The following is a 277,369-nucleotide window of genomic DNA, read 5'->3' on the forward strand; positions in this document are numbered from 1 at the left end:
ACACACCAGTAGCAGAGGCTGCCTTGCAAGGCGCCAACCAGCACACCAGGAGCAGTTTGGGGTTCAGCGTCTTGCTCAGGAGACGGACTTGGACCAGCAACCTTCCAACTACTGAACGACTCTACCTCCTACCTCTCCAATCCACAGAGTTTTTCCGAGATGACCAGCCAGACCTCTTTGGAGATCTGAAAATGGCTGCCCAGCGATGTTCATTATTACCAAACAGGGCTTCAGAAGGTCTATAGAGGAGAACGGCAGGACTGGGGAGCTGGATGAGGTGTACGGGTGGATCTAGATGGACGGATTTGGCAATGGTGCTCTGGAGGACTCCTCTTGGTCCGTGTCCAGCCTGCAGGTGTGTGAACTAGAAACTCTGAAGGCCTTAAAGGCGAACTATGCAGGTTTTTTTTAGCTTAATATGCAGGTTTTTTAGCTTAATGTACCTGAACTTAACAGCTTTGGAGTCATTGTAATGGTTATATGACTTTTTTCGGGTTGAATGGTGGCCGTCACGCTTCCCCCTAGCGCCTGTGAGCGGAAAAACCACCCTTGCAACTTTGTGCTGGCGGGCCGACGGCCTCAGTGTCAGGAAGTATAACGAGTGTAACGAATTGCTTTACTGCATTCAAATACACACACACACCAGGCACCAGCTAGAACAAGGTAGCGATGGAGTTTCTCAGACATTCATCATGACAGAGCCAGCGAAAAAGAAACAAAAAACGTGAAAACCTACTGCCTACTGCATAGTTTCTCTTTAACTGATGCGGTGGTCAAACAGGCTCAGGATGGACTCAAATGCTGTGACAGTCATCAGAAGGGTGAGCAAACCAGTGAAGAAAGTCACACCCCACAAAGTTTGAAAACAGCCTTGCCTAGCAGTGTCTCCATAATCTTCAGACATAGCTTCTGTGTCTCAGAGGTCCAACTCTGAGCCTGTGGTGAGCATTTCCTTCTGATTCTGGGAAAGTGGAGCTGAACACAGTCCCTCAGATCTCCTCTCTTCAAGCCGACTCTGGCCATGTGAGGAGTTGACCAGTAGCTCCCAGAACATCCTACCTCTAGCCAGCAATCACATCACTCTGTACATCTCTCACTCTCACTTCTCTCACTCACGTCAGACTTAGGTGACCGGTCTGTGGTCTGTGCCTGTTTGTCCGGATGACCAGAAGTGGCTCCTTCTCTGTGACCCAAACTCAAAAGTGATCAAATTGGAGGAAAATGTTACAGTTTTTGCCTATTGCTTACACACTTTTTGAAGAATTTGGCTCATTATTTCAAAGCTCTAGAGCCAAATAAGACATAGCACTTGGAGAGGAACAACTCACATCTATGCCAAAAAACACTGCCATCAAAACTCAACTACTCTTTCTAAAAATGTAATTATATAATTATTCGTTTGTTTTGTTGATTCGTTGTTTGCTTGTCACACAATTTTACACACCAAATCTGCAAAACCATACACTAATTCTCAGTGTTTGACTTAGTTTTCAATTTCCTAAAAACACATTTTGTAAAACACCACACAATTTTCTACCTAACACTGTAGCGAACTGCTCTGCAGAACGCTAATTTTGAGGCCCAATTTCATGAATGAACCGTGACGTCACCTTAATTGGGGGCGTATCTGTAGTATTTAGAATCGTCTGCCTCGTCTTCATTCGTGGATTTGTGGGATTATGTTTGTTTTGGATACCTGCATCATCTAAACGACCCTCGGATCAAAGTTAGCCTAATTCCATCACGGGAGAAATCGAAAAGGGACCTATCGTCTCGGGCATATTACATATCCCTGTGGACCTGGACAGGATCATCTTTTCTAACGCAGCGCAATTGCATACATCAACGAGGAAACGCACAATCAAACCAACTCGCTCGCCAGGTACTTTCTCTCACTCTCTTACCCTCTCGCTCGACCAACGCACGTCAATCTCCAATCGCCAACTACGCATTCAACAAACGCATACACGCATACACACACTCATACACGGACATATTTTGTTTGTTTGTCTTATCTGATTTGTATGTTCATGGTATGTAGATTACGGTTACGCTGAGTTCCAAATAGGGTTATCATGTGGCAGATGTGTAAACTATTTAAAAGGGGCTGTAGCCGCTGACATGTCTTGTGCATATTGTTTTGATGGACATTTTTTGTGTTGAACTTCTAAAAACAAAGACCGTGGGAAAGTGAATTGTACTCGTGACTGAATCCTTATTTCTATGATTTATTGCTGGCGGTGTTGACCCCAGTTAAGTGGCAGGATTTTAGGCCTGTCTGGCACCTGAATTGCAGTACCTGGGGCTCGCCACCGTTACAGAAATGGCACCTGAACAGGGACTGGACTAAATTGACTTGGTTTGCATTGAACTGAATGGGACACATTGTGAAAAAAAAAAATCCTTTGTTCATTCTAACTTGCATTTTGTGTTGGACTGAGTCTGAAAAGATTTCTAACCTGAAATATTATTGTGGAAAAAAAAAAGAAAAAAAACCTTTGTAAACGCAAACCCATTGTATTATATTGTGCTTAAGCTTTGGTACAAGCTGGTGTTTTGGTGGAACATTTTGCTTTATTTGGGGCGGTTTTGAAAATACACTGTGTTTGACTAAGAGCTACCTTTTCAAGCTCTTTTGCTGATTTTGAATTTACTGTGTGGTTTGTGAAGGAGTATTGTGTGATTTGAGAGAGCAACTTTTTATGCTCTCCTGCTGATTACAAATATTGTGCGGTTTGAAGAGGAGCTATTTTTCTGCTCTATTGCTGTTTATTATTTATTGTACCCATTTGTGCTCATCTTGACATACGTAGTTTAACCCTTTAAACTCATTTTCTGTTTCCATTAATATGTCTGCACAAGATCAGCTAAATCAATCACATTTAAGGGCATATTTAGAACATTCTCCACCCAATGTATCCACTCCACAAAATGTGCATCACATTTCTTATCGTGATCCTGCTCAAGCTACCCCTGCCAACCTTCTGCTTGCCCCTGCCAACCTTCTGCTTGCAAGTTTCAGACTTGAGAGATCAGGTTAGCTCTTCATCTTTCCGACTGTTGATTGACAGTTCCACTCCATTGGAGACTACATCCGCACAACCTCCATCAAGTGATATGGATTTAACCACTTCCCCCTCAATCTGTTTATCTGACACCTCTTCACAAAGAGATCTGCCTGCTGCCCTTCCTACTCCTGGAAAAACACTTGGGAAACTGGCTCTACAGTCTTTAGACCAAACGGATACCCAAGGTACCGTACGTGGAAAAATGGACGAACAAAGCAGTGACCTTAAGGATCTTTCCAAACAACTGGGACGGAGTCGTTTTCATTTGGAGGCCAAACTAAAAACTTTTGCAGTCAAAATGGAGGAGGAATTCAAAAATCTTCATACAGTTGCTACAGAAACCAAAAACAAGCTGGACCATGAAATGGAGAACATGTTAAAGAGCATGACAACGTTGGTTGCGGAAGAAATAAAAAAGCAGGATATTGTCCAACTTCAAGAAGTAAGGTTTATGGTGGAACAGTTACAACATGAAGTCCAACAGGATATTCAAAACCAGCATAGACTTACCTCTGTTAATCAACAATCTCTTTCAACAAAGTTGGATCATTGTGTGAAAATGTTGGATCACTTAAACTGTTCAGTGGAAAATTTACAGACACATGTCTCACAACAAACCAGTGAACATAACCAAAAGATCTGTGCTCTGGAGAAGAAAATTGAGGATAGTTTCTTTAACACTAATTCTCTTCTTTCTCTTTCGAGACCCTTGTCCACTCAAGTAACTGCCACAGCATCTGCATCAAGACCTGTGTCAGCAGCTCTGTCAGCACCTGTGTTGCCACCAGGTACCATGAAATCTGATCACATGAAATTCATCAAACTAACTTTTCCAACATTTGGAAAGCCAAATGACGATAAAGACCCTGTCCTGTATTTGTCTAAATGTAAGGATTTTCTGGCTGTTCATCCTCTTTCTGATCCAGAGATTCTTGCCACCTTCAGGACCGTTCTTCACGGCACAGCCCGCGATTGGTGGGAAATTGCCATGACTCAGGTTACAACCTGGGCTGACTTTGAAAAAAACTTCTTTTCAGCTTTCTTGTCAGAAGGTTATGAAGACGAACTTGAAGAAAGAGTGAGGACTCGGAAACAAGGAGGATGTGAATCTGTTAGAGACTTTGTTTTTACTTACCGTGCTCTTTGCAAACAGTGGAAGAAGGACATAACTGAGGCAGAGATTGTAAAACTAATTCTGAAAAACATCAAGCCTCAGATTGCTAGTCATCTCCGTGGACGTGCCATTTCAGTTGATGAACTGGTGAAACTGGGTAATCAGTTGGAAAAGGACCTGGAACAACAGTCAGGTTATGAAGCTCCTGTTGCATACAATAAGAACAACCAGCAACAGCAGAAAACTCCAAAACTGGTGGAGAAGCCTCCTGTGACCTGCTGGCGGTGCAAAGGACAACACCCTCCTGGTTCATGCCCTCAGTATCGATCCTCGACTGGAAATCAACAAGCTTCTCAAGCATATTCAAAAAACACCCATCAACCTCAAAAGCAAGCACCACAAGGTAGTGGCCAAATGGGTCTAACGTCTTCCTCTCGTGACACAACAAAGAAACCACAGAAAGGCAGAACTGTGAAAACACAAGGACCTGGTGAGTGCAAAATACCTCAGCAGTTGATTGTTCCTGTAAATATAGGTACGTGGAATGGAAAGGCTATTGTGGATACAGGTGCGAGCTACACTCTTGTGCATGATAGTGTGTGGAAAGCATTACACCGACCACAAGAAGACCTGAAGCCTTGGACAAATGGTCCATTATTCTTGGCTAATGGAGGAACTGAGACGCCTCTTGGTTGGGCAGAAATGACCATCGATTTAAGCCACAATCCTTGTACTTTGCCGGTTGCCGTCTTGTCTCCCAAAGCACTGGCGTATAGAGTAGTTCTTGGCTTGGACTATCTGTTTTTCAGTGGGCTGCAAATAAATCCTGCTGACCGTCAGTACAGTTTTAAAGGCAAACCAGAAACTTTCCTGTTCCAAGATCCAACACTTACCTCTGATGCTTCTGTACTTACTCTCTTGACCTCTGTTCCTCCACCTTGCTTGCTTCCTCCGCCTGTTGCTCTGACCTCCCAGGACTACATTGACCTTGCTGTAACGAACGCGGATATAGAGGAATGGGGAAAAAGCAAGTTTACGCCAACTTTTGGAATCCAGACCTGACTTGTGTTCTTTAAAGCCTGGAAAAACTGACATATTGCAACACAACATATACACCAACATACCCATCAAGCAGAAACCATATAGGATGTCCGTTGAGAAACAACTGATTGTGGAAGAACAGTTGAAGATGATGCTAGATGAGGGGGTAATAGCACCCTCTTACTCTGGATGGGCCTCTCCAGTCGTTCTCGTTCCAAAAAAAGATGGTGGACTAAGATTCTGTGTGGACTACAGAAGATTGAATGCTGTCACAGAGACTGATGCGTATCCTTTGCCGAACATCAACGAACTGCTCGAGTCGCTAGCTGGCTGTTCAGTCTTTTCCACGCTTGATTTAAATAGTGGCTACTGGCAGGTCATGATGAACGAGTCCAGCATAGCAAAAACCGCATTCGTAACACACACTGGTTTTTTTTAATTCAACGTTATGCCTTTTGGACTGAAAAATGCACCCGCAAGTTTCCAACGGTTGATGGAGCGTGTCTTGGCAGAACTAAGAGGTAAAATATGTCTTGTTTACCTTGACGACATAGTAATTTATTCACCGTCTGTACATAAACATTTCCAAGACCTTCATGCTGTACTTGAGAAACTACAAAATGCAGGACTTACGTTGAATTTGAAGAAGTCAAAATTCTGTTTGAAGGAAATCAAATACCTTTGGCATGTGGTATCTGCCAAAGGGATTGCTGCAGACCCGGTAAAGGTAGAAGCCATTAAAGCCTACCCAGAACCAAAGAACATCAAGGAAGTCCAGCGCTTCCTGGGTTTGGCCGGTTGGTACCACCGGTTTGTACCAGGCTTCTCTCACGTGGCAGAACCATTGAACGCACTCAAGCGGAAAGGTCGGACATTTGTCTGGAGCAAGGAGTGTCAAAAGTCCTTTGACCTCCTACGACAGCACCTGACCTCCCCTCCAATCCTTGGTCACCCTGTGCTCACTCTTCCCTTTATTGTGTACACAGATGCCAGTGATATTGGACTCGGTGCGATCTTGGCTCAGAAGAAAGGAATTGGCCATGAAGAAGTGATTGCTTTTGCGAGTCGATCCTTGAATAAAGCGGAACGGAACTACACAACGACAGAAAGAGAATGTCTGGCTGTCATCTGGGCGCTTGAGAAATGGCAACACTACTTGGAACCTAAACTGTTCACAGTGGTGACGGACCATGCTTCTTTGCAGTGGGTGTTGAACAGCACTAAAACGTCAAGCCGTCTTCTCAGGTGGGCACTTCGACTGCAGAGGTTCAATTTTGTCATGGAGTACAGAAAAGGAAAACTCAACGTTGCACCAGACGCTCTTTCTAGAAGTCCTATTGGACCAATCTGCATGCTGACAACCAACCAGAAAGAGTCAGACGATTTTCCATTCTCAATGACCACTTTGTGGAAGGAACAGCAGAATGATCCGGACATGCAGAGAGTCTTCAAAGACCTAGCAGAAGGATGCAAAGCTGCAGAAGAAAAGTTCTCTGTGATTGAGGATAGGCTCTACAGAAAAGTTAAACTGTCTGATCACCAATTCCATTACAGACTTTGGATACCAAAGACACTCCGAACTACCATATTGCAGACTTATCACGATTCTCCTCTGTGTGGCCACCAGGGTATGTTCAAAACTTACAAACGGCTCCATGATGTTGTCTTTTGGCCCAAAATGTGGGACGAAGTGAGAAGATATGTCCGTGCCTGCAAGGTGTGCCAGACCTGCAAGACAGACAATAGGAAGCCTAGTGGGAAACTCCAACAGACCCAAGTATCATATCCAAACAAGCTGCTGGGAGTTGATATCATGGGACCTCTACCTTGTAGTCCAGAGAGAAATGAATACTTGCTTGTTTTCGTGGATTACTATACGCGATGGGTAGAGTTATTCCCCATGCGTACTGCAACTTCTCAAGTAATCGCTCGCTTGTTCCGCAAGGAAATGCTCACACGCTGGGGTGTTCCGGACTTCATACTGTCAGACCGAGGGTCTCAATTTGTGTCCAACTTGTTCACAGAACTTTGCAAAACCTGGACAGTTGCTCCGAAGTTAACTACAGCTTACCACCCGCAGACAAATCTAACGGAAAGAGTAAACCGAAACATCAAGTGCATGATTTCATCGTACATTGTGGACAATCACCGAAAATGGGATCAATACCTACCTGAGTTTAGATTCGCATTAAATTCTGCCATCCACGAAACCACCAATGTATCTCCAGCCGAGTTACACCTGGGTCGGAAACTAAGGAGTCCCATGGATAAATTGCTCAAAGGTCAGAATCTTTCTCCTGACACACCTGGATATGATGTTCTGCAACACATCAAAGGTTTACAGAACAAAGCACACATCAGTAGCAAGAAAGCAAAAGCAAGACAACTAAGGAACTACAATAAGAACAGAAAAGACATCACCTTCTTACCGAAAGATAGGGTATGGGTGCGCAACCATCCCCAATCTTCAAAAGCACGGCACTTTTCTGCAAAGCTTGCTCCGAAGTGGAAAGGCCCCTACAGAGTCTTACGACAATTAGGCCCAGTAAACTTTCAAGTGGTCAAAGAAGATACTGGAGAAGACCTATGCAATATACATGTCAATAACATCAAAGCTTGTTTCCCCACTGCAGCTGAGGTTGAGAGACTAGAGAAACAAACCCTACGTGATCTTTTCTTGGAGGATTTCGATGAAGAGGACTTCATAGGTTTTGATGAATAGTTCTCCAACCATGGGTTGTCTTTCCATGGGAGGGGGAGTGTAGCGAACTGCTCTGCAGAACGCTAATTTTGAGGCCCAATTTCATGAATGAACCGTGATGTCACCTTAATTGGGGGCGTATCTGTAGTATTTAGTAGCCGTAGTCGGAAGTGTCAATGGAGAGTGTGAATGGCGGAGACCTGAACAGAGTTGTGGAATGTACGCGAGCCTGGAGAAATAAGTAGCCTATTGTGCTTAACGTAAATACGCGGTTTCAAGTCGAGTTAGTATTTACTTGTCGTTAGAATCCGTGAATCGTCTGCCTCGTCTTCATTCGTGGATTCGTGGGATTATGTTTGTTTTGGATACCTGCATCATCTAAACGACCCTCGGATCAAAGTTAGCCTAATTCCATCACGGGAGAAATCGAAAAGGGACCTATCGTCTCGGGCATATTACATATCCCTGTGGACCTGGACAGCATCACCTTTTCTAACGCAGCGCAATTGCATACATCAACGAGGAAACGCACAATCAAACCAACTCGCTCGCCAGGTACTTTCTCTCACTCTCTCACCCTCTCGCTCGACCAACGCACGTCAATCTCCAATCGCCAACTACGCATTCAACAAACGCATACACGCATACACACACTCATACACGGACATATTTTGTTTGTTTGTCTTGTCTGATTTGTATGTTCATGGTATGTAGATTACGGTTACGCTGAGTTCCAAATAGGGTTATCATGTGGCAGATGTGTAAACTATTTAAAAGGGGCTGTAGCCGCTGACATGTCTTGTGCATATTGTTTTTATGGACATTTTTTGTGTTGAACTTCTGAAAACAAAGACCGTGGGAAAGTGAATTGTACTCGTGACTCTGAATCCTTATTTCTATGATTTATTGCTGGCGGTGTTGACCCCAGTTAAGTGGCAGGATTTTAGGCCTGTCTGGCACCTGAATTGCAGTACCTGGGGCTCGCCACCGTTACAACACACAAAAATCTAACAGGCAGTAACTTGATTTCATTTTTTCAAACACAATCTATCAAAATGCTACACTTATTCGCCACTTACTCACTCAGTCCTCAATGTACAACACTCATTACTTTACTGAACATCATCTGATCATTGCCTTACAGTTTTTTTCCAATTGCTAACACACTAAAATGACATGCAAAGCACAATCATTTAAACTGACACACAGAGAGAAAAACCTCTTCTCAAGTCTCCAAAACTCTAAACACAGATTCTGCTTTACACACATTTTGCAATTCAAAATGACACTACATGAGCTAATTGGCCAACATATGTGCCACCTGGCCAAATACCTCAACAGTTCATTGTTCACCACTTCACTTCAATCAGGAATGTGAAAAGACCACAGGTGAGCACAACAAGTCAGTTGTAATGTAAATATAGTCCCTCCAATGTAAATATATCTGCTGTGCATATGTTGCACTGACTTGTTTAGTAAAGTATTTCTGTGCATGTGAACAATCTGAAGAATATTCTACAATTTGTTTTAGTATTATGGCAAAGCTAAAGATGAGAGTGCTTTTCATTATGCCCAACAGTGTGTAGTTAGTTGGACAAAAATCTGGTAATATGAATGAAGCGTGTGCCATTTGGAGCAAAAGTTTGATTTTGATAATCTATATGTAGGCTATGTAGGTTTGGTTGCAGTGCTTCATTTTGCAGGCTATATGAGGTATTTTGCAGGTGGGGTGTGTGGTTTTGTGAATTGTGTTAAGTATTTTGATAAAACCACAATAGTTAGCAAAGTTGTGTTTTAGCAATTGGAAAAAACTCTAGTATAGGCAAAGATCCTTCATTACTAACAAGATAGAGCAATGTAATGTGTTACTATGGGAGCAAAACGGAACAGTTCCGGTCTAAACCTCTCTGGGGGTCTATGAATAGATATACTCTATATAGGTATAGACCCTTTCAATCCTGTTCCTAAAGGTTTGAAATGTTCACAACCAATGCAGCTATTGAAATGAAAATAATTTGGACTTTAGCGTAATGTTCTACAAAAAGTCAACAACGTAAACCCAAGTTACCATCAGCTCAATGTTGTTTTCTGTGCCTCTGGAGAGGCCAGTCATTTCTTTCTTTGGAAATACAATAATTTCTATCAGCTTTTTCAAAACTCCATGTTCATCTAGGTCATTGTATTTTGCTTCCTTTTTTGTTGTTGGCTGTTACATACTGTATTCACAACAGCAAATCATTTAGGGAAAATCATTATTTTGTGTTTCAATATTGCTTATGTTTACTGTATATTTCAACTTCTCTCTGATGACTTTCACTCTTGTATGGACATACAGATAGAAGCCCATGAATGACACAAGAGCTTTAGGTTTTGAGCAACAGTGTGTACATGATGTATCCAAAATGTCATATTATGACAAAAGTGTTTATAATGTGGTAAATGTTTGCTTTAGAGATGTGTTTATGACATTTTGAATCTTGTGTGTCATTTTGCTGGAGATTTGAGGCATTTTGTATTTTGTGTGAGCAATTGTGGGTTTTGTGTGTAGAGTTCTGAGAAATAGACAGAGTTTTCAAAATGTGTGAAAACAGTTGTAAAAAACTGGTTTCAATATTGCGTTCATGTTTACTGTGAATTTCAACTTCTCTCTATAGATGACTTTCACTCTTGAATTAAAATATACAAACCAATGAAAGACAGAAGAGCTTTAAGTTTTGAGTAACAGTGTGTACATGATGTAACCAAAATGTCATATTATGACAAAAGTGTTTATAATGTGAGGTAATTGTTTACTTTAGAGATGTGTTTGTGACATTTTAAATGTTTGTCATTTTCCATGGATATTTGAGGCATTTTGCATTTTGTGTGAGCAATTGTGGGTTTTGTGTGTAGTTTTGAAACAGACTAAGTACAGATCTAGTTCACCAGGGCATTGACAAAACCTCTTTCAGTTTAACCAGTGTGGAGTCGTCATATTTTACCCATACATCCCTTTCACAGATAAATAGATGAACTTTATTGCTTTTTTGTGTTGATGATTATGACAAATATCAGTGGATCTCCCATGCATGCTAGAGTAGTTTTACTTCACCATAGCATAAAAAGACAAGCACTACAGCCCTGCGGTGCAGCGGTCTTCATATTAACATGAACAAATTATCATCAAGTATATTTTAAGGATTTATTACAAAATGTATTACAAAATAGATACTATATGAAAACTCGCCGGATTTCTCCTTCAATGGATTTAATGGATGTGAGTTGCAGTGTTGAAAACGAACGTTAAGGGTTGTTTTAAGGACATGCTTGTGCATGCCTGTAGGCAGCCACTCTGAAGTAGTCAAAGGCGATTCAAAATGAGTCAGAAAAGTCGAGACAGGACCAATCATCAACATTTTAGTGTCCACCACTCTAGTTCATCCAAAACAAACCAGAAAAGGGACTCAAAGTGCTAAATACCGAAATTTCCCTTTAACATTATCTAGGTCTAAGACGTTGTTTAGGTCTTACATATGTAATGTTTTTCCAAATTGCGGCGTCCACTGTAAGGATGAGTAATAATTTGGCTGATGGCTTTTCACTGCGCTAGGCCACAGATTTGCCTGCAAACAGTTTATTAGTCTGGTTGCCAGTGGCGACTCATAAGTGAAGCCAAGGGAATGGTTCATGATTACAATACATGGTGACGAGAGGAATAGTCAGATAGGCTACATTAGTGAATTGCTGCAGTTAAATATTTTACATTTTTATATAGCCTACCTGTTGATTGTGTAGCCTATGTATTTTCAGCCGTGATTGTTTAAATGGCAGTTTTTATGTAAAAAAAATCTAGCAAGTGTTGTGGCTTAATGCTGTCGTGTTGTGGCTAATGTATTTCGTTAAGCTGTCTTGCGGTCGTATTGTGAACACTTGCAAGTGTTGTGGCTTAATGCGGTCGTGTTGTGGCGTCGCTGAGCCGTCTGGGCCACCGTAGGCATCAAAGTAGGCTAGCCTAGCAAAGGAGTTGAAGCAGAGACGTTTCAAAGAATATTTGGTTGAAGGCAGCATGAAGGATACATATATGCTGCCTTCAAAATTCGGCAAAACAAAGGTAGATAGATAGATAGATAGATAGATAGATAGATAGATACTTTATTGATCCCCAAGGGGAAATTCAAGAATCAAGGAAAATCAAGAATCAAGGTATCTTAGAAGGCAGCATTTCATAGAAATGTTTGATTCGGACATGCCACCGAATGCTATCTTAGAAGGCATTTTTTTTCTGTTTTGAACTGTCATTTCAAAGAACTGAAAGGTACAGCTGTAAAAAGCCAAAGACAGGACACCGGAAGTTGAGAACATGCCGCTGAAAGTTGATTGGGATCCATATCTGAAACTTAGCTACTTTGCAAGGAAAATGAATACCCATATCAAAACAATGATGCGATAGCTTGGGAGGGCACCAGTGGCATTTCCATTTGGAGTTACTGAAAAAAATGGAAAAGAATAATTTTACTTAAATTTCTCTAAATATGTAGACAATACCTACACTTAACTTGTATTGCATTTTAATGATGTTGAAACACATTCAACTGTTCATGACTAGTAATACCAACAAATGATGGACCTCCTGCAGAAATGTGGCTACAGAGTTCAGAACTCATTTTTACCGTCCAACGAAGCAGCAGTAGGACAAATGTCTGCAAGACAAAAACAGAAAGATTAATGAGAAAAACATGCTATCACTTACACATGAGTGATTGTATAACAGTGACAAACTTACAGTTTTGTAAAACTGTATACACACTCTGTGTATACACTCTAAACTCTGTGTCTATTTTTGAAAACTCTACACACAAAACCCACAATTGCTCACACAAAATGCAAAATGGCAAATAATCAAAATGTCAAATACATATCTATAGCAAACATTCGCCTCACATTATAAACACTTATCATAATATGACATTTTGAATACATCATGTACACACTGTTGCTCAAAACCTAAAGCTCTTCTATCTTTCTTTGACTTCTATGTATATTTTTGTACAAGTGTGAAAGTCATCTACAGAAAGAAGTTGTACATCCACCAGATGTACATGGAGTTTTGAAAAAGCTATTTTTTTTTAAAGAAATTGCTGTATTTCCATAGAAATAAATTACTGACTACTATCAAATTACTTCGCTTTTTTCAAAGAAAATATATTACTGTGTGTGTGTGTGTGTGTGTGTTTGGGGAAGCAAACATGTGTGCAGAAAACACAGGCACAAAAAACCAACATTGAGCTAATGGTAACTTGGGGACAAAAGACAAGTCAACTCGATTTTTTGTAGAACATGACGCTAAAGTCCAATTCATTTTCGTTTCAAAGTATCTGCATTGGTTCTAAACATTTCAACCGGAAATCCTCTAGGAACAGATTGAAAGGATCTATACCTTTAGAGAGTATATCTATTCATAGGCCTATAGTAATGTAATGAGCGGATAGTGTTCAGTAAAGTATTGAGTGTTTGTACACTGAGGACTGAGTGTGAATACAAGGCGAATTAGTAAAGCATTTTAATGAGTTTGTTTTTCAAACACAACCTAAGTTGCTTCCTGTTCGATTTTTGTGTGTAAGGTAGAAAATTGTGTGTGGTGCTTTGCTAAATGTGTTTTAGAAAATTGAAAACTGAGTCAAACACTGAGAATTAGAGTATGGTTTTGCAGTTGATGTGGGGTTAGGGAGTTTGAAAGACATGTTTAGGAAATTGTGCGACAAGCAAAAATTTTGTGTGTAAGCAGTTGAAAAAAACTGTAATACCTATGTGTATGTGTCACGTCTGCCCCAGGTTCTCTACCGGCCACGCCCGCTTTGAACTCTCCTTTCACTCACATTCACCGCTTCAATTCCGCTGATTACTGATCAAAGTCACCTGTGCCCCTTCGACTCCTATATAAACAGCCCCTCTTTCCTCACACCAGTACTGTCTCAGAATTCTCTCGCATGAGTCACTCTTGTGGGCAGACGTGGCCTACTGGTTAGCGCTTTGGACTTGTAACCGGAGGGTTGCCGGTTCGAATCCTAACCAGTAGGCACGGTTGAAGTGCCCTTGAGCAAGGCACCTAACCCCTCACTGCTCCCGAGTGCCGCTGTTGTTGCAGGCAGCTCCCTGTGTGCTTCACCTCACTGTGTGTTCACTGTGTGCGTGTTTCACTAATTCACAGATTGGGTTAAATGCAGAGACCAAATTTCCCTCACGGGATCAAAAGAGTGTATATATATATATATATATATCTGCGGTTCCTGGTTTGTCTCCAGTTTTTTTTCCTTTCTTCAGTTAAATGCTGATCTTTTGAGCTTCGACCTTTTGGATTTTGATGAACAGTTTTTGAACATTTATGTCCTGTGTTTTTGGAATTCCTGTTCCCAAACATGTTTTTTGCATCTTTTTGCCCTGGTGATCTCCTGTGTTTTTGGATGCCTAGTTTTTGCTACCATCTCCTGTTGTGCTATACCCTGGAAAATCCAAAGTTCTCGCAAGAGCACAATTTGAATGGTCTCTGCGAGACACTCTGGCAATGAGTAATGATGCACGTTACTTTTGCCATTTGTATCACGGGGGGCCAATCACATCGGTGTATCTGATATAGGCGGGCCAGAGGCGAGCTAAACAGATGACAGTCATAGTGTTATCCAATTGCGTCGCAGTATTGAATCAGTCAGTAAACATTGGTTGTATTGTGTTATCCAATTGCGTGCAGTGAGATTTTCAAATGCACGCTTGGTGCCACCCCTCGAGTTGGGCCATTACATTATTCGTGGCCAGACCCTTAATCTTTTTAGATTACCAGGGTCTGGAATCTCCAGGCTAGTTGTGCTACATTCCGTCATTCCAATTAAAACTAAGTCTGCTGATTCAACCATGTCCTCTGTTTCTAAGTCTGAGTCCTTTGACAGTATGACTGCACTAACTCTAGAATCCTTGGTCAAAACTGAGATAACATAAAGACTGACAAATGTAAGGTATGAAAAGTGCACCTACCATCACACTTTGCCCCGGGATTCTGGTTCTGTGGGGGGGGAAGTCAAATCAATTAAAATCACACACTGAGATCTTTAACATTGTTCTTCAGAAGACCAATTTAAAGGGTTTGATGAGGTAAATTACAACATACACATGCTTTACGAAAGCAAACATCAAATTGACAACCTCTATTTTTCCGAGAGTCTATTCAAAGTCATTAATTTTTCTAGGCTTTTGTAGCTAAGTTGAATTCCATGTACTCAACTATGCTTAAAGCAAGCTTTAAAAAGACAGAACTGTGCAGTTTTTGTTGTGACATTATAACTTGGCATATGAATGGGTGTTAAGATGTGAATATTTTTGCTTGATATAAAACTAGGCTATAAATCTTGAGCACAGTCCAGCATAGAACGCGAACCTGCAGTGCTCATGCTTGGAATGCTGCAAAAGTATGAATAGGCCTACTTCAGAGCTATGTATCTGTACAGTAAACTGCTACAGTAAACTCTAGCAGGCCTTAAAACGATGGTTCGGAGTAATTTCACCCTAGGGTCCTTTGCACCATGCCCCCGAGCCAAACACCCTCCCAGAACCTTTTTTCCCTTGGTCGAACCCTGGTCGAGTAGCGTTGTCAGAAACTAATGACGTTCTGCAGTCGTGATGGAACCAACTTTTATCTCGTAAATTACGGCAAGTCTTATTTAAATAAACTCCTGGTGCACTTACAAACTTTCTAATGCCTCGTTATTGGACTAAAGGTCATAGTTGTACTACTGCAGAAGTTTTGTACCATTCAGGGCATTATTAGTGGGGTAATTTACGATGGTGGAAAGGTCCCTAGGGTGAAATTACTCCAAACCATCGCTTTAAACGACTGGAAGCTTTGTGGATTTAAAGATTGTCCAAATGTATGTGCTGTCTCTGCTATCGCTGCTTTTTTTTCAGTATATCAAAAAACGACAGGTGTTCCGCCAAAAAGGCCATATATATCGTGGAAAATCCAGCAGTGTTAAAACATTTCTTGATTGCATTGTTGTGTTTTGAGTACCTCCAAACCCCTGCAGCCACCCCCCCCCCCCGCCCCCAGCACCTCCACCCCTGCCAACTCAGTGCTTGCTGGACTTGCTGAACAGACACTCACTTCACTGCAGTCCGCCGTGTATTTAACATTATGCAAGCAGGTGTTGGTGACTATATAGTCGTTGCCAGTCTCCATAACCACAGTGTTCAACATTCCTTCCTCATGGACCAGAACCGTTCTCTGGAAGAGCATGAGACATGTTTGTTATGTGAGAGCATTATACATGCAGAAACACAGAAAGTTCACATGCTTCAAAGAAAACTTTGGCAAGACACAGAAACACATTTTTTTGTGGGCGGCAAAATGCAGGTTCACTATACTCCAAATGTATACTTGTACGGATAGGTTATGAGGATGGGGGGGGGGGGGGGAGTAGAGGATTAGGTCTTTATATTGTAGCGTCGGTGGATGTTCATGTCTAACGTTGAATGAGTGTTTCCCAGAATGCAGTGCGAGTGAATGCTAGAATGTGTAATGTCGATTATAATAGTTGTAGTTACGTTTAGCATGTTGTGTATTTGTTAGCGTGTTAGTCTCTTTAGTTGTACCTAATGTGTTTATCCTCGTGTTGATGTGTGTGGTAAACCCTTATTGTGTGTAGCATGTGCGGCTGAGACTACCCCTGTGTTGCCCTATTGAGTTTGTCTGTGTCCATATGAGTCTTCCTGTTCCAATAAATGGCCGTCCTGGCTAAAGGTGAATCTTGTCTGAGGGTGAGATCGCTACATTGGTGTCAGAAGTGGGATGGGCCCCTCCCGGGGCGCGAAGATCTACGCCAGATCAAGACGGAGAAGAAGGCCGAGGACCAGACCAGCAAGATGGCGGCGGACCTCAGCAGATGTTCCAATGGTCCTTTTAAGGACTAGCCAGCTCGCCGAGCTCGCCACTTCGGAGGATGGAGGACCTGACGGCCCGGCGCGGGACCTGTGCAGGCGACCAGCGGGACCAGCCCTGCACAGCCGACGAGAGCTGCCAGCGCTGGAGGAAGCGGCCCCGGCTGAGGAGTTCCCGGCTCGACGCCGATGTCGATGCTGCCGTCATCCGAGGATCTCATCCATAGAGAGCGCGAACTCTCTGACGACCTTGGAACACGACCACAGCGGCCGGATTTACACCGCCAGCTATGGAAGAACTTCCAGAGCGTCAGCTGCCGGTCGAGAGTGTGATGGAGTCATAGCTGCTAGTTCGGGAGCTTGCGGTGCTCCAGCTAGTGACCAAGAGGGTAACGTCGACCTGTAGAGCCTTGGGAGCTATCGTTTTGTGGACTGTTTGAGATTTTAAGTGCGCACGTTCCAGTTGACGCAAGTCTGCGCAATATTTTTCATGTTTTGTGTGTGAGTTTCTGTGTGTCCCGAGCCTGCTGAGAGGGTCGGGGTCTCCATTTCCCGCCACAGTGGAGCATCGTTGTGCTCGAGAGACAGCCGACAAAAGTTCTACACGAGGGCAGCGCGAGGAGGGACCTCGACGTGGACTGCTGACCGCCTGGAGATCGGCACACTGTGGACAGGTGGCAACGGCCACGTCACAGTAGCCAGAGGGGGCTACCGAACGTCCAGGGGTTCCAGCGTATCCGGGGGTTCGGCTTGCAGTGGGACTGTTTGCTGCTGTTTGAGGTAGTGCAGCTGCACGGCGGGAAACTGAGGGCCCAAGCGACACCACGACCCACGTCTGGCCGGTTCTGGTGCTTGTTCGGGGGAGAACTGACGTGACAGAGGCAGCCGAGAGCCCTTCCAGTCGGGATGGGTTATCGTGCAGCCGGAGGCTTTCCGGTCACTTGGACTAAGCACTGGGATTGACACCGACGCAGCCGCGAGCGGTGAGCTGAGCTGTCATTGCCGGGGACGACAATGGCTCGGGAGGGGGTTATGTAGCGTCGGTGGATGTTCATGTCTAACGTTGAATGAGTGTTTCCCAGAATGCAGTGCGAGTGAATGCTAGAATGTGTAATGTCGATTATAATAGTTGTAGTTACGTTTAGCATGTTGTGTATTTGTTAGCGTGTTAGTCTCTTTAGTTGTACCTAATGTGTTTATCCTCGTGTTGATGTGTGTGGTAAACCCTTATTGTGTGTAGCATGTGCGGCTGAGACTACCCCTGTGTTGCCCTATTGAGTTTGTCTGTGTCCATATGAGTCTTCCTGTTCCAATAAATGGCCGTCCTGGCTAAAGGTGAATCTTGTCTGAGGGTGAGATCGCTACAATATGCTGTATATTTTTGTATTTATCTACACGGCAGCACTGTTGCTCTATGTACAAATGTATAGAACATTTGTGAAAAATAAACATTGTAACAAACTAATAATGTAAAAGGTTTGGGTGGTATACACTACACAATCTCGAGGCTCCACAAAAATAATCTTCTTTCAGAAACCACAGTCATTTGAGTGAGTTTTGGCGGCAATTGGAGGAAGTAGTCTATCTGAGAGCAGGTTACAGGAAATACACATGTTTGTATGCTGCTGAGTCATCATGGGTCTGATGATTCCAACCAAGCAGACTGATAAAAAAAATGTAGCCAAGTTGTTTCAGATAAAGGGATCAGATAAATAAATTAATGGACTTTCTCTGAGCTACAAGCCCCTCATACTATATGAAATTCATACCATAGATAAAATAGAGATAAATAGAGCATCTTTCCATATCCAAGTTCAGATGATCTTTAATTAATGATCTTTTCTTGTGGAGACAGAACCAAATTGATTTTAGTGAAGTAGAGGTCAACACGTATGTCCAAAGGGTAGGGAACGGCTTATCTTTACTCACATTTGCACTCCAGTAGTGTGTGCAATTTATTCCTGGTGAGTGAGAAAGCCTAAACTTGACAGCATTGTTACCATGCCTCTCCACATAGCATTTCAAGGCTGCTGGTGCTACTTGATCAAACGTCAAGCTCAGACAAACTGCAAAATAACCTGAGACAAAACAGAGAAAAGAGAAGTTAAAATCAACATGTTTACTTCCTCAAACACAAGTTTGTCTGGGGGTGTATCCTAAGTCATGAATCCCTAGAGACAAATTCATTTTCGTATAGCCTAACCCAGGGGCGCCACTACCTACCACTCCACTGGGGCACAAGACCCATAGCAGACATCTTATGAATAATTAACAGGATAAAAAAAACAGATTCAAGAGGGAAGTTGGAAGTTTCTGAGATGAGATCATAGCGGAGATGTGGGGGTTTCAAAGTAAGGTATGCCTATACTTGCAGGGTCTTTAAAGGTCTTAAATCTAATTTAGTCAAATTAAGGCCTTAAAAGTAGCCTATTGCATTTTGATTACAAATCTTGAATTTCATTCATTTAAAGGTCTTGATTCAAAACACAGCTTTATTACTGAGTCGGGGGTAGGGACACAGACACAGAATATAGTAGCCTACTAGGTAAGTCAAAAACACTCATACATTACACACACAGGGTTGGACACAGCCACACCGACACGAAGGTCACACAAGAGGTAGAACTAAAGGGATTCACACTACACTAAAACACGTACATTTAAACAGTAATTAAAGATAAAGTCACACACAATAACCCCCCAAAGTTCTCCCGACACCCCAGCCCCGAGGCACTGTGAGAAACACTAGCACGCACTCAGTCTTATGCACCGACGCTACATATGCCATCCCTCAGTGTGCAGGCGCAGGTACGCGTCTGATATGTCAGCTGGAATAATGATATGACCAGGGAAGATGTCGTTTAGCTTCTCCAACAAACATGCATATATTATCATGCTTACTCTACTAGGCTATGCTAATAAGTATCTATATAAGGCCTATTCATGGGTTTCATCAGGTCCCTTTCCACAGGTGTATTAATCAAGCACCATGCAGTCTGCATTGATAATTAAGGTGCTTGATTTTATACACCTGTGGAAAGGGACCTGATGAAACCCATGAATATGACTTCTTCAAAAATGCTTGAAATTCAGGCTCAGAAATTGACTTTTGTTTAGCAACACCAAATAACTTTTCCTCTGTCGCACGCACGCTATTTGTTCATCCAGCACCGGCTTTGCAAATAACTATGTCAAGGTAGAATATGTTGCATGATTTTATGAAAGTAAGATGTATTGCAACATCAAGTCAAATTTGTAGTTTCTTATGTCTCATTCCATTGAACTACAATTCCGCTACCCGATCTGGCAAACTTACATAGTGCGGTTCGATAGGCCGCGAAGCGAATGCTGAAGTGCCGTTCACCCTGTTACGTGAATCGATTTTGTAAACATTATTTTAAGGTAGGCTACAAAAAACTCTTTGCTGTTGCTTTAAGTCAAGTCGTCAAGTCATTTAGGCTATATAAATATGGCAAGCGATTTTAACATTTACCCGCTAGACTTTGCAGATATCTGTAATTCAGTTTTGCCTAGTCAAAACGAACATTATCCGCAATTGAATTATTCCTATCCATAATTGTGATTTCAGATATCCACAAAGACATTCTTCATAGGACAAATGACGCCACATTTGCCATTCATTTCTATGGGGTTTATCATTATGGATATCTATTCAGTTGCAGATATCCACTATGTGAATTACGGATATCTGCAATTGAATTGTAGATATCTGTAATTCCAGTTAGAGATATCTACAATTTGATTCTGACTAGTCATAACTCCAGTTGAAGATATCTTTAATTCACTTCAATTCAAGATATCTACATGTTCCTTTTCAGATATCTTGAATTAAGTTTTGACTAGGCGAAATGACATTGTAGATATCTGTAAATGGAATTTTGACTAGTCAAAATGACGTTGTAGATATCTCAAACTGGAGTTAGGGATAGGCCTAGTCATAATTTGATTGTAGATATCTATTATCAAGTTATAGATATCTTGAATGAGTTTTGATTAGAGATATCTGAAATTGGAGATATCTATAACTTTCATTCTGCCTAGTCAAAATGTAATTATAGATATCTTGAATTAGAGTGTTGACTAGGTGAAATGACGTTAGAGATCTGTATTGCTATGCAAATTAGGCCCGCATCCCACTTTAGGCGGGAAAAGAGCGTGTTGTTGTTCAAATCATCAAATCACATAGCACCTGTTAACTGTTAACTTTGTAATTAGCACCATGTCAGAGCAGCCAGAGGGCGAAGGAGTTTTTAATCGTCTTTTTAATGCTGCAGCCTATGCAAGACAGGAGCTGGCAGCAAGAATTGATGATTCAATGTTGCTTAGATTTTTTCGATTACAGCCAACACCATTATGAATGGAATTTCCTGTAGCTGGTGCTGGTGAATTTAGTAGCCTAGGCCTACTAATTAATGTAGGCTACGACATTACAGCCTGCTTATTCTTCTTCCATTCATAGAAATAAGGAAATAAGCCCACTTTTTCTTCGATTATGTTGGGGAGGGGAAATTAGCTGACAATGTCTAAGTAGATGGGCTAGCCTAGAAATCTAGACGGGCTCTGCAACGGAACTAAAGAGCAACGTCTTGCACAATAATTTGCACTAGTCATAATGACGTTTGAGATATCTTCACCTTTCATTCTGCCTAGTCAAAACTGAATTAAAGATATCTGCAATTGCCATTTAAGACGTGTGACGAGTTGAATGTTGTTTTCAATGACGTGAGGACAGATATCTGTAATTCAGTTTTGCCTAGTCAAAACTAAATTACAGATATCTCTATCTGACGTTTCGACTAGTCACAATTACGTTACAGATATCTTGAATGACAATTCCAACTATCCAAAATGTAATTGCGACTAGTCAGAAAGACGTTGTTGATATCTACAATGTTAATTCCAGATAGTCAAACTTAGCGGGTAAATGATAAAATCGCTTGCCATAATATAAAACGCATTTTTGTATGCACAAAGTGTCAAGGCCTGAACCATGTCCTAATAATATGATATGAGCTGAACAGGAAAGATTTCGTCTAGCTATGTCACAGCCTCACAGGTGGGATAGTTGAAACTTTGAGAATTAAATATTCAAAACGAGTAAAAAACGATTAGGCCTAGGCACATTCCCTAGCAATAGCAGCATGTTTCTTGTAAACGTATCAATGTTGCCGTTTTTGCATGCAAAGAAATATTCAAGCTCAGAAATTGATTTTGTTTTAAGTCAAGTCAAGTCAAGTCACATTTATTTATAAAGCGCATTTTTTGTATGCAAAGTGTTAAGGCCTGAACCATGTCCTATTAATATTGTAACGATTTGATAGCGATCCACACAGTTGTCCAATCAAAAGGTTTATTCACTAGGAACGAGAGCCGGGACACAGATAGTCACAGAACACAATGCAAACAGGGCAGGTCAAGCACGCACACACTCTACACATACAGGGGAGGACGCAGCCTCCCACACAAAAAGGATCACACACGAGGGAGAACTAAAAGGGAAACATGTTACAATAAAGACGCTAACATTACACTTATAACTAAGGAGAATAACGACATAAACCCCCCAAATGTTCGCTCTCGTATCCCAGGATGCCTTTCGCTGGAGAACGCTAACACAGTCTTTATGCGCCGACGTTACAATATAAAAAAAATAATGTCAACAGTAGGCTAGCCTTATGTAGCCTGTATGATATTATTTACTCCTTAAGCAGAAATTGTGTTTTGTGCAGATGGGTTAGCACAACCAGCTTTCGGTGAACGGAGATGCAGAATTCTCTAATTAATTTCTTTGCGCGACAGCATGTTCTGCGTTCACTCCAGGCTAGTGAATGTTTTTAAAAGCTGTGTCATAGGCTATTTTCTACGATATTTAAGTTACACTGTTTATACGCATTAACCGTTTTAAATTAATGACAGAAGTAGGCCTAGGCTATACGCTCAAATTCTAAACAAACTTTTGAAGTCTAGCCTAACTTACCTCATTAAAACATGCTTGTAGGCCTAAAAGGAAAGTCTCGATTCAAAGTCCTGCTTTCCATTTTTTCCCAGTGCAGTGGACTGGATTAGGCTATCCAGTCTTTATGCTATTTTCATGGACAGTTAGAGATACAGGAATCCTATACCTTGTTTTAAATTCCAGCCTTACTCCAGATCAGTTTGTCAATGTCACTAGCGCAGATGCGCGAACACGTTGAATTGGCGCTCACAACGCCACTAAATTGTAGGCTGTCTATATTTGATGACACCAAATTAATTACTATTTCCTGATCGGAGAAAATTTGAGTTTCGGTCCGCGGTTCCATAGCATTGAAGTGTGGCGCAAATCATCAGACATGACGGAAGCATCGCGCATCATTTAAGTTTGCACCTCCGCGGACAAACGAACTTCGTCGACGTAGGCTACGGCTCTTTGAGAATGAAACGCTGCTTGAGACAAATTTACAGCGCGGGAATGATGCCAAAAACCTCCATTCCTACCAACCGGTGGATCCATCAAACGTCATGTCAAACGCTTTATCGTGCAACAAGCTACCTCTCCGGAGGTTTTGGTGCATTTTGTCTGTTTGTCTAAAATCTAAGACAGTAGAAAACTATGTTTAAAGACTTTAAACATAATTTTCTGTCTTAGATTATAGTTTCACATTGCAAGTAACGCTTAACATGACCAATAGAGCTACAAATTGTGGTTAACTAGTGTCGATAGCATATGCGAGTAGTTGTGAACCATAGGAACTTTAACCGTAGCGTATAGCCAAATTGAAATAAATGCGAATTTATGATAAGCCTGTCAGTTCGACTGGCGACCCACAGTTGGATAAGCAGGTTCCCCCGAGCAGTCTGCATTGCTACACTGAGGGCTTCTCTGTCTGCTGTTTTGCTCAAAGGTCCAGGCGGTCCACATAGCCTTCATGCCATTTCAGCTGAAAACACTTTTCATTTGTTAGCCTATAAACGTATCTTTATTAGTGTTAACATTAGGCTACAGTAGGCTATGCTAATCTCTCTAAAACTCTAAGAAATGGCCGTAGGCCTAGCCTACTTTTACAGTAGGCTACAGCACAGCAAAATCTATTCAAATTGCAGTCCGAGGGATATTGTCCATAAAACGTTGTTAAACTTAGCCTATAGGCTATACATAATCACATATTTGGAGACGATTTGAAGTGGGCTCATATGCTTCCATAACGTATTGATGTAAGAAAGAGAAAATGTGGTAAGGCCAGCCTATGGCATTTCTCATATCTCAGATGGTTATTACGCATAATAGTTTAAGCAACAATTAATAGCAATAGCTTGTCACTAATAACGACACAAATAGACTAATGAATGTTCATTTAATGAAGTTTCAACATTGTACAGTTTTCCTACATATCATGGAATAGAGCTAATAGAACTACTTCTGCACGACGGCGCACGGCCAGGACACTCTCAAAGGTTGGCTTCTCTACAAAATCCTGTTAAGACTCCTAAATCGTAACTGCTCACCGGTAAGTTACAGGATGCGCTAGTAGAGCACACGTACCGTAGCCTATCATTAGGAGCCATAACTCCTCATAATTGAAACTCGAGCGAACATATGAAAAAGACAAACATCATGACTAATTATATATAGTCGAACATAATCAACAAAAAATAACTAAACTAGCAAAAGGTTACAGAAATATTAAATGAAAAATGGCCCTTGCCTTTAAAAGTTCTCAATAAGACTTACACATTTGGAGTGGACTCCAGACAGCCATAACCGGGTCCATTCAGCAACGTGACAGCAAAGGAAGAGAGGAAAATGGTGCTAACAGCATTTGATTTGGGAGGCAGGGCGGGGTTGTCTAACAGCAAAATTAGTTAGGCTACGCGCGTACACAACTCGCATTGTATTCAGTGACATGTTGACACACGTGTATCCTTTTTGTTAGTTTGTATACAAATCGTTGGCTTTTGGATTATAACACATTTCTCGTCTTTCTCACTTCCAAATTCTAGTAGCCTATTATCATCAAAACGATTTAATGATAAACGATACAAAATAAAGCAGCCCCCCATTTCTGCAAAAGGGAGTCTAGGAGGAAGTGAAAAACTCCATAGCCAAATAGATTTGAGTTATTTCACAATTTCTGATCAGTAAACTTTACACACATTCCAGAAACAAATTTCACTTAAGGAGAATGCTAATGCCTGAAATGGAGAGGGTCCCCGCTAGAACTGGTTATTATTTAATTGATACATCTAATTAGATTAATTTAAGATTCAACTTTAGATTAAAGTTAACTTTGTGTAAAACAACTTCGTTCAATTTAAAAGTGAATAATTACATTATTATTATCTTAACTATGGAAAGGCTACCATGCAATGGTTTTCGCTAGACCATAAAAAGTTTCCTGAGATATTTAGGCGTTTAGAGTGCAGTTCTTAACTTTTGTGAATATTTATTTACATTAATCAAAAGAGCATTTCCAGTACATTTTCTAGAATAAGGACTTCTGATCCTACTGACTTAACTTACTGTCTCAATTTCAAGAGGCATTTGACAATATCTGATCATATCAGTAATATATGACAATTTATTTATTCATGAAAATAATTAAAAACATTAAATTACAATGCAGTGTTGTAAAGTCCAGTTCACGTCAGAATAAAACATGTCTGTAGTTATTCAAGCGTGTTATCCCTTCGGCTCTTCTTTAACGCGTTGCCGTTGCTGGAGACTTTGCGCTTGCGTGAGGGAGTGTCCGGTCCCACGTCTGCTCCAGCTGGACCAGCCCCAGGCAAGTAGTACAGCTCCATCGGAGGGGACGGTTCCTGGGTCAAAAGTGTGTTATGATTTCATTATGACTGATTCAGGGATGTGATCGGCAAAGGTCAAAAAAGCAGGAAAATATATGTAGCACAGAGTGACCATAGTTTTGGGATGAGTCAGTAACATATAGCCTATTTCTTCATAACGTTGAGTTAGTAAAAGGACTCAATGTCCTGTGAATTAATAACTAGATGAAATGTGTTACTGTTAGCTGTCAGATGCAAGCTTGCTTGCTAAGGGCGTGATCATAGACAGTAAAAGATAGGTCGTGAATTCAGGCAATTCAGAGAATTTCACCATTTTAGGGGCAAGGCCACTTGGCCTTCAGTTGGGCATATTTGGTGGGGGGCACAAAGGCCACATGTCAGGGCACCAAGGCCAAAGTTAACTAAACAGTAGTAGGCTATAAAAATGATCAAAGTTGTATTTAGCCTATTCAAAGCAGTAGACCTGAACTGTAAATCATCTGATCATCTAATATTTACAGATAGCTAGGCTATATTTAACAATTATTTTATATTATGAAATGCCTGTTATGAAATCATGTTTTGAACAATTTAAGCACAGCACAGCTTTAAGAAACTCAAATAGCCGCATGCTTAGCATTTTGTGATCATTAAGGCTACTCTCACAAACTCTTAGTCAGCTGTATATCATTTGATTTTAATATTTACTGATATCTAGGCGATATTTGTAACATTTATTTTGTATTTGGCCTGTTTAAAGCCCACATTTGGAGACATGCATGTCAAAATTTGCTACAAATTCAAAACCGGATTACTCTGGAACGGCTAACTGTACAGGGGACTGCTTTACACCTTTGTGTTTGGTAAGGTCTGCTGTTTATTCTGATATATGGTTTGTCATGTGTCGAACAAAGGGTTCGTGAAGTATTCCACCGAGATGAATGTGTGGGGAGAACCTTATGTAGAATTTATGATTAAATTGAATCATATTATTTACTTTTCTCACAAACCGTTCACCACAGCAATTAGCGGCTAACATAATTTAAAAGCTGAGAAAAAGCTCTTCTATCACGTGATGTGATACTTGTGATGTCTGTGTGATGAGTAGGCTTCTTCGGGAGTAGTTCCAACTGAGAAGAATGGGTGAATTTGGACGCACTTTCTTTCTTGCCATGCGCTGTCACTTTCTCCACTGCGTAAAAGACTAAATTACTTTGCGCTGTGAATGCTAAGATTATTTTGACAGGTCATAGGCTAAATAAAAATCGCTATTTGTCGGACACAAAGCAGAATATTGAAAGAAGGGGGCACCAAGGCCACAGTGGCCTGTAAACCTCTGATTTTCAAAGGGGCATCACAGCCAACTTTTTAGCGCACGTGGAACACTTAATTATAAAAACAAATTACACGCACATGTTGAATGAAATTTGACTTGTGCTGCAATTAGTAAATCAATAAACAATTAAGACAATAAAGAGACCAAAATGTGTTAATTTATGTTGCCTAACAAAACCTATACAACAGAAAATGTTCGTCTTAACACATAGATTTGCAATTGCAAACTCTACTGAAATTATTTGTAGCCTATGTGGTCGTCCTCACGTTATCTGTTATTGACTTGGGCTACTGCTATCTGAAGACGCTTACTGAACTGCTATGGTGCTGCGCATCTAGCGTGCCCTGCGCGCGATCGCGCGAGTTCACGTGACAAAGGAAGAGAGATAGGCTGGTCGGGTGTGCGCAAGGAGGTGGCTCATTTCGGGGCATTGTTTCAGTCGTTTTTAATGGCTCAGGTTTTCAAAAGATCATTTCAAAACCGACCACAGTAAAATCTTAATAATATTAATAATTAAAAAAAAAAAAACAAGTTTCTCAAAAGGGCATTTTCGTTGATAAAGGGCAAACTTCTAGTGCTTTAGCACCACCTAGTGTCTATGTATGCACGCCTATGCCCACCAACCAGCAGTGGCATAGTCAATCAGGATGAAATGACTATAAAAGTCAGAAATGTGACAAAATTAACTGCATCCCTAATCCATATTTACACTTCCATGTGGGATTTACACCTCCTGTACCCACCTGCATGAGGTAGTCTGCAATGTACTCAGGCTTCAGGCAGCAGACTCCGTGGGCTTGGGCCTCGCTCACATCCACGCGGAAATCCCCAGGCTTCAGCCGACTGAAATCTGCAAAGAGGTGTGTAGTTCCCCTGTACAGTGAGGGAGAGGGGCTAGCCACTACCTGCGGAACGGAGGGAGAGTAAAGAACAAAAAGAGTAAGAGCAAACAGCAAAAGTGTTTGTTTTGCAACCCCAAGACAGAAGAAAGTTTTAGACATGGTGTAAAATGCTAATTATGACCGCCGCTAGCAAAGCTAGCGAAGCGGTCATATAGGGATTGTCAAAGTTTTTTTTTTTTTTTCCCCGTCATCTACTTCCTGAAATTTTGGTCAACGATACCCGGGGCACCGAAACACCGGGGCACATGAAATTTGGTGGGTATGTAGCCCCACTAGACTTTTACGGAAAAATTTTGTTTGGTCCCCGGGGGCCACTCCCCCTCCGCGCTGGGCCCCCCGAAACCTAAAAAATTCAGTTTTTCCTTAATATCTACCTGAACTGTGGCACCGAGGATGAAGAAATTTTTATTGTATGTTGGTCTCAAGGGCCCACATCAACCTAGCCCATAATCACTCATTTGTGATTTGCACCCCCCCGGTAAAAAATTAAAATGCAATATCATTCTGCTTTAATCGCCCCTCTCTTCAGTTAAGATGTTCAGAACTGCACCAAATTTTATGTGTATGATTAACCTGACATTCTCTGGGGGTATGCCATCCATGGGGGGGGTCTAAAAAAATTAAGTTATGTGTACATTTAGTGACTGTACACTCATTGGCCTGTAGATGGTGGTGCACACATATACACACGCACACACACACACAGGAACGCACATACATCAGTATCGGCAATTACAACGGCCGATACATAATTACAAATTCAGTAGGATTAAAGGAAAACCAAATATTCATCATAATAATTTGGCTGCATTTCCAGTATTGGCGTCACGTAGTCGTTTGTCCACCAGATGGCGCATCGTTGCAGTGAGACGTAATTTTGTTGGAAGTTAATCTAAAGTGGGTATGCTTCCTACAAGGACAAGACTGTGTAGTTTACCGCAGAGAACGTCTAATAAGGGTAGGATGATTTCTGCATGACATGTAATTCCCATTTCTTCTTGAAGCCAAAATAAATCTGAGAATGTTTATCGGACATGCTTGTTTTTTACTGCTGGTAGGCTACGTTAATCCTATCAATAGCAGAACGTAGGTAAAATAATGTTACCGTAAGCATGGTTGAGTGATGGAGGCCAATTTGATTATTGATGTAGGCCTATTTGTAGAAAACCATAAATGCGGTTATAGGCTACCAAGAAAATTTGATCAGCACTAATTGTATCTTTCGACTGTCATCTCATTTGCTTATGACCATAACCTAGGCTACTAACAGGAGCTAAGTGAGTTAGCCACAACACGTTCGCTACGTGATGGTTTTCTAATGGAAAATATATGCTACCTGAATATGATGCATCCTAAACACCGGGCTGGGACATTTCTGCTAAAAGTCTCAAAAAGCATCAACGAGTCAACGTTCATTCCCAAACACCCATAGTTCAATTCTCTATTTTCGAAGGGGATTCAAGTAAGGAAGAGCATGGCTCAAAGTAAAGTAACTGAAACTACATAAATTCGTCAAAGTGAATAATTTGTGTCAACTCGCCGCAATGTAGATTTATTAACGCACCCTAATGATCTACATCGCCATTTAAACCAGATGTTTTAGAGCGCACGTTGAGATGTATTCAAGGCAGGGCTGTACCTACACATATTTGTTGCACGTGCTACAAAAATCATTCTTTGCGATGGATGATTTAGTACCAACGTTACACCGGTCAGATACAGTTTTGCCTATGGCTATTCCGTGAGACTGAGGCGCTTTTTGTTTGTTCGAAGTGCGTGTTTAGGGTGTGAGAGGGGAGTCGATGTGCTTTGATTCCAGCTTGGTAGTTGTAGTCTATGCGATTAAAAAACACGTGTGTGTGAAGTGTCCAAACAATGACAACGCTTTCATTATGGCTGCTTTAGCCACAGACCTTGAGCTACTGTACAGTGGGTTGGGTTCCATTTAAGTGTCCACTTCATTCGCCCTTTCCGTGATTCACACAGCTACGTGAAATGTATTACTACTGATATGCAAAACTATTAACTTTTCGCCAAGAGGTGGCAGCTTGATACTGTAAGGTGTAAGCCATTGGTTCCAAAGGAGATTTTATTTTGGTCGCCAGCATAGCCTAGTGACAAGTGTTGTGTAATAGGCCTAGCATATAGGGCCTACCTTATATAGCTTATAGTTTTTAACAGTCACGGTTTTGTCATAACTCCCTCTATGCATTTTTGCATTTAGAATAGCTCTGAAACTGGGGGGCGAACACGTCGCGGGTGGGGGGGGGGGTGGGTGCAGTGCGTGGATATCTCAATCGCAAAATTAAACAATATTTTTATCGGACGCCTACCATGGACTAGGCTGGGTGAAAATCAAAAGATTGCGTCAAAAGATTGAGCTTAACCATGGACCTCATAGTTGCAAAATGCAAGGGAACATGAATCAGCATATTATTTGCACAAACAATAACGGACAGTAGCTCTTCAACTTTGCCCGTTAAAATGTGTATGAACAGTCTCGCAACGCATTGAAGGCCCTTTTGGACATGTCAGTTATTTGCACCACTGGGTAAAACGGCATTTTGTTCTAGACTACTGGTATTTAATTTGTGCATTGACAATAAAGCTGAATATCATTTGAACTAGATGACTAAACGCATGCATATGTAGAAGAAGAAACATTCACAAAAATCCATGACATGACCTCTCTTCTTGATAGCTGTTGAAAACTGCATGGAACTGACAGGGATTGTTTTGTTTAATAATAATAAATAAATAAATACATTATGCTGCTACCTTCTGCTTTTCCCAAATACAATGTAGCCTACAGGTGTACCTTTCATCAGTCCAGTTGCAATGGATGGACTGTGATGAACTTCCCTACTTGTGATTGTTTAGAGATTTTAAAGGTTTTATAACAATGCTACACATTTTTTGGCCCAGAAACAAATCTATTCACCTTTGCAGCGCCAGTAGGCTACTTTGTGTGCGGAATGTGTGCAAACACACATTCCAAACAAGCATACACAAAAGTTTCAAGAGTGGGGGATGGAGTAGAAGATGGAGACAAATTCATTAATATGATTTATTTTCGCGGAATGGATGTACAGGACTGAGCGGCGGTCATATTTTGTACCGCTATGCGGTACATCTAGTTAAAACAGAATCTGGCAATCTGCAAATCTCGTAAAACCATATAAAGCACAAAAAGGACACAGACAACATAGGTGAAAACGACAAATTTGACTATTTCAAGAAAATACATGCATTTTGAATTTCATACCAGCAACACGTTTCAAAAATGTTGTGACAGGGGCAACAAAATGTTCTAGAAGTTGTGTAATGATAAAGACAACAATAGGAGGAATATTTCACAACTACTGTAATTAGGGTAACTGGCACCATGGTTGAGTATAAAAAAGAGCATTACAGAGAGGTAATTCCTCTTAGAAGTAAAGATGAAAAGGTATTCATCACTCAATATAATTATAATGCTTTTTAACATGAAATTGCGAGGTATTTGGAGATTTCATCATCTACAATACATAATATCACTAAAATATTCAGAGTATCCAGAGAAATCTTTGCAAACAAGGGACAGAGCTGAAAAACAATATTGGATATGGCCGGAGTATTTTGGATCTCAGATGGCACTGCATTATAAAACCAGACCGGTTTCTGTAAAGAAAATCATTGTATGGGCTCAGGAAAACTTCCAATGACCACTGTCTATGGACACAGTTTGATACTCAATTCACAAAAGCTAGTGTAGACTTTACCATGCAAAATTAAAAATTGAATTTAGACAACAAAACAATGTCACTGTTTTATCTGGGCCTGAGCTCATTTAAAATGGACTGAGGTAAAGTGGAAAAAGGTCCTGTGAACCAATCAAAATTATTTTTAGAAATCATGTACTCCTCTGGGCTAGAGAAGAGAGGGACTATCCAAGTTGTTATAGTGCTCAGTTCAAAACCCAGTAACTATTGACGGTGTGGAGGTGCATTAGTGCCTACGGCATGGGGAGCTTGCACATCAAACAAGGCACAATTCTAAATGATGTACAGCATCAATTATAAAATATAGCCGCAAGCGGCAATGAGGGGGCCAAGCAAATAAACATGAGTTGTCATGGAATTCATGGTCGTTACATAAGACATTGTGACAGTTTCCATCCACAAGCCATCAGGATACTGAATTATGGCGTCCCTAGTCAGTGCTGGATCAACAGATCATAGACACCTGAGCACAAATGTTTCTCCAAACTCATTCTTTCATTATATCTGTCCTCTGATTTCAAAGTTCTGTCATTGTATATGTACTCTGCTTTCCAGGTCTCCAAACTTCAAATTCTTTCATTGTATCTGTCCTCTGCTTTCAAAGTTCTTTTTATTGTATCTGTCCTCTGGTTTCCATTTCTCCAAACTTCAAGTTCTTTCATTGTATCTGTCCTCTGCTTTCCATTTCTCCAAACTTCAAGTTCTTTCATTGTATCTGTCTTCTGCTTTCAACGTTCTTTCATTGTATCTGTCCTCTGCTTTCCGTTTCTCCAAACTTCAAGTTCTTTCATTGTATCTGTCCTCTGCTCTCCATTTCTCCAAACTTCAAGTTCTTTCATTGTATCTGTCCTCTTTTTTCAAAGTTCTGTCATTTTATTTGTACTCTGCTTTCCATTTCTCTTAATTCCAAGTTCTTTCATTGTATCCGTCCTCTGCTTTCCATTTCTCCAAACTCCAAGTTCTGTCATTGTATCTGTCCCATTGAAAATCCATTGGTTAATACGGCCCTGTCCCTAATGGTCAAACATCACTTAATTTACTGTGCGTCCTCAGGATGTGGTCAAAAGTCCACGTACCAGGTTTGGTGTCAATATGAGAAAGTGTTGCTAATTATAATGCCTCTTGTGGTCAATGGTCACTTAATTTATTGTGCGTCCACAGGATGTGGTCCCGAGTCTATGAACCAAGTTTGTTTCCCTATGTGAAAGCATTGCTAATATATGAGCTAAAACCCTGTAACTCTAGCACCCCCCTAGTGGTCGAAAGTTGGTAAATTTATTGTGTGTCCTCAAAATAGGGTCCCAAGTCCATATACTAAATTTGGTTTCTATATGTGAAAGTATTGCTGAAATATGACCCTACTTCCTGTGATTATAGTGTCACTAGTGGTCAAAGCACAACAAATTGATTGTGTGTCCTCAGGATTGGGTCACAAGTCCATACACCAAGTTTGGTTTCTATATATGAAATTGTTGCTGAGATATGAGCCGACTTCCTGTGATTATAGCGCCCCCCTAGTGGTCAAAAGACACCAAATTTATTGTGCATTTTCAGGATGGGGTCCCAAGTCCAAGTACCAAGTTTGGTTTTGACACGTGAAACCGTTGCTGAGATAGGAGCCTACTTCCTGTGATTATAGCGCCCCCATAGTGGTCAAAAGTCATCAAATTTATTGAGCCTCCTCCTAATTGGGTCCTAAGCCCATGTACTGAGTTTGGTTTTGATACTTAAAAGCCTTGCCGAGATCTGAGTGTACTTCCTGTTTGGCTTTGCCGCCAAATTCGATTGGTTGTCACGGGTGACCTGTTTAGAATATGGGTCCAAAAAGCAATGCGTTTGTGAGTTATGGTCCGAAGATCGTCTGTGCCAAGTTTCGTGAAAATCGGATGAACTTTGTGACCTGTGAAAACGTATTAGTGTTTTTGATGAAATCCAATATGGCGGTAGGATTAATTATGCTGACATCACAAATTGCCATCAGTCAGCTTAAGGACCTCCCAAAGTATTAATAGACATCACTAATATGTTTTAATTCCAAACACATCACCCGTTACAGGCCAAAACGTAATTTTGCTTATTACAGGGCCACCTATTGGTCAAAAGTCATCTAATTTATTGTGCCTCCTCCTAATTGGGTCCTGAGCCCACTTACCGAGTTTGGTTTTAATACGTGAAAGCCTTGCCGAGATCTGACTTCACTTCCTGTTGGGCGGCTTTGCCGCCAAATTCAATTGGTTGTGACAGGTGACCTGTTTTGCATATGGGTCCAAAAAGCAATGCGTTTGTGAGTTCTAGTCCGAAGAACATCTGAGCCAAGTTTCGTGAAAATCGGATTAACTTTATGACCTGTGAAAACTTTTAAGTGTTTTTGATGAAATCCAATATGGCGGAAGATCCATCATGGCGGAAATTGACGTCATGCAGTGCTTTGAACTCAGCTTAGTCCAAGGCTTCCAAATATGTTGCGATATTCAAAATCAGGCATACGGTTCAAAAGTTAATTGCATGGATGCAATGTCAACTTTGACCCATTGGTGGCGCTAGGCTGTCTGTGGTTCAGGCATAAAACTTGGTCAAATTAATTATTTTACTGTCCTGAATCAATGTGCCAAATTTTACAACTTTTTACTGTACGGTTCTATGGGCTGCCATAGACTCTCATTGCGGAAGAAAGTTGCATAATAATAGGAATAGGTAGAATCACTAATGGTGCCTCGCAGCTTCGCTGCTTGGCCCCCAATGATGTACAGAGGTTTGAGCAACTTATACTTCCATATAAACAATGTCTCATTCATGGAAGACCTTGAATATTTCAGGAAAACAAATGTCAAAACTAATTTACGCATATTTAAATAGTAGTTCTCTGTACAGGAAGAGTTCAGGTGTTAAAATGGCCTGTCTGCAGTCCAGACCTGTCAAATTGGGTGCATCATGGAATGGATGTTTTAAGAAGATGACGATTAGGAAGACCTCATACTGTTGAGCAGCTGAAATCCTTTATTGGGCAGGAATGGACATGAACATTTGAACATTTCCTTCTCAAAACTATAGCAACTGGTCCCATCAGTTTCTAAAACATTTATAAAATGTTCTTAAATAAAGAGACGAAACAGCAGTGTTACATGCCCCCGTCTCAACTTAAAAAAAAAAAAAAAAAAAACATGTTGTCGGCATCAAATTCAAAATGAACATATAATTATTCAACAGTTGATAAGTTGTTTATGTCCTTTTTGCAGCTAAATATGGGTTTATGAGATTTGTAGATTATCATATTCTGTTTTTATTAGCATTCTACCCAACTTCTTCTGTGTTGGGGTTGTGCCTCACATATGGCAGAGACACGGGGGTTGTATATAACATGACTCACATAAGACAGAGACATGGGGGTTTTCTCAAACCTCTATTTGCATACAGCCTCTATCCTCTCTCCTCCAGCTCGCGCCCTGGAATTCGCTCAAAGCTTAATGTCAGAGGACATCTCATTCATCTAACTCAGTGGTTCTCAAACTGGGGGGTGCGTCCGAACATGTCGCTAGGAGGGCGTGACAGCTCACTCATAAAATTCAATAATATTTCTGTGGGGTGCACATGGACCTCGCAGTAGCAAAATATAAGGGGCATGATCAGATTCTAATTGCAACCAGGAGGCAAGACCGAGGAGAGATGAGGGAGGTGGAAGGCCCCAATACGCGGGGAAACACAAGAGTACCCTACGCAGAAGCGTTTTCAGTCCGAATTGTGCGATCATTAGTTAAAAGGTTCCCTCCCACGTCTGTCAACTTTCAGTTTGAAACAAGTTCGTAGGGATGTATTTGCGTCAAAAAACTAGTGGATAGACCAAAAAAGGACATTTATATGCCCGAATTATCACAAACTACTATGCAAACGTTTCTATAAAAAAGTTCATGCCTGTTTTGTTCACGCATTGTATAATAAGTATTAATTCATGTCTCGAGAACTATCAAACATTACTTCATTATCAGGGTCAATAAGTGGGAAGAGTCCATGTTCATATGACATATGCATATTCTATGCAATTTCCGTGTCTGTTTATTCTAGTCTAAGAGGTGATGCACCGTATCATCAGCTATTGACATCTCTTAAAAATGATGTTTTAGTGAGCAGGACATCTCAACTCCCATATCGGTCTCTCCTTCATTCCTCCATCCTCCTATCGTTCCTTCCTCATTTCCTTCACAAAATTGATTAGAAGGAGGGGCTAGGACCGGAGGAAGGAAGGAAGGAAGGATGGGCAATAAGACAAATGAGAAAAACTCCATAGTAGACAAACAGATTGAGCTGCATTTACAAGAGACTCAGATGGGGATCTAACCTTGGCCCCTCCAGATTGTAGCAGCCTCCTGAAGCCGGCCTCTCTCGTCTGGTCAATGTTCAGCATCACTACCCAACCACTGAACGCACCCTGAACGCAAATACAAACACAAAGGACTTTACCCAACAAATACACAACTTAAAGTTAGGGTAGTATTTTTGTATTAATTAAAAAAGTAAATCAATGCTGCTCTGGCATATTTCTAGCTTTTGGCACGTCACTTCATTAGTAAGTCATAGAATAAATTATGTAGGTGCATTTTTCACCCGTCTATACTGGTGGTGTATGTACCTCCGTGCCATCTGTATCTTGCAGGGCTCTCCTCCAACGCATGGCAGAGACGGCCAGCCTCCTCTGCTGGGAGGGGATAGAGGGCAACGCATCCAGAATGGAGCTGCTACCCCACTCATACTCATCCTCCTGCAAAACACACACACACACACACACACACACACACACACACACACACACACACACACACACACACACACACACACACATCAATCTGTAAACTCACAGCAACACAGAAGCATACATGATCGGGTCTGTGGTGCCAAGTGGATGACAGTCATAGACTCCCCCCGGATGGGACACCGCACTAGCCTAGAAATCTAGAAATCTAACGTTGTCTGTAAGCTCCACAGATCGTGGCAAGACAATTGAATTGATTGTGGACTTCTTCTTGAATTGCCCCTGGGGATCAATAAAGTATCTATCTATCTATCTAAATCTAGACGCACCCTAGTGGCAGCTAATGTAATTTGCAGCCAGGGTACTCTAGCAACTGTCCGTTGGCTTGCGAGCTGGAAAAACCAAACTTCGGTCAGGCCAATCACATCGTGTATAGTCGTTGGACGGGCTTAACAAAATGACGGCAGAGATGCGACGGTTCCGCTTGAATTCCCTGCTACTTGAAAACAAAGAAGGTGGATGGTGCTGCTGGTGAACAGCGTGACTTAAGTTAAGCTTCTTTTTTTTAAGTTGCCAAAAGTTTAATCAACTAGCAAACTAGCTCAGCTGGTGGGAAAACGCATGGGACTCATGAGTTGTAGCACCATCCTATTGCGTGCAGAGGGAATTTGAAAGACAACCGTTTATCCCGCCCCTCGGACTGAGCACTGCCAATGGTGAGTGTCAGGTTAACACCACACGGTAACCCCCAGCTGTATACCCAGCTGTATACACAGGGATTAGGCAGATAAAGTGTACCGGCACTGTCCAAGGGCACACTGCACAATCTCAAGTGACTATGTTGAGTAACCTTTGGGTTGCCAGCCTTACCCATTAGACGACTAAACTATGCATTCTGCAACATGGTTAGAGAATGCCACCCTGCAGTAAGAACTTTATGGTCTTAAAACTGCATTCCAGGTTTCATCCAAAGAAAACATTTCACTTTCACTTCACATAACACATACTCAAATGTGTATACCAATCAAACTCATCTCTGTTCCTCTCCCACTTACTGACCTGAATGAAGCGTCCCTCTGCTCGGCACGCCTCTAGGTATGAGCGGTGGAGGATCCACTTCCCCGCTGCCATGGCTGCCAGGTACTTCTCGTTACGCAGCGGATGACCTACGATTATGTGTGTGCAGCTGAGATCGAAACTCTGGCGTTCCAGCACCACACCACCTATAGTATGAGAAAGATCAGAGGAGAAATGCGCGTTGAGGGTGTAGAAAGATCAAACACATTCAGTCACTTCTGCCTTTCATTTTTTATTTTAGTTGATAGGGGTGTAACAATAGTCAATTCAGAATTCAGTTTGATGCACGATTCAGGGCTCACAATACACTCACCTATATAAACAATGTATATAAACTCACATATTAAACAATGTATATAAACTCACCTATTAAACAATGTAAGGCTAAACAACAAAAGAGCAATACATTTTGAATTGCGAAATGCCACGGTGCGTTGTTACACTCCAATGCAACTGTAGCGAAGGGAGAGAGCAGTGACCCCCCCTGAGCTCTAACCTGGGTCTCTAGGGTACTAAACCTGCAGCTTGACCGCAACGGCAAAGAGCCAGGCTCATTGGAATGGCAGTCCGAGCGCATACTCAACCGTAGTGACGGCACTCCATCAACGCCACGATGGATTGTAGCACCCCTATTAGTTGAGCAAGCATGAGTATAATGTCCAGTGTTTCCCATACGTTGACTAATCTGTGGCGGGGCGCCCAAAATCAAAACCGGCCGCCACACATTAATGTTTTATGTTGTACTATTTAAATTAAAGATTAAAGATTATAAAATCCTTTCATTGAGCTGTGCCTTTTACGCACGCAGCCTTTCCTTGCCCCGTCCCGCTCTCTCTTGTAACGAGCCCGCTGCCCCTCCTCTGCATGTGCATTTAACAAAACAGTAAGGATTTTTGAAGGATTGTTGTTGCCAGTGCAGAAGCATTGCATAGAACAGGGGTTTTCAACCAGTGGTCCGCAGACCGTGGATCCAAGATCAAAGTCCGTGAGGACTTTGCTAGTGGTCCGTGACCATGGATACAGTAATGTAGTTTCAATGTGGGAATCAGTATTTTTATTGTGGTTTTACAGTGGTGGTCCTGGGGTTGCGTAATTAGTCAGAATGTTGGTCCCTTGTTCACAATCAGTTGAAACCCCTGGCATAGAAGACAACGGGCTAAATTGCTATTAAATCCACTTAACATCGTGACCATGCTGCGCAAATTTGTTCAAAACTGCTGCAGTCAAGTTAACTCAGCTAAGGTCTTATCACAACATAGTGCGTTGAGGAGACTAAACTAAGTTAAGTTATGCAATCAAGCCGTATCTCAAAGCTAATGTTAGAATACTGGTTGGATGTTGAATTTAGCATGCTTGCTGCTGCTTGTCAATTTCGACTAGGTTACTCATGCAGGGCTCATTTTATTGACTCTGACACTGAATGTTTGCAAAATCCCGATGTAAATGGAAAAGTGTTTTCCAAGACTCAAAAGTGCTTGTCCCAAGGAGAAGTACGAACCTTTATTTAAACTAACTACGTAGAAAACATTATGAATTGCATCCATACATCGGCAGCCTTTTAACTGTGTTAAAATTGCAAGGGTTCACTCACGAACGTCTTAAAGTGACAGGCACTCAATTAGACAACCCCCCCCCCCCCCGCCCCCGTTGTCCAAGTCAGCTACCGCCACATATTGGGAAACACTGATGTCTTAACACTGCTACAATAGATTTTCATGTTTCTGAAACATACAGATAAACTTGAGATGCTAAGAGGACATACCCAGCTCCTCTATAAGGGCGCTGTAGTCGATGCGCTCCTGGGGGTTGAGGGAGGACAGCTGGAAGCGAGGGATCTTCTTCTCAGGCTCCTGCTCCTCTTCTTCGGGCTGAGACCAGAAAACATGTGCTCAGAGTGGAAGACGTAGATGTTTCAATTTTAATTGACTGATTGCACCCTGGTAATTAAGCATGATTAGCTAGTTGGGGAATATGTTCCTAAAATAGATGGAAGATGTGGATTGTGAATGGGTAACACTGAATGACTGTTCTTGAATGATGCTTACATCATGTGTGGGTGTGTGAGTGTGTGTTATGGGGGGTTGCATTACCAGAGGTGGCGCAGCAGGTGCTTTAGAGATGGGCAGGGCAATGCTGGGGCCTTTAGGCGTACGGACTTGGGGTTCAGCGGGCTCTCTGGGTGGACTCTTGCTCCCGAGTCCCAGCTGTTGCTCAATGACTTCACAGGCCGCTGAGGGGCAGACCAGAGATCACAGTTCAGCAGCAGTAAATGATGGGAAAAAAGAGAACAAATAGCTCAACACAATACAAGGGAAATCAAGTTCCTCTGAGTCAAACTACAACTAAGTCAAAGTCATATATATATATATATATATATATATATATATATATATATATATATATATATATATATATATATATATATATATATATATGTGTGATGATATATATATATATTTTTTTTTTCTTTCTTCTTTTTTTTGTGTCGTCACGTCATCACATTTCCAATCTTTCCATTAGTAAGTAGAAAGCCCCTCAATAAAGCTACTGATTACTAATGGAAAGATTGTGTTGTTCGTATTCAAACAACTACAACATGTCATGACACGCGAGATGACACAGGGGATTTTGGGTGGCATCCCCTCAGTAAAGCTACTGATTACTAATGGAAAGATTGTGTTGTTCGTATTCAAACAACTAAAACAAATCCTCCTGTGTGACCTTTAGTGATGCAGCTGTCTGATGACATTGCAGTGTTTCCTGCCACAATTTCAACACTGACAGCCACACAATAATTTTCTCTGTTGTACTAATTAAATTAGATAAAAGCTAAGTGTTGTTCGTATTCAAACAACTACAACATGTCATGACGTGTGATGACACAGGGGATTTTGGGTGACATCCGTTGTTGTGTCACTGACGTGCCATCTGTTGGGCATGTGAGTGCCTTTCATTCCTAAATTCCAACACCTCATATGCAGAGGGCCTGTCCTTACCACCCATTGCTCAACCATGACGTAATGTTAACTGGGCGTCTCATGGGTTAAAAACTTTCTCTGACTTCTTAATTAATGACTCAGACTCTTTCAAGTCATTCAAGGACATTTGTTTGTAGTTTCTAATTCCAAAACCAGACTTCTTTAGTGTATTTACAAGTCACTCATATTATTACTTCACTGTTTAAAAAGCAGCCATTCAGATTACATATTACAGAGCTTGAGCAATTTATTAATTCAGCTATTGCAGTTAAAGGCAAGATCTCTCACTCATACAGAACTCTATCTGCCAACTCTTCCAACTCATTTCTATCTTTAAAAACAAACTGGGAGCAGGACCTTGGGTTTTCTTTGACAGATCTGTGCAATAAGATGACCTCCCCCTCAGCTACTTTAAAGTTAAAGAAACTAACTATCAGGGTTGTACAAAATTCCATAATTGAATTGAAATCGGCTCTTAAATTCCAATTAAATTCTTGAATTTCACTTGTATTTCAATTGAGGTAGCAAACAGGAACTAGAATTGCAATTCAAATTTTGCACAACCCTGCTAACTATACATGTGTGTATACATTCTATTTGACCCCAGTGAAGCTTAATACATTTCACAATGCAATTTTACCTGTTTGTAGGACGTGCAATGACGAATTTGGAACATTTATGCATATTTTGGGATTGTAAAGTTGTTTATTCTTTTTGGGAGAAGGTCCATGAGACAGTCAAGGATATTCTTGGTTGTGATTTTGATTTGAATCCTATGCTGTATTTGAATAATTTGAAAACGGACAGTTGTTTTACTCTGAATATGATCAACACAGTTCTTGTTTTTTTTTTGCCAAAAAAATGATCCTTACAAATTGGATCTCTCAGTGTGGACCCACCTTGGGCCAATGGCTGGAGCAGATCATTGAATTTTCCCATTGGAGGAAACAACAAGTGAACATCACTGCAGACTGCAATATTTCACATCCACGTGGTCTTCAGTATTGGAAACTGGAACTAAAATTGGAACAGGAACTAACAACTAATAATTGTTCATAAACTGATAGAGTAGAATTTCTCCTTGTTTTTCTTAATGTATGTTAGTTGATGTGTGTTTTTGATGTTCCTTTTTTATCTATTCTCACCCACTTCTATGTCTTTTGTTTGTTGTCTTCTGTATGTGTATCTGCATAATAAATGACTAAATTGTAAATTAAAAATCAAATAAAAAAAACCCAACTGCTTTCTATAGGGCATATTCAAGGTAAAGTCGGTAAACAGACTATTTCTCATCACTTGGGGAGCCAATTTCAAATTATTATTATTATTATTATTATTTTTTAACAAACTTGTATTTTGTATTTTAAGCCTGCTACTTAGCATAATAACATATGCCTCCATAGGCAAGACATTAACCTGTAATGTCTTGCCTATGGAGGCATATGTAATTATGCTAAGTAGCAGGCTAAGGTGTATATCACAAGATTTCCAACAAGTAGCAGAGTAAGGTGTATATCACAAGATTTCCAACAAGATTTGATACAAGTTGGATTCTTTAAACCAACGATTCAATACTTTTAGATACTTTAAAATTTGCAGCGAGGTGGGGTATTTTGTCCATATTAAGTGATAGATTCAGTCTCACACAATCTGGCTTAGGTCCATGAATTCATTTCCTCACCCATCTCCACCAGTTCGGAGTCAGTCATGGAATCAGCAGGGTGTGTAGGGTGCGTAGGATCAGCCAGGGCTGCCAAGGTCTCGGAGTGCTGGGAGGGGCTGCCCGGCCACTGCAGGTGGTCGGCTAGCTTGGCACGCTCCGCACGCGCCGTTGGGTCATCCCACACAATCTGTTGTTCAGTCTGAGATGGCTCTGTGTTCAAGTCCATCATCACCTGCCTTGAGAGGCTGTGCACACAAACGCACACGCGCGCACACACACACACACACACACACGCATACATGCGCGCACACACACAAAAAAATATCTTCAATAACTACCACCTTACCTCATCTAAATCTAGTCCCATGACATGGCATGACATGTCATGTTACTTGCAATATCCCTCAGTAACCATGAGAAGTTTCTTGACGAGTTCTTCCATCCTCCCCACTCTTTTTCTTTCCTTTAGTTTTAGGAAAGTTCTATTGTGGCTAGTTGACATATGAACACATAAAAATCAACTGGGGAAGTTTTGTGGGCATAGCTATAAGTTATTTTTTACCTTATTCCCAAGTAATATATTCCTGCTTAGGCATATGGCATAAACAGGGTGATAAAACACAAAAAGCTACCGCCAATGCGATGCTATCACACTTTTTTAATTCTAGAGTAGAGTACTTTGCCAAAAATCACCATGAGACTTATTCCCCTCAAATGGTACTGATAGACCACAATTAGGGGGTCTGGCTCAAGGCAGGGCTGCAATCAATTTATCGATAAGTTGTCAACTATTAAATCAATCAATTAAATTAAATCATCAAACTTATTTTGTAACTAATTGGCAAAACTCTCCAAATATAAACCAATAAATTCAGCTGGGCCAGGCATTTTCAACAGCTGGTAGATTAAGCAGCAGGTAATGACACATTTTTAAACCAACACAAATGAATGTAGGCCTATTGAAAAACAAGTAGCCTAATGTTTATTCATTGTTTTCCTCTTGAATTTTGTCACATTAGACACAGGCACATCAGAAAGTGCATAAAACCTTTTGATGTGCCTGTGTCAGATGTGACACTTTAGTTGCATTTGTAAACTAGTACTCTGAGCGCTATGACTAGGCCTAGGCTACACTCACGGCAATTTAAAACTGTTCATAAATTCATCTTCATGGAATTGTCGTTTATTATGACCGCATTTTTCTGAGTTTCTGACAGGACCACAGGCTGGGTCACTCAGGGGTTGCCTCTGGGCCGCATGTGGCCTGCGGGCGCCAATTGAATAGCCCTTTCTAATCCCAAAACCAGACTTCTTTAAGTATTTACAAGTCACTCATATTATTACTTCACTGTATTATTACTTCACTTCACAAAAGCAGACATTCAGATTACATATTACAGAACTTGAGCGATTTATTAATTCAGCTATTGCAGTTAAAGGCAAGCTCTCTCACGCATACAGAACTCCATCTGCCAACTCTTCCAACTTATTTCTATCATTAAAAACAAACTGGGAGAATGACCTTGCTTTATGCCTTTGTGTGAGCATATGCTTGCCCGTGCATGTGTTTGTTAGTTAGGCCTTACCGCCTAGCCTCCAGTGTGCTGGTTCTTGAGCTACGACCTGCCCGTGCGGCACTGCCAGGGGTGTGGGGGTTGGAGTCGGAGCCGTCGCTGCCTCCCCGCACCAGCCGTACCGAGGAGCGACGCCCGCTAGTGAGCCGTGTGGCGGACATGATCTCCTGTAGCTGCCGCTGGAGATTCTCACGCATCTCCAAAGTCTCCATCAGATCTGAGAGAGAAAGACGCAAAGAGTGAGTAAAATCAGGACCAAAGAAAGGGAGGAAGCAGTCAACTAATTGTGGACAAAATGGCTAAAGGCTACATGGGCTAGACATTACTATGCATGGAAGTACTTCACCAAAAATGACACCTACTCCACGATGACATGCAAGTTGTGTACAGCTGCATTCTGTCTGCTATGGATAACCGTCTAGAAATGAAACACATGCTGCAAATAGCTAGCACTAGCTGTAATGTTAGCACCAGCACTGTACCGGTATAAAGCCTAGTTGCATTATGAAAAAGGTGTCAACTAGTACAAATCAGTAGGCGTGAAAGCCCTAGTGTGCATATGCGTGTCTGTGTGCATGCAGAAACCACAACTGGGTGTGATTGTGGCTGATTTCTTAAAGAGAAGGCCTGGAGGAGTGTGATAGTTGAAACATAGTCAACTATGGATACTCACTAATTATGAAAGGCAATATAGAGCATATTCCACAACTCTGTCAAGAGTTTCAGCAGAGAGAATGTATGTACCTAAATTTGTGGAATCTGAAACGACGGTGTGTCTGTGCGTGTGTGCAAGTGTGTGTGAGAGTTTGTGTGCATATGCGCGCAGTGTGTTTGAAACTGTCTGCGCATTCTCACCTCTCCTCTCTGGACTGGCTGGTTGCACATCTCTCTCAGGCTCCCCATCATGGCTGGGGCGCTGTGGGGTCGTGATGTCGGTCAGGTCGTGTGGTGCAAGGCTCACCTGAAAGGATTTAACCAGCTTTGTCCATTAAAATTGAAAACATTAAAACTTAAAAAAAAGAAAAAATACATTAACACACATATTTCATTACTTAAAGAAACTCTAGCGCAGTGAAGGCAAAACAAGCAATTTCCTTTATATAGCGCATGTCATACACCAAGTCAATAATAAGAAATAATACTAAAATATACCAAATTTGGCATGAATCGGAGAAGTGCATCAAAATTGAACATGTGTCACAATGCACAAAATACCTCACTTCCTGTTGGGTGTGGCTAATACAACGTACATACGAAAGTTGTTCGTCTTGGGGAAGATACGCACGCCTACCAAATGTGGTATGTATAGCTAAAACTATGCCAACCACAACACTAAGTGACATAAGGGGATGTCTGTAGGCCACACCATTGTCCAAGCCATTATCTGACACCTGTTGTTATGGCTCAAAATTGAAGGTGTTCCGTTGTCCTGGTGACCATAAAAATTGCTCCCGGGATACAATATAAAGATGTCTGAGACAACTCTGGGACAGTAGAAAAAAAAAATCAAAACAAATTTCACAATAGGTAATTTTTCCCTAAACTGTTCACATGGGAATCTAAACGTATCTGAAAAAAAATATGAACAGCGAAAATACAACAGGTTGACACTTGTTTCTTTAGGAATCCGCCATCTTGTTTTGTATAGAAATGAGTATTAAGTGACACAACAGGCCTAGACGTAAAGGGTGAAAATAAGGCACGAGATGACAGTCCTGCCTCTCACTAAAACACTGCCATGCTTTCTGTCAGTGACAGACGAAATGTCAATAAGCGTGAGAGTGACTGACAGCTTCGTGGTAATTTCCCAGGCTACTGGTGATTGTTTCCATTGAAAGCTGTGGCCATGACATCATGCTAAACTGACATTAAAGACACATGAAAATAGATTATTGAAGGAATGTTTACAACCCTGTCAAAATCACGGCAATGAGAAATTCTAGCGCAACCTCAAAACAATGATGGACAACGAGTCTATAGCGCAATCTCTGGAAACGAGTGTTGTGTAGGAGAGACAGCAGATGAAAGATTAATGTTCATAAAATGGTGTTTAATAAATTAAGTGTTCAGAACTTAGCCTACATGGGGGACCAGAATGAGTCAATTAAGTGATGCAAGTTACAGAAACAAGATCATTATGCTATGTTTATTATGTAGAATGGAAAAAAAAAGAACTTGAATTTGGGACACTGGTGGTGAAGTCCAGGACAATACCAAGTAAAATTCGGGACAGCTGCGTGAAACTGAGAAAAAAGTTAATTTCGAGCCCTGCCTGTTGTGTGCCAAATTTCATGAGTTTTCGCAAATTCCAGCTGGATGCCAACTATAATAATAATCTTCAGAGAAACAATAGGTATTCTTTGTAAAAAAAAAAATTAATGCGAGTAGAACTACCAGTCTGTATGACTTTGAATATGACTAATGTCAGTTTTGTCTGATCCAGAATCCGACTCACCCTGGTCTCCTCTGGGTCCGTCTGGGCCTTGGGTGGACCATAGGGCACAACTGGAGGGGGTGACCTTTGGGTGGTGTTGGCCACCTGGCTAAGTGTCAGACTCATTTTGGGGTTAAAGGTGAAAGGGAACAGAGACTCTGATATGTGCTTCTGCTCCTCAGCACACTGTAAAAGTAAGCAAAACACACACACACAGACAGACAGAAGTTTAAGGTTAATAAGATTTATTCCAACAAACCCTAAAGAAGTATCTGTACAGTGTCTAGTCGGCTGTGCACTTGCATGTTTGTGCTGGGGCAAAAATATTTTCTCACCATTGCAGGAATTCTGTATTTATTAAATAAACTTGCACATTTCTGTATGCCACTCAACAATAACATATTTTAATGTGAAATGCACCAGGGATTTCATCAAGTCAGTTATTCGACTATTAAATTCACTAGACGGTGTTGTAGGCAGCAGTCCACTAATTGTAACAAAATGGCTTAAAGCTACACTGGCTAGACATTCCTATGTAGCAGACAGTACTTCACAAAAAATGATGCCTCTTCCTGTACCAGTACATAAGGACTACAGGGTATCTGCACATTTTTGAAGTACATATTGAATGACTTAAGACCTTTTTTAAGAAGTGTAAAACAATACCAATCACAGAAATCATCGTCATTGTCGTGGGATAGGCAGGTAAAATGAAACAACTGTTGGGAGTATGCCTTATGTTAAAAATGTTTTGCAAAACTTTAGAAAACAGACATAACACATAATATTTTTGTATAGATGAATTCATAATGTCAGAAGTGCAAATTCAAATTGCGAGCACACCTCAGAGGTGGGAGTAAGTCACACATGTGCAAGTCACAAGCAAGTCTCAAGTCTTAACCTTCAAGTCTCAAGCAAGCCCAAGTCATTTTTTGTGACAGTCAAGCAAGTCAAGTCAAGTCATAGCCAAATCATTGAAATTCATGATGATTTACCCATGTTTTCATTTTAAAATAAGCTACAATAGGTTAGTTATGAACTGCTGGAGTTTTATTTGTAACAAACAAATAGACATTGCATTCATTCAAGCTACATCTGAACGGTTTATAGAATAAGATGAAATGTATACGAATAAAAATAAATGTATTTCAAGTAGACCTATTATAAAATAGCCTATTATTGTTTCAATATGCCTCAAATATTAGGTAGCCTACGCTACATCAAATCATAAAAAAAATATATTCAAACAGTTCAAGTTACACCTGTCCTGACCTGTCACATCTCCAGGTAACCAATAATGTGAACTAATCAATCAATCAATCAAACGCTGCCGCCGACGTCACTGCCAAACTTTGACAAGCGCGACAGCGCAATGGGTTTTAGGAGGGTTTAGGACCGTCAATGCTATATCATATTATACATAAGCCTAACATGTGAAATAAGCTACTTTTCTATGCTGATTGCTGGCAGTTAGCTAGGCCTACTTACTGTTGTTAGCCTACTACTAGGCTGTAACGTATGGAACAGGGACGTGTTTAAAAGGGAGGGAGAAAGAGAGGCGCTTACTTAAGGTTACATTGGCAACATTTTCGCTATATCAAGATTAAACTTAGACAAGAAAATGTTTCACTTTGCCATTTCACACATTTTAACCTAATATGGCGTTAACTAAAAAGCATAACAGATTCAAAGCCAACTCTTAACATGCCTCAAATTTGACGTTCCATATTTGCAAGTTAGCCTACCTCAGTCTGTCTCATTTGATCTGGCACTTGCTGTTGGTCTGTCGAGTCACGTCACTTGGTACAATGACAGGTTCGCTCGCGTGACGCATGCAATAGCACCTAAGCAGATTTTCTAAAATCGTAAAGTTAACTCCTTAATATCTATGAAAAAAATAAAAAGTCAAGTCATTTCAAGTCATTTGTCTCAAGTCTAAGTCAAGTCTCAAGTCATGAATAGCAAGTCAAAGTCAAGTCGAGTCTTTTATACATGTTGATCAAGGAAGTCTCAAGTCTTAAATGTCCTATGTCTGGTAAACCATGCTGGGAATTAGGGTTGAGGCTGATTTCTTAGAAGGCCTTTGTTTGCTGAGGGGATTTTTGTGGTTTGTAAAACATAAAACATGTGTGTACTTACTGCCAGCAGCCAGTGCTGAGATACCACATACAGCCTTCGGTCTTTCACAGCTTTGTACTCCCTACTGTTGTCCCCGACCTTTCCCTCATAGATGTAATGTGTTACCGAGTCATCACAAGCCCATCTGATCAGGAAGAAAGCACATTATTTCTTCAGAAAAAAACACATGATGCTCACCGAAAAACACAGAGGGTGATAGACGTCCTAGATATGCACAGATACACACACACACACACACACACACAAATAAAAACCTAGGCGTAAGCAAGAGATATGTTCTTCTCCAAAGGACACGTGTACAGTAACACATTACCTGAAATCGCCCCCAAGTGAGGAGGCAATGGCATTGAGCTCTCCTTGCTTCTTACTCAGTTTCTTGCTCACACAAATAACCACACCAGCTAAAGGGCCAGGTTCTTCTGCCTGCAGGTAAAAGGCTTTACATTAGTAGGCTGTGTATCTGTTCATCTACTGTATGCTTGTGAGAGTCAGAGAGAGATAGTAAATAATATGCATCCATGCCTGTCAGTGCAACAATAAGCATACAGTCCTGTATACAAGTAGTTAACACAACATTGGTCTATAAGTGCTTTCAAACTTGTGCATGTTCAAACAAACGTGTGTGTGTTCAAACAAACTTGTGTGTGTTCAAACAAAGTGCAGTGTGGAAAATTCACAGCTCCTTGATGAGCAAAGGGATTGTTTCCCAAAAGAATGAATTGTATTTCAGTATTCAGCGCACGTACCATGGGCTGCTGCTCCTTGTTCAGTGGTGGGCTGGCCCCCAGATCGGCGAGGTGTGTGTTTGGGCGAGAACTGTTGGCCACGGCTGCCTTCAGGTTCCGTTTGATCACTTCTGTGAGAGGAGTTTCCACACCCTGCTCCTGCTGACCCTTGTTGCTAGGAGTCTTCAGGTCATTCAGCACATCCTGGCCAGATGAACAAAAGGAAAGCAATCTGGATAAGTAAATTATTACTGTAAATCATTTAGATCATTAAATCAACTAAAACAAGAATGGTACTCAGTAGAGTGCATACCTCCACCAAGTGCCTTGGAGCTGTGATGGACCAAAGAGACTACAGTATGCTTTCACCGCTGCCTGTTGCTTTAGCGAAGCACTCTAAAATCTCTGTGAGAAACCATGCCCATTTAGACCTTGCCTTCCACTGAATCCACTGAAAACAATCGCCGACACTCTATAACCATATCAAGATTTCAGAGCCCAGGCCAGTTAAACCATTAACGGTCTATATTACAGCCATACAGCTATATTACAGAGTCCGCATCACAAATAACAAACGTAACCGTTGTTACCTTAAAGAGCTACATAGTTTCCCTAATTTCCCTAAGCTCATGCAGAACACAGGGGTCAAGTGTATTGTAATTGGGTCCGTCTGCACAAATAACTTTACAGGGTTCCCACTTTAAGTCAAATGTAAAATTCCATGACTTTCACCTGACTTTCCCTGACAAAAAAACGGAATTTCCATGACTTACTATATAATGGAATCTTGAATTTCCCCTTGGGGATCAATAAAGTATCTATCTATCTATCTATCTATTTATCTAATGAATAATACAATACCGACCAATGATTTCAGAGCAGCCGCGTAGCGTTCAAGAATCTTTTACTTTTGTAGAGCAGGAGATGAATTAGGGGCATTGAATAACCAAAGCTGGGCTACTCAAGCAAGCAGTAAAGCTAATAACCAGACATACACCAATTTTGCGTGGAAATATATTTGTATTAAAGCGATGGTTCGGAGTAATTTCACCCTAGGGTTCTTTGCACTATGACCCTGAGCCAAACACCCTCCCAGAACCTTTTTTCCCTTGGTCGAGCCCTGGTCGAGTAGCGCTGTCAGAAACTAATGACGTTTTGCAGTCATGATGGAACCAACTTTTATCTCGTAAATTACCCCACTAATAATGCCCTGAATGGTACGAAACTTCTGCAGTAGTACAACTACGACCTTTAGTCCAATAACGAGGCATTAGAAAGTTTGTAAGTGCACCAGGAGTTTATTTAAATAAGACTTGCCTGATTATCTGCTACTATACCGCTGCGTCAACGTTTCTTCCGTGATTTGGGAAAAGCCTGTAAAAGTCCTTGCAGGAAGCGATTACATCAACGTTTTTTGGTATATCCAGTTTTAAATATTTTTTTTCCGAAGTGTTTACAACTTAGTGTTAACTAATAATAAAACTGGACTACGAACAAAATATTAGTGCATTCCTGGATCTACATCCTTATGCATGCTTCCTGCCAGGACTTTTACGGGCTTTTCCCAAATCACGGAAGAAACGTTGATGCAGCGGTATAGTCTAGTTAGTGTAGTCTGTATGTGAGGCGACAGAGTGGCAGTAGTGAATTAGCAGGTAGCTCATGCTGTTAATTCAGTTTAATTAAATTCAAAAAACGTTATTAATCCCTCAGGGGCAATTTCCCTATGCAGACATAGTGACATATGTTTTATATGTTGTGTTATGTCTTATAAGACAGGACAAAAGAAAGAACAAGACAGACAGGGGTGTGTGTGTAGGGGGGGGGGGGGGGGGGGGTAGTCCCAGGAGAGGGAGGAGGAGGGGGCTGGGAGCATATTCAAGTTCAAAAGGCGAATAGCCTCAAAAGTAAAACTTAGCCTTCATCCTGTTAGTCCTAGCCAGAGGGCAGCCATTCAAAAACTATATGTAGGACATGGGTAGAGTCTTCTAAAATGCAGTTGGCTTTCCTTAGTGTTGTACAGTGATGCTGAAGAGGGTGCCCAATGATTTTAGAACATGTGTACACAATGCTCTGGAGGTTTTTCTTATTTTTGATTGAGAGGAAGTGAAACCGGCATATAGATGAAAAGGTTAGTATACCAGAAAGGTCAGAAAGTGGGCAGCCGTGGCCTATGCTGGTTTGATCCCCTACCAGTAGTAAAAATGTGGGCGGGGAAAGAGGTTGAGCACTGCTCTCTCATGCCCACATCCACGGCTGAAGTGCCCTTGAGCAAGGCACCTAACCCCTCACTGCTCCCCAAGCGCCGCTGGTTAGTGTGTGCTTCACCTCACTGTGTGTTGACTGTGTGCTGTTTGTGTTTCACTAATTCAGGGATTGGGATAAATGCAGAGACCAAATTTCCCTCACGGGATCAAAAGAGTCTATATACTTTCAATAAAGGAGGTGTAAAAAATGTTATGTTATAAAAAAAAATAATTATATGTTATGTAATGTTAACTTACCTTCGTGTCAAAGTTGGGCTTGAACAGCTGGTCCCTGCTGAGAAAACGTGAAGGTGTGTCCAGCTGGAACGCGCGTGGCTCTTTCAGTAGGGGGGTCTTCTCCCGCCCCTCCTGTCCCAGTGGTGTTCCTGTGTCTGAGCCCTCCGTGACCTCTAATCCACTTTGACCCTTGACCCTTCGCAGGGCGGAGCGGACAGCCCGACTCTGCAGACGACTAGTGTCCAGCGGGGTCACCGCCCTGCCACTCTGCGGCCCGAGTAGGGAGACGTCCGGGGAATGTCTGGTTGGCAATGGGACCACCACCGGGACAGGGAGTTTCTGTGAACCGCCCACAAAACTGTCCTCACTGCGGTCTGATGATAAAAGTGAAGCTTGATTCAGTTTCAGGGAGAAAAAGTCCTCCAAATGACTAAGCCCCAAGCCACAACCATTTCAAATCACATACTATACCGAGAGGCCGTAGGTTACAGTAATTTTATAACAGCTAAGGAGCATTGTAAATAAATAATGCAGAAAACCCCCTTTAGCTGTGCTAAAATCTCTGTAACCTACAGACTGGAATCACTTATTGCCTTTCTAAAATGGTTACCACATATACCTGGCAAGATTTCACAAATTAAAAGAACGGCAACTGGGATTGTGCTGCAATTGACAACGGCATCGAACACAATTCAGCCAATCATAATTAAGGACCGAAACTATTCGTTTTAGAAACACACTTCTATATCTACAGCAAATATAGATGAGTTTTAGGCACCCATGGTCGTGTGCAACAATCTACTATTGGATATTCTTAAGTATGCACAATTTTACGTGTTTTATTTCACTCAGTTAATGCTAGATATGGGAAACTTGCTAAAGACAATGATAAATAATTACCTAAATTAGAAAACACACATTTCAACAATTAGGCTGGTGTTCAAAAGTGTGAGTTTGTTCTTTCTATCAACAGTTACATCAATAGTTGCTAATGATTAAGGGATTAACAAGCGTAACAGGTTGGAAAGCACTGCATAAACTTTAGGTAGCCAATTAACTCTATGCTCGTTTGAGCTTGAACCCTGACCTGGGGAAGGCGGCAGATCCACCAGAAAACGCTGTTCATCAGCCTTGCGGCCACACCTGGCTGACTCGAGGATCCACCGAAGTGAAACAGCGGGCAGACCCCATTTCTGGGCAGCCTGGTACTTGGTCCCCTCTGGAGTGCGCAGAACCAAGTGAGTGCTGGCCAGCATGCCTTTCCGCTGGTTGGCTGTGCGCACAAAGAAGTCCTGGACACTGCAATGATAAAGATAACAAAGGAGACATCATAGCGAAAAGACTCAAAAAATTTCATGTCCAAAGTTATCAACCCAAACCAAGCGGGATTTATTAAGGGAAAATACTCTACCGACAATATTAGATGGTTGCTGAACATAACTAATTACTTAAAGGTGAATCAAAGGCCTTCTCTGCTTCTATCTTTGGATGCAGAGAAGGCCTTTGACAGAGTTGAGTGGAACTTCCTCTTTAGTGTATTGCATAAGTTAAACATGGGAGATGACTTTATTGAGTGGATCAAGGCAATCTACCAAGCTCCGAAAGCAGCAGTTATAACTAATGGTTTGACATCTGTTCCGTTCAACTAGATGAGAGGTACGAGACAAGGGTGTCCACTGTCAAGCTCATTGTTTGCAATAGTAATTGAGACATTAGCAACATCTGCACGAGATAATATCAACATAAAAGGAGTACACACTGGCAAAGACCATCACAAAGACGGTCATAAATTATCTTTATATGCACACCTATATAGCACAATTGAACAATTTGGAAAATTCTCTGGATACAAGATAAATTGCAATAAATCCAATGCATGTCTCTTGAACCCAACAGAAGAAATGCAGAAATTATACCCTTTTAAATGGTCACCAGATGGTTTCAAATATCTAGGAGTACACTTCACACCACAACTAGCTGATTTATTTAAAAATAATTACATTCCCCTTAGTAATGACATCAACAGCGATCTATGTATATGGGCCAAACTACTTTTATCTCTTTTAGGGAGGATAAATGTCATATCCTTCCGAGATTGAATTTTCTCTTTCAAAATGTACCTTGCTACTTGTCTATAACATTCTTTAAAAAGCTGAACAATCATATTTCAAAATTTATATGGTCCAATAAGAAACAAAGAATTAACCTACTGACCCTGATGAAACCTGAGCACCATGGATGGTCTAGGTTTTCACAATTTCCAACACTATTACTGGTCCGCCCAACTGAGAAACATACTATCATGGTCATTGGGAAGACCAGACTCTCATTGGGTACCAATAGAAGCAGGATATGTTGACCCAATACCTTTACACTCTCTCATATTTATCAAACATTTTAAAAAGATAAAAAACATGGGGCAATATTTTACAGTTGCAAACACATTATCTGTTTGGCGAGACCAGACATGTGGACTCGAGTCACATGACTTGGACTCGAGTCAGACTCGAGTCATGATTTTAATGACTTCAGACTTGACTTGATAAAATTCGGCATGACTTGCGACTCGACTTGGACTTGAATACTATTCACTCGAGACCTGACTCGGACTTTGCCTCTTTGACTTGTGATGACTTGACATGTCTCGAATCAAAAACTAAATTTCCTGATCGTGGACCAGTCACCCCAGAGACGCTTTCCCTCCGCGACTAAAAAAAAAATAAAATAAAAAAATAGCGGAGACAAGCGGCCAGAGCACAGTTCAGTGCTGCCGCTACCCCCACACGCGTTACACACTGTGTGTAGGGCACCAAGAGACAGAGGAAGGACCAACATTTAGCCAATCACTAGTAGCTTTAATGCAAACTGATTTGCACTCTTGTTAGAGAACGTTTCATGTCAAAATGCTCCAACAGCATGTTACATAAAGATGATACTTTTCGAGTCCTCTCCATTAAGATCCAACTTGAACTTATGCTAGCCTATTTGAGAACGCATCTAAGCATGCACGAGAGGGAGAGAAAACTAGTAGTTTCCAGCTGGCTTGTCATTGTTAATGATGATTGATTACTTGTTTTAAATATAAGAAACGTATAAAAGGAAATCGTGAAGTCAACAAATATGAGATTAGAGGAGATTGCGAATTTATCCGGTTCTCACTAGCCTACTGTTATAAACTATGAGATCCAGGTCACTATGACATACTAGCAGCACTCACTGTGATTTGGAAAGTGGACAAGAATATGAAGAGTTGTCTTTGCCTTTGTGTAATGGAACTGGTGAGTCTTGAAGTATTCTATGATTTATTTAACACATTCCACTCAGCTACTGTAGCTAGGTGGCTACTGGCTACCAGGCTCATAATTCACTTTTAATTGCAAACAGAAAATGTCAAGCGAGCATCATGTCATACATGCTTCTTTTTCCAAAGGAATGAAAGCTATTTGTGCCAACTTAATATCATGCTTATCATTGTTAATATTGTGCTATACATGTGGCACAAATGTTTGAGTTTGAGGACTAGCCATAGGCTATAATTGAATGGAGCTGGTAAAAAAAGATCATTATGAGAACGTGTGGACAGTGGCACACAATGGGCTTAAAGTGACAGTGCACAATTTACAAATGAGATAAATAGCATCAAATGTGTAGTATTTCTTAAGAAATTAATACTTTAAAACAAAATTACTGTCATTATTTTCTTTTACTTAAATAATATAGAAGTGTTGACCTTGGCTTCCCTTATGAGTCGCCACTGGCAGACAGCCTAATAAATAGTTTGCAGGCAAATCCTAGCGCAGTGAACTGCCATCAGTCAAATTATTACTCATCCTTACAGTGGGCTCCGCAATTTGGAAAAACAATATATATATATTTGCAGCTGTGCTGAGTGTCATGTAGCTATCCGTTTTGTACAGATTACTCAGGTATGCACATGTGTATATTACACAGGTATTTCGTATGTCATATGTCGTAAAAGATTACAAGACAGAAACATTGAACATATTTTAATCTGTATTTATAAAAAAAATACTGTGGATGGTATTGAAGTGGATGGAAGTGGATGGAAGTGCTAAAATTATGATCGATAGTCTAATAATGGCATTATTAAGTGAAGAGTACCTGATGACTTGTTCAGGACTTGAAAGAGATTGGGACTTGGACTTGGACTCGACTTGGCTTTGATGTGACTTGGACTTGGACTCGACTTGCCCTTCTCTGCTTTTACTTGGGACTTGACTTGGACTTGACTGTTAAGACTTGGGACTTACTTGGGACTTGCCAAACAGTGACTTGGTCCCACCTCTGGGCGAGACTGTTTGAGAAAGTTTGGCACTGCTAAATTAATTTCTGTATACTCACCTATTCATCAAAAACCTGATTTAAAAAAAATATTTGCATTTAACTGATAACTGAGACAATTGGGGATAAATCAACTTAAAGACATGTTTCATAAAAACTGGAAATTCAAAACATTCCAAGAACTAAGTGTAGAATTGAATTTGCCTAAATCAGATTTTCTAAAATACATGCAAATCCAGAGCACTATAAAATCGCTTATTAAAGAAAACAAGTTACATTTCGAACTGACTGAATTGGAAGAGAACCTAATAACACTATCCACTATTAGAGGCCAAATTAGCAAACTGTACGACATTTTAAATCAGAAATGCCAAACTCGCTGTCAGAGTGGGCGCGCGTGGGGGGCTGGATGGCTTAACTTTGTTTATGATGTGTCGGTAATGTAAAACAAACTAGAACTAGCTTGTTACTGTGATTTGTCAACATACTGGTTATTTAAGTATTGGTAATGTTTTTTTATATTATTATTTATTTATTTTCTTTTGTCTTTTTTTTAATTGTTTTTTTTATTTCCCCTTCTTGTGTATTAGTGAGAGTGGCATAGGTGTATGAATGTGGGTGCAAGTGTGTGTGTGTGTGCGTGTGTACATGCGGGCAGAGATGACTCAATAAGGGTGCGCATGTGTGTGCATGTGTGTGCGTGCGCAGGGTGCGATTTGTAGGGGGGGATGGTGGGGATTTCCCCCCCTCTGGTTTTCCTATCCCTACCTCTGCTAAATTATTTTTATCCCCGGTGGGGACAACATTTATCCCCCTCTGCCCCTCATATTGATTAATGCTACTTCATATAAGTAAAGCGCTGCAACGTGAGAACAGTCTAGTAGGCTAGCCTACATAATAATCTGACATCAGAAACGCACCGTCACCGTCAGCACTCATGCTGCTGACACAGTGGCTGCGTGATAACTTAATTTGGCCTTGATCGTACAGGACATTTCAGAATGTCGATTGTGTAGTCCATCATAAATGGCTAGTTTCAATGGAAAAGTTAGCTGGACAAATTAAAGAAAACGAGAAGGATTCAGTGAAGCATATAGTCATATTTTAGAACCTTCAAAATTAGAAAACTGATGCAACTGAGATGGAGGACAACTGCACGTAGAGTAGAACGTAGGCCTATTGTCCGAAGGAACTTAGATATTTGCTGAATGTCACAAAAAGTGTTACAGAAATTGCTTGGCATCGCTTATTCAATGGCTCTCTACCAAAACACCTGTAGTTTGCGGAGGACGAACGAGAAAGCACTCACGCACATTACGCACTTGGCTACTGAACGCAAATCAGCAGGAGAGAGAATGCACGTAGCCTACGCAGCGTGTAGCGCAATGTGTAGGCTATTTGGTTACCAACTAACACTGTTAGCCAATTCACTTAAGACTTCAGTGCCATCATATACAACATTTTTTTACACAACAAATACAGAAAGGATAGAGGCAGTAAAAGTAGAGGAGTCATTTCAGATGAGGCAAGAACAAGGTGAATTTGTATGCTTGTCAAAACGTAGTCCTACCCTGCATTAGAGGAGCTGATCATCATACCAAGCACACTCGCTGTTTAAAGTCATACACCACGGTAAACTAAAACTAAAATGTTACAAAGGTGGCAAAATTAATATAGGCTATTATTAGCCATGACATTACTAGGCTATGAATCATTCGTTCATTTTTTTTTTTTGGGGGGGGGGGGGGCGGGGGTTACAAACTTATTTAAAATCATCCCCCCCTCTGGTTTTTACACAGATCGCACCCTGTGCGTGCGTGCGTGCGTGTGTATGCGCGTGCGTACATGGGGAGGATGAGGGTGTGATGGATGTAGAGCACCTGTTTATGAAAACGGTTCATGAGATCCATTGAAATTTGTAATGCACATTTGTAAATGAACTCTTCTGTGATCGAATGAAAATAAAAAGATGTAAAACGATAAAATAATATCTAGGACAAAGGCATAGGCAAGGTAAAAGACAATTCTACTGCTTAATCAAATCTTTTGAAAATGATTTATTCAGTTAAAATTCTCATGATGAAACTGCTTTGAAAAGCAGTGATATCTAGTTTTTTTTAGAAGTTGCCCATTGCATAGATTTTTCCATCTCACTTCCAAGCAAGTATGAATTTAACACTTTGAGTGCCAAAAACGCAATACTGCGTTTACGATACTGCACCCACCAAACCAGGGTATAATTCTAGAAATCTAGACTCTGGGCAAAAGCTTCCAGCCCTCCACCCACCAATTATTGTTAATTGTTAATTCGTTCATTGGCTTCCTAGCAAATCTTGCTGCACGCTTCATGTGGGAGTGAAACCGCACGCTGAGTAATACTGGTATGAGTGTAGATTTCCGAAGACAACAGTTTTACAGATGTCTGTATTACTCTACCTCATGCCTTCACGTCTCTTCACACTGCTGAATTGCATTTTCCTTTTTCACACACTGAAATGACTTCATATTTGTATCAGCTGATCAAAACCCCTCAAATTCTCCAATTTCAGCTTCAACTATTTTTCTGGTTCACTTACTGCTCTGTGGCAGTAAACTAATATTCTTGGTGTATGGACAAAACGTGGCATTTGAGGACAATATCTTTGAAAAGGAAATGCTGATTAACAATCCCCCCCCCCCCACACACACACACACACAATTGTCCACAACTAATTCAATCAACTAATATAATCATTAGCTGCAGCCCTAATTAAAAAGATTATTTAAACTACATTTCAATTACATCAGCCTAACATGAAATGTGTGTGTATTCTGGTTAGACGCAAACTGCATTTCCTTGTCTTTGTACTTGTACACTGCACAATGACAATAAAGTTGAATCTAATCTAATCTGATCTAATTCATGTGTGTGCTCATATGGAGGACTCACCTGGCGCCCAGGTGCTTGGCCAGCTCAATGAGGGACTCCCTCTCCGCCCCGGTGAACTGGCTGAAGGACAGCACACAGCCCTTCAGAGGGGACCTGCCCTCCAGCACGGCCACCGGTGTGAAGAGGGGGTGTGAAGACAGCTCCAAGACACACTGCTGCTCCACACACATGGCCTTAACAAACACGACCAACACATCAAATCAGCTCACACGGCCTTAACAAACATGACCAACACATCAAATCAGCACACACAAACAACACACACATGGCCTTAAACTCGACCAACACATCAAATCAGTACACACAAACAACACGCTAACCATAAATACATGACACATAATACAATAATTACACCAATACAACTTTAATGACCTTTGATATATCAGAGTGCACCCTCACAAACCTACATCCACTAATAAGATTATTCTTCATATGGACTTCTCACTAACTACTGATAGTAGTTTCAGAATTCGGGCAGGTGCACAATATAGCCTAGTCTTGGTTGCCTTGTAAGTTATTACCACACCCACATTTTTGGAGCAGATCTGAATCACAGGGCACCTCAAAGTATTATTTTCCATAGCTATGGAAGTTACGGACCTGCTACTAAAATGTATGCTAAATATCCTTATATGGATGAGGTGAAGAATCTAAAAAACCCCTGTAAGTTAGGTATAACTATGCTTTTTAAGGTAATGAAAAAGATGACAGAGCATCACTGGCATCCTCTTACCAGCCAAGTATCTGTGACGACCTCATCCACTGTGGCCTCCACCTCACAGCCAAGTAGAGGGACAACGGCGTAGTCAGCCACCACCCTGCTGCGGCCAACCAGCAACTTCCCACAGCCTTCCTCCACCAGCTGAGACAACTGGGCCTCTGCCTCTACGCCAAAGCCCACCAGCAGAAAGCGCTTCCCCACAAACAGGCCCCCCTGACTAGGCTCGTGCAGGGTGGAGTCCTGGGGTGGGTCTGGAAGAGCTGAGACTGATGCTCTTGCTGGTGCTGGAGCCGGGGTCAGGACAGATAGCCTGTCGCTGGACTTCATGGTGGTCCTACTCTCATCTAGCTGTGGCAGCTCCACTGCAGACCAAAAAGAGCATAACACAATTACAGCATAATAGGTATGCTAGAATATTATTTGCCTCATTTGCAAATATTTCTTATATAATAATGTAAGGGATAATGTATAGAACACCGGTCATTATCGGAAAATCCCCGAAAAAGTCCCGCCAGGCAAAAATTATCCGACTTATTTTCCGGTAATGACTTGCGTTATTATCCCGCTTATTATACAGCTACTTGGCAAAACCCCAAAAAATAAACTCCACGATATGTCTCTTTCCATTGATTTGTTACCGTTTCATCGTGGCTTTTTCTGAGAAACAAATAGTTTGCAACACATGCTGAACTTGAATCCAACATTCTTCAGAAAAAAGCTGATCAACCGTCTGCTTTCCCTTTTGAATGAAGTTCCATTGCACAAAGTGACTGGACTACTTGCAAAGTGATGTGAAAGACTTAAATCAGAAAAAACCTGTTGCCATTGACAACAACACAAAACCTGTTGCCATTGACAGCGGTCATTATATGTAAATAATTTACCGTAGAACGCTGGGAAATCCCATTCAATTCATTGGAGCGTTTCTACTAGCATTGTGAAGAGCTGTATAATAAATAGCATATGGAATTATATACTCTATACCAGGGTATAATTATATATAGTATAGTATATATATACACATGGAAAAGTTTGGCTATATCTTCGTTCCTGTTGTACAAGCAACGTTTCTATATACTCTATAATTCTAATACTATATAATTCCTATACTTAGTTACTAAACTAAGTAGAGCACTGGAGTTAAATTTACAGTTTACTGTTTTACATCTACTGTTTGCTGTTTAACATATCTACTTAATAAAAGTGGAGATCCTGATGCTTTCTGGGGATTTCAGAGGAATGGGGAACATCAATTAAGAGGAAAAGTTTCAAAATGTGATCATGAAAGTGTAGACAGCTGTTGTTTAGGAAGGAGTTGCATCACACTACACACCCACCTAAAAAAACCCCTAGATTTTCCGGACTTCACTGACATGATTAAGGCAAATGTATTTTTATACATCTGTAGCTGCTTCTGTGAAGAGTGACAGTCATACCAATAGTGGTGTCGTCATTCATGTACTGGGAGAGCAGGTCGTCATCAGCTCTGCGGTCTCGGCCTGGACTCGGGGCAAGTGGGGCAGTTGCAGGGGTGCGGGAGCGCGAGCCAGAGGTGCGGGTTGGCTGGAGGTCCACTGGGGTCGGGGCAGGAGGGAGGCAGGACGGGTGGAAGTAACCCTCTTCTGGCAGGAGGCTGCGACTACTCAGACTGTCCAGCAGCCACTGCACCATCACCACATGGGGTCTGTCAGGGGAGCAAGTGAAAAAACAGACAAGAGCTGATATTGGAAGACAATTAAAAAACAATACAAATATTTTTTGTTGCTATGAACTAGAAGTACTGAGATGGTTTATTTTTATCTATGTAAGACAAACAAATAACAACAATAACAAAGGGATGCCTTTTAAAGTACAGTTAAAAACTGTATGTACTTTAAGAACCATTTGCCTTAATCATGCGGTCAGTGAAGTGTGTACGGAAAATCTACGGGTTTGTTAAAATGTTAAAAAAAAAGATGCAAACGTTTCTTTTTTTTTATTCCATGTTTGTCACCAGTGGGGTATACTACGAAGCACGTTAGACATATCTAGGCTATGTAGACATATTGAGGCTTCACAAAGCCTTGACTCATACGTTAAGTGATACTACGATAGCAGTTATGTGATATATTTGTCAAACTAGGCTTTCAGCTCAGATCTGTGCGCGTTCTCGGTGTTGGGATGATGTAGGCCAATCGTGAAACATGGAGACGCACAAGACCGCTTATATTAAAAATCAATTACTTCCGCATTTCTGAGCGATAGTGTAATCTACACTGCGGTCATTTTTAGTGTCTAGCCTATAACATCAAATAAATCGATTTGTCACCAGATGTTGTATGGTATGCACGTCCATAGTGGCATATTTGCACGCACAACACTATTAACCCTTAGAACCCAATTGACGCAAAGTGCGTTACATTGTTACATTGCTCCGCGACTGTTCATCGCAGGGAGATGAAACCTTTATTGCATGACAGAGAAGTGGGGCTTTCCAAAGAGACTATGCACTTGTCTGTACGATCAAGTATGAAAAAAAAAAAAAAAAGTCATGAAATTAAATCAAATTGCATCATATTTACAGTCTATACTTCTCTGCGTTCACCTGCGCACCCATTACTCTCGTTTGAATTACTCGCGAACCCGTGATCGCATAGATATGGCAAGCAAATCAGATGAAAGAGGAGACACAGGGCTATCCATTGGGTATCCTTCTGGGTTATAAAACAGACGAAGTGACAGCAAAATAGCTGGACTTACCCCTGTTTTTGTGGCAAAGCATGTTTATAATCCAACACTATCATGTGTTTCTCTATGGCAAAGCATGTTCATAATCCGGTTTTGAGATCCTAGCAAATTCCTGCATGGCATCCAATTCAAGGCTCACATCCCAATTTGTTCAACAAAGAAACACCTTTTTTGCCTTTACTTTGTTCATGGCAATGCAGTAAAAAGTTGAGAATCATCATGAGTGCATACACCATAGTCACACATGCTAACACGCAAACTTGGGTCAAGTCAGGTCAGATCAGTTTGTGTCACAGATATGGAGCGCAGAAAGGTCATTTTTCATCGCTAAATAAAAAATGGCATTTATTTCCGTAAATCACACACCACATATTTTTGTAAATTGCTCAGCCCCAGAGTATCCCTCCAACATGGGAATTATATTGCCCGATTCAGGACAGTCTGCCCTACACACACATGAAATGCATGTAGAGCTATGAGCTTGCTGTGGTGAGATACAGGTCAAAATATAAGATTTTTTATAATATGATTTTTATATTTTAATTCTTTAAAAATCAAAATAAAATCAATGCTATTACTAATACATGATGGCAGATCTGGATAGCCTAGACTCTGCTGAAAAAAACAATATATAATATGTGTGTGTGGCACTTACAATGACCAGAATAAATCCTTATGAATAAAGGTAGTGAAAATGCCCTAAAAACAGCTTAGGGTTCTAAGGGTTAAAGCGCATTCGAGATCCAAAATGTTTGTAGAGGCGGAGCTCCACCTGTAAGATATGACAGAATCCTACACGTGAGATAACAGTGCTTTGTTTTGCTACAACACCTACAGAAGGCTCAACAGTAGAATGTGCTATACCATTCACATATTGGTATAATTACTCCCCATGGTAAGAATTTGTCATCCTGCAATATTAACGATATAGCTGATGAGACGTTAAAGCAACACCAAAGAGTTTTTTGTACCTTATAAGAATGTTTCCAAAATCGTTTCAGTGGTTCATCAACTCGTAACAGGGTGAACGGCACTTCTGCATTCGCTTCGCGGCCCTCTATCGGCTATAACCGCACTATGTAAGTTTGCCAGATCGGGTAGCGGATCTGTAGTTCGATGGAATGAGACATAAGAAACTATAAATTTGACTTGCATCTGATGTCGCAATACATCGTACTTTCATAAAATCATGCAACATATTCTACCTTGTCTGTGGACATCGTTATTTGCAAAGCCGGTGCTGGGTGAACAAATAGCGCGTGTGCGACAGTCAAAAAGTTCTTTGGTGTTGCTTTAACATATGCACAGTACAATAATGTTACATCGTGCAATACCAGGTGTTTCAGGAGAGCAGACCGAGAGCAGACCGAGACCGTGTTTCGACAGAGACACCAGAGACACCAAAAACTGCAACCTATTCTGGAATAAGTCAGACCTGTGTGTAGTTTTGGTGAGGAAGTTTTTCATGTCGGGATCGGGGTCTCCCATGACTACGTGTGTGAGCTCCTCGCTTGGCTGGTTGAAGCGTAGGCCTCCAGCAGCGTTGACCAGGCGGCGGAGTTTCTCCAAACGCTTCCCAGTCAGGCCACACAGGTATAGCTGACAGGGAGGAATAACAGCCGAACAGTTCTCTTGTGCATTCCCTTTTTTCTTTTTTACTGGCATTAAATATTCAAATAAACCAAATGAAGGTATTAAAAAAAAAAACTGGTCTTAAATTATAAAGGCTTGTTCCCTGTGTTCATTGTGTTTCTGTCAATCACTATGTTCCCATGCACACCATTATTTAATTCGAAATAATGACAATATTGAACAGATGAATAATCAGTCAAATCTCTTTCAAAGCTACCTATTATAACGATAAAACGCAAAACAATTGTGCCTCTAATCTGATCAAATTCACCTTTTGGGGTCATGAATGAAATCAGTGATGCAAACACATGTGAGGTAAAAAAAATAGAGAAACATTACCAACCAACCCCCCCCCCGTAAAAAAAAAACAAACAGTCTAAGATAGTTCCAGAAATGTATCTTTATGGATATATAAAACCATTATCATTGTTATGGTCTTATTGTTGCACAATTGAAACTAAAGCAGTAAGTGAAAACATGCACATCGGTGGACTGCTTTACTAATGCAAAATTGCAAACTATTACAATGATTTCATTTCATTACTCAGCATGGTTGCACAGTGCTTGCATGAGAAATACTTCCCAAAATCCTTCCCTAATTGTAAGGATGCCATATAGGGGTGTAAATCACAAGTTTCATCACAATTCGATACAGTATTGATTCTTTAAGCCAATGATTTGATTATTTTCGATCCTTTAACATTTTTAGCAATTCCATGTGTTACTGGGGTCTGTTGTTCATAGGAAATGATAGATTTTGATTAATTTTCATGGATTCAAAAATGGCAAATATTATAAGCCAAATACTGAACATTGACTGTGGAATCCGGTAACACACTTTTTTCTCTTTTCCTCCCCTAAAACCTCCTGTCACTTGCCAGATGCCTTTGAATTTAATATTGGTTTAACTCATATGTTGCAGTCGAAGTGAAAGGAAACTAGCCTATTTGGAATATTCTGTAGGCCTGCTGTTCCTTTTATGAGAGCAATTTAACTGACTGAACAAGTTTTCATCAGGCTATTGAATGCTTTATATGTGAATGCTATATACTTAATTTACCATTAGCTAGATTAGAATGGTTCTATACGCAGTTGTCATATAAATGCTTGTTTTGTTTTGCGTGTTTTGTAGTAGGCTATTCAAAGCATTTCACGTTCATCACTCGTGGTGTAGGCCTATGTCTTGAGTGATCGCTGTCGCTTTAAATGTCTGGGACTTTAAATTAGGCCTACGTTTTCACTCTGTGCTGTTTTTGTTGATGGACGGCGCCGTCTTTCATTCAGTTTTCCTACCGTCTTAATTAATGACACACACAATTCCGTGGTTGAAGTAAGGAATTGTTTTTACCCGTATTCTTGCAATTCCCACATAACATTAAACACTAGGCCTAGTCACTGACAGGAATAATTGTATTATTGTACGGTTCCGAATGATCAGTCAGATGGCAGCGTGTTGCGTGATGAAACTTCCACCTGAAGTAGCTATACTGCGGAGGTAAGAGCGCGAACTGAGAGAGTTGCCTCCTAACGGAGCCTATATTTTCTTAGCTGCTAGAACGATAGACTACAGCTCCTTTGCTACATGATCAAAGATGAGTGGAGGTTATCAGAAGCACATTAACCAGCAGGCCCATATGAGAAACGCTCTGGTTCCTCTTGTAGCCTGCGGTAGATGACGTGAAAAAAGCTAGAGTCGCCGGAAAGCATCCTTGATGATCAGCGCTGAAAAGCGCCGTGTTTGCATCCCTGGAAATAGGAACAGAGACCATGGGTAGTCATGGCGCAAATACTACTTCTACTGCACATTGCTGGTTTATTCATAATATGCCGAATAACACGTTAACAGGAACATTCCTGTTTCTGCTGGACATGGAAACATCTTATTCTGAATATTGCCATAACCAGAATATGGTCCTTAATCGGGAATGTTGCTGTTTACATGTTAATCGGCTTATTATGAATAAACTGCAGCAGAAGTAGTGTTTGCGTCATGACGTCCCCTGGTCTCTGTCCCTGAATTTCATTCATGACTGCAGAAGAGGTGAATTTGATCAGATTAGAGGTGCTATTGTTTTGCGTTTTATCGTTAAAACAGGTAGCTTTGACAGGATTCCACCAATATGGTGTGCATGGAAACATAGTCACTGATGGCAAAAGTGGATGAACTCAACAGCAACAGCAAGTTGTACTCTTACCTTACAGCCATCGAGCAAGTCCTCATCTTGACACACGGTGATATCAAAAGCATCTATAGGATCAGGCGTCTCCAGGCGACTGCCCGTTGCCGTAGTGAGGGCTGTGTCGTTCACGGTCATACTGGCATTAGAGATGTGACTCAGGCCCAGCAGCGATGGCCCATCTGAGATTAAAACACTTGTTGATAAAAAGGTGCTATGTGGAATTTTATTTTTTTGTACTTTAAAACATTCAAAAATTACAGAATATGACAGAATAAAGAGTTAAAAAATAAAAATACAATACAAGTCAGTGGAAGAGTGCAGTGTGGCTGGATTCAAGACAACTACAGAATTCTGCATAGCTACTTTAAAGATTAGGCTGATACCTGATTTTGAAATTAAGATATTCCTATAATTGTGTGATAATGAAATATTCCCACATGGAGCTTTTGTGATATCTCCTCCCAATAAAACAGTGGCTTTAAAAACGCAGAAAACATGTGCTGTGTCATTCACAACTTTTATGCTGTCCATATACCAGACGACTTTGGAAAAGACTTTTAAAAGTCTGACAGCCTCGCACAGGTTATATAGTCACAGTCATCGACTATAATTTTACAGAGACTGAGAATCTTTCAGGATCACTATTTACAAGATTATACTGTCTGTGTCCGTTGTGTTTATATTGTCTGTGTCACTATTTGCATGACCCAGACACCTTACACTGAACAATTAAGATGGAGACAGGAGACAGGAGAGTGCCGCTCCAGTAAAACTCCCATGATTTTATTTAGACTTTGCAAATTTACTCTCCGACCCTAAAATCGTTTGAAAATCGTATGGTGTAAGGCTGGCACTATGCGCTCTGCTTACCCTGCGGTCTGCTCTTCGCTGAGCCAGTGGGGGTGGAGGTGTTGACACGACTCTGCTTCTCAGCCCCTCGCTCTACGCGATACAAGCTCTCATCCTGGCAGAAACCCTTCTCGATGCTGTCAAAGAGCCAGTGGATTGACACACAGTATACATTCCACTGTCGTGCACACTCATACTTCTGACCTGAGGGAGCGAGAGAGAGACGTCCACAAATGTAAAAATGGAGGTGTACATAATTTCCAAAACTAAACTACATATTTCCAGAATGTTCCCACCCATCTTCTCCCAAGATCACAAGTATGATCTACACAGAAATCTACAACTACAACACTTGAGTACAGTGTCAGATACGACCACTTTCCAAAGGACGGCATAGCGAAGGCTGACACGAGAACAAAGACCAGGCTTTTGTAACACAGAGAGACACATGGATGCAGAGATGCCCCCCCACCCCCGTCTCAATCCTGGTGGTGCCCCACTCACCTGAAGGCTCGCTGACTATGAGGTGCGTGCACTCATTCATGCGCAGCTGGCCGGTGTAGTGACCGCCGTGCTGCTCGCACAGACGCTGCACCTCTTTCCGCTCCACAGTGGAAAGGCCCGTCACACAGACAGTGCAGCCCTGCAGTATGGGACACAGGTAGTCCTCTGAATGCAGGTCAGAGTGCTGGAACAGACTGAAGAGACAGGGAAGGAAAGAGATGACGATGCACAAAGTCTTGAAAATGATCAATTATAAGTCATATACATATACACAAGATTTACAATGTTTCCTAAAGACAAAAACTCTACCCTATATATTTAACGTCAAGGGTCAGTTTTCATCTACACAGGGTATTTCTACACAAAGAGTGAGGTTTTCCTTTTCTTCAGAACTTACCTGTCCTGACATTTATCCCAGCATGTTTTGACCCATGAGGGTAGAAGAATAGGCTTTCCCAGGCTAGCAGCCACCAGGTACTTCTTGCTGCCCACTTCACCTGCCACCAGGTGTGTCACAGTCACATTGAGGTCACGGTAGACACGCCCACCCATAAGTTCAACTAAGTCCATCACATCTGACTGAAAGAGAAGAGCAAATATACAAACATTTCTCTTACAGCTTCCAAGTGTAGTAGGACCGTAAGGCTAAGTAACATAGTCAACAAAAAATATTTGGCAGTTCACAACACCAATACACCACATATTGTGAACCTTGTTAATCTTAAACAGACCAGAGAGCAACAGAAGGAAACAAATCTTTACCCGGGTTTCTTTGTCCAAGCTGGTGCAAGAGATGGTAACATCAGCCATGGCCATACTGTACACTGGCTTCTCTGCTTTGGGAACACAGCGTTGCTGCTGCAGACAGTGCAGGACCACCAGAGGACTGACAATTCTGCAGCCCAACTAGGGGAACAGAGTGACATGTAAATAAAAGACAGAGCTAAAATACGAAGGGTAAATGGTGGAAGAGGACCTAAACACAGCTCAAGAAAAATTAAGCAGATGGTTCAGTTCAGGAACATTTTTTCTAGTAATGTACTGTCAATGGGTTAGACAGGACACAAACCTCCCTGCAGTGTTCAAACGCAGCGCTGGTGAAGTCACTGAATACAAACAATGACTTGTCATTGTGGTCCAGCTGTAATGCTGCTTCTTCATCTACGATGTGAACATACTTCTCTGACTGCAACTCTACAATCGCCTATTAAAAAAAAAAAAAAATGTTAAAAAAAAAAACATCAACAAAACACAACACAAAAACAACCAGAGAAAACTAATTAGGTAATGTTAGACTTGACACTTCACCGCCAAGGATTCTTACCTCATAAGCTTGAGCTGATAGTTTGCTTTTCTGACCATTGCGTTCCACAAATTTTACAATGTAGCCATCCTTTTTAGACGGTGACATATTTCACTAGAAAAAATGTCAGCAAGTTTAGTAACTGAACAGATTCAAATCGTAAGACTGGTTCGAGGTTCAACATTTTAGAAACTACATTTAATCGAATTTACGACTTAAACATTGTGTAGCTTTTGAAGAGCTAACGTTAGCTAACATTAACGTTAACTATTACATGATTTGGCCTACGTTAGTGTGTTAGCGTTAATGTAAACATTAACTACCCGTCTTATGCAGAATTAACTTAATGTACCAAAATATTAGAAATTGACTTACAAATGTTTGCTTGTCAACATTGATGGGTATGTAGCTGACGTTAACGTTACAGGCGGCTTTCCCTCTTGGCTGCAAGCAAGCTAACAAAAGCACAGTAACTTAGCTCGTGCCGTGCTGTCCGTGGATCAAAAAGCTAGCCAGCTAGAACTAGACTATTCCGAGATGTTTATCTTTGCGAGAACGCTAACATGAAGTGTCATTCATGTATTAGTATATGTGTCAGTAAACACGTAATAAGACTGAAGTTTAACTCTACACAGTTGTTAAAAGACTGATGTATAACCCCGTCAGAATGAATATCTAAAGCTATTAAAAGTTCGCGCCAGTCGAACTTGAAGGTAGACTACAGGCGGAAGAGTGTATCGCTATTTTGGTCCCTGTAGCACAGAGTTCCGTCAAAGCATTCCGTGTACGTCAGACGCTCTCCTACAGGCACCTTGCAGATCCAAGTGTGTGAGAAATATTAATTGACTGTATATATATAACACAGGCCACCAAACAGGGCTGTTGTTCTTTTCTCTGTATTCATAAATAAAATGGCATTACACAACAACAATGATAATTTTAAACTATATAAATATGCAAAATACATGGCATTAGAGGGTCTTTCTCATAGGACTAATGATGTCTCAATGTTCATGTGTTTCAAAGCTACAACAGTGGTGTAAGTCCAGCTCACTGTTAATAATTGCTGGTAAAACAAAGGAACCTAAGATAAACCAAGCACACCCACCCACCCACTGACACTAAGTAATCAAACTGGAATTGTCAACTGTATCTGGGAGGAGCACATAGTCTGTGAAGCTCAGTTTATAATCTATGTTTGCATATGCAAAAAGCTATTTTTTAATTAATATTAAGGGGTATGGGGTCAGTCCTGACATTGTGTATGCTAGCCTGATAGAGTATACTAGTTTTTAATATTTCTTGGTATGGAAACTGACCTGACCATATGCAACAGAAACAAGCTGACTAGAATGATTAAAACAGCAGGGTTATAGGCCGCCAACAAAAATCATTAGATTACCTCTACAGCGTCGCTATACACAGAAAAGGCCTGTTAATTTTAGTCCTTCAGGGCAGACTTATAGTGTACCTATAGCAAAGAAAAAGAGTTACAAGGCCTCTTTGACCCAAATGCAATGACAAATAAAATGCACAAAATAAGCATGGGAGAGTGGGAGAGTAGTTTGGTTAGCTATATACTGAAGCTGAACATGTGCCCTGCTAGGTCTGGGAGAAGGGGGAGGACGGTCTGGTGTCAGGAGGAAGATGGAGGGACTGGTGCACTCTCTGTGTTCACGTTAAATACAAAAAATACCTATTTTGTACAATATGTAACGTTAAGTATTTTTCCGGTGGATATGTTCAGTTTTAATGAACTGTTTTATTGAATTGTGTCGGTGTATATTATGTATTGTGTATGTACCGTCTATTTTATTGGTGAGACCATGCCTGACATGACATGACAAAGTAATTCTCTATAAGGAGACATTCCAAAAACAAATACGGAGACAGAAAACATAGATCTGCACCTTTTTACAGATTGTCTGGTTGGCATTATGCTTAAAGAAATACAATTGTTATTATGAAATGAGACTCAAGAATGTAGCTGAATAGCTCAATCGCAACTGAAGGCTGGTGTATCGAATTGTATTATCTGTCAACTGGTAATCAAATTTGTGGTTATGACAAAAAACCAATTCAGACAGATTGAGATCGATAACAGATAATGACCTAATGCAAGATATAGTAGAGATAAGTTTAACCACTCAGACAGTAGTGAGAAACTGTGATAAAAGCTTGAGTGTAAACATGACTGAATCATGGAACGCTGGTGAGGTATCGTCCTTTTTCTTCCCTTACCGTCAAGCAAAGGCGTGATAAACCACACAAAATGTTTACATATTTGAGAATTTATTGTTCTGGGAAACCTGGAACCAATATTTCTAAGTACTCAGTACACAACGTTCTGAGTTCTAACACAATGCTAGTGGACAAAATGCTGGCATTCGTAAAAAAAAAGAAAGAAACAGAAAGACATGAAGGGGGAGGAGCAAACTTTAACTTCTTTCTCAATTAGAAAACAAAACTGCAACATAATAAAAAAGAAGAAAAAAAAGAAAAAAAAAACCTTCACAGTACGTGACCAGTACAAGAAAAAACAAATCCATGAGGCGCACGTATTCTTTTCTTTGCCAATCCCAGTGAAAGGGATCATCAATAATATTAACATCAATAAAAAAATAATTACACGTTTAAAAGAGGCTCAAATCTCTAGCAGCAGAGACTTCGGCTGGGCGAGTTTGAGCAACGGCCATCAGGACAGGATGGGTATGGGAAGTTGTCGGCATCGGCCATCGATTTTCATTTTCGCTTTTTTGTTAGACAGTTTATGCGGACAGGTCACTGTTGTTGAACCGCTCCTGGTCGTACACCTCGGCAACCACCTTGCGACCCGCAAACCAACGGTTGTTAAGGGCTTGAATGGCCTTGTTCATTTCGGCCGCCTCCGAGAACTCCACAAAGATCTTGACGATGATCTCCGCGTCATCTTCCTCACCCTGACGCTCCTGGTAGATGATGACCCGGTTAACGGCGCCAAACTTGCCACACTCTTCCGTTACCTCTCCCTCCAGGTCATCATCGATGTCCTCTGGGCCCACCATGTTCCGCAGGACCATAACGCTCGACTACAAAGCAGAAAACACACGAGTAAGACATAAGGTTCAAAATGGACATGAAACGGCATGGTGAACTGGTTTAATTGGCTTTTTAATTTTGATGGCTCACCTCTTGCTTACGAAGCAGCTTTTGCATGACCATATGTCGTGCACTGCTTCCCGAGATGCTTAGGTGCTCCTGGTCACTCAACGTCTCCTGTCTCCCGTCTCCATCTTGCTGTGGTTGTTCATCCTGATCCCCACTGCGTGACTCGTCTGAGTCCTTCTTCGCCTCCGCAGGCAGACTGGCTGCTGTTGCTGTGGCGACAGCAGCGAGTGCTGATGTAACGGGGGGAGTCGCCAGGACTGGATTTACCAGCCCCACCTGGGGCACTACAGGCAGAGTTGGTCGAGCGGGGGTCACTCCTGTAAAGAAGGGAAAGGGTGGTAGTGGTGGTGGTAAGACAAGCAGCTATAACTTTGCGCTGACTGTCAAGGTGTTATTCCTTAGACAAGCCTGCACCCAAAGTCATTTAACATCATTCACTTTATTTATCAAAAGACAGCAGTGATCATGTACATAGTTATAGTTATACTGTCCACATGTCTCAATCACCAGGGACTGCTTTCAAGTATAACCACATACAGAAACATAAATAATAGAAAAGCAAAGCATGTTAAAAAACGTTAGCTTGGGTTTGGGATGTGAAAACAGAGTACAGACCTGTGATGAGGCCTGGGGCCTGGGCTGCCAGGACAGCCTGTGGGAGTCCCATCTGTTGACTGAGGATCTGGGCTGGGTTGGTCAGAGAACCTAGTACGGATGCACCTGCCACGGCCTCCTAGGGCAAACCACATAACTGAATTCACATGTGGGTGTGGAGCACAGTACCATGGCCAACGCCATTACTGTGCAATGGTCAATTCATCAACACTGAAAAAAGTTGGCATTTTGCCCCTCACCAATGACAACACAGATTATGAACAAATGAATGCAACAAATTATTCAAACTCTGAACTGCATCAAAAACAAACAAACAAACAAACAAAAAAAGACTGTTAAGACACATAAGTATTTAGATGTAATACATACAAACAAGTATTAAGTGTTATGAAAAAGATGGGATTAGACTCTGTGATAGGGGTCATATGAAAGGAAGACTTCCAGTGCATCACTCACCTGAGCCGTGATCTTCGCAGTTGCGGCTGCGGCTGCCACAGCTGCAGCAGGGGGCAGGCCTCCTGGGGTGGTCGGCGTCAGCAGGGGCATAGGTGGGGTAACAGCCTTGCCTACTCGGAGATATTGCCCACCCAAGTCAAACAGATTCATGGAGGACACGGCATCCAGGGCCGACTGTGGTTTCTCATACTCTGGTCAATTTGAGAAAGAGGGAGGAGGGGATGAGAGAGACAAAAGAGGCAAGGACCAAGAAAACAAAATGTCTGATACTAAAAGGATCTACTATAATTCATTCATCAATCAGTACGTTTACATGCACAGTTATATCAAGCCACGGTTATAGCTCAGCTAGGTCATATGACTGGACTGGACTGGTCTTTGTGCGAGTATACATGAAATCAGCATATGTATACATCGCTTTATTGACCGGTTTTACTTTGTTACGCTAGATGCCGATATGTCCCCCTTCTTGTTCATAAACACAAAACCATTCCATTTTAGCGCCATTAACTTTGCATCATCAGTGTAACTAGTTAAATAGTTGACATGTTGTTCATTATTTTCGTATGGACATTCTGGGGGATGTTAATTCATATAGGTATGAAAGAAGGTGCAACTTATGAGTATGTAGCAAAGTGCCTGCTGTAGCAGCACGCATAGGCTGATTTGAGTCCAAATGAGCATATTCATGCAGGAGTTAGTACAGCTTCTATCGCATTATCTGGGTGTTAGTCCGACTTAAAGTACTTCTATTTTTTTACGATTTCAGTCGGACTTACATGTTTACATGTATTTAAAAAGTTTGTTTTTTGTCAGACTAACATAATTGTTTTTTGTCGCCCCACCCCCCTCCGAGTGTCATGTAAACATACTGAATGATAAACAAATCAGACAATTACTCTAATGCTAGTTTTCTTTGTATTGTTTGAATTTTAATATGTGAGTGTATCTAACTAACTTTGAAAGAAATTGATTAATTGACAACTAGTTCAATGGTTTCCCATGTCAGTCCAGTTACAGGTAAACTATTAATTTCAAGTTAAGTTCAATGGTACAACTGAAGACACTCAATGAAGCAATAGTGGACTATAAATTAAGGGTATTTCAGCATTTTATCATATAATTCCACAACCTTCTTTTTTGACCAATGTATTCATGAAAATGCGATAGGTGAGGCGAGTGTAGTGCCAACTGGTAAAACCGATTCAACCAAAAGGTTTTATATGAATAAGGTAATCATTGAGATAATGCTTTCTACCACAAAGTATATATTTGTCAGAAGTACGATATCTGAGCTATCTTTGAAGTAGTACTCTACTGATACTTCTACAGTACTCTTGCATCTTTACCCACATAACACAGAAGTAATCTCTGGCCTGTTCATTTACAAATCTACATCAGTGTTTTGGAGGCTGGAATACCAGCCATAGTATGCTTCTTCACTGACAAAAGGCAATCCTCAATAATGTGTATACCTCCCTTTATATATGTAGCTGGCTGTGGAACATACAGTACGGGATATACAACACTAAACACCTGTTATGCAGATGATGTAGACTGTGATCAAAAATGCAAATACTGTACTACAATGACTTCTGGTCTGAAAGGCAAAACAATAAAAGAACAAGAAAAATCTTGTACCAATTCAAGTTGTGTGTGTGGGTGGGTGGGTGGGGGTGTAAAATCCTGACACCACCAAGACATCACCTTTGGTTGCACGCACAACGAGCAAGGAACTCCTAAATAACATACCAAACCCGCCCAACACAAAAGGAGTCCCATCTGGGGTACAGAGCTGAGGCTCTATCCCTGCTCACCGATGAAGCCGTAGCTCTTATGGCGGCCAGTATTGGGGTCCCGCGCCAACGTGCAGCTCTTGATTTTGCCAAAGGCTTCAAAGACACTCTTGATGTCGTCGTCCGACAGGTCTGGATGCACAGACGCCACGTAGATGCGATTATAGGCGCGCGCCTCCTCTGCCAGCTGGTCAATGATGGGCTGCGCCTGGCCGATGTTACTTGGCCGCCCCACCTACAGCACACATACCAATACAGGGGCCAGCTGAGTGGGGCATGTTGTGCAGGTGTGGGTGCGAGAGTAGGGGGCATGAGTGTGGGTGCTTGTGGTCGTGAGCATGTCTGCCACCATTGGCTGTTCTCAGATGTCTCTACTACAGACATCCTTTATTGGTTCCACAAGGCTGTGACAGCGCTTGGCTGCCAACATTATATTTTACATTATGTGCAAAGAAATCTCATTGAAAGACAAGCATCTGGGCATGACTTACTAACGCTTGTCACACAGAGCATGAGATGTCTAATGAAAAGGAATCTCATACATGGCTCTCTTAAGAGTGTATGTATGTATGTGTATGTGTGTGTGTGTGTGTGTGTTAGATCAGTTCCATGTTGGTTTGGCTTGTACGGGGTGTGTGCTGCAGGGAGGGCGGCCAAGCAACACCAACCAGGCGCAGCCCATCATTAGCACACCACGGACATAAGAGCAGCGCGGAACTCCCGGAATCTTCCGGAAACCTGCCCTCTTAAAACAACCTGATCATGTCATGGAAGCATAACACTGCAGAGCAAGATCATGTGCTGTAATACACAGCCCATAAAGGCAAGAACATAGACGGACACAGAAGCTACTTCAGACAGCAAAACAGAACCTGACACTTAACAGAAAATACTTGGTAAACCCATACCCAAGTGTATTCTCTCTCTCACGTTCACACACACACACACGTAAAACATCAAAAGACAGGACAGGTTCATCAAAGAACATCAGCTTTTACACACACAGAGACATACAAATACAGGTAAAGCCTGAGCCCTCTTGTCAGCCTTCACGTGTCACCTGAGATGAGCTTAAAAGAAGAGAGTGTTAAGAGAAGGTGTGGGACTCCTGCGCAGCTCCAAGGACACCCGGGGCCAGCAGCAGGGGGCCGCTCAGTGGGGGCACTCACCTTGATGTTGCGCCCCCCCAGCATGACCGAGTTCATCTGCTCCAGAGCGAGCTGAGCCGCCTCGGGGATCTCGTACTCCACAAAGGCAAAGCCCTGAGAAGAGAGAGAGAGGGAGAGAGAGAGAGAAATAGAAAGAGGGAGAGAGAGAGAGAGCAAGACAAAGAGCGAGAGCGAGAAAGAGAGAAAGAGAGAGAGCGAGAGAGAAAGAGAAAGAGAGAGCGAGAAAGAGAGAAAGAGAGAGAGAGCGAGAGGGAGAAAGAGAGCGAGAGAGAAAGAGAGAAAGAGCGAGGGAGAAAGAGAGAAAGAAAGAGGGAGAGAGAAAGAGCGAGAGGGAGAAAGAGAGAAAGAGAGCGAGAAAGAGAGAAAGAAAGAGTGAGAGAGAAAGAACGAGAGAGAGAGAGAGAGAGAGAGAGAGAGAGAGAGAGAGAGAGAGAGAGAGAGAGGTTGTGTGAGCAGAATGGAAATGATGGAAAGTACAGCGGAAAAGGATCATCAGCCTGGAGCCTTAGGTAACACAAAAACACCCACTGGGATGGAAATAAGACAAATAGAGGAAGATGTAGGGATGCACGATATATCGGCGGCCGATATATTATTGGCCGATAAGTGAAAAAATTAAAATATTATTATCGGTCCGATAACAGAATTCTGGCCGATAATTTGCGCCGATATTTTTTAAAGTCCTAATTTAGGCCTACGCAAGGTCCGTCTGGCTACACTGAGCTACTTGAGCTTGATTGGCTATACTTTTTCCTCAATATAATGTCAGCGGTGTGAATGTATTTCACCACTCTAACAAAATCTGTGGATATGCGTTCATTTGGGAATCTGTGCATCTCAAAATCGTCTCGTGAATGATCCGCCATTTAACCTTATCAGAGCGGAGCTCAGCGCTATCTAGAGCCATCTTGTGCTGGTGTGTTTGCACTTTACCGTGCTGGTCGGGGAAACAAATAAACAAACTCGTTAGTGGGACTAGTACATAAGTAGGCCTAGTTCTAAGTTGTGTTTTAGTATTATATTTGCATTACTTTAGCTTGGGTTTTGTATTATTACCTAGAAATATGCTAACCGTTACTGCTTCAGTTCCAAACAGGTCATCAAAATAAAAACCTTCGGGGCTAACCCCTTTCATTTCTGCTGCAGCAGGTTGTGCGCAACAGAGTAGACGGACATAAGATACAGTCTGAGGAGTTGCAGCTTTATTCAGTTACCCGCAGTTGAAACTAAACCTAAGTTTCCCCTCACAAACTCTGATTTGGTCGCTATACTGTAGCTTATTCCCAGCTGAGCCGTTTATGAGTTTTTAGTCCTAAATGAAAAAGATTCATACTCTCTAGCCACTCACTCGCAACTCACTGACGTCAGGTTCACTTAAAGGAGCCACACATACTGTAGGGCTAGGCTACTGTTATGTTGACTGCTGTACTATTGAGGACTATTATGAGTTCTGTCCATGATTTGGTGGTAGGTAAAATTACTGCAATAAAATTATGCTTATTAAATGCTTTCCCCAAATCACTTTTCACAATTGTTTTTCAAGAGAAATATTATCGGTTATCATATCGGTATCGGCCACAACAAACCAATAAATATCGGTTATCGTTGCATCTCTAGGAAGATGACAATGAGGGAGAATGGATTCCCAGGATACATAGCAGTATTTAAAAATAATGCAATGCAAATACACTGCAAAGGGGAGATGAGTCTTTGAGTATTTAACAACATAGTTAAAAGCCTCTGAATGCAACTCAATTCAAATTCATTACTGATGTTATTACAGATTTGAAATGAACAAACCTTGTGTTTCATGGTGACCGAGTCCCAGGACATGTCAATGCTTTTGATGGGGCCGAAGGGTGCAAAAGCTTGCCGGATGGTGTCCTCGCCCAGCTCGTAGTAGATGGAGCCCACGTAGACGCGGCACATGATGGCCAGGGCCCGCTGACGCTGCGCCGCCACCTGCCGGTGGGAGGAAGGGGGGGAAGCGAGGGAGACAAGAGGGGCAGACGTTACTCCACCAGGGCTCGCCCAGCAGAGGGGAGAAGAACCACTACACAAACACACTCACATGTAAAATAAACCAAACAAGAACAAATCAAACCAGTCAATTTGGCTAAATGCGTGAGGGTGCATGAAAGCTGCCTATTGAATGTGAGGGAACTGCAGGAGCTAAGTCTTTGCCTAAATCTATGTGATGCTGTATATATTAATAATAGGTTTCACCCTATCCTCCTCCATAATCATTACTGTAATGAATTTTATCACAACAAATTAACCTAACTTAAAGATGACATAGAATGGATGAAGTGAGTATTTTACCTTGTTCTTTGATGTGTATAAAGCGGGTTTGCAACTTGTACAAGCCCCTTTATAACCCTATAATGAGGCTGGGGAATAAAATGGCCCATTCTAGTAGATGCATAGCTCCTCCTCATGCTTAACTGGCATCCACACAAATAATTAAGTGATATACAGTGAAATACACTGATTGGCTGCCTTGCAGTCAAAGACAGTTCGCAATAGGCCCCCGCAAATTCTACCTGAATTGCTAAATCGTTTTTCGTTGGCCATTTCATAGTCTGATATTTTCATATGAAGGAGGACACAACAGTGTTTCCTGTTCACTTTAGCTTTAAGGCCATGCACAGAACTCTCCTTATTCAACAAAAAGCCAAGGTAAACACGTTTCGTCATTCTACGTCATCTTTAAGGGTTTAAAAATGATATCATGGTATGAAATCTGCATATGTAAACCTGAACAAAGGAACGGGAGTAACGGCATATTATAATGCCATAGCTCTAGAATGTTACTAACACAAGTTCAAATATCTTAACCTCAAATATCCTACAATGCCTACTTTAACTACTTCAATGCGTTATCAACACACCACCGGTTCACTGGTGCAACTGACCTGTCATCCAGAGAAGCAGGTAAAGGTAAACATATTCTCAAGTTTGGTATGAGACTGATGTACTTCATGAGCTTTCAAATGTAGTAAGCTTGGTCAAATATGACGTTCAAGGCCTACACTGTATACCTCACATAAACAGCTTTAGGAGGAGAAAACTGCTTTTCAGAGTTTGAGAATCTACTGCTTCCCTGTAGGGGAAACAATTATGCATAACAGGCTTTAAAAGTATGTGATCTCCTTTGCCCTGCTACACATCGGCCAACATAGAATTTTTCATGGGGGGGTGTGGGACCTGAGTTTGATCAGATTTGACGATTAAGACTCTATGAAACTTGACTGCTATCCCTCTTAAATCTGTAAGCCAAGAAGGGCTTTTTTTTTGTCACTGCTGCACAACAGCATATTTACAAAGGAGACATGGATTTAGAACCAAACAAAACCATACCGAAAAAAACTGAGACCCACCCACACAGACAGACACACAGACAGACACACACATTCACACAAACTCCCAACATTCCAGATGCAGTCCCTGGCTTTCGTTCAGCGCCAAAAAGATGACATCAGCATCTCATCAACAGAAATGAGTCTAAAGGCTCAATATGACTACCACACTGTCCAAGAACAATCATAAAGACTACTTCAGCAAGATGAAAATGCAGCAAAAAATAACTGCCCTCCATGTTACATAGTCAGGGCAAACAGATGATAATGCCATTTCTACATTGTACAAAGTCAATCTTAAGACCCATCTCAAGCTGCTTATTTTCTTAAAATTGCTACTTGAATATGATCCAAAACAATTCCTGGTTCAGCAAACTACATTGTGCAACATAAGAATTACAACACATACTGTTCCCCTGAGATAGAATTCTAAGTGATCTACTGTGAAATGGGCTCTCTAGCATCCATCCAGAAACATCCATCATTCAAAATCCAAATCAAAAGCCATGTCTACTTTCTGAAATATGCTGGGGCATTCATGTGAAAGACAATAAATTTAAGTGGCCGGTGTGGGCCGGGTAAAGAAGGGTAACAGTCCTCACAGCAGGAATGCGCACAGAAATGAAATATGTAGTTTAATATTCTATTGACCGATTGCAAAGGTGAGAGAGGATCTCCAAAGCCCATTGTCACTGCTGCCATCTGAAAGACAGTAAAGATGAAAAAGTGCTGAAAAGTAGGTTAGAAAAAAAAAACTTCTTTTTTTTGCTTTCACATGTCACTGTCATACAGACATCAAATAAAACACGCAAGACCCAACCCAGTTGACCAGATTCCAATTTGGCTCATTGGTCGTCACGCCGGCTAAGCCCAGACCCAAGCCCCACCCACTCTAAGTTTCATACAGTTTCCTCCGTTGAGGACATTGAAAAGACCAAAGGCGAGAGGTAGAGTGAGAGAAAGTGAGAGGTGAGACATTTCTCTTCTGCATATGCGATCTTCGTCGGCTGAAAGAGAACACAAAAGCTCAGCCCAGGGATGTTTATTGTGTGCACATTCACCCTCAGAGAAGCATACAGTAAACAACAACAGGACAAGCACAACATGAAAACTGTGAGTGTGAGGCCATGCGATCCTTAGTACTTTTACAAACTTTGTGTCAAAAGATATCAAGAACTAGAGGGTCAAACATTAAAATTATGTTATTCATCTGTGATGATTTGGTCAACCACATGTTTAGCAATTCTCCAAACAAAATATATGGCCATAACAAACAACTGGATAAGCTACCATTAAAATACACCAAGTCAGAATATGTATTCTGTCAATTACATACACATGCCTGCAAGGAATCTCTCCTTCTTAAAGGGCAATGGATCCAGCGACAGTGTGCCTTGAGTACTATGTATCTGACTTGTTGCAGTTGTGAAATTTAATATTATTAATATTGTTATTTCCACTCACCTGCAGGTTGGTCAGCTGTTGCTGCTGATGTGCTATGGTCTGCTTCACCAACACACTCTTAATGCTCTGCTCCATGGCATATTTCTTTGCCTGGTGAAAGGAGAATTCACAGGCATGATCGTACACTGCCACCACCATACAACTCAAAATACACCACCCTATTTATTTGCCTGGTGAAAGGAGAATTCACAGGCATGATCGTACACTGCCACCACCATACAACTCAAAATAAACCACCCTGTTAGTCGCCACAAATTAACACTGATAAAAAGCGGGCGTTTGTTTATACTGACTTGTAAGCATTGGTATGTGATAAATGCCGCATTTCTTATTCCAGGGTGCACTAGCACCCTCTTTCAACCTCAGAGTGCTCAAGTTGATCAGATCAAAATCCTTTAAAGAGTCTTGTAACAAGTTAGCTGGCCTTTTACATACAATGCGGACAATTTGCCTACCATGCACTTTTTAAAATCAATGTAAAAGACAAAAGTGGCACAATTTCTTTCTGTGAAATCTACAAACTCAAAATAAGTTTACATACTATTGCTCTTTGCATTAGAAAACAAAATGCATTGTGACTAATCACCAAGGATTTCACGACCCAATTTATATCATGAATCTGTTCATGGATAACTATGCTAACACACAAAGGCAAACACTATATAATTCATGAACCATTGTGTTCAGCAGTAATTCAAGTTACTACTGTGCAAGATTTCTCTTCGTACAATCAGGAGAAAGTCAAAATGTTTATCCTTCTAATTATTACAAACAAATGTCAAGCATGAGACTAGTAACACTGTGCCATTATCAACATCTAAATATATCACACACCCAACAATACACGTGTGCAAACACAATACACCATTAATTATTAAAACATCTTCCCTGCAGGCAAATCCTGGGAATATTTATCCTATTTAGGTAATAACAACAAAACAATCAACTTTCTATAAGGTGTGTGATTTTTGAGGGTGTGTTTCAGTTTGAATGGTCATAAACATGTATAGATTTTGTTTTATGATGTCACCTAGAACTTGTATTGGCTGATTCAAGGCAGGCTTTACAGCAATCGGACCACTCCATCAGCCCAAAGTCTGATAAATATCTGGCCACTGGTACCAATTGAAGCATTTCATGTGTATCCTTACCCTCTGCAGTGCTTCCTGTTGTTCTGGTGTGAGGGGCGGCAGCCCAAGCTTGGAGCCAGTGCTCTGTCCATTCTCCATCATTAGCGTGTTGCCTCTCTGTAATACAAGACAGGAGTTCCTTAGCCAATTTAGCATTCAACTCTACACCACATGATGTTCTACCATAAACATGCTGACTGTATGCTTTTAAGAAACTATTCAAACTAGACCTACTCTTGGTCTTCTCTCCATGAAAAATATGAAATGGTCTGTCAACATTTCTTAACACTCCAAGATAAGCATGGGCTAATGACCCACACAACAGTATAATATCTCAATCATTTGTTTTCACATTTTGTTTACATATTCGCTGGTAGTTCATCACACAAATTGCATGATGTTCCGCGGCACTATTTCCATTGTAATTGTGTAGGCAAGGTCAAGAGTGACGAAGGTGTGTCGCTGGAGGCATGATAATGAATCCAAGATAGGTATTCAACAGATACTAGGCTAACTAGTTCTAGATGAAATGTACCTGCGAGGCCGCTATTTGCAGGGGCGACCAGAGGCAAAATAACGGCGATGTGACTTGTAACAGACAGCTCACAAGTTCTTCTCAGTTATCTGGAAGGAACATCCAAACCATGATGAGGGAAAATGGCTATCGTTACAGTCTAACCAGGTTGAATATAGCTAACGCTAACATTTCATTCCACATTCTCAATTGAAATAACGTTACCCTTTCAAGTACGCATATGTTCTATGCGCCAAAGTAAACCTGGGTTTAGAATTAAGGCCACAAGTAACGCTGCGTAAACATTTTAAAACACGTTTATGAAGATGGCTAGCAGCTAACGTTAGTTAATACCTCATGCGAGACTGGTTCCATAGCTAAGCTATCCGCCTCATATGTTAAAACGGACCAACCTTACAAATGCTAGCTCACAGATCAAGTCCGTTCTCGATGCCTGTTCTAACCATTCAACATAATACAATTTATTTGTTACCGTGCCAGGGATTAGTCGGTGTTACCTGCCACAAACATGGACAATTTTCTGCTATGACGTTTGCTAAACTTAGCTAACGTAACTAGCTAGCTAATGATTCATCGAAGAGCCCCCGTGATAGCCACAATAGAAGTAGCTAGCTAACTTTAGCTAGTTAGCATGCCACCAACTTAGGCCAAAGGTACAAATGAATGTAACGTTAACGTTAATTGCAATGGCACCGGGCATATATCCACACTTGTTTCAACACGGGACATGTCACTTTAACGTATCTAGTTGCATATTTCGTAGCACTGCATTCGTGAAAATACAAATTAATTCGTACACAGGACAGGAAACAAAACGTCCTGATTTTTTATGTTAACATTAACGTTAGCCGTTAGGCCTAGTAAAATGATATAGGCCCCAAAACCGGTGAGAACATCTTAGCGCTGAATGGATTGCAATTTACTTGTACTGGTATTTACGATATACAGCAACTTATATAATTATAAAACAGTCATGCACAAACAGAATGCATTTTATTGTTTTTTTTTTTTACCGCAGTCTCCAGTGTTACCGCCATGAAGCACACTTTCGTGGGATCCCGCAGCTAGGGCCTTCTTCACGTTAGTCTTACGTCTTACCGCGAGAGCCAAAGCACAGCAGAAGTCCCTCCTGCCTGCAGTGTGCAGATCGGGGCTGGGCTCAATGTGGGCGGATTCAGAGAATGTCTAATAAGAGGAGAACCAATAGTTCTGGTTCCACGTGAGGGCGCTCACGAATAAGTGCAGAATGAATGGAGGTCTATGGAGCTGTACCACTCAAAATCATGGACGGATTATGAACTTTCGGGCCCCTGGGCCCAGATGTATTAAGGGCCCCCCACTAATTGTCGCGTGTGTGTGTGTGTTTGTGGGGGGGTCCTCCCCCAGACATTTTTTTATTTGTTTGATGTGTTTACCTGTATTCTGTATTCTCTACTTTTAACTTTTTCTGTCTTGCTCTATCAATAAAGGTTTTAAAAAAAATAATCTGAAAAGCAATGTATAAGTCAGTGGCCGCCCAGATGCGGAGGTGGGTTCGGAGCAGCGGGATGTCTACCGCTCTGTAGCCACACCCGGTCTGCATAAGCTGCCTGGCCGTCAACCATACCCGGGCAGCGTTGGCGGTCGCCGAGTCCTGCCCTCACTGCGAGAGGTTGGGGCTGAAAGCTGTCATATACCGGGCACGTGTGCTCGAGGAAATGACAGCCAACGGCCCCCCTCCCAGCTTGCCCCTGGAGATGCGCTTGCGCTCCCGGAGCGGCTGCTGTTTGAGCAGGGAGAGGCAACTTTGCCCGGGACGGCTGCAGGGTCCCCCGTCGGCATTTTTGCTGAGACCTCCGCAGGCAGCTCTCTCGAGTCCGACAACGATGACAGGGTGTCCCTCGTCACCTCAGAGAGCTGCTCGCTGGAGCAGCAGGAGCCGGTCAAGAACACGGGATGGTCACCGTTCTTGAGCACGCCACAAAGTTGCTCGGCATTCAGTGGCCAGAGCAGCCGGAGCGCCAGGGCTCCTTAATAGACAGTTTTTCTAGGAGCACCGGCCAGAACAGAGGTCCCGCCCCCTCCCAGCCTTCCCGACTTCCTGGCGGAGGTTCAGAAATCTTGGGGAAAGCCATATTCGGTCCGGTCCCCGGTGCAAAGCTTCGGCCCTTTCTCTGCCCTGGATGGGGCGGGGGACCAGTGGCTGGCTCACCTCCCTGAGGTGGGGGAGACACTGGCAGCGTACCTCTGCCCCCAGGGAGCATCAGCCCGAGGACCGCCGGCACTGCCATCCAAACCCTGTCGGGTTACGGCTGGCCAGGCATCCAAGGCATATGCTTGTGTGGGGCAGGCTTGCCGGGCCCTCAACACAGCGGCGGTTCTCCAAGTGTACGCCGGGGAGAGTATGAGGTTGGCCGCCGAGGAGGATGAGACTTCGGCGGAGGGCCCTGGACCTCTCTCTACGAGCGTCGAGGTGCGCTGCTCTGGCGCAGGGCAATGGGCCATTTGGTGGTGCTGGTCACCTGTGGCTCACACTGTCGCAGCTGCCGGACAGGGAGAAGGTTCCGCTGCTTGACGCACCGCTGACCCCCTTGGGGTTGTTCGGCTCGATGGTGTTTTATGCCCCCAACGTCGTCTTCCAGGCAGTGCTGCCACCGCTGACTTAAAGGCACCTAATCCTAAACCTAACCCCAACCCTAACCTTAACCCATGCCTAACCCTAGTGCCTTCCAGGCAGCGCTGCCTTTAAGACAATGTTGGGGGCATAAAATACCAAGAAACTTGTTCGGGCCAACCATGGCCAACATGAGGGAGCGCTTTGAGCCAGCGCAAAAGAGCCTGGAGGCGCTGAAGAGCTTTCTGCCTCGGCGAGAGGGGATGTCCCGCCCCACTGCGCAGGTGGCAACAATGGCGTGCGCCACACCCGCAGCGACAGCAACAACAACAGCAGCAGCAGCAGAGACGCCTGGACAACAGAGGGGCATCTTCCCGCCACGGCAGGACGGACAGCAAGGCAAGGCTGGAAACGGAGTGCAAGTCAATCTTTTTGCTTCACGCGAGACAACGCACTGCCCGAAGTGGTTTGCACTGACGGAGAGTGATGCTCCGCTGGGAGTAGACGCTCTAGCCCACGAATGGCCAAGAAGTCTGTTATATGTGTTTCCCCCGAAGGCCTTGATACTGGCGGTCTTAGAGAGGGTGAGGAGAGGCAGGCACGAGACTATCCTGATAGCCCCTCTTTGGCCGGATCAGATGTGGTTTCCGGAGCTAATGGCTCTACTGCATGGCGAGCCGTGGAAACTCCCAGCCCGCAAAGACCTGTTGTCCCAGGCGGGCATGGCGATTTAGCATCCGGCGCCGGAGAGATGGCAGCTGGCGGCTTGGCCCCTAAGAGGCTGAGGCTACTAAGCGTGGGGTTGCCACTCTCAGTGGTGAAAACATATACCATATAGAGTGCCAGAGCCTTGTCAACCCGCTCGTTATATTCCCTAATGTGGAAAGTGTTTGCGGACTGCACTCCATGCACACATGGAGAGCACTCCATGCTTTTACATGTCCGATCTTTTTAACCTAGGGCGAGCCCCGAACACGCTAAAAGTTTACTTGGCAGCCATATCAGCTTGTCATGTGGGGATGGGTGGGGATGTTGCCTGGGGCTCCCCCCTCGCGTCGCAATTTCTCAGGTGCACGGTGCATCAGACCTCCACGCTCGGTCACAGTTCCACCTTGGGACCTGGTCTTGGTGCTGATGGCTCTGGCGGGTGCGCCGTTTGAGCCTTTGGCACGGACCGAGCTGAAATGGCTGTCCTATAAGACGGCGCTGACCTCGGTGAAGCGGGTAGGTGACCTCACCGCATTATCAGTTAACCCAGCCTGCATGCAGTTTGCGGTGGATAAGTTGTTCTCCACCCAATGGTCCTTTTATCAGCCCAAGATTCTGTCCTCCTCGACGAGTTCGAGGGTTATTGAGCTGCCTGCTTTTTGCCCAGAGGCCCAGCGGGTAGAGCCGTGGCTTTGTAGCCTGTGTCCGGTCAGGGCTCTGAGAGTCTACACAGAAAGGACGAGCGCGCTATGCGAGACTAAGCAGCTGTTTGTCTGTTTTGGTGCACAAGCGCTAGGGAAACCCCTCTCTCCCATTGGATCGTGGAGGCTATAGCAGCGGCTTATGAGGTGACAGGAGCCGGACAGCCGAGCGCCCTAAGGGCACACTACACTAGAGGGGTGGCGGCATCCTGGGCTGCCTGGAAGGGGGCCGCGCTCGAGGATATATGTAGGTCTGCCAGCTGGAGGACGGGTGACACATTTGCACGTTACTACAGCCTGTGCGTCTGTGGCTTGTTCAGTGTTTTCAGTGGCATGTGATCGTAGCACGGTTGCATAGCGTCGAAAGCGCGGCGCAAAGGGGAACCCGGCCGGACTCCAGAGAAGGCTCCGGCCGGACGTGGCTATCCTCCACCCGCTACGGCTATCGCGGCAGGTGATATCGAGCCGAGGCTGGCCCAAGGAGGCTCGCTGTGGCACTTACACGGTCAGGACCGGAGTTGGCCCCCTGTCTTACACGCACATAGGGTGTGTTGAGTAGGGACAGGTGGACTGGGGCTGTGTTTTATCGTTTTTCACCGACAGCCCCCGAGCGCAGTAAGCGTCTCGTGGGAGGCTGTTTATTTATCTACAATAAATTGACCAGGGCGGTACATGATGAGCGCCCTGTTCGAGACGGCGCGGTGCACGTGTATTCTCTACTCGGGAACAGCTCTGCTCTGATCAAATAAGTGACTCAAAAAATATAATACTCAGCGGTCTGTATTTTCTCTGCCCCCTCTTCACAACATTCAACTCAACATTCAAATTTCTGGGCAAAAAATTATATCCACAGAAAAGTGGATTTGAGGGGGAACAGCTCCATAGACCTCCATTCATTCTGCACTTATTCGTGAGCGCCCTCATGTGGAACCAGAAAAGGAACTGCAACCAGTTCAGAAACCGGAAGTTTCCCGAGAGTGGCGGTTCTGGTTCTCCCCAGAGAATAGGCTTGTTCGTCTTGACTGAGTCTGACTTTCGTCTGGCTTTCTACTTTCTAGCCGGGAGGAGCTACAACAGAGGGCAGCTCATCCCGGACAGAAAGGCTACAGTCTGCCTGACGTGACTCACGGGAGACATCGTGGAATGTTGTTTGCAATAAACACAGCAGAACTTTCATTCTTACTCATTAAAATGAGCATGATGACTGACGAAATAAATTCTTATGATGTAGTTTAAATAAACCACTGTTGTCATACAGTTAACAGGCCTGCATTGTAGCACATAAATTCAATATTAAGTGTTTCCCCTATATGTGTGTCTATCTATTTAGCCAACAGCAGAAAATAACAGAATATCCAAACGTTTTCAGTAGGCTAGCCTACCATTGTTGCAGAAATCACGTATAAGAAGGTATCCCTTCGATTTCTGTTTATTTTCGCATATTCCAACATAAGGAAGCAGCATGAGCCTCCAGTCATAATCGTCATGAGGACATTCCTCCCAAATGGCCCTATCACGTCTTTGAACTGACGTCATGAGGGCGTGTTTCAGCTCGTGCAGCTCGTGGAAGGCAACTGCAAGATCTGTCTGCAGGCTAAGACTCCCGCGATATTTTAAGGCCATGTGACATGGTGTCACGGTGATAAGTCCCTCCCCGGCTGACAGAAGTCGGACAGAATTTCTAACCAGCAAGCATTGCGTCCATCCCAGTATGCATTGTGTTCAACCCAGCATGCATCACATCAAGTCAGATCTGCCGCAAGTCGAACTCGCCTAATGTCTAATAAGGGGAGAACCTTCACTCTCGGAACTCTTCCGGTGTGGTACTGCATCTAGGGGCGCTCGCGGGCGAGTCCAGAATGAATGGAGGTCTATGGAGCTGTACCCCTCAAAATCCACTTTTCTCGGGATATAATTTTTTTTCAAGTAATTTGAATATTGTATTCGAAAGGGGAGACAAAGACAATACACTTGGTTGAGTATTATATTTTTTAAAGTCACTTAATTGTTCTAAAAAGCCTTTCAGATTGGGAGACAAGCTCTTGCAGATGGGTGTGGACGCTCACCTGGTAACCTGGATTACAGATTACCTGACCGAGCGACCACAGTTCGTCAGACTGAAGAACTGTCTCTCTGACACTGTGATCAGCAGCACCGGAGCGCCACAGGGAACTGTGTGCTCTCTCCAGTCCTGTTCACCCTGTACACATCTGACTTCTGCTACAACACCGAGTCATGCCACATGCAGAAGTTTTCTGATGATAATGCAATTGTGGGGTGTATCAGGAACGGGCAGGAGGAGGAGTACAGGAGCCTGGTGGAGGACTTTGTGCAATGGTGCAAACTCAATCATCTTCAACTCAACACTTCAAAGACCAAGGAGATGGTGGTGGATTTCCGCAGGTCTAAGCCCACTTTGCTACCAGTCCACATTGATGGGGTCAATGTGGAGGTGGTTAGCACCTACAAGTATCTGGGTCTCCACCTGGACAATAAACTGGACTGGTCAGCCAACACTGATGCACTCTACAAGAAAGGGCAGAGCAGGCTGTACTTCCTGAGGAGGCTGCGGTCCTTCAATGTGTGCAGTAAGCTCCTCAGGATTTTCTACCAGTCTGTTGTTGCCAGCGTCCTCTTCGCAGTAGTATGTTGGGGAGGAAGCACAATGAAGAAGGATGCGGGGCGAATTGACAGGCTGGTAAGGAAAGCTGGCTCTGTAGTGGGAGCTGAACTGGAGTGCATCACTTCACTATCTGACAAAAGGATCGATCCTGAACAAACTGATCAACATCTTGGACAATGAGTGTCACCCACTCCACAGCACTATTGTTAAGCAGCTGGAGACTTCGCTCACTGCCTTGTACAACAGACAGACTGAGAAAGTCATTTGTCCCCAGGGCCATTGAACTGTTCAATGTTTCACTTAAGGGAAGAGGAGAGATAGACTTCTCTGCGTAGTCTGTCTGCCTCTTCACCCCCTCCATGTTTGGATACTGTCTGTCCACTAGCCACTTTTACCACTGTCTTTCTGCCTCACTGTTTTCGTGCTATATTAGCACATTAGCACATATGCATAACCCCTCCCTCCATGCCACAGCCGAACTGTGGTCACACTTATACCTTTTCTTAAAATAGTTAAATATATAGATATATAGACTTTACTTTACTTTATTTCTGCATTGTTGCACTGTTGGACTTACTCATTTGCACTATCACCATTGCACTATCACCATGACACTCATTCACACAGAGCACCTTACCTTACCTTACTATGCACAGAGAATCACAGGCTCAGTCCCTGGATCAGTCATTGCAAGCGCCTCTGATTGATTAATCCCCACTATGTGGATACTGTTTTTAGAATTGATTTAGATTAAGTGGGGAGGCTCTCCGTAGACGGGCTCTCCCTTATTAGACATTCTCTGCCTTTACGTTCCTTTTTACGCACACACAGGGACATCGTCTGGAGAGACGCCAGAACAGTGACGATTCTCCGTGACAAGAATATTAAAATATTTGAAGACCTAACGCAGAATATCAAGGATAGAAGTAAGATGTGGCCACTGGTGGAAAAAGCAAGGAAAGAAGGAAAGAAAGCAGGTTTCCGAGGGCCATTTGCTTACATCGAGGGTAAAAAGGTTAGGTAAACCAGAACTGTGGATGATAAGGGTAGGCTACCTTCCTTTATAGTGTTTGATAGCCTAAACAAACGTAATATTTTCTGATATTAGGCCTACCTATTTCTAAAAATGGTCAAAGCCATCTGGTAAAATATAAATGTATCCTGTAACTTCCAAGTTGGACTGCGAAGTTTGCAAATGTCATTCATTTAGAACGGAGTATTTTTTGAGTGCTGTGTCTCCACATTAGAAAGTCTCTGACTCTACGAAGACTTGTTTCTCAACTGTTTTGCCTTGCCGCCAGGTGATGGCGCAACATTGCTATGAAATGATGGTGACGGTGATTTCCCTTCTCTTTTTATATTATTATTATTTTATTATTATTCGTATAGCCTATATTGTTTTATTCCTCTCTTTTTATTTTCTGAGAAGTTTAAAGATTTGAAAAATATTTTCTACATTGGTCCGCCGCCAGCTTGTTAAACTACATTTACGGAACGAGTTCTACATTCCTGTGCCTAGTTGAACTCAGGTTTATTGATCTGCAGAGCCTGCATCCAGTGTTCAGAGAATTTTGAAAGAATTTTTTCTTGTGTTTAGAGTGTTTATTGTATGCCTTTGTCTTTATTGTCTGTTAATGTCAGGGGTCTGGAAGATAGACACCCCTTCCAGGCTTTATTTTTGTTTGCAAAGAAATTTAGGTCAGATTTTTGTTTTTTTCAAGAATGTCACTCATTTCCCAATGATAAGAACTTTTGAAGGTCACAATGAGGAAATTATATCTGGTTAGCACACGGTTCCGAGCGTTCAGCTGGTGTAGGAATTTTTAAGCACAACTTTAAACAGTGTACTAGAGACTAAATCTGATTCTTCAGGTCACTCAGTCTGATAATAACTATTGATAGCCTGACCATAATTATAACTACATCTACGTGTACCACTCATCTCGAGAAAACCAAACTCTTTAGATGTGATAATCTCTGAATGGCAAACCAAATACCCTTTTGCGTCATTAGGTGGGGACTTCAATATAGCCCCAAATAACACCCTAGACAGATGCCCCCCCCCCCCCCAGGCAGTTTGCATCACCCAACAGAGCATTGAACTGTTTTATGGACACATTTGGTCTTGATGCATGGAGGAATCTGTTTCCAAATGACAAACAATATACTTGGTCTAATAAGGATTGCTCTCAACAATCAAGGATTGATTACTGGTTGCTTTCCAAATGTCTAACGAACAATAACATATCAATCGATTTCAGTAACGCTCCACTAACAGATCACAGAGTAATAAGATTGTCAATATCTTTGTCTGGATGTCATCCTGCAGGCCCTAAAGCAACATTTTGGAAACTTGAATAACTCTCATCTAAACCACACTCAAGTCAAAGACAAGAGTTAAGGAACTAATCAAAATACACTAGACTAATGCAGAAGCTCAAAAGGCTTTTAGAAGGAATTGGGAACTATTAAAATATGAATTTGGGATATTTTTCAGAAAGTTTGGTGCTGATTTAGCAAAGCAAAAAAGAGCCTTTGAAGATGATATTTTCAGTCAACTGGCTTCTCTCTCACAAAGGGAGCCCTTGTCTAATTCTAGGAGATGTAAATACATTAAATTTCAAGGCAAACTTGATGAGCTATAAAGAAAGAGCTAAAGGAGCAAACATACGATCTAGAGTGAGATGGCTGGAAGAATGGGAACAAAATTCGGCCTACTTTTTTAGACTGGAAAAAAATAAAGCTCTTCTCACCACAATAGATATGCTTAAAGTGGAAGATAAGATAATTAATAGCCCTAAATATATCTCTTTTACCACAGTTTCAGGAATCTATATACCTCCAGATACTGTGAAGAGATAACAAACTCCCTTATTAACTCAATTAACAAGTTATTTCTGCAGAGGATAGGGATGCTTGTGATTATCTAATCTCCCATGTTGAAGTCTCAAAAGCAATAGGGAATTTAAAGAATAAGAAAAGTCCAGGTTGTGATGGTATAACCTCAGAATTTTACCAAATGTTTAACGCAGAACTAGCCCCCTTTCTGACTAAAGTGTTTATAGAAAGTATTGAAAATGAAGCTCTTCCAACAACCATGACTCAAGGTGTTATCACCCTGATCCCAAAACCAAAGAAAGGCGCCCTATCACACTCCTGAACAATGATTATAAAGTGTTGGCAACAATATTTGCTAATAGACTGAAATATGTTCTGGATGTCATAGATGAATCACAGTCTGGATTCATGAGAAAACGCCATTGCAAACAATATTAGACTAGTATTAGACTTATTAGATTACAGTGATAGTGGTGGTAATCCTTATTTCCCTGCCTTCTTGATTCGACAATTATATGGACTCTATAAGACTCTCCAAAAATGCTAAGGCACAAACAACTGTTCTTCTATATGGGACTTTTTACTCTATGACAAATGTCTGATTTAAAAAATCCTTTGGCCCTACCTTTGTATGTTTGATGTTATTCTGTATGTATGCACCCCTGTTTTGTATGTCTCTGAATTATTGTTAATAAATATAGTAAAAAAAAAATCTGTAATGCTGTCATGATGCCCGAAACTTCTCTCTTTAGTCCATTGATCTGTTAGCTCGCTCTTGCATCTCAAGCATGCAATGACCATACACATCATGTTGTTTTCCGGGCGAAATGATGTCCTTTTTTCTCCCAGTAGCTGGCCAGTGTCATGTAATGTTGACCTTGGTATAGATTAGCAAAATCTAGCTGTCAAAAAGTAAATGCCATAAGCTAGTGACCTAAGACTTCTCTGTCATGCATGTCCATAGACTGTAAAAAATGTCACAGCACAATTAATGTTTTCCAGAGCAAACGTAGAGTTAGTGGAGCGGTTAAGCTCATATAATGAGAAGTATTGTGCATTTTATGACTAAAGCATGACATTTTGTTTAGTGTTTCTACACACCTTGAAGTTTATTTTCAGATGTGGGGCCACTTCAGATCTGACCTCTGGGGCTAGATATTTGCTGTATAATATACACATCTTTGAGGAGTAAAATATTTTTACAAGTCATTCCAGAATTCTACTGTGAAGATCTAGTAGTGCAGGGCAATATGTAGCAAAAAAAGGTGTTTGGAACATTTCATATAGATCTTTGCAAATTATGTTTTTTCACTTCTTCAGACCCTAGTTTGCAAAACTACCTGTTTCCAATTTTTTCCCGGACTGCACAGGTCCAAAATCCAAGATGGCGGATATATCACCAAAAATTGCAAATAATCGCCTTTTTAAACATTTTAAATGGATATATGTTAGGTTTTATCATTATATACATACATTTTCTAATAAAATGTAATGACTTAGGTAATAAATATGACCATGGGTGACATGAGATGTCATGATTATCAACCAGTGATGGGTGTAAGCACCATTATGCTATTTATTGGCATACCTGGAAAAACACATTGACTGATTTAAAAGTTTCCTTCACATAACCTAATAATCATTTGAATTAAAGTAATGTTCTGCACTCACCCCAATAGATTAGAGTAGATTAGATTCAACTTTATTGTCATTGCAGAGTACAAGTATGAAGACAACGAAATGTGGTTTGCGTCTAACCAGAAGTGCAAAAAAGGAGAAAAGTGCAATGTGATATACAAAGTATAGACAGGTGGTGCATAGACAGGTCAAGAAATATAGTGCAGTGTAGAGAGTAGTATACAGTTGATTTATATAAAGTAGAGAGGTTTAGAGTAATATAAATATGTGCAGTGTATTAGCAGTTACCTTATAAGAGCAGAATAAATATGGCTATGTAATGTGAACAATGTATGAACAACATTGGGGGGGGGGGGGGGGGTCTGCCTCCTTGTTGTCCCTGTCAAGGTTGCCATGGTCGTGGACACCTCAACAGGCACAGGCAAGGAGGCATTGGACAGGGGTTGGGGGGGGGGGGGGGGCTTAGTTGGTTGGTTGTCACTGGGATGGAGAGCTAGACTTCAGCTGCAGGAAAGAAGCTTCCTCTGAACCTGCTGTGCGCCTTATGCAAGCATCGCTTGCCCTGGATGGCCTCAATGGAGGGGAGTGAGGAATGCGTTGGGCAGTTTTCACCACCCTCTGCAGTGTTTTTCGGTTGTGGGCAGAGCAGTTGCCATACCAAACTGTGACACAGTTGGTAAGGATACGCTTGATGGTGCAGGGGTAGAAGTTCACCAGGATCTGAGGAGGCCGGTGGACCTTCTTTAGCCTCCTCATATAGAAGAGATGCTGGTAAGCCTTCTTGATCAGGGTAGAGGTGTTGAGGGTCCAAGAGATGTGGACACCCAGAAATCTGAAGCTGGTGATACACTTCAGTCCCATTGATGAGAATGAGTGTGTGTGCTAGCTTTAGACTTCCTGAAGTCCACAATGAGCTCTTTGGTCTTCAATAATTCTGTTAACAGGACTTGCAGGAAATTGTGGGAACATATAAATTTGTTGATTATATGCAAGCCTAATGCTGCCCACTACAGCTAAGTCTGCCTTCATCCATGAATTGTGACTGGTTTCAGAAACAGCATCTCAGGGAGTGGAAAAACTCGGGAACTAGGGAAACCCCATCCCTATGATTGCCCTACCATCGCCTATTGCTGTCCCCATGCTCGGATTTCTGCCCGCGCAGCCTAGCGACCCACTATTTGCCCGATGACAACTCCTAATTCCTATGGACAATTCATCCCCTACACTGGACTATTTGAACTTAACACTAAATAGGATTCATGCATTATCATACTGGTTATGTAACCATCCAACTACTTTGTAACATATACCTCAGGTGGCTCTAAATACCATGTTCTATTCTCTGTATATAGACCTTACTGTCCTGTAACTGACCCCAGGCAGATGGGTCAGGCCCTTGAGTCGTGGATCTGCTTGAGGTTTCATCCTATATGTTTCTCCCATTCTTGGGAGTTTTTCCTCGCCACTGTTACTCATGGGCTCTGTCTGAATGTTTAACACTCTGTAAAGCGCCATGAGACATGTGTAATGTTTTGATGCTCTATAACTGAAATTAAATTTAAATTCTGAGAGCACACAGGCAAGCAAATGTTTGGGCACAAGATACAGTGCCTGCTCCAAAGATTCTTGACTCACCATCACTGGGATGGAGACAAATTGTTGATGGGCAATCGGCTCCTGTTCTGTCAAAACTTCCACCAGCACCGCAGTATAAGGTGTTCATGCAAGAGTAACAACTTACCATTCACGCAACTTTGGAGGTGTGAAGGCTCTGAGGAGATGTACACCAATATTAAAAAGACAGTGACAGTGGTGAGGATAAATACTTGAGTGACAATGACAATGTTTTGTTGAACTCTTCAATAATGAAACAAGATGCAGATTTTTTTCTCTTTTTTTCATTTTTTCCATTTTTGTTCCAATTTTTTTGGCAAATTATGCAATACATCTTTTGAAAATAGTCTGTATCTCACTTGTCTACCTTATTAGGTGTATATTTATCAAAAAGTTGACCACTTTAAGCCTTTATATTATTTTTCCGCATATATTGTCCGCCATCTTGAATTTTGGCACTGAAAATGAAGAAAAAAATTGGAAACAGGTTGTTTTGTATTCAATGGGGTCCTAGCAAGTAAAAAAACACCAATTGCAAAAATCTATATGAATCGTTCCTAAAATAACACAATTCCCCATACTATAGAACTTACATTAACTGCCATTCAAACTGGTTGCTTGAGTTCATGACAGTATCAAATGGAACCTTTAACTGGCAACATTCTAATCACATACAAATGTCATTTATTTTTTCACCTTTAGTTTGGCAAACTAAATAAAGTAATTTTTCTGATCAATAACTATATAAAAAATATTTGTAAGTTAAAATGGCAAATAATAATAAAAAAATATCAGGTTACCTATAGTAAGACATAGTAGTAATAGCACATGAGGCAGTACTATTGCACATTTTATTAATGTATTAACCACTGTTCTTTCATTAATATTGGAAATTTGCCTAATTTATAACAGATGTAGATCTAGGCAAGATGTATAACCAGACTTAAGGGCTCATGCACAGGTGATAGATACACTTCTAACATTCGAAGAGGATATTGGAGATGCTCTCATGGATGCCTGTGACCACGATCATGACAGTGATGCTATGCATTTGGTGAGAGCAGTACAAGTGGTGCGCAAAGAGATTTTTGATTCTAAGCAGGTCCCTGATCCTGAGCAAAACCTTTCTGATTGGGGCTGGGTTATGGTATTTAGCAGACGCTTTTGTCCAAAGCGACATACACATAACAACAATACAAAGTAACAGTAAACAATTTAAGACTACATTAAGGAAAATAGCAAAAATAAACAACAATGTCAATTCAATCAATAGCCTAATAAAAATAAATAAATACTATAATATACAAACCATAACGCATAAGAAAGGTTTAATAAACTAAGTGCATGTTGAACAGATATGCCTTTAGACCCCTCTTGAAAGACCCAAAACCATCACAGGAACGGAGAGCACATATTCCACCAACGAGGAACCACTGAGGAAAAGAGTCTTGAATTTGACCTAGTGTTTATGGCTGGTCGACACAACAGATGCTCATCAGAAGAGTAAATTTGACAATAACATTGATTTTAAGTTAACTTCCCTTACTTAGTCAAGTCAACAAAAGTTCAGCAAACAGTTATTGTGTGTACATCCCACCTTCTGGCAGGTGTAGGACAAAATAAAACGTACTCAATTGAAAAAATATAATGTCCGCAACACTGCTTTTGACTCCCATATATTTAATGCACAACAGGCAACGTTTCGACCCTGCTGAGTCTTCTTCAGGCAGGGTCGGTCCATTTTGCCTGAAGAAGACCCAGCAGGGTCGACATTTTTTCAATTAAGTCAACAAAAGTTTACATAAACTCTTGTTGTGTCAAAAAAGGTATGTAAGTTAACTTGATTCATTTACATGTTGTTTCAAAATATGATCGTTATTGAAATAAATTTGATGACTTGAACCAATTACCGGAAGTTTGTTCCCAGAATGCCACAGCCCCAGTCTTAAAGAGATCACATATCAATCCTTACTTAAATTTAATCTTAAAATAAAATACATAACTAAGAGACAGTGACACTAAAGGCTATACTGCTGTTGTCATGTTGTCGTGTAATTATTTGTTGGTGCCATAAATAAAATAAAATAAAAAGTAGATGACAATCCACAACAGCTTAATCCTGTGCATAGGGCAATCCTTAGGTGAAGATCAAATCCAGCCCAGGAGGAAGTACACAGACACATAATGCAAGTAAGCATTGAGTGCCCAACTCTGTGACACCTCCAAGTGGGCAGGTCAAAGCTAATTGAGAAAGTAATCAATTTTGCATTGAACCTGGAAAGGATATACTGTTTACTCTCTAAAATATTCTATATATTTTAATAATGGGTTTCTCCTTAATGGTTATCCTGACAATACTCTGAAACTCTTACACAGTAATTTTTTTGCTTATCAGTTGTTCTACCTCATACAAATCCAAAAAAGCCACAATAAACAGTAGTGAGAAAAAAAAAGAAACATTATAAACAGGAAAGTAGCATACCCATAATCCCTAACTGCTTTGTATCAACTGTGCCACTAGTTTATGGAACAATAACACCGATGTCTATGTTATTTGAACAATAGTGGTGAATCATAGTCAACTTGACAAAAGAATAGAAGTTAAGATAAGAACAAGGGAAATATTTTTTTACAGTGCAGTGGGCGGTTAGGGATATAATAGCTTGATCATTGAATCAAGATAGCAGGGAGCAGATCCAGTCAGTGTCCTAGGCCGAAGTATGGGTGAAGGATGAGAAGGATGGCCACTCTTTCAGAGGCCTCCCATGGCTGTTATGAACTGATCCATTGTGGCTGCAAAAAAGGGTGTACTATGCGTTGCAGGTACAAAAAGGCTGCCCTCAAGTGCACTGATCTTTGCTCTTGCTCAGGGGACTGGACATACACAATAGAGACATGACATTAACAAAGGAAAACATTATTCAGACAAATACTTGTGTATTCTTTTGAAAGGGGTTCCTTATTAAATTGCTCTTTATCATATTATTTACTATCTACCATTTCACTATGTATCTATCTATCTATAGGCATAATAGCAGTATAGGCCTAAAGGTGAAAAAATAAATCACATTTGTATGTGATAAGAATGTTGCCAGTTCAAGGTTCCATTTGATACTGTCATAATGAACTCAAGCAACCAGTTTGAATGGCAGTTAATGTAGGTTCTAGATCTTCACAGTAGAATTCTGGAATGACTTGTAAAAATATTTGGTAACACTTTATTTTAATGTGTCGCTGTTATAGTGTGTACCTACAGTGGTACAACCGTGTAACAACATGTACTATCAGGTACTATCATTGTGCATTATGTATTTGTGGGTACCTATAGTTGTTACATTGTAATACTGAGTGCTTTTACAAAACTTTGCCACCTGTTCCAAGACGAAGACACAACATACATGTCACACCATGTAAGTAATTAACTGGTACACTTAGGTTTATTCCACTCTATCAAAGAGTAACAAGGTTGTAGCAGCACAGCTGTTACATGTATACTGAAGACAATGAGGCCTTGACTGGAGCTAAGAATGGTTTGTAGCCTATATCAAATCTATCATGACCAGATTTACCCCATCCAGCAGGTCCCAGGTCAGCTCTCCTCTGATGAAAATTTAGACAAATTAGCAAAGTTTTGTAAAAGCACTCAGTATTACAATGTAACAACTATATGTAGGTACCCACAAATACATAATACAAGTGCAATGATAGTACCTGACATGTAGTACATGTTGTTACACAGGTTGTACCACTGTACCTAATAAGGGTACACTGTAACAGCGACACATTAAAATAAAGTGTTACCAAATATTTTACTCCTCAAAGATGTGTATATTATATCAATCAATATCAACATGTCACCTTATTCCTACACCTGGGTTCATCGACCGGGAAGTAAAGCTAATATCTTAAGATAAATACTGCATAAATCAATACAATCTGTTTACCCTGGTTCGATGAACTATTCTAAAAACTTCTACTTGCGACCGTACAGCAGAGAAACGTAATGACGTAGTGAAATACCGTCAGGCGTAGCATGCGTGAGGTGTTTCTGCGCTGTGAACCTGCCTGTGGCGGAGAGATGGCCGCTCGCCGACTTTAGAACTGAACGACAGGCCAGGCATCGAGTTTAGCAGCTGGAAACCCTTGCAGACTCATACTGGGTGCTACGGTCGGACACGGTAAGTTTGTTTACAGCCCCGATTCTGCCTATGTATAGTTTTTGTAATCGACAGGTTTCAACTTCGACAGTTGGACGAGGAGGATTTACACCCCAGCCAACTAAGTTGCGCATAGCCTTGATATTTTTTTCTTTGGTTTATTTGATATTGCAGCAGCCCACACTCTCAGATTTGTTTGCGTTAGCCCACTGGCTAACATCGGCTAAGCACTTTTCTACGGCATTAAGTAAAAATGGCTGCCTATACTAACTACTGTGGGCCTGTCTTAGCTCAGTAGCTAGCTACGTATGTCCTGTTTTGTCGCTTTTGAGACCAGGGAGTCTGTTGGGATATTTACGCCCTGGACATGCGAAATTAATAGTATTGACGAGACATGGCATTGGTTGGAGATACTGCTTACTCGATTTAAGTGACAGAGGTAATGCCCAAATGACACCCCTAGGCTAACAATTATCTTGGCAGAGAGTAAGCTAGCAGTATGACTACTTTAATTCTGATCTAGCTTAACGTTACTACCCTATTCTCGCTGACTTGAAAGCGTTACCACTCGTTAGGAAGAGTCAGCTCCTTTTTGCTAACTGAGTTATGCTTCCCAACCATAGACTGTAAACAGACTGCTGATCAGTGAGGCTAAATCTAACTAGCACTCGAGCCGTGATAGAGTTTCACGTTAGGTAACCTAAAAAGCCACAAATTGACTAGAATGTTTTGTTCTGTTCTTTGTTTCTTCCCTGATGCTTTGATGAGTACATAGCAACTGCTGTCACTACAAATGGTAACGCTAGTGCATGGTTCGTATGTTAATTTGTCATATAAACTACAGTGTGTGTCCGTGTGTGAGAGATAGGGACAGAGAGTGTACAGAATGATAACAAGGTTGAGATAACATCACTCCGATCATTTAAACTGATGTGACGTCAGGTAGTCGCAGGGTTTTAAAAACACTGAACTGATGTATTGAAGACATAGTAAGCGAATGGGACACATCAAGATGATATTTGTTGCTATAATTCAACTGAGTCCACAGCCCCAATGGGGAATGTTGGCTATGAGGCTTTTTTTTTTTTAAGTGGCCTGTTTGCCAACAGTGAAAGAACCATATTCAGCAAAGTAGTCTTACATCAAGTTTCTATTTTACTTTGCTGTGCTCGGGCTGAAATGTTCAGGCATAACTCAAGTACCCGCATCACATCAGAGTTTGAAAGGGGGGGGGGACTTAAAAGTGTCCCCACTCAAATTCCAAATTCAATTTTGTATTGTGAAACCACATATGTTAGCAACGTGTCCCTACTCAGAGTAAAGTATGAGGGAATCATTGGTTCATTGTTGATGTTCTGTAAAGCTGATTTGTCCTCTGTGGTACAGATTGCTTGTGTGCTCTTTTACAGCTGAGAAACAGTTGCTGTATGTGTGTGTGTCAGTGAGTGAGTTGCTGTATGTGTGTGTGTCATAGAGTATGTGTGTGTGGGTGAGAGACAGTGTATTGGTACCAGTCTATGAAGTGGGCAGATTGAGAATGAGGAAATGACCCTTTCTGAATGATAATTTCTCTCTCTCTCTCTCTCTCTCTCTCTCTCACACACACACACACACACACACACACACACACACACACACACACACACACACACTCACACACACACAGAATATTGAACCCTTTCTGGCCAGAACAGACCACTTCACCAACTTTTGTCTGCGACTGCGATTGAGATGCGTTTCTTGTGGTTTGGTCGACTGCAGTAATCTTAGTGAGTGACCCTGAGGCTGTTGCCGTTCTTTCTCTGGAAATTTGGGCCCTTGGCCCGTGAGCATCAGGGCCATACAGAGTGCTGTTCTCTTGGCCACTGCTCCTGAAGACAGAAAGCGCTTTCAGACATACGTGTAAGACCGGCGGTTCTGCCGATGTTAAACGGTGGGGCCGTATATCTGAACGACATAACCGGTCATATGGAAGTCCGAATTCACCCGGTGTTTATACTACCCCCGACCTAGTATTTCCTCCGGACATTATGTAAATGTGCTGTGTCTGAACGAGGAGTAGAACATTCAGTTAAAATCACACCTAGTGAGAGGGCGTGTTGGTGACGTTTCTTTCATGCGTCCATGTGGTTAGATCTGACTTAAATGCCAGTGTTATGATGGAGTGGCATAGTGCTGTCCAGAAAATCTCCAACCTGGAAAGATGCAGACATCACGGAGCTACTGTCCATGAGGGCATACAACATTTTGATAGAACACCTGAAAGGAACGTTAGAGACACGTTAGGCTACAACTGCATGGCAAGGAGAAACGAATTCAGAAGACTGAATCATCATAAGCAGAAGGCGCTGAAAAGGCAGTAGCCTATAGCGACGTCGTTGACGACAATAACAGGAGTATTTAATAAATTGTTAGCCAACACGGTTTTCTGTTCATTGATAGCCTTCATGACCTGCTGAGCTCGCTGATATTTGCTGAGCATATATGCCTAGAGAAAATGAAAACGAAGAAAACCCAACTTTGTTCCAAGCTCCTTACGTAAATGCTACACATGGGGAGAGGATGCTTTTGGAAAAAATAAACCATGAAAAAACGAACAACTTCACTGTTATTAATGTTAGTATTTTGTTTGTTGCTTAAAAACGTTGTATGATCTTGAAGTCTTGAGTTAGCCTACTGAATTGGCTGGTAGCCTACCATAAAGTTTGTGCATGCTCTCTCTCTCCAACGCAAACCAGATTTGGGGTTCTATAGCCTAGCTAATTCTGGTACATAACGTTGAAAACAGATAAATGTGTTTATTTGAAGCACACATACAAATACTGTAGGCTAGGTCAATTTCAAGTGCCCACTTACGTGACTAGCCTACTTCAAGTATTAGCCTTTGCACAATAGATTTCTTCTTCTTTAGCCTACATAATGATAGGCTATATTTTGTAAACAAGAAGCAGCTGTGACAGGCAGCGGCCGCATATAATCTGCGTCATGTCTCAGCATCTTGTGAACTCTACAAGCCCCCACCCCTCACTCGACAACCACACAGAGATTCTGTAATGTGCGTGTATGTCGTTCACACATACGTCCGTGTAAGGTCAGTATTAGGTCCGCAGTTTAGCATCATATCTGAATCATCCGAAGGGTAGGACCTCCGTTTGACAAACCTCCTCATATACTCCGGAGGTTATATCTGAAAGCGCTGAGAGGCTTGTTTGAGCTGATGTGCTTGAGACCGTAAGTGTGTTTGGAGCTGCATCATTGTGAAGGCCTCTGCTCCCTGAGTAACTGTGTCCTTGTTGTGCTGTTGTTGTGAGAGAGATATAAGGGTGAGATAGTGTACCTGTGGGGGATTAATAGTCCTGATGGGAGGTGCTGGGAGCATAGTGGTTTAGGAGCTGGGCCAGCATGTAGTAGCCTAGAAAGTTGGGGGTTCAATTCCCGGCTTCCACCGTTGTGCCCTTGAGCAAGGCAATTAACCCCAAGTTGCCCCGAGGCCATTGGCCCTTGTAATATATTTGACATAATGTAAATGACATTATAGAAGCGTCTGCTAAATGTAAACGTAATGTAGGGTTTCCTGAAGGGTTTGTTTTTAGGTGAATTAGTATGGGTGTCTCTGGGAGAATTGGGGGTCCTAGCAAGTCTGTAATAGACTAAATGTAGGCTTTCCTCTAGGGTTATAAGGTTATTAGATAAGAGATTATTGGAATGGTCACATGTAACTTGCCCTTAAGGGAAATATGACCCAGTCCTAATGTGGATGGGATTAGGTCTATACTAGAGGTTTGGGGTTTATGCTAGGCTTGGGAGAGAAGTGTGTGTGTGTGTGTGAGCCCTGTGAAGTGTGTGGCATGTAGATGGTTGGAGCAGTGCCACTGCTTAGCTGAAAGCTGAAACCCTGAGAAGATATTTACAGAGTGCAGAGCTGCACCGCACCACAGCTCCAGAGAGCAGAGCACAGGGTTTTGTCACAGCACACATCAAGATGAAGCCCTCCAAAGCTCTCCAAAGACCCACTCAAGATGCAAAAGTGCATTATGGATGGATGATAGGCCTATTAGCAATTTAATTGTGCATACATATCAATTATTATGAATGTATTGTGTGTATAGCAAAGTATACACTTCATCATAGGCTGCAGTATAGTATTATGCAGTATAGTATTATGGTCACAAAAAAGAGTAGGTAGTGTATTGTTGTATGCTGGGTTCTTATCAGACACTTTAAAGGCAAACTATGCAGGTTTTTTAGCTTAATATGCAGGTTTTTTAGCTTAATTTGCAGGTTTCTTAGCTTAATTTACCTTAACTTAACAGCTTCGGAGTCATTGGAATGGTTATATGACTTTTTTCGGTTTGAATGGTGGCAGTCTCGCTTCCCCCTAGCGCCTGTGAGCGGAAAAAACACACTTGCAACTCTCTTTAAGTGGCCAATTTATTTAATAGAAGAGTCATTTTTGTTTCATCTTTGTACTGACATACTGATTAACAGGACATGCTTCATCCTATCAGAGAGTAAATTTGTGTGTGTTTCTCCAGCCATGCTGACATTATTGTGCTTTACCACTTCCTGTTGTGGTGTTACAGTGGTAACCATGGGACACGGAGTGGGCTGAATACCCTGATCTTCACACACACACACACACACAACGTAAGTAGCGCCAAGTCAGTGCGAGACTCTTTTGCAAGTACTATAAACACAACTTCTACCAATTCCCAAAAGACACTTCTAGAACAACCAACACTCCAAACATGTAAGCATGTAAACACTGACATTAAAATGTCTGGTCACAAGTTAATCAAGTTAGCATATAAATATGGAAATTAGCATGTCCTGCAGGACTTGCCTTTATCACTGGTTCATCATGTTGTTCATGCACATCAGCGAATCAGTGCCAAGACATAAAAAGATACCTTTGAACTGTGTGTGTCTTTGTGTATTTGCGTGTGTGTGTGTGCCTGTGTGCGTGCGTGTGTTTGTTTTCCAGGCCTCAACACCCCTGTGTATGCGATGGCCACAGCATTGGGTGACGAAGACTTAAGTAACGACCGTCGAGGCTCGTCTCAGCTGCAGGCCCAAGGTGAACGCCATGACTCGCTCTCACACACAAACACACACACACACACACTTTTGAGCCTGTGTGAAAAAATGGGGAAAAAATGTGATGTGATAAGCTAATACCCTCTGTGGGGGAGTAGAGTCCTCTCTCTCTCTCTCTCTCTCTCTCTCGCTCTCTCGCTCTCTCTCTCTCACTCTCTCTCTCTCACACACACACAAACACACACACACACACTTACACACACACACACACACATTATGTTGTCCAGTGCTAGCTTTCACTCCCTTCTGGGTCCTGGGAGTTCCACATAAAATTTACAGTGATTGTAATGTGTGTGTGTGTTTTCTCTCCCAGTGGTCTGTGCCAAACTCAGGCGCAAGAAGAACTGGTTTGGGACAGCCGTCTATGTGGAGGTGACCGGGGAGGGGGAGTCCCGCAGGACCAGCAAGGCCCACAGCACACACAACCCTCGCTGGGAGGAGGCCCTGCTTCTGTAAGACACATGAATACACACACCCACACAGACACACACACAAACACACACACACACACACACACACACACACACACACACACACACACACACACACAACCCTCGCTGGGAGGAGGCCCTGCTTCTGTTAGATACATGCACACACATACACACACACCAGTGTTGCGCGGTCTGCCCGAAATTAAGCGGTCACCCGCGGTTATGAGTCATAAACAAAATATTTTAATGATATTCGGGTCATTTGCGGGCGGGTCAGTTAAAATTAATTAAATATATATTTTCTACAAATAGGCCTACTTAAAATATCACGAGAAAGCTAGCATCAATACAGTAAAGCATCAATACAGTAAAGTCAACAGTAAAGAAGCAAGACGCGAGTTAAAATAATAAAGACACCCCTTCAGGAAAAGCGATATAGGCTATGGTTATGGTCTAGGCCTACTTCTTGCGAAGCCATTTAAAAGTATGACAGCCAAAACGGGCAGCCTGCAGGAATAAATGTTATGGCACAGACTACACAGCCATATCTACCGGTATAGGTTCGCGCATGCATAAAAGTTACCTTAGTTCGTTGTGTTTGTGACTTTAAACAGTGGATGTGCTTTAGTAAAGCTTTGTGTTTCATTCAGCATTATAAACCAGTTCTTACGCTAACGTTTTGACCAGCAATGTATCTCTCTTGCCTACCTCGCCTCACCATTTCTGTTTTCGAAAGAAAGATGTATGTCCATGGCCTTCAAATCTTATCCTAGTGTTCTTATCCTTTGTGCGTTGCGTGCGTGCTTGCGCTCTTATTCTCATTCTTTCTCCTGCGCAAACATTATGTCCTGCATGCTTACTGCGTGTAGTTCTACTGCATCAAGTTTCGTAAATAAATTAGTTTGTTTTTACAGAAATGGCCTACTGTCACACTGCATGCAGCCTATAACCAAAAGCACACATTTTGTAAATAAGCGGGTCGGATCGCGGGTCGGGTATAATTTTGTCCTAATTAATATTCGCGGTCCGAGTTGCGGTCGGGTTGATTAAAATATCGGGCGACCGCGGGCCGCTTGTGACCAAACCCGCGCAACACTGACACACACGCACAGTCTGTATATGAAGACTATACTCCTATAACATAAATATACATTCTCTCACATCTGTGGAGAGATCATGCTGTTATTGTTACTTACTGACATATTGCTGGTAGCAGTTCTGGGGCCATATTCACAAAGAATTTTAAGGCTAAAAGTAGCTCCTAAGTGGCGAATTTAGGAGCAACTCCTAAAAATAATGGGCGTGTTACTTAAAAGTAATTCATGAAGCATTTTATACCTAAAAGTAGCACCTAAGTCTGGGACAGCTTAAAAAAAAGTCGAGAGGACTCCTAACTCACTAAGACCTATTCACAAACAGCTTTTTGTGGCATTTCGCGTCGCGATGTTTTGAAATCCTATGCGGCTACAGGAGCTTCCAATCGGAACATTTTTGCATTGTAGGCATAACTAAGGGATGCAATAACGCCACCAACAACCAAAACTACTCATTCTCAACATGTAAATACATCTCATTGTGAATCAAATTAAAATGTTCTCCTCTTTGCAAACGTAGGCATAAGCATATGGTGACAGATTAATTTAATAATGTTGCAAAGATACTGCATCAATCCATATGTTTCATTAGGCTGCAACTACTAGGCTATTTGTTTCGCCGTACTCTTTCTCATTTAGGCTAGGCCTTTTTATTCAGTTATTCATCATCTTCTGTCCTGCGCACTAGTGTAGGACACGCATTCTCAGACCTGTCACCTGTCACTCATCATCATAAAGGAGGTGTTTGGAATCATTCCCACGTTACAATCATCAGCCAATCAAGGTGGTCACTTCAATCAAGCTCGTGCATGAGTAATGACGTCATCCATAGCAACGAAGACTCACTCTTAGTTTAGGAGTTGTCATTTTTCCTTACTATGAGTATTTCTGAAAGGCTTTGTGAATGACTTTTAAGAGAAAACTCCTAGCTAAAATCTTTTAGTGCGATTTAGGAGTACTCCTAGTGGTAAGATAAAAGGCTTTGTGAATACGGCCCCAGGAAAGTAACAGGCTTTACTTAGGCATCTTGCATACATTTATGCAGTGTCTAAGTGCAAGCATTTATACTGTGTGTGTGTGTGTGTGTGTGTTTTAATACAGGAATGTAACCCCACACACACATCTGGAGTTCAAGGTGTGGAGCCACCATGCCCTAAAGGCAGATGCCGTGCTGGGCAAGGCCAGCCTGGACCTACGGCACATGCTGGAGCAGAACAGCAGCAAATGTACGCCTCCTTTCCTACCCTTCCCTCCTTCTCCTCTCCTCATCACCCCCTCTCCTCTCCCCCTCTCTCCTCTCCCCCTTTCTCCTCTCTCCCTCCCTCCTCTCCCCCTCCCCTCTCCCCTCTCTCCTCTCTCCTCTTTCCTCTTTCCTCTCCCTCTCTCCTCTCCTGGTTGGGTCGGGGTGGGCTAAGGTGAGGTGTGGTAAGGGATGAAATATATCTGGTTGGCGTGATGAGAGGCTCTGGACTGCAGAGCTGGCACTAAGTGTCTGCAGAGAGGTCTAAACCGAAACCCTAGATAGATTGTGTGAATTGCTGCAAAGAAGTGTGTGCGTGTGTGTGTCCGTGTGGGGGGGGGGATGCTTAACAGAAAGAGCTGCAGATGAAGCACTTGGAGCTGTCTGTGGTGCTGACGTGTTTTACCATGTGTAATTTGTGTGTGTTTGTGTGTGTGTGTGTGTGCGCGCGCGTTTCAGTGGAACGTGTGAAGCAGGTGCTATCCCTGACGGTGGAGGGGAAGAGTGGCGTAGTCAGTGCGGGGGAGCTGACCGTGGTCCTGGACGGCCTTAGTGTTGACCAAGAGACGCTTCACAACAGTAGCACAAACACAACCAGTGAGTCCAACCAATGCCTGCATTAAAATGTGTTTTGTTTGATGAGCCCTGTATGTGTTTTTGTCTGTATGTAAGTGTGCTTTTCAGGTGTGTGTACGTGTACGTGCATGTGTAACAATGTTTGGTATATGTCTTAATAGAGTTTGTATGTGTTTTGTTTCATTCAGTATATAAAATGAGTGAGTCTGTGTGTGTGTGTTTTGTTTCATTGAGTATATGTAAAGTGCGTGCGTGTGCGCATGCTTGAGTCCATGCCATGTGTTGGGTGCCTTGAGTTTGTGTTGGGTGGCCCTGTGCTCAGAGTCGTCTTTGTGTTTTTCATGTTTCTGTGGCAGAAATGCAGCAGAATGGAGATGCCATCCACGAGAACGGAGACGATGCCACATCAACGAGGGCTCCAAACAGGTGAGCCCCGTCCAGCGAGCGAACAAGTGAGTGGGTGAGCACACTCTCGCTCTCTCGTGTTGTTCACCTCTCTGCGGAGCTTACGAGGGGAGTCAGCTGGTTCGGTAGAGCGGAAACGTTGCAGCTCGTTCACATTCTGATGGGGACTCGTCCGTTTGTTCTCCTTCCCTTCCCGGAGAGGTTTTGGGGACACCGCGAGTGCTTGCTGTTCAGTCACATAGAAAGTATGCCTGTGTGTTTTTTGGTCCAGTTCAACACAAGGCATCGGGCTCTTCCACCGCATGGCTCAGATAGGAGGTGGCCAACAGGTTGTAAGCACTGAGCATTGATCGTAGCCAGAAGTAGTATTTGCGCTATTGAAAGCTTTTCTCTGATTGGTGGAAATAACCCTCAGTACTTCCATAATGTGACCGCTAGCTGCTTGCTTCTGCGTAGCCACTCAGGGTTTATTAAGATGGAAACACCTGCAGTTTTAACTGATTCTGCTGGTGATATATTGCTGTAGTGGCCTGCTACTTTAGGGGTTTTCAACTTATTGTGACCACCATTCTTATCCAAGAGCCCTGGGCCACTTAATGCTACTAGAACCCCTCTTCTACTGCACTCTTTACCCCCCCCCCCCATAAAGTCACAAATAGGCTGACTACCAGACATGAATTTCACTGCATTTCTTGACTTCCATAACTATATGCATTGACAATAAGACTTCCTTGTATCCTTGTGAAATCAGTGATTTTTAAACAATCATCCATTTTTCAGAATTTTGAAATAGTATTAATCCAATAGTATTGGATTAAATATATTTCAAAAATTTGAAAATGGATGATTGTTTAAAAATCACTGATTTCAAGGATACAAGGAAGTTTATTGTCACATGCATATAGTTACTGGAAGTAAGAAATGCAGTGAAATTATGTCTGGTGTCAGCCTATTTGTGCATTTATGGGGGGGGGGGGTAAAGAGTGCAGTAGAAGAGGGGTTTAGTAGATTAAGTGGCAAGGGCTGCATAAGAAAGGTGGGGGAGGATGGGGATTGGGGGGGGGGGCACCAACAAGGAGCACCCAAGAGCAACAGGGGCAAGGAAAAACTCCCTTACCAAGGAAGAAACTTTGGGCAGATCCACGGCTCAAGGGGCTAACCCAACTGCCAGGGGTCTTGGTGTGTTGGGGGGGATGACAGGGGAGATGGGATAGTGTGCTGTGTATGTGGGGAGAGGGCAGTGTGCAATATGTGTGTTGGAGAAGCTTCCTCATGAGACAATGTGCTGTGTATTGGGGGGGGGGGGGGGGGCAGTGTGCTGTAAGTATGTTGGGGATGTGTGTTGGAGAAGCTTCCTAATGAAATAATGTGCTGTGTATGTAGGGGAGGGGGGGGGGGCAGTGTACTGCAAGTATGGTGAAGGGACTTACTATTGCAAGCAGAGTACTGTATGTATGATGTATGTGAGTGATGACAGTGAAGATGTGTGTGTGGGCGGGAGGGGAGTGGAGCAGTGACTGTGTGTGTGTGTGTGTAGTGTGTGTGTGGGTAGGTGGGGGCAGTGTGCTGTAAGTATGTAGAGGATGTGTGTTGGAGAAGATCTTGAAGACAATGTGCTGTGTATGTAGGGAGGGGGGGGGGCAGTGTGCAGCAAGTATGTAGAGGAGGCTTACTGTAGCAAACAGTGTGCTGTATGTATGTGAGGTGATGACAGTGATGATGTAAGTGTGTGTGTGTTGGGGATGGGGGTGGGGTGGGGAATTCTGAGAGAATTCTGAGGGGGGTGGGGGGGCAGAAAGGCTATGCAATCAAGGACATGGGTAGATGGAGGAGAAATCAAAATAATGAATAAAAAGTTCTATGGAGATGTGCAAAAGTTGGAGAAAGTCAGATGTGTGTGTGTGTGTGTGTGTGTGTGTGTGTGTGTGTGTTTTGACGTCTGATGAAATAAGAAAATAAATAAAAGGTCTGTAGCAAAGGGAGAGGGATGTAAAAGTGCTAAAAGTCTTGTAGGTGTGTGTGTGCGGGGGGGGGGGGGGGGTCGGGTCATGAGTGCTGAGGAGTGAATGAGTGCAAAGTCAGTATAGTGTGAGTTCAGAGTTGGGAAATGTTTGAGAGTGTATAACCTTGGTTCGCTGAAAAACATGAGACGTGAAACATGATCTGATTCTGAACCAATCTCCAATCACCCGTCTAGGGGAATATTTTTCCACTATATAAGGCAGTGTCTGTGAAGTATTCTTCCTCTTTCTACCATCTGAAGCGACCAACCCACCAGATTCAGGAGTCAATGGGGCAGAAAGGGTTAACGTCTCATGTTCTCCTTCAGAGAACCGAGGTTATTTACTTGACCATACGTTCTCTTTCAGTCGAGTTCACTTGACGCTACACATATACCATAGCCCTCGTTGTGACTGTGGCCACATAATTCACCAAGAACCCAGCAAAGTGTATAGGGATTCACCTCTGGTACAGTAAGTCATTAGCAGAGTGAGTCTATCATGTACACATTCTGATTTCATAGCCAATAGCAGAGCGGTCCCCTACAGTGAATAAGTCAGCAATACAGCACAAGCAGAGCTGGCGAGTGTGAAGTGACAGAGAGAATTATTAGCAGGTTGAGCTTGTAACATCTGCATATTGTAATGAAGCAAATGGCAGGTTGTCGTTCACATCCACTAAGGCAGTGAGTCAACAGTACAGCACCAGAGTTTGAAAGGTTGGTGTGTCTGTATTGTGTGTGTGGGCATTGCAACCTACACATTACTCACCTTGCACTGGATTATCTTCCTGAATCTCAATATTCGGATCACAACAACTCTGGGCAAATTACTAAATCAGCACCAGTCAGAGGCTAGATTTATTGTTTTACACTTTTATGATGCCATCACATCACCAAAAGTATTGTTTTTACCAAGATACAAAATACAATTTTGATACAAAATACAAAGCAATTTTCATCAACCCAATCAAATAAAAATGACAAACTACTGTTTTGTATTTGAAATATGTATTTTAAATACATGTATCATAAATACTGCACTTGTTCTGAGATCTGTTTGGTTCATGAGATATGATGCAAAATATAGGCTTAATTTCACATATCCCCTGTACTATGAAAGTTCAGTAAAACTGGCTTGGCCATTGACCTATGCACACATAATTCCAATTCTTGACAGTGTTCCACCACTTGGAATTTCATGGACTTTTGGTATGTGATATGAGAAGGTTTCATGAACTGAATACAACAAAAATAATTTCTGTTGCAATTAGTTTGGGGTTGTTTTTTTAAATTTATTTATGTATTTTATTTTTTTCTTACAGATTGCCTAGACTGACTAAAGGAGACGTTAAGAAACATGTAGAAATGTACTGCCATTGTTTCATGGAAATCTTCTGAGCATTTATTTTTGAGGAACAGAGAGCGAGAGAGTTTAATAGGTTTCATGGGGCGGTGATAGTGAAGTGGTTTTAAGGAGCTAGGCTAGCTTACAGTAGCCTGAAAAGTTGTGGGTTCAATTCCTGGCTTCCACCATTGGGCCCTTAACCCCAAATTGCTCCGTGGACAATGTAATCCCTTATATATAATTCTCTTTGGATTAAAAGTGTCTGCTAAATGAATAAATGTAAATGTAATACAATGTCATAAACCACTGGAGTGGGTCTTTCAATTTGCAGACTGTTAGGCTCAAAGATGTACAGAGAGTCGTAGGAAATCACTCATTTACAACACCGTCTACAGGAAGGACTATAACAGGAAGACACTTTACCCTGCCAGGGTGTCACCTCAGTGCAACGAAGCCAGAAACCAGGAAATCTAAAAGATTTGAACATAAGGGCGCCATGACCCTGTTTTGCCCAGAGCACTGGATTATTTTCCCTCAGAACCACACACACACACACACAAACACACACACACACAATCTCACGGCACTCTTGATCCATTGGAGACACCGATCTTCATAGTTCCCTGACTCCCTGACCCGATTCTGCGACTCTGACGAATGGCGCTTTGGTTGTGCTTTCTCTTGTAGTGGGTGTGGCTCCAACGGCGTGGACAGCTCTGCCTGCAGTGACTCGAGTTCTGCCCCCATCGTTAACGGAGACACCGACTCCTCCCCTTCCCACCAGAACGCGCCCGTCCCCATGCAGACCGACAGCGACGCAGCCCCTCGGATAGGTGAGGTGCCTTCTAGTCATGTAGCCACTCGGACACTGACAGGTGAGGTGCCTTCTAGTCATTTAGTCCAGCGGACAGGTGAGGTAATCTTTTAGTCATTTAGCGGGTGCATCTGTCCACAGCGAGAATGACATTAAAGTACAGTGTTAAACACCACTCACAGGATCTGCCATAATAACATAATTTTCACGCTACAAGTCTTCCGTTGTAATTTCAGTTATAACAACAGTTATAGCTGTTATCAATCAATTCAGCCAGCCACTCACCCATTCATTAAAATTTTTCTCTTTCTCTCTCTCTCTCTCTCTCTCTCTCTCTCTCTCTCTCTCTCTCTCTCTCTCTCTCTCTCTCTCTCTCTCTTTGTAGTAAATGGTGGTTCAGACAGTGCTGTGGCAGCATGCACGGAGGAGATGCCAGTTGCCGGTAGTTCAGATGAAGAGCGTGATGTGGCAGCTGCAGACCCCCCCGCCCCTCTCCCCTCTTCCTCCTCCTCTTCCTCTCCTGCCCCAGAGGCAGCCCCCGCCGCTGCTGGTAGCTCTTCGTCCCCTTCTCCAGCCACTGGCTCCTCGCAAGCAGCCAAACCGCGCCAGCAGACCCCCAACGCCGTCACAACAGAGCCCCTTCCTCCAGGGTATACACACACACACACACACACACACACACACAGAACACACACACACCTACACAGAACACACACACAATAAGTAGTGTTTTCAACAAATACATTTGATATTTTGGTTTACAAATCTGGCATGCTTGTATACATATTATGAAAAAAGCAAAGCTTTGCAGTAGTACTGCTGCGATTAGTTGACTTAGTCGACGTAATTGACCATGAAAATGAGACGACGGCAATTTTTTAGTTGACAAGTCGTTTTACTATTGACCGCTTATTTATTTTTGGTCTCCCGTCTCAAACGGCTCATTCTAATGTTATCAGAGGTGGAAAAAGTACGAAAATATTGTACTCAAGTAAAAGTACCAATACCTTGATGAAATATTACTCAAGTACAAGTTAAAATACCGATCTGAAAATGTACTCAAGTAAAAAGTAGTTCATTTAAAATGTACTTTAAGTAAAAGTTACTTAGTTACTTTTTTTTTTTGGGGGGGGGGGGGGGGGGGGTACCAGAACAACCAGTTTTACCAAAGACTTTCTAATGAGGAGATACAGCACTCAAAAAATCTTCCATAGTAATGCATGGGGTTAGTTCGTAACGCCAATATGGCAATTGTCTACACATCATATGTCTACACATATCACAACCCTTCCGCTGCAAAACGTCGACATGTGAATACATTGAGCCAATCATATGGTGTGTTGTAAAATACATTGAGCCAATGATGTGGTCGTGAAGCCTTACGCACACGCATTTCTGCTGAAATAGATGCACGATAAGTGCCCAAAAAGTGTTGCAATATGGCCACCGAGTGGAGGTACTTGCCTGAAAAGGACGTTGAGATATGGAGATCTATGTGAAAAATCACAGGAGTTCTCCTTTAAGTTTGAGCAGTAGTTGATTTTCAAAGTTAGTTGCACTCATCCTTGGGTCGCTTTGCAGTGAACAGTAATCCAGCACAACTGAAAAGCCCCTCACAGGCAGCTGAGGCAGGCAGGCCAATATTGAGTTGCAGAGAGTTTTTTTTATATTTGGAAACGAGCAGAAGGTTCAGCAGATTAAAGGGCGTCGTAATGGGGGGGAAAGTGGGAAGTATAGGGCCCCAATGGAGGAGAGGGCCCGTGAAAAGTGGAATACAGGGGGCACAACATTTTCACCAGGCATTAGTAATAACTCAGGTAATCCACATAAAAAATCCAAACAACAGGATCTCCAAATTAAATGTCAAAATGAAGCATCGCTAGTAGTGGACTGCTAATTGTTTTGCTGCTGGTGCAATGTCTTTCTTCAAGAAAGCCAAGTCAGGTTACTAAAAAAAAAGTCCAAAACAGGAAAAAGAGAGACATAAAAATCAGGGGAAACAACTGCTAATAAACTTCTTTCCAAAGAAAGGTGAGCACAAACGTCAAAACACGAAATCCCATGGTGTTTGCTTAAATATCTCCGCAATCATTAGTGCTAAAACGAACTGAGACAACCGATTGGAATAGCAGAAAATACACTTTCATAGGTTAGGCTAATCTGATGCATTTCGTGATCCAGTCTCCATCACTTTCAGAAAGACTGCATGGCGCCAACTTGATTCATGTCCTGTTGTAGGCTACATGCTGATTATTATCACTAGGCTAGTGGTTTAGGGCGCGATTTTTTTCTCTCCCTTTCCGTTTTCGTTAGTCTTAACTTTTTTTTTTACTCAAGTAACGGATGGGATTTTTGATGTAGCGAAGTACAATACTACGGAGCCCCCCTGGGGACAGGGTGGGCAATATTTTTAGACCGCACTTTTGCGTTCCCACGCAATACTTTTTGCGTTCCCTCGCAATACTTTTGCGTTCCCTCACAATAGTTTTTGCGTTCCCTCGCAATACTTTTGCGTTCCCTCGCAACAACTTTTGCGTTCCCTCGCAATACCTTTTTGAGTTCCTCAGGATCATTTTTGTTCTGTTGCTTTGCAGTTTCAACTTGGGCTCCATACATTTCAGTCCCCATTCACGCAGCGCTGTCAGCACGTTAGTTCATGGTCAGTGTCATATCAGAGCGCACAGTGAGTGAGTGGGATCTAGTGGGGGGAGAGGTGGGGAGAGGGTAGGCTAACTCAATGCACACACACACACACACACACAGCAGACGGCAACATGGATTCACGAGAGAACGGGATCCGTGAGAGGAGAAATAGTTGCTGCAACTTGCACAGCTGTGAGGCTCCTTATGGACTGGCATAACTATAGTTGCCAGCCTCACACAGTAACATTAAAGTGAGGATTTTAAAGTATCGTTTGTCCAATTCGACATGGGATGTGGCACGGCTCACTGAGGAAGCAGCAGCATAGAGTTATTGTGAGGGAACACAAATTATTGCGAGGGAACTGAAAAGTTATTGCGAGGGAATGCAAAAAGTATTGGGAGGGAACGCAAAAGTTATTGCGAGGGAACGCAAAAGTATTGCGAGGGAACGCAAAAGTATTTCATGGGAACGCAAAACTATTGCGAAGGAACGCAATAGTGCGGTCTAAAAATATTTACCAACGTGACCTAAAAATATTTACCAATGTGACCCTTCCCGGGCTCCGTACAATACTGCACTCAAAATGTAATCAAGTAAAATTTTAAATAACGATTTTATAAACTACTTAAAAAATTCAAAATACACAGAAAAACTACTCAATACAGTAACGTGAGTAAATGTATTTCGTTACTTTCCACCTCTGAATGTTATTAACAATATGTTATTAACTCTTGAGAAGTACAATGACTGTCTTTGGATGATAAACAGGCTACTTAGCCTTTGGCAGTAGGCTAAGTGTAAACACGAGCAGCATAGCTGCGTGCCTGCCTGCTTTCAGTGCAATTCATTTTTAGAGAGAGCTAAGCAGGGGGAGCTAAGCGTAGTAGGCTAGTCTAAACTCTGACTAATATGGCAGGGGTCGGCAATTACGTTTGGACCCGGGCCAATTTTTTTTCAGACAATGGCATCGCGGGCCATAGCTTTTGTAATGGGGGGGGGGGGGGGGGGGTTATAGGCCTACTATTTAAATTATTAATTATTATATTATATTAAAATAAACATCATCTAACTTTTAAAATGCATTTAATTTAATTCCATTAAAAACGTTTATTTGCTTATGTGCGCTGTTTTTATGCCGCCTGCTGCATCTCCTGTCGTCTCTCATGAAACAGGCGACTTGCCTAGCAACTTGCCGTAACTAATGTGTAGGCTACAAATATTATTCTTTTGGATGACGTGTAAATGATTAGCTGAACATTGCTATATGCTAGTTATCGATGCAAAATGTCGTTGTCAAAAGCCTTGAAAAGAAAAATTGATTCAGAATGCAGGACCTACAAAGAAGAATGGAAGCAGAGGTATGTGTTGAGCCTGCCTGCATTTCTTAATGCCAAGCCTATTAATTTAACGAAACACAGGCTATTTTTGACCTTGCCCACTGGAAGAGGGAGACAGGACACTGTTGTTGTTTTTTTGCACAAGATTACGCGCACTCGCGTGCCAATACCGTTCCGACCTGTGCGTCATGGATAACTGCAAGGATGTTCCACCTGTTTTGTCACTTTAGTAGGACTATCATCTATACCTCAATAAATGTTTTGAAATTGATGGGATTGCTGTAGGCCTTTTTTTCTTTTTAAAAACATGGGGTTAAAAAAAAAATTCATTCAACAGCAAATTAACGTCATCTCGCGGGCCAGATAGAATAGATGGCGGGCCAAAATTGGCCCGCGGGCCACTATTTGCCGACCCCTGTAATATGGTATTGTGGAAATACAGTAAATGAAGTTAGTTTACTTAATGAGCTTCTAACAAAAGTAGGCTCATATATGTTTTATGTTTTGGCCCTTCAGTTGAGTTCATAATAAAATGGACACAACGAAATAACAAACACTTGATTTTTTTATTTTTTTATTTGAGTTGTTTAGATTAGTCGACTAATCGAAAAATTTGTCAAAAGATTAGTCCAAAAACATTAGTGGCAGCACTACTTTGCAGTACTCTATTGCATCTTGAGTCTTGACCAGAGTGCGAATTACCCCACCATAATTGGGGGGTACTGCTCCTTCACTTCTATGATCATCATGGTCCACTACCATATCAATCCCCATCGTGATCTCCAAGTGCAACATGTGTTGTGCAACACACATACAAGGTCTAAACATGCGACAAACTGATAATCAGTAGGCTACAGAATATCTCATTGTTATATCCAAAAGAGAACTGTTTTGATCAACTCTCAAAAGTTAGAAGTTAAGTGCACTGAAATACCATTCTAATTACTAGTAAAAGTAATACCTTTACAAGAAGCCTATTGCCTATTTCATGAAATATTGATTTGGTTTATTTTTAGATTTCTTGAGACCTGGAGGTAAGACCCAACCTTCTCATATACTGTATTCAGAAACCAATTTTCCATTATAGTCTATGGTAGTCAGTGTCAAATCAACATAATTGCTTAGAGATATGAGAAACCTGAGCAATCTTTAATGTGATTAAGGAGCATACTATGAAAAAACATACTACCACAGAAGAACTACAGAGCGGTAGGCCTAACCTACAAGAATCCGATAACCAGAACAAGCTGGGTATCATCAACACTACAGTATCCTACTGTACAAATGAGTCACATATACACATGCACACATACACTTTTCCTTTTCCTCATAGTGTCTCTGCGAATAAAAATCATTTCATTAAGATAGTATCAGGGTTCTCAGATGAAACTACATTTATTGAACTAAAAATATGAAATAATAGAATGTAAAAACAATACTAACCAATTAAAAACAAATTCAAATACTAGCATGTGCTATTCAGCCTAGGCTACTTGGCTCTTTTTATGTTTCCACAGGTTTCACTGATGTTATGTAGGCTTAGCTACATCAGACCCTCTTGTGCATAATATACTGCTCAAAAAAATTAAAGGAACACTTACAGTTTTCCACAATTGTTAAAACACATTTTTTGAAACCTTCCACCCTTTTCTCCATTCTCAAACTACATTCACAGAATGTCTGACAGTTCTTGCAAAATAAAACACTCGCCTCAAAAGTTTTATTGTGCTCAGAACCAAACAGTGTCAGAGTACCGATCCAGTGAATGAAGTGTTCCCTTAATTTTTTTGAGCAGTATATAAAAACAACACAGGATCTGTACCAAACTAATTTCAAAAGGGCACAATAATGTATTCAAGATAAAATTAGAATGGACACCTAGGCTATGGACTGGAGTTCATCTCCTTGGAAATCAGTGTTGGGCAAGTTACTTCAAAAACGTAATGTACTATGCATTACTTATTACTGTCATTTCAAAGTAATTTGTTACATTATAATATTACTGTTTCTGAATTGTAAGGCATTACACTACTATTGCATTACTTTTAAGTTACTTTCACCAAAATATCTAGAAATATGGATTTACCATTCTAAATGCAGTTTATTACGCTCAATGCAGCTTGCTCTTCCAATGGAGGGAGATGTGGTATAGCATAATGACTGAGCTAGGCTTAAGGCAACAGTAGAATGCAATAGGCGAAGTGCTCATAATGCAATACAAGGAACAATCATAGTCAGAATTTTGTTGAAAACCGACAAAAGGTCAAAGTCTGGTAAATTGTGATAGAAATACTGTAACTTTAAGGCCTAAGCCTACTCATTAAAATCAATAGAGAGCCTACTATATTGTAAATCAAAGCTTAAAGGAACCGTATGTAAGATTGTGGCCAAAACGGGTACTACAATCACTTTCAAATTACTGTAGAGCGGTGTGTCCCCTTCCCCTCCCCTCTGACTGGCAGAGTTGGCAACCGGATGACAAAACACTACTGACTTTGTGATTAGTAGATAGGTGGAGGGTGGCGCATTAGGCCAAAACACAACATGACAACATCAACATCAGTTGAGGGCTGCAACTTCACTTTTTAAATGACAATATCCTGGCCAGACTACTGTTGTCAGTGATATAAGTATTTGAAATTAACATGATTTTTTAATGTCTAGTGACATATCAGGGCAATTTTATGATTAATTGAAATACAATTTTTACATACGGTTCCTTTAAAGACATGTCAAGATGGTGGCCTGCTGGCCATTTCGGTGCCCTAAGTGAGTGGCTTTGAGTGAGTGACATTTAAATGATAACTCAAACACCTAAAGTAAAATAAAAGGCCTATTATTTACAGACCATTACTGTGTATTTTTAAACATTAATTTCTGAAGAAATGCTGTTTTACTTATAAATGGTGCACTGTCACTTTAAGAGCATTGATCTTTACGTTGTCATAATGCCCTTTACATTGTCATAATGCCCTTTTGCCAGCTCTTGTTTACAAGCCTTATTTGTTTGAGTTACATTGATAGCACAATATTAACAATAATATGTACAATGTTAAGTTATTTTAAGCAACCTTCATTGCTTTGGAAATGGAAGTATGCAATGACATGTTGCTTCACATTTCGTTTTGCGAATATAAGTGAATTATGAGCCTGGTATCCACCTAGCTATCTGAATGGAATGCGTTTCAGTCGACTCAGCAGATCGTGTGCTTCATGTAGCCTAAATGCTTGGAAAACGAATGATTGAAGACCCACCTATTCTACTAGGTGGTGATTGAGAGAACCCAAAAGGTATCAAACTTGCATGTAACATCGTGTTAGTGCATTTTGACATTGTAAACGTTATTGATGAAGAGTGAAACGCAGTTTGCAGTAAAGCTACTATTCATTGGTTACATTTGGGTGCCCCCTCTGTCCTTTGGTGCCCAACGCAAAGTGCGTGATGCGCGTGGTGGGAGCGGTGGCACTGCCAGGCTACACAATCTTTTTCTGCATTTCTATCCCTTTATTCTCTTCAATTTAAGTTCACAGCACAAAGCTGACATGCAGAACAGCATAGTTTGTGTTTTATCAAAGATTAGCGTGGCACTACTTTAGATGTTTCATTAATTTACTTGTGCTATTTCGCGAGCTGAGAGATCTTTCGCTTTCGCACACAAAGTGCACTAACTATTATGTTCTTCATAGCCTTGTCTCTGACAAGCTGAAAATAATGAGCGTAGGCTTATGTCCATCCCGCAAATAGAGTCCGCCTGCGAGTCTGCTGCAGCCACAGTCATATTCAACCAGTATCAGGAGATAACGTTCTACTATTTTGCGCAGATTTTTTCTCCTCTGTTGTTCTCGCGTGGTGTTTGCGAATATGTATCAAAACAAAACAAGCGCCGAATTTTGGGTTAAACTGCATTGTAACGCGCATTACTGAAGTTTGTACCGAGTAAATATTACCCAATTTTTTTTTGTAATGCCTTACATTACCGCGTTACCGCAAACAGCAATATATTACAGTAATTACATTACTTTTGTAACGCATTACTCCCAACACTGGTAAAATAGCACATTTTCAACAAGCTAGACGTCTGCTAGCAACTTACATTTACCCATGCACATCAGCAGCAAACCGAATTTAGGCTACTGGAGGAATAGCGTTTTGTCATTCAACGTTGACACTTGCTTGAGAAGTTGAAGTAGTTCTCTATCTCCGTTGCTTCTAGCGCCACGGTGGTTAAAAATGGTACAGTCCATATTAGGGGTGTCTGAAATCGCTTTACCTTAACATTTTTCTAGTGAAAATAAGAGTTGACTTGTATTGTAGCCTACTGTAATGATATTTTTTCACAAAATCAGAAAAATGACTGCACATGAATATTCAGAGCGAGTTTCATCCTCTCACGGTGTTCATGGCGGGCCGGGCATGCACTCACTCACTGGTGGAGGTGTCATTCTCTCTCTCTCTGTCTCTCTGTCTCTGTCTCTCTCTCTCGCTTCAGGTGGGAGCAGAGGAAGGATCCTCACGGAAGGACGTACTACGTCGACCACAACACGCGCACCACCACATGGGAAAGACCGCAGCCGCTTCCGCCAGGGTGAGTCTTCAGTCCTGCCCAGCCATACTCTGCTGCTGGCTTGTGGCTTGTGTGTGTCTGCCCAGCCATATTCTGCTGTTTGTTGTATGTTTTGCTGTATGTGTGTGTTGGGAGATGCATTAATGCAGCAATAACATGTCCTAGTCGAACTGTTGGTTTCATTGACATTTTTTTAATTCTGTAAGTTGCTTTGGATAAAAGTGTAAGCTAAATGACCATGTAAATATAAACGTTTTTGATGACTGGACTGTGTGTGCAGCTGGGAGAGGCGTGTGGATGACCGCGGCAGGATCTACTACGTAGACCACAATACGCGCACCACCACCTGGCAGAGGCCCACTATGGAGTCTGTGCGCAACTTCGAGCAGTGGCAGTCGCAGCGTAGCCAACTGCAGGGAGCCATGCACCAGATCAACCAGAGATACCTCTACTCCGTAAGAAACAATCACATCACAGCACCACACGAGCGCAGCCAGTCAGAGCGAAGCGCGCAGCCTTTTGATTGACTTACACAGCCAATCAGAGCGGAGCACACAACCTTTTGACTGATTCATCTGATGTCTCTGATCTCTCTCATATCTCTCATATCTCTCATGACTCTCATATCTCTCATGTCTCTCATGTCTCTCATGTCTCTCATATCTCTCATATCTCTCATATCTCTCATATCTCTTTTTTTATCTCTCTTATGTCTATCATATCTCTTTCATGTCTCATGTCTCTCAAGGTCTCTCATATCTCTCATATCTCTCTCATAGTCAGTCAAAAACATGGCCCAGTCCAGAGGAGGGAGTGTTCTGATCATGTTAAACATTTTAAGAGGGTTAATAGAGTGAAAGGAGTCACACATTAAGGCCTGTATGGGCTCTTGCCTTGATACTTACTGGAACTCGATACTTGTTACCTCAAGTACAGGTACTTGATGTGTTTGTGGCTGATTGGTTTGCAGGTAAGTAATAAGATAATCTTGTCACTTGTGATTAGTTCAGGAGAGTAATGGTTCTAGATGACGTGAGCAATAAAGTGTCAGGAAAGTGAAGGGCATATCTTTTGGTTTGTAACTTTGAAATACTAATGGAGCTGTGTGTTGCTGTTATTCGTTACCAGGCCTCTATGATGTCTGTGGAGAATGACCCGCTAGGTCCTCTACCTCCTGGATGGGGTAAGCAACCCTCGTCTTCTGCTTGACTTACAGTCTCTGTCTCTCTATCTCTCTGTCTCTCTCATTCTCTCACTCTCTGTCATTTTCAATTCAATTCAAGTGAGCTTTATTAGCATGACAAATAATTTGCATTGCCAAAGGAGAACATTTAAGCATACATTTACATGTTTCTCTTGTCTGTTGTATCTCTGTGCATTCTCTGTACTCGCTACATATCTACATTTACATGTTTCTCTTGTCTGTTGTATCTCTTTCTCTTTCCCTCTCTGTCTCTCTGTTTATCACTCTTCATCTTCATCTCTGTTTGGACTTCTGGTCCATTATTTTGTCTCTTGAGGGTCATTCTGTATTGAATCAGATTAGGTTGTTGCTGCACCATCTTAGATTTTGTTGAAACCTTGGCTGTATCATGAATGGGTCCCAAGGCCTTTACAATATTTCTATTTTTTTCAGCCCTTGATATTTATTTAGTTTTACAGAGTCAATGTTCGGGCATAAATATTTTAAAAAGTATTATTCGTAGACAGCCCAGATTTTGTAGGACAGAAGACAAACATGTTCTCAGTATGCCTCAACCATTAAGTGTCTGTATGGTGTAGCCACTTGTTTTCTATAAGGTCTTAGATTTGGGACAAGAAGTGCAAACAGAGTGGCAAAACATGATAAACAAGGAACTTGTACCCGTTTGGTATCAATCCTTATTTTGTTCTTTAAATGCAACAATTTCAAGTTATTAATGTTGTGCCAATATTTTTTAGTTCTCCACATACATTGAGCCTGACAATATTATGGTTATGGCTATAGTTATGGTATTGAGCCTGACAATATTAAGGTTATGGCTATAGTTATGGTATTGAGCCAGACAGTATTATGGTTATGGTATTTCACAGACACTTTCGTCACTTGCAACTTGCAGTATATGAAGTTGAACACTAAAAATAGTTTCAAATAAAGTTGCAAAGCTTACTTTAAGCATGATAGTAATAGTTATAAGAACAGAAATATCAATACAAATATCAAATATTAACTAGTATGAAGGCAATAAGGATCAAGAAATAATATTAAGGATGAAACATGACAAGGTTGCAAATGAGAATGAAACATTTTGAAAGTGTGAAAAATATGAAAAATCAAGGGTAAAAAAAATGTAAAAACATTGAAATGTAGAACAAATGTTACAGGTCTTAGTTTTGTGACCTAAACATATACTGTATGTAGACAACCTTTGAGCAAAATGTGAGATGGTGCACCAACCATTTTCCTGGATTCTGTCTGATTTTACAGGGAATGACCCTTGAGGTGAATATGTATGTAACGTTGAGGTGAATATGTGTGTAACCTTGAGGTGAATATGTGTGTAACCTGTGCCATTTTGAGGTTCTGCATGTCTGCTGTGAAGATTGATTTGCCTAAAAAATCTGGGATGTGTTGTGTTTGTCTGGGAGGTGTTGATGCCTTGCGTATGTGTAATAGAATGGTCTATACCAGGGGTCGGGAACCTATGGCTCGCGAGCCACATGTGGCTCTTTTGGGAACTGCATCTGGCTCTCGGACAAACCTGCCATTTGTTTACTCAATAAGTCATGAATAATTTTGGTACTGTATTAAATTAAAAATGGACCTACTGAAATCAAAATGTTAAAATAGTGTTCGAAATATAATATATGTTCACGTAGTTTAATCCATCCCATGTCTGTTCTCTACCGCTGAAGTTCACGGTTACGTCGATGCACTGTACAGATATGAAAAACGCATTTTTTTATTGGACAATGCTGTGCCGAGATAAAATTCCACCCGCTGATGCTTTACTTAAAAATTCAGCTAGCTAACGGTTGTATCCAAAACAAAGAAAATGGCGAAGAGAAAAAAAGATGAACGAGAACACTTTAATTGTTATTGTTGATGTGTGCGCTTGCTGTAGGCTAGATAAGGAAAATGTCAAAAAGGAAACGTCAGTGACCACAGCTTGCGAGCGCGAACACAAGCGGGCTGAAATGGGAAAGTTTCCATCCGAAGACTGATTCTGAAAACGCGAAATGAACTGCCCGTTATATATCGCACACTGCAACGAGTTAGTATTGCTGTGTTAACCCTGTTCGGTTCCACTTGCATATGAGAAATCTTTCTCACATATGAAAAATATAAAGACAAACCTGCGCTCACGTTTAAGGGCAATTCCGCGCAAAACTGTCACATCCATAACGCCAACACAATGCCATGTTAGCGTTATGGATATATGACAGTTTTGCGTGGAGTTGCCCTTAAATGATGACAGCCTCAATTCTTGCATGAAACTTCACCTCACTGAATATGAGCCAGCCAGACTCCAAGGCCATCACCAAATCTAATCTCTAGTAGGCCTAATGTTCAATTTCGCCAATGACATGTCATGTCATGAAAATTGAGTGTTGTGTTGTTAACTATGAGGTTACTTTGCATACCAAAAGAACACTGGGAAAATAGCGGTGGTGTTTAGCCTACATGGGAAGCCTAAGGCCTATACCTCTGTCATTCCACTTTACATTTCAAGTTACTTGCACATTACTTTTAAAACTAGTAGAACATGTATTTAAAAATCCTCTGTTGAATGAAAGTAAATGTACGTTAAATATCTAAACTTTTTCTTGTAACCGTCTTTATGTGGCTCTTCTGAGATTAAAAAAAAAAAAATTGGTAAAAGTGGCTCTCCAGGCAAAAAAGGTTCCAGACCCCTGGTCTATACATATGGCCCTTACCTTATGTGGGCTATATGTTTCAGGGTTCCCACGGGACCTTGAAATCATTGAACGTTTGTGAATCTGAAAAAAAAAAAACGTCAAGCCCCTTGAAAGTTATTGAAAACAGACATAAATAAATGGAGGTCCTTGAAAGTCCTTGAATTTCTTTTTGAGGAAAAAAATCCATACAATTCTGTCCGCTTATTAACATGTTTCCATTATTTCGCCACCACTTCTGATCAATATCCTATGCGTATGCCTGATTTATGTTGGTTAGAACTACACAACCAGCATAATTTCTGCGTGTTTCACACGTGTAGTGTTTGTTGCCCAAATATTTAATTTAACATATTGATGAATACACCAACAGGTTCATTGTAACGAGTTTAACTTGTTTAGGAAAAGTTTATTTCAGCTTTGTTTTAGGCAAAATACAAACATGAAAAATACAATAGGCCTACCATCTGTCTACTATCTGAAAAAAAATAAAAGAAAACTGCGACAAGGTATCCTTGGTCTGTTGAGGTAACATGATTTAACCATGCCTGCGCTTGAAATTTATTGACACATTAGGTCCTTGAATTTGAGGATATTGGGCCTGGAAAGTCCTTAAAGGTCCTTGAATTTGATCTTAACCAAGGTGTGGGAACCCTGATGTTTTTATACTTCAGTACCTCTCCCAGTCTTCAGGTACTAATGATTGTGTGTCTGTGTCTGTGTGTTTGTAGAGCGGCGTGTGGACTCCAATGACCGTGTGTACTTTGTCAACCACAACACAAAGACCACCCAGTGGGAGGATCCTCGCACACAAGGGTGAGCCTAATCCTCATCAGGCATCTGGGTCGCCTACAGAACCCCAGTTTAACATAGGATCACTTTTTAAATATTTTCTCTCTCTCTCTCTCGCTTTTATCTTTCTCTCTCTCTCTCTCTCTCTCTCTCTCTCTTTCTCTTTCTTTCTCTCTCAGGCTGCAGAATGAGGAGCCCCTGCCGGAGGGCTGGGAGATCAGATACACACGTGAGGGCGTCCGCTACTTTGTGGATCACAACACGAGGACCACAACATTCAGTGATCCACGCACTGGCAAATCATCAGTGTACGTTTGTTTGTTTGTTTTGTATGCTACTTGGTTTACCCATCTCTGGTGTTCACATCTCTGTGTGTGTGTGTGAGAGAGAGAGAGAGAGAGAGAGTGAAGGAAAGAATGAGTCAAACCTAATGTCAGTTTTTCTTGCAGGAGCAGTAAAGGTCCTCAGATTGCCTATGAGCGTAGTTTCAGATGGAAGCTCGCTCACTTTCGCTACCTATGCCAGGTAAGACTTGCACACCTAGCTCCGCCCCTTCTCTCGCTGTCTGTCCCTTGGAGAGGACTCCCCTTTTGCCTGGCTACCTGTAAACAGAACACTGCTTTTGCCCAGAGCCATATAAAGGTAGAGTTGCGACAATGGGTGTTCAAAATTCGTTAAGGTCACGTTGTTCATGTAAACTTCAAAAAGTTCCCGGAAGTGATTGACAATGGATTAGAATGCATTAAATAAGCTACTGTTCAATGAGAGACAGAGCCACAATTTTGGGTAATTGACAGACAATACATGCATTGATATACCATATTTATAACACAGTGTAATTATTGTGTAAACTGTGTAGTTATCCTACCATTAGAACAATATTAAATTAAATTCCAGACTGTAACCTGCTAAATATCGGAAGGTGACCTTTTTTTCTCCCTTTTACGTATGTGTCACTTAATATTAATTTCTGTACAAAACCAAGACGGGATATTCTTTAGAAAACGCACCCACCCCATAAGTGTAGCCTAGGCCTATCTAAATTATCGTTATAAAAAATGACCTAGTACGTGACTCGAGCTGTAAACCGTGTTTTTGAGACTGCGTGTAGCCTACAAAAGCGCATGGAGATTTTAATTTTGCAATGAGAAACTGTAACACAGCTAGTCTAAGTCTAACATTAACTTGTTTGAGTTTTCTCCCCAACGTTTTCTCTGGTAGTTCTTCACTAATCTGCTGTGAAGATTGATTTGCCTAAAAAATCTGGGATGTGTTGTGTTTGTCTGGGAGGTGTTGATGCCTTGCGTATGTGTAATAGAATGGTCTATACATATGGCCCTTACCTTATGTGGGCTATATGTTTCAGGGCGAACTACCTTAAGTAGCTAGCGTCTCGGGAGAATAAAAAAAAAGTTTAAAAGTTTTCTAACATCTCTCCAGTGTAATGGTGGGCATGTTAAGTTAACCGTAGCATTACCTACACAGTAACCCTATGGTAATGCGATGCGAGTGATCATAATAACATATAAAACGTGATATAGTCCTTGATAAATAACCAGGCTATGAACTCATAAACAACAGCATTTTGTCACCGTTTGTCATTCACCGTGCTGTGAATACAGCATTAAGATGCTAGGCTAAAGAGTTTGAGATTCAGAGAACCTGCATGGTTGTGCTCATCCTGTCAGAAAATAGCAATTTGATCAGTGATCATGCATCATATCAGCGCAAGCTTGGTTTGAAACTGGTTTCTGAGGGTGGGGTTTACATGATCCTTCACTGGGCTAGTGCCTGCTGTGTTAATATGCGACATAAAAAAAAAACAGTAGGCTACTGCTCCTAACTGAAGAAACGTTTACGTTACTGTAAGGAAATTATTATTATCATTGTATAACCATTTGTGTAAGCAGAAATATTGTTGTGCTGAGTTCTAAGAACAGAGAGTTCAAGTTAAATGTTGTTGTGCTGAGTTCTAAGAACAGAGAGTACAAGTTAAGTGTGCACCCAGACAGACAGAACTGCACCCTGTCTGTGTGTGTGTGTGGGTGAGATAAGAGTATGTCACAATGAAGTGCATCTGTACAATAAAAGACACAGCTTTTGGGCTGCAGAGTCAGAGACTGATGGTGTGAGGAATTCTTCCTTACATTAGCAGGCTCTCCTCTTGGTACCAGAGTTTGTGGGCAAAGCCATACTACGTGTTGTGGTTCTTGTATCTATATGTTGGGGTTAAATTCCCTGACAGTTACCAACAATGTTAAGTATATATATATATAAGTATATATACTCTTTTGATCCCGTGAGGGAAATTTGGTCTCTGCTTTTATCCCAATCCGTGAATTAGTGAAACACACACAGCACACAGTGTACACACAGTGAGGTGAAGCACACACTAATCCCGGCGCAGTGAGCTGCCTGCATCAACAGCGGCGCTCGGGGAGCAGTGAGGGGTTAGGTGCCTTGCTCAAGGGCACTTCAGCCGCTTTCTACTGGTCGGGGTTCGAACCGGCAACCCTCTGGTTACAGGTCCGAGGTGCTAACCAGTAGGCCACGGCACAAACTCAGCTTCACTGCTGCAAACAAAGTTGGCTATATGCTTCGCCATATAACGAACCAGCTAGCCTTGTGATAACAAAATCTTTACCTTTTGTTTAGTCCACTGAAAGTTATCCACATATCAAACGATTAAATACACAGTTATGGAGGAATTGTTTTTGCTGCCTTTAAGCCACTTAAATCCATAGCGTAGATGAGCATTGTGCATACGTTACAACTTGACGTGATGGTGAAGCTAAATGCCCAAGAAACGTCACGTCATAAAAGTTGTAAAAACTTAATGACAGCTCGTTCGTGGTGGTGTAGTGCTGCCTAATTGAAATGGGATAGGCAAGGGTTATCTTATATTCGGCTATTACGTGTGGCACATTTATTGGGCTTTTAGCCTCTTTTAATTTATTTGATGAGGAACTGATAAAGACTGAGCAGCAGAAAAGTCATAGTCGATACATAAATCGTTTATTATTATAATTAGGCTATTGATAGCCTACTATTACTTTACTACTATTACTGTTATTATTATTATTATTATTATTCGGATGAGGCAAAGGAATGTAAATCTGAGTCTGAAATGTTGGCTACAAACATACTGCTGTAACTGCACTGCTGCTATTATTAATTAATTAATGCCATTGTTGGGAAAAAATGAAACATTAGCGTCAATGGAGTTGTCACAACTCTACCTTTATATGGCTCTGCTTTTGCCTGACTACCTGTAAACAGAACACTGCTTTTGCCTGACTACCTGTAAACAGAACACTGCTTTTGCCTGACTACCTGTAAATAGAACACTGCTTTTGCCTGACTACCTGTAAATAGAACACTGTGCTTTTGTCTGCAGTCGAATGCGCTACCCAGCCATGTGAAGATCACAGTCTCAAGACAGACACTGTTTGAAGACTCCTTTCAACAGGTGAGTTGTCCAAAATCATACAAACACACACACACACACACACACACACACACACACACAAGGGGTGTAATTCTCAAGTTTAATTATGCTTTGATACGATAACAATTCTTTAAGCCAACTATTTTTTTACTTGATTTCAAAATGTGTGTGTGTGTCTGTGCAGATCATGGCTTTGAAGCCCTATGACCTGAGGCGGAGACTATATGTGATCTTCAGAGGAGAAGAGGGACTGGACTATGGTGGCCTTGCAAGGTCAGTGCTTTCACACTCACCCAAATCCACTACCCTGGGTTTGTGCCATCTCTAATATCCGTCTTATGAGAGCTATGGAGAGCTCCATGTGTGTCAACGCTTTGACCCACATTAAAACACACCTTGCACTGTATGCCAATACCTACTCTTGCCTGACGCACACATTACCAATGACACGTTAGGCAGGGATCACACTGGAAGCAGCAGCGGCAAGCGTAACACAACGCTCAGACCATAATAAGTTCGATCTCGTTCCTAAGTAACACAAACGGTTTGCCTAAACTGACAATTGAATACGCTCACTTTGCGCTTTGAAACGTGTTCAACGCTCAGCTTGTTCAACGCTAGCGCTGCCACCGTTCCGCTGCCAAACCATAGAGAACGATAGGAAACCTGCTGCTTGCCGCTGGTCAGTGTGTTCCCTGCCTTAGCATCCTGGCTGCCAACACAAGTGACTTTGCTATACCAAGATTGTACAAGAACAGTTGAGTGAGTGAAGGAAGTCCTGCTGAGAAGGACTGCACTGAGATACTGTGTCGGTCTTTTCCTTTTCCTCCCTCCTGTTTGTCTCAAAATCATTTTCAAATGCTAATGTTTTTTTTATTGGTTTAAGAAATGGCCATTTGCATTGCAAAAGCATTACATTTATTAGATTGGATAAGACACTACACCTAATACAGATACAGAATATATTGACGGAGACAAGATCAGAAGCCGTGGTCTACTGATTAGCGCTTCGCACTTGTAACCGGAGGATTGCCGGTTTGAACCCCGACCAGTAGGCACAGCTGAAGTGCCCTTGAGCAAGGCACCTAACCCCTCACTGCTCCCCGAACGCCACTGTTGTTGCAGGCAGCTCACTGCGCCGGGATTAGTGTCTGCTTCACCTCACTGTGTGTTCACTGTGTGCTGAGTGTGTTTCACTAATGTACGGACACGGATTTCCCTCACAGGATCAAAAGAGTATATATACTTATATATACTTATAGAACACATGCATAAAACATACATGTACACTGAAGTAACCAGATTTGTTGTCAACAGTACAGTGTTTGACAGTGGTAATTACGTTAATGTTTTGTTAAACTGTTTATTGAGAATTTCTTTATTTTAAACAGTATGGTGACCATCTGCGTTTGCGTGTGTGTGTGTGTGTGTGTGTACAGTATGTGAATTGACATGTCCGTGTTGCTTGTTGTCGCTGTCTGTCTGTCTGTTGCAGGGAGTGGTTTTTCCTGTTGTCTCACGAGGTGCTGAACCCCATGTACTGTCTGTTTGAGTATGCGGGGAAGAGTAACTACTGTCTGCAGATCAACCCGGCCTCCACCATCAACCCCGACCACCTGGCCTACTTCTGCTTCATTGGCCGCTTCATCGCCATGGTGAGGGGGCACAATCTCAACTAGAACAGACACACACACACACACACACACACACACACACACACAGTCCTAATCTGGCCTCCTGTAAGTGCATCCTGCAGACAACACAGACATATTACACAGACAACCTGATTATTGACAAAATTATATTAAATTGAGAGCCTGAGACATTGCAGTCAAAGATTATATTTGTAGTTTAGTTAAAGTCACAGCCTTTTCCAAAATGGGCTACTGACCACACGTGCCCCCATGTGGCCTCTCTGTCTGTTCTTCTCTGACTCTGTCTGTCCGTGCCCATCTGTAGGCCTTGTTCCATGGCAAGTTCATCGATACAGGCTTCTCCTTGCCTTTCTATAAGCGCATGCTCAATAAGAAGCTCATCCTCAAAGACCTGGAGTCCATCGACCCAGAGTTCTACAACTCTCTCATCTGGATCAGGTACACACACACACACACGCACTCTGTATTTGCCTATTTATAGTTTGTGTCTGTGTGTATTTGTAAGTGTGCATTGAGTAGAGCCAGACAGAACAGAACGTGTCTACTCCACATATTAATGTCGTGTGTGTGTGTGTGTGTGTGTGTGTGTGTGTGTGTGTGTCAGGGATAACAATATAGAAGAGTGTGGCTTGGAGATGTACTTCTCAGTGGACATGGAGATCTTGGGCAAGATCACGTCTCATGACTTGAAGCCCGACGGTGCCAATGTTCTGGTGACTGAGGAGAACAAAGAGGAGTACATTGGGTAAGTACAGACAGTACATTGGGTAGGTACAGACAGTAGGTAGGTACAGACATTACATTGTGTAGGTACAGACAGTATATTGGGTAGCAGGTACTGACAGTACATTGGGTAGGTACAGACGGTACATTGGGTAGGTACAGACAGTAGATTGGGTAGTAGGTACTGACAGTACATTGTATAGGTACAGACAGTAGGTAGGTACAGACAGTAGATTGGGTAGGTACAGACAGTAGATTGGGTAGTAGGTACAGACGGTACATTGGGTAGAGTACAGATATTGGGTAGGTACAGACAGTAGATTGGGTAGGTACAGACAGTACATTGGGTAGGTACAGACATTGGATAGGTACAGACAGTACAGACAGGTACAGACAGTGCATTGACAGTACAGACAGTACAGACAGGTACAGACATTGGGTAGCTACAGACAGTAGATTGGGTAGGTACAGACAGTAGATTGGGTAGTAGGTACAGACAGTGCATTGGGTAGGTACAGACGGTGCATTGGGTAGGGTACAGACATTGGGTAGGTACAGACAGTAGATTGGGTAGGTACAGACGGTAGATTGGGTAGCTACAGACAGTACATTGGGTAGGTACAGACAGTACATTGGGCTCTCAGCTCTCAGAAGTGTTAGCATAGCAGCTCATTGCTTGGCAACTCCATGTGAAATATCTGTGTTGTACAGTTGCTTTAGTGTGTGTTTGTGTGTGTGTGTATGTGATTTCTAGGTTGATGGCGGAGTGGCGTTTCTCTCGAGGGGTGGAGGGCCAGACTAAAGCCTTCCTGGACGGTTTCAATGAAGTGGTGCCCTTACAGTGGCTGCAGTACTTTGATGAGAAGGAGCTGGAGGTGACTGGCTCACACACAAATACAAAAACACAATATATGTACACACAAGTACATTCAAACACCTACTAGACTAAAGCGCGCGTGTGTGTGTGTGTGTTAGGTGATGCTCTGTGGGATGCAAGAGGTTGACCTGCAGGACTGGCAGAGGAACACCGTATATCGCCACTACACACGGAACAGCAAACAGATCATGTGGTTTTGGCAGGTATGCAGATACTCAAATGAAAATGTGTGTGTGCGCGCGCGTGTGCCCATGCAGTGGTCATTCCTGTGTCTAACTTGCTCTTTTGCGTGTCCACAGTTTGTGAAGGAGGTGGACAATGAGGTGCGTCTCCGACTGATGCAGTTTGTGACGGGGACGTGCAGGCTGCCACTAGGGGGTTTCGCTGAGCTCATGGGTAACCCAGCATCCTCCCCCTCCCCTCCCCTCCTCTCCTCTCCCTCTTCCTCTGTCTTACCTTTGCCTCCTCCCGTCATGGTGATGTTTCACCTCTGATGTTCGCCTACAAAAATGCCCCGAAGCTGCCATGTTTGCCCATATAAGGAGGTCCGGATCTCCTCATATGGTCAAAGATGGTATCCGGATCTCCTTATATGGGCAAAGATGGTACCCAGATCCCCTTATATGGGCAAAGATGGCAGCTTTGGGGCTTGTTATTGGGGGACCTTCAGAGGTCAAATTACCATGTGTACTGTATCTCTGATCTGTTTCTCCTTCTTTCCTCTACCCTTGCAGGCAGCAATGGTCCGCAGAAGTTCTGCATAGAGAAGGTTGGGAAGGACACCTGGCTTCCTCGCAGTCACACCTGGTCAGTATGGCGCCCCTAGAACTTGACCTTTGACCTTATTGTCCTATTTTTTGGCCCTCTTTCATAACCTTGTAGTTTATGATATTGACACAATGACAGAAAAATGACAAAATGAATGTAGCTAAGCCTTGAGAAATGTCAGGCTCTGCTGGGGTGAAGTTGAAAGCTGACACATGTAAGTTTGTTTGTTTGTTTGTTTGCTTGCTGTAAACATTAGACTTGTCTGTGATGTGACTTGTTTTTTTTTCTTTCTTCCCATCAGTTTCAACAGGCTGGACCTGCCTCCCTACAAGAGCTTTGAGCAGTTAAAGGAGAAGCTGCTCTTCGCCATCGAGGAGACGGAGGGATTCGGCCAGGAGTAACCCCCCCACCCGTGCCCCCCCCCAGCGGCCCTTCTTCCCCACCCCACTCACCAAAAGGAAGAGAATTGCACAGATATTTACCAATGTACATAAGCTATTCTCACATTTCAAACCAAAATCTTAATGGGCAACCTCATGTTAGTGATTTTTAGCTCTTCTTCTCCTCCCGTGTGTCTGGCTGTGATTATGCAAGCAAACGCTCCCGCACTTCTCCTGAAAAGACTCTGCCTGGCCGAACAGGTGTGTGAGCGAGACAGTCTGCATGTGAATGTGTGTGTGTGTGTGTATATGAGAGAGAAAGTAGTGAAACTCATTGCTTAGCTCTAGTTTTATAGAGCTACTGAGACCGTATGACTGACAGCTGATCTTGTTGCTGCTGCCACCCCCTCCAAACAGTATTCAACACCGCGCTGAGGGGTGTGTGTGTGTATGTATGTGTGTGTGTGTGTATTCATGTGTGTGAAAAGGAAGCTGTACAAAGGTGAGTGTACAGCTCTGCGGTGGCCTTACTAAGTTTGTATGTGTATGTGGGGGTGAAGTGTGTGTTCTCTGTGTCTGGGTGTGTGTTTGTGCTGTGGCCATGTTTTTGTGTGTGTGTGTGTGTGTGTGTGTGTGTGTGTGTGTGTGTGTGTCTGTGTGTCTGTGTGTGTGTGTGTGTTGTCATCTCCTTGTCCCTGCTTTGGCTGTGTGTGTTAATTTGTGAGGACGACATCCTGTCCATTGTGGTCAGGATACTAACTATAAGCACTGTCTCTAATGCAACTATACACACAGACAGCATCTCTAATGAAAGAATAGATACATTTACACACACACACACACGCCAAAGAAGACCAGTAACCAATTTGTCACAACACCATTGGATACTGGACGGGACGTTCGCTGTGTGCTATGGCTTTGAGGTCATGATCTACGGACCTCTGGACATTGTCTTGCCGGTCTCATTCGATGCTATCGTGTAGCAACACACACACACACACACACACACACACATTCTCTCTCTCTTGCCTGCAAACCCACACCAGAGCAGTAATGTGCCTGTTTCCACGCGAACGCACCGCTTCACCGTGTCCATTTCCTCCTCAACGCAGAAGGACTCTGTTCTAGGTTTTTTTCCCCTTGTTTTGATTTTTCTGCTGTCTGGTCTGAAATGTGAACTCTCTCCCCGGCGGTGGCTCCACAAGGACAGCCCAACACCCCCATGCCCCACCGGACGCTCTGCCTCTGATCATGCCTCCTCTGATGAGTGCTCCTGCTAGCCACCTTGCCCCAGACTATCACACACACACACACACACACACACTCGTGGCTCACAAAAGCAACAAATAACGAGATTCTCGCTTCTCCCTGAAAACAAAAACAATAACAAATGATTGTATGAGGAGCAGAGCAGATCTCGCCCATCAAGTGAAGCTGCCTGGTCAGGCCATTGACCCCCTTGACACAAACACACACACACTCTTGCGTGCTCAGAAACCCAGTGTAACATATCAGCTGTAGATAGACACTGTACAGACTGACCCTTGCTGGAGATGTGTATAAAGTATTCATTTTTAATCTGCTTTACCCATTGTAATGGATTAATTAATTGACTGACTGACTGACTGATTAATTGATTGATCGGTTGAATGAATGGAGACGCACACAAAAAAAAACAAATCTGTGGGGGGTGTGCGCTGTGCTCAGGATTCACCAAAACCCTGTTGGCTGTCGATCTGTGTGTGTGTTTTTTTTCTTGGTTGGATCTGCCTGTGGAAGACATGTACTTAATAAATGTGTCCGACCAGCAGTTCTCTGCCTTTGCTTGTGTGGAGCATGGTGTTGGGGCGGTGGTAGTGGTAGCCAGAAAAGTTGTGGGTTCAATTCCCGGCTTCCATAGTTGTGCCCTTGAGCAAGGCACTTAGACCCGAGTTGCTCTGGGGACGATGGCCCTTGTACTACAATTGGCATGTGTAAGTCACTTTGGATAAAAAGCATCTGCTGAATGAATGCATACATGTAATGCAGGATGTGCTGTTGGGGCATTTACAGGAAGCCCAGGGGAAGGGGGAGCAAGGAAACTGAATTTCCATACTGAGCTCATGACTTTTTTTGATATCATGGAGACTTGTGCAACCAGAGGTGTTACAAAATTACTTATTTTATTTTATTTTATTTCAAAAGTTAAGGGAAGTTTGTAAACCATTCAGCACTTTGGAACAGACAAGATTAAGGCAGATTTACAGGGAATTACTGTAACAACAGAAACAGACTGAAATAATCCAAGCTGCCCCTACATCTGGAGCAGAGTCGCTCCTCTTCAGAAGGGATACATCATGCGTTGAGCTTCTTGAGAAGATCCACAGCCTCTTTATGCACCTGAGAGGAAAATACACACTTGTCATTTTTATCCAGATATCACAATTTGTAATAAGTTAATGCTGAAAAGGAGCATGCATTGTATTCTGCAGGAGCTTTACATTTGACTTTTGTATATTGGTGAAAAGGTGCCCTTTCATTAGACCCCAGGAAACAAAGGTTCTGTGCTATAATCATTGACAACAATGGTGGTCCCAGCACAAATGACGATAGCACTGAAGCAGATGTGATGAAAGTCATGATGATATTGGACCAATTTTCTTTGTGAATGAATAATGTATCGTAAATAAATAAATGTTCTTCCTTAAAATACAGGGGTCATGAGTATTCACACCCCTATGTTACAGTAAATTCCCATAGCATCATAGCATAATAGGCTAACTGAAATAACACCTTGCCAATCTCTAGGTATGGTGAAGGGTTTTTGATGATGTGTGGGGCTATTTTAATTCCAAAGGCCAAGGGAACTTTATCAGGATGCATAGTATCCTGGATCCATTAAATAACTGGCCTAAAAATCTGTCTGCCACTATGGGAATTTAACATAGGGGTGTGAATACTTGATCCCTGTATTTTTAGAAAGAACATTTATTTACTTACAATACCTTATTTCTCATTTTTTTACTTAAGGCATTAAGATCAATTTCCAAAAGATGATTTTATATTCCTCTTTTAGACAACTTTAGCATGGGTTCAAAAACTTATGAGCCTCACTGTGAAGCTGAAGAGCTAAGGGCTATTCAAACTATAGCAGTAACTATAACATAACTTTATAAAAAAAAAAGTATTTGTCTAACTAATAGGAATGACAACGTCCACACTAAATATAACAATATCGACAAGAAGGACAACATCTTCTGTGTCACTTTCCGTTATCGTTATAGTCATTGTGGTGTGAATGGAGCATTACTGGTACAGAAGGGAGATGGCACCTGTTTATCTTCTTCTGTGTGAGGGGCATAATCTCGCGCTCTGGTCAGCCATGCCAATGCGTTCCCATTATCCTTCATCATCATGTAGGTCTTCCCCATCATCAGCAGGTTCTTACTGTAGAAGTTAGGATCCACTGCACCAAGAGGGAAACAAGAAGTAGTGTGTTAGCTATCAGACAAAACAGTCAGATTTGCTTGGCGGATTCATAAGAGTGACGATATAAGTATATACCCATATGATGGGTGTGGTATGTGATTGCCAAAAAAAGGGCAGAGTGATCTAGCCCAGTGGTTCTCAAACTTTTTTTCTCATTCCCCACTTTGGAGGTGGGGAATTTTCAAGCCCCACCTGACCCCATCAACCCGGCAAAATGGTAACGTTCAAATATCTTTTTTTGCATTTTGGTTACAAGATACATTTCCCATCTCGGTCCGCTGGATCGGATGTTATTTTAATTCATATGTTGGTCTGTTTATGACATGTTTGTGTGTGGCTGTTTTGTTTTGAATCTATGATCTTCCTTGTCAAAAAAGAAAGGCATAATTAAAAATAGGCACAATTTTTTATTATTATTATTTCCTCCTGTTCCTCGCGCCCTACTTGTCATGTCTCTGTGCCTCACACTTTGAGAACCACTGATCTAGCCTAAGTGATGACAGTTAAGTAAACAATGATGTCACAGTGCTGAGCAGTACCTTCCTCTGCTTGCTGGAAAAAGGCGAGGGCCTGAAATTATCAAGAACAGAGAGGAACATCAGCTCAGAAAACACCAAGATCTTAACAATGCCCTTCAATCAGAAAACACCAAGATCTTCACAATGGCATTCAATTTCCTTTGTTCCTTGACTTGGCCTAAAGCTATCCATGATTACACTAGTCTGTTTGAATAGCAATGTTGCTTACGTGCATAAGGGTTGGGTTATTTAACTTAATTTACCTCCTCAAATGTGGCAGTGGGCGGAGAGGCAAATATCATAGCCGCTACTTTGCGTTGGTACCACGGAAGCTCCGCAAACGCAAAGCACCTGTCGGGTGAAAACAAATCATGCTACCACTATTTTGCCCTGAATATGGCACATCCCATTTAAAACTAGTGAAAAGAGCACAAGCTACTTACCAATAGCCAAGTATGTGTAAAGAGGTGGCATCTTTGGGGTTGAGCTTTACTGCCCTCTGCAGGAGACAAAAATAAGTTCAGTTTTTAAGCACTTCTGAGACCTGTTTTCCCCCTTAATCTGATCATCTGAAATTGTGTACTACATTAATATGCCTACCTCCAGATGTTCTCTAATGATGTAGGAGTTCCCAATTTTCACTTTGACTCCTTCGTAATCGCCAACGTCACTCAGGCACACTGCATACCACTGGCCCACAGAAAACATTCAGTTGTTCAGACATAGCAAGCAGGCGTTTGTTCTTTGAAACCACTTTAAACAACAGACTAATGCAGTAGTGAGAGAAGCATTCAGTTCATGGCGGTCCGGGAAGATTGCAGGAGGCAGTGACAACTACTAACAGCGGAAGGCTACAGTATATCCACACTATTCAGTTTTTATTTGAATACCAAACACCAGAAATAAATTTCGTGCAGACGGAATTTGAAAGACAACCGATTATCCCGCCCCTCAGACTGAGCACTGCGAACTGTAAATCCCCAGACCCTACATTTTAATGTGGGTCTGGCTCGTCAGGCTATGTCGTCCCCATATTCATTTGAAAACTCTGGCTTTGTATTTTAATGTGCATGTAAACATCTGAAAATGTGAAACGTAGACACTTGTGTTCTCTTCTTAATTAGACCTGGTCAGTGTGATGTTTTTTTTTGACTCTCCATGACTCACTCACACACACACACTCACTCACTGACACAGTTAGTCTGCCAGCGGTGAACGTACCATGGAGATCAGAGAGGATGAGAAGTGTAGGTGGACAGTGAGTGGGACTAATGACTGAATATTTCATTTAAAGGGACACCAGGCAAGCTTGATGCTTTTTCTCTACGAAACTCCCCCTTGCTCGGTCTGAAGCTCTTTTCCTTTTCTTTGCGTCTTCCGTCAAGGGTTTTCGCTGCTTCTTCGCCGGCTCTGCCATTATACACATGTTTGCAACAATCTCTAGCGTTTCGTTAGCCTGCCTCTGTGCTGTAAACTGATCCTTCTTCGGTCGGCGGGTAGGATACACCGAACTTGCAAGTGGGATATTCTTCCTACAGGCTGTAGGGGCGGGCGAGAGAGCCTTCATTCGCCCCGTAATGAGTCATTTAACCATATACCGACTTACGAAGATGATTAATTAACATGAAAACGTTGCCTGGTGTCCCTTTAATTTCATTCGGTTAGACAAAAAGCAGCATACTTATATTACAGATATTACAACAAATAAAAGCCATGTCCGGGATTAAATAATAGTCCGAGACTTATTTCTAACATTGTCCCTGTTGTTAAAAGGGATAACTTTAAGGGATAAGACTTTATCAAGTGTGTATATTATACCACTCCCTGTTGTAATTGGACGTGTAGCAAAAACAAGAGTGATTGGCGTAACATGCTGGTAGTCGGCTCATCATAGATAAGTAGCTCATCGGAGCAGGTTACCTTATGAGCAGCAAAGCAGGCGTCGTTCCTCTCTAGGGCCCGCGTGGCGTATTCTAACGCCTCATAGGTCAGCTTCTTCTTCTGGTCTACCTCCACGTGCGACATGAGAGAGAGGTCACGACACGCCCTTGCAAGGCGCCAAAGGAACTCTGCGTCATCACTGAACGGGAGAGGGGCACGTAAGTATTATTTCAGTAGCAAGTCTCTGAATGCATTTCTGGGTTTGGCTGAGCAATGATTTTAGTCTTAACCCTAGTTAACCCTTAGAACCCTAAGCTGTTTTTAGGGCACTTTCACTACCTTTATTCATAAGTCATTGTAAGTGCCACACACATATATTATATATTGTTTTTTTTCAGGAAAGTCTAGGCTATTCAGATCATTTCATGTATTAATACTAGCATTGATTTTATTTTGATTTTTAAAGAATTAAAATATAAAAAGTGTATTATAAAAATTCTTATATTTCGACATGTATCTCACCACAGCAAGCTCACAGCTCTACATGCATTTCATGTGTGTGTAGGGCAGACTGTCCTGAATCGGGCAATATAATTGCCATGTTGGAGGGATACTCTGGGGCTGAGCAATTTACAGAAATATTTGCTGTGTGATTTACGGAAATAAATGCCATTTTTTATTTAGTGATGAAAAATGACCTTTCTGCGCTCCATATCTGTGACACGAACTGATCTGACTTGACTTGACCCGAGGTTGCGTGTTAGCCTGCATGCCTGTGTGTATGCAGTCATAATAATTCTCAACTCTTTACTGCATTGCCATGAACAAAGTAAAGGCAAAAAAGGTGTTTATTTGTTGAACAAATTGGGATGCAATGTGAGCCTTGAATTGGATGCCATGCAGGAATTTGCTAGGATCTCAAAACCGGAATATGAACATGCTTTGCCATAGAGAAACACATGATAGCATTGGATTATAAACATGCTTTGCCACATGAACAGACAAAAACGTGGGGTAAGTCCAGCTATATGAAGTTATTATTTTGCTGTCACTTCATCTGTTTTATAACCCAGAAGGATGTACTTGGTATCAAATGATAGCTCTGAGTCTCCTCTTTCATCTGACATGCGTGGCATATCTATGCGATCACGGGTCCGCGAGTAATTCAAACGAGAGTAATGAGTGTGCAGCGTTGGTTTGTGTACATGACGTTATTATTTTGCAGTCACTTCGTCTGGTTTTATAAGCCAGAAGGATCAATAAACATGGTACCAATGGATAGCCCTGTGCCCCCTCTTTCATCTGATATGCTTGCCATATCGATGCGATCACGGGTTCGCGAGTAATTCAAACTAGAGTAATGTGTGTGCAGGTGAACGCAGAGAAGTATAGACTGTAAATATGATGCAATTTGATTTAATTTCATGATTTTTTTTAATTTTCATACTTGATCGTACAGACAAGTGTGTAGTCTCGTTGGAAAGCCCCACTTCTGCTCTGTCGTGCAATAAAGGTTTCATCTCGCTGCGATGAACCGTTCCGGAGCAATGTAACAGAGAAGAAAGGGTGTGTTTTTTGACGCACTTTGCGTCAATCGGGTTCTAAGGGTTAAGGGGCATTCATTTGTTTAAGCAGGGGGCTTAACTTTTACACATATGCACCCCACTCTCTCTAGCTCTCTCTCAAGTAAGACCTCTTTAAGGCGGTAGATGTTACACATTGCATGCATAATGGCAAAGTGTATGTCTGGTAGGGCATGCCTTTCCAGTCTTCTATGATGTGTTAGTCCAGTTTGGTCTTGCGCAGCTGACTTATAGGCAATGCTAAAACCAAGGCCACAGCACTACTCATGAGATAAGCGTAGGTGAAAGCAGAGTAAAGGGCATTGATGACTGATATACAACCACACGCTCACTCCCAGCATGAATGAACTCTTGAGGCATTTTGCCTTCTCCATCACAACACACACACTCTTACTCACATTTAACTGTGTGCTCCATCTGAGCAAATCATTGCATCCTTTCTTTGCACACTCACATACCTGTATAATTATAACTTTGTACCTGCTTTTGTACTGCAGTAGGAGCTGGTGGAGTTTCTCTGTTTCCCCAGAGCTGTAGAGATAGTCAGCCTGTTCCAGAACCTCTTCCACTGCAACAAAACCCACCAGCAGGGTTGGGTCAGATTACTTTGAAATGTAATCCATTACTGACTACAAATTACATGGCAATTTTTGTAATCAGTAACGTAATCAGTTGGATTACCAAAAACATGTAACGTAATCTGATTACTTTAGGATTACTTTTAGATTATCTGGACATTTTATCATAACTCGGTTGCCGCTTTGGGTCGAATCTGTGACGCATGCACGTCAGCTCAAAACCAGGCCATTTTCGTGGGTCTATCACTAGGTGGCAGTCTCGCCAGGTCACTTCCCAGAAATTTTACAGGCAACACTTCATATTTCATGAAAGACATTATATCTCCATTTCTAGAAAAAAAACAGCGATTTTGATGAAAACTAGCCACTGTTTAGCTTGGGATTTCTCAGGAACAGAGGCGTGTAGAAATACACGGTTTGCACCCACTGAGAGCTTAAAGTCTCACCTTTCAAACAAGGCATTGTATGTGTTCATAGCTATAACACAGAATATGCTGTGGCTGTACAAAAATCATCAACAATGGTCTAGATTGCTGGCACTCTAGGACAAAGATTCCGAAAACAGCTTGGCATTCAATGAGTTAAGTAAAAGAAAACCACCACAGAATTGGTGAAAGAATTCTCATTCTATTTTTCTTCTCCACTCTTCTCCAAACATGCACAACTCAGCTTAACCTTTATAAGGACACACCTGGATAAATAATTTAGCTTTCGCTGGATTTTTTTGACCCAGGGACATGGCCTGAGATTGGCATAAAAAAGGGAAGCATTAAATCCAAATGACACCATGTCCGTTTCAATTGTGGGGGTGAGAAAATTATTATTTTGGGATGTTTTTTCAACAAGGGGGGCCTGGTGACTTTCTCAAAGTAAACGGTAACACTAAAACAAGAGGCTACATTAAGATTAGGAGGAAAAGATCAGGCAGTGTGCCGAAAGACCTGCCCCAATAGTAGCCTATGTAAGTTAGTAAGTAAGTATATCTTTTGATCCCGTGAGGGACATTTGGTCTCTGCATTTATCCCAGTCCGTGAATTAGTGAAGTCGAACCGGCAAGCCCAAAGGCCGAAGCCCTAACCAGTAGGCCATGGCTGCCCCAAAAGGCAGCATTTGAACATTAAACCACACAATGTTTTTCATAAAAATTTAAAAAAAGATAAAAACACTTTTTTGATTCCATGTTTTTACCACATTGTCTTGCAACCTTTTGGCATGTGCAAGTGTCATTTTAAGTAAGAACAAACATATTGGTCAAGAGAAAAATCAATATTTGCCAGGGGTATGAATAATTTTGTTCTTAACTATATCTTAAAAAAAGTCTAAAAGGAACATCCGAATGAACCGCTTGTCAAATTAAAAGATGGCTAGGCTATCATAAAAAAGTTGCATTGTTTGCATGATAAAATGTAATCAGGTAATCCGCAACAATGTAACTGTAATCTGATTACACAATTTTTTTTATTGTAATCTGGGCTGATTATAGTTACTTGATTTTTGTAATCTGATTACGTAATCCAGATTACATGTAATCCGTTACTACCCAACCCTGCCCACCAGTAATCCATTACTAATCCAACACTACATATGCTTTACACAACTGGACTAGAGGAATATCCTCATTTTAAGGTAATTTCGCTCTCAATCAAAAGTTTGAAGTTGTTAATTTCGGTAAATAGACCCTAGGTTGTTTTTACTACAGAGTTACACTTTAAAAAAGCTTAAAATTAAGTTCCAGAGAACAACAAAGCTAAGCTCAGGCAGGCCAATGCAAGTACCCCTGGCTGCAGCTTGCAGATCGGGGCTGGGCTCAATGTGGGGCGGAGCGCAACGTTCAGCTCAGCCCAAAATCAGCTCGTCATTCCCCGTCCTCTCTGTGTCCGTCTATTTACCCGGACTCGGAGTTCCTCCTAATTTATAACTTGGACAGTAGGAAGCCAGATAGGCCCTAGCCCTACGGACATGGTCAGCGTGAGAAGAGGTGCGCCCAGCCCCACATTGAGCCCAGGCCTGATCTGCAAGCTGCAGCCAGGGGCTTCTCGGCCAATGTGTGTGTGTGTGTCCTAAATCGCACTAAAAGACTTTAGCTAGGAGTTTTCTCTTAAAAGTCATTCACAAAGCCTTTCAGACCTACTCCTAGTAAGGAAAAATGACAACTCCTAAACTAAAAGAGTGAGTCTTCGTTGCTATGGATGACGTCATTACTCATGCACGAGCTTGACTGAAGTGACCACCTTGATTGGCTGATGATTGTAACGCGGGAATGATTCCAAACACCTCCCTTACGATGATGAGTGACAGGTGACAGGTTTGAGAATGCGTGCGCTACACAAGTAGTGCGAAGGTCGTTAGATGATGAATAAACTGAACTGAATAAAAAGGCCTAGCCTAAATGAATAAAGAGTAAGGCAAAACAAATAGCCTAGTAGCCTAATGAAACATGCGGATTGGTGCAGTATCTTTGCAACATTATTAAATTAACCTGTCACCATAGCCTATGCCTACATTTGCAAAGAGGAGAACATTTTAATTTGATTCACAATGAAACGTTACATTTAATTTAAATGTTGACAATGAGTAGTTTTGGTTGTTGTTGGTGGTGTTATTGCATCCCCTTTATGCCTACAATACAAAATTGTTCCCTCGCGATTGGAAGCTCCTGTAGCTGCATATGCAATTCAAAACATCGCAACATGAAATGCCACAAAAAAGGGTTTGTGAATAGGTCTTAGTGAGTTAGGAGTCCTCTCAACTTCTTTTAAGCTGTCCCAGACTTAGGTGCTACTTTTAGGTCTAAAATGCTTTGTGAATTACTTTTAGTGAAAAAAAATTAGGAGTCCTAAAGTTAGGAGTGACACGCCCATTATTTTTAGGAGTTGCTCCTAAATTCGCCAGTTAGGAGCTACTTTTATCCTTAAAATTCTTTGTGAATACGGCCCCTGATGTGTTGAAGCTCACCTTGACTGAGTGCGTGGACTGTTGCGGCCCTCCGAAATCTCTGGTACAGCTCACCCCCCAGATAACAAACAGCAGGTACAGAGAGCAACCAGAGCCCCCCTTCAGCCTAAACACACACACACACACACACACACACACACACACACACACACACACACACACACACACACACACACACACACAAAGCATTCAAAAAGTTGGCTCATCATTGCACACACACACACTCACATACACAAGACAAGAGAACTGAATGTGTGAATCTTAGAATGAAGAGAGCTCTTGTTTGTTGAGTTTTACTAGAAGGGTCAGTTTCCCAGCCCATAGTTGTGCAGCCTGACCGATAATAGCCCCTGACACCTCAAATACGACTGGGGCAACCTCAAGTCAGGGCTGGGAGCCAGCTACCCAGACAGGGGCAACCCTGTGTCCTAGGGCTGCACGATCTTTGCAATTTGAGCTAATGCAATGAGCTTATCAGGCTGCAATTAATAATGCAGCTCGCAACTCTGTCCCAATGATTAATCTTGTCACATCCATGTTTCGATTCATGTCATTCTTCTTGTTTGACAGACAGTGAAGCTCACCTAACTTGAGTGTACTTCTCATGCTGTGTCCTTCAACATACAGTACAAACACAGACGGATGGACAGATTGACTGACAGATATATGCTAAGTTACACACACACAGAGAGTGAAGGGCAGAAATACCATGAGCAAGTCTTTGTAAAGATGTCTTTTGTGAAATGCATTTTACTAATCCATCTATTTAGAACCGAACGTCTTTAACAAAGACACTTGCATATATTAAGTTACCGACTTGTTTTGTTGTCAGAAGGCCGATCGGCTTTCAGATGCCCTTTGCCCTATATTGATAGTCTACATTCATTGAAACTGAGGCGCATTACTACTTCCGATTACTTCCTCCTTGCTGACATTGAACAATGTTAACATACTTACAGTTGCTGTCTGTCCTCGAACAGTTAGAGATCGTTTAAGTCTTGCCGAGCGGGCGGTCCTGCCCATTGGGAAGAAGACCCGGTTAACGGATCGCAGGAAGCTTGTAGTCGCCATGACTCCCCGATCTTACTGAACAGCAAAGAGTGACTGCCCTCAGAACACATAAGCTAATGTTGTCGAGACAGCCAGGCGGGAGGCGTTTAGGTGGAACGCCCCCTGTTCTGTTCTGTCGGTTTCTGACTTCAATGTGGTCTTCATCTTATTTAGCACCATGCCAAATGGATGTCCTATTTATTCTTGTCTAGTTCAAAATAAGCCCGAATGCACATCCATACAAATTTGTCATGAAGAAGGTCAGGATATAGCCCATTTCTGGGAGTGGCATTTTGCAATTTCTCATAAAATGTAGAGGGACTTGATATTTTGTACGGGTGGAAGCATGACCTTGGTTTTAAGAGTTCCGGATTTGTGCATAACATAGCATACAGCCTACTTCCAATATAATTTACTCTGCTTGGTTGGATTTGAAATAATCCTGAAGTTTCTCTGCATATTCACCGAGACATTTAAATACATTTGTTTTGTGTAAATTCATTTATGCTGGAAAAGTGTTCCAATAAGATAATAGAATAAGATACTTTATTGCCACACAACAATGTTCATACAGAAAATCCAATAAGGGATAAAAGAAAGAAAAAAAGAATAAATAAATAGTTTAGATCCGTTTTGTAGTGTTTTTTGTAGTCCTAATAGGAGTCTGATTGCTGAAGATAAGATCAGATAAGATTAAATAATAATATAAGTTATAAGGAAATATAAAAGAACACAAAAATGTTGTAGCTTAAAAATGTTGTCCTTTTCTGGGTTTAGACAATGAAATGCTATACAAAAAATGGAAGTTCAGGGGGGTATTCCAAGTACATGGTTCAATGACAATGACTGGTTGACAAACCTTGGTAAGTTAACTCAGAGTAGGCTAAGTGATAAATCTTCTACCACAAGCCTTATGGCATTGTTTTGTTAGGAGAATGAAGTCATACAGCTCTTTTATCAGGAGGTTTACCACTTACTCTGAGTTAATTTACTCAGGTTTATCATTAAACTACGTACTTGGAATACATAGGCCTACAGTTCTTTCTAAAACCGATACCTGTTTCTTGCTGGCCTATTTTAATGGCTTTTTCTTTCTCCCACTCTGGCACCCAAAGCACCGCCACATAGACCTCTTTTTCTTTTAATTTATTGACACACATCAGGGTACCTATTCCAAGTACAGTTTAGTGACAAACCTGGGTAAGTTAACTCAGAGTAAGTGGTAAACCTCCTAATAGAAGAGCAGACATGGGCAGTATTTTAATTATAAGGGCAATTCCATGCAAAGGTCATCCTTACCATGGAGAAAAAAGTTGTGCACACACAAATAGAACAAATAGAAATACTTTGAGGGATTGTATTTGAGTATTTCAAATACTTAAGAAAAATCTGTGATTTTTCTCTCAAATAAGCCAAAATTTCATCACTCAGTTAACTACCTATAACCATGACAATAAGATATGCTTATCATAGTCCAGGAGCCAAAGGCCAGAATCTTGGTGAACCTGGTTTTGTTGGTTAAAGTTTTTTTTTCTTTGCTGTTTCTTGTTAGGGGTTACTCCATAGGTAGGGTGCCTGGTGATATCCCTTGGGCAATTCCATATTCAGTTCTAAAGTTGACCTAAGTAGCAATCTGTCGATAAAAATGCCAATTTCATTACCCTTTTCGAAGGACAGCATAAAATGTAAACCCATTTGTCCTTTTTCTTGCAGTAATATGCCACATTGTGACCAGAGTGTTAGATCCAACTTTTCTCTTTTACGATCCCCTCTGGACACTTCAAAAAAGAAAAGAAAAACTCAATTTGTAAACCCAATTTTTTGTTTGTGCCAATTTGTGCCAATTTTATGTCACCCTGTAGACAACTTAAAATCATTAGATCTGTCTTTCTGTTTCATCATTCCCTTCCCTTTCATCATGCCCTCCCAAAACATTAAAAAGTTAAAAAGTAACTAACTTTAGTGGCTTGAATTGTCAGGTCTGTCAAGTGCTACAAGATTAAAATTTGAAAGCGATACAGGTAAGATACTGAGGGAGAACATTAGGACATGGACCCCATATGACCATGACCTTTGACCTTGAGTACCTAATAGCTGATGTTCATTCTCACTACAGGACAGTATTAAAACCACTTAATGGATATGACATGTGGATTTATGCAAGGGATAACATCCGCCGAGGTGTCCTGATATGCAGAAATAATGGAGGAGACGGACGCAAAGACCTCCCCGATGCGAAACAGAGTGGAGTTTTCTCCACAAAGTGAATTCATTCTCTATTTTAGGACACCTATAGGATGCTATTCGGTTTGTCCCTTATGTTGCCAGTCATGTATGTCGGCAACAGGCATTTATAGCACAAAAAGGGAAGTGCAGTTCAGTTTAAAAAGAGGCTGATCTGTTTAATTCGTCGTACTTTCATTGGTTACGGAAATGATGGTGGGTAGTTTGCTTTATTAGTTGATTCCACTGTTGCGAAGCCTGCTCGTTGTAGATATACTTCATAGGAGGCCCAATGTACAGAATTAATATCCCTCTGCCAGCCAGTCAGAAATTAGTATTTCTTATCTCTTGGGAATATGTTTTCAATAATGTGCCTTCTTTTAAAACTTGGTAAACCATGATTGTGTGGGTATTTTTGTATTTTCAGATTACTAATTACTTGTATTTTAATGAAATACTTTTTTCAAATCAGTATTTTGTATTTTATTTTTGTTTTGTTACATTTTATGAACCAGTATTTGCAGTTTGTAACAAAATAGTTTTTGATGTATTTGTGCCCACCTTTGTAGAAGAGCTGTATGGCTTCATTTTCCCAACAAAATGCCATAGGTCTCTTGTTGTAGGAGGTTTACCACTTACTCTGAGTTAACTTCCCCAGGTTTGTCACTAAACCACATACTTGGAATACCCCCCTGGCCTAAACTCCAGCAGCAATCACATCTGCCTACATCTGTATCAGACATGATGTGATAATCTGTGATATGATCCTCATCTGTTATCTGTGGTAAACATGGTATTAAATATTGTATTTTACAATTCCATTTTATAAGAAATACCATGCCAATAACACAGCTGTCGAAGATCAGGCAAATATGCAAATATGTTGTTTTATTTTAGCGTGTCAATAATTAAAACAAACATACACATAACCAATGAGCTTTGTTCTCTTCTATTGGCATGACCAGAGAATGACTAATATGACTGTAGACGGGCTCTGCATGATCATGTGGTTGTTGGTTAGAACATGCAGTTATGGAAAAAGGGACAATGATCAGTCAGTGAGTTCTTCCTTGAGATTTTGTTGAGCAATTTTAAACTCCATAGACAGTAAACCAGGTAAACATGACAGAGTTTTGCCAAGAAGGAACATGATCACATAGAGTAGCAAATTTTGTGGATAGGAATGTGATTAATGTGGACGGAGCTGAAGTTAAATTGAGTCCCGCCCACATTGAGGCCCGATCTACACACCAAAGATTAGATAGGCGGGACTCAGTGTACACTCTTCAGCCGGGAGTTTCCTAGCGTTCATGGGCTTCGGAAAAACCTTTTTCCGAGTGAAAACATCATCATTCCGCGTCATTCACGTCACGTAATGTGTGAGTCAGCAGAGGGAGTTATGGTGCATTCAGAGCACCTCGGAATGACAAGGACCGCCCCCATGGCTACTTTGTTTTTCCGACAGCAAGTGTTCATGTGCTTTGCCATTGGAATGTGTGACAAACACGGATGCCACAAAAAAGGTTAAAACATACACTCACTAATCCTAAACAAACAACTGTATTTGCTTAAAATATAGTGTAAGATGCTTGTGAAAGAAAGATATGCAGCTTTCAAGTGACAAAAACGGCAAATTCCCAAGTTCACATTAAAACTGTTGGACATGAAAGGCCACATATGGACTACAAACGAACTACAACGTGACGACAAAAGTGATGACGAGCCCCTAACTGGGCAACTCTGTTAGCAAAATCTAGCCCGTTTCCGACCTCTGACTCACAGTGAATGACACGGAATGATGATGTGACGTGAATGACACGGAATGATGATGTTTTCACTCGGAGAAAGGTTTTTCCAAAGCCCATGAACGCTAGGTTAAGTCATTTGTTGTGGCATCCGTATTTGTCACACATTCCGACGGCAAAGCACATGAACACTAGCCTAGAAATCTAGACGTGCCCCTAGCGGCAGCAAATTACCAGAAATCGAAACTCAATCAGGCCAATGAAATTGTGTATAGAGTCGTTAGGTGGGCTTAACATAATGATTGATGGTAGAGTTGCAACGGTTTGGCTTGAATTCCCTGCTACTTGAAAACAAATAAGATGGATGTTGCTGTTGGCGAACAGTGTGACACGAGTTAAGCTTTTATTAAGTTGGCAAACGTTTGAACTAGCCAATAGCTCCGCTGGTGGGAAACGCATGGGACTCATAGCGCTGCCGCTGTCCTATTGCGTGCAGAGGGAATTTGAAAGACAACTGATTATCCCGCCCCTCGGACTGAGCACTGCGAACGGTGAGTGCTCAGAGCCTACATTTTAATGTGGGTCTGGCTCGTCAGGCTACATGAACACTTGCTGTGGGAAAAACAAAGTAGCCACGGGGGCGGTCCTTTTCATTCCGAAGTACCTTGAATGCACCAAAAGTAGCCATGGGGGCGGTCCTTGTCATTCCGAAGTGCCCTGAATGCACCATCAGTCTCGCCTTTCGCTCAGATCGACCCACCCAGTGACATCACAGAGTCAGGCTAACATTTACGACACGGCTGTCATATTTTCCAGTTATTTTCAACAAAATCGTGACCAGCTGAACAAGTACGTATGAATTAGATTACCTTTACTTAGACTATGGATTGCAGTTGTAAATCACATTGGTATATTTTTGTCTTTGTAACCGTCATAGTCTGTTTCACTTTGAAGTGTGTGTTGATAACATTGATTGTCTTTTCTGTAACGTTAACATTAACGTTGTGTTTGAGCAGCTAACGTAACTTAAGTTAATGTTTACGTGTGGATTTATGGTAACGAGTCATGAGTCATGGTAGACATGTGAAGGTGTCCAGTCCAATTAGATATACCTATTATCTATCTCGTTGTTGCACACCGCAATAGTTATGCTAACCCGCTAGCTATAGGTGGCCGCCAACGTTTCTCTCACACTGGACTCAAGTATCGATAACATTACGCTAACATTATCCAGTTTGATTCTTTAGTTAGTTTGGTTTGGTTTGGTTCATTAGTTTGGTCGGATAATGAATTGTGTATAAGATACACACCCATCTAGTTAGCTTTGGTATGCGTAATCCTTGCCATTTGCTTGCTTGGTAAAGTTGACTGTAATTATGTAATTGTTTATTAGTCATAAGATGTACAGTTCCAATGTAATGCAGAAGCTGTGTTTCAGGCATGGCGGGGCAGTGTGTGACAAAAGTGGAACTGACCGTATCTTGTGAACATCTGCTGGACAGAGATGTAACATCCAAGTCTGATCCACTGTGTGTCTTGCTGATGAACTCCTCAGAATCACAATGGTTTGAGGTGAGAGCAGTCTGATTCTCTCTTCTTTGCACATGGGATACAATATGTAATGCAATATCTGTGTGAGGAAGTTAGGAAACTTTCCTAACTTCCTATTCCAATTCCTGTTCCTGTTCCTATTACAAATAATGTTAACTTATACTCAATTCAAACTTGTAGGTGGGCCGCACTGAGAAGGTGCAGAACTGCCTCAACCCAAAGTTTGCCAAGAAGTTTATGTTGGATTACTACTTTGAGGTGGTACAGAAGGTTAAGTTTGGCATTTACGACATTGACAACGCAACAGTGGATCTTGGTGATGATGACTTCCTTGGAGAGTTCGAGTGCACACTTGGTCAGGTAAGCACTTTATGTCCATGCATCATAGCTAAGGGGGTACCTTCAATTAAAATGCACAGGCACCGAGTCCAAGCTTCTGCAGAGCTGCTGCTGTGACAAGCTTGAGAGAGCCAGAGAAGAAGAATTCTCCATCAAACGATCAGACAGATTATTAAGGATAGAAAGAAAGTAGAACAGCTCTGTGAGAAAGGGTGATGAAATGGAGAAAGGAAGGCAGTGTTGGGACCTGAGGAGTATATATATATATAACCAATGTCTGTACTGTGCTGTTTCAGATCATCTCTAGTAGTAAGCTGACTCGGCCACTGGTTCTAAAGAATAAGAAACCTGCCGGCAAAGGAACCATCACGGTAAGAACACACACACTGTTTCTGCTCGCTGAATTGGGCTGAGGGCTGCCTGTTTCAACCTCGCTGTAGACATTACACTCGTTTCCTTTCAATGGGGCAGTAATATTGTTTTCACTTCCTCCTAATCCAATCCTCCAATCCTAATTGTGATATCCAGATCGGCTTTATCTGATTGTCTAATTACTTCCACAAATCTGGACAAATCTTGATAACATTGACATTTATTGTTGCACTCTATTTCACACTAGTCCACAGTTTTCCACTACATACATGTATTGTACAATCAAAACTCCTTATTACCAAGATAGCAAGAGGCTGACGGACCACTGTCGGTCCACTGGGGGCAGATCTGGCGGTCCGCTGGCGTTTTGCTCATCAGTTTTCTGGCGGGTTGCAGACAAATGGCCCAATATATTGTCACTATTGGTCTAAAATCGTTTAATTTGCTCAGTTATACTCCATACATCATTTTAATAACACTTTATGTATTGTCTTAATATTCTTGACAAGTTCAATTTAAAGAGATGGTGGCCCAACGGCGGACCACAAGTGGCACGCCACCGGCGGCATACCACCAGCGGTCTGCTATCTGCCAATCTGATTTTGCTATCTGGGTTAAATGCACATGTTGCATTCTGCTGGTGCCATTAGCTAATCCTTTGGCACAGTATGCTATAGATATGTTAACAATCCGGTCACGTTACTTTTCCACTGACATCATTTAATGCATGTGTGATGGCTCTTGTCAGCCACTTTCAGTCACTTGTTACCACTCCAAATGATTGAAAGAACTTGCCAATGTGTTTTAAGGCCTGTGTGATTACACCATCAGCATATCATATGATCACCTGCATACCGTAATACTAGACAGAAGTAAATATAATGACCGATAGCTTTGTTCACAAGTTCTGTTGAACAAAACACCCAAATAGAATGTTCTTTAATGTCACTAAAGCAACTGCTTCCTTTCATCTGCAGATCTCTGCTGAGGAGATCAAGGACAACAGGGTGGTGAACTTTGAGGTGGAGGCTAGGAAGCTGGACAACAAGGTGAGTAGGGCGCTGTGAGAACAGCTTGGTTAAGCTGTGTAGTCATGCGCTAACGGTAGTGGTATCGCAGCAGCAGTGTTCTGTATGACATTTTACAGCTCGCCTGTATAATCAGTTATAGAGGAAAGGAGGGAGTTAAGATTTGTGGAAAGTTTCTAATAGGCTTTACAAATTCCAGCATTCCAAAATGAATTGTTGATGTTCTAATTTGTTATTAATTGTATTGGTGTAGCCTTACATTATATATTTTTAGATTAAGCCATTGCTTTCAGTCTGCATGGGACATTCTAGTATTTTGCTTTAAAAATTATATTAAAGTTAAAAGGTCTACTTTTAGCTGTTAAACCCATTTTAGAAGTATGCTCCATCATACTATGTCTTCATCAATTCATGTTTTTTCCCCCCCAAAAGAAAATAAAGTTAAAACCTCGGCTATTGAATTGTCTTGTAGGATTTCTTTGGGAAATCAGATCCTTACTTGGAGTTCTACAGACAGCTGGAGTCAGGGTGGCAGCTTGCACATCGGACAGAGGTAAGCACACTTACCATGACGCAGTATCCGTGGATATTCACAGCTAAAAAGGAAGACACCAAAGGGACAATGTATGTAGTTCATGTAGTCGTTCATGTTGGGGCACCTTGCTTAATAGGTTCATCGTATTTTAGGGTTTGGTGGCAACTTTACTGTAGAGGGCAATTTAGCTCCTGTGAGTTTTAATCCCCACTAGCCTTGGACAGCAGGTTATTCCTCTGAAGCCTGCAGTGAATGTTATTCCTCAAAGTCATGGCACTGTTGTCTCACACTTTGTTTTTGTGCAGGTTGTGAAGAATAATCTGAACCCCTGTTGGAGACCATTCAGAATCCCTGTACAGAGTCTATGTGGAGGAGATATGGACAAACCTATTAAAGTAAGGATCAGAACATAGATTGATAGATACTTTAATGTCCCCATAGGGAATTTTGCCTTGGAATCCACAAAGCTTGGCCCAACAACGTAGAGACACAACAACAATAACACACATAGGCAGACCTAGAGACACACAGACAATCTAATGGGTAAGGATGTCAGTTAAAAATACACAAATAATTAAAAAATAACATACGTATACAAACACACACACACACACACTGTCCCATGTACATCCGTCTGCACCTTTCACTGACCACACTAACCCTGCAAGCACTCTTCTAGTTTCACACGTAGATCACCACATGTACAGGAGTGAAACAGTTCCTACACGCAACTAGCTCTGCACCATGTGCAATGTCACCATGCACACAGTGGAAGCTACTAACTTAAGCTTAAGCACTGATTCACGGCAATGTGTTCCTAAACTGTCCTGTGTGTGTGTCTGTGGGTGGGTGGTTGCAGCATTGTGTGGATGTACATCGGGCACTGCTTTGGCAATGGTGATGAATAACTAATTACTAACTTGATTTTCAGCTGTTTGTCTAAAGCAGTACTACTCAAGGACAAGTGAGTTCCCCAACGTCATAATTTGTTTGAGGTTTAGAGTGCGTGTGCTTCTGTGCATTTGTAGCTGAGTGGTCAGACTAGATACTTGAAGGGGTGTGTGTTTGTGTGTTTTGGTGTGTGTTTTGGGGAGGTGTGTATGAATGTGTCATTGAGTGTGCTCCACATTTCCAAGAAACTCCCATTTGCCATTGACTCATGAGTTGTAACACCTCTAGTTGAAGGGTATCTTCTTTTACATGACTCTTCACTGCATGCTGTGTGGGGTGGTAACAGCGTGTAACCGGGATGGCTTATGTTCACTTTGTCTGGAGTAATGATTAACTGGCCCCTGGCCCTCAGGTGGAGTGCTACGACTATGACAACGATGGGTCTCATGACTTGATTGGGATATTTGAAACGACACTTACGCGCCTGACAGAGGCTTCACGCACAACACCGGTAAGTGGTCATAACCCTCTACGTACACTATTAATTTCCAAGAGCCGTAACCAGGATTAAAATGAAACTCATGTTGGCACATTAAATGCTCATTGAGTCCTTTTGGTAGTACAGCACACACTTTCTAGTAAAGAAAGGTTTTAAAGATGGACTCCAGCCATAGATTAGCCCCAAAAAATGATCTTAGTTCCTGAAAGATATATATTCATAAGTTTGTTTCATAAAAAAAAAAAAAGCCCATCATGGCCGTGAAACGGCTTGCATGCATTCTGTTCCCTCGGCCTCATCTCTGATATGGGGATCTAATTGCCCCCTCCCCGCCCCAGACAACGTTATCAAATGGCTAACTGTGATCTGTTAATGTAAGAAAGCTAACACGTTAGCTTGCTTATCTTGTAAAACTAAATGTGCCCATGAAATCTATTTTTCCAGAAATAAGTCTGGTTCCTCAAATTAGTCAGGATTGGGTTCCATCTGTTGTTATGCAACAATGACGGGCTGTTCTGATTTATTATTCTGAAACCTCCAATGACCGTATAATGTCGGGCACCTGGCACTGACTGGTTGGATGTGTACATAAATCTATGTCTGATGATCTCAGACATAGCTACATGGATGAAGGCACACCACCTCCAGCTGAACCTCTCAAAGACTGAACTGCTGGTCCTCCCAGCTAAACCTACCATACACCATGACATCAACATCAAATTTGACTCCCTGTCTGTTTCACCTACCAGGACTGCAAGAAATCTAGGAGTTGTTCTCGACAACTAAACTTCTCAGATCATGTTGCCTCAGTCGCCCGGTCATGCCGTTTCGCACTCTACAACATACGGAAAATCAGGACTTACTTAACTCAAGATGCCACCCAACTTCTGGTTCAGGCAATAGTCATCTCACGACTCGACTACTGCAACGCCCTCCTGACAGGTCTCCCAGCCTGCGCAGTGAAACCACTTCAGATGATCCAGAACGCGGCGGCGCGCCTGGTCTACAACCAACCCAAGAGGGCACATGTTACCCCGCTACTCATCCAGCTACATTGGCTACCTATGGCGGCCCGCATCAAATTCAAGGCTCTAACGCTTGCCTACAAAGTAGTCTCCGGTTCTGCTCCCACCTACTTGAATGCCCTCATACAGACATACGCAACCTCCAGACCGCTGCGCTCCTCAGACGAACGATGTCTAGCTCTACCTCCGGTACGCTCAGGCCAATCCAAACTGTTCTCATCCGTTGTTCCTCGTTGGTGGAACACACTGCCAGTTCCTACAAGGGCAGGGACATCCCTCTCCATTTTCAAAAAACTCCTGAAGACCCAGCTCTTTAGAGAACATCTCCTCTCATAGCAACACTTGCTGATCCTAGCACTCACCAGCCGTCTTAAACTGACACCTAAATGTTAAAAACAGCACTCACTGATGCACTTATTCTTACTGTACTCTAATGTTTTTAAATTGTCCTAATATTGTTGAGAATTGCTCTAAAACTTAAACTGTTTACCATGTTGTTACTCGCTTTGGCTAAAAATGCGTCAGCCAAATGTAATGTAATGTAATGTAATAAATCTACTAAACTTTGTTAAGCCTCATGTACCTGTCACCTGTCTTGTAGCGTTACAGAGTGTTTGTGTTGTCTGACAGGCAGAATTTGAGTGTGTGAACATGAAGAAGAAGCAGAAGAAGAAGCACTATAAGAACTCAGGAGTTATCAGTGTCAAGCTGTGTGAGGTACCATGCTGCTTTCATTCAAGATTTTATCGTGTGTGTGTGCGTGCATTTGTGTGTGTGCGTGTGTTTGTGCGCGCGTGTGTGTGTGCGTGTGTTTGTGCGCGCGTGTGTGTGCGCGCGTGCGTGCATGAAAGAGGCCGAGAGGTTTCTGGTTTGAGTTTAAGGTTAGAAAAGATATAACTGAATCATGTTGAGTTGATTTTGTTTTTGCGTTGTGCCTTTTGGATGTGTGCAGATCGTGAAGGAGTACACGTTCCTGGACTACATCATGGGAGGGTGTCAAATCAACTTTACGGTAAGCATCAGCCTTGCAAGCCGGATACACATTAGAAACACTGACACACAGATCCTCAATGTTTATCAGTACCAATATACAAATACACTTGAGTAGCATTCAAATTCGCAAACATAAGCTAACGTTTGCAAACCGGTTTCTGTTTGCACACACCTCTGTATTCCTGGGCCTTGCATATGCCAACCCAATCACTCACACTCACACTCAAACACACACACACACACACACACACACACACACACACACACACACACAGCAATAACTCTTGTAGTTGTTGTGGCTGTGTGCAGGTGGCGGTGGACTTCACCGGCTCCAATGGTGACCCTCGCTCCCCTGACTCGCTGCACTACATCAGTCCCAGTGGGGTCAACGAGTACCTGAGCGCCATCTGGTCTGTCGGCATGGTGATCCAGGACTACGACAGGTGACTGAACTACTCCATCCCATAAACACACACACTACAGTGACAGATACACATCCATGAAGAAAACACAACTAATTACACAGACAACTGACAACAACTGATTGATTTACTAGAAACAGTGTCCCTTGTGTTCTTGTGTATTTTATTGACTAATGCTCAAGGTTCTCAGCGGTTTCAGTGACCAGGTAAATAAATAAAAGGCAAAGGACTCTATTAGATCTCTGTCCTTTCTTCCCACAGTGATAAACTGTTTCCTGCACTTGGGTTTGGAGCTCAGGTTCCTCCTAACTGGCAGGTACAGCCACAGTGATATTTTACATTACATTACATATTTACAGATATTTACAGTCTGCCCCTCTTTCGCTTTGTTTTTCTCTTTCTCTCGCTCTCTCACTCTCTTTCTTTCTATCTCTCTCTCTTTCTCCTTCTCTTGCTCTCTTTCTCCTTCTCTATCTCTCTCTCACTCACTCACTCACTCACTCACTCACTCACACACACACACACACACACACACACACACACACACACACACATTCGTGTACTGCTGTGTATGGATGTGTGTGTTGCTATATTTGCAGGTCTCTCATGAGTTCCCTCTGAACTTCAACGCCACCAGCCCGTACTGCCAGGGTGAGTTGCTCCTACTGTATCCTCCCACCAGCAGGGTACCCACGGGTCATGGGATTTCTGAAATATCATTGGATTTTAATACCGTCTATTCCAGACATGGAAAGTCAGGGAATTTTATCATTTTTGGGGCAAAGTCAGGAATATCCAGGAGTTTGTTGTAGCAGTTTAAAATCTACTTGCCAAAATGCATTAATACATATTTATTTTCAGGCAGCGTTGGTGTTTATTAGGTTATTAGCTTTTCCCATTACTGCCTGCTTGAGTGGTTGTGGTTAGCCCTACCTTTGTTTTTTCATTCCCTATTTATTCATTTTCTGCTCAAAAAAAAAGCCAAAGATTCTGGAATGCTACGCGACTCTTCTAAAACCTTTCAGTGTACCATTCATTATACAGTAGGTTATGGAAATCCAGTTTTGTTTTTGTCAGGGAAAAGTCATGGTGAGAACCCTGAGCCCTGTTTTTGCAGTGTGCATCTTTGTTCAGAATGAAAGGAGTAGGTTGGAGATGACGTCTGAGTGGCAGCGTATAGTCAAAGCAGACTTACTCACAGACCTCCCTGCCTTGACAAAACCTTTACCCAGAGCCTAATCGTAGACCCATTCTCCATGCTTCCCACGTGTTTGCTTTACACACACTCTTTTCCATCACGGACTGGCCTCTTCACATCCCCCAGAAAGAGTGTGTTGAAGTCACACTTTCCCTCCAGCAGCTACATGTCCTGTTATTGCTCTCAAATATATCCAGATTCATTTGATACGGCACCAACTCCATTTCACTAGTGCTCTTTAAAGGAGAATTCCGGTGTGATATTGACCTAAAGTGTGTTGAAACATGATACAGAGTGTGAACGTATGTCTCATAGCTCACCTCGGCTTGTCCCCTGCACTCAGAAATCTGGCGCAAGTTAGCCAATGCTACCAACACAGTGTTTTGTTGTGGTACCTCGGGCATCGGCCTAGCCATGCAAATAAATCACTGTTTTACACCATTTACGAGGCTCAAAGTAGCTCCATACTTCATTGGTAGACTTCCAAGGGCCTTGACATTTAAAACAAGACATGGAGAACTTTGAAAAAGCACTGGTAGTTTATTTACAAGACGATTTATACAGACAGTACCTTAAGGAATTTAACCGTTCGACGCCATCTTGAATTTAGTCACGATAAGTCGAGCGACGAGTACGAACGAACAGGTATGATAAGGGATCAGATTCCAAAAATAATTCAGTGGAAATGCATGGATTCAGTTGCTTCCAGTAGCAGCAACTGGAATCCATGCATTTTCACTGAATTATTTGTGCATTGTACTGCACATCCACTTTTGCACAGACAATACGCAAGATCCACACAGACACAACATTTGGCTGCAGCACAGAAAGACCACACGGGCCGGACGTTATGATGAATTTTGCGCCATCCGTTCAGTGTGTTGACCGCATCTGTAGAAGTAGCATGCTCAGGCATTTAGAGGAGGGAAGGGAGATCAGGTCTGCTGGACAACACAAGAGACTGGACACGATCAAGAGAGACAGAAGTTAGAGGGCTGTCATGAAGTATAGTGGCATCTACAGTGCCCAGTGTGCTCAACCAACAAGCTTCAAACTGGGAGCCATAATGATCAATTATTTATGATGATTAATCAAATGTGTCCCCTCCAATCCACTGCTCTCCCTTAGTTTGCCAGTCATTGTGTCTGTGCGTGTGTGTGTGTGTGTGGTAGGTATTGAAGGCGTAGTGGAGGCCTACAGACTATGCCTCCCCCAGGTGCACCTCTACGGCCCCACAAACTTCTCCCCCGTCATCAACCACGTGGCCAGGTTTGCTCACCAAGCAGCCAGTCAGAAGACGGCGTCGGTAAGAGCCTGACTCATTTTCGTCATGTATCATGGCCATTTTATCTGTCATCTTTTCACTCCGCCCTCTTTGTTAATGATTATGCAAGTTTTTATTGTGTTCTGAGATCAATATTCAAATAAAAGGTAAGGGACCCCCCCCCCCAATCTTTCTTTCTCTCTTTCTTTCTTTCTTTCTTTATCTCTTTCTTTCTTTTTCTTTATTTCTCTATCTCTATCTCTTTCTCCTCTCTCCCCTCTCTCTCTCTCCTCTCTCTCTCTCTTTCTCTCTCTCTCTCTATCTCTCTCTTTCTCTCTCGCAGCAATACTTTGTGCTGCTCATTATCACGGACGGTGTAATCACAGATCTGGACCAGACACGCTCAGCCATTGTCAACGCCTCCCGTCTGCCCATGTCCATCATCATTGTCGGCGTGGGTGGCGCCGACTTCACCGCCATGGAGTTCCTGGACGGCGACGACGGCCGTCTACGCGCCCCCAACGGCGAGACAGCCAGCCGAGACATCGTGCAGTTTGTGCCTTTCAGAAACTTCCAGAACGTGAGTTCTTCTCACTCCTCCCTGCCTAAACTGCATTTCAGTTCAGCGTCCACTGTGTTCAGTTGTTGGTTGTTCTGGGCATGCAATCAAGGCGGTTTCTCTTTCCTTGAGTGCTAACGCACACTTATGCGTGCACACACACACATACACGTGGTGTAATGATGTGTCTGGGGAGAAACAAATCCATTTCCTGCTGCTACTGCCTAAGCCATGATTTGCTTCACTATCTGCTCCCAATGCTAAAAAACCGACGTCTTTTCTGACCTCTTGCACTGTTGGTGAAGTTGTTGTTACATGGTAGTGGGTAATATTCCACTGTGATCATACCAGTTATGTTAGCTGTTCAGTTGCACAGAAAACCAGGCATGTTGAGATGGGATTGACAAAAGTGTGTGTGTGTGACTAAAATTCTGTTGCAGCTTTGACATCAGTTGCCTTGGTTATCTGGGGTTATTCAGCCAGCTGTGTAGGTTTTAGAGTCAGTAAGACGGTTACGCTAAAGATAATGTGTTTGTTGGACTGCCTCTGTAGTCCTGCTGATGGCCAGTGGGTTGTGGTTGTCATTAGCAGTCTGTATTGCCTTTGTAGTCCTGCTGATGGCCAGTGGGTTGTGGTTGTCATTAGGAGTCTGTACTGGCAAGAATCTACGGTGCAGAACATGATGCAGGGTTATGATACAATATAATGTGGTAGGCATTATCATGCCTTTTTTTAAAAACACATTTTAGGAATAGCATCAAACCTCCATATCCGTAAAATCAGAGTGAAAAGGCTCACTTTTTTATGCAATGGAACATTGGCATTCACATTTATGAAAGCATCCCAAAATCATAGAACGGCATAAAGCAACACAAAATAAACCTTTAAATTGACGTTTGTTACTGTATGATGACCAAACATAGTAACCATAAACATAATAATCAATTCACGATACTCAAATATATTGATATTTTCTTACGCACTTAGTTGTCATGGTGACATTCCTGTCTCGATGCTCTCTGTGCAGAAGAAGCTGTGAATATGATGGTACACTCGCACAATGTAATGAAGGCAAGTGATCCCAGATATCAGTGACAATGGTGACTGCCAGACATATCCGAAAGATCACTGCGGGTTTAAAGTGCTACTAGACAGCTGGAGATGTTTATCCAAACGTGCCTGACTTCGGCTACAATGGAGCTTGGTGATGGTTTGAGCCCATGGGTTTGAGCCCATTGGTGGTGTATTGTTTGCGACGGTGACAGGGAAGCTACACCAGGCGCGTAACTGAAGCGTTCAGTTCGCAACACGTAAAGTCCGTTTTAGACGAATAGTCTATTTTTTCCAAACGTACGTGCCGCTATCACGTCTGGTGTAGCTACTTCCATTGCTTGTAGTGAAAGCTCAGACGCAACGCGAATGCAACGCTTCAGTTACGTGCCTGGTGTAGCTTAGCCCTGAGGCCCAAACGGGTTAGAGTAGTCTACCATTGCTTGTAGATTAGTTAGCCTTCCCCTCCAGTTTAGATGGTTCCTTCATGGTCTTGATTGTCTCTCTGTTGTGTTATGTAGATTGATAATACTATTCCTCTGACTTGGTTAATCGATGTAATATGATACTGAAATGTAATGAATGAAACTGCTAAATAAATGTCTAAATAAATAATAATAAATGATAAATCTGAATCTCATAAATGAAATGTAAATTCATGAAACTGCTTCATGAAACACTGGTTATGGTGACCGTTAACATTATTTGATTACAGACTACCGTGTAGTGAACGCGTATAAGTAATATGCTCCGAACTTGGCTAATTGCTGTATAATGTCAGTATGTGGCATTCGTGCCATTGCGTTTGTTGGCCCTTGTACTGTATATGGCGATGTTGCTTCCACTATTTGAATTTAGGTCGTCTATTAAAGTGCTTTGGTTGTGGTAGTCCATAGTTAAAGCTGCAGTTGGCAAGTCTGACAGATTGAGGGGACTTAGCCAAAATGTTTAATGTTTACAAGTCTCATGCTCCTCCCCCACTACCACCAAGCACCATCTCATCGAGTTCAAGCTCATCAGTGTGCACCAGACTGCACCAGACTGTGATTGACAGTCAGATTTCACACAGCCCTGCTCTGATTGGACCAGAAGAACCGGGAGCTGTGGATTTTTGCAAAACAAATAACAGGCTCTAGGTGGAGGTAGAAATGCAGGTTTTTTTCTAAAACCAGCTGATTTACGTTGTTCTGTCGGAGGAAAAATCTTGCCAACTGCAGATTTAAGGGCTGAGTCTTAGTTAACCTGTTACATGGTTTTAGGCAACGGTAGTTAGCCTGTTGCGCGGTTTTAGGCAAAGCTAGTTAGCTTGTTGCTCAGTTTTAAGTGACGCTAGTTAGCTTGTTGCGGTTTTAGGCGTCGCTAGTTACTGTAGCCTGTTGCACGTTCTAGGCGTCGCTAGTTATCCACGTTCTAGGTGACGCTAGTTAGCCGTATGCACGTTCTGAGTGACGCTAGCTAGCTAGCCTGCTCCTGAGTTCTCCCTGTGTCTCCCTCTCCTTGCAGGCCACCAGAGAGGCTCTAGCCCAGAGCGTCCTGGCCGAGTTACCTCAGCAAGTGTCCTCCTACTTCAAAATGCTCAAACTGATGCCTGTCCATGAACCTGCCCATGATCCTGCCCCTTCGTAGAAATGTAGGGCTATTTCTTACCTGACCCCCACACACCCACCCACCCATGGACTATGTCCCACCTCAGGGGCTGCGTGGTTCTACTACTGTGGTCTACAAAGATATGGCCTTGAATTTGAACATCCCCGTAATGGTCACCAGTGCACAATGAAACTTGGGATCTGTTTGGTCATGGAGGATCCACCTGTTGGATCTCTCACAACCACAGAAAAGAAAGCTGCTTTCGTTGGCTGTCTTTTGCAGCAGTTTTCTAAATGGGATAGTCTAGTTGCTCCACTGTCACTCAAGGGCGGATCACATTGTACGCAGCATGCACTATGAAACACATTACTTTCAATGGCTTGCGCACGCAAGAACTGGTCCGCCACATTTTGCCGCTCTTGCGCCTGTAAATCATAGGTATTTTGCGCTGAGCCCAGCGGCAAGCACAACAAAAATCTTTTGGGGAATTACCTCAACCAAGAGCAACCTAGCGGTGAGCGCAGCGCATACCGCTAGCAATGTGACACCCCCCCCCCCCCCCTTCATTCAGTCTACAGATGTAGCCCCAGACCCATGCAGCCCCTGAAATGAGACTCAGTCATGTTTACTGCCTTTGTTGAGTGCATGCTTAGTCATCCCAGTCATCCTCAGCTTCATGTGCTTCTTCTTATCTGTCGTCTAACAAAAAGCATGTGGAAAAGCATGTCAAATGTCAGTGGTATGCTAATGCTATAGCCTTCCTTCCAGTGATCCGAAATCATATAGGCTTTACCCCAAATGATATCCCAACGGCATCCTTGTGCAAATTCATTGAAACAAGACATGATTTCCCCAAGTTACAATCAAATCCATTCCATATGTTGAAACTACCATATGTTGCTACTTTTTACATTTGTAGGCCAGGGCTGAATTATCGCTGACCTCCACCATTTAGGTTATGCCTTTGCCGTGGTTTGTCTCTCTGTCGGTAAGTCCGTTTGGCTCTAAGCAGAATTATGCAAAATCTTGTGGTCCGATTTTCATAATATCTGGAAAGGTGTGACATGCCCAAGGAAGAACCCAAATCACAAGCTGGATCCAAAAGTTTAGTTTCACTTTCACTAATGTTTCAAGATACAATTGACCTTGGTGGAGGCCTGTGTTCTCCAAGTGCCCTCTAGTTTAAAGTTTGTGATGTAATGAAATTGCAGTGGTCAGATGCAATACAATTATTGTATCAGCCAGTATTGTATGTTTTTTTTTTCACTAAGCCTAATTGTTGAAATGAATTTGCACAAGGGTGTAGAAGATCATCAAGTTATTTTGTAGGCTGCTCGAACTCAGTTATTTTTCATGCGTTATTTATAGAAATTGGCCATGCTAATGGCATTCGAGCCAACCTATGCTGTGTTGCATTGAGTTGAGTTGAGTTCAGTTAAAAGGTAAGTTAAGTTATTTATCCTGAAGGAAATGTACGCTTCACATTTTGCCCTTGATCACGGCAGCACACGGGAAGCACTTGGGTGTTAGTTTCCTTGCTCGGGAGAGTCCTGTTCAATCACTGCCCCCACCCGCATTTTCCTCCCAGTCAGGGACAGATTTCCTCTATTCATATGCTCAGTAGTTTTGCACAACAGTTTCCATTGTACCTCTGACTTGGTTAATCCAGAGCCATATAAAAGTAGAGTTGCGACAACTCCATTGACGCTAATGTTCCATTTTTTCCAAAAATGGCAGCTAATGGAAGCCTCAAATAGTTCCCGGAAGTTAACAATTAATAATAACAGCAGTGCAGTTACAGCAGTATAGACTGTTTGTAGCCAACATTTCAGACTCAGATTTACATTCCTTTGTAATATCCGAATAATAATAATAATAACAGTAATAGTAGTAAAGTAATAGTAGGCTATCAATAGCCTAATTATAATAATAAACGATTTATGTATCGACTATGACTTTTCTGCTGCTCAGTCTTTATCAGTTCCTCGTCAAATAAATTAAAAGAGGCTAAAAGCCCAATAAATGTGCCACACGTAATAGCCGAATATAAGATAACCCTTGCCTATCCCATTTCAATTAGGCAGCACTACACCACCACAAACCATCTGTCATTACGCTTTTGCGTTATAGGCCTACAACTTTTATGACGTGACGTTTCTTGGGCATTTAGCTTCACCATCACGTCAAGTTGTAACGTATGCGCAATGCTCATCTAGGCTATGGATTTAAGTGGCTTAAAGGCAGCAAAAGTGGGATATAGTGCAACTGCTTCCCCAAAACAAATCCTCCATAACTGTGTATTTAATCATTTGATATGTGGATAACTTTCAGTGGACTAAACAAAAGGTAAAGATTTTGTATCACAAGGCTAGTTGGTTCGTTATATGGCAAAGCATATAACCAACTTTGTTTGCAGCAGTGAAGCTGAGTTTGTTGTTAACATTGTTGGTAACTGTCAGGGAATTTAACCCCAACATATAGATACAAGAACCACAACACGTAGTATTAACTCTGGTACCAAGAGGAGAGCCTGCTAATGTAAGGAAGAATTCATCACACCATCAGTCTCTGACTGCAGCCCAAAAGCTGTGTCTTTTATTGTACAGATGCACACAGAAAATAGGAAGCAAGACATAGCGACTTCATTGTGACATACTCTTATCTCACCCACACACACACACAGACAGGGTGCAGTTCCTGTCTGTCTGGGTGCACACTTAACTTGTACTCTCTGTTCTTAGAACTCAGCACAACAATATTTCTGCTTACACAAATGGTTATACAATGATAATAATAATTTCCTTACAGTAACGTAAATGTTTCTTTAGTTAGGAGCAGTAGCCTACTGTTTTTTTTAATGTTGCATTCACTTTCATTGGCAAAAGCTAGCCTAATAGTCCAGTGGACAGAAAGGTGAACCCGGAAATGTTGAGTACACCAAAGTTTTATGATGGTAATATATAGTATGGGTTCCCAGCATGCAGAAACTGCCGGATGCTAATTTGCATATGTTGGGCAATTTGTGTAATTGAGCTAATTAGCATAAATTAGCATAATCACCTATATTGATCATATTATAAAAGCTGCTTGGCCAAAATGGACCATGTTAGTATGTTTTTAGGGGTTACTGGAGATGCTGAGTCCATATCTGACATTTTCAAGATTCAAAATCACTATTTAAACTTGGTTTGGTCACGTTTTTCCTCTCATTAAGGATACAAGGATACAAGGAAGTTTATTGTCACATGCATATAGTTACTGGAAGTAAGAAATGCAGTGAAATTATGTCTGGTGTCAGCCCATTTGTGCATTTATGGGGGGGGGGGGGGGTTAAAAAGTGCAGTAGAAGAGGGGTTTAGTAGATTGCGTGGCAAGGGCTGCATAAGAAAGGTGGGGGAGGATTGGGATTGGGGGGGGGGGGGGGGGCACCAACAAGGGGCACCAACAAGGAGCACCAACAAGGAGCACCCAAGAGCAACAGGGGCATGGAAAAACTCCCTTACCAAGGAAGAAACCTTGGGCAGATCCACGGCTCAAGGGGCTAACCCAACTGCCATGGAATAGTGTGCTGTGTATGTGGGGAGAGGGCAGTGTGCAATATGTGTGTTGGAGAAGCTTCCTCATGAGACAATGTGCTGTGTATTGGGGGGGGGGGGGGGGGGGGGGGGGGGGGGGGGGGGGGGGCAGTGTGCTGTAAGTATGTTGGGGATCTGTGTTGGAGAAGCTTCCTGATGAAATAATGTGCTGTGTATGTAGGGGAGAGGGGGGGCAGTGTACTGCAAGTATGGTGAAGGGACTTACTATTGCAAGCAGAGTACTGTATGTATGATGTATGTGAGTGATGACAGTGAAGATGTGTGTGTGGGTGGGAGGGGAGTGGAGCAGTGACTGTGTGTGTGTGTGGGTAGGTGGGGGCAGTGTGCTGTAAGTATGTAGAGGATGTGTGTTGGAGAAGATCCTGAAGACAATGTGCTGTGTATGTAGGGAGGGGGGGGGGGAGTGTGCAGCAAGTATGTAGAGGAGGCTTACGGCTCCCACACACAGCTGCGTTCCGTCAACGCATGCCAGTGGGTGTTCCCGACGGTAGCTAATGAAATGCAATGCAAATGACTTGAAGTAAAACCGTAATGTGATTTTTAAGTGCCGTCCGTAGATTGGCTTGATTGGCCGGTGCCGTCTGTCGGTGCAGCAACAGCTGAACTCCTCAACGCGAGCGGCGGCAGAAACGCGACGCGACAGACCCACAATTCAGTTCGGCAACGGATCACGTGAGCCCATTTAAAGTGAATGGGATGCGTCTCCAGCAACGCGATGCACGCAGCTGTGTGTGGGAGCCGTTTCTGTAGCAAGCAGTGTGCTGTATGTATGTGAGGTGATGACAGTGATGATGTAAGTGTGTGTGTTTTTTGTGTGTGTTGGGGATGGGGGGGGGTGTAGAAAGGCTAGGCAATCAAGGACATGGGTAGATGGAGGAGAAATCAAAAATAATAAATAAAAAGTTCTATGGAGATGTGCAAAAGTTGGAGAAAGTCAGATGTGTATGTGTGTGTGTGTGTTTTGACGTGTGATGAAATAAGAAAATAAATAAAAGGTCTGTAGCAAAGGGAGAGGGATGTAAAAGTGCTAAAAGTCTTGTAGGTGTGTGTGTGCGGGGGGGGGGGGGGGTCATGAGTGCTGAGGAGTGAATGAGTGCAATGTCAGTATAGTGTGAGTTCAGAGTTGGGAAATATTGGAGAGTGCTGAGGAGTGAATGTGTGCAAAGTCAGTATAGTGTGAGTTCAGAGTTCGGATGGCCTGGGGATAAAAACTTCTCCTGAGTCTCTCATTTCTGGCTTTGTGACTACATAGGCGTCTTCTTGATTTCAGCGGTAGGAATAATCCATTGTTAGGATGAGAAGAGTCCTTCAGAATCTTTTGGGCTCTTAGGAGTACTCTTCTGGAATAGATATCTTGTAGAGCAGGGAGTTGAGTTCTTATAGTACGTTCAGCTGAGTGCACTACTCTCTGCAGAGTACTACAATCTCTAACTGAGTTCCCATACCAGGTGATGATGCTACCAGTTAGAACACTCTCAACCACTGAAGTGTAGAAGGCCTTCATGATGGATGTAGAAACTTTGAATTTCCTTAGCTGACGAAGGAAGTAGAGTCGTTGTCTGGACTTCTTCAGAACATATTGAGTGTTAACAGTCCATGTTAAGTCTTCAGTAATGTGGACACCAAGGTATTTAAAACTTGTGACTCTCTCTACAGGTTGCCCGCTGATCATTAGTGGGGTGTAACTGTAGTTCTGCTGCTGCCTTCTGTAATCCACTACCATTTCCTTGGTTTTATTGATATTCAGTGTCAAGCTGTTAGATGGACACCACTGTGCCACCTCATCAACCTGATCCAAGTAGAGCTGTTCATTGTTGTTACTAATCAGGCCCAAGATCACTGTGTCATCTGCAAACTTGATGATGGAGGTATGACTACTGTTGGCTTTGCAGTCATGTGTGTAGATGTTGTACAGCAGTGGACTCAAAACACAGCCTTGGGGAGCACCAGTGCTGATGGTTAATGAGTCAGATGTCAGATCCCCCATTCTAACCACTTGTGAACGGTTGGTGAGGAAGTCAAATATCCAGTGACACAGGGTGGTGTTCAGTCCTAAGGCCTTTATCTTTGTGACCAAGGTGAGAGGTACTATCGTGTTGAATGCTGAACTAAAGTCAATGAACAGCATCCTCACATAATTCCCATTCCCCTCCTCCAGGTGAGTTAAGGTGGTGTGCATGAGGTTTGAGATGGCATCCTCTGTAGACCTGTTGGCTCTGTAAGCAAATTGGAGGGGGTCGAAGGAGGCAGGGAGGGATGAGCAGATAATGTTTCTCACAAGCTTCTCAAAACACTTCATCACTGTAGACGTCAGGGCTACTGGGCGGTAGTCATTCAGACATGATGGACTTTTGTTTTTCGGTACAAGCTGATTTTGCTGAGTTTTTGGGGGGGGCGATTTTTGGAGGATAAAAATGTTCAGTGTTTAGGAATAATTTGGATCCTCAAGTTATTTCTGAATTCCACAATCATTTTGGAAATAGCTATTCACTGGCCCTCTGCTGTGACTCTCAATTGAGTAACAAAGGGAAGAACTAGCCTCTACTACTCCTCACTGTCCTCATCCGTTGTCCTTTCGCCATCTTCTCCAGACCCTTCATCCCTGTCCTTCTGTTGTTTTTGCTGTGTAAATATATTGCCACATGTAACATCACTGCCTTTGCAGAAACAATAATTAGTACAGGCCAGGCCTGCAGCTGCACAGCTGCACTTTCCAGATACATGTATACATACACAGTTTTAACCCAGCTTTGCAGTTACAGCTGATAACATCTAACAAATCAGGAGGAGCAACAGGACTTGAATCGAGGGTGGGCAAGTTCCTCTCCTTTCTTCATACCTGTCTTGTAACTCCCTCCAAACGCGGTTATATCCACAGCCGGTGGATCAGTATGGTCTGCTGCTTTCCAAAGCAGCACCTGTAGAGGAGCAAGTTGCGTTCTGTAGGAGACAGTGTCTTCAGTGCTGGAGAAGCCGGGAGTGGGAGACCTCACCGCCAGGGATGAATTACTGCACGGGCCTACCGGGCCCGGCCCAGGGGCCCAAGGGTTCAGGGAGCCCTGAAGCCCAAGCTTTGCATGAAATCATTGCCTCAATATCAACACATCAGGATGTAGGCTATGAATCTGATTGAATTTAGTATTGGCCATCCCCCAAATGCACCAGAATACAGGAAATCACATCAAACAAATTAAAACATTTCTGAGGAAGGACCTCCAAACCCCCCTTCCACATATGCGACAATTAATGGGGGGCCCTTAATACATCTGGGCCCAGGGGCCCGAAAGTTCATAATCCTTCCATGCTCACCGCTAGGTGGAGGCCCAAGCAAAAGGATCCGAAGAGAACCCTTTAGTACCCTTAAGAGGTACTAAAAAGCTTACAGAGGCCTTCAGTAGAAGCCGCAGGAGGAGACCAGCCGTCGCCTGGACCTAGCTACTGATAGTATATTTTTACTACCATATTTCTCTTAAGACTCAATCAGGACGATGCAAGATCAGGATCCAGGCTTTATTCTTTTCAATGAGGGGCCGGTGGCCCTCAAGGGAGAGATGTACATGTTTGGGTCACCCCATCATGGGTTTCCACCAGATTCTCAGTATTCTCTGACTATACAGAAACAGTCTACTAACTTTATGTTACAAACAAAAGAAGGAGTGACCTCTAGGTCCAACCCAGTTTGAATATGCAATAGAAAGGGAGGATGAGGATTAGGCCTTCATCAGGTCTGGTCAGCTTCTATTGTCTTTTAATTAAAACTACCCCCTTTCCTGGGAAGTTCCTCAGAGGCCTGGACACATGCTGTTCTACAAACATTAACATTTCACAACTGGTGATGGGCAAAGGCCTCTAGACAGGCTTTCATTGAATTCAAGGATAAACAAAGGATGCTTGCATAGGACAAGGACAGGAGAAATACAGTAGACTATAGAGCTTATTCACAATTCCTTCACTACGGGAGAAATGCTTGCCTGAAGAGGGTTTTGATGCAGTGGCCATGGCGGAGAAGGACTTCACGCGACTGGGAGAGCGTTCTGAGGAAGTGGCCTTGGAAAATAAGGTAGTGACGCTGGCCTGGGCGCTGACTTCACCGAGGGAAGACCTTGAGCCCCTGCCCCCGCCGGACAGCTTTAGGCTGGATTTGGCGGTGGCCCTGGCTGCGGAGCAGAGCAGAGGTGAAGCGGCAATGAGGTGGTGCCTTGAGGATGGACGGTTGGCGGAGCCTGTTCGAGTCGGCCTGTTCGCCGGTGCTCTTAAAAATAAGGGGGAAAAAGTTTGTTGGGTGAAATCCGATGGCACGAGCCAGAGAGAAGGTCTAGGCCTTGGCGCGATCGTGGCGGTGTGGAGTGGCCGAAACAGCGGAGGACAGCATTGCGACAAGGCAGCAGAGGAGGGACGCCAACGTTGGTAGCTGTAGCTGTGCGCAGCGTGGAACTGGAGTCTGCTGCCCCGACTGGCGAGACGACGGAGTGGAGCATCGGAGGTGCAGTGCCAGTTACGGTGCTCAGCGCCGGGGAGTCTGTGGCAGTGGAGGCTAGGCCCCGCCAGGTGTTGGAGGAACGTTGCGGTGGTGCACACCTGTGCGACCTGAGGGCGTTCTCTGAAGGGAGCTGGGGACGAGAGGCGACAGACCAGGTGACTGCTAGCACGCCCCGCATTGGGCCGCTGGTGGTTGTGGTTCCCAAGGGTGAGTAGGGCTCTTGCGGTGTGTGCACCCCACCTGCTGTGTGGCAGTGCCAGAGACTAATTGCTGGACTGAATGTGGGAACGCCCGCGCCGAGGATGGCAATGGCTTGTTGGGGGAGCTGTGCAACGCCAGCGTGCTGGACTTTGATTCCCACGATGTTTCGCGCTGGGGATTCTGGGAGAACTGAATGATCATCTCAATACCAATGTTTCCCAAAAGGCTTGTCCCAAGGAGAACAGTATTACCTTAAACACACATGAGGAAACTGAACAGTCCAATCAGTAGACTAGGATAAGCTAGCCAACTATGCTACTTTGTTTACAATATTTCCAGGCTTCAACCAGACAGCTGAATGTGGTAGAGTTGTAATAGAAATAGTAGGCCTAAGCTATAGGCTAATCTGCATAAAGTGTGCTGTCATAAATATCAGATATTCAGTATTCTCTCTTTTTATATCAGGATATAAAATAATACAGATATATTACATTGTAATCCTCTGGTACTCTAAGGTAGGCTATTGAAATGTCTAGCCCCCCCTTTCCAAAAAAAGAAAAATCGAGGTTCGTATCAAACCGTGGGTCAAAAATCGTGATACGAATCGAATTGTTAGGTTGGTGTATCGTTACAGCCCTACTGTATATCACTACAGCCCTATCCTCCAAAAATCTGTCTAAATTGTACCAAAAAACTCAGCAAAATCAGCTTAATGAGAGTACCCAGTAAACAAAATAAAGTCCTGGCGACGTCCCCTAAAGGTCCCCTGGCGAACATCACCTCCTCGACATTGTGTAGTGTTCCCTTTACGTCCCGCGGACCTCTGTTCGGGAGGTCTAAAAGACGTCCACGAGACTTTGAGAGGACGTCCTGTAATGGTCACCGCGACGTTATGCGCGCAACGTTTATATTTCCGCGATGGTAAAAAAAAACAAAAAAAACATGAAGTGCAATTTGGTATGGTATTACATCCTGTAAGGCTCAGCGTCGCTAGGAGAGAGGTAGACAGAACATGAACACACATTAATGTTCTACAGCTACACAATCAACTTCACTCACCTCATATTTTCACGCATGTATGAAATCACGTCCTCCGAATGCATTACACTAATGATGATTAGACATGGACATTTATACCGGGCTAGGATGTGCTGCTTTCACATCTACGGTGTCATTTTCTAATACAACGTTTTAATGGGCATATCCCGTAGTATATTGTTCAAAACATCATCAGAGTAGGCCTAGGCTAGCCTAAGATAAATTGTTCAAACCATATTGTTTCAAAATATTAAAAACTAATAATAGGCAAAAATACTAAATGAATCGCAATGCATGCTGGGAAGCAAAACTCAACATGAAATAAAGTAGGCTACATGAAACATAACTAGAATGCATTGACATATCCACTCGTTTTCTTGGACCTGTGATCAAACAGGGACAGCCTATAAATGTAAGCCTATCTTCCTGGAACATTGCAGATAAAGAAAAATGTATCGTTTTCTCTAGGCTATGAATGCTCTTTGTAGCCAACTTTAAAGCAACACCAAAGAGTTTTTTGTACCTTAAAATAATGTTTCCAAAATCGTTTCAGTGGTTCATCAACTCGTAACAGGGTGAACGGCACTTTCTGCATTCGCTTCGCGGCCCTCTATCTTCTATTACCGCACTATGTAAGTTTGCTGCATCGGGTAGCGGATCTGTAGTTCGATGGAATGAGACATGAGAAACTACAAATTTGACTTGCATCTGATGTCGCAATACATCGTACTTTCATAAAATCATGCAACTTATTCTACCTTGTCTGTGGACATTGTTATTTGCAAAGCCGGTGCTCGATAAACAAATAGTGCGTGCGACAGATGAAAAGTTCTTTGGTGTTGCTTTAAGATTAAATAAATAGATTCCAGATGTTTCTATTCTATATCATTGTTTTATTAATAAACAGTAAGGCTCTGGTGAGGCAGAGAGCTTCTGCTCCTTGTCAGAAATCTCATCGGATATGTGCACTCTTTGCTGTTTCCACAAGGAGCTGCTGTAACATCGGGGACAGCTATGCGTGACACTTTTAAACGCGAGCATGCATCAAATAAATTACAATTACATTTAAACAAGTCATGAAGAAGCAGTATCCTTAATTATTCTGCAAATGTAGAGCTAGATCGTTTTGCTTTACAAATTAAGTAGTAACTTCTGTTGCTAGACAACCCTAAACAAATGCTACGTGGTCTGTTTTTAACATTTCTCTAGTTTTATTGCATCGTATTCATCTCCAAAAGTCGGTTCAGTCCCAATTCGGCCGTGTGTGTGTTTCTGAAAATAAAACAGATATAAGTACGTGACTACGTTAAATAAACCACTGCCTATTTAGAGCATGTTACATGCATCACGTAATGACAGTTATCTGAAGAAATGCGCATTGTAGGCTAAGCTAGAAATTAGAACAGCGACTTTGCTAACGTTACACCAAGCATCACATCAGCTAACATGAATTTGATAAAATCCCTTCCCTAGTTTGTAACGTTATACATTAACGTTAAACTCAAAAAGTATGTGCTACATAATTCAGCATGTCTACTTTTTGAGTTTAACGTTAACAACCCTTTTCCCAGTTTAAGAAGTTGTACATCTATGAGCAAAGTAGAGGTTCTACTTTGCTAATAGACGCACAACTTCATAAACTGTATGATATGTTGCGCTAGACTACAGTAGGCTAATGCAGCTACTGCTAGAGACTATAGAGCATCACAGTCCCGCCCCTCCTCCGAGAGAGCTTAGTTTCCGGAAGAAAATTTCCCATTCATTTCTCCCATTGACGTTTTGGAAAAATCCGTATCTAAAGAGTTTTAGAGCATGTCTTAGGCTAATCAGCTACTGCGTAACTCATAAGCATACAACATATCATTTCGAGTGAAAAAATGAATAGAAAGTCCAAAAAAAGTCAAAGGTACAAGACTGTACATATTTTCATTTCCGAGCGAAGGAACTACTCATCCCATAAACCACCGGGCCTCACTGAAAAATATATAAGCAGCACGAACCAGCGCGAAATCATTCATTTCCAACCGGCGACAGCAGCGAACCCTCTCCTACAAACAATGATTTTTATATAGTTAATAGCAGTTATTTCAGGAGTAATCGTGTAAATAATAGTGTTTTGGTATTGAATGTTATATTTACCATCGTGTATTTTATATCGTGTGTGTGAAAGCGGTTAACGTTAACGTTAGCAACATTGTGCAGTGCTTCGTATCTGACTGCCATCCTGATGCATGGACCGGTGCATGGTCTGCTCTTGGACCACCATATTCAGTTTATTAACTTGAATTATTACACAAAATGTTCATTAAATGTACGAAGAAGTATTTCTAGGTTAATGATTGATATGGCTCGTACAGTATGAAGGCTACAGTAGCCTAGCTAATGTTAATTAGCATTACCAACCTCCCTGCAAAACTTACCACACAACTTCGTAGGTTTGATAGGTCTTGTTCCTCATGCTGGCCCATACAAAACCCACAAGCTGACCCTCGACACACAACAGTCAATAATGTGACCCGATTTAAAGTGGTTTTCACCCCTTTGGACACTCTTGATTTCGTCCTTGAAACTGAAATATTCACGGGCCGGGGGCATGGACGGTTTGCTAACCATTTTACTGCAGTCTCTACCCGGTGGTAGCATCCAGCTTTGCTATCAGCTAGCTAGCTAGTTCAAAGGTTTAAGTTCTTAATGGGGATATACAGGGCGTTTTATGCCTCGTCTAAGTTGATGTTTCATATAAACAACAATTCATGTTCATAGAAACAACAAGGTCACTAAAACATAATATATTTCATACCTGTGTTGCAGCATGTAGGCTAATGTTAGCAGCATTATAATGACATTCTAATGTCTGAAAGGCTAATGATTAGCTAGCCTATCGGCTACCTAAAAAGTTAAGTGTTCAAACTAGCATTTACAGTGTTCTATTTGATGGTGTATTGGCCCTGACTAAGTTCGTGTGATATATAAACCACAATCCTTGTTGATACAAGTACCAATGTTCGTCTAGAAAGTTTTTATTCACATTAAGATTTTCGCCATAGGCAGTAAAAGACTCCGCCATCTTTGTCAATAATATTCGCTGATTCAAGTTTCAAACTATGACTGAACGGCCTTTCCACCAATCAGAGGCATCACTGTGGGATTGTGGGATTGTTCAGGATTGTGGGTAATGAACTACTTATCCAAGACATCGCGAATAAAAGACATTTATCTCAAAACAAGGTTAGTGCCCCGTGAACTTTTGGCGTCTATATGAGCATACACAATCGCTTAGTACAGCCGTAGCTGGTTTTGAGTCTACCATGTGCAGTTAAGTTTTTATGGCTTATACCCGAATTGTCAATGGAGAAATTGCATTGAATTCTTACTTCCGGAAACTCCTGTGGGCGGGACTGTGATGCTCTATAGATAGATAGACTTAGTCATCCCCAGACGTGTAACGTGAAGTCAAGCATGGATGTGATGTCTCCGTCCTGCAGGCGGTAGCCAGAGCGCTCTCAACTCCGCTGCCATGTGTGAATAAACAAACGTCCCCCCCCATGTCCCCGGTATAACGTTATTGTCGGGTCCTTAGGAGGTATTTGAAATGACCAAATGCAAATGTCATCCGAGGGACCTGACTGTGACGTCCCCAGAAAGTCCTGCACCGGACGTCACGCAATAACCAAACAATAACTTGCTCCGGACGTCAATAAGGTCACCGGAGCGTCCGCTAGAGAACATGACGTTCGGGACCAATCGGGGACGTTGTGAATGTCGGCATAAGGTCCGGGGGACGTCCCGTGTTTGTCGGGTAAAATGTGACCAAACCAAGTTTAAATTGTGATTTTGAATCTTGAAAATGTCAGATATGGACTCAGCATCTCCAGTAACCCCTAAAAACATACTAACATTGTCCATTTTGGCCAAGCAGCTCTTATAATATGATCAATATAGGCTATTATGCTAATTTATGCTAATTAGCTCAATTACACAAATTGTCCAACATATGCAAATTAGCATCCGGCAGTTTCTGCATGCTGGGAACCCATACTACTGTATATATTTCCATCATAAAACTTTGGTGTACTCAACATTTCCGGGTCCACAATGGGGCTCTATGGGCTGTCCACTGGACTATAATATGCATTAGAGGTGGATTTTGTCGTTCGTTCTCATGACACAGTTCGCGTCGTTCAGTTCGCCAAGATGATTCGTTCTGAATCGTTCGTTCTTTCGTTCAGTCGCATTTCCGGTAGCCTACAACGTAGTTCAGCGGTGAATCATGGAATGCAGGTTCTCAGCTCCTCGTTTGTGAAAACGGTCAACACAACACTGTAATTGTAGCGGCAAATATAGCTGCAACTAAATGATTATGTGTACTTTTAGACAAAACAGCAGTAGCTAATGTGTTCATTCATCTTGACATTAAATTGACATATTGAAGTAGACTACGGATAGATCAGCTAATTTCTTTTTTAAAAATGTGTTCATTCATAAAGGAACAAAGACCCAGTAGGCTATGCCGACAAACATGTTTAAAGGCTTGGCAGAAAGATTATATTGATGAAAAGGTTTCAAGTCCCCATTTTGCCCAGGCTACAGAGCCATAATCACTCTGCTTCACTCTGCCAAGAACGAGTGACTGACTTAACGAGAACGACAGACCGAAGTGAAACAGGTCTTGGCGTGAGAACGAACGAACAAGACAGATTGAAGAGACATTTATTAACCTGACATGACACAGAAAATACAAAGACAGCATGCATTTACCATTAGACAGATATTTAAATGTAAATGCCAATATTGAAATGCAAAATGGAATTGTTAATGTACATTATCGTTATTTTTTTATCGTATGCTCTCCCACTAGTCTCACTAGCCCATTTGTTTTTTTTCATGGAAACGGTTGCTATGCTTTCATGCCCCTCATTGGCTAATTCGATGAGAACGTTTTAGAAACAATACAGACAACAGCATACGATTGGTTTGGCTCTCGCCTTAGGAAGCTGGGCCAGAGGCATTCACAGCAGCAATAGGTCAGTGTGATTCAGCGACGAACGAAAGAACGAACAAGAACTGGAAAGGCGAACTAGTTCAGGTCGTTCATTTTAAAGACCCGTTCGAAGGAACTAGTTCGTTCGCGTCCGACCCACCTCTAATATGCATGAGAACCTATATAGATTTGAGGGAGCTGCAGCTGTTAGCATTAGCACGGTCATATTAACACAGCAGGCACTAGCCCAGTGAAGGATTGTGTAAACCCCATCCCCAAACCAAGCTTGCGTTGATATGATGCATGATCACTGATCAAATTGCTATTTTCTGACAGGATGAGCACAACCATGCAGGTTCTCTGAATCTCAAGCTCTTTAGCCTAGCATCTTAATGCTGTATTCACAGCACGGTGAATGACAAACGGTGACAAAATTCTGTTGTTTATGAGTTCATAGCCTCCATGCGCTTTTGTAGGCTACACGCAGTCTCAAAAACACTGTTTACAGCTCTTGAGTCACGTACTAGGTCATTTTTTTATAACGATAATTTAGATAGGACTAGGCTACACTTATGGGGTGGGTGCTATTGCGTTTTCTAAAGAATCTCCCGTCTTGGTTTTGTACAGAAACTAATATTAAGTGACACATACGTAAAAGGGAGAAGAAAAGGTCACCTTCCGATATTTAGCAGGCTACGGTCTGGAATTTAATTTAATATTGTTGTAATGGTAGGATAACTACACAGTTTACACAATAATTACTGTGTTATAAATATTGTATATCAATGCATTTATTGTCTGTCAATTACCCACATTTGTGGCTCTGTCTCTCATTGAACAGTAGCTTATTTAATGCATTCTAATCCATTGTCAGTCACTTCCGGGAACTTTTTGAAGTTTACATGAACCACGTGACCTTAACGAATTTTGAACACCCATTGTCGCAACTCTACCTTTATATCAAAGATCCTTGATTACTAGCAAGATAGAGCAACGTAATTCGTTACTATGGGAGCAAAATGGGACAGTTCCAGTCTGCATAAGTGGGAGTGTCACCTTACGTCACTAAATAAACTTTCTCTCTTAATAAGCAATAAGAACAGATAAACATAATTGTGTTCACAGTATTATTGTCTATAATCATCTATGATACCAATGAATCATTCTTTAGGACTTTAATTAGTCATGTGAACTGAGCTAGCTAGCTAGCTAACGCTAGCTTAAAATGCTATACAAGTGGATGGGAGTAGCCAGAGTAGCTATGGCAATAAAGCTATGCGCTAACAAGTGACTAGTTGAAGGACTTTGCTTAAACTTAATATACTGTTGCAAATTCACTTGAGTATAAACTATCCACTTTAACTAATGTCAGTAATGTTATTCAGCTAATTGTCATTTCAAAGAAATTACACATCTCCGTTTAAAATGTTACCTTAGCTAAGAGGCTAGCTAGCATGCTAACAACCGGACAGTAACTGGCAGCAGCATGGTCTGATATTAAGTTATTTTATTACAAATCCGAACGCTAAAAAATTACACTTTTAGGCTTGAAATGATCCCAAACACTTACAGATTATGACAATTTCCCAAAAAACCCTCAACCAATCCAGAAAGACATAATGACCAATTTATTGGTAAAATTCCACAAGTCTCCATTGACATTAGTGCAGCGAGGGTTTACTCTGGTCTGCATAAAGGGGGATTTTCCCCCCTCCCCCTTGCAATAATCGAACGCGGAAATTGTCGAACGTTTGCGCCTCTCGCTCCGCTTTTAACCCTCTCTGGGTGTGTTCGAAACGGGAGACAGCTGCCTACTGCCTCCCTCCCTACATAGAAAGCTGTCTCACTAGACATGACTTTGGATTAAATGCATCTTTTAAAAATGATCGTAGCACTCTAGAATCTTTGGTTAACACTACGGTATGACGTTAGCAAAGGCCTGACGTTAAACTAAATTAGCTTACGTAAGCTAGCAGGCTAACGGTATAAATTAGTTTTACGGCCAGCAGATATATCAGACCAGACACTATTAATGGTTACAAAAATGGCATAATCAGATAGTAAATTGTTTATTTCTCATCTCTAATCTACAAATCTAAGCAAAATAATGTCACACAAATGACATTTTAAACAGATTCAGCAGCCATTACCGATGTCATCCACCATGTTTGTTTACCTTTTACTGCTGTTTCAGACGTTGCCGCAAGGGATTATGGGTAGGAGGGAGCATGAAGTGTGCATCGATGATGCCTCCAAAAATTACCGTTATTTGGGAAATCTAAGATATCTTAAAAGGCAGCAGAATTTGTTTTTTTTGTTTCGAACCGCACTTGCTGCCTTGCTCCCCAGTTAGATATCTTAAAAGGCAGCAACTTTACCTGTTTCGAACACACCCTCTATTTATAGACCCTTTCATGGAATTTTCATTATCAGCATCATAGTTGCCCCACAAGACTTCCTTTTTAACATTCCATATGTTATCTTAATGCAGAGGAAGTAGATTGGGGCCCAAATAGAATGTTCAAGCATTGTTTTTGTTTACCTTGTTGAAAGGGTCTATAATATCAGGTTCATAAAACTGTTTTAACAAGGGTCATTGTGACAGTTTACAATACAGTTGGGCATTGATATTCTCATACATATTCTCCCATGCTCTCAAATAAAAAAAAAAGTGTGTGACTACACACTTTTCAGCCTCTCTGTATTCTGTCCCTGAAGAGTTGGGCTAATAAAAATCAGATGTTTTTATTGAATGGTTGGAACGCATGTTAGGATTTTTACTTTCTGAAGCTGGTTTTCCCAACTCTAGCTTGCTGCACAACAGTTGAGCCATAGAAATGTGCTGTTAGCTTTTAGCTATTAGTGTAGGGAGCTCAATGTTAGGCGTGCACAATCAATATGAGAAGGCTGCTTTTAAGGCAGTTTAAGTTCATTTTGCAGTGAATTTGGAATTGTTGATGTAGAAGATCGGCGTGTAGTGGTGGATGTTTTCTGATTCTATCTAGTCGTGCACTTAGCAAGTTTACTTATTGCACATTTCATCTTTGTGATCTCCCACCGGGACAAATGTGACCACTAACCAAACTAACATGCATAAAGGCTAAGAGCTCACACATTACACACACAAACTCACCCCATACTCTGCCATTTGTGTCTTTGAGTACTGTGTTGACATTTGTTCTTGTGTACTTCAGTGTTTGTCATTGCTTATCTGTGGGTTATATCGTGTCTGTAGATAGATGCCTCCATTGCCAGTAGAGGTGAGAGAAAAAAGACGACCCAGTAGGCCTAGGATCACAATATGTTTCATGTGTGTAGCATGTTACAGCACAGTATCATATTAATACAGATATTCATTTGTCCACTTCCTCCAAGAAGGTTATGTTTGTGTGCAGAATCCTGCAAAAAAAGACTGGTTCAATTTTCACCAAACCAGGTGGAAATGTAGCCTGGAAAATCCAGACCCTGATAATCTAGAAAGATTAAGGGTCTGGCAAAGAGCAATGTAATGGCCCAACTCGAGGGGCGGCAACAAGCATGCATTTAAAAATCTCACTGCACACAATTGAATAACACTAGACCATGTTTACACTGAATGATTTCGGACTTCGACGCAATCGGATAACACTACGACCAATGTGTACTGTCCTCCAACGTTGCAGCGCTGTCTTCATCAGTTTAGCTGGTTCCCCGGAATGCAAGGGGAAAAAGTAACGTGCATCATTGCTCTTTGCCAGAGTGTCTCGCAGAGACAATTTCATTGTGCTCTCGCGAGAACTCTGGATTTCCAGGGTAGTGGAAATGTGTGATACGGGCGATAGATAGATAGATAGATAGAGTACATAGATAGATAGAGTACATAGATAGATAGATAGATAGAGTACATAGATAGATAGATAGATAGATAGATAGATACAGTACATAGATAGATACAGTACATAGATAGATTGCTTACTTTGTTCATCCCCAAAGGGAGATTATGGTGTTACAGCAGCAATTAATATTATTAACGTATATTATACACATACATACAAGTCAAGAATTACTACAATTAGGATATGAAGTCTGATTGTAAACTGTGAGCTGTGTGTTCTCTCTCAGAATATGATTGTCAAAACTCATTCCATTTTGGAGCGGATCTGATTTATGACAGAAACCTCCACAAGTTTTGTTTAACTTCAATCAATGTTCATCAAAGTTGCATAAGTTGGCTTAGGCAGAGGTCTGTGCTTTCTGAATGCTCTTCCAAGTAATATCAGAAAATATGCTTCAGAAATGAATCTCTTACCTTTAATATTTTCATAACATTTTGTAGACTTCTTCAATAAAAATGTTCAATGACCTTGTTCTTGCGTCACAGTGGAAATTAGAGAGAAAGACAGACTCAAGAACAAGCACTCACTAGTATACAAAGTGCAATGTATGAGAGAAATGAATCACCAGAATCACCAAACTTGCTGTATCATACAGTGTACTCGCAAAAACAGCATCAAATCACATCGTATCGTAATAGTATTGTATCACATTGTATAGTATTCGGAATAGTATCATATTAGATCATATAGCGTAATAGTAACATCACCTCATTGGCTCACCCCTAATCGTCATTGTGTCATTCTTACATCATTACATCACAACTAAACACATCCGGGGCCTCTTTGCTGCATGTGCATTGTGTGTGGTTGTCAATATTTTAATATGTGCAGATGCCTTATTGAGCTTGCCTATTTTTCAATGCTTCTATTCATAACGATTTTATTTTTGTGATGGTGTTTGATGTTTGATGTAAAAAAAAGTATAATTTTGTCCTTGGTGGTGTGTTTACTTTATTGGTCACTCATTCTCTCTCTTTCTCTCTCTTTGACCATTCCCTTGACTTTCAGTCTCCAAAGGAGGCCCTGGCCCAGAGTGTTCTGGCTGAGGTCCCTGGTCAGCTGGTCACCTATTTCAACATGTCCAAGCTCACCCCGCCTTCCAAGCCTTCCCAGCCAACGCAGACCGGAGTTCCTACACGTTAATAAAACCGCCCCGTGCCGAGGGATGCCTTACCCCTGTCAAAGCTGAACCTTGTGAGCTGTCAATCAAACCCCTTTCAAGGCAGCACACACATATACACATCCTTTATATAACCCCTCCGACACTTGGTCTGCTAAATGAACTGGAACCGGAGAATCTGTGGTCCATGTTTTATATGGTGTCCTCACACACACACACACACACACACACACACACACACACACATATTACTTTTAATACTCTAGCATGTGCATGCTACTCTCAGGCTTAAAAACGCAGTGGAATAGGAAGGATATTCTTCCAGGCAAAAGGGTGAAGCGTTTCCTTTAGAGAAGTAAACAGAGTTGTCAAAGTAGCAGTTTTCAAACCGTTACCGTGACAGCAGTTTGTTGCTTTCTTTTACCAACCTTGACCAAGACAAGCAACCACCTCAACATTTCATCTCACATTCCGCCGCCCTCATCTCAACAATGTCATATCAGCAGTTTATACCCTTTAGCCTGCGGGCTATGTGCTGCTTGTCGTATGCCATACAACAATGCACAGTATGCAAAGCCATCTGTAGATAGACGTTAACCTAATGTGACCCTCTAGCTTCATGCATTAGCTGGCTAAAGCCCTATTCGCCTTATTCACCCCGGCGGCCAGAACGAGGCTAAAGGGTACACTTGCCATTACACCCAAGTCCAGCAGATGGTGGTGGTAATGCACTCCGTTTGCAAACTGCCAAAAAAAACTCACTGAAGAAGAAGAACAGGCCAGTGAACCCTTCTTCTTTTTCGTTGAGCTTTTTTTTTGGCAGTTTGCAGTTGAGATCCATTGTTCTACTGTTTGTACTGGCGTTTTCCGTGCAGCTTCATCAACAGTACAGCACTTAATATCTCCGTGCTTATACATGTTGATGCCGCTATATAATTCAGCGTTAATATCTTTGCAGTAGAGATTTGTCAATCTTGCTATTTTAAATTGTACAAACACCCTCTGCTGTTTGCCAAGTAATACCAGACTTGAACGCACAAACTTATTCTTTTATGGAACGTCTGTAGCACAGGTACAAGCACGCTATAGAAGAGACTACGCTAAAATGTGTAAAGAAATGACGTTCAGATAATAGTTACTTTGTGCCAAGTGCCTTTTGTAGATTTCTGTTACTAAGCACTCTGAAAGTTGTGAGAGACTGAGTGAAGCCTGGTCTCATCCTTGGGTTTCCGGAAATGTGTTAACCATTTAGAAAGTCTTGTTTTGCCAGGAGGGGCACCAGGGAAGGAGACTTGCAAAAGCCATGAGTCTAAGGTTTACAATATATTAGTTGTTTCATTAATTGTTTTTAAAATTAGATTAAATTAAACGAGTCACCCACCATAGCTTTATATAAACAAGTATAGGCCAATTTATCATAAATTAGTTCAGGGAAAAAACTAGTTGATGTAACATTTGATTTGATTGGTTACCTTTCCAACATCTCTGCTGCTCCCTAGCTTTAGCACTGTGTATAGTTCTCCACAAGGGGTCAGTCTTTAACCTCTAATGGGCTTGGCCTTTAGTATACAGTATATTTTTGAATACTTTTTACGTGTCCACTTTACATATTTTGCTACAGGTAGTAGATGCTATATATTATGACTTGAGTATTAATTGAGAGCAGTTGGATAACATAAGGTGCTTATGTTTTTCTGTTCAACCGTTTTTACAATATGTATTTTCAGTCAACTCTTTTTATGTTATTGTTTATTCACAGCTTTTTATATGATGTGCAGTTCATATGTATTTGTTTATCAACTGAAGGTTTCTTTGCACAGAAATTTGGAAGGCAACATGTGCACACACGCACACACACACACACACACACACACACACACACACACACACACACACACACACACACACACACACACACACTGCTTAACCTTCAGCCATCTACCAAAAGTGCCGGAAATGGAAAAAGTCACAATTATACAGCTTTATTTCACAGTACTTATATAAATTTATATTATACATATAATTACAAGAACATGTTATGAAAAATAGGCCCCCTCAAACAGTAAATGTTTCTCTTAATCATGCGGTCTTTATATCTTCAGTTTATTTAATTATTATGGACTCAATACGATCTGCAACTGACTGTTATTACGCCATTATTTCATGTGTGATGCCATTACTGATGAATTTCCCTGAATGCATAACCTGGATAACCCTGAGTAATCTTATATGTTCAAGAAAGACATTATGTTTGCATAATCTGCACAGCCCATCTAAACATGTATTTATGATTGATGTATTAACAATGATAAATTATGTTTAATCTGAGCATTAGATACAATATCACATGTAATCTGGATATCACAAGAAAATCATATTTTATCTGGACATAAAACAATTCTGTATGAAGTTTTATATTTGGAATACACCTTAGCTTGTAAAGTGGTTTGGTAGAAAAAACAAACAACAACTATGTAACAGACAAAATAAATGCATTCTGTAATTACTATGGACTCCTAAAAAGTATTTCTTGTGTTTGCGGCCATCATGTGCTGTCCATCTTCAGGTCAGTTGAAGGATCTTTGGCCTCAGGGGCAATACCATTCATTCACACACTTGCATGGGTAGCACACATACACACAGACTGGCCCTGACCAATCCACACTGAAGCAGATTTACACCCAAACCCATACGCAGACATGCACACTCATACACTCTCTTCCACCCATACGCAGACACACACACTTCCACCCATACACAGACACACACACACACATAAATAGGTATACACACTCTTCCACCCATACACAGACACACACACACACTCTTCCACCCATACACAGACACACACTCTTCCATCCATATGCAGGTATACACACTCTTCCACCCATACACAGACACACACACACTCTTTCCGCTTGGTCACTTCTGCTGTTCGGCTGCGGCGGCTGCCTATGGAGATACCAGAGAGAGACAATGAGTTAGGGACAGTGAATGAACACTGTGTGTCTGTATGTTTGTTATCCACCGAAATTCTGTTCACAAGAGAGGATGCGTGTTTGTGTGTGTGTGTTGATGTTTGTTATGCACTGAAATCCTGTTATTCACAAGAGAGGATGCGTGTGAGGCATATGCTCCACAGATGTGATGAGAGCGCCCTGTACCTTCACTTGTGTGTCTGTGTGATCATGCCGCGTAATTCTATCACTTTTTATTTCAGCCATCAGTTTAAGTTTGTATCCAGGTGTATGAGAGAGTGTGCGTTTCGTACCCTGAGTTTCTCCAGAAAACCCCCTTTTCCTGTGCCAAAAGCCCGGAGGAACTTTGGGGTGGGCGGCCTGGGTCCGAACAGGGTCACGGCCTTCTTCTTGTCCTCCTCTGCTTTGGCCGCAGCTGGGCCCTTGGCTTTCATCAGTTTCCTATGATAAATGTATAAGATTTAATTTTACAGTAATATCCTGTGTATTAGCTGCATTGTGTATGAACCGCAGGACAGTTTTTTATGCAAATTAAAAAAACAACAAAAAAAACGTGTTAACCGCACCTGTGTACTAACACACAGTGGCCAACAGCCCAATGAAGAGCAGAACAGGATCAGATTGGGCTTTCATCATCAAGAAGAATGAAGAAAAGAAATGCATTCCCATGTATAGCCTGCCCCCCTTGTATTCACCTCATAGCTGAAGAAATTTGCAATCAATGTATAAACCTCGGTTAATGGTCAGGGAATTATGCTATATAGCACTAGTACTAGCAGGGTGGACCAACCCCTATGTTAATAGCTCCCAACAGTAAAGCTCATAGGTCAAAAACATGGTATACTTCAGCATCATGGCATCATGCACACCTCAACCAACGTCTTCACCTGCTTGCAATTCAACCCTAGAAACCCCGCCTGCCCCAACACACACATATACATGCTTAGGATATCAACCACTGAAACTAACCCACCCATCCCATTCGTTCTGTGCTCTTGCGCCACATTCACATGGCTTTCATGAATCATGCTCCAGAATCAATCAGGACACAAATTCCTCGGCTTTGCACCTGTCTCGCAACACACTTCACATATCACATGTTTCAAATTCATCCAACCTCTAGTGCTCTCTCACACTTTCACTACTCGCACCGCCATTCCACATGTTATCACACATCTCAAAGCTAGAGTTGGCACCTCTGGGGTGGTTGCAGGTAGTAGGCGCAGGTAGGTAGGGAATGTGGTGACCGGGCAATTGATCTTACCTGCCCTTTCTTGCCAGCACTTTCTGGGACTCTGGATAGTGAACCAAGATGTCAAAGAGATCTTTCTTTTCCAGCACAAAGAGATTGGCGAAGCCATGGGCTTTTACGTTTGCAGTTCTGCGGTTGCCTCCATTTGCTGATGACTGCAGCAGACTGTGGGGAGGCGCATGTCAGATATGTCTCAGATTGTACTCACAGGGTCAAAATATATGGTTGTACATACAGTCAGTTGGTATAAGTAGACACAATTGTATGAAGTCAGGGTAAGTCAACATGGCTGTACAGAGACTGTATTAGCATGGTGCTATTACCTGATCTCCCCAAACACACAGCCAGCTTTCAGTGTTACGAAGACAATAGAGTTGTCTGGACCTCCTACCACCTGCACAGCCCCTGCTTTTATGATGTACATCTCCTTACCGATGTCTCCCTGCAGAGAAGATGTGCGGTCAGATTTAGAGGAGGGTCACCACCACGCCTGAAACACTTCCCTCACTATGGATGAAGATGATCAAAAACTCACCTTCTTCACCACAAAGTCTCCTGGCAGGTAGATAATGGACTTGAGCCGCAGTAACATGTCAATAAGCATCTGGTTATCACATCCCTGAATTACAAGGTAAGTTACACCAAGTTACATCAAGGCATTATAATAGAAGACCTATATCCATTAAGACAGACTAAAACAACTGTCCATATTGTATCAGGACAATCAAACAACACCATTCAAGGGTCTTACCTTAAAGAGGTCTATCTTCTGGAAGGTGGCCAGGTTGATATCCACAGCAATGGCTGTTTTCATGACCAAAGGCATCCGATCCAACAACTCCCCTTCATCTGCAGGCCAACAAATCCACTCAATCAAATCCACCCAATCACACCCAGTCAACCAATTACATCGCACCAAACCCCAAGTTCATGAGTACACATCCCATCAAAGTGCAGCACGATGAGTTAGGCATGAACAGCAGCATTGCTATGCGGTTTTCTGACGCACACATATTGGGAGTTTGCAGTGTTGGGTAGGTATCAATACTGTGATTGTGGTTAGCCTACCCAGCATGCCCTGTGCGTCCCAGGTGTAGTTGTACCAGGTGCGCACTCTCTGCTGCACGACTTTGGGAATGTGGTTGGTGTTCATATAGGCCACACAGCCATCCATGGAGGCGCGGAAGTAGGTCTGACCAGCGGTGGCAGCACCAATGACATCTCGCATCTAAAGTCAATTAAATTAAATGAAATGTATTGCTATTTATAGTGCAGCATCAGTTTTCTATTATTGAAACTGGCAAACTACAGGCACACAAATGCATGGTCACTCATCCAAGAACCGTGAGTGGGCAATCATCGTGGAACTGATAGCCTGCTACTAATCTGGCATAGCTTTACACTGTTGTGACCATTACAAGTGGACAATAACACCAATGTCTCTGCACATGGATTAATACTCAATAATAATCCATTATTCAAAAGTAATAATTCTTAGGACAGTAATTACATGTATGGTACGGCTATATTAACCATTTTACATTAGAAAGTTACCCCCCCACACACACACACACACACACACACTCGTACCACACTTATGCACACACACACACACACACACACACTCGTACCACACTTATGCACACACATCTTACCTGTCCAATCAAACTGGAGAAGACAAACACGCCCACAAAGAAGTTCACCATTTGGAAAGTGATTTCAAATACTGAATGTGGCTCCGGCAAACCACCGATGTTGATCAGCGTCCGAGTGGCGAAGTAATAGCACCGCAGATACCTGAGAGTCAACGAGAGACAGGAAGAGAGAAGTAGCATTTCAAAATGGAGACTACATTGATTAGAACAGTACATTTGAAAGCATCACTGTCTGTGTGTGTGGGAGGGATACATGACCCACGCGCTGCCTTCGCCATCATAGGTCCACTTGGACGATCCCAACCCCAGGTAGTCTGAGGCCACGTAATAGATGCAGCCGTTGAGATGAAGTAAGAACAACAGGTAGCAAATAGTACGAGCCACTCTGTTGAAACACAAAGTATTTCTCACACAGACAATCCATTGTTGTACTAGAGCGACGAAAGATCAATTGAAATTGAAAGGGAATGCAAAACGGAAGTGAAACTTATTCCATAATAGTTTTTTGTAATAGTAGCCCGAATTATTGGAGCCTTATTTATACCACAGATACATCTGGCCTGTTGTGATTTACCTCCATATGTAAGCTTTCGTCATTACGCTCTCTAGTCGATCGCTGAACTCATTAAAAGAATCTATCTGGAAAAGAGAATCACACTTTAACTGCAGCAAAGGATCAAACGTTAATGTGTAGTATGTACAGTAAACTACAGAGCATATTAGGGTCAGATAACTTTTTGAAAATGGCAAGACAAGGAACGTTATAAATTTACCCTCAAAAAGCGATTGAATCGGAACAAAGATGTAAATCCAAACTGGAGACTGAGCACGTCGAATGGAATGATACTCAGCATGTCCGACTGAAAGAGTGAAAGTGAAGTGAAAAAGAAAAAGTGGAAAAAAAAACACCACTGGTCTCATCAGCCAGCATCAGCATACTACAGCTTTCACAGCTGGTTCATTCTTTTTGTAAAGTAACTGTATATCTAGTTGGGAATATCAGCTGACATTTAAAATATATACTCATAGGTAAAAATCTCATCTCACACACACACACACACACACACACCCCAATACATCAGTATTCCAGACTAACCAGGCACTGTCACTAGAGCTATAGGGCATTATGTACTGGCTAGAACTGTTCTATTTGATTATTAAGTTTATCATAATTAAAACTAGAGAATGTAATTCCAGGGAATTAAGAGTGCATGAAAATGCACTCAAAACTCAAAAATGGCTGCTGAATGAAATATTGTTGAATATTGTCTAAAATATAATCTAAGTAAAAAGATGGAGGTCAGATAGAGAAAAAAGCTGACGGGGAGTCATAGTCGATGACAACTGACAGTTGGAATTAACCTGGCCCTAGCCAGATGAATGTCGTTCCGCTTAGCTCCGCCTAGCTTCACTCACATCCATCTGGAACCTCTTCCATTGAGAGTGATTTCTCCAACCAACTTTATGGTTTAGCCAATCAGGACGCAGGGCGGGAGTTTCATAGATGTGACATAGCGTAGAAGCGACTGTGAGACTGTTATCAGCGTCACGGGTTGGCTTCGATGTGAGTGGTTGAAGTAGCACGTCAATAGATGACGGACAAGTGGCTTATTCAATCATATGCAAGCATTTTTTGATTAGGTCCAGCCTTCTGAAGCAACACTTCAATGGATCGGTTCCAGATGGATGAGTGGAGCTAGGCGGAGCGAAATTCATCTGGCTAGGGCCAGGTTAAGTTGGAATGGCCGAACAGTTAAATAGTTGAGTAGTTTAAATAGTTAAATTATTTTATAATGAATTATTGTATTGAGGACTTATTTTGAAGTTAAAGTTGCGGACAGAGGAAACAGTTGGCGGGAGTTGTAGTTGATGACGACTGACAGTTGGAATGGCTGGAAAACAGTTAAATAGTTGGATAGTGAAAATGGTTAGGTTATTTAATAGGGAATTATTGTAGTGAGTACTTTTATTTTGAAACAGTTGTGGGCAGAGGAAGCAGTTGAACAGGATCTGTAGACTTAATAGAGCCATATTGTATGCTTAAAGAACCAGTATGTAGGAAATAATGGAAAATAAACTGTAACCATTCCAAAAAGGATCACCATATGTTGTCAGAGAGTAAGGAAACACGATGAATTGAAGTAATGGCTTATTTGACAACATTACTCTAACCCGTAAAACCCATGAAAAAAAAATGAGTTATGGAGCGGAATCTCTTGGAATTTTCGTTTATGTTTTGAACGATTAATTCTAGAATAGCGTATTAATAATGGGCTGGCGTGTCCTCCTATTTGTGTTGCCCAATTAGCAAAGGCCAACTGTCAACTGTGCTCTTTTATCTTAAATATCTCAAAAAGTATAAAGTTCACAAATACGAAAAATACATTGTACGATTGTCCGTTACAAGAGCTTTGTAGGAGTCTTTGAATGAGGTCAGACGGTTCAGCGGTTTCAGTCACATTAAACGTTGAATTTGGTCGGAAGAAGAATAATTATAAGAACAGTGATAATAGTCCATTGCAGTTACATGCAATGCAATAATAATAAGAAGAAGCCTAGGAAGAACAGTACAGTGCATTTTCATGCACTGTAATAATAAGAAGCCAGGAGATTTCAAGATAGTGGATTCCATTATAAGAATTTATAAGAATAAATCGGATAACAGTACTCATTGACACCTTCCACAAGGAGGGTAAGCTACAGAAGGTGGGCAGGGTGTTCACGGAGGGCTGTATGAAAGCATATTCATGTAAGATAAGACCGCTATCAAAGCAACCTGGGCTTCCATAACACCTCAGCAGTGCCACAGCTGATTGCCTCCATACCGCATCACACCAATGCAGTAATTTGTGCAAAAGCACCCCAACCAAGTATTGAGTGCATAAATTAACTATTTTAGATTAGTCAGATGAGGTCATTTCTTTTCAAAAGGTCGACATTTCAGTATTATAACCTCTGTATTCTAATATTTTGAGATACTCATTTTTGGTTTCATCAAAATTAAAAAATGAATGAAAAGAGGCCAGCGTTACACAAAGTACACATGCAGGGTTGACCATTTTAGTACACTTGTATGACTATAAGATTTAAATAACATTAATTTAGAACACAACACAGATACACATGCACACACAGAAACAAACCCTAAAGCGTGGAGATGCTCTGTAGTTGACTTTAGTCAGCGCCCGGTCTTTCTGTGAGAGTGAGAATGTCAGTTGGTAAATGTCTCCACACATGATTACTAATACACCCATTTTCCCCATCACTTACAATAATATCGCCACCTTTGACGAATTGAAGCCGTTGCTGAAAAATTACAATATCGGCAACGTTAATGAGGTCAGACAAGATATCAAATACGATCCAGAAGGGTATTGACCACGGAGTGTGGTATGGAAAACACAAGCGTGCCGGAGCCAACCAGACGTTGTAATTATAGACGAGCGTCACCACAGTGAGCCATTTCAGATAGCGCCGATCTGGTGGAGCAAGCAAATAAAGACATATAAGACATAAAAGAAGAAGTGTTAAAAAACAGAGCAAAATGAATGCCAGTGAAATGGCTTTATTGTAATACGCTTTGGTCTATATCGGGCTTCTTGAGGTTCTAGGCCTACTGTAGTGTTACTCACCTGTAAACGGGTCGATTGTATTTCCCAAATATGTGTCCATTTTGTCCTCAATGGGCGCGAATAGTTTATCGCAGAAGTCGGCGCAGATCTTTGACATGGAAGGCCTCTTTTTTGGCTCTAGCGCCTCCTTCTCCTCCTGCTCCTTCTTCTCTAGGGCCTTTTTCTCTCTCTCCTTCTCTTCCTTCTCTTTTTTCTCTGCTGCTTTCTTCTCTGCATCCTCCTTCTTCTTCTTCTCTGCCTCCTCTTTCGCAATCCTGTCTGCTTCCTGCTTTTTCAGCCAGTCGCAGACCCGGTATACAGGTGCTGAGGACAACACAGAGACAGGTAAGGATGGATAGTCTACAGAGCCAACAGGCCTACAGAGGATGCCATCTCAAACCTCATGCACACCACCTTAACTTACCTGGAGGAGGGGAATAGGAATTATGTGAGGATGCTGTTCATTGACTTTAGTTCAGCATTCAACACGATAGTACCTCTATGGTCACAAAGATGAAGGCCTTAGGACTGAACACCACCCTGTGTCACTGGATATTTGACTTCACTGCTCCACTCCCCTCCCGCCCACACACACATCTTCACTGTCATCACTCACATACATCATACATACAGTACTCTGCTTGCAATAGTAAGTCCCTTCACCCATACTTGCAGTACACTGCCCCCCCCCCCTCTCCCCTACATACACAGCACATTATTTCATCAGGAAGCTTCTCCAACACACATCCCCAACATACTTACAGCACACTGCACACTGCACACTGCACCCCCCCCCCCCCCCCCCCCCCCCCCCCAATACACAGCACATTGTCTCATGAGGAAGCTTCTCCAACACACATATTGCGCACTGCCCTCTTCCCACATACACAGCACACTATCCCATCTCCCTTGTCATCCCCCCAACACACACACCAAGACCCCTGGCAGTTGGGTTAGCCCCTTGAGCCGTGGATCTGCCCAAGGTTTCTTCCTTGGTAAGGGAGTTTTTCCTTGCCCCTGTTGCTCTTGGGTGCTCCTTGTTGGTGCCCCCCCCAATCCCAATCCTCCCCCACCTTTCTTATGCAGCCCTTGCCACTTAACCTACTAAACCCCTTTTCTACTGCACTTTTTACCCCCCCCCCCCCCCCATAAATGCACAAATAGGCTGACACCAGACATAATTTCACTGCATTTCTTACTTCCAGTAACTATATGCATGTGACAATAAACTTCCTTGTATCCTTGTATCTTGTACATTCATTACAATGAGAGTCTGAGGGTTTTGCTGATTGATGATATTACAAACAGTGGGTATAGTATGAAATAGGGTTGGGGGGGGGGGTTTGGGGGGGCATGAACAATATATAAATAAAGAAAAAACACTATACTACAGGAAACAAATTAGAACCACCATCTGAAATGGTCATTGGCAAATGCAATCAAACATAATGCACAAATAAGTAGCCTGTGAGAGGTGTGTGTGTGTGTGTGTGTGTGTGTGTGTGTGTGCGCATGCCTGCGGGTGTATTTGTACAGAAGGTGAAAGAGATTACTCACTGACAGGTGGACTGTGCTCTGGCGAAGAGGCATAGGGGTCAGTGACCTTTTCCTTGTATATGACTGTACGTTCTCTTATGCGGCGAACAACATCCCTAAGACACTCGTCTGCATATCGGTTTATCACGATTGGCCGCGGCTTCTCTGGGTCCCTGAAGAAGATATCATCATCATCATCAGTAATCATCATCATCATCATCATCCTCTGTAATAATAATCATCATCATTGGTAATAACAATAATAATTATTAGTTATATTCATTCTCGTTAGATCCTCATTTTACTAAATTTCAAACTAAATTTCACCCAGTCTTGAATTGTGTTTGTAGTACTATTATTCAAACATCATCATCATCAGTAATAACAATAATGATTCTCGTTTGATCCTCGTTTTACAGAACTAAATTTCACCCACTCCTTAATTGTAAGCTGTTTGCATTTTAATTTAAACAAGGATGATGTTACATATTATTACCATATTATGACCATAAATTAAAGCTGACCGTGAGCAATAGAGGTCATTTCATTCAAATGTTTTGTTTGAGTATGTCTCTCTGATTTGCCGTGTCGACAGAGATCCATCTGCACATCCAGCAGGCAATCAAGATTATGCGTCTGGCTTTGGTTAAAACAGCATTGCTGTTATCAACAAAAGAGTTTGTTGAAGTTTAGTTTAAATCCGTCTGGTAGTTTATTGGCATTACTGTATCTACCAGTTTACATCCAATATTCTTCATAATTAATTATATTTAACCCTTTGGTTATGTTCTGCTTATATATGCAAAATATAATAATTACTGGTATCTGGAATGCATGTGGATACAGAATAAAAATGTTCTGTGTCAGTCTAAAGGGGTTGCCCACACAACCAGAAATTCACACAGGAACTCCCAGAAGGCCTTTCTCTGCACGTGTGCACAATCCCCAGGCCATCTTAATACAGCTAATCAGCTAAGCTCCTTTGGCTCCTCCGGGAGTCACAAGCTACAGGTCAGAGAGTGGACGTGGCCGGCAGACCCATTATATAAGCACTGGCCAAGTGACTCAATCCACTGTCTGAAATAGCATGGGGCTTTGCTACTTATTGTTACGTTCCGCAATCAAAATAGCTCAGCAACTTCGTCTGGGTCTGTGTGTGTGTGTGTGTGTGAGAGTGTGTGTGTGAGAGAGAGAGAGAGAGAGAGAGAGAGAGAAAGAGAGAGAAAGAGAGAGAAAGAGAGCATGCGTGCGTGTGTGTTGTCTGCTTTCACTCACGCCTCGGCCACCTCTCCTTCAGCGGCAGGGGCCCCCTCAGGCTTCGATGGCTCTGGAGCAGGAGCAGGAGCAGAAGCTGCCCAACAGACAGGAGACCAAACACACCCGTTAGAATGACCGTTTGAGCACGCCAGCTCCCCAACACGGCCCCTTATGGGGCTCCTTTTCACTGGCTTTACTCCTGGTGTACACCATATTTTGTCCCACATTTCAGTTTTGATCTTTGGAAGTCAACCTCCAGATTACGTTGGTTCTGCCCATCACAGCTGTGCTCTACCGGCTGTTTATGTGTTAATTGTTGATCATGTTGATCAGCTGTGGTGTACAATTTACCAGTGTCTGCACATGGTCTCTAAAATCAGTTGGTAGATTGAATAATTGTTTCACGTTCCTATTCTGCTCCATTCCCACTTGAAAAAAGTTATGTAATGCTGTTTATTGGGGATGGATACTTTGTTACATCATATTCATGGGTTTCATCAGGTCCCTTTCCACAGGTGTATAAAATCAAGCACCTTAATTATCAACGCAGACTGCATGGTGCTTGATTAATACACCTGTGAAAAGGGACCTGATGAAACCCATGAATAGCAACCGGTCAGCATGTTTGCATTAGTGAGTAACAACATCGGTGCAGCATAATTACGGTAATTGTAAAGCAATTTACAAAAGATTCACTGAACAAAAACGCTGATGTGGTACATGAAAATTTAGCTAAAAATGTGGAGAATGCAATGCAATACAGCATTTTGGACAATAGGCTATATTGGCACACAGAATAGGCTAGGCAACAGGCCGATGTGCGTTTTATTTGGAGACTGTTTTGCAAAACAGAGACTGAGTTTGCTGCTGATATTCTGGGGATATAGGCTACAACATAGCCAATGTAGGACTTTAGCCTTTTAATATATTTGCTGCATTGGATCAGTCTTTCTAGAAAGAACAGGCAAGAGCTTTCTAGCCTCACGTCGGCAGCGCCGCATCCCATATAGGCTACATTAAAAAACATCCCATATACATTATAAACACAGCAGATGGCGGGCGGGTGCGGTTTTGAAAATTGGTCAAAAAACTTTGCTGATGGATGGATTAAGTTTTGCTATGCAGTTATGGTTGAAATAATAGCCCATCAGCGCATCTCTAGTGTGTGTGCCTCTCTCTCGCTCAGAGGGGAGGGGGAGGCTGAAGGGTCGATCAAGCATGGATTCTAAACTCTGTGGTGGATAGGATCTACAATTAGGTGTTAATTAATATTACTACCTAGGTCGAAGTACTCCCAAGTGCTATTGCGCCAGACATTGTAGTTCTCCTGTTTATTCGCTTGGAAAATCGTCACGTTTCATGTTGTGTGCCCTAACATTTTTAATCAACTACTTGTGCAACTGTATTTAAGTAGGGAAAACGTGGATGTGTTTGATTAATGCCATCTTACTCTCTCTATGGCCACGGCAGAGCCCGCTAGCATAGCAACATGCTAACACATTCGTGCCGCGCGCCAGAGCGTTTGAGTGCACATACCGACGCGGGAGAGGTACGACTCAACTCATGAAAGTTAAGGTAAGAACATATATTACTACTGATTTTGGGTGGCGTGTTCCTTTAAGTTGGGGCCCATTGACTTTTAGCTAAATAAGCATGTGCGCTATAAGCTAGCTACAGGAGACTACATCGCATTCTCTTCAAGCCTGTAACTTCTCAAGTAGCATCTCCCATCTCTGGGCTATGGGGTCAACCTAGGTGAGTTCACCTACACAATGGGCTGTGAAGGCATCACAACTAGGGTCTGTGATCCTATTTCATTGCACTGTTGTATTTCATCATTTGTCACTCTCTCAGAGATCACAATTACTTCACACAGCACCTGAACACACTGAAAAAGGCACTACCCCTGAAACGTATCTATAAAATTAGCTGCCTAGACTTTACCCAGGACTATGGTTCTTCTTGCATACATTTAGTAGGATGCTAACATGCTATCAGTGTTTTGCATTTATCACTAATAGGTTCCTGATTTTGAAGGGAAAAAAATGAATTACCTTAGCCAGTTATGATATTATACTCATTATTCTCATTCATTTCATTCTTATACATGAGATGATAATGATATTATACGCATTATTTTATTCACAGATAACAGAGGGACATCAAGAGTCAATCAAAGCCACAATGTCCACTTATTAGAATTGTCAAAATGCTCAAGATCTAGCATGTTATTTTATACACATCCACTGTCATAACTCCCTCTTCACCTACCGACTGTACACCTCTACATGGCTCTAACACCATTGTCAAGTTTACAGACGACATTACGGTAATTGGTCTCATCAGCAACAATGATGAAACGGCCTACAGGGAGGAGGTCCAGCACCTAACATTGTGGTGTACTGACAATAACCTGGCTCTCAACACCAAAAAGACCAAAGAGCTCACTGTGAACTTTAGGAAGTCAGCACACACACCCATCCTCAAGAAGAGGACTGAGGTGGAGCGAGTCACCAGCTTCAAGTTTCTGGGTGTCCACATCGCTGAGGACCTCTCTTGGACCCTCAACACCTCTACCCTGATCAAGAAGGCTCACCAGCGTCTCTTCTTCCTGAGGAGACTAAAGAAGGTCCACCTGTCTCCTCAGATCCTGGTGAACTTCTACCGCTATACCATCGAGAGCATCCTCACCAACAGTGTGACAGTATGGTATGGCAACTGCTCTACCGGAAAGCACTGCAGAAGGTGGTGAAAACTGCCCAATGCATCATCGGTTTCACAGTCCCCTCCATCAAGGCCATCCAGGGCAATTGATGCTCTGCACCCCGGTGACAACCAACAAACTTTTTTTTGCACTTCTGGTTAGACGCAAATTGCATTGCACAATGACAATAAAGTTGAATCTAATCTACTGTAATATAGATAGATAGATAGAAAGATAGATAGATAGATAGATAGATAGATAGATAGATAGACACTTTATTGATCCCCAAGGGGAAATTCAAGGGTCTCAGTAGCATACAGACGTTACACACAACATGCACTTACAGCAGAAAAGGTAAACATAAGTATAAGTATAAACATATAACTAAAATCCACTGTACAATAAAGACAGTAGAAGATAAGACAGATAAGAAACCTAACAAAACTAAATACTAAATACACTTGTAGCACTTGTGTTGTGGACCAGTTAAAAGCTACACATCTGAGATTACTAGATTCTTGAGCCGTGTAATAAGTAAAAGCTGAACTCGAGATATGGCAACTATAAGCACTTTATTTTGTACAGTTTCCCTTAGTTTAGTAAATGAAAGAAAATAAATGTGTGTAATTATTAGTAAAATGTGGCAATGTATGATGTATGGATGTGGTGTATGTAAGGCAGTATAATTGTAAAAATGACAAATAAACGTTTTCCCAGTATCAATCAATCACCCTTCAAGAGCAAGTGCAATTCAATAAGAAAGTAAGATTAGAAAGTAGGTATTAAAGAAAATGTTGAACTATAAATAAATGCAAATGTCCCCTATGGTATAAACAGAAAATTCAAAAGTAGTTTCCTTTGGGCTCCTTGTGTGGGAAGGAACGCTTATCTGTAATCCGTGTGAGCTGCTTGAAGTTCACGCAGATGGTGAAGAAACCTTGCTGCAGTTGATCAGACTGCAGCAGGCTGGGCGGTGAAGTGCCTTAGTGGCACTGAATCTAACAGTGCTACACACTATATAAATTAAATTTAAAAAGTCCAATGTGCTTGAGGGTGATCAAGCATAAGACGCTTGTAGTGACAGGGCCGGGACTGGTAAGGTGCTCAAGGGAGTGAGTGTCATGGTGAAGGTGCAAAACGTAGTCCAACATTAGTCCAACAGTGCAAGAATAAGGTCTAGAGACCAGCATAAATAATATGGACAAATAGGAGAGTAAAGTATAATGTAGACAAGGTAATATAAAAATCTACGTCAGTGCAAGAACAGGTTGAGGTAATAGGGTTATAGACATTCATACATTCAGTATTGTAGCAGAAGCCTGACCGCAACCATTGATCATGTGTGCTAATAACTGAAAAACAGTGTAGGAGTAAAACAGTAGTGAAAACATTAGGCTGTGGACATTAGTAAAACAGTAGTAAAGCAGTAGTGGGCAGTCAGTACTCAAACATGGAGAGGGTGGAGAGGCAGACAGACTAGGCAGAGAAGTCTATCTCTCCTCTTCCCTTTAGTGAGGCATTGAACAGTTCAATGGCCCTGGGGACAAATGACTTCCTCAGCCTTTCAGTTGTGCATGGCAGTGAGCGAAGTCTCCAGCTGATCAAGCTCTTCTGCTTTTTAATAGTGCTGTAGAGTGGATGACATTCATTGTCCAAGATGTTGATCAGTTTGTTCAAGGACCTTTTGTCAGATATTGAAGTGATGCACTCCAGTTCAGCTCCCACTACAGAGCCAGCCTTCTATACCAGCCTGTCAAGTCGCCCAGCATCCTTCTTCTTTGTGCTTCCTCCCCAGCATACCACTGCATAGAAGAAGACGCTGGCCACAACAGACTGGTAGAACATCCTGAGGAGCTTGCTGCATACATTGAAGGACCGCAGCCTCCTCAGGAAGTACAGCCTGCTCTGTCCTTTCTAATCTAATATCATACTCACACACAAGCAGGGGTGTAGGCCTAGTAGTAAAATAAGAGGTGGATAAACTATGAATTCTGTGATCACCATGCGGAATGGAATGCACCATGCGGTATCGGAAAAAAGGCATTCAGAACTCGTTTGATGATAGTGGAGGATATTGTTAGCGTGGGAATACCCATACAAACTTTCTGCAAATTTTGGATTTGCTGTGCATGTCCGTCTGGCCAAGAGGCCATTGAAGCCCATTTCCAATGTCCCTAAAACAGGGGCACACAAATAAAATCGCTAATCTGGCATGGACGTGTACAGTATTTCTTTGGAATCGAGTAAACAACTGCATTTAAAACCTTTGTTTACAAGATTGCTACACTTTTTAAACGATTATGTAAGAGTTTAATGTACCAATTTAAGTTTAATTTCACTGCTAGTTATACCCCTGCTGAAAGCCAAAAGTCAATGAACCTTTTCCAGACCCACTCCCAATTGTACAATTGTGAAGGCCTGGGTGTTCCCAGCTTATTGTCCATAAGGATGTTTATAGCAATACCCGTGCTATTAATGGTTCCTAGAGTGTTTATAATGTTTATAACAATACCTGTGCTATTAATGGTATAGAGTGTTTATAATGTTTATAACAATACCCGTGCTATTAATGGTATAGAGTGTTTATAATGTTTATAACAATACCTGTGCGATTAATGGTTCCTAGAGTGTTAATAATGTTTATAACAATACCCGTGCCATTAATGGTTCCTAGCGTGTTTATAATGTTTATAACAATACCCGTGCTATTAATGGTATAGAGTGTTTATAATGTTTATAACAATACCCGTGCTATTAATGGTTCCTAGTGTTTTTCAACCACTGTGCCATCAGGTGTGCCACAGAAAATTACCCAAATGTCACTCACTGGTCCAGAAAAGCAACTGTTGCATCAAAGAATTTATAACCACATGCTCTCATTGATTGTATGATTGCACTATTTGTGGTATGCAGGCATTGTACAACGGGGGCCCATATCCAGTATTCACAGAATCATCACATATCCAGTTCATAACAACAATTAAATTACATATAGTCACCTACAAATGAAACAGAGGGCGCTTGTTTTAGAGCAGGTCTTGCATAGAAGCCATAATAAGGCCATATCTGTGTACCATTTGAAGTTTTAGGCTATGTTTATTTTTTCTTCACACAGGATGTTAGTGTGCCGTGGGACATTTTAAGTGTCAAAAGTGTGCCGTGGCACAAAAAAGGTTGAAAAACACTGTCCTAGAGTGTTTATATGTTTATAACAATACCCGTGCTATTAATGGCAGAGTGTTTATAATGTTTATAACAATACCCGTACTATTAATGGTTCCTAGAGTGTTAATAATGTTTATAACAATACCCGTGCTATTAATGGTTCCTAGAGACTAGAGTAGAGGTCCCGCCCGCTCCCGCAATATTCTGTCCCGCTCCCGCATTAATGTGTCATTTTTAGTCGCGCTCCCGCCTGCATCTGTAACATGATGTCCTGCTCCTGCCCGCATGCAGGAGGGATATAGCCTATTCAGTTTTTCTTTCTGTCTCACGAAAGGAGCACACACACCTGAGAAAGACTCCAGATGGACTACAGTTTCTTGGTTCTGAATGTAAGCTAACAACTGAAGTAGGCCTAGTCTGGTGCCCTCTTCCTGTCATGCTTTCGATTTTTGAGTTTTGACAATGAGCAGCAGGAACAAATTTAACCCACGTAAACGACAATAGGCTTATAGGCCTGCTATCCGTCAGTTATGCTTAAACCTCGTTCTTTAATGCTGCCAAACAGAACATCCAGCTGAACTATATGAACAGTAGGCTACTTTAATAATTTCCATATTTAATTTTACGCACATATTTAATTTGCGGGAGTGCAGTGAATCATCGGTTTGTCCCGCACCCGCGAACGCACCTCTCTCATCCTGCCCGCTCCCGCAAAGTGCTTTCAAAAGTTGTCCCGCGCCGCACTCTTTTGCGTCGGGACCCGGGAGTGCAGACCTCTATCCTAGAGTGTTTAGGCTATAATGTTTATAACAATACCCGTGCTATTAATGGTTTCTAGAGCGTTTATAATGTTTATAACAATACCCGTGCTATTAATGGTTTCTAGAGTGTTGTTTATAATGTTTATAACAATATCGGTGGTATAAATGGTTCCTATTGATGAGTGTACATATTGTGAATGTGGATAATAGCCTACACTGTGAATTTTGAATGTTAAAAGTTGCATTTGGTGAATACACTCTTTGGAGAGGTTGATAAACTCTATTTCTGAAATATCAGAGGTGGGTGTTTACTTGTGTTTAGCCTCCACTACAGCCCTGCACGCAAGTGATAATACACATGTTAAAGCAGGTCCATGAACTCTACTCACCTGGTTTTGCCTCTTCTTTTTTCTCTTCCTCTTTCTTCTCCTCATCTTTCTTCTCATCTTTCTTCTCCTCCTCTTTCTTCTCATCTTTCTTCTCCTCCTCTTTCTTCTCCTCCTGTTATTACATTCAAGAACACAAGCCTTTGAAATTACTTTGGTTATAGCCTGAAAGCCACATTATCTAGTAATCAATATTGGGCATTAATATAATAAAAATAATTATTCATAGGCAGCCCAAACCTTGTAGAGTGGAAAACAAACTCAGTGTTCTCAGTGTGACTGAACCATTAAAAGTTTGTACAGCATTCTCATTGATTTTCTACAAGGCCCTAGATAAAAAAAAGTGCAAAAAGAGTAGTATAAACTTGTTTTTGTACGCATTTGTCATGTGTCAATCATGATTTATTTTTTTTCTTTACATACTATATTTTATTAATGTTCTACAATATTTGAGCTTTCCACACACAATGAGCTTCAAGATTTTAAGGATTAAACAAGGGGAGCTTATGTTTTTCGGTCATTTTCATATAAAATGGTATGTAGGGTGGCTAGTAGGCACTTGAAAATATTTGCTAAAGTAGCTCAGTGCATGAGCATAGTAAGTGCCTGTGTTGTACAACAGATACATAACTTAAGTCAAAATCATTGTTTTGCTTCAGGGCCAAGAATGAAAACTCATACAATGTAACCAAGTAAGTGTATTTACAGTATGTATAAATGAAACATGGTACATCATTGGCACTTTATACACAACATGACTATACTGAGATATTCCCACATTGATCTTTGTGTTCCTACTACCCCACATACCATTTTAGTCCTATGGACATTATTTAATATGCTTAATATCCTTAATATCTCATGTGTATTTGTTGCAGAGACTTCAAATATTTGCTCAACATTAATAAAGTATTTGCAGACAAAATAATGATTGGTGCCATAAATACAAAAGAATAGTTTACAAGACCCTCAACATCACCAGTTTTGCACTTTTTTTCCATATCTAGGGCAAAAACTGATGGGCATGCAGTACAAACCTTTATATCTGTCTAAAGTCTGGGCTAGAAATAATACTTTTTTAAAATGAGGCATTTTTGAGAGTGTACAAATGATACAAAATCAAGGGTAATTTTTTTTTTTATCAAAACATTGTAATTTAACAAAAATATTTTACAGGTCTTAGTTTTGGGACTGGATTTAACATGGAATGACCCAGGGGGCAGATTTCACCTGTTGGTGTTCAGGTGAGATGTCTTGCTCCGCATTAAAGATTAGCGTCTCTAATTAGCCTGCTCTACAGAACAGTGGATAGCCACTATTTTGGTAGTTTCACAATCAGGTAAACACTTGCCATTTTACACATATCTGTATAGGCCTTGGATAACTGAATGTTGTTATGAATGACTATACTTGGAGCACCTTGACAATTGAAAAAAACAAGTGCAAAAATAGGATTTGCTGGCACAAAACTTTCAGTAATTTTTAGTAATCTTCAAATTGCAATTTTAAAAACTACAACACTTAACAATAGTTTACTGTGGGTAGAAAACTGGACTACACTCAGACATTCTGTAATATATTATGATTTTGCTGTCAAAGCAAGCAGAGAATTATCATAATTTTAATGGAAATGATGGGTATTTGAAATATGGCCCAAATTTCAGTCAACCATAAGTTCAGAACTAATAACTGACTTGGTTTCAAACCAAGTACAAGCCTACTAACAAAACTTCCACATATAATAACTGATATAGTATTATGTATTAATTTTACCACTGAAGTTTTCCGACAAACAGTTTTTTCCCACATTTCCATACATATACTATAAAAAGTGCATTATATATGATAATGAAACTTACTTAAATTGAACCGGTCTTACTTAAGTTATGTTAACCCAAGGAACAATAATAAATACTACAAATATTGTATGCAAATATTTAACCTGATGGCAAAAAGCTATATTTCTTTCAGATGTTCACTCTAACACACATTTAAAATTAGAAGTATACATATCTAATAATTGACCATTTGGCATCAAACATCTTTTTTACCCTTCAACAGATAAGCAAAACAAACAAAATAAACAAACAAATTTCAAGACAGTTTCATTTTTAGGATTCGTGAAGCAAAACATTTAGTCTGATTGTGAAACTACCCATTTTATTTCACAAAGCTCATGACTGATATCAGCCCACTATACAACATTCAGTCAGTATATCCAGTGTACTCATTCATTCACCTTCATTTTCCTATAGGTAGTAGTAAACTGTTTTAAAGCCACGTACATAAATGCAACCCCACATGGAAATAGCATTAGCAGAGCTACCTATAGCCATGACTAGCCTAGCGGTCTAAGGAGATAGCCCTAAGCCCTGAAACACAGTTTCTAAACACAAACTGGAATACAACAATCGACTTCCCCCACATCCAGGGCACACAAAGCCAAACAACATCATGCATCTAAGAATAATGAAATAGTACAGTTCAACAATAAGTATAGGACTACGGTTATGTCCATGTTTATGAAGGACTGATTTGGTTTCCTTGTGAATTATTTGCATATATACATTTATGTGGTTACTTGACTATGTTGTTGTGTGGCTGCGTAATTATGTGATTTGTGTGTGTGTGTGTATGTGTGTGTGTGTGTGTGTGGTGTGTACTCGATATGAGAGTCTTACCTTAGCTGGTGGAGCGGGAGCAGGTGCGGGGGCCGGTGCTGGGGGCTCAGCCGGCGCGGGGGCCACGGGAGCCCTAAAAATCTTTGTGAGTTTGCTGAACATGGCTGCCAATGCCTCACGCTCTACAGCCGAGGTCCCATCTGGATTTATTGGCTGACTTCTCCTCCCTCCAGCAGGACATTAATGCCTTTAGTCTCATTAATTCCTCCGCTGAGGATGGGCACTCTAACACAGCCACAGCCAATCACAGCTCTGCCTCCACCATGGCTCTATCGACCTATCAGTGAGTTGCATCTAAAGTTTGTCTACTCTATGCCTGCCTAGTTGATCTACACCTGTCATCACCTTCTCCTACTGTGTCAGACTTAAGTATAGTTGACTTCTGGATATTTAGATTTTGAACAGATGATTATTACTAGATAGTGGTAGTTTTGTGTCGTTTAAGAGGGATCTAAAGACATTCCTATTCAACATATACTTAGTTGTTTAAGCGCTTATGTGTTATGGTTTGTATAATGTTGTTTTATTTTAATTGGGCTGTTAATTAATTTGACATTATTGTTTATTATTGATATTCTCCTTAATGTAGTCTTAGCATGTCATTGTTTTTATATTATTGATTGAATGGACATTATTGTTTATTATTGCCTTTCCCCTTTTTTTTCCATTGCTTTTTTATTAGGCTATTTATTGAATTGATATTATTGTGTACTATAACTATATTTGACCTACATTCTAATCTGTTCCCTGTTCAATTTTAAATATTATTATGTTGTTTTGTATTTATGTGTCGCTTTGGACAAAGGCGTCTGCAAAATCCATAACCATAACCATAACCATAACCATAGATGGCATGAGGGCCAGAGCATACTGCAGGGTGTTAAAACCGTGGCAACAGTGAGTATAAAATGGTTTGTTGGTTGGTGCATTCCAGGAACTGTTTGCGTGGTCAGTCAGCCTATTCTTATCTGTTGATCCCATGCTAACAGCAGACAGAGGAGCAGCCTTACTTAAGCAGTCACTACAGCAATCGGAGTAAAGGGATTACCACAGTGACAGAGGGAGACACACACACACACACACACACGCAAAGGGAGACTGGTACAAGCAAAACTTTCAGGCAGACAGACAGACGGAAAGTCCAAAACCACACTACTGTACGCAAACTATAATCGACCACACTACTGTACGCAAACTATAATCGACCACACTACTGTACGCAAACTATAATCGACCACACTACTGCATGCAAACTATAATCGTTCCCAAGACACTCACTGTTATCTACTTAACATGAATAAAAAATCAATACTGCTCTATTTAAAAAAGGAACATTTTTATTATTCTGTCAAACACATATTTTGTACAATAAATAAAATATGATGCTTAACAACCATAAGTATAGGAATACTGGGTTTAGTTATACATATATTATAACTATTTGGTATATGTATTTTGATAGGCACTGTTCTTCATAACATTACTCTCTCAAACACTGTGGTTGACCCACTGCTCAAATGTTGAGCTCCTCAGACGAACCCTCAGTATTACCCAAGCATACTACTATTATACTCAGACAGGGCTTTCACATAAGCATACTACTATTATACTCAGACAGGGCTTGCACATAAGAATCTCAAATTATGATTCATTTTTACATTCATCTACGCACAACTGCATTTCTTATGACAAAGCTTCCCCCAAAAATCGATATTATGTAAATAAAACTGACAAAAGATAAAGCAGTTTCATTTCATTGTTTCAATATAGCGCACGCTGAAATATTTGTTGCTTTGGTCATTAGAGTTCATGTTATTTATGATGAATTAGCAGCAGCCTGTAAAAGAAGAAACGTGTGTCAGCTTTGTACATAGATGCGTGTCTCCACTAACCTCTACATGAAGCATGGAATGACTAGAGAAGGTTTGCGTGGTGGTCAATATTAAATCGCCTCACTAACTAGCTACTATAGTCAGCCCTATATGTTGGCTGTTTTCTGACATATAGGTACCTTCATTCTCTCGAGGATTCCTTGTTTGTTGAGGCCGGCGCCGAAGGCGCGAAGAAACTTTGGGGTGGGGGGTTTGGGGCCGAACAGAGTCAAGCCCTTCTTCTTGTCCTCGGCGGCCTTGGCAGCCGCTGGGCCTTTCGCCTTCATCAGCTGCCTGAAACGTTACGATACAAGCACAAAGCTGTACATAGCACTCAACGCCACACTAAATTGAGACCTGGATGCTGAATAGTGTAAAGAAGAAATAGGACAGCACTCCAAATTGACGTTTCACATCAATCACCATTTTTAAAGTAAAAAGTCAATCTGGAGTGCTAGCCTATATGTTATTTACAATGCTTATTACAGTCTTCTTTTGAACAAATACTGAAAACCAGAATACAAGCATTGTGTGAAATGAAGGAGATGATGGGAAATGTAGTTAGTTACACTCAAACATGGAGAATGTGCCACTCTACTGCCATCAGCCCCAGCCATAAAGAGCCGCCTACTTACTTCCCTTTCCTGGCCAGCACTTTCTGGGACTCTGGGTAGTGGACTAGGATGTCGAAAAGGTCCTTCTTCTCCAGAACGAAGAGGTTGGCGAAGCCATGGGCTTTTACGTTTGCAGTTCTGCGGTTGCCTCCATTGGCTGATGACTGCAGCAGACTGTGAAGAGGCTCATGTCAACAGATTTGATACAGTGGTGTCAACTGAAGATGATTATGTTGAGACCAGGGTTTCCGCTAGAAAAAAGTGGTGCCGGTCAAAGTGACCGGCAGAGGTTTCATTTTCCGGACATTTTGATGATATGCCGGTCAAATATCCTATTATCGCTTCTTAATTAGTCAAGTTGAGGAAAACTGGAGACAGGCTATGTAGCTTAAAGAATGACATAATCAGGACGTATAGAATGCAACATGTTCATTAGCCTAACTTAAATATGCCTAACAAGATCTAGCCAGTATCTATGTTTTCATGGACAGCAAGAATCCGCTTCGTTCGTTAGGCTACATTGTTTGTTGCTGCTACACATTATCTCCAGTGGTTCAACTGTTTAACTTGCACAGATGCGCACACACAAGAATGAGCGCTCACACCCCTAAGGCTATGCCTCTTTATTTGATAACAATAAATTAAGAAATATTTCCTATTCTGGGAAATGTTTATTTTCTTTTTCTTTTGGTCCGCGGTTCAATGATACAATTTGATTGATTCGGAATTTATCCGCGGACCAGCAATCTCCTCGTCGAGGAGGCCCTAACCCTGCAGATCATAGACAGAGAAAGCATATGCTTTGGGTACAGAACACAGTTGCATGTCCATGGGTGTGTCTACACGGGGAATGACAAGTCTTGTCTTGGTGCGGCCGCACCCCCCGCAACTCTACTTTCAGCGTCACTAATTCCGACAGATACGCCCAACACTGCTTTTTATCTGGTGGTGGAACTGACCGGACATCTGAGGCTTCAGACGTCACCAATTTATCATCATCCATCGCGTCTGGCCTCTGAAAAAACTTTTAAGGCTAGTTTGCCTGGGCCTGGCCATGTTTGAACCATCTCACTCAAACGGTAGAGCCTGTTCATTTAAAAACATAGCCAGAGGAGGTATTCTTGCTTTAATATAGGCCTACATTTTACGCTTATTCTCAAATTCAGATTGCATTAGGGGGACGGGATTATTAGCCAATTTCAATTGGACAATTTGACCGGAGAGATTTAATTTTGTCGGACATTTCATTTTTTTTTCGGCCAATTACCAGACAACGGAAACCCTGGTTGAGACATGATAATATTTGTCGGCCATTATTACCTGATCTCCCCAAACACACAGCCTGCCTTCAGTGTGACGAAGATGATTGAGTTGTCTGGACCTCCTACCACCTGCACAGCCCCTGCTTTTATGATGTACATCTCCTTACCGATGTCTCCCTGCAGAGAAGATTTAGAGGAGGGTCACCACCACGCCTGAAACACTTCCCTCACTATGGATGAAGATGATCAAAAACTCACCTTCTTCACCACAAAGTCTCCTGGTAGGTAGATAATGGACTTGAGCCGCAGTAACATGTCAATAAGCATCTGGTTATCACATCCCTGGGGAGAAAGGTATTACAACAGATACATGTGAGAAGGAAGAAAAGATATCCGCCCACTGCCTCTAAAGCTCCCAGTTTAAAGGTATGTTACACAACGTTTCACTCAGGTCTTCATCAGGTGTAAACCTGAGCAGATGCTGGGTAAGGGTATACAGTATATAGCTATTGTTGGGGACTGGGTGGAGCCCAATTATTCCAACATCCCCAGTGTTTCCCACAGAATTGGATTCAATTTGTGGCGGTAGCTGACTTGGACAAGGGGGGGGTCTAATTGTGTAGGTCTAATTGAGTGCCTGTCACTTTCACGTTCGTGAGGGAACCCTTGCAAATTGCAATTGTAAAACAGTTTAAAGGCTGCTGATGTGTGGATGCAATTCATAACGTTTTATACATAGTTAAAATAAAGGTTCGTACTTCTCCTTGGGACAAGATCTTTTGAATTTTGGAAAACACTTTTCCATTTACATCGGGATTTTGCAAACATTCAGTGTTCAATAAAATGAGCCCTTCAACAAAGTAGGCTAAGCATGCTAAATTCGACATCCAAATAGTATTCTAACGTTAGCTTTGAGATACTGCTTGCATAACTTAACTTAGTTTAGTTTCTTCAATGTAGCCTACTATGTTGTGATAAGATCTTAGCAGAGTTAACTTCAATGCAGCAGTTTTGAACAAATTTGCGCAGCATGGTCACGATGCTAAGCGGATTTAATAGCAATTTAGCCAGACGTCTTCTATGCAATGCTTCTATGTGGCTACAACAATCCTTCAACAATTGTGAATATTTTGTTAAATGCACATGCAGAGGAGGGGCAGCTAGAGGCTACGAGAGAGAGCGGGGCGGGACAAGGAAAGGCTGCGTGCGTAAAAAGCGCAGCTCAATGGCAATGCAAGGATTTGATCTTACATTTAATTTCAATTAAATTAAACATAGAATATTTATGTGTGGCGGCCGATTTTTATTTTGTGGCGCCCCGCCACAGATTAGTCAATGTATGGGAAACACTGATCCCATCTGAACGTTATACAAGGAGGTGGGTCAGGTAGCATAGAAGACAAGTCACACTGATACATATTTAAGCAGGTAAAAGAACATCTCTGTCAGTGATCGTTAACAATAATACCACTTCATGGCTCATAGCTAACAGATCTACAGACTGTCAACATTATACAACACTTTCTTTTCTTCCTTCTTTCTCGTTGTTACTAGTATCCAGCACCTGTAGAATTGTTATTGATGTGCGTACACCTCTACCCTACACAACAGATAAAAGTGAAACATACATGATCAATGTATCAATCAATGTATCAATCAATCAATAATCAATCAATCAGTCTCCAGTATAGGTTTTCTCGCCAGTGTTTATTTTTTAAAGCTGGATGAGTTCTGCACACAGTATCCTGACTGAGTGATCAAGACATTATAATAGAAGACATTTTATTTCAATTTAGATGGACTCCATCCGTATCGTTTCAGGATATTCAAAAAACGACATTCAAGGATTTTACCTTAAAGAGGTCTATCTTCTGGAAGGTGGCCAGGTTGATGTCAACGGCAATGGCTGTTTTCATGACTAGGGGCATTTTGTCCAGCAGCTCTGACTCATCTAAGGAGAAAACACACCATCACATAACACCTCTTGTGAAGCCTGATCATAGAAAATGTCATTAAATTCTAAGGGCTCTCCTAGATAAGTATAAGTATAAGTATATATACTTTCTTGATCCTGTGAGGGAAATTTGGTCTCTGCATTTTAACCTAATCGGTGAATTAGTAAAACACAAACAGCACACAGTGAGGTGAAGCACACACTAATCCCGGCGCAGTGAGTTGCCTGCTACAATGGCGGCACTCGGGGAGCAGTGAGGGGTTAGGTGCCTTGCTCACTGGTCGGGGCTCGAACCGGCAACCCTCCGGTTACAAGTCCAGAGTGCTAACCAGTGGGCCACGGCTGCCCACATCATAGATCCCAAATTAGATAAAATTTTTAAATAAACATCTGGACAATTACATCCAAGCCGTGCCCACAGACGGTTCCCAAAGAACACAGAACACACAGAATGGTTTGAGTCTGTTTACCTTCACCCAGCATGTCCTGACTCAGTCAACTAATCACATTACACCAAACCTCAAAATCATGAGCACACACACACACACACATCCCATACATTGCAGCATGATGACTTAACTTGGCATATGACAGCATTGCTATGCGGTTTTCTGACGCACACATATTGGGAGTTTGCAGTGTTGGGTAGAAGGTATCAATACTGTGATTGTGGTTAGCCTACCCAGCATGCCCTGTGCGTCCCAGGTGTAGTTGTACCAGGTGCGCACTCTCTGCTGCACGACTTTGGGAATGTTGTTGGCCACCATATAGGCCACACAGTTGTCCATGGAGTTGCGGAAGTAGGTCTGACCAGCAGTGGCCGCCCCGATGACATCCCTCATCTATACAAGACAGGGTACCCAATCAAGGAAATCAAACACACACACACGCACACACACACACACACACACACGCACACACACACACACACACACACACACACACACACACACACACACACACACACACACACACACACACGTAAATAAACAAACACAGATCCTACAATGCTGTCTCACAATGGACCAATTAGGTCTTATTTGAAAGGTATAGTCATATTAGATATTGGAGGATCAATGGTTTTGTCAGTCATTTGCAAAGATGTTAATTTTCCAGATATAATAAATTGTAATATCAGAGTTTACACAGTGTGGTCCACAATACACATTTCTCATCAGCCATTCGTCTATTCTCGTCTACAGTAGATAGATGTCTAGAGGTTAGGGCTGTCTAGGGCTGTCTACACGCTCTATGAAGTAGTTGATCTCCAGATGTACTGATGGTGGCATGGAGAGCCTCACTCTACAGGGAAGCATTTTACCTGTCCAATTAAACTTGAGAACACAAAGACACCAACGAAAAAGTTTGTCATCTGAAACGAGATCTCAAAGACTGTGTGGGGCTCAGGTAGTCCTCCAATATTGATGAGTGTTCGCACTGCAAAATAATAACAACGTAGGTACCTAGAGAGAGAAAGAAAAACAGAGAGATATCTGCATTCAGCACTGCTCCGTACTGCGTACTGGAAACTGGAAACAGCATCACTGCCATATTGCCCAAAATGGCCAGACAAACTCTAGCCACCAAAAGCATGAGCAAAAAGCAGGCACCAGTATCAGTTCATAACTTAATGTGTAACCTCTCACCAACACTATATCATGCTGCCAACATCTTGATATACAGTTTTTTGGGTCCCCACCGTCAACTTCAAGGCAGCGCTGTCTAGAAGGCACTAGGGTTAGGCAAGGGTTAGGATTACGGTTAGGGCTAGGGTTAGGGTTAGGTAAGGCAGCGCTGCCTTTAAGTCGACAGTGGCAGTGCTGCCTTTAAGTCTACGGTTGGGGCCCAAAAGACCCTCAAACCAAGATCTTAGAAACATTTAGTGGTGTCTATGCCATAAAACAGAAAGATCCAATTGTTTTGGAAAAGTACCAAAAATATACTGTTTCCAGACACGAAGTGTTTGTTCCATGCTACAGATGCTTTCTGTGCAAAGCCACATGCTTCAGTGAAATGACCACACTCAGCTCAGAAGCAGGCAGGGCAGCTTTGCTCCAATCAAAACAAAGAGCTGTATCAGGACCATGCGTAGCTTAATCCTAAAAGAGGCAGTAGCAGGACTATGGCATAGCTTAATCCTAAAAGAAGCTATTGCTCGAAGCACACTCTCATAAGTCCCTCACTTGCTTCTAGAGCCACAGGTAGAATGCCACTTTGGAATGGACATCTCGTATGAACAAGACGACCAGAGACCAGAAGTCCACAGACAAGGCCCGCACAAACAGTGGTCAATCACAACACACACACACACACACACACACACACACACACACACACACACACACCTCAAACTGACAGAGGACATATTCTGTATCTCACACATACACATACACACACACGCACGCACACACACAAACATGCATCAACAAAGTAAAGCACATACACCAGCAGTAATGTGAGCAAAGCTCCCTCTACTGGCAAACAGTCAGGCCGTTCAACTGAACTAAGGTCAGGAATTTATATAGCACATTTCACACAGGGTCAAGCACACAATTCAATGTGCTAAAAGCATACAAGTGCAATAGTTCAAAAGAGTTTCAAAATAAAGTACAATAAAGTACAATAATTAAAAAAAAAAAGGACGTGGTGCTCCAAGGCAGGAAAGCATCACAAAGCAGGAAAGCATCACAAAGCAGGGCCTTTGCACCAAAGATTCTAGAGCAGAGCGGCTCTGTTCTAGAATCTTTGCTTTACACCCAGCTATAGGTGGAGTGCAGAGCTCATACTGTATTATTCCAGCTGCATGCTGTTGCAGAAAGCCTTAGGCTCACAGCATCACACAACAACATACTGCCATATATCTCAAAATGGCAAGAAAAACTAAACACAAGCATGAGCAGAAAGCAGGAGAATGCGGTAGAAAAAGCTTGCAAAACAACGACAGGGAAAAGATGCTCTACCTGTCCGAGAAATGTGGACAAAAAAAGGGACCCAAAAAAGTAGTTCCCCATCTGAAAGACTTGACCGAAAACTGTCTCTGGGAGTGGCAGCTCTGCTATCATTAGCAGGGATTTCTCCGCATAGAAGAAACAGGCCAAGTAGCTACAACGAAACAGCAGTGAAGAAGGAGAACAAATGAGAGAGAGGGGAAAGGACAGGTCAGAGGATGAGGCCATATGAGGCAAAAAATATAAAAGGGATTTTATTCTGTTGATATTAAAAGGGATTTTATTCTGTTGATATTAAATGGATATTATTCTGTTGATATTAAAAGGGATACTATTCTGTTGATATTAAAAGGATATAATGCTTAATAAGTCTTACAAATGTTTCAGTCTTCACCAAAAAGAGAATGTAAAGGGGAGAGAAATCACACACTGGAGTAGAAGACGCTATAAATAAAGGAACAGGAAGTCCTATACATGTGAACAAGACAATATCAATGTGTTTTGCAGTGTGTGCATCTAAATAATGAGGTCACTTACGCACTGCCCTTTCCACTGTACACCCACTTGGATTTCCCTATGCCCGCATAGGCTGAGGCCACGTAGTAGACACAGGCGTTGAGGTGCAGAATGAAGAGCAGGTAGCCAATGGTGCGGATGACTCTGAGAGCAGATAACAAGAAATGTTGAACACAAAATCAATCATGCATTTACTTTGTAGATCTTCTGGTGAATGGACATTTATCCGATTTAGATGGTGCAAGCTAAGGACATCAAACAATACTGTTTTTAACAGGAGACAGAGGTAGCTCAGAAAATAACTCCAAACTAGCCAATGGTAAACATACACAAGTAATGTCTTTCTTTTTTCTTTTCAAGTTCTGATGAAGGCTATAGCAGCCGAGACGTTGATAAAGATTAGTCCAGTTCTAAAGAGAGCGTGTGCAACCTCATTAATTTCAATTTCAATTTAATTTTATTTATAGAGCGTCAAAACATTACACATGTCTCATGGCGCTTTGTTAGCCAATCAGAGTGTTAGACAATCAGAGAAAAGAAAAGAAGGCCCATGGGTAACAGGGGCGAGGAAAAACTCCCTAGAATTTGAGATACATATAGGAAGAAACCTCGAGCAGATCCACAACTCAAGGGCCTGGCCCATCTGCCTAGGGTCAGTACAGAACAGTAAGGTCTGTATACATGATAAATGCATAAGTTAGTCAGATGTAGAGAATAGAACATGGTGTTTAAAGCCACCTAAGGTATATGTTACAAGAGGTGGGATGGTTACATATTCGGTATGATTTCCTACACTGGACTATTTGATAATGCAAGGATTAATGCATTATTAATCCTATTTGTTTAGTCCATTTTTATCCAAAGTTCTTTGTGGCAGTGAAACGATAGGCCTGGCAGGGTTAATGCACCTTCTTCTTTATGTGGCAAAAATAATGTTTATTGGTCCATACAGCAACTAAAGATGAATGAAAACTTGTTGTAAATTAGTCCACATCAAGGTCCTAACGAAATAAGTGTTTAAAGTGGTTTGTAAAAGAAAAGCGTGGTCGAAATTTTTTTTGTAACCAAGCTATCGCATTCCATGCCCCCTGACCTTAGTCCACCTTAGTCCAGTGTAGGAAATTCAATTGTCCAGGGGGATTAGGAGTTGTCATAGGGCAAGTGGGGGGTCGCTAGGTAGTACGGGCCAGGAATCCGGGGGAGAGTTCTCATAAGGCAGGTGGTGAGTCGCTAGGCTGTACAGGCCAGGAATCCAGGTAGGGGGGACAGTGATAGGCGATGCTAGGGGGTCATTACCTTTGGGTAGTTAGTTTGAAATCTATTTAATTTAGGTTTAGCACTACACACAAAGACTGTGAAGCAACATCCTCTCAAACAAAAAAAATATCAAGAGACTGTTCAAATTATGTAAGCAGGATAAATGTCTGGCAACTCCTGCAGATGTACCTCCAGATGTAGGCTTTGGTCATGATCCCCTCCAGCCGGTCACTGAACTCATCGAACGTCTCGGACTGCAGCAGGACAGGAGTCAGTGATTAGCAAAGATTCTGGAGCAGAGCTATGTTCTAGAATCTTTGGTGGTTAGTGCCTGACAAACATGGTTGTCATCCTGACCCCTAACTGCAAACCCCACCACCATCGTGTGCATAATCCCCCTCACCCCATTTAAAGAGAAACCTTTCTCTAAAAGGAAGCTATAGGCTGCCTTAACTCACCCTGATACCATTAGCCTAGCTTAGCATAATTCACTGGAACCAGTTGAACACCAGTTGTAACCCACTTCCTGGGAATTGTGCTAAGGCTAATGGTGTCAGACTGTGCTATTGCACATACAGAGAAAAAAAAGGTACCGGTAGCCTATGTATCCTCTTACCAAACTATAAGGTAAGGAGCTGGGCTAGCATGCTAGTAGCCTGAAAAGTTGTGGGTTCAATTCCCAGCTTCCACCGTTGTGCCCTTGAGTAAGGCACTTAACCCAGAGTAGCTCTGGGGAGAATGGCCCTTGTAATATCATTGACATACTGTATGTACTGGATAAAAGCCTCTGCTAATTATAATAATATGTAGAGAATGTAGATGCATTGTTTCCCATACATTGACTTATTTGTGGCGGCCCACCACAATATCAACATTGACCACCACACAATGATTTTCTAGGTTGTACTAAATTGTGTTTAAATCTGGTCTTAAATCTAGCATCATAACCATGCTTGCGCTAATTTGTTAAAAACTGTTGCATTCAAGTTAATTCTGCAAACCTACCACCACAAATAGAATTCAATTCTGTGGGAAACACTGAGATGGACATACCCGCAGGAGGCGGTTGGCTCTGAACACCGACTTGAACCCAAAGGGGATGTAGAGCAGGTCAAAAGGGGCAAGGGCCAGCAGTGCATCCTGGGGAAAAAAACAAGAGTAAAACCAGTGTCCTCAGAGCGCTCAAAGCTACGCACAGTCAAACAACAGTTCTTCTATGTGGACATTTTGTGAAATCACTTACCGAAATGCTACACAGAACACTGACACAAATACTACATATGTACAAAATAGCAATGCAACTATAGGTTTTTTGTCAGTAGCCTACCTTACATTTTTTGGATTCCCTGTAGTATTTCTTTGTTAGAACTTGGTCATACTGGGGATAAAAGTTATAATCTTTGAGAGAGATGCCACAATTTAAAATCATTGATCAGTGCATTTATTCATGCCATTGAGTTTCACCAATTCATGACAGGTTTGTAGCTTGACTATCATAAGTACATAATTTCAACAATATGTGCCAATGAATTCCTTAAATGTAGAATGTAGAGAGCATTGATTGTCATGAATGGTCAGATTCACATTAGCCTAAATAGGATTAGCTCCCAACATTCAGGCTCACTCACTATGACGTCCCCACCCTTCACAAACTGCAGGCGTGGCTGGAAAACGATCATGTCGATGAGGTAGATGCCGTCCGCGATGAGGTCGAACGTGAACCAGATGGGGATGGCCTCAGGGGTATGGTAAGGGAAGGCCATGCGTGCGGGAATAAACCAAAGGTTGTAATTAAAGGCTATGGTCAGCACACTCAACCAGGCAATGTAGCGGCGATCTGCAGAGAAAGAGGGAGGTAGAGGAAGGAAAGGATGCAGAGGAAGTGTGGTTTAGAGAGAGTGAGGGAGATAGAACAAAAGATGTGAGGATTTCACAGAGCTCCTCACTAGTCAGAGGAGAATCTCTAAAGATAGATCAGATGCTGAGAGAACTAAGGAACTAAGACAGCTAGAGTGCAGATCACCAAACTTGGTGATGATACCTGACAAACCATAGAACAGATACTTGTAGTAATCTGCCAAACCAACATTATTATCTTTACAACCTATAGCACATTATATTTAGTAGACATTTTTTTTATAATTTTATAACTTATTTTTCGATTTAACCAAATCAATATGGTGTTTTGTAGTGATATAATTTTAACTGTTGGTGGACACTGGCGGCTCAACTCACCTGTGAAAGGGTCCAGGGAGGTGCCGAGGATCTTGTCCATCCTCCTCTCGATGGGCGCCAGAATAGGGTCCACCAGCCACGAGCATGAGATCTTTGGGCAGATGGACGATTTGGGTTTGGGATCCTCTGGCTTCCCGTCCTTCTTTCTCTGTTCTGCTTCATCTTTCTTTTGCTGTTCTTCTCCTTCTTTTTTTTTCTGTGCTTCTTCTTCTTTCTTTTTCTTCTCCTCCTCGTCTTTTTTCTTCTTCTCCTCCGCATCTCTCTTTTTCTTTTCCTCCGCCTCTTTCTTCTTCTGCTCTTCTTCCTCTTGCCTCCTTTTGTCCTCCTCCAGTTTTCGTTTGTATCCCTCCTTCGTGTACACTGGTGCTGCAAGAAGAAGTGAGGGGTGAAGATTTGAAGACTTTGGTTCCCAAACGTTATATCTCCATTTTTAAAAACAGTCATGTCATGTTATTTTAATTGTGTATCTCAGGTAATATCAATGATATCACTGAAATTACCTGGAAAACAAAATGTAAAAAAATAGAAAGCAAGTAAGTAAGTAAATTTAATTTATAAAGCACATTTAAACACAGCATAAACTGGCCAAAGTGCTGTACAGTGGATAACTACAGATAAAGACTAAGACAAATAAATACTCATGAAAAATCATGAAAACAGAGGATATAGCGTTTTGGAACCAAGCTCTTCATTTAGAACCCATGAATATTTGAGCTCTAAAGGTCAGAGGCCATGCTTACTGACTGGAGGACTTCTCTCAGGGGACGAGGCATAAGGGTCCATAACCTTCTCCTTGTAGATGCGTGTTCGCTCCTGCATCCGTGTGACAATATCGCGCAGCAGATCATCCGCATATCTGTTAATGACTATGGGCTTTGGTGCAGGTGGGGTGTCTTCCTGCCTGCAACACCAACACATGCACATGCTGCCCAAACTCTCTCCCCATGTCACACAGCCAACACAGACTGCAGAAGACCAAATGCTGTTGTGTCATACATACAACATGCCAATATAATCTAAAGTCATACTGTACCTATGACAAGAACCGCTATCTCAAACAAACAAACCTTGGTCATGGTGGTTTGCATCATAAAACTAACCAGTCCTTGATTTCGATTGAGAGAGTGCTTCCCTCTACTGGCCAAGAGGGGGACTTGCTGCCTCCACTGCATAAAATCTCAGGTCAATCCTACCAGTGGGATCACAGGAGTGTGGTCTAGTTAGCTGTAGTGGGTATACTGTGATGTAGTCTAGTTAGCTGTAGTGGGTATACTGTGATGTAGTCTAGTTAGCTGTAGTGGGTATACTGTGATGTAGTCTTGTTAGCTGTAGTGGGTATACTGTGATAAACCCCAAATGTTAATACATATCCTTGCCTATTTTAAGCCGGTATACTGATGGTGATGCTTTTAAGTGGGTATACTGTGTAGTCCTGCATATCACATAGACTACACCACTGGATCACAGTACCGGTACTTTAATATTTTGTTATAGTGCAGAGCCATTAGGAACATCTATTATACTAGTTGATTATACTATTATACTAGTCCACTGACCCTCAGAACATGCTATTCTCAACCTGATAAATAAGATATGTTTGTTTCTCTTTTCTGTAATGATTCATATGGAGTCAGTCTTCTACTGCTACTTTCAACAGGGCTTATCAAGGAAAATAGCTGTGCCTTTTTGAAGCCCTCACTGTATATAATTGCCTATTTTCAAAACTTCTGAATTCAGGCTCGGTAACCAAAAACGTTAGAAAAGTGCTTCTCTCCTCAGCTAACTTCAAAGAAGACACGTGGGTCTGCTTCTCATTACTCTCATGTGTTTTTCTCTTTCTCTGGGTGCGTTGTTTGTAGTTTTGGTGCTATTGGCCTCAGAGAGCTTCATAATCTCGGGATCTGTAAATTCTCTAATCTGCTTTGAGCACTTTAGAGGTTATCTCCTGGCAGGTGTGTACACTGCGATGTAACAGACCCGGCATACCCTGCCAACCCTGCCAAAACTAACTTAATCAACTAATTACTCACAAATCTGCCTGAAAGCCTTCAAGGATTAATTAGATATCAAAGTCTTGGCTGGCCCAAATAAACACCCTGGATCAACTGATATAAATACGCAGGTTGAACTGATATAAACTGACGCTGAGTCAGCTGTTCAATACCAACTCCCCTTATCAACCAACATTAACTCTGAAAGTGGACACTGCATGTCCAACGGTTCTCCAATCTACTTTTCTGATCTACTCTCAGCTTTTCTCAATTGCATTAATGCTGCTATCAACTCTGGCATCACGCTCTCAAAACAATGACCACGCAGGGACAAACAGAAGCACTAGAGCCAAAATGGCTTATTTCGTTTGTGAAAGGCTCTAACAGCGACTAAACATTTAAAACGTGCAGCATAGCAAGTGTTTCATTCAAACAACAAACCTTGTGGTCAAATCATTAAGTGCTTTCAATCAATCAATACACAAACAACAAAATGCAAAACATAGTTTTCAATATGAAGAGTTTCAGATGTAATTTTTGCTATGTCTGTGTCATGATTTATTGACATTTCATAATATCAGAAAAACTGTGAAAAGACCAAACGTATTGAATAAAATTAATTGTACTCATTCCTCGCAAGATGTTACTGTCACTGACATGTAAGACCTACAGTGAGCACCCATAGAGGACAAATTCATACACTGATCTGCAACTTGTCATTTTTCATTGAAACAGACCTACAGTAAAAACCTGGAATTGTCAGCTTTTGTACTGTCCTCTTCACCAAATAGGCAATACAGTACTTTCTCTAAATGTGCCTTAGAGCTATGCTTGCAAATACCAACACAGAACAGATATGGCATGTCTTACAGATAATTAATGATTGCTGATTGGAAAATTATGCAAAGGAGTCACACAGTGACATTCCAAGTTTATAATTTCACAAGCAATGTCTATTAGCTATGAATTCAATTCAGTAAAAATAAAGTATTGGAAAAAGTACTGGAGAAGAGAGACATTTCAGTACTGTAAATGAGAAGTGCATTACAGTCTACAGTCTACAATATACTCTAAATGCCTCACTGAAAGTTTCTGTCCGTTGTTGAATTGAACCTGCACTGCAGCAACAGCAACCTGTTTACATGAACTTTACATGAACTAGCTTATATTGGTTGTGTTACATCATTTGAAACAAGTGTGATCAATCTTGAGTTGTTTTGTTGATGACATCTGTGATTTCTTTGTGTTTACTTTTTGCTACTTGTGGTTACCATTATGCATCACAAGCACATCACAGTACAAAATGTTTTGCAAAAGAGTCAACTGTTTATGGTTTTACCAAAGGAGTGATTGATTCAATAGATGTAGTCAGGCAACTGAGCATTTGGTTCATAGAATGGAATTTAGTGTTTAGCAATCGTGAAAAACACAATTACTAACAAAAGTGTTAACACATTTGCAAGAGATGACTTCTGCTGTGCTAAGAAGGTGAAGATCCTAGTGTCATTCAGTGCAGAGAAAAACTGTATTCACTTGATATCTAGTTCCATTTCACTTGATATAATGTAGTTCCATTTCACTTAATATCTACTGTAGTTCAATTTCACTTGATATCTACTGTAGTTCCATTTCAAAATCAAATCAAAGTCATTTCATTCACAGGGACCCCTCAGGCATTGGCCCTGTGACCTAATGTTCATGTGCGCGATCAGCTGAGAAACACATGGCAATATGATCTGAACTCAAGTAAGAACAAAGACTTAGGCACTGTGAAGGATCAATTAGGCAAGATATGAAGAGGTGTGTGTGTGTGTGTGTGCTCTTATGAAGCTGTAAGTATAAGTATATAAGTATATATACTCTTTTGATCCCGTAAGGGAAATTTGGTCTCTGCATTTATCCCAATCCGTGAATTAGTGAAACACACTCAGCACACAGTGAGGTGAAGCACACACTAATCCCAGCGCAGTGAGCTGCCTGCAACAGCGGCGCTCGGGGAGCAGTGAGGGGTTAGGTGCCTTGCTCAAGGGCACTTCAGCCGTTTTTACTGGTCGGGGTTCCAACTGGCAACCCTCCAGTTACAAGTCCTAAGCGCTAACCAGTAGGCCACGGCTGCCCCAATGATGTCAGGACATGGCAAACCCTGTGGGAATAGATGGAGCTTAAGCCCCTTAAACCAATCAGACTCTACTTTGGTTGTTCTCTTACCCCTCCCCCCCCTCCCCAGGTGGCTTGTCTCCTCCAGGTGCAGCAGCTGGGGCAGGAACTGGGGCAGGAGCTGGGGCAGGAGCTGGGGCTGCCACCGGGGCAGGGGCAGACTCTGTGGAAGGAGGTAACAGAACAGCATACTTGATCAGAGCCTGGTGATGTACTTTATTTTACCTTAAAATCATGCCTTCAATCTCATGACTTTGCCGATGCAAGCCTGGAAGGCCTGGTGTTGTGCTATCTAACATTACTGTAGCAGGTAGGAGCATGGCCCTTTTTGTTGGTTTTAGACGAGCTGGGTGCCCCTTTAGTGCTAAATGAGTACCCAGTATGTTAAAAATGGACTAAACAGGGAGTTCCTACAATGTTACTTTGAACACAAGCGCTGCTGTTGAATAGGTGCAGTCTAGTGCTGTAAGCTATAACCAGTGCAACATTTCACACTTAAGGTATCACTCATATATAATGCATATCATACAGACATACACCACATGACTAACAGAAATAGACTGCTGTCTTTAGACCCGAGTTAAAATATCATTATCTGTCCAGGATTCAGAATTTGTGACTCATATGTGACATAACATTTGCTGCAGATGAAACAGGTGATTTGAAGGAAAACTGCTTAGCCATACCCTGAACTTTCTCCTGAGTGATACGTTTGTCTTTGGTTTGCTGATTATTAAGTCATTTCTGCCAGTTGCTCATGATAAGAAAACCTATTACACACAGGTCAGGGAATTATTTAGAAATATGAGTCATGACAGCCAGAATTGTGACAGGAGGCTTAAACACAGCCTTACTCACCTGCTGGTTTCTCATCTTTCTTCTCTTCATTAGGTTTCTCGCCAGGCTTATCCTCCTGCAAGCAACACAAGCAGCATTAGCTCATTTGGCTGTGCCGTGCTATTCAAGAGGTAACGTTAAGGAGATTTGTTCAGCTGTTCTCATTACCATTATACGCCACTGTGAGTTTTCTAATGCTGCCTTGTTTATGACGACACCATAGGTGGGCAGTATACAAAAGTGTACGCTCTAAAGAGTGAGGTCTTCACAGATACATGGCACATGCTAAACTTACGACCCATCATGTTCGCTTGAGCATACAGCTTCCGTCGCTGCCTATAGATATCTCTGTCATCAGACAGTTCATTTGCAATAATATGGCCCAAATATGTATCTCACTGCACACACTGAGTGCAGTGCCAGACAGATATAAGTCAGGGAAGGTTGACTATCTGTCTTCTCATTATTTACATTTTCTGTTATAAAACTCCAAAAGTACAAATTGTCCTTGGTATAAATTATAAAAAGCTGTAGATTGATCATAGATTAAACTGAATCTTCTACAGTGCAACCGGAAAGTTTTCAGACCCTTTCAAGTTTTACACATTGTGTTATGTTTCAGACTCTTCTTAAAATGGATTCAATTATAGACTCAAACACAGCTTTTATCCAACGGCAATAACCACCCTCAATGCTGCAAAGAAATAATGTGCAATATCTGTTGGGAAATGTGAAAATCAGTGCAATGACAGAAAGCATGTACAGTATGTAGATGTATGTTCATACTGTTCTTATGTATGACTGTGTGTGTATGACTGTGTGTGTTTATGTATGCTGCTAATGCTATTTTATATTTCTATTAATTCTTTTTTAAATTATATTTTTATAGACTCATGGATGATGCAATGACAGGAAGCAATTTACATTTCGTTGTACCTGCTGTGACAATGACAATAAAGACCTATTCTATTCTATTCTTATTTTTTTCCCACTTCAAATCATCAACTGTGAGACCTTACATAAAGAGATGTGTGCCTCTCCTAATAATGTCCAATGAGCTCATTTCGGCACAGGTTGTAGAAGCATCAAGTAGAAGCATCTCAAAGACTATTATTAGAAGTAGGATGCACCAGAGCTCAATTGCAAGCGTCATAACAAAGGGTCTGAATATTTATGTAAATGGCATATTTCAGTGTTTTATTTTTTATTTTTTATAAATTTACAAAACACCTGCTTTTTTGTGTTGTGTTGGGCTATTGTGTGTAGATTGATGAGAAAAAAATGAATTGAATCCATTTTAAAATGAGTCTGAAACATAACAAAATGGGGAAAACTTAAAAGGATCTGCAAACTTTCTGGTTGCACTGTGTGTTCCTCTATTCATATAGGGTCACAGGACGTCCCCTGTAGAGGATTTTGTATGAAAACAACATGTAAATGATACCTCAGTGACCAATGTGACACACACACACACACACACACACACATACACACACACACTGGAATTTCTTTTCTGCATTTCAGCCATAGGTGAGCAACGAGTAAACACACTAGAGGCACAGAAACACACACCCGGAGAAGTGGGCAGCCATTGCTGTCACGCCATGGGGACCACCTATTCTTCATTACAAAACAACATTTAAAAGCCTAATCAAAAGTCTAATCAAAAAAGTCGAACCAAGCAAGATTGATGTGTGCTTTATTTATGAGGTTTCATAGTTGTGCCCCCACTTTTAAACCTTCATTAAAGATTAGACAATTTTAGACCATATCAAAGGCAGCCGCCTCTCTGATCTTCTCTCTGACACATTTCACCTCTGCAGAATTACATCAGTGATGTCATGGTGATGCCATGATATGTCAACATATCATCCAATTTCTGTTGTCAGCCAACATCAACAGAAAGAAACAAAATGACCATCGCATGAACTCCATTTGTTTTGTAATGTCCAGTTAGACCATAGATCATCATAAACCAGGCATAAACACCATCAGACCACTGATTAAGGTACAGTACATTGTTATAAAAAAAGTTTTATTTTTAACAAAACACATATCTGTATCATATGACAAATAAAAATGCTCATAGTCATTATATTCTCAACTTGGCACCAGCCAACTCAACAAAACTTGATACAAGCCAACTTCATAATAATCAAGGTTTTGTTAGCTGGAAAATGTCTCAGTTATGTGCCTGATAGGTTTCAAAAGAATATTCATATACTTTTTCCCATTGCAATAGCCTACCACTACCACTCAATATAAAACCATCTAATAACTTTACCATTTCAGTCTGTACCACACATCTGTCATTCTTTACCGCTCACCCCCATTTTATTTTCCTCAAATAAGCCTTACGAAGTAAGAAGATAAAAAAAAACCTGAACCCACCAGTCAAGATAGGTACAGCAAGTATGTCCAGTGCCAAATACAAGCCCCACCCCCTCCAAAAAACAAAACAAACAAACAAACAGCTATCACTCATTAAAACCAGTCAACAATCTGCTAATGCTCCATTCAGCTGTGTAAGAAAAGAAAACTCCTCTTCAATGCCAGATGCTCAAAGCTCGGGTGTGCTCCAGCATGAATGCCAGTCAGCTCACCATCATGCATGCAGCATACAGTATAGGCATACCTGCAGAATACCATGGAGACTCTTACCTTTGCGGGTTCAGGGGCCGGAGTGGGGGCCGGAGCAGGGGCTGGGGCAGGGGCTGGGGGCACGGGCCCCTTCAAAGCACTCTTGAGCTTGCTGAACATCTCGGACGAGGCTACTGCGATGGCGATCGCACTTGTGCTCTTCCTCGCTCAGCCTCACTGCTGCTGTCCTCAGCTCTGCACTGCCTGATGCTATTAGTGTTTTTAGACTCGCTAATTCCACCTTGCATCTCCACCAGCACTCCTCTCCTTAAGCCCCCCGAGCTTAGCCTACTGAATGCAAAGCCCACCCCCCCACCAGCGAGACAGCTGAATGCACAAGTAGAGAGATCCTCCCCATACTACTCATAGATATAAATGCAGGTTGACCCACCTGCTTAAAGAGCACAGCGCACTAATTGGGACTCACAGTAAGTATGACTTACAGAGCTCTGCGCTCAAACACGTTGCCAGGGGCCACATATAGGCCTAACTCACTGATCCCTGCAGGGCAATTGAGAGCGTCTTTCACGGCTGTTACTGATGTCTTGCTGTTTATTATTATTAACATGCAAAACATATATCACAATATGAATATATATATATATATATATAGTTCTGTGTTAGTTCTGTTCTGAGGTTGGAAAAAAAAAAAAAAAAAAACCTCTACACAGAACTCATGTCAGCCCATGTCGTGTCATAAAGGCATGAAAAGGACTGGCCATAGACATAGTGAAGTAGTTTTCCCTTTTACTTCAGTATAGGAGACATAGGCATAGATGAAGTTGAAGTTTGGTGGTCTGTCTGTTACAAAAGGTAGGCCTAGGCCTATAGCTGAGAAGGAATATGTGAAAAATCATGAAGATTGGGCACTTCTGGATACGTTTTTGATTTTTGGCAGGGTGTTAGGTATAGGCCTAAGGTTTTCAAAAATCCATGGATACAAATTGGGGTCGCGCCCCTAGTGGCAGTTATCCATAAAATCCAAAATGGCCCCCACCGAAAAGAGAAAAGGTTATATCTCAGCTTCCTTTAGTCTTAAATTGTTGTATAATGTATTTTTCTCTACTTTGTTTGATACAAGGAATCCAATTTTGATATGTTCTTCTTATTTTAAGTCAATTTCCATGTTAAATCTAGTATCATAGTCATATTTAGCTCATAAACTGTCAATATCTCTGAAAAAGTCACATTGAAATATTACTCAGGTCCCTAGACCCATATTTTTACCTCCAAGGTATGCTTTTCTTTGTTGATTGGACAGATCACTATCGCTATAGTGTCAAAAATCACATGTTTTTTGCCTAAAAGGACTTTGCTTAAACATCATGTGTTTATTCAAAGATTTTTGGTTTCACTCTTCATCATTATTAGTAGAGCCTCCCTCACACTTGCACAATGTGGTACAGCAAAGTCCAGCTTGGTGACACAGTTGCCCATACAGGCAACCACACAGCCACAGTTCAGGAGGAGTGAGCATCCCTTGCCAGATCTGTCCAATATGGCACCCAGGCTTTGGTTCTGCCATTCCATTCCCAACCCCACTCACTGGGGTCTGGAGTTTTGGAGAGGGACTGCTTCCAGACAAAAGCTGCAGTGTGCAGGGCACACTTTCCATGCTGGTATAAGGCATGATGGGTCGGGGGATAGATAGATAGATAGATAGATAGATAGATAGATAGATAGATAGATAGATAGATACTTTATTGATCCCCAAGGGGTAATTCAAAGGTCTCAGTAGCATACAGACATCACACACAACATGCACGTACAGCAGGAAGAGTAAATATGAGTATATACATATAACAAAACTCCACTGTACAATAGAGAAAGTAGAAGATAAGAAAACTAAAAACTGAAAAAACTAAATACTAAATATACTATATAAATTAATAAAAAAAATCCACAGTGTGCTTAAGGATGACCAAGCATGAGGCGCTTGCAGTAACAGGGCCGGGACTGGGCCTGTAATTCTGTGTGCATGGTAAGGTGCTCAAGAGAGTGGGTGTCATGGTGAAGGTGCAACAAGTAGTCCAACAGTGCAAGAATAAGGTCTAAAGACCAGCATGAATAAATATGGACAAATAAGTAAGTAATGTATACTGCCCTACAAAGGCAAAAGGCAGTAACTGACCAGAGTGTCAAACTGAGAAAAATTACTTTAAAGTTTTTTGTTTTGTCTACACAAATGTATTATAGGTAGAGCAATGAAAATCTGGTGAATTGTTGCCATGATGAAGAAATGTGTGTATATAAAAAAAACTTGCGCTCAAAGTTGACCTTTGACCCTTATTTGTCAGATACTGTACTCTGCCTTTGTATTATGTACTAAAAATAAGGAGTCGTGCAAAGGCAAAAGGCAGTAACTGACATATAATCAATATTTGCTACCAAAGGCAGAGTATGGTAACTGTACTTGTGCGTCGAAGAACAAAGCCAAAGAACAGTAACTGCAGTTGTGGCTCTCCGCCATGGTTGCTTGTATGGTTTTGGGAGTTACGGTGAACACTACCCTCTATTTTTTTTTTTAAAAACAGTCAAATTGAATATAGATATTTATACACATGATAAAGGAAGTCTTTAATATCCCAAAAATGACATTAACTCATTTTTGACCAAAAATGCAGTTACTGCCTTTTGGCTTTGTAGGGCAGAATAATGTAGACAAGGTAATATAAAAACTATCAGTGCAAGAATAGGTTGAGGTATTAGGGTTACAGCCATTCAGTATTGTATCAGAAGCCATTGGTCATGTGTAGCAGTAAAACAGTAGTAGAAAATTAGGCTGTGGCCAGTAGTAAAAACAGTAGTAAAACAGTAGTGGACAGTCAGTACTCAAACATAGAGAGGGTGAGAGGCAGACAGACCATGCAGAGAAGTCTATCTCTCCCCTTCCCTTTAGTGAAGCATTGAACAGTTCAATGGCCCTGGGGACAAATGACTTCCTCAGCCTGTCAGTTGTGCATGGCAGTGAGCGAAGTCTCCAGCTGATCAAGCTCTTTTGCTTTATAATAGTGCTGTGGAGTGGATGACATTCATTGTCAAAGATGTTGATCAGTTTGCTTAGGGTCCTTTTATCTGATATTGAAGTGATGCACTCCAGTTCGGTTCCTACGACAGAGCCAGCCTTCTTTACTAGCCTGTCTAGTCGCCCAGCATCCTTCTTCTTTGTGCTTCCTCCCCAGCATACCACAGCATAGAAGAGGACGCTGGCAACAACAGACTGGTAAAACATCCTGAGGAGCTTGCTGCACACATTGAAGGACCGCAGCCTCCTCAGGAAGTATAGCCTGCTCTGCCCTTTCTTGTAGAGTGCTTCAGTATTTGCTGACCATCCCAGTTTATTGTCCAGTTGTAAGCCCAGATACTTGTAGGTATTTACCACCTCCACATTGACCCCATCAATGGAGACTGGTAGCAAAGCGGGCTTAGACCTGCGGAAATCCAGGGACTTGAGGCCATGAGTGAAAAGAAGCTTCCAGGTTTCATTGACTGACTCGACACCGCAGTTCTTACTATACATGAGTACAGCATTTGAGAACTTGCATGTGCACTGATTCCAGTGTGAGGCTGGTTGGGTCTTGGTGATCAGAATGAGGGTGTCGGTGACTTCTGGGTAAGCTGCCCAAGCAATCCATGCAATCCATTTTTTGCCAATTCCATCCACAGCTCTGAGAGGCCTAACTCCTGGAACAGATTGATGGCCAGCACAACCGCATCACTATCTACTGCCGGTAAGCCTTGGTGTGACCCTGTTCGGCAGCATGACGTAAATGTAGCATCATTCGTGTGTCTGCTTCCTCTTCCTGACATGGTGACAATGCTTCTAGGTCAGTAGGTTTGTCACTAGATACCTCTGCCAAAGGGAGCTCAATGGCAGAAGTTCCTCAAGAACAGTCAAAATAAAGATGAGCTGTTTCAGTACATCAGTGAGGAACTTCAGAAGACCACAGCTGGCTCAAAGTACCACCTCCTCACAACAAAGACTAACTTGGTCCTGAGCAACAAACCTACTGACCTAGAAGCATTGTCACCATGTCAGGAAGAGGAAGCAGACACACGAATGATGCTACATTTACGTCATACTGCCAAACAGGGTCACACCAAGGCTTACCTAAGGACAGTAGATAGTGATGTGATTGAACTGGCCATCAATCTGTTCCAGGAGTTAGGCCTCTCAGAGCTGTGGATTGGATTTGGATCAGGGAAGGCATATAAAGATATTCCAATCCACCACATCTCAGAAATGCTGGGACATCAAAAATATCAAGCACCGCCCCTCTTCCACGCGTTCACATGATGTGACGTTGTATCAGCAATGTATGGAATTGCCAAAAAAACTGCATGGAATGCTTGGGCAGCTTACCCAGAAGTCACCGGCACCCTCATTCTGATCACCCAAGACCCAACCAGCACATGCACGTTCTTAAACGCTGGACTGTACTCATGTATAGTAAGAACTGCGGTGTCGAGTCAGTCAATGAAACCCGGAAGCTTCTTTTCACTCATGGCCTCAAGTCCCTGGATTCAATCCCCCCGACCCATCATGCCTTATTCCAGCATGGAAAGCGTGCCCTGCACACTGCAGCTTTTGTCTGGAAGCAGTCCCTCTCCAAAACTCCAGAGATTCCAGACCCCAGTGAGTGGGGTTGGGAATGGAATGACAGAACCAAAGTCTGGGTGCCATATTGGACAGATCTGGAAGATGCCAGCAAGGGCTGCTCACTCCTCCTCAACTGTGGCTGTGTGGTTGCCTGTATGGGCAACTGTAAGTGCCACTGAGCTGGACTTTGCTGTACCACATTGTGCAAGTGTGAAGGAGGCTGTAATGATGAAGAGTGAAACCAAAAATCTTTGAATAAACACATGATGTTTAAAGGAACACGCCACCCAAAATCAGTAGTGATATATGTTCTTACCGTAACTTTCACGAGTTGAGTCGTACCTCTCCCGCGTCGGTAGGTGCACTCAAGCGCTCTGTCGCGCGGCGCGAATGTGTTAGCATGTTGCTATGCTAGCGGGCTCTGCCGTGGCCGTAGAGAGAGGCACATAGCAGTATTCAAACACCTCCACGTTTTACCTACTTAAATACAGTTGCACGAGTAGTTGATGAAAAATGTTAGGGCACACAACATGAAACGTGACGATTTTCCAAGCGAATAAACATGAGAACTACAATGTGTGGTGCAATAGCACTTGGGAGTACTTCGACCTAGCGTGGTAATATTATTAACACCTAATTGTAGATCCTATCCACCACAGAGTTTAGAATCCATGCTGGATCGACCCTCAGCCTCTCCCTCCCCTCTGAGCGAGAGAGGCACACACACTAGAGATGCACTGATGGGCTATTATTTCAACCATAACTGCATAGCAAAACTTATCATCCATCAGCCATCCATCAGCACCAACGTTTGTTGACCAATTTTCAAAACTGCACCTGCCCACCATCCGCTGGTTGTTTTAATGTAGGCTATATGGGTGATGCAGCGCTGCTGACGTGAGGCTAGAAAGCCCTTGTCTGTTCTAGAAAGACTGATCTAATGCAGCAAATATATTAAAAGGCAAAAGTCGTACATTGGCTAGGCCTATCCCCAGAATATCAGCAGCAAACTCAGTCTCTGTCGCGCAAAACAGTCTCCAAATAAAACGCACATCGGCCTGTTGCCTATTCTGCCAGCTTGTGACAATATATCGTCCAAAATGCTTGATTGCATTGCAGTCTCCACATTTTTAGCTACATTTTCATGTACCACATCAGCATTTTTGTTCAGTGAATCTTTTGTAAATTGCTTTACAATTACCGTCGGGCCCTTGTCAGCAGACTTCGGCTTGCCTCTTGCCATATTCACTCCTTGTCTTCCGATGTCATTTCTGAGTCATCTACAGATGTTCACCTCCCTAAATAGAACCAACTTCAACCTGTGTTATATCCTAGATGAGACTGGTTATTTTGTTTAGATATTAGCCTATATATAAAACACATAATTGTAGCCTACCATTCAGGGAATAGGCATTTAAAAGAGAGACAGAGAGTGATATGACTAAGAAATGACATCGGGCGATGGCAGTGCGAGATGTTCAGAACGTAAGAGCTAAAACTTCTACAAACTCACTAACATCCACAGCGGAAAAAGAAGGTAAGAAAAATAGTCGGAAAACTTAGATGTGTAAGGCAAGCAAGCAAGTTTGGCGGTTGTTACTAAAAATGTGAACATGCACATTGCATTGTTGTGCGGTGGACTTTCAGAATGAATGGAGTCGGAGTTTCTTTAATATCGAGGCGTCATATTTGTCCGATGGCCTGCTATAAAATGAATTGCGATGTCTGTCTGAAAAAGACGCGCTCGTGCAGTCAAAATGAATGGGAGTCTTCAGAACAGGCTTGTCAGTCAACCTGACATAACAGTGTGTAAAGTAGCCTATAATGTGAATGACTTGTTATTTTATCAAGGATTTCTTTCTTTTTGCAAAAAATAAAGTACAATAGGCATTAATTAGTAGGCCAGGAGCATGCTGAAATTATGTGGCAAATTGCGTTTTTTATTACAATGATAAAATTGTAAAAGGACGTGACCGAAGCTGAGGCAAGCCAGGCAATAGGCCTATAGGCCCGACGGTAATTGTAAAGCAATTTACAAAAGATTCACTGAACAAAAATGCTGATGTGGTACATGAAAATGTAGCTAAAAATGTGGAGAATGCAATGCAATCAAGCATTTTGGACGATATATTGTCACAAGCTGGCAGAATAGGCAACAGGCCGATGTGCATTTTATTTGGAGACTGTTTTGCGCTACAGAGACTGAGTTTGCTGCTGATATTCTGGGGATAGGCCTAGCCAATGTACGACTTTTGCCTTTTAATATATTTGCTGCATTAGATCAGTCTTTCTAGAACAGGCAAGGGCTTTCTAGCCTCACGTCAGCAGCGCTGCATCAGCCATATAGCCTACATTAAAACAACCAGCGGATGGTGGGCAGGTGCAGTTTTGAAAATTGGTCAACAAACTTTGGTGCTGATGGATGGCTGATGGATGATAAGTTTTGCTATGCAGTTATGGTTGAAATAATAGCCCATCAGCGCATCTCTAGTGTGTGTGCCTCTCTCGCTCAGAGGGGAGGGAGAGGCTGAGGGTCGATCCAGCATGGATTCTAAACTCTGTGGTGGATAGGATCTACAATTAGGTGTTAATAATATTACCACGCTAGGTCGAAGTACTCCCAAGTGCTATTGCGCCACACATTGTAGTTCTCATGTTTATTCGCTTGGAAAATCGTCACGTTTCATGTTGTGTGCCCTAACATTTTTCATCAACTACTCGTGCAACTGTATTTAAGTAGGTAAAACGTGGAGGTGTTTGAATACTGCTATGTGCCTCTCTCTACGGCCACGGCAGAGCCCGCTAGCATAGCAACATGCTAACACATTCGCGCCGCGCGACAGAGCGTTTGAGTGCACCTACCGACGCAGGAGAGGTACGACTCAACTCGTGAAAGTTACGGTAAGAACATATATCACTACTGATTTTGGGTGGCGTGTTCCTTTAAGTATGAATTGTTTTTTTGTGTTATTTGACTAAAATGTAATATTGATCCTTAACATGGTGAAAAGCCTAATATAACTTTTCACTGTGGCATAGTTCTGAAGTTGTGTTTATTTAAGGCCTCAACAATGGTCCTTTTGGTCACAACATGTGATTTTTGACACTATAGTGATAGTGACCTGTCCAATCAACAAAGAAAAACATACCTTGGAAGTAAAAATATGGGTCTAGGGACCTGAGTATTGCAATGTGACTTTTTCAGAGATATTGACAGTTTATGAGCTAAATATGACTATGATACTAGATTCAACATGGAAATTGACTTAAAATAAGAACATATCAAAATTGGATTCCTTGTATCAAACAATGTAGAGAAAATACATTATACAACAATTTAAGACTAAAGGAAGCTGAGATATAACCTTTTCTCTTTTCGGCGGGGGCCATTTTGGATTTTATGGATAACTGCCACTAAGGGGGCCACCGCAACTTGTATCCATGGATTTTTGAAAACCTTAGGCCTATACCTAACACCCTGCCAAAAATCAAAAACTTATCCAGAAGTGCCCAATTTTCATGAATTGCATTCTAGCTACTAGAAACAAATTGGAGTTTACAAGTTAGCCCAGCCTAATTTTGTAAATATTATTGGCTATCCTTGGCCTACCTACACACACAAGCTACTAGCTAGGTCTTTCATATACCATAGGCTACTCTAACTGCAATCCATCAATACTATATTGTGGAAAAAACTCAACTAGTTCTATGTGTAAATGTCATAAGTCTGTCCATGGACAAAGGCGTCTGCCAAATCCATAACCATGAAACATGACCATACCTGTCAACATTTAGGGGGGGGGGGTTGCAGTCAGTGTTTGTACCGGATCAGTGTTTGCATATTTAACATGTTTCATACACGTGTTTCAACACTGCATTTCGGCCGTTGCTTTTACCTTACCGAAAGCCTATGCATGCCAGAATGTATCCACCAGCCTGCCTGCAGCCTATTTCCAAAACTCCAAAGCTGCTTACTGTCAGATTCGGTTCCGAGGACACAAGTTGCCAATTCACTCAACTAGAAAATGCAATTCCAGGGAATTACCATTGCATGTAAATGCAAAAAAGCTGCCGTGTATAACATTAAATTACTTACAGTATGATTATTCAGATTACATAGACATGTCCAGTATTCTTGAAAACCACTTACTTGATTAGATGTTAGCTTAGAGCAGCGGTCCCCAACCACCGGGCCGCAGGACATTCCTAACCGGGCCGTAGCCTACGACATGAGTTTTAAAAAAATGCATGCAAACTAAACTAAATTTAATTCGCAATAATGTCACGTTTTTACATGGCATAGGCCTATATGCAGTTGTTTGATTGCACGCATGTTTGCATTTTGCAAGGTCTATTTTCTTACGTCTGTCTGTCCCGCCTTCAACACTTTTATTGCCTTCAGCTCAGCTCACTTGATCAGTTCTTGGCGAACAAAAACAGCAACAAAAAACAAGCATCTTTAGCAGGTCACTGGCCAGAGTGTTTGAGTTGCGAGAGCCGCTGCAGAGATTTCTTACAGAAAAAAAGTAATTTTAGTGATGAGGACTGGGTGTCAAAACTCGCTTACCTGTGTGACATATTCGGGTTGCTTAATGACCTCAACCTGTCACTCCAGGGGAGAATGACGACTGTCTTTAAACTGGCAGATAAAGTCGCTGCATTTAAAGCCAAGCTTGATTTGTGGGGACGACGAGTGGACCAGATAAGTTCCAAACAGTATTGGGGGTTTTGGGAGAGACTGAGGCAGGGCCCTTTCTCTCGCAGCTGGTGCGCGATCATAGATATATACACTAGATGTCGCCTTCTGCTTCTCAGCATGCGTCAACACCGCCGCCATCTTTGTACAGGGATCTGAATCGCTAAACTAGTTCTCCTGTATTGTCAGCGTTACCTATTTAGCGACGTTTGGCCATCCCCAGCGATAGAAAACCTTTTTAGCGATTAGCGACAAATTTGGGAACTTCTCACAATGATGGCAGATCGGCTTCTTTGTTGTTGAAACGTAAGAAAATCACCTTTCTCATGGCTTTGTCATTTATGAATTCAGCTACATCTCGTTTGCCCATGGCACTGACCCATGATTATAAAAGTAACGACTGGCGTAGCCTATGTAGTAGCAGAGGTAAATGTTCTACAGATCAGCAACTTCTGGTGAGATTACAACTTACATGAGTAAACGAGACGAGGGGTATGTGGCCTCAACCAGAGCCTGTCTACGAAGAGCCTGTTTACTTTCATTGTATCGAACCTGGTTGCAGTTTACTCATTGTTCCTCTAGGGGCCGCCGCTAGCTAGTGCAGAATGAATGGGAGTCTATGGGGCTAGACGGGTAAAATGTATCTTTATTATCGTCTTAAGCTTAGTTTTCTGTAGACTCAACCATAAATACATGCCTGTCAGTTGGAACAACCCAAAAAATTAGATAATTGCTTGAGATTTTGACGATTTATGGTGATTTTATTTTCGCTAGATCTTTGCCCAGATTGACGCTAATGCATTATAGAGGAGTGGATCACTGAAGCAAGATGGCGTCTCGATTGACGCATTCGTTCCAATGAACAGCAGTAGTCAAGGCGACATCTAGTGTATATATCTATGGTGCGCGATCACCTTGCGCTTTCAAATGAGTTTGATCGTTACTTCCCATCCTCCAAAGATCCACGGCAAACCAATGAGTGGGTCCGCAACCCATTTGTCAATATCCCGAATAGTCCTAACTTGTCAGCGCAGGAGGAAGAGCAGTTGATCGAAATTGCAAATGACGGTGGTCTTAAAGATGAACTGAACTGAAAGAATCAACATTGATAATGTGTTGATTATGACAATTAAAAATAAATGACACTAAAAAAATAATTTAAAAAAATCAATACGTAGCCTTTTTTAAGCAACACCAAAATTGCGTTTGTTAGTATTAGAACGCTGCCAGGTTCAATGACGTCACTGGCATGGTAGGACCTGAGAAGTTCAGGCAACAGCTGCAGCATATTATGTATACACGAAAATTTGTAATTTTAATGGCATGGGTTACAAATTTGAGCCTGTGAGGGACAGGCCTGTAGTGTCTTGACTACCACTAGATGGGTTTCAGGCTCCAGCTCAACCTTCAGTAGGATCATTTGGGTGAAAATGACTGTGTGGGCGCTGCCGGAGCATGGACACTGGAATCTATCTGTTGCAAAGCAGTGGCGAAACGTAGGGAAAATGTTCAAGGAAGCCAAAGTGACGGGAAAAATGTGTTTATTTATGTATGTGTTTATTTCGGGGGTTATACATTTTGTGCAATGTACAACATAGATACATTTTGTGCGGCACAACATAGGCTACTGTAGACCTAGCCTAGGTCATGTAGAAAACTGGACGAGGGGCGCTTGAGACAGCAACACGCACGCTGTCTCTGTCTCCCTCCATCCCTCACACACATACATTGCCTACTGTACATCCTCCACACAACTGCATACTCACTCACCACCACTACATTAGGCCTATGCGAAGGCTATGTGCATATACAAATAAGCTATATAACACGCATTGTCACGTCAATGTAGGCTAACGCAGTATGGACTACTGGCACTAGTAACAGCAACTCACACGGGCTCTCTCTCTCCCTCCCTTGAAACTGTTAAAAACTTCGTTACCCCAAGTTGACCCCAGATACACGGAGGATACACGAGTTTGCCGTTTATTTTAGGCTAACGTTAGTGGAGAGTTTGCAGATTTTTACCTTGTGGATGTTGATATTGCACGAGTCTCTTGGATAGCAGTACTGCGAGTTAAACTCCCTCGCATCAACAATCTGTCCTGAGACGGTGAACAACTGGCTTCAGGGTGAGTAGAAAGGGACATTGGATTCTGTTTACAGACCCGCTGTGGTTTAGTTACCAGCTAGTAAAAGCATTATTATCGATCTGTGATATCGTCGGAGTCATGGTTTATACTCTCTATGGTCGGAGTGCTAGCTTGTGGAGTTTGACATAAGAGTGTTTCCAAGGTGTTAGCTGCTAGCCCTTTCCTAGGTTGGATCGTATGGTAGCCTATCTAACACTGGACCTCACCTGAGGCTACTTCGAGATATTATTCCAAAGGGGACAGATAGGCTACTGCACTTAAAACTTTAAACGATTGAACGAACCTTCCCAGACTTGTAATTGCGACCAGTGACTGCATTGAATGAACGAAGCCGAAGTTGAAACTTAGGCTCATATGGCACATAGACTGTGGGCTCGCCTTTCTATGAATTGAAAAAGACTACAAGCTGTTCCACCGAGTTTGCGATAAAGTAAGCAAGAAAAGGGTTTTTTAAGTCAGGATATGGCAAGTCAATGGCATTTATTCGTCCAAAGTTACAGACCAGTTTCCATAGTGCACATCTTATCAATAGTTTGAATGTCGTGTGTGTTTCTGCTCATTGACAAAATAGCGTTCAGTATGATTCATGCCAAATTAATTTCCCCTGTTAAAGTGTTCGCCTTTGTTTCACTAGTTTGGTTTCATTTTGTATGAGATTTTGTGATGTAGGCTAGCCTATGATAAATGGCTTATGGCCAATATGTAACTCAGCTAGGCCTAATGTTAGTTTCCTCAGCCATGTCAGCTAGCCTCAGACTCATTATCTGCTATGGCTGCTAGTGCTAGTGCAGAGTAGCTTACCATGCCAGTGACGTAGCCGATTGTTGAAATCCAACATGGCGGCGCCCGTGTAACAACAACACCACTTTTAACGTACAATTTTATCCCTTTTAATAAATTCAGCCATTTTAATCATTGTACCAATGAGAAGAAATAAAATACATCTGTTATATCACCTTTACTTCAAATTCCAGTTCAGTTCATCTTTAAGAGTGTGTATAAGGAAACCTCTCTGGCGGGTTTTTGGATCAAAACCAAAGCAGAATATCCCGAGATAGCCGTAAAAGCGCTGAAAACGTTTCCCACCACGTATCTATGCGAGGCCGGGTTTTCGGCAATGAATGCAACCAAGACCAAATTGCGCAATCGACTGGACATTTCAAACACACTGAGGGTGTCACTGTCTTCCATCACCCCCAGATGGAAGCTTCTTGTTGTAGGGAAACAAGCAGGGCTCCCACTGATTATATTCGTAATGCACGTTTAGTTCCCATATTTTGTTAAGCATGTTCACACTTATAGATGTAGCTTCAAGTTGTTCATAGTTCATATTGTTCAATTTTCACTTCTTCAATGCATGCACAACACATATGGAACAACACCCCCCCCCCCCCCCCCGCGGGTCCGTGAAAAAAAAATAGGAATCAAACCGGTCCATGGTACATAAAAGGTTGGGGCTTAGAGTATATGACAGTCAGTAAAAATAAATTGTTAATTCATTATTGATCAACATTCTTTGTTTTAATACAGCAGAATGATACTCAGAATACACTAATGAACACTTAACAACCAATGTAAGCTTGAAGTAAAAAAAATCACAGTTGTGTGTGTGTATATATATACAGAACTTGATAATGCCAATCATATTATCCTAAGACAGATCTATTTATCAGTGGTAATTCTGAAATGGCAGCAAGAGCTAGAGGTCTCAGTTAATTGTAAAAAATAGGTCACTTTTGATGGTGATATAGACTGAAGAACAAGATTCAGCCCTTCAGATGATCAGTTTTAGACAGAACTTAGGTTAGAATCTTAATTTTCACACAGCACAGCTCAGGTCTAAAAACAGAGGTCTAACAGCACAGCTAAGTTTCACAGATGTCACAGCACAGGTATGATTCAAATGTATGCATGCTTCATATAGTTGTCGGCATAGTCCTCCTGCAACAATATAATACTCAGAATGTCTCAGTGTAGATCTCAGATCTACGTCTATAGTTCAAAGGTATGTGCAGATATGTTGAGATATGGTCACATGTTTTTAGGAATTAATGTTAGTGTTAATGTCAGCGATGTATGGTTGGCAGGATGTGCACAGACAGGCACACACGTAATGTAATACACGGTCATCACCACACTGGTCTGGTCTGGTCCCTAAAAGACAAAAGCAAACAAGTCAGAGTTATACCAAAAACATGTAATGTGTACAATTGTTCAATACAACTTAGATATTTAAGTGAGGTTGTTGCACCATAAATCTGTAATGGTAGTTAAATATACTAGTGTCGCCAGGTGGGGGCGCCTGTGCGGCCACCTCTTTCACAACCTACTCTGAGGAGCAACCATAGACCTCTAAATATGTCATGACACTCAAATAGTTTATAAAAGTTTTTGTTTATTAGAAAAAGTATTTAAAAGAGTCTTATGGTCACAAGAGTGACGTGGTCCTTCAGTAGTATTCCTCTGTGTGGCCACACGGAGTCTGCAGTCCTCCAGGCCTAACTCTGTTCCGTCGTCAGTAGGTAAGTGGTAAGAGTGGGCCCGCCACGGCCGCTGTCGTGCCTCGGATTCTCCCCAACTGGCCGAAGGTGTAGTTAGCCCAGGAGCCGGTGACCCTCCTGTTGGTCGCTGCTGTAACAGGGCAGATAATTAGCTGCTAGGTGGTGGTTGACTCGCCCAGCCTACCAATCTATATAGTAAGTCACAGCACAGCACACAGTAACCACAGGTAATTGCACACAACACCTCTCCTGTGTATATTAATCACTGCACAATATATAGCTCACAGCCACCACAAACAGTTGCACACCCAATCTTCCCTCTATATAATAATCACTGCACAATATACATCACAGTCACCACAAAAGAGACTACTACGTGGGAGAGCTTGGCTACTAGCTAGTTCAATATGACAGCCAGACGCTGGACCACAGTTCATTCCAAACGAGGGCAGAGCAGCAAAGCCGGTGGAGGCCGGAGGGAGGAGTTAGACACTGGAGTTCAATTAATAGGTTTCGGAGGAGAGCAAAGTTTCAATCAAGACACAAACAATTTCACCGTCGTAGGGAGGGGGGTTACAGTAGTCCAATCAGAGGGTTTTTTAGTTTGTCACTGGACGATCAAAGTTCATAGTAGCCGGAAAAGTTGTTACAGTCACGGGGATGTTTAGTTACGGCACCAGAGGCAACGCTTCGTCACAAGCAGCTGATTAGCAGTGGCAATGATAATTCCTTCACGTTATGACCACACACGTAGCAGAAGAAAACAGCAACTTAACTCTGCGAGGGGTGAACGTTTTCACCCCTCTGAAATCCGATGTCGCAGTGCTCACAAGAGAGGATTCCAGCCAACTTCGTCAGAGACACCTGTGCAGATTCTTGCCGACTCCACTCACGAACAGGCCCGTTTGCTGTCCAGCCACGCTTCTGTGGCGGCTCGGCTATCCTGTGCCTCTGTGTTCCCCCAACGACGACTCCCTCTCGACTGCAACTGGAGGCTTAAAAGTCCAAGCATACTCCCCGTGCACCAATCACCAACCCGTTTATCTCCCGCTACACACCTGAACCCACTTTGTAAACAAAGAGTGCACCCAGACTTAGTCCCCGTGTAAACCCAGATTTCCCTGTTTTGGTTCCCTCCCCCCTTTTTCCCTTACTTATTGTACCCCGTGACACCCTCCCCCACTTAATTGGTTCTAGCCCCGAGAACCAGTGACTAGGGCCCCCAATCCCCATACCTTGCAGGAGGCCTACCCCGTGTGTATCTCTGAGAGCGCCGAGGGTCCGTTCCAGGATCTAGTCCAGGGTCCCCATCTCCCAATGGGTGCCCTGGGCCCACAGGAGTCCAAGCCCACCCCATCGGTGGCCTGGGTGGTGCTTCAGACACTTTTGTTACTTCCCCGTTAGCTACAGGATAGTGAGGGCATGGCCGCAGCAGGTTCCGGTGTAGCACCCGCTCTGGGCCCGGCTTCCCTTCAGGTCTCACGATGTAGACAGGTAGGTTGGGTTGACGTTGTTCTAAAATGACATAGGGTTGCCGCTCCCAGCGGCCACTCAGTTTCCCCTTTCCCTGCCTCCGGTTGTCCCAGACCAGAACCCGTTCGCCAGGCAACAGTGGGGACTCTCGGGCAGTCCTGTCATACAGGCGTTTGTTCTTCTCTGCGGCAGCGCCCAGGTGTTTGGTAACCCTTCCATAGGCGTAGTGGAGTCGTTGGTGGTGTTGATGGACCCACTCAGTCATGCTCTGGACTCCATCCGGTGGTGCAGTGCCCAGGAGTAGATCTATGGGCAACCGTACATGTCTCCCAAACATCAAATAGGAGGGTGCATAGCCAGTGGTGCTGTGGACGCTATTGTTGTAGGCTTGCATCAGGGAGGGGAGATGGTCTACCCACTTATTGTCTGGTTCAACCGCTCGCATCCTCCGTTCCCCTGGGGGTGATATGGCGTGGTGTGAGTGTTGCGACATCCATAGAGCTGGCACAGCTCCTGTATCAGCTTGGACTCGAAGTTCGGACCCTGGTCTGAGTGAAGGACTTCTGGGCACCCAAAAGGCTGTAGCACTGCGTTCCAAAGTGCCCTAGCGGTGGTGGATGCCGTCTGGTCTGTGGTGGGGATAGCCCACGCATACTTGGTGAACAAGTCGGTGACCACCAAGACGTTCTGGTAACGGTCGGTTGGCCGGCTTAATGTCAGGAAGTCCATGGCAATTATGTGGAAGGGAGCTTTGGGCTGCATGGGTACCAAAGGGGCTTTGCGGTCTGGTTTCCCCTTGAAAAGGGTACAGCGTGGACAGCCCTGGATGAAAGTACACACTGACGCTTCAATATTGGGCCAATAAAAGTTCCTCCTTAGCAGAGACAGGGTCCTCTCTTTGCCCTGGTGGCCCATCTGATCATGATAGCATGACCTGCACAATGACCTGGAACACCTCTTCGTGAGTCTGAGCATCTTGGACGGAACGGCAGATCACCCTTCCCGTAGACTCAGTCTTCCCCAATGGCTTAGCAGTTGCCTCACCGCTCGTGTCTTGGTCTTCCTCTCTGCTGGTGGGGGTAATGTGTGGCGCTTCAGATAGGCACGGACTGCCACCAGGTCGTCGTCCCTCCCTTGTAGCTCTTACCATCGAATTGGGTCCCAGCCCCAACTGATGGGGGCAGTATGTGCACTTGCTCCTGGGGCCTCCACTACTCCCACCAGGAGTCCGTCCTCAGGTTCAATGGATGGAGTTGACGCTGGATCAGCTGTGTGCAACAGGGAGTCTGGACAGCACATCAGCATTAATATGGTCTTTACCAGGTCGGTATTGGATCTCATAGTCATAATTGGCCCGTTGGGCTACCCAACGCTGTTCTAAGGCCCCCAACTTGGCTGTGTGCAAATGGACCAGGGGGTTGTTGTCAGTTATTACGGTTACCTTAGCACCCCACAGGTAGTCTTTAAACTTTTCACTCAGGGCCCATTTCATGGCCAAGAGTTCAAGTTTAAAGGAACTATAGTTGGAATCGTTCCTCTCTGCCGGGTGGAGACTCCGGCTTGCATAAGCAATAACCCTCTCTACCCCTTGTTGTTGCTGGGCCAGTACTGCACCTAGGCCAGAATTGCTGGCATCAGTGTATAGTTTAAAGGGCTGGGAAAAGTCCGCATATGCTAGGATGGGTGCCTGCAAAAGCTGCATCTTAAGTCTTTGGAAGGCAGAGTCACATTCTGAGCTCCACACAACGGAGGGGGATCCCCGGCCACGGGGACGTCCCGTTCCCACCAGGAGTTCGTTCAGGGGTTTCGCAACCTTTGAAAAGTCCTGAATAAAACGTCTGTAATACCCCACAAAACCCAAAAAAGATCGCACTTGCCTGACAGTCTTTGGGGTTTGCCAGTCCTCTACTGCAGACACTTTTTCTGGGTCGGGGGCAACCCCCTGGTGGCTGACGCAGTGGCCCAGGAACTTGACCTTTTTCCGGAACAGATGGCATTTTGCTGGGCGCAACTTCAAGCCATACCTCTCCATCGCTCGGAACACTTCCTCAAGGTGGTGCAGATGAGAAGGGAAATCTGGGGAAAACACAATGACATCGTCAAGATAAACAAGGGTAGAATCGACTAACTGCCCCCCCAGACACCTCTGCATCAGCCTCTGGAAGGTGGCTGGGGCATTACAGAGACCAAAGGGCATCCTGTCCCACTCAAAGAGCCCGAATGGGGTGGTGAAGGCTGTTTTCTCTGTTGTCTCTGTCTTCCACCTGGACCTGCCAGTATCCACTGGCCAAATCCAGGGTGGAGTACCAGGCGGCCTGGGTTAAGCTGGATAGAGAGTCTTCTATGCGGGGGAGGGGAAAGGCATCCTTCTTAGTCACGCTGTTCAATTTACGATAATCCACACAGAATCTCCAGGCCCCCCCTTTCTTTTGCACCAATACTATTGGGGCTGCTACTCTCCCGGATGATACCCCCTTCCAACATACCTTGCAGTAGGGTACGGACCTCATGATAGAGTGTGGGAGGCACAGGTCTGTACCGCTCACGGCTGGGAGCAGCATCCCCTGTGGGGATCTGGTGTTTAACAATGTCCGTGCACCCATAGTCCTCGTCGTGTGTAGAGAACAGGTGCCGCCACTTGGACAGGAAACACTGGAGTTGGTGTTGTTGGTCCTCATCCAGGCCATCCCCCTGCAGAGACTCACAAGACATATGGTCAGGTTTTTCCCCAATTGAGGCATCTGTCCCTTGCCGGGCCTGAACAATGCCGACTTCCACCACCCCTGAGCTTACCCTAGTGAATCGAACATCCCTTCCCTCTCTCACCTGTGGTGGGCTCGCGACAGTAACGCGAGCCAGACCTTGATGGCGATGAAGGTGGACTGGATAGGGCTTAGTGTTCGCACTCGCACAGGGACGCGACCGTGACGTACTGTCGCTAGGGCTCGGGCTACGTCTACCTCTTGGCAGTCTCTGTGGGGTTCCACTACCACCCAACCGTCTGGGCCATAGGCTCGGCCTGGTAGCTTAGCCCAGACTAGGGCCTCACTCTGGGCAGGGATGGCCAGGGCATACCGACAGGCTACCCGTGCTGTGTCTTCCCGCTCCCAATGTGCCATGGCAGCGCTGATCCGGCGGCAGTCTGCGAATATGTGCTCCCACTCCTTACATCCTGTTGGGCCAGGTGACGATGCCGATCCAACCCGTTGGCTTTGGAACAGGTCCTCCCAGCAGGCAGAGAGGACGTTCATGCCCAGCAGGGCTCGATGGGCACCCAGGCAATGGTCCCGGACAACAACAACTCCTTTTCCAGGCACCATGACACCACGCACTCGGAAGTCGGCTACCACATAGCCAACGTCCGGGATATCCAGTCCATTTGCCCCCCGCAACGTCAGCCACGGTCCTCCAGCCCCTGTAATTGTTGTACATCAAACAGTTGAGCACACAAACTCTCAGAAAACAGAGTGACCTGGGAATCGGTGTCAACTAGGCACTGGACTTCCTTGCCATTAACATGTATATTTACAATAGGACACTGTCCAATCAAAACATCTCTAGGAGAAGGAGAGGGGTCGCATAAAGGGGTCCCAGCCACCTGACTCACAGTGGCTGGAGAAGCTAAAAATCCCCCTGTGAGGCACGTCGAGGGCCACACTGGCGGCTAATATGCCCAGCTTCCCCACACCGGTTACAGATTGGCCTACCGTGAGGGTCCCACTGGAACTAGGGATCGACCAATTATCGGCCTGGCCGATTATTAGGGCCGATATTTAGCATTTTTATAATAATTGGTATCAGTTCTTTTTTCCACCGATAAGCCGATATTGAAATGGATAAAGAATGAAACGCGCTACTTTGTCTGTAAAGCGTCTCTCACTCCCTGCATTTGCTACTCTGTGGTCAAGAGCATTGTCCCGCCCACTACACCGTCTGATTTGTTAGTTAGCACGAATGCAGCCAATCATTATCGAAGACTGTACACTGACAAAGTTTAGGATTCTCACTGAGGCAGACTGTAGACTGGGCTTCAGTTGTACGGAGCTATTTTTTGAAGGTAAGGAAGGTAGCCTACATTGCTTAAGTTGCAATGAATCACAATAATCTACACTGAAATTACAAAAACACCACTTTGTAAGCTATTGTCTATTTTATCCGGATCAATGAGTAAAGCGCCCACTTCCTTCATTTAGCGAATTCCCGACTGATGCACGTTACTGTTTACTAGTTAGCCTACAAACTCGGGTGCTGCGTGTCGGGAGTTCTCTGCCTCCGCCTCGTTCGTTAATTGTGAATAACGGGACACCACGGCGGACATAGTATAGACAAGTCCTAAATTATGCGATAGCGAACGTCAAAAAGTCTAATTGCTCCTTTTTGAAACGGACTGTCAGAAAAGACAACATGCACCCAGGGCCAGCCGTAATTTAATCCGACCTGAACTAAATCGCGTCCTGAGCTTTAGGCTCTCAAAAGTGTAGCTTGTAGCCTACACATGGACACAAATTGCATACTTAAATAGCCTATTAACTATTTTAAAACTGTTTTGTTAAACTATTCAACCTTAACACTTGCCATCACGCATGCACCTCTTCCTCTCCCTCTCTCGTGCACTCACACACACGATGGCAAAGCATCCTCTTTGTGACAGGTCCCTTAACAAGCACATAGCCTATTGTGTAGGCCTAGTCTATGAAAATAATTGCCATCACTCACTTAGCTCTTGGATTAATATGATACACAGGATTTACACTTGCAAGTTGATAGAGAATTGTGTATCAAAAGAAGAAAGAAAAGTTTGCATAATGAAATGCTTTTGAATTAATTTTTTTGCAGCATATCGCCTTTACTACCTACCCCCCTTTTTGACAACTGACATATCGGTTTTACATATCGGTTATCGGCCTCCTGTTTTGGTAATAATTGATATCGGTATCGGCCCTGAAAAAACCATATCGGTCGATCCCTAACTGGAACCTTGAGCTGGGGGGTCGGGCTGAACAACGTTCCTGCTCCCATGTGTCTGCAGAGTGAGACCGCTCGCGGCCCAGTGGTGTTGGAACAGGCATACCTTTGCGTAGTTCTCCCAAAAGGGTCTTGGAGAGCTCGGCCATTTGTTCCTTCACCTCCTTCATGATTTCAGCATGGAACTCACGCTTCCAGTCAGACACAGGGCCGGGGACAGTCGCCGCAGCACTACTCGTAGCCATGCACACCGGCTGTTCCACAGTCTCCAAATGGTCCATCTCCAGATCTAGGGCCTCTTTTCTGATGTCTTCGAAGGTTGCCCCAGGGTTGCGGCAAAGGTGGATTCTCAGACTACGGCGGATAGGCCCATCACCAAGGCCCATGATGAACTGGTCCCGCATTAGCGTGTCTCCATCCCCTAGGCCACGGTCGTCCCGGTTCTTCAGTCTGGTGAACCCCTCTCGTATCTGCAATGAGAAAGAGCGAGTGGATTGTTTTTGCCCTTGCCTACAGTTAAAGAACTGGGCCCTCAAAGCCGCTATGGAAATGTGGTCGCCATAAAGTTCTGTTAAAAAGTCAAAGATGGCTTGGGGAGTAGCACGACGCTCTTCAGGTGCTGCCTGGACCTCCCTCTTAGCTTCACCCTCAAGAGACCCCAGGACAAACTGCAGTTTTTGTTGCTCGCTAAGCCCTTGTAAGCTAGCCAGATAGTTGGTTTGAGACTTCCATTCCCCCAGGCTCAGCTCGGATCCTGGCCCTCCAAAACGCTGTGCCCAAGGAGCTCCCATGAATATAGGCATTACATGGGGCCGGGCTGCAGGTGTCTCGTCATCAGACATATTGGAGGACTACGGTTGCTCAACTCAGGGCAGAAATCCTGCCGACGCCAATTGTCGCCAGGTGGGGGCGCCTGTGCGGCCACCTCTTTCACAACCTACTCTGAGGAGAAACCATAGACCTCTAAATATGTCATGACACTCAAATAGTTTATAAAAGTTTTTGTTTATTAGAAAAAGTATTTAAAAGAGTCTTATGGTCACAAGAGTGACGTGGTCCTTCAGTAGTATTCCTCTGTGTGGCCACACGGAGTCTGCAGTCCTCCAGGCCTAACTCTGTTCCATCGTCAGTAGGTAAGTGGTAAGAGTGGGCCTGCCACGGCCACTGTCGTGCCTCGGATTCTCCCCAACTGACCGAAGGTGTAGTTAGCCCAGGAGCCGGTGCCCCTCCTGTTGGTCGCTGCTGTAACAGGGCAGATAATTAGCTGCTAGGTGGTGGTTGACTCGCCCAGTCTACCAACCCATATAGTAAGTCACAGCACAGCACACAGTAACCACAGGTAATTGCACACAACACCTCTCCTGTGTATATTAATCACTGCACAATATATAGCTCACAGCCACCACAAACAGTTGCACACCCAATCTTCCCTCTATATAATAATCACTGCACAATATACATCACAGTCACCACAAAAGAGACTACTACGTGGGAGAGCTAGGCTACTAGCTAGTTCAATATGACAGCCAGACGCTGGACCACAGTTCATTCCAAACGAGGGCAGAGCAGCAAAGCCGGTGGAGGCCGGAGGGAGGAGTTAGACACTGGAGTTCAATTAATAGGTTTCGGAGGAGAGCAAAGTTTCAATCAAGGCACAAACAATTTCACCGTCGTAGGGAGGGGGGTTACAGTAGTCCAATCAGAGGGTTTTTTAGTTTGTCACTGGACGATCAAAGTTCATAGTTCGTCACAAGCAGCTGATTAGCAGTGGCAATGATAATTCCTTCACGTTATGACCACACACGTAGCAGAAGAAAACAGCAACTTAACTCTGCGAGGGGTGAACGTTTTCACCCCTCTGAAATCCGATGTCGCAGTGCTCACAAGAGCGGATTCCAGCCAACTTCGTCAGAGACACCTGTGCAGATTCTTGCCGACTCCACTCACGAACAGGCCCGTCTGCAGTCCAGCCACGCTTCTGTGGCGGCTCGGCTATCCTGTGCCTCTGTGTTCCCCCAACGACGACTCCCTCTCGACTGCAACTGGAGGCTTAAAAGTCCAAGCATACCCCCGTGCACCAATCACCAACCCGTTTATCTCCCGCTACACACCTGAACCCACTTTGTAAACAAAGAGTGCACCCAGACTTAGTCCCCGTGTAAACCCAGGTTTCCCTGTTTTGGTTCTCTCCCCCCTTTTTCCCTTACTTATTCTACCCCGTGACACTAGCCTATAGTATTTCACAGCAAACAAAGCAACATTTTGTGTTTTATTAATTTCTGTTTAAGAATAGTTGATAGCCAAACAGTTTAAAGTAAACAGCTTAGAACACTTTGTAGGCAAAGGGTGTGTTGTTGCTATTGATAATCATAAACTGAGTCTTAAGGATGGACCATTCTGATATTAAGCATCTTGATAACCAACTACACTATATCTTACAGCTTGCTAGGTCTGTTACCACATTTTTTCTACAGATTACGATGTAGGCCTACTTTAGGATGTAGCCTACAACAACTGGAAAGCTTTAATTTATTAGGGGTTTGCACCGACGTCACGTTCTGGCCGGTAACTATGGTAACCCAGCATGCGCGGCCATATTGGCGATACTCAGTGAATGAAGTACAATGGAGTATTATGCACTTTGGATATCTTACGTGATTGTAGCCGTGTCTAAACAACAGAAAAGCTCATCAAAATGCGTCTAAGATGCAAAGGCATATAGAGCTGCACAGTCCCGCCCACAGCCAAAATGCGGTTAGGTGCCGGATGTAAGATTCCCATTCATTTGTCCCATTGACGTTTGGAAAAATCTGTATCTAAAGAGTTTTACAGCATGTCTTAGGCTAACCAGCTACGGCATAACTCATAAGCATACAACATATCATTTCGAGTGAAAAAACGAAGAGAAAATCCAAAAAAAGTCAAAGGTACAAGACTGTGTACATATTTTCATTTCCGAGCAAAGGAACTACTCATCCCATAAACCACCGCGCCTCACTGAATAATATAGGCAAAATCGGCGCGATTTATTTTGCCATTTCCAACCGGCGACAGCACGCGAACCCTTTCCTCCAAACAGTGATTTTTATATAGTGAATGTGCAGTTAATAGCAGTTATTTCAGGAGTAATCGTGTAAATAATAGTGTTTTAATATTGAATTTTATATTTATCATCGTGTATTTTTATATCGTGTGTGTGAAAGCAGTTAACGTTAACGGCAGTGCTTCGTAACGTTACCTGACTCATCCTATGCTGTCATCACTGCTCAGTCGGGCTGATGCATGGACTGGTGCATGGTCTGCTCTTGGACCACCATATTCAGTTTATTAATTTGCCGTGAATTATTACACAAAATGTTCATTAAATGCACGAAGTATTCCTAGGTTAATGATTGATATGAATCATACAGTATGAAGGCTACAGTAGCCTAGCTAATGTTAACTAGCACTGACGTTACCAACCTCCCTGCTTAACTCACCACAACTTTGTAGGTCTTGTCATGCTGGCCCTTACAAAACCCACAAACTGACTCTCGGACACACAACAGTCAATAATGTGACCCGATTTAAAGTGGCTTTCACCCCTTTGGACTAGAGCCCGACCGATAAAGGATTTTGAAGGCCGATACCGATACAAATATTTTTTTATTTAAAAATCCGATATTCCGATATATCGGCCGATATATATATATTTTTTCAGAAACGCATAACAAAACATTAACAGATTTCCCTAACATTAGTTATTTGTAGTTATTTATGAGTATTGACTAAAATAATATGATAATGCATTTTAAAAACAAACTTGTTTATTTTTAAATAATATTGTCACAGTGGAACATCGAAATATATTAAAGTTCTGATAAATAAAATGTATAAAAATAGAAACTTAAGATATGAAACTTAGTCTTTTGAACAAAAACACAATAACAACAACAACCAAATCAAAGTTACCAGTATTAAAAGACTTGGTAAGCTTCATAAATATAACTTTGAACTAAGACTTAATAATTACAAAAATAATGACGACATTACTATCATCATTTGTATTATTATTAAACAAGATAAAGGTCACTCCTAAATGTTTGAGTGTGCGTGTGTAATAATTAGTCCCTATTGCCTTATAAGCTAACTTATAATTAGGCCTACAATGTCAGCTTGCTTATCCCTTTACCTGCACTTTTAAAATTATTTCCATTGAGCTACATCAAATCATTTTCTTTTTTTGTGATCAAATGTTTATTGAGAATTGTATGGACAAATCACACACTCAGAAACATACACAATATCACAATGTAATATCAAACTGAATACAAGTAAGCAACCTCCCCCACCCACACAAACCAAACAAAGCCCAACCCCCACCCATACCCTAAAAACAACATACAGGAAGGAAAAGAAAAATGACCGCCCCACGCACGCCCGCCCAGTCATGCCAAGGGGACGTAGACAAAAAACAACAACAAAACATACTGAGACAAGGACATAGACACACAAACAACAGGGGGGAAAAAGTTCATAGAAACTGGGATGAAATGATAAATGGCACTGGTAGATCACCCAAGTAACTCCTTTAGAGAGTCAGCTGCCATAAGCCAGTTATTTAAGGTCTTCTCAGTGGCTCCATGGACCCGAGCTGTTGACAGTTCCAGATACACTACATCTAGAAAAGTAAGAATCCACTGCCTGATGTTGAGCACCTGAGGGGGTTTCCATCGTAGCACAATCATCTTTTTAGCAGCTGTCAGGCCAGCTAACACGATGCGCTTATTTAATTTATCAATATTAAGTTCTGACAGATCATTCAGTATCAAAACTGACACATTAACTGGTAACAACACTGATATCAGGTTAGACAGTGTAGCTGCAACACCAGCCCAAAACTGCGCAACTGGAGGGCAATCCCACATCATATGAAGGAAAGTTCCAGGTGAACTTTGTGAACAAAAAGAGCACAAGGGAGAGTCTATCACACCCATGTAATAAAGCTTGCGAGGGGTTAGATAGGTTCTGTGTACAAAATTGAAATGTATCTGTTGGTGATCAGGGTTGCGAGAGGCCTCCTTAATACTGACCCAGACATCCCCCCAGTCAAATTCTGCATCCAAAGCTGGATAGTCTGTCCTCCACACTCTATCTAGAGGCAAGTCTGAATAAGAAAACTCTAAAATATACTTATACAGAGATGTCACCAAACCTTTGGTTTTACTTTGTACTGTAATCAGTCTATATAGGGGGTGAACAGGTAGGGGTTGTTGCCAAGGAACACCATAAGCTTTGAGGGCTGACCTGATCTGCAAATAAAAGAAGAAGGAGGAACTTGGAAGATTGAACGAGTTTCTAAGATCTTGAAAGGAACATAAAGCAGTGTCGTTAAAAATGTCTCTTAAATTACGGATATCAGTATTACTCCAGTAAGAGGGGGAGATGGGTCTCCCTCCAATCAACAACCCTTTGTTGTGAAACAGAGGGGAAAATGTGTGCCATTTACAGGATAGCTTACATTCAGATTCCACTAGACGCCATGTCCTAAGAACATTGGAAACTATGGGTCCAAAGCGCATAAGACTTTGCTTGTCAGATACATTTGAAAAAAGTATATCCTCCAGACTCCATGGTCTCACTATATTGTTCTCTAAATCACGCCAAGATACCGGTGCACTGGCATCATGCCAAACCAAAAGTGGACGAAGAACAAATGACCAAAAATAATACTTAAAATTAGGAACTGCTAAACCACCATCCTCCCTGTTTCTGTGTAAAGTGGAAAGTTTAAGACGTGGTCGTTTTTTTTCCAAATAAACTTGGAGATATCTGAGTGGAGTGTCTTCCAATAATTAGCAGGAGGGCATAGGGGAACCATAGAGCTAACAAAATTAATTCTAGGTAAAATGTTCATTTTAACCACTGCAATTCGGGCCTGAAGAGAAGCAGGGAGAGTGGTCCATCTATCCATATCAGTTTTAACCTTCTTATATATCTCAGAGAAATTGTGGGATGTGATGCGGTTCAAAGAAGGGAAAATCTGAACACCAAGATATTGAAAGTGTTGGACTACAGGGATATCAGCTGGAAAAGACATTGCTCTCGCAACATTGTTAAGGGGTAGAAGAGCTGATTTGGACCAGTTGATCCTAAATCCAGAAAGAGCACCAAAGTCTTCACAAACAGATAATAGTTTAGGTATTGATTGCATTGGATTTTCCATAAAGACTAGTATATCATCTGCAAATAATGCCACTTTGTGAGTAGTATTGTGAATGGAAATGGGCCTAATGCTGGCGAACTGTCGGATCATCTGCGCTAGAGGTTCAAGGGACAGTGCAAAAAGCGACGGACTCAAGGGGCAGCCCTGACGAGACGACCTGGAGACAGGAAATGGGGTAGAATATAAGTGCCCGGTTAGCACCTGAGCTGTGGGGTTAGAATATAAGACCTGAATCATATGAATAAAATTAGTACCAAAACTCATATGCTCCAAGACAGACCACAAAAAGGACCACTCTAGCCTATCAAAGGCCTTCATGGCATCCAGAGACAATACAGCTAAAGGTGTGTCCAAGCTAGGCGCAGCGTCAATTACATGTAAAAGCCGTCTTACATTATCAGAAGCGAGTCGAGATTTAATAAATCCCGTCTGATCAGAATGGACTAAAAAGGGCATGTATTGTTGAATACATCGAGCAAGCAATTTAGCATAAATTTTAAGATCTGAGTTTAATAAACTCAAAGGTCTGTAGCTAGTACAATCAACAGGGTCTTTATCTTTCTTCAACAGCAAGGACACAAGAGCTGTGTTAACGTCTCTTGAAAAAGAACTCTTCAATTGAAGCTGTTATAATTTCTAGAAGTAGTAATTTCTCCCAAAATGACGAATAAAACTCAGGAGGTATTCCATCTAAGCCAGGAGATTTATTTGTCTGCATGGAGAGTACTGATTCCCGCAATTCCTCCATCGTTATGGGTTGGTCAAGACTCAAGGAATCTCCCATTGCTAATTGCGGCAAATCAAGCTGCCTGAGAAAGTCCTCACAACTTGTCTTATCCGGTAGAACCTCTGATTTATATAAAATGGAGTAATAATCCTGAAATGCCTGATTAATTTGTTTAGGATTTGTTGTAATGTTTCCCCTTGCAAGTCTAATAGCAGGAATGTCCGCAAAACGGTCGTTGGATCTGATTTTCATGGCCAATAAATGACTGGGCCTAGAGCCATGAAAGTAATAACGTTGCCTGGTCCTGTGTATTAAGAATTCTGATTGCTGTCTCAAAATATTATTGATTTCTTTCTTAGTAATATCATGCTGGGCTTCTATATGTTCAGAATAATTATTCTGCAAAAGGAAACTAAGTCGAGACAATTCTGCTTCTAAAGTTTGCAATTTAGTAGATTTCGCCTTCCACAAATTGGAACAAAATCTTATAGAATTACTTCTAACTAGATGTACCGCAGAGCGGTACAAAATATGACCGCCGCCCAGTCCAGCACATTTTTTCCACAAAAAGAAATCACGCTGAAAGGCCTATATGATTCTAACTGTCTCACTAAATTGCATTATCCACACTCAATTCTCACTGGTATCTGCTAGACAACAAGTACCAAAACATGATTAGTTCATAGATTTCACATGTAAAAGTCATTTTATACAACCCCACCTCCATCTTGCCTGTTCATCATTCTGAGAAATTCTTGATTGTTTGTGTTATGTTTATGTTATGTGTGTGGGTGTGTGTGTGTGTGAGTGTGTGTGTGTGTGTGTGTGTGTGTGTGTGTGTGTGTGTGTGTGTGTGTGCCTGCGTATGTGCCTGTGCATGCAAGCGTACATATGTCTACTGTGTGAGTATGTGTCATACGTATGATTACTGTGAATGTATGTGTGTGTGTGTGTATCTGTTTGTGCACATGTGTGCACATGAACTGGGTTAACATGACCCCTGGAGGCAAATATACGGAAAAAATGGTCATCCTAGGCCCTACAGTTCTCAAGATATTCACAGAGAACTGTGTCTGGCCTACCCTCCTTTCGGGGGGTCCAGTCCAGCGGGGGGGCTACAGATCAAAACGAAAAATGACAGTTCCATGCTATCCATGTGGGGGTACATGCCCACCAAGTTTTGTGTACCCCGGTCTTTCAGTGTCCCGGGAATCCTTGTTGGTGTACGTCACTAAATGTACACATAAATTGTTTTATTGTAAGGCCCCCCATGAACGAAAGTACACAAAACTTGGCATGCATTCGGAGGGTGTCATAATGATCCTACACTTTCAATTTCGTGCAGTTTTGACCATGTCAGCCAGAGATATTGTGATGAAAACACCTAATTTTTTGCTTTTTAATTTTTAACTAGGTGGCGCTATACATGAAATAAGTGGTAATGGGATGGGTTGACATGGCCCCTTGAGATCAACATACAAAAAAAAGGTGGACCTCCTAGGCCCTACGGTTCTCGAGATATTCACAGAAAACTGTCTCCGGCCACCTACAGGCCAGTTGGTGTATAGTAACATAAATTAATTTATTGTGTGGCCCCCCATGAACGGAATTCCACGAAACTTGGCGTGCATTCAGAGGGTGTCATAATGATCCTACACTTCCAATTTCGTGCAGTTTTGACTATGTTAGGTCACAGATACCTGCGATTACAACACCTCATTTTTACTTTTTTGTGTTTAACTAGGTGGCGCTATACATGAAATGAGTGGTTATGGAATGGGTTGACATGGCCCCTTGAGATCAACTTACAAAAAAAAATGGTCCTCCTAAACCTTACGGTTCTCGAGATATACACAGAAAACTGTGTCTGCCCTACCCTCCTTTCGGGGGGTGCAGTCCAGCGGGGGGGCTACAGATCAAAACGAAAAACGATGGTTCCATGCTATCCATATGGGGTTACATGCCCACCAAGTTTCGTCTACCCCGGTCTTTCAGTGTCCCGGGAATCATTGACAGAAATTTGGACATGCGAAAAAGAAAAAAAAAAAAAAAAAAAAAAATCTGACTAAACCTATATGACCGCCGCTTCGCTGCGCGGCGGTCATAATAAATCCCTTCACAGCATCCCATAAAATCCTAGGGTCCTGTACTGAGCCAACACTGAAAGAAAGGAATTTGTCTAGTTCAGTAATAAATTGTGCTTTATATTCTTCATTCCTCAATAATGAGGAGTTGAAGCGCCACCTAGCGGCCCGCTTAGTCACGCTGCTAAGAGTGGTATGACACAAAACCCCTTTGTGGTCAGATAGCGCAATAGGAAGTAACACTGCAGAGTTTATATTTTCAAAGAGTTGCGGGGAAGAAAAAAGAAAATCAATTCTTGAAAACGATTTATGTCTATGCGAAAAAAAGGAATAGTCTTTCAAAGTAGGGTTAACAGATCGCCATATGTCAATAAGACTCAAATTTGCCACCAAAGATTGCAGGGCAGCAGTAGCCTGCACTTGGTCTCCAGATGCATTAGGGTTGGAACGATCAGTTTTTGCGTCAAAAACAGCATTCATATCTGTCCCAACTACAATATAATAACCTGTTAATTCCAACATTTTTTGCAACAAGTGGTCATAAAAACCTTTATCAAATTTGTTTGGAGCATACACAGAAGTCAGTGCAATTTTCTTTCCATATAAGTCTAATTTAGCAATCACTATATTACCCGCCGTGTCTGCCCAAATGTCTAGCACTTTAATCGGGAGACTACGCCTAGCCACCACTGCCACCCCCCTAGTCTTCGTGTTGTTAGACGATGATGCAATAATATGATAGAATTTATTTGCGAGACGTTTGGAATCTTGTTCTAACAAGTGAGTTTCCTGTAAAAGCACAAGGTCAATTTTCTTCCGACGAAACAACGTTAATACACTAGCTCGCTTATGTGGAGCGTTCAAACCGCCACAATTCCAAACTAAGATAGCATATAGCCTCTTTCTCATGAGAAAACAAAAAAATAATAAAAACTGGTGACATTGGCAACAACCATTTTCAGTAGTCCTACCTCTGCATAAATACACAGACCGTCTCCCTCCCCTCCCATGTATGTCTCTACCCCTCACACCCCTCCACAATAGCCTAGCGAACTCGCAATCCCCCTTTATACAAGGACAATGACGAAACAAACACGGGACAAACATCAACGACAGCAACAGAGTACATAAAACATATACAAAATAAAACTGGCGGGCAAACAAATTAACATTATGCAGATCCGTGATCATGTAGGATATGGGGCAGCAGAATTCAGAGCCCAACCCCGTAACTAACATCAGCAAACAGAACCGAAGCGAGGCTAACCTACCTTAGCCTAGGATGCTAAACAAGAGATATGTTACTTAACGTTATCATATGAACCAGGAGCTATAGTTACACTGTCAGAAGTTCAGGTCCAGGGGTGCATGCAGTCGATCAAGTCCAAGGATAGTCCAATAAAGACAAATAATCTCCAAAGGAGTTAAAAAGAACAGTCCAATACTGGTCCAAAGGAGATCAAAATGAAAAATAGTTCAATCCAACGCAAACGTTCGCACTGAGATGCAACACACTAGCAGCTAGCAGCTACCAGACTCAAATCACGAGCCAAAAATATGATTGAAAAGTTCAAAATGATGTAATGCTGTAGACTAGAAATGTGAAAAAAGGAAAAACTGCCAAAGCGAGAGAACCAATTAAACCATAAGTAAATCAGACAAGTTATTCAAATCAGTTAGCCCTTCAGACCTGTAGCTCCATCTTCTAGTTCTTCATCAACAACAGCAGCCGATGGGGGTGTGATGACGTCCGGGAGAGAGTTAACAAACTCTTCAGCATCTTTAGGAGAGTTGAATGATTCAATCTGCCCGCCCGCTTTTACCCTCAGTGTGGCAGGGTAGCGAAGGGAAAATTCAACACCTTTAGCCCTTGCAGTGTCCATAGCATGTGAAAAAGCCTGACGCCTTTTGAGGGTGAAGCCGCTGTAGTCGGGGGGAAAGCGAATCCTCCGACCCTCTATCGTCACCGGGCTTTTCTTTGCTGCACGAAGAATACTCTGGCAGGTGGTGAAACGTAGGACATTAAAGATCATAGTGCGGGGACCAGATCTGTTCTTATTGTTATTACATTAATACACAGGATTAGATGTTAAAATCCCTTGTGCCAAAATCCAAGGTAAAAACACATTCAGAAGCCCCTGCTCAAGTTTAACTTTAAAAAGCACACTACCCACAAATCCGCCAACAAAAGGTCACAAGCACAATACAAATGGCCTATCCAACAGCAGTAGCCTATATAGTATGCGGCATGTCATTGGGGTTATCAAGTGGGCACCCTCATTCACCGATGTTTCGTTAAGTTAGGCCCACGACACCTCATGAAGGCTTAACAGTGAAACCAGCGTCCTGGAGACACTCCCCTCCATGCTGACACCATATTACCACATTGAAATATCCAATACCCAAAATACTCTTAACCAGCCCAGGCATGGTCAAGGTTGGCTAGGTTGGTCCGTCCCGTTGATGTGGACTGAACCATAACCATAAAAACCTTGGCCAACCAACCATCACCCTATGCACAGCCCATCACAAACACAAAACAAATTAGCCAGTTAGCTTAGCCCGTTAGCTTAGGCCCCATCCCAAACACAAAACAAATTAGCCAGCAGTTAGCAGTTAGCTTACGCCCCATGCTGCCCCATATTACCACAACAAGCATCCAAATACCCTTAACCAACCTAGGCATGGTCTAAGTTGGCTAGGTCGGTCCGTCCCGTTGATGCGGACTGAACCATAAACCATAAAGAACCTTAGCCAAGTACCATCAACCTAGGCACAGTCCATCACAAACACAAAACAAATGAGCCAGTTAGCTTACCTTAGCTTGCGCCCCAGGAAGGGTAACTTTTCCTTACCCACAACCATTCGCTTGCCCGTTCTGCTGCTAAAGACATGTTACTAACCACCTGCCTTAGACTTCGACCACAAATGCCCAATTCAGACAGCAAGCCAATAGCAGATCTGGCCACAAACCCACGTGCACCGATTTCAATAGGCCTTAATCGTGCACTCCAACCTCGCTTAGCTGCCTCCTCTGCTATTTCAGTATATTTAGCTCTCTTCAGCTCATTGGCCACTTCCACTCTGTCTTCCCAAGGAACAGTGAGTTCAATGAAGTAAACTATCTTCTCTGAATCCGACCATAGAATTACGTCGGGACGTAGCTTAGTACTCACTATATGTGGAGGTACCGCCATCTGCTGGCCAAGATCAACCTTCATTTCCCAGCCCGCCCCATTTTTCAACTGGCCGGTTTTACACCTGGCCTTTGCGGAACAAGGTTTATCCCCCTGACGTACAAAGTTAATTTGCCTTACCCCTTTACTAGCTGCTAATGAATTGACTTCTCTTCTTTTATCCTCTATTGCCGCTGCCACACATTTCAATACCTGGTTATGACGCCACGTATACCGCCCCTGGGTGAGACTTACCTTGCATCCTGATAGGATATGGTGGAGACTGCCCACACACGAGCAAAGTATGCATTTATCATCCTCACCAAACCATTGACTTAAATTCTTGGGAGATGGGAGCACATCATATGTAGCACCTAACATAAATCTGATCTTACCAGCTTCCATGCCCCATAGATCTTTCCATTTAATCCGTCTTTTTTCCACCCCTTCCCAGTTCGCCCACTGCCCTTGTTTTGCCTGCGACACTGCCTTAGTACATCTTACAGCCTCCTCCTGTCTATGCATTTCCTCCACTACCATTTTCCTCTTTTCTCCTGCAGAAGCCTTACTCCACAAGGGTTTACCCACCCCTAGACCCCCCCCCCGCCCGTGCTGCACATGGCCCATTATATCTCTATGCTTCAATGCTGATTGAGCTTGCTTAACTGCCTGCTCTGGGTTCCACTTCCTCCCTGCATTAACTGTGGGTGCAACTTTCCTCACCACTGGGTCCTTGGACTGAGTAAGTCAATTCCAATCTAGCCTTAGCACACTTAAATTCCTCCGTCAGACTAGATATTGGCAACTCTACAATACCCTTCCCATACAAGGCTACACTGCTTAAGCAGCGTGGGACTCCGAGCCATTTTCTGACAAAGGAGTTGATCATTTTTTCCAACCTCTCTACCTTTGACAGAGGAACTTCATAAACTGTCAATGGCCACATTAGCCGAGGCAACAAACCAAACTGCAAACACCACAGCTTGAGCTTACCTGGCAGCCCCGACTTGTCAATTTTTGCAATACCTTGCCTAGTGACCTGTCTCAAGTCTTCAACCTGTGATTTATCACTAAGGCTTGCATCATACCACCTTCCCAGACTCTTCACTGGTTTCTCCAGAACTGTGGGAATCACCTCCTTATTTATAGCAAACTTCTTATCTGTTACCTTCCCTTTAATAATTAAGAGACTCCTAGACTTACTTGGTTTCACCTTCATTCTGGCCCATTGGAGATTACTATTTAACTTACCCAGCAACCTGTTGGTGCATGGAACGGTTGTCGTCAAGGTTGTCCCATTTTGAGGCCCTAATTATGACCTCCATTGCCATTGTAAAAGCAAGTGGGGAGATGGTACATCCGGCCATGATTCCTATCTCAAGTTGTTGCCAACCTGTGGTGTAATCAGCTGTAGTAAAACATAATTGAATATCCAGAAAGTATGCTTTTACTAGGCTTTTAATGCTACCTGGGATTCTGAAATAATCAAAGGCCTCCCACAACAGACTATGCGGCACAGACCCAAAAGCATTAGCCAAATCCAAGAACACAACGTGCAGGTCTCTCTTCTCACGCTTTGCTAATTTAATTTGGTGCCAAATCATGCTGGTATGCTCTAAGCACCCGGAAAAGCCAGGAATTCCAGCTTTTTGCACCGTGGTATCAATTAGTTTATTCCTTTCAAGGTAATTTGTCAGTCTCCGTGCCACCACACTGAAGAAAACCTTTCCTTCAGCATTCAGTAGACTAATTGGCCTAAATTGATTAATCTCCACTGCGTCCTTTTCTTTGGGAATAAATATTCCCCCAGCCCTCCGCCAAGCCTTGGGAATACTCTGCTTTTTCCAAACTATCTTCATTAATTGCCATAAAAATCTTAAAACATCTGGTGCACTCTTATACAACCGGTAGGGTACTCCATTAGGTCCCGGGGCTGAAGAGGCTCTTGCACGTTTTATTACTTCTTGCACCTCTTTCCACCTTGGTGGACTATCGTCGCATTGGCTACTTAATTCACCAATAGGTGGGATATCAGCAGGAAGTACCATCTCCCTGAACCTCTCCCTATCTTTGTGCACTCCCTCTAAATACTCCTCAAGCTTCTGCTTAGGTTCCAAAAGACTACCACTCTTCTGCATTACGAATAAAGACTTAACAAACTTAAATGGGTCTTTATAGAATGCTAGTCGGGCTCGTGATTTCTTCTTCCTATTTTTCCTAATATTTTCAGCTCTTCCTAGCACTACTAACCGCTCCCTCACATCTGCCTGTAGACAGTCAATACCTTCCTTCTCATCATCTGTAGCTTTTCTCCACTGCTTCTTAAGCTGCCTCCTCTCCTTGATAAGTTTATCTATCTCCTGCTGGCGCCTAGATTTAACTACCTCATGTTGCCGTTTTGTCCTTCTCTCAATAGTCCCAAATCTTTCCTTACCATAGCTATAAATAATGTCTCCCATTTTCTCTAATTTGCTTTCAGCCGTCCCCTTGAGCTGACCCAGGATACTGACCAAATCATTATTAACATCTTCCCACATTCTACATTCTGCTGCGCCTGGCCATCTAACCCCAGGCCTATGACCATTAATCTTCTCCCTCCTTGGCTGACTGGCCTCTCTCTCTGCCTCAGTGCTAGAACTTACCTCAACAACAGGGGTACTGATGTCCTGCGAACTGTGGGTTTCTTCCTGTCGCTGAACTTCAACCGACTGACTTGATTGACTGACTTCTTAAGAAATAGCTATCAATGCGATGTGCCCGCATTATTTCACCTCGACAATCTCCCAGGGAGGGGAACCACTCTGGCAGAGAGTTTGTGAGAAATTGAACAGCGTTAGACCCCTCTATGCCTTCGGCTAAGCCTACAATGCGGACATTGCACCTCCTGCTACGATCTTCCATATCAGCTAACTTGAGTTGCATTTGGTCTAGCATCGACTCGTGGCTGCTTAGCACTGCAGAGTTGTCCTTCACCTTAGACCGTATCCTCCCAATCTCTACACTCACAGTCCCAATACTCTCTCTCAAAGTCATTAGGTCCGTCTGGATAGCACATAACTTCCCCTCAGTGTCTTTACCCATTTCCTCGAGCTGGTTGAAGAGTTTCGCGGTAGCCACGTTGCTTTTCCAGAACCGACTCTGCTATGGCTTCGACATCCGTACGATTTGCATGAGTCTGTTTTGAAGAAGACGTCGTTTTCTTGCTTGAATCAGTCATCCTAGCTGAATAGGCAGTATTAAAATCAAAATCACATCAAAATAGTTCTCGCAACGGTAATTAACTTCGAAATGTATAACTCAGGGTTGAGGAGCGCAAAACTAAGCTGCCATCTTGTCCAACCGATCACGTGACCATCAAATCATTTTCAATCATCAGTTGCTGCCTGCCTTCTAAAACCTACTATTTAGTGATCTAAATCCATTATGTAACTCGTTAATGCTGCTGCTGAACGACAGTCTGAAACGCACACTTGGCGTCATTGGATTTCACACACGTGTAAAAGAAAAGCTAACTTTTATGCACAAGCTACGTTTTGCACAAGCTACGTTTGATACTTTTTCTCTATGTCTAAATGTTCACTCCTCGCACGTCTAACTTACATTTTACAATACAGGGACTACTACAGATATACTAGTTATAAATACAGTAATCATTACGTTCGTTGTTCGTTGTGGTTTCCAAGCTCATTAATGTTAACGTTAGCGGTCTTCCACTGATATTCATGGCATTACCTAGCTTTGTGGTTAGCTAGTCTATGATGAGCCATAATTTAGCAATGGATAACGTCATACTGCAAATTGTAAAACATACGCTTTCAAAATAGCAGGCCGGGGACAGATGATACGTCTCACTGCTATAACTGTCACGCTATTAAAGAAATACATCTTCAGTCACATTGTCAAAAGTTAAAAGGACAGTCAACTACACTGTAACAACGTAACGTAATTACTAGCTAATTCCGCTTCACTCTCGACTTATTTAACAGCAGCAAAACTGGACATTGTTTTCATGAATTTTGTCATGCTTATTTGAGTTAAGAGAACTGATGGGGATGTTCTTTTAATTGTTATTCAAGCAAAGTCTCGTGACCAAATCACCATGAACACACTTCATGATCTCACTCGCGGATAACTGGTTCTCTCCCGACTCTGGCTGGATCATCCATAGACTGTATATATATACAGTCTATGGGATCATCAGGTTGCAGGATGTGTGGCGCGTTATACACGAGTGTTGCCAGCAGGGACGGTGTAGAGTGCCCTCTGGTGGACAAACTATACAACGCTAACACTCATGACATGGTTGAAGGGTGTTTCCCAAGCAGCAAAACACGTTATTTGAACCAAAACAAACGTTTTATTTAGGTTGTATTTTGGTTTCAAATAAAACAGACGTGTTTAGTACGTTCTTTCAACGTGTTTTCTGGCACCAGTACAAATAACCATGTTAAAAACGTCCATTGAACGTTGTAACCTGTTGCCAAAAGATACGTGCAAAACCCAACGCATCTAGCACCGATTCCAACGCCAACAGAAGATGCAATTTCGGTTTCAATTTACACCAACTAAAAAACAACGTGAATTACACGTTCAAAATGAGTGAAAATCACAACGTTTTTACACGCACATATATGAAACTTACTTTCAACATTGAATGAAGGTGCTGGTGTGGTGTTATTTTTACACCAAATACTAACGAGGGGAAAACGTGTGGAAAACGTGCCAGACACGTCTGATGTTAACCAGAGGCAAAACTGTGAGCACACCGGCAATTGTGCGACTGCTGGTCCGCGGAGTAAAAATTATAAGCCCGTTGCGCAACTGCGGGCCGACAGAAAAAAACGGTAATCAGGAAGAACAGAAATACTTGCTAATTTGTTGTCATTAAACATGGAGCAAACAATTAAATTATGGTGTGAGCGTTCGTCGAATGCATGATGCATTTAATTAAAAAACATGTCAATTTTTTCTCCATTTGCCTACCAGAGTATGATGATTGCATGCGGGAAACATCCCAAAACAATAGTTCTCATATAATTGCTGTTGTTTTTAGATCTAATGCAACCATGCTTAAGTAATTAACTATTCTAATTATATCTTACATTAGTAGCCTAAAGTAGTCCAGTATAACTATAGGATAATAAAAGTAATTGTTGTAATGATAATCATAATAATGGTTTGATGGGGGCATGTGTAGGTGGGCCCTATGACTTCAAAGTCTGCCATGACCGGGCCTCAACTTGAATTTTGAGAAAGCTGAGCTAGCCTACTACACATTCGGCACTTGAACTGGTGTACAATAGTTGTTGCTACATTTAGCCAAGAATGCACAGGATTTGATAGTTAGTTAATTATAGTGTATTATTTAAATACCTTTTCTGTACCACCCAGGTAACTGTAAACCTCCAAGAAAGTGTGGAGATAGCTGGAGAGTAGACAATTACAAAATTATATTTTTTTATTCTTAAAGCACAAGTACATTCTGTTAGGAGAGGTTTTGCTGTCTGATATTGATTTGAAGTAATTAGACGTTGACATTGAACTGTTGACTGTATAGTGCAAAGTAACACACAAGCTGTTTTCACTAGTCTTTAGTCAGTATGACATTTAATTACATGTCATATTTACTTCAGTTTATCAATTTAAGCAATATCCTAATCTATAATAAACAATGAATATATTGGAGAATAGCAAATAAACAATAAAGGACTGTAACTATTAGTCTGATAAGTCAAGTCAAGTCAGTTTTTATTTGATAAGCAATGTTCAGTTACTTATATTCAATGTCTTAACCAGCAGTGTAGATCTCTAATATTACTATAGTTTAATACTATTTCCAAAATAGTTTGGCTACTTCTGTTAGCTGTAGGCTAGCGCTATAGACTAGACCCCTTCGCAACGGCGGTGAAAACATAAACAATGTAGCGTTACCATGAAAGCCATTCATGGAATTAATCCTCTAGGTTGATTCTCCGGTTTACACTCATTGTTGTTTTGATTTGATCCACTATTTTTATGTAAAGAAGTAAAGAAACTGCTCATAGAAATAAGCTTACATCATATATGTTTGTATTGTTTCAGAGAGGAACTTCAGCAGGCCAAGCATTGGATGACCTCGAGCGGCACCACGGCAGCCCAAGCCCGTCACAGTCGCTGATGCTATTTTAAATAAATAAATATAGCTATATATTACAATTATTCATTGGTTATGCCTTTTCCATCGAAGTTAGAATAACTGGCCACATAAATGCTATTATAAAGCATATAGGCCTAGGCCAAAATAAAATTCAAAGCCCCTGAGCTAGCTATCAGCACGCACGTTTAATTTAAGTGTCATACTCAACGTGCAGTACACGTAATAAAAATCTAATTTGCACGTTCGTGTTGAACGTGTTTTTCACAACATTGTGTTTTTACACCCCTTTGCAACGTGCACAAAACATACTGGACACTTAATATGAACTATTCTGGAACGTGTAAAAAGCGTAATCGGGAACCTACACTTTTACCAAAAATGAACGTTATTCTGAACCAATTCTGAACGTGTCTGACACCAACAGAGCACCGATAAAAAACGTGTACAACACGTCTGTTTGCTGCTTGGGTTCGTCCGTTTTTATTTTATTTTTAAAATATTCATTTATCGGCCATTATAAATGCCGATACCGATAGTTTGGAAAATGCCTAATATCGGCCAATAATATCGGCCCGCCGATAAATCGGTCGGGCTCTACTTTGGACATTCACTAAAACATAATATATTTCATACCTGTGTTGCAGCATGTAGGCTAATGTTAGCTGCATTATGAAATGACATACAATGTCGGAAATGCAAAAGGTTAGCCTGTCGGCTAGTGCTACCTGAAAAGTTTGAGTGTTTAAACTAACATTTACAGTGGTCTATTTGATAGTGTATTGGCCCTGACTAAGTTTGTGTGATGTATAAACCCCAATCCTTGTTGATACAAGTACCAATATTCGTTAAGAAAGTTTTTAATCACATTAAGATTTTCGCCATAGGCAGTAAAAGACTCCGCCATCTTTGTCAATATTTTTTCGCTGAGAAAGTTTCAAACTATGACCGTAACGGCCTTTCCACCAATCAGAGGCATCACTGTGGGATTGTGGGATTGTTCAGGATTGTGGGTAATGAAGTACTTATCCAGGAGATCGTTAATAAAATGCATTTATCTCAAAACAAGGTTAGTGCCCCACAAACTCTTGGTGTCTATAGGAGCATATACAATCGCTTAGTACAACCGTAGCTGGTTTTAAGTCTACCACGTGCAGTTAAGTTTTTATGGCTTACATCCGGCATTGGCTGTGGGCGGGACTGTGCAGCTCTATAGGGCAGGACTTGGACCACAAGAAAAGGCGCGATATTTCGAGAAATTACGGATTATTGGCAGCGCAGATCCATATGAGTTGGGTGAGGGAGACGAATTACCTAGTTCAACCACAAGCGCCCCCCTTCCTCTGATAACTTCTGGAATTATTGTCCCTTCTCCCTGGTTTTTTAATAACTTTTGGAAGTCGATACCTACACCAGATGTTTTTCTCAGTCTGACCTATTGGTACAACCTAAAACACGATGTTAGGGGATTTACCTTGATGATGTTAGGGATTTACTTCAGTGCCTAATACTTTCTAATGAGGCGAGTATCTCCAATATGGCGATGTCGAGATCTGATGACACGCCGTGCAAACCCCTAATAGGCCAGAATAATGCAGAAATTAGTAGCCTAGGCCAAGTAAACATAGGCTACTCTGTAGCTATGTTGACAGCACAAACGTTATACCTCAACTTCTGTAGTGTGTTTTAACAATACTTTGGTCATATGGTAGCCTGGGTGTTCCCATGCTGCCTTGCGCGCGATTTGATTCACGCTGCTAAGGCAGCCTGGAGACCATGGAGCAAATTTTCGCCTGAGATAGGGGACCAATCACAGAACAAGGGGGAAAGCAAGACGATGATGAGTTATGCACAGACGCATTTGATAGACATCCGTGGCACCCAATAAACGGATCTGGGCATTTTTTTCAAATACGAGAAAATTAACGTTTGGTTCCCAGACCACGTCTCATTGAGAAGTGGTGGCGCTAGCCAGGCTAGTCATATGGTCCGTTTCCAAACAGTAAGGTTTTCATCAGGTCCCTTTCCACAGGTTATCAAGAGCCAGATAGTATAACGTTAGTTAAAACGCTACTGGTTAGTGAGCAAATGTAACGTTAACGTCAGTGCTTAGCTGGGAGCGACGTTAGGTTTGATTGTCGTTAGCTAACGTTATCGAAACCTACAGCTAACCGGTCAATTTAAAGTGACGACTTATTAACGTTGATTAGGTGGTTCATAACTTTCCTTACATAATAAATATCAACGGATAGGATAAGTGCTAACGTTAATTATTCCCCTAACGTTAGAACTACCGAGTTTAGCTACTTGTGACCTATCATTTCATACATAGCCTATAGTATAGAATGCTACATAACATAATGTTTGACGACATAAATGAGTCAAATACCAAAAATCGGACCACTTACCTTATCTGTAGTTAGAGAAATGTGCCTCTGGAGGAGAGTTTTACGAGCAAGTTGCTTGGGTTGGGTTGCCAGGTTTTAGCCTATGACAAAACGGTTGGAATTGAAAGTAAGTGATCGTGTATGTGTAGGGTGTAGTTCATACACAATCTGGCAACCTGAGAGATGTCAGACTAACAGAAAAAAATGAATGGATCAATAATTTTAAAATGAAGTTTGATTGCCATGCAAATTACGGTAGTTTTCCGGGAGAAATAACAAAACGGGGGGGTGCTGGGAGATGGCCTTGAAATACAGGAGAACCCAGGAAAAACGGGAGTGACAGGTATGAACATCACCCACTAGCTGACTTACCATTGACCTCTCCAGAATAAGTCCCGCCTCCTAACTTCCGTATCCATCCAACCTTCGGTCGTCAAATGTCTATGGGAAATAACATGGCGTTTTGAAAGATCGTACCAAACTCTGTAGGTGACAAAGTAGAAAAAGCTGCTGGGCAGATTGGCCTACACACTTCTGTCATCTAGTTTCCACTGGATTTTTTGATTTTCGTTGCCGTTTAAGTAATATTGTCTATAGTATACTACTTAAACGGCACCGACAATCAAAAAATCCAGTGGAAACTAGATGGCAGAAGTGTTTAGGCCAATATGCCCACCAGCTTTTTCTACTTCGCTACCTACAGATGTTTTACCGGTATGACATTTCGAAACGCCATGTTATTTCCCACAGACAATCGACGCCCGGAAGTTGGATGGATACGGAAGTTACGGAGGCGGGACTTATTCTGGAGAGGTCATTAGGCTTGTTCGACTTCGGCTGAGTCTGACTTGGTCTGGCTTTCTACGTAAACGTGATCTTCAGAGGCTAGCCGGGAGGAGCTACAACAGAGGGCAGCTCATCCCGGACAGGCAGGCTACAGTCTGCCTGACGTGACTCGCGGGAGACATTGCGGAATTTTGTTTGCAATAAACACAGCAGAACTTTCATTCCTACTCATTAAAATGAGCATGATGACTGACGAAATAAATTCTTATGATGTAGTTTAAATAAACCACTGTTGTCATACAGTTAACAGGCCTGCATTGTAGCACATAAATTCAATATCAAGTGTTTTCCCTATATGTGTGTCTATCTATTTAGCCAACAGCAGAAAATAACAGAATATCCTAACGTTTTCAGTAGGCTACCCCTACCATTGTTGCAGAAATCACATATAAGAAGGTATCCCTTCGATTTCTGTTTATTTTCGCATATTCCAACATAAGGAAGCAGCATGAGACTCCCGTCAAAATCGTCATGAGGGGATTCCTCCCAAATGGCCCTATCATGTCTTTGAACTGACGTCATGAGGGCGTGTTTCAGCCATAGACAGTAAAAGAAATGGACGAACAGACTCCGTCGTTTTCAATGGGAGGGCACTGAAGAACAATTTTTCAGTTGGTCCCCCCAGTACTGCGCAGACTCACACTTAACTTTGTGACGTTAGCCATATACAGCGGGGAAAATAAGTATTGAACACGTCAATATTTTTTTCAGTAAGTATACTTCCAGTGAGGCTATTCGCATGAAATCTTCACCGGACATTAGTATTAACTTAGGTAATCCACACATATATAAAAATCCAAACATTAATGTCTAAAAGTAGAGTTATGAGTAAAAAAGTGGAATGGCACAGGGAAAAAGTATTGAACACACTAAGAAAAAGCAGTACACAAAGGCAAGAAATGGCAAGGAACAAACTGGAATCTATAAGTAGTTAGATAAATTATCCCTCCTATCTGTCCAAATTGATATAAGCTGGGTTAATACATACTGGTGGGCTATAAAAAGGTTTTTTCTTACCAAGGTGTCAAACAAGAAGCATTTCATAATGGGTAAAAGCAAAGAGCTCTCCCAAGACCTTTGCAACCTTATTGTTGCAAAACATATCAATGGAACTGGTTACAGATGCACATCAAAACTTCCGAAGCATCCAGCAAGCAGTATTGGAGCCATTATCTGCAAGTGGAAGGAACATCACTGCATCATCACTGGCCATGCACAGGATCTCCTTGCAAGATTTCTGACCAGGAAGTCAGAAGGATAGTCAGAAGAGTAGCCCAAGAGCCAAGGACCACTCGGAGAAAGCTCCAAAAAGACTTGGTGCAGTTGTTACAGAGAAAATCATAGGTAATGCACTCCACCGCCTTGGCCTCTATGCACACTCATCCCGCATGACTCTATTGCTGAAGAAAAACATGTCAAAGCTCGTTGAAAGTTTGCTACACAACATTTGGACAATCCTATGAAATACTGAGAGAATGTATTCTGGTCAGGCGAGAGCAAAATTGAACTTTTTGGATGTCATACTACACACCATATTTGGAGGAGAAATGGCACTGTGCATCACTCTAAAAATACCCTACCAACAGTGAGGTTTGGAAGTGGTGGCATCATGGTATGGGCTGTTTTTCATCTCATGGTACTAGCAGACTTCATACAGTTGAAGGAATGATGAATTGAGTCATTTTGTTCCGGGAGAATCTTGACCATCCACCAGGATGATGAGGATGAGACATGGCTAGACCTTCCAGCAGGACAATGATCGATCCAAACCATTCAGCAAAGGAAACTCTCAATTGGTTTCAGAGAAAGGAAATCAAGGCCCTGACTTCAATCCAATTGAACAGTTTTAGAAGTAAACTAAAGATCAGGATTCACAAGAGGGACCCCTGGAATCTTCAATATTAAAGGACTATCTGTTGAAAAGAATGGGCCAAAATCACACCAGAATACTGTAACTGGTTAGTTTCATCATACAGGAAATGCCTTGAAGCTGTCATTACGAATAAAGGCTTTTCCACAAAGTATTTAAGACATTTCAGCAGGCGTGTTCAATACTTTTTTCCTGTGTCATTCCACTTTATTACACATAACTCTACCTATGGACTTTAATGTTTGGATTTGTTTATATGGGTGGATTATCTGAGTTAATACTAGTGTCTGGTGAAAATTTCATGCAAGTAGCCTCATTGGAAGTATACTTACTGAAAAAAATGTTGACGTGTTCAATACTTATTTTCCCCGCTGTAACTAAATCTTGTAACTCATATGATAGATACACAGAAATTCTTCTCACACTTCCTTCGCCTTCAAAGTCATCAAAGTTAAACATTTATTTATGTATTATTATTAATATCATCCTCACCAAGTCGTGTTAATGTTGAAGCTACCATAGGCTACATGATCATCTTCAAAAACAGCCATGCTAAAACAAAACAAAAAAGTTATAACCTTGAAGCTAATCTTCTTTCCACTTTTCCGACTTACGGTCAATCCATCGAAAACCTCTGAAATGATTAGTGCCGTTTTTTTTTTAAATTAGGTTTACTTCTTTATTATTAGGTTGCCTCTGTGTAAAGCTTTACCTTAACATACGGTCGTGTATGCTAGGTTTTGCTTATGAGTTACCGTCATAGACAGTAAGGTGGACTGAGCTTCTTATCCAAACAATACGGTTATCTCCCTACAGCACGAAAGAGAGATTACGTCAAAGCTAGCTTCCCTCCAACCGAACAAGCTAACCATTCTTCTTACGGGTAACCAACGTTACGGACGAGGTAGTGGAGTCTGTTTTGCCTTTGTAGTGTTTATGTGGATTACACAGAAGCTACAATATCGGCACAGGATATATGTAATATGAAGTTATGGTATTTCAAAAAAATCCTAGAATGAATGGACTTCTATGGGAGTTAGCAGAGAGGTGGTCCCTCCAGCCTACGTCGATTCTTCTACTTCCGGGAATTCGCCTGCCCCCTTGGTCCCTCCCCAGCTGACAGAAGTCGGACAGAATTTCTAACCAGCAAGCATTGGGTCCATCCCAGTATGCATTGTGTTCAACCCAGCATGCATCACATCAAGTCAGATCTGCACAGATCTGCCGCAAGTCGAACTCGCCTAATGCCTCAGGCAGCGCCAGCCCCTCAACTTAATGACGTTTGCTCCCGTTACCATAGTGAAAGGAAGCGCATGTGTCTTCAAAGTGTTCTCACGTTGCAAGTTAATGTGTTCTTTATATTATACTGTAACAAACAATGTCTTTTTAAACGTAATGTTAATATCTTAACATGTCTCGAAAAACAGTCTGTCGGCAAGAAACAGGTATGTTCTGGAAAATTGTCCGTAGGCTATATTGTATACTGTAGGTGATGTCTTGCAGTCTAACATCAAAATAGGCGACCCTGTCGTAGCCTGTGCTACGTTAGCTGGCCAATGATGGTATTATTATTATTATTATTAATAAGATAGCATAACAGTAATGATCAGTCGGCCCATCTCTCTGCCACATCGAGAATGATAATTTAGTCGAAAAAAAACTAACTTGTGCATAAGCAGTATGATAATGTAGCCTATCGTCGATAATACTGAACAAGATAGTCTGGTTCACTCTGTAGGCTACGTTATGGGTGCTGCTTGTGGCTGGAATTATTTTCTTTGTCAAACTTACGCAATAGCATATTATTTGCCTTTGATGTTTTAGGAGATCCCAACATTATTGGAATTGACTACGCTCGTCTAGAGGCTCTATGCAACATATCCGGGCTTGAATGCAGGTGAACGACGAACATGATACTCGTCTATCAATGTTGTAGTCCTGTATGTCTGTGTTGCCAGCTGTGTTTGCCATACATTCATGAAACGTTTTTCTTTTCAGCGGCGATGAGAAGACTAGTGAGGAGGCCCACAGAGCCTTCATGAACTCTTACCAGCAGATTTTCATCCGGGCTCCGAAGCCACTGCCTCGAATACTCTGGCCTGAGGAAAATAAACCGTAAGATACTTCTCATAATTTAGGACTTAAAGCTAGGATTATCACAAGTTTGTGCAAAACCATCCACCATATGCAATTATTTTTTAATTTGCAAAAGCCTATCCTGTCTCAGAAAGGCAGAAACTCATTTACTTTAGGTGGCAATAGTACAGTAGCATTAGTACAGTACACCCCTATACTATATGTGTGTGTGTGTGTTGAGTATGTGTGTGTGTGTGTGTGTGTTGAGTGAGTGTGTGTGTGTGAAAGAGTGTGTGACTGTTCTGATAAAAAGCGTGCCCTTTTGTAGGGCAGTCACCTCCATCCCCCTTCCCATCCTCACATGCCCATCTGAGATCGCCACTCAGTCAGAGCATCACAACACATTTATTCCTCTAGCAGGCACTTTTATCCAAAACAACTTACAGCAAGAGAATAACATTTTAAGCTGCAGTGCAGGGGAGACCGTAGGTAGGAATTACTACTGCATCTGTCAACACTAATACTAGAGTATAAGAGTGCCGACACTAAGTACTAGTCAAAAGGAGAAGACAAGCGGCACTTGTCATTGCTTCACACTTGTTTTTTTAATACAAGCAGAATTCACAACAGAAGCCAACGTTTTAAATAGACCCTCGCCCGCAGAAGCAGCGTGGGCTCTTTTTCTCTCTGCCTGATGGAACAGTGACGCAGAATCATAGTTCCTGTCAATCAATTCGGTTCTCAATTTAGGTCCCTCATTGCCCTTTTTATGTTTCTCTCTCTCTTACCAACTCATCCTGGCTGCTACTCTTTGTCTGTCTTTCTTTCTTTCTCTTGCACACTCTCACACTGATAGCATATTTTTACTACCATATTTCCCTGGAGACTCAGGAAAATCAGGAATACAGGCTTCAGTGTTTCCCCTAGAAATTTTTCCAGCAGCGGTGCTGTTGATCGTAGGAAGCCCCCCCCCAAAAAAAAGAGAACATTTTGGAAAAATGACTCCTTAAATGGTGACTTCTGGTGGATTTTGTGAAAGAAATGGACAGATTGAGTTACAAATTATGACATAACCATCAACACAAGCATGATTACAGTGCTGTGCATAAGTTAAGACATTTATTTATATAATAACATTTATTATTTACGATACATGATACATTAAAAAATATTTATTCCTCCCTTTAGTCAATTTCAGCATGGGTGTCTTAACTTTTGCACAGCACTAACTATATAGACTTCTTTTTCATGCCATTACAATACAGTGTAATGACATGAAAGAGAAGTCTATATAGTTTATACAGTGGTTTGCAAGTCGTATTGAGGGCCTGTCACTTTAATGCCGTGACGACCCGTGAGGCTTGCTTGATTCTCACGGTTTTAAGCTAACTTAGCGTTGTTGTGCATTGTGCATAAGAATATGTGAATGAAATTAATTATGTTTCCCATGTCATTTGGTAAAATAAATGCTCAAAAACTCGAAGAAAATCTATCTTGGATTATAGCAGATAAGTGTCTTGTATCATATCTATAATTTTGGTGAGCTTTACAGGAATTAGAAAACTATCTCAGATGTAAATGATTGCGTATCCAATTACTCAAATTCAATTAAACCCACCAATAGGCTAGCTAGACCTTAGTTTCACAGCCTAGGTATGTTAGCAACACAGGGCTTGAAAGCATTGCCTGTATCATGTGTTGCCCCCTGCAGGTAACCCCCAGAACCTAGTCAACGTCAGCCGTTTCTCAGACGTAACCCCAGGCCTAGGCAGTTAAAACCCACGATACCACCCTTGAGGTTATTGTAGATAGCAGGGACCTACTGTTGAGCGAAGTCGCACGTCTTCCCTCTGCGGCGCAGATAACCTAATGCCCTTATTTTAAATATCCCCCTTGGAAGTTGATCAGGCTTCTGTGGTGGATTTATTGAGATGTTTATGAAATAAGGAGCGACTACGCCTAGGTCTCGAACAGTTGGCTAACGTGCGAAGATGTTTGACCCTAGAATTTATCTAGAGACACAGGTTATAGGCTACTTCTTGCTTGGGTTTTTAAAGAGTGGAGACCTTATTACCGTCCTTCAGTATAAAGTCACGCTGACCCAAGTCTTAGAAAAGACAGATGAATAACCACAGAAGAGACAAGTTATCTTACCCTCCTGCTGGAATTCGTAGAAAAACCAAGAAAAGACAAAAATACTGCTTGAAGAATTGGATGCCAAGGTTAAATTAGTTCTTTACTTTTCAGCACTTTGGTGATGATAACAAAATGCGGCGTAATATCCACTTACAATGTTGTAGAAAATATATAAAGAGTAAATCCACAAAATAGGAAAATAGTAAATCCACAAATGGAGAAGAGATTACAATAAAAATAGTAAATCCACAAAATAGGAAAATAGTAAATCCACAAATGGAGAAAAAGGTATATAAGAAAAAAGAGTAAGTCCTCAAAAAAGGGAAAAAATCCGCTGATAGTCGTTCTGCAGTCTCTCACTGTCGGAGTAGCAGTGCGATCCCGGCAACAGGTGGTGCGGAGTTTCGATCCGCGGCTTCAGCCTGGCACAAAGTTCCAACACTTGACTTCTCAACGAAGTACGGACAACGAATCCTAACAATCAAGCGTAACAGCAAACAGCACGTAGCAGTAGAAGAAAAAGAAGAAGCAGCCCCGATCGTTTAGTTCTGCCCCTATTTATACTAGGTGGACTTGTCCTCCCCCACACATTCCTGAGACAAATCAATCCTATTTTCTCACGACAGTTTAGAACCTTCTAGAAGTTCCCACAATGGCTGGGAATATTCTCACGTTAGCTGGGAATATTCTCACGATAGCTGGGAAAATTCTCACGATAGCTAATACATTCTAGAAGTCACTGATCTTAACCAACAATTTAAGATGACACGCATTAACATACTTCTCCGGGTTACATTTCGGAGATGATACATTACATTCAGGTTTACAGATAGTTTCCAGAGGTTACACAAACAGTTTACATTCAATGGCAATTATAACCATGTGACACATTACATTTAGCAACATACACTTTTACAGTCATCAAGAGAGTTCGGTTACATTCTTACAGGTTACAAACACTTATGGCATTAACTCTTCACACAATGCAATCTGAATACATTCATTTAAACAGTTTAAGGCACTTTACCCATTTCACAGTTTGAGACATACAATTCTTTACATGCATAATTCCCTAGACTTTACAAGGTCAGGCTACTAAAATACTTGTAATGATACATTTCATTCATCGCACTTTATTATGTGTTATGAGGTAATTGTTTGCAGTTATGGTTCATTTTCCATTCTTTTATTCACATTCAATAATCATCAAGTATTTCTGAGGTCAGGGTGATCTGGTTTAGTAATCCTGCACATTGTTCAACATCTGCTTCAACACATTCATTCACTTCCACGCTTTCAGGTGAGCTTAATTCAAGAGTAGGTTGCAAGGTCATTGGTTTAACATTACAATTCAATTCCTGGTCAGTTTCTTTCCTAATTTGTCTAATCATATTTTCTAGATCAGAGAGATTACCTTGATAGCTAGCGCTGAATCTAGCCTTTCTGCGTTTTCGCCTTGTAAGACGTATTGATTTTGTGCTACCGCTCTGTGGTCCATACGGTTGGTGTTCTGGCAACACGTCAATCACAAACAAAAACGAAACAATGCGTGGAATTTATCTGGGAATAGGCTACTGAAGGTAGGGGCGAGGTACCTCGCTGGCGTGTTTAATTTGGTTCCTTGGTTAACATAATGTAGGCTATGTTTTTTTGCACTAAATTGCGTCTGCTAATAAACTTAAACATAAACACAAACAAGCATGATCTGTGGAATCCCTGACTGCGCCTTCATTCAAAGTTAGCCTACTATTATTTGTTGACATGAAACCTGAACGAACGGCAGCTGTTCCTGAAGTTCACTTGCGTCTATTTTTTTTTTAATTAGGCAACTTTTTTTGCAGTGGCGCTTGAATTCCAGGAGCGGCGCTGCGCCGCTGATGGATACATTGTAGGGGAAACACTGGGCTTTTATTCTTTTCAATGAGGGGCCAGTGCCCTTCAAGGGAGAGTTACATGTTTGTGTCACCCCATCATGTGTTTCACCAGTATTCTCTGACTATATGAAACAAATCTTAACCTTTAGTAAGTTACACACAAAGAGAAGGAGTGACCTACTATGAATATGCAATTTAAAGGTGTGGTGGGAGGGGATGTGGCCTCTTAATGCCATCAAGTCTGGTCAGCTTCTATTGCAAGGATAAACAAAGGATACTCTGAATACAGACCAAAGACACAACATACACATGGATACAAAAATCACAAATGACCATAAGAAGTACACAGTATGTACATTTACAGAAATGATTCTGATTCACAACACTTTCAACACACCCACACACACACACATACACGCGCACACGCGCACACAGAGAGACGCAGAAACGTTGAGTAATGTTTACAGCGCTGAAGCGGAACAGCCTGCTTGGCAGCTGATCTGAGTGCTCCAGTTGGCAGTGGCCTATGAGTCAGGACTGCTATTGGCTGGAGCGCAGATCCGCTCCCAGCTGGGGCCGACCGTGTGGCGCGCTAGCGGCTAAACTTAGCCACCGTGCTCGGGTGCCCTGGTGGGGCGGAGACAAACAGCACAGCACAGCACAGCATTGATACAGCACAGCACAGCATTGATACAGCACAGCATTGATACAGCACAGCACAGCATTGATACAGCACAGCATTGATACAGCACAGCACAGCATTGATACAGCACAGCATCAATACAGCACAGCACAGCACAGCATCAATACAGCACAGCACAGCATCAATACAGCACAGCACAGCACAGTACAGCACAGCATCAATACAGCACAGCACAGCATCAATACAGCACATCAGTATATCGGTACATCAGTACATCAGTACTGTACATCGGTACATCTGTACAACGGTACATCAGTACATCGATACATTGGTACATCGGTACATCTGTACAATGGTACATCAGTACATTGGTACATCGGTGACGGTACAACTACAGCTCTTGTAAAGAAAAGTGCAGGAAATGGCTTAGTCAGAAAATCAAATGAGAACATGATGCCTCCAATAATGGTGGAATTTGGGGAGGACTGGAGAAGGACTGGGATGATATTAAGTCAATATTTCTGTCCAGTCTCTGCTGTATCTTTGGTCTTTGATTCTGTGTTTAATCAGTTTTGAAGTGAAATATTTAGCATCAGCATGATATGTCAACACATACCAATCAGTATGTGGGTGAGCTGGCACAAATTGAGACCAACTCTCGGGTGTGACTTGTCTTCTTCTGTGTTTTATGGGAAAATCAGTGTGTTTATTTTGCTTGGTGCGAGTCTGTCTGTGTCTCTGGTGGTGTTTGTGTGTGTGGATGTGTATAAGTGTGTTTCCATGTGTCTCATTGTGTGTGTGTGTGTCTGTGTGTCTGTCTGTCTACATGCAGTGTGGCAGAGAGGGAGAAGCAGGATGAAACACAGAAAAAGAAGCCATTGGGCGCTAGGCGCAAGCTGCCATCCAGCAGACCGTTCCATGAGTCCAAGGTCAGCCAGATGATCAAAGCTGCAAAGAAGTTGTGAGTTATCCACCAGCTCGAACAGACTGACAGACAAACTCAAACACTTCACTCTTTTTCTTTCTTTCTCTTTCTTTCTTTCTTGCTCTCTCTCTCTCTCTGTCTCTATCCCTCTGTCTCCCTCCCACAGACACACACACACACACGATGTGCTAGAACTTGGAATAGTGCAGTTCCTTGTTTATTTGGCAGAGGGCAGTCAGGAGCAGGTCCGTTCATATCAGCTGAGCGTCCCCTGAAGGATGGAAGGGGTTATTGAGGAGGAACGAGTGCAGACCACACACTTAGATCTATCACTCTGTTAAACCCCCCCTCTCTCTCCCTCTCTCTCTCTCCCTCCCTCTCTCTATTTGTCTTTCTCTCTCACTCCCTCTCTTCCTCCTCTCCCTTTCTCTCTCTCTCCCTCTGTCTCTCTCTCTCTCCCTCCCATTCCCTCTCTCTCCCCCTCTCCCTCTCTCCCTCTTTCTCTGTATGTCTCACAGCATAATTGAACATTGAGGTAGCTTTATTGCCTTGGCGACTCGTGTGCCACACCATTAAGTTCAAATGAAACAAAAACAAGGGCAGCGGCAGCAGAAGAAGTACAAAGTTGTACACAGTAAGTCTACAAAGAAGTGGGAGTAATACAGTTTTTTTCAACTGCTTACACACTAAATCTTTGCTTGTCACTAGGGATGTAATGATTACCGGTGTAATGGTAAACCATGATAAAAATGTTGACGATAACAATTACCGTTTTCATTTCAAATATCATGATTATCATGGATGATTACCACGGTGTGGAAACCGTGTGTTTAATCCTTCTCAGCTTCATCCAAGCCTGCTTTTGACATACAGTAGGCCTGGTACAATGAAACAAAACTGGTACCCTACTGATTCTGGTATCTACTTAATGGATTTAATTGTGGCACAAAGCCAATTAAACATGACCAAGGAAAAAGTGAACGGGTCAACACACAATGTCACGGTAACGTTATGCTATGAATTAAGAATGCTCAGCTCAGCCAGGTTTGTTTGTGCACTCAGGATGTAGGCCTATGAATGTGAATGAAAATATGCCCTTCTCCAGTAGCAATAGGCCACCTTAAAATGCACCAGAATAAAAGAATCACATCTATGCAGTAACAATTTTTTACCCTCCCTCAGCACCCCCTCTATGAGCACCCCCAGATGAAAATGAGTTCCAGTGTCCCTGGTTAAATGTTGCACTTTTGATAAGGTTTTGCCTATATTTTGTAATAGTAAATGCTGTCACACTCTTTGAAACTATTTCAGCTTGTGTAGGCCTATTAGTCCTTTCTGAACATATTGAGCATACTTTTTAAAATATCGAGATAATACCGAAAACCGTGATAATTTTGGTCACTATAACCGTGAGGTTAAATTTTTATATCGTTACATCCCTACTTGTCACACCATTTTCTAAACATGTCTTCCAAACATCATAACCCCACACCAAATCTGCAAAACCATACACTAATTCTCAATGTTTGACTCAGTTTTCAATGTACTAAAACACATTTTGCAAAACACCACACACAATTTTCTACTTCTACACACAAAAATCTAACAGGAAGTAACTTGATTTCGTTTTTCAAACACAACCCATCAAAATGCCACACTAAATCACCAGTGCTTCACTCTCTCTCTTCACATGTGTAAACACTCATTACTTTACGGAACACCATCCAATCATTGCCTTACTATAGGCCTATGAATACAGTACAGTAGATATACTCTATATGTAGGTATGGACCCTTTCAATCTGGTCCTAGAGGATTTCCGGTTGAA

The 277,369-nt window shown here is 42.1% G+C and overlaps 7 protein-coding genes and 1 long non-coding RNA gene across 16 annotated transcripts; 3 read left to right on the forward strand and 5 right to left on the reverse strand.

Moving 5' to 3' along the window:
- Window positions 1–25,384: 25,384 nt before the first annotated feature.
- Window positions 25,385–69,270, reverse strand: topbp1 (DNA topoisomerase II binding protein 1). Its single transcript, XM_076290958.1, has 28 exons — window positions 68,945–69,270; window positions 68,591–68,683; window positions 68,336–68,470; window positions 68,029–68,172; window positions 67,664–67,845; window positions 67,267–67,460; window positions 66,784–66,966; window positions 65,929–66,092; window positions 63,537–63,700; window positions 60,811–61,058; window positions 59,387–59,736; window positions 58,654–58,826; window positions 52,510–52,721; window positions 51,444–51,796; window positions 48,961–49,143; window positions 48,528–48,637; window positions 48,215–48,338; window positions 46,097–46,261; window positions 44,497–44,602; window positions 43,654–43,858; window positions 42,086–42,312; window positions 39,517–39,656; window positions 39,189–39,294; window positions 37,409–37,572; window positions 36,230–36,358; window positions 35,939–36,028; window positions 27,686–27,847; window positions 25,385–25,642 (listed from the first exon to the last, which is right to left on the reverse strand). Exons 2-28 carry the CDS (start codon window positions 68,675–68,677, stop codon window positions 25,493–25,495), a joined length of 4,650 nt encoding a protein of 1,549 aa, XP_076147073.1. The 5' UTR covers window positions 68,678–68,683; window positions 68,945–69,270; the 3' UTR covers window positions 25,385–25,492.
- Window positions 69,271–70,844: 1,574 nt separating this feature from the next.
- LOC143131364 (poly(U)-binding-splicing factor PUF60-like) lies at window positions 70,845–83,373 on the reverse strand. Of its 4 annotated transcripts, XM_076290961.1 has the most exons (12): window positions 83,254–83,361; window positions 82,241–82,329; window positions 81,727–81,822; window positions 80,576–80,665; window positions 79,763–79,813; window positions 77,553–77,714; window positions 75,753–75,845; window positions 74,605–74,818; window positions 72,788–72,978; window positions 72,332–72,449; window positions 71,738–72,033; window positions 70,845–71,637 (listed from the first exon to the last, which is right to left on the reverse strand). In XM_076290961.1, exons 3-12 carry the CDS (start codon window positions 81,805–81,807, stop codon window positions 71,338–71,340), a joined length of 1,596 nt encoding a protein of 531 aa, XP_076147076.1. In that variant the 5' UTR covers window positions 81,808–81,822; window positions 82,241–82,329; window positions 83,254–83,361; the 3' UTR covers window positions 70,845–71,337. The 4 variants fall into 4 exon arrangements, with proteins under 4 accessions (XP_076147076.1, XP_076147075.1, XP_076147074.1 ...); XM_076290960.1 differs by lacking the exon at window positions 82,241–82,329 and having other exon boundaries at window positions 72,332–72,446; window positions 83,254–83,373; XM_076290959.1 differs by lacking the exon at window positions 82,241–82,329 and having other exon boundaries at window positions 83,254–83,373.
- A 15,622-nt stretch (window positions 83,374–98,995) lies between these two features.
- Window positions 98,996–135,012, forward strand: wwp1 (WW domain containing E3 ubiquitin protein ligase 1). 5 transcript variants are annotated; one of them, XM_076290963.1, is made up of 26 exons: window positions 98,996–99,133; window positions 103,696–103,759; window positions 104,097–104,189; window positions 104,523–104,661; window positions 106,836–106,960; window positions 107,434–107,571; window positions 107,907–107,976; window positions 111,990–112,135; window positions 112,502–112,766; window positions 117,114–117,131; window positions 120,588–120,683; window positions 120,943–121,117; window positions 121,791–121,845; window positions 125,291–125,375; window positions 125,531–125,659; window positions 125,801–125,876; window positions 128,749–128,820; window positions 128,984–129,072; window positions 130,295–130,454; window positions 130,759–130,892; window positions 131,059–131,199; window positions 131,932–132,052; window positions 132,153–132,257; window positions 132,354–132,450; window positions 132,789–132,861; window positions 133,124–135,012. In XM_076290963.1, exons 3-26 carry the CDS (start codon window positions 104,120–104,122, stop codon window positions 133,221–133,223), a joined length of 2,679 nt encoding a protein of 892 aa, XP_076147078.1. In that variant the 5' UTR covers window positions 98,996–99,133; window positions 103,696–103,759; window positions 104,097–104,119; the 3' UTR covers window positions 133,224–135,012. The 5 variants fall into 5 exon arrangements, with proteins under 5 accessions (XP_076147078.1, XP_076147082.1, XP_076147083.1 ...); XM_076290967.1 differs by having other exon boundaries at window positions 125,807–125,876; XM_076290968.1 differs by lacking the exon at window positions 117,114–117,131.
- Window positions 131,341–131,869, forward strand: LOC143131370 (uncharacterized). Its single transcript, XR_012988096.1, has 3 exons — window positions 131,341–131,528; window positions 131,643–131,689; window positions 131,730–131,869. It is a non-coding gene; the product is annotated as an uncharacterized LOC143131370 (long non-coding RNA).
- Window positions 135,013–135,342: 330 nt separating the features above from the next.
- rmdn1 (regulator of microtubule dynamics 1) lies at window positions 135,343–145,542 on the reverse strand. Its single transcript, XM_076290972.1, has 10 exons — window positions 145,143–145,542; window positions 144,186–144,291; window positions 141,133–141,220; window positions 139,109–139,268; window positions 137,789–137,878; window positions 137,632–137,687; window positions 137,452–137,539; window positions 137,210–137,240; window positions 136,514–136,647; window positions 135,343–135,581 (listed from the first exon to the last, which is right to left on the reverse strand). The coding sequence occupies exons 1-10, from the start codon at window positions 145,254–145,256 to the stop codon at window positions 135,537–135,539; spliced, it is 912 nt and encodes a 303-aa protein (XP_076147087.1). The 5' UTR covers window positions 145,257–145,542; the 3' UTR covers window positions 135,343–135,536.
- A 4,410-nt stretch (window positions 145,543–149,952) lies between these two features.
- cpne3 (copine III) lies at window positions 149,953–184,314 on the forward strand. 2 transcript variants are annotated; one of them, XM_076290971.1, is made up of 17 exons: window positions 149,953–150,052; window positions 150,642–150,775; window positions 150,935–151,114; window positions 151,390–151,464; window positions 152,443–152,514; window positions 152,966–153,046; window positions 153,334–153,423; window positions 154,332–154,430; window positions 156,074–156,160; window positions 156,396–156,455; window positions 156,746–156,879; window positions 157,120–157,174; window positions 157,458–157,509; window positions 159,229–159,362; window positions 159,664–159,900; window positions 162,433–162,559; window positions 181,696–181,831. In XM_076290971.1, the coding sequence occupies exons 2-16, from the start codon at window positions 150,644–150,646 to the stop codon at window positions 162,553–162,555; spliced, it is 1,611 nt and encodes a 536-aa protein (XP_076147086.1). In that variant the 5' UTR covers window positions 149,953–150,052; window positions 150,642–150,643; the 3' UTR covers window positions 162,556–162,559; window positions 181,696–181,831. The 2 variants fall into 2 exon arrangements, with proteins under 2 accessions (XP_076147086.1, XP_076147085.1); XM_076290970.1 differs by lacking the exon at window positions 162,433–162,559 and having other exon boundaries at window positions 181,696–184,314.
- A 97-nt stretch (window positions 184,315–184,411) lies between these two features.
- LOC143131528 (cyclic nucleotide-gated channel beta-3-like) lies at window positions 184,412–193,062 on the reverse strand. The gene is made up of 15 exons (XM_076291173.1): window positions 192,861–193,062; window positions 191,325–191,627; window positions 190,963–191,171; window positions 190,836–190,886; window positions 188,466–188,552; window positions 188,267–188,331; window positions 187,955–188,077; window positions 187,693–187,834; window positions 187,106–187,265; window positions 186,789–186,886; window positions 186,573–186,656; window positions 186,361–186,479; window positions 186,050–186,202; window positions 185,079–185,226; window positions 184,412–184,759 (listed from the first exon to the last, which is right to left on the reverse strand). Exons 1-15 carry the CDS (start codon window positions 193,060–193,062, stop codon window positions 184,730–184,732), a joined length of 1,974 nt encoding a protein of 657 aa, XP_076147288.1. The 3' UTR covers window positions 184,412–184,729.
- A 1,044-nt stretch (window positions 193,063–194,106) lies between these two features.
- LOC143131530 (cyclic nucleotide-gated channel beta-3-like) lies at window positions 194,107–224,195 on the reverse strand. The gene is made up of 18 exons (XM_076291174.1): window positions 224,097–224,195; window positions 221,457–221,511; window positions 220,650–220,761; window positions 217,191–217,351; window positions 216,451–216,816; window positions 215,844–216,052; window positions 215,543–215,593; window positions 215,269–215,355; window positions 214,405–214,469; window positions 212,980–213,102; window positions 210,816–210,957; window positions 210,177–210,336; window positions 209,394–209,491; window positions 207,799–207,882; window positions 207,599–207,717; window positions 206,300–206,452; window positions 205,805–205,958; window positions 194,107–194,190 (listed from the first exon to the last, which is right to left on the reverse strand). Exons 1-18 carry the CDS (start codon window positions 224,193–224,195, stop codon window positions 194,107–194,109), a joined length of 2,322 nt encoding a protein of 773 aa, XP_076147289.1.
- Window positions 224,196–277,369: the final 53,174 nt, after the last annotated feature.

This window comes from Alosa pseudoharengus, unplaced genomic scaffold (assembly GCF_046254945.1).
Source record: "Alosa pseudoharengus isolate Yale_2024_CS ecotype anadromous, Long Island Sound unplaced genomic scaffold, YU_APseudo_1.1 YU_APseudo_1.1_scf_18, whole genome shotgun sequence".
Classification (NCBI taxonomy): Eukaryota; Metazoa; Chordata; class Actinopteri; order Clupeiformes; family Clupeidae; genus Alosa; species Alosa pseudoharengus.

Excerpts from the sequence above, each read along its gene's own strand:
- topbp1 (XM_076290958.1), bottom strand. The coding sequence starts at position 68,677 with ATGTCACCGTCTAAAAAGGATGGCTACATTGTAAAATTTGTGGAACGC. Across the intron at positions 63,701-65,928 it reads ACTTGCTCGATGGCTGTAAG|CTATACCTGTGTGGCCTGAC; the intron begins GTAAGAGTACAA and ends CCTCCCTGTCAG. Across the intron at positions 58,827-59,386 it reads TCGTCACAGATACTTGGCTG|GCCATGTGTGTGGAGCAGCA; the intron begins GTAAGAGGATGC and ends GTGTTTGTTAAG.
- cpne3 (XM_076290970.1), top strand. The coding sequence starts at position 150,644 with ATGGCGGGGCAGTGTGTGACAAAAGTGGAACTGACCGTATCTTGTGAA. Across the intron at positions 153,424-154,331 it reads ATATGGACAAACCTATTAAA|GTGGAGTGCTACGACTATGA; the intron begins GTAAGGATCAGA and ends CCTGGCCCTCAG. Across the intron at positions 159,363-159,663 it reads CCAGTCAGAAGACGGCGTCG|CAATACTTTGTGCTGCTCAT; the intron begins GTAAGAGCCTGA and ends TCTCTCTCGCAG.
- rmdn1 (XM_076290972.1), bottom strand. The coding sequence starts at position 145,256 with ATGGCGACTACAAGCTTCCTGCGATCCGTTAACCGGGTCTTCTTCCCA. Across the intron at positions 137,879-139,108 it reads CCTGCTTTGCTGCTCATAAG|TGGTATGCAGTGTGCCTGAG; the intron begins GTAACCTGCTCC and ends TCTGTGGGCCAG. Across the intron at positions 135,582-136,513 it reads ACACAGAAGAAGATAAACAG|GTGCATAAAGAGGCTGTGGA; the intron begins GTGCCATCTCCC and ends TTTTCCTCTCAG.
- LOC143131364 (XM_076290959.1), bottom strand. The coding sequence starts at position 83,277 with ATGGCGGTAACACTGGAGACTGCG. Across the intron at positions 72,979-74,604 it reads TAAGAGCTACGGCTTCATCG|AGTATGAGAAACCACAGTCG; the intron begins GTGAGCAGGGAT and ends CAAATTGACCAG. Across the intron at positions 72,450-72,787 it reads CTGCGAAGATCACGGCTCAG|GAGGCCGTGGCAGGTGCATC; the intron begins GTGAGTGATGCA and ends GGTTTGCCCTAG.
- wwp1 (XM_076290963.1), top strand. The coding sequence starts at position 104,120 with ATGGCCACAGCATTGGGTGACGAAGACTTAAGTAACGACCGTCGAGGC. Across the intron at positions 106,961-107,433 it reads GGAGCAGAACAGCAGCAAAT|TGGAACGTGTGAAGCAGGTG; the intron begins GTACGCCTCCTT and ends CGCGCGTTTCAG. Across the intron at positions 132,862-133,123 it reads CTTCCTCGCAGTCACACCTG|TTTCAACAGGCTGGACCTGC; the intron begins GTCAGTATGGCG and ends TCTTCCCATCAG.
- LOC143131530 (XM_076291174.1), bottom strand. The coding sequence starts at position 224,195 with ATGTTCAGCAAGCTCAAGAGTGCTTTGAAGGGGCCCGTGCCCCCAGCC. Across the intron at positions 216,817-217,190 it reads TGAGAGAAGTCCTCCAGTCA|CACCAGTGTACACGAAGGAG; the intron begins GTAAGCATGGCC and ends TTCTTCTTGCAG. Across the intron at positions 214,470-215,268 it reads GAGCCAACCGCCTCCTGCGG|TCCGAGACGTTCGATGAGTT; the intron begins GTATGTCCATCT and ends GTCCTGCTGCAG.
- LOC143131528 (XM_076291173.1), bottom strand. The coding sequence starts at position 193,062 with ATGATGATGATGATGATGATTACTGATGATGATGATGATATCTTCTTC. Across the intron at positions 188,332-188,465 it reads GATTCAATCGCTTTTTGAGG|ATAGATTCTTTTAATGAGTT; the intron begins GTAAATTTATAA and ends TCTCTTTTCCAG. Across the intron at positions 185,227-186,049 it reads GTGCTGGCAAGAAAGGGCAG|GAAACTGATGAAAGCCAAGG; the intron begins GTAAGATCAATT and ends CATTTATCATAG.